The 211,681-nt window shown below is 37.5% G+C and overlaps 5 protein-coding genes, 2 long non-coding RNA genes and 2 pseudogenes across 10 annotated transcripts; 3 read left to right on the forward strand and 6 right to left on the reverse strand.

The window, feature by feature from the left end:
* Nucleotides 1-5,926: 5,926 nt before the first annotated feature.
* LOC138831876 (olfactory receptor 5H8-like) lies at nt 5,927-6,865 on the reverse strand (annotated as a pseudogene).
* A 5,913-nt stretch (nt 6,866-12,778) lies between these two features.
* On the reverse strand, nt 12,779-13,702 carry LOC138831716 (olfactory receptor 5AC1-like). Its single transcript, XM_070028765.1, has one exon. It carries the CDS (start codon nt 13,700-13,702, stop codon nt 12,779-12,781), a length of 924 nt encoding a protein of 307 aa, XP_069884866.1.
* Nucleotides 13,703-20,781: 7,079 nt separating this feature from the next.
* Nucleotides 20,782-21,699, reverse strand: LOC138831717 (olfactory receptor 5AC1-like). Its single transcript, XM_070028766.1, has one exon. The coding sequence runs from the start codon at nt 21,697-21,699 to the stop codon at nt 20,782-20,784; it is 918 nt and encodes a 305-aa protein (XP_069884867.1).
* A 3,901-nt stretch (nt 21,700-25,600) lies between these two features.
* LOC138831718 (olfactory receptor 5AC1-like) lies at nt 25,601-26,740 on the reverse strand (annotated as a pseudogene).
* A 13,121-nt stretch (nt 26,741-39,861) lies between these two features.
* On the forward strand, nt 39,862-79,136 carry Gabrr3 (gamma-aminobutyric acid type A receptor subunit rho3). Its single transcript, XM_070028767.1, has 9 exons — nt 39,862-39,986; nt 48,457-48,569; nt 54,768-54,835; nt 56,235-56,458; nt 59,436-59,518; nt 60,667-60,807; nt 65,899-66,051; nt 74,345-74,541; nt 78,834-79,136. Exons 1-9 carry the CDS (start codon nt 39,862-39,864, stop codon nt 79,134-79,136), a joined length of 1,407 nt encoding a protein of 468 aa, XP_069884868.1.
* Nucleotides 66,785-79,012, reverse strand: LOC138831720 (uncharacterized). Its single transcript, XR_011373433.1, has 3 exons — nt 78,814-79,012; nt 72,294-72,390; nt 66,785-66,869 (listed from the first exon to the last, which is right to left on the reverse strand). It is a non-coding gene; the product is annotated as an uncharacterized lncRNA (long non-coding RNA).
* Nucleotides 79,137-82,972: 3,836 nt separating the features above from the next.
* Riox2 (ribosomal oxygenase 2) lies at nt 82,973-104,130 on the forward strand. Its single transcript, XM_070030420.1, has 10 exons — nt 82,973-83,009; nt 87,424-87,888; nt 90,645-90,764; nt 91,992-92,120; nt 95,836-95,939; nt 98,650-98,752; nt 99,458-99,629; nt 101,923-102,011; nt 103,163-103,252; nt 103,678-104,130. The coding sequence occupies exons 2-10, from the start codon at nt 87,463-87,465 to the stop codon at nt 103,834-103,836; spliced, it is 1,392 nt and encodes a 463-aa protein (XP_069886521.1). The 5' UTR covers nt 82,973-83,009; nt 87,424-87,462; the 3' UTR covers nt 103,837-104,130.
* A 90-nt stretch (nt 104,131-104,220) lies between these two features.
* On the reverse strand, nt 104,221-202,864 carry Crybg3 (crystallin beta-gamma domain containing 3). Its single transcript, XM_070030418.1, has 22 exons — nt 202,563-202,864; nt 182,749-182,818; nt 171,701-172,131; nt 163,481-169,334; nt 162,072-162,116; nt 161,706-161,821; nt 160,336-160,483; nt 154,743-154,879; nt 153,463-153,577; nt 152,072-152,107; nt 149,268-149,401; nt 146,540-146,666; nt 140,908-141,050; nt 140,670-140,796; nt 139,668-139,700; nt 134,587-134,696; nt 132,608-132,734; nt 116,306-116,445; nt 112,371-112,494; nt 107,698-107,856; nt 106,453-106,612; nt 104,221-105,697 (listed from the first exon to the last, which is right to left on the reverse strand). Exons 1-22 carry the CDS (start codon nt 202,709-202,711, stop codon nt 105,609-105,611), a joined length of 8,574 nt encoding a protein of 2,857 aa, XP_069886519.1. The 5' UTR covers nt 202,712-202,864; the 3' UTR covers nt 104,221-105,608.
* LOC138832424 (uncharacterized) lies at nt 166,679-181,212 on the forward strand. Of its 4 annotated transcripts, XR_011373557.1 has the most exons (7): nt 166,679-166,765; nt 167,461-167,598; nt 167,710-168,074; nt 174,971-175,160; nt 176,517-176,638; nt 179,957-180,134; nt 181,172-181,212. It is a non-coding gene; the product is annotated as an uncharacterized lncRNA (long non-coding RNA). The 4 variants fall into 4 exon arrangements; XR_011373559.1 differs by lacking the exon at nt 181,172-181,212 and having other exon boundaries at nt 174,945-175,160; nt 179,957-180,211; XR_011373556.1 differs by lacking the exon at nt 181,172-181,212 and having other exon boundaries at nt 179,957-180,211.
* Nucleotides 202,865-211,681: the final 8,817 nt, after the last annotated feature.

Here is a 211,681-nt window from a genome sequence, read left to right on the forward strand (position 1 = left end):
GGTGGAATGAAAAAAACCTCCTACTGGTGACAACTGATGGCAAGTTTTTGTAGTCTGTTGGCCAAAACCACTGGATAAAATAAAGGTTTTCAGATGGCCACATAGAGATCAGAAGCCATTGTTGCTAAGAGAAGACATATTGTCATTACACCGAGTACAAAGAAAAGAAAACTGTATCTTGCATTCAGTATGATAAATTGTTCTATGTTAACAAGTTGACCAGTATCTTTGTTGTCCCCATGGATGATAACCAAGCATTTATGAAATAATAAATACATGGGGATGTGAAGGTGAGGGTCCTTCCAGATGACAATCAGACCAAGGTTTCCCACAATGGTGATAAGATATATCATCAAGAACTCCAGGAACAAGGAGATTTTTCCACTGTGCTTGATATGGAAGTCTGTGAGAACAAACGCTGTTGTCAGCAATGTTGCATTTTCTTCTTACATATTCTCTCTAGTGTCTCCTGAAATAAATGTAAGGATATTCTTTACATATTTATGAAATGAAAAGTATTGGAGATGAGTTAAAATAAAACTAAGCATTTATAAGAATGCTGTCTATGTTGAATTAACTCTAAATAATAGAAAGTATTTTAGGAGAATTGATGGAATCCAAAAATCAATTATTTTCATTCACTCAATATTAATTATTAAGATACTTAAGGAGAAAAAACCTTCTCAAGCACTTGCTAAAATGATGTAAAGATTACTGTGTGATAATAATATCATGAGTCAGCTATATCGATTAAGAATCAAAGACAAAGATTATTTTTTCATATTCCATTTTTTATTATCAAGTTGATGTACAGAGGGGTTTCAGTTACATAATTAAGGTAATGAGTACATTTTTGTCAACCTTGCAACACAGATATACACAGACAATATGTTGGAAATGATTTGTACAATTTGGGGTGGTTAAAGGAAGGGAAAGTGGGAGAAAATTTGAGGAAAGGGGTAACAAGGTTGACAAAGATTCTTTAAAGTTGAAATCTATGTGTTTCCTGACAGATACTATGTGAAAAACCAAAAGTGAGAGTTGAAACAAATTTCTAATATCCTACAAGGCTTAAGAAATTTCACAAGGACAATTTTGCCTCTGACCTGGACATTTTAAAAACATTATGAAATGAAATATTCTAATCTGTACTACATCCGTAAAGTTTAATTTACTCATTTTCCCTTTCTTCAAAAGTGCAAGCTACACTCATACCTTCTCCTCCCAGTGGAATACTTCCTTGGTTTCTTTTCTGACTTGAGTGGTGTGGTTTGCCAACCTACAATATTGGCAATATTGGCATAACATGATCTTGACTTCTATTATAACCTCGTTTTGAATTTTCTAATTTTACAACTTCAATTGTGGCCATTTACTTTTATTATTTTCTTTTTTTAAATTATTTTATTTTATTTTTTGTGAACATACTGTACAGAGGGGTTACAATTACATGGGCAAGATAATGAGTACATTTCTTATCAAGCATTGCATCCTCCTCCTTTGTTTACCCTTCACATCCCTTCCCAGCCTCCCCCCCCCCGGCCTCCCCACCCAATCCTCCCCCCCCCCCACAACCAAAGTTGTAAAGTTCATTTTCAACATGGCAACTTGTACTTCTCATTGTTGGAACGGGTCCACCTGTATCCTTAAACGACTTGTTTTTCCCCTTCTCCTCCACAAATTATACCCACATCAAATATAGTGAAAGCAGGGATTATACTGTGGGGGAGGGACATACAAAGCTACAAAGAAATAATCTTATAAATGCGTTAGAAACAAATGCATGAAAGAAAAAAAAACATTTAAATACATATCTAAGGGTTCATTTTTCTAACATCACATTATCTGACCTTTTCTGCTTAACTCCTACATATACTAGATACTGCAAATAAGGAAAACCATGGGACCTATGTTTCTTTGGGCTTGGCTTACTTCACTTAATATAATTTTTTCCAAGCTTTTCCATTTCCTAACAAATGGGGCAATGTCATTCTTTCTGATGGAGGCATAGAATTCCATTGTATATATACCACATTTTCTTTATCCATTCATCTACTGAGGGGCATCTGGATTGGTTCCATATCTTAGCTATGGTAAATAATGCTGCAATAAGCTGCAGAGCTTCTGCATAGCAAAGGACTTAACTAGCAAGATCAATAGAAAGACCATGGATTGGGAGAAAATCTTCACTAGCCATACAACAGACAAGGGTCTCATATCTAAAATATACTTGGAACTCAAAAAATTAAATCCCCCAACAACAAATCCTCAGAGAAATAACTGCCCAATAAATAAGTGGGCTAAAGTCTTAAAGAGAAACTTCTCTGAAGAAGAAATAAGGATAGCCAATAGACACATGAAGAAATGCTCAACCTCCCTAGCCATAAAAGAAATGCAAATCAAAACAACATTGAGATTCCACCTCACCCCAGTTAGAATGGCAAAAATCAAGAACTCTAATAACAACAGATGCTGGAGGGGATGTGGACAGAAGGGAACCTTACTTCATTGTTGGTGGGAGTGTAAACTTGTTCAACCACTTTGGAAAGCAGTATGGAGGTTCCTCAAAAGACTCCACATAGAGCTCCCTTATGACCCAGCAATCCAACTTTTGGGCATTTACCCAAATGTTTACAAACAAGACCACACTAAACCTACCAGCACAACTTTGTTTATTATTTTCTTTAGATTAATGTTGACCCTAGATTAAAAACTGAAACAGGTTTTACAGACAGCTAGAAGTAATTTAAGTAGTGACCTGTATTTTAATTTGAGATAGTTTTCATTGCATGTAATCTCAAATCACAAAATAATTGAAAATTACCCAATTTTATTTGTGTGTACTACTGTTTGCATCATAAAGTAGGAAAGAGCAGTAGAGGAACATTTTCTGTGTATCTTCTCATAAGCATTTATGTGTATGTGTGTGCATGCTTGAGCACATGTGCATGTGTATCCTGCAGTCATCATTACAGAAAGTCAGTGAAAAAAAGAGCAACTAATATTTGACAAATATCTTAAGTTTTTAACCAGATTATGTGTTTTATTCAACAGAGAATCTTTTTTTAATAAGAATCAACCAAAGGAGAAACATCTTACATTAAAAAAATAGGATTGAATTTTTTTTAGTTTTAAATCTGTGTCTGGTCCACCAAATATCTACCAGGTAATTATAGTAAGGTTAATAAGGCAGAAAAACTCACTAAAAGGAATAAATCACTTGAATCAGGTACATTATATTTATGTATGTATATGTGTATGTGTGCATGTATGTGTATATTTATGTATGTATGTATGTAATTGACACTGAAAGTCCCTTAAACAACTAATATATACCTATGAATAATCTTTTAAAAAGTTTTACCTTTCTGATAGGAAAAAACCAAAACTTTTCTATTACTTTGCTTTTCAAGTGTTCCATCATGACAATAAATACATAACGAATTCGCTGATGGTTTTTCATTTCCACTTGACTCTTTGGGGATTTTGTAAACTGAATCTTAAATTGTTACAAATTAAATAAACTTTTTGCTTTCTATACACAGAATAATTATGATAGAAATCATTTCTTTCTTACCCAAATCTTGAAAGAAAATGTGGGGGAATTTAGATTGGTAGGCAATTATAAAATATAACAAAAAAGAATTATAGCAGTGAAAAACATAAACCATTTCTTGCAAATTCATTGCACAGATTCATTTCTCAGGCTGAGTTATGTTTATAAGTATGATTTTGAGACAAGAACAATCATTTGTGCCACTCTGTACTTTTGCCGAATGACGAGATGTAGAGGACTAAATTCTTCAGAGAGTTAAGGATTCCCCTTAGGACAACTTAAATGGTTCTACAAGCCACTGCAGAATTAGGCAAACTACAGAGAACTAGAAATTATTCCATGGGGTTTTATATAATTTGAAATTTTCACCATGAAGTCATAGAGTTGCACAGTTTTATTCTAAGAATTCATTTTCTAAGGAACACCTAGATCTTCTGTGAGAACTAACATTTTTGAGGCAAATTTTATACATTTTATATACAATATATATCTTTATCAATACTTTTATTTTTATGGCTTTTCAGAGACATAAAAATAAACATGATTTTAATAAGGTCAAAGAGCTAAAGTCTCTTCAGGAGACAATACCATGTCAAGTTATCATGAAATCTATAGATTATATTCTAAGCATTTATTTTGCTCCACCAAGATAAGGTGAAATTTAATGAGGAATTTTACAAAACAAAGACCAGCGGGAATAGTCAGGCTACAAAGCAATTGAAGGAATAAAAGATCCTAATTCAAGGCCAAATCTGGCAAAAGCAAGGCTATGTAAGAGAGAAAAAAATAAACAAATAGGGCTTGCCTTAGAATATTTACCTTACTAACACAGAGTCTTGACTTCAAGCCCCATTGAGTCAAGACAAAGAGAGAAACAAAACAAATTAAAAAGGAGAAAAAAGAACATGAAGGATGGAAGATAACTTACAAGGTAACCTAGAACTCCACTTGGAGATTCTATGAATAAAGAGATTCGGATTCAGTAGGTATGGGTTGGATCTTAGAAAATTTATTTCTAAAATTGTGGTGTTCATATAGTCTTACCAACAAAGTAAAATTGTAGAAGCCAGAAATTATTATAGTAATTTTCCTGCACAGAAAGAAGCAGAGGAAAGCCAGGTGTGGCCAAAAGATTGCACAGGGCTTTGAGGTGAGATGAGATTGATGTTTATCTGAAAATCAAGGAAAGTTTGAAAATTTTATGACGTGATATGGACAAGTTCATGTTTTCCTTTGAGTATTAACTGTAGAACTTGTCACTAACTTTCATTTCTAAAGCACTTTCCTAATCTGGGCATTTAGATTTGACATCTGAGTAGTGATACCTAACTACCTACAATGATAAAGCTTTCTTTGTAAACATTCTTTTCAATGTAATCTTCAGTGACAAGAAAGAGGAAAATCACAGGCATTTTTGTTGAAAACCTATCAAACAATTATATGATATCCTTTGAATTTTGCCACTGATAAGATATATGAAGAAGAAAGGAGCATAAGAAAATAGTCACTGTAAGCACAGTAAGACAAAGCTGTGTCCATATTTACTGTGACACTATGCTTAGAAGCCTGGATGTGAAGTAAACCTACATGTAGATCGTAGGTAGGTAGGTATGTATGTATGTACATACATATGACATTATACATGACAAGAAGAGTAACAAACATTTTCACTGAAGACAAAAGATCTTCAAAACCAGGACCAACATCAGTAGAAATCTACTATGCTTCTAGCCCCATTATGCAACATCTACATACACAATAAAATCTTGGCTCCTCGTTGTATTCCTCTGACCACCCTGTGATCACAAAAATAGGGCAGCAAAACAGAGTGGTCCCATTTCACTTAATTTCCCAGGCCCCAAAAATATAAAGGATGCTTATTTCCCCGTGTCTGTAGTAGTGAGATTTAGTTTATAACTTATAAGTAAATATGTCGTGTCCTGTGCAAGTGTATTCACTGAAGCAGGGTAGATTCATGCAAGAATTCAAATGCTATAATTCCTGAGAAAGACAAAGTCAAAGTTTCACTAAATCAGGGTCTGAGAAGGTGGCTCACTGGTAGGGTGCTTGCCTTGCATGAATGAGGCCCTAGGTTCGATTCCTTAGCACCACATAAGACAAAAGCTGGTGGTGCTGTGGCTCAAGTGGTAGAGCGCTAGCCTTGGGCTGAAGAGTTGAGGGACAGCATCCAGGCCCAGAGTTCAGGCCCCACGACTGGACCCCCTCCCCCCCAAAAAAAGTTCCACTAAATGAATACCAGGAAATGGGTTCTGGAAAGAAGTGGAGTAGGGTCAAGGGGAAAATGGTAGCTGAATGATGAGGAGAAAATGGGAAGAATGCAGTACAGAATCCAATGTATATGCTACAAAATTAAGAATAAGGGAAGGGTTTGTGTAGGGGATGAGTGAAAGGGGAGGGACACTGATCAAGACATTCATAAAATGCCTTGTTAAAGGGCAACTCCTCTGTAGAACTCCTCAGACTGTAGATAATGGGATTTAGCACAGGAATTATGACAGTGTAAACTAGAGAGTCCATCATGTCCTCCTCATCTCTCTGTGAAGAGGCGGGGCGCACATACATGATAAGAAGAGTACCAAAGTATAAAGACACAGATAAGAGATGGGCTCCGCAGGTGGAGAAGGCTTTCTTTATGTCTTTGATGGACTTCTTTTTCAAGATTGCAAAGATAAGCAAAGTATAAAAGGCAAGAACTGTCACAAAGCTGAATGCTTGAATTGAGCCAGCCAAAAAGTATACCAGCATAAAATTAACTGAAGGATAAGTGCAAGAATTCCTCAATAAAGGCAAAATGTCACAATAAAAGTGATATATTTTGGAAGCACAGAAATTTATTTTCACTAAAAAATTTATTTTTAATTATTACATGAAGAAATCCTGCCACAAATGTCAGAACAATTACCCAGAGGCATAGTCTATTGGTCATAATCACTGTCAAGAGAAAACATTCTACAGTTGCACTGAATCCAAAGGAAAAAAAAACTGTGTCAAACATTCAAAGAGAGATGTCATTTTGTCTTTGACTAACAATGTGGCCAGCAGTTTGGGTGTCACTGTAGATGATATCCAAGAGTCTACAAAAGCTAAATTCCCAAGGAATAAGTACATGGGTATGTGCAGGTGAGGGTCATGCCAGATGACACTAATCAGACTAAGGTTCCCCATAATGGTCATGAGATATATCACCAGGAACAGCAGGAACAGGGGAATTTTCCACTCTGGTAGTTGTGTCAGTCCAATGAGAACAAACTCTGTCGATGAAGTTACATTTTCCTTTTCCATGTCCTCACTGCTACGTTCCCTGAAGAACAAAAATAAAATCACTAACTGTGAAAATAATATTCTTTCTGTACTTATGAACTGAAAATTGTTGTAAAAGAATTGAAATAAACCATATATTTTCATGAGACTCCCCAATTGTTACTTATTATTTTATAAAAAATGAAACTTTTGGGTAAAATCTGCCTAGGTGTCTATCAATCAGCAGTTGAATGGATAAAGGAATTTGTGATATCTATCTATCTATATATACATATATCTATGTGTGTATGTGTGTATGTGTGTAAAATGAAGTTTCCCTCAGCCATAAAGAATGAAATTATGTCACTTGCTGGAAAGTAAATAGAACTAGACATCACAAGTGAAATAAACCAGTCTCACAAAAATAAATGTACATGTTTTCTCTCATTTGTGGAGGCTATTGGCACAAAGTAAAAAAAGTGAAAGAACAAAGGAGGAGGCAACAATGCTCAATAGGAAATGTACTCATTACCTTGCTCATGTAATTGTAACCCCTCTGTACAGCATTTTTACAATAAAAACATACAAAAAATGAAAGTTTTGGGAATATTGAAAGAAAAATTAAATTTCAGTTGGTTGGATATTAGAAATAAAAAATAAAAATTATTGCAAGTAAATTATAAAATTTATCCTTTGTTTGACACAGTCACAGTCAAGAAAATTATCTTTCTTAAGTCTAGGGCTTTAAAATTAGTTGAAAGCTATGCAAAAGAGCTTGATTTTGTCATACAGAGATCACACTATGAGCCCTTTAGATAAATCATTCCATATGAACTATCATTTACATAATTGTTCTTAATAAAAATTGGCTTTAAGGAGGAGAAAGATGGTTATTCTTGCATTAATATATGTTCTTCCATTAATTAAGAAACTGGTTCCATTTTTCAAAGATCACAAACCAGAAAATGTGTCAAATAAGCTAGAGAAATTGAGGGAATGTGTAGGATAGGGAAGGATGGGTGACATCGCTCAAGAAGCCCTAATATGTTGGATTGAAACTCCTTTGTAAAACTTAAGGATATAATGAGATAAAAAATCTGCACCAAAATTTAAAGTGACAAAATACTGTAGAACTAGACATCATATTTTCAGAAAGTTTTAAAAAATGAGTATTTTAAAATATGAAAGTGATTCACTTTCATGCAAAGTACCTAATCAATCCCTGTGTGAAAAGATGCTTCTAGAAGAATGACAAAGATACTAAATCAAAAGAATTCATGGAGTAGAATCTTTGGAGCTTATGTGATATCATACGCAGAGAGGGGTTTGTGAAAGAGATATGTTGAAGTTACCTCTTCAGAATTTCCAATTCACAATATTTAAATGACAAGCATTTAGATAATACTATTAACAAAATAATAATTCAGGAGTTACCATGATAATGTAAAGAACAATAGTATATCTTTTATACCATAAAAAGCATCAAAAGTAGAAGAGAAATAAAGTAGAAAACAAGTAAGTTATAAATTGAGTATGCATATTCATGTTTATAAACCCAGCACATGGAAAACAGATATTGGAGCATCACAATTCTGAAGTGTAACTTAGGTTAAATTGTATACCTCTTTTCAAAATATCATTTAAACATAAGTTATAAAGTGGCAGCCAGCTATTATGTCCACCTTAGTGACAGAGACAATACCCATTTACAGCAAGATACTCAATTAGCTACTCTTTCATAGTTAGGGACCTTAATCTTAGTTTTGGTCTAACTAACCTACCATAGATTTGGACTTTGAGAAGGGGGAACCAAAGAAAAGAGACCAATGAGAATTTTGGAATCATATTCCATACAAAAATATTAAGCACACGTATTTCTCCTTCAACAATGGATGATCTGGTTGAGTAGGTGAAATTTGTCAGACTTCATCAGAGCTCACAGCAGACTTCACTGAGCTGGTGTTGACAAATATTCTTTGGTTTTTCATTTGTTTGTTTTTCCTGCTCAGTGGCTGCTTTTATTTGTTTTATTCTTGCAAAGTTTTACATCTGATTTCCCCACAGTCCTCAGTTTTTATGTTAGCACCAATATTCATTCAAGAAATTAATTTCCTGCCAAGTGATCGAAGAGAGAAACATTTTCCCCTGAGTCTTGGAGATTTGTTGTCAGGGGATGGATGGTAGCCTCAGACACAAATGGCAGAAACTAAAATTCATAGAGAGAACATTGGTTCAATACCCTAAAAAAAAATTAACAATTTCAGAGTGGCTAGTTTTCCTTTGAATTGGGTATTTCAAATAGTTTCCAATGTTCACTGTAATCTGTGCCATTGTCCAAATAACCACTTCAATTAATCTTGGATATATCAAAAGAATATTGCAGCTACACATACCTTTTATAGTTTTATATATTTAAAAAGAGCATCTCTTTCTTTGTAGTGGAACACTGACAGTATTTTAACTTCCTCTAATTTGAAAATCTATTGTTCCTGTCTAAAAGTGTCTTAACCTACCTTTTATAGTTTTATATATTTAAAAAGAGCATCTCTTTCTTTGTTGTGGAACACTGACAGTATTTTAACTTCCTCTAATTTGAAAATCTATTGTTCCTGTCTAAAAGTGTCTTAACCTGCATATTTTTGTTATTGTTGTTGTTGTCCATGGGGCCTGAACTCTGGGCCTGGGCACTGTCTCTCAGGTCTTTGGTGCAAAGCTAGTACTCTACCCTGGAGCCACAGAGCTACTTCTGGTTTCTGAGTGGTTTATTGGAGATAGGAGTCTCACGGTCTTTCCTGCCCAGGCTGGCTTTGAACTGCAATCTTCAGATCTCAGCCTCCTGATTTTAATCTATACTTAATTTTTCTGATGCACAAAATGACTTGTGACTGCATTCTAAAGCAGAGTATATAAATGAAGGCTGTGAAGCAACAAGTGAAGCTGTGGCTCAAGTGGTACAGTGTGTCAGCCTTGAACAAAAAAGCAGATTACGATGTGGCTGTGGGATGTCCTGTTCTGGTCTGGGCTATTTGGGGTTCTAAAGATTTCTGTATCTGAATGGGCCTATCTTTTTGTATATTTGGAAAGTTCTCTTCTAAAGTTCTGTTAAATAAATTTCCTAGCCTTTAGCTTCTGTCTCTAGACCCTCCTTTACACCCATTAGCCTTAAATTAGGTATTGTAATGGTGTTGAATGGCTCTGTCATATTTCTTGGATTTCTCTTGAGTACTTTTCTGTTCTTTCTCTATAATGTCTAGGCTATCTTCAGTTCCATAGATTCGATCTTCTGCATGTCTAACCTACTATAAAGACATTCGACTTTGCTTTTTATTTCCTTTCCTTCCAATTGGTCAGATTTGATGGCTTTAATTTCTTTGTTGGAGCTTTGTTTTAGATCTTGTACTGACTTCTTTACCTGTTTGATTTGGATTTCAGTAGTCACTCTCAAATCCCTTAGTTGAGTGGTTGTATTTTCATTGGACTCTTGTTCCTTCTTTTGGAATTCATTAAATTTGCTTGTGGCCTCCATGGATTCCTCCAGATTTCTGTTTGTGGATTCCATGAACCCCTCTATTAATCTTTGTTTATTCTCATTTCATTCGTACAATTCCTCTATTGATCTTTGCTTAGCCTTTCACGCTCATGCAATTCCTCTATTGATGTTTGGTTAGCTTCATCACTCTTACATATTGTCCTATCATGGTCACAAAAAGCACTTGGCTGGCTTTCAATCTTTTCATTCACCATGTTTACCATAGGGTTTGTAGAGCATTTTGAGGACTCTCCTCTGGATTATTTATTAACTGCTGTTGCCTATTTATCATGAGGGAGAGATAATGTTTGACTTGCCATTTTTCTTATGTTTCTACAGCTCATTTTGCCCATTTGGGTATGAAAGCAAAACCAATTCTGAGCTAGAACACGATTTTAAAGCAAGCATCAACCAAGAGCTCTGTAGTCGCACAGATTTTTTCCACACAGTCAAAATAAGTATAGATAACAATCTAGTTCTACAACAGAAAATTAGGGGTCAATGGACTAAGAAAATCAAAGGAGTCAGGGGACCAGAAATTAATAGATACAGGGAGAATTATGAGGAGAAAATACAATTAGAGAAATGTAGAGAGAGAAAGGAAGAGAGGGAAGATTACTAGAGCACCTTTCCCTTGGATTTTGGGCCGTCTGTAGTCTGCATCTATCTGTGGTCAGCAGGATGAAAATTTCTGCTCCTGTCAGTTTGTGCTTTCAGTGAGTAGAAGCCCCTGTCGCTCCATCTTCGGTGCCTTTGTCCCCGGTTCTGTCTGTTGATACGGCGGTAATGGCAGCCGCTGACATACAGCCCCTGCTGCTGCCCGGGCTACCAGCGAGTGCTCGAATCTGCCTTCTTAAACAAGCTACCTTAATATTAGATGTGTATTTTAATGTTTTTTTTCTTTCATGCATGTGTTTCTAACGCATTTATAAGATTATCTCTTTGTTGCTTTGTATGTCCCTCCCCCACAGTATAACCCCTGCTTTCACTATATTTGATGTCAGTATAACTTGTGGAGGAGATGGGGGAAAACCAGTTGTTTAAGGATACAGGTGGACCTGTTGCAACAATGAGAAGTACAAGTTGTCACGTCCAAAACTAGCTTTACAACGTCGGAGGGAGGGGGGGAAGGAGAAGGATTGGGATGGGGGGGAAGGGGGAGGCTGGGAAGGGATGTGAAGGGTAAACAAAGGAGGAGGCTGCAATGCTTGGTAAGAAATGTACGCATTATCCTGCCCATGTAATTGTAACCCCTCTGTACAGTATGTTCACAAATAAAATAAAATAAAATTTAAAAAATTAAAAAAAAATATTTCCTCTCTGGCCAAATTCTCTGTACTATGAGGGCACACGTGGTGTGACTATCTAGCCTTGGGTTTTTCACTGGAACACTAAACCTGGTTTCTACATCAGAGCTTGGTAAGCTCCTAGCTGCACCTCTGCCATTTCCTCCGTCTCCAAATGTAACATTTTTTGGGGGGGGGGTCGCGTCATGGGCCTGAACTCTGGGTCTGGGCGCTGTCCCTCAGCTCTTCAGCTCAAGGCTAGCACTCTACCACTGAGCCACAGCGCCACTTCCGGCTTTTTTCTTTTTGCTTATGTGGTGCTGAGGAATGAAACCCAGGGGCTTGGGCATGCAAGGCAAGCGCTGTACCCCTGAGCCACCTTCCCAGCCCCAAATGTAACATTTTTGCATAATTATTTTTCCTAAGTAATTGCTGTGGGAATGTAATTGGTTCACTACAACAAGAAGTTAGCCATGTTGTTATATAATATACAGAACCATCTCTGTATAATTCTTGTTAAATACAAAATGTAAATCCCTGACACTAATTTACCTCAGCTCAGGGATATGCTCAACTAAAATAGGTGCATGCATATTTATTTATATCAGAAATCCATGAACATAATTTTACACTCTTATAGTTAAGTAGTAAACCAGTTCTCTTATCTCTGATTTACTGTGCTTACCTTGTGTCTCTCAGCATCTACTAAATCTGATACTACAGTAATATCATAGCAAAGCTGGTCTGTGAAACTGAAGTTTAATGCCCCCAAATATTCCTCTATTACAAAATTATTCAATATATGCTATATGAACCATCATTGAAGAAAGTTGTAATTTTAGTCATAAATATGTTATGGTTATGTTTTGTGGGTGAGCATACTGAGTTATTATGTCCATATAAAGTAGAACTCATTATTTCTGATAAGCTATTTATGGTTAACACTACCAGATGTTCATTGAGCAAATAATCTAGAAACTAATAGGCAAAGAATGAAAATGTAAAGCTATATTATGTCATACCCTGTGCCTAGAAATTCCAGTAAAATGGTAGAGGACAAGCTAATACATAGGATCAAGATTTTATTTCACATAAAGCAAATAAGACATAGTTTGACATGCCGAGGGTATTTATTTATTTATTTATTTATTTATTTATTTTTCTTCTCAAGGCACTTATAACTTCTTTGTTCCTCAAACTATAAATGAAAGGATTTAGCAGAGGAATTATTATTGTGTAAAATAAAGAAAATAGTTTTTCATTCTCTTCAGCTGGTCCAGAACCAGGACAAACATAAATGAGGAAGAGAGTGCCATAGAACAAAGTCACAGAGAGCAGATGAGCACTGCAGGTAGAGAAGGCTTTGCTTCTGCCCTTGTCAGACTTCTTCTTCAGAATGGCCAAGAGGACATGGGCATAAGAGACCAGGATTGTTAGAAAAGTGAAGGCTTGTATACAGGTGGAAAAAGTTAAAAGGACTAGCATATTAACTGTAGAATCTGTACAAGAAATCTTGAACAGTTCTAAAATTTCACAGTAATAATAATCAATGATATTGGATTTGCAGAAAGTTAATCTAACAAATAAACCTACATGAATTGTTAAATGCATAAGACCAACAAAATATGTAACGACGATAAACTTGACACAAAGTCTGTTGGACATCAGCACTGGATAAAGCAAGGGATTACATATGGCCACATAGCGGTCATAGGCCATCACTACCAGAAGGAAGCATTCTGTGGTCGCACTGGAACCCATAAAATAAAATTGGGTGAAACACCCAACTAGGGATATCACATGGTTCTTAGACAAAAAGTTCATAAGCATCTTGGGAGTCACAGAGGAAGAAGTGCACGCGTCAGCAAAAGCTAAACTGCTGAGGAATAAGTACATGGGGGTGTGAAGGCGGGAGTCCTTCCAGATGAGAGCAATCAGTCCCAGATTGCCCACCATGGTGATGAGGTAGATGAATAAGAACACCAAGAAGAGGGGCACCTGCAGCCCCCGATGGTCTGTGAGTCCTGTGAGCACAAACTCAGTCACTAGAGTCTGGTTTTCCTCAGCCATAGATGACCAAGACTGTCACTAAACTAGAAGGGGAAAAAAGTGAATAACAGTCACAAAAGAATTCTGAGATGAACAAATTCCCAATGTGTGATTCTTAATAGTTTAATTTTTTATTTTTTTTTTTATGAGACCAGGACTTGAACTTGGTATCTGAAGTTTTTGCTCATTGGCTGGCTCTCCACAATGAGCCATACCTATAACTTCTAATTTAAATAATTTATTCCTCTACTTTAACACCCTTTAAAAGTTCTCCAAAATAATATAATTTAAATGATACTTAGACAAAGGGACATGAAAATTCTTTTCAGTCTAATAATTTTTTTTTTTTTTGGTCTGGTCGTGGGCCTGAACTCTGGGCCTGGGTGCTGTCCCTCAGCTCTTCAGCTCAAGGCTAGCGCTCTACCACTTGAGCCACAGCGCCACTTCCATCTTTTTTCTTTTTGCTTATGTGGTGCTGAGGAATCGAACCCAGGGCCTAAGGCATGCAAGGCAAGCGCTCTACCACTGAGCCACCTTCCCAGCCCAATCAGTCTAACAATTTTTTCAACTGCTTAAACTCTTCAAAAATCATGGAAATCAAATAGTTTCCCCAAGGGGGAAAAAAAACATAAATAGTAAGGACCGGAAAGTACCTTAATTGATGTCAAACTAAAATTGATAGACTTAGCTGAAATGTTAGAATAGAAACAATCCAAGGCATTGGGGCAGAAGAATAAAGAGCTTATTTAGGAGGATGTTATGGGAAGATTGTGAATTGAGACTCTGTCTCAAATAAAAGTGCTCAGAAATAGTTTAAAATACATGCATGAATGTGATATGAAAATAATAAAATAATAATAAATTCAATAAAATACAAAAATATTAAAAGGAAGACTAATTTAATAAATTGCTCTAACATTGTTATTGATGCACATAAAAATAAAGTTACTCCTATGTCAGAACTTAATTATAAAATGTTAAAGGTTATATTGTAATATATCAATTAGAGAAATCCATTCTAAAGTAAAGGAATTTAATGAAGAACAAATTACTAAATCTTTTTTTAATTTTAATTATAAAGGTGATATATGGAGGGGTTACAGTTACATGAGATGTTGAACATCTCTTCATGTGTCTATTAGCCATTCTTATTTGGAGAAGACAAACTACAAAATCTTAATACATAAAATGAGCACCTCTGAAGTCTAAGGCATACTCTAAATTACAAAATATATTTTTCTGTGTATATGAAAGAAACTTATTTCTCAATTAACATAAAACAAAAATTATCTCTCAAATAAAAAATATGAGTGAAAATAGTTAAGAAAAAGAAAAATGAAAAGTAGAGAGTAAAATATGTAAATTAGCAAATTTCCACTTGAAAAAGTTAAAATGACCAAGAAGTGAAATAAGAATGCTAAATTTCCATACACAATACACAAAATAAAGTGCCCACTGGTAAGGTGAGAAAATTCAAACGCTCATATATTACCTACATAAATATTAATTTCCCATATAAGTACAATATAATTACAAAATAATTACAATATCAAATAAAAGCCATAAAAATGCTATAGCAGCTGCATGGGAAATTACCACAATATACAGTATCTGAGAAGAGTAAGTGTATAGAAATAAAAACAACTATGATCTAATTAGTATAAAGCTTCAGGAGTTTTGTTTATTTTTGCAAACTTGGGGCTTGAATTCATGGCCTGGGTGCGCTCCCTGAGCTCTTTCCTGAAGGCGATCCCTTTACCACTTGAGCTCTTTCCTCAAAGCTATCCCTCTACCACTTGAGCCACAGCTCCACTTCTGGCTTTTTAGTGGTCAGTTGGAAGTAAGTCTCATATATTTTCCTGCCCCAGTTAGCTTTGAACCACGATCCTCATAGATTTACCTTCTGAGTAGTTAGGGTTACAGGCATGAGCCACTGTTGTTGTACAGTGCATTTTTTCAATCTCTTCTTTACATGGAGACACATGTGAATAATACATGCTCAGATTAAAACACTAACTTTCCTAGTATGAGAGTTGAGTTATGTGTGGGGAAAGGAGAAATGAGCTTGAGATAGAGTAAGCACCATTAACTTCACTTGTAATATGATTCCTGTATATGACATTATGTGGTATATTTATATGTAAGAAGTTCTGCCAATATACGCATACGAAGTAATGCAAAAGACAATTATCTCCAACAAGTTAACAGTGAAGAAAAGAGACAAGAACAGTGAAATCCTCTTGCTTCCCTTTGAAGGAGGGATATGGTACTGAAAATTATAATTTGAAATTATAATGTAATACCATTAAATTTTTATAAGTAAAAATAAGTTACATTCAGAAATAACCTTTAGACCTGAGGTTAAGTCAGATCACACTTCGAAATGGCTAGGAAAGACAAGGGAAAAAAAGAAATAACCTTTAGGAGAGATAGCATATTCTTTGAGGACTAATTAGTGGGAAAAAATATGCACAGAAAGTAAACTTCCTTTTTTAGTAATCCAAAATAATTGTAATTGTTCATGCTAAGGTTTCAAACAGAAGAGTTTCTCAGATATATTTGCTTTCAATTTCAGTAATATCCTTTTCATTTTTTCTGTTTACTTTTGTCCCTACTCAAAATATGACATTTAGTTAGTGGTTATTTAAGTAAGAAGATGATTTTAATGATTTTTAAATAATCTCTGAAAGAATTCAAAAAATACTTTGTGGGAAATATTTTGGGATAAAGACATAAAAGAAGACAAACTGTTGTATTACCATAAATGAAAAACATTTTTATTGTGAATAAAAATTAATCATCTAATTTTATGAAAAAATTACTTTCTAATAAATACAGATCAACATAAACAAAATAACTTTTTATTGTATCTATGCAAAATAAATGAAGAAAGAAGTTTAGAATTTTTACCTTTTAATATATATCACAGAGAGCTCTTGTATATACGTCAAAATATTAAATAAATAAAATCTAACCCATGAGATAAACTACCTGAATTAATTTACCCAAGATTCTTTATACCTTCAAATGACCAAATCATCTTCATAATGCCAGATCAAACAAAGATTAATTTAGTATTAATCCAAGCATTGTATAGTAAGCAAAATGGCATAGGGAACCTATTGGAATATCTTTCTCTGTCTTTAGCCCTTAGTCTCATGATTCAAGGAATCTAACATATTTTTTTGTCTACTCAAACACATGTACCTTAAAACAGAATTCTGAAAAAGTTATAAAAGAATTTAACCAGTATATTTTATGGCTCACTTAAAACAATGGACACAATTTAGGATAATCTCTGAGTATATATTGTCCTTATTAGTAGAACTCATGTCTTTTGTGTTGTTGTTGTTGTTAATCTACAAATTAACAGCAAAGTTTCCAACATTATGGTTATTGACACAATAAGTGATAAATAAGAAATACATATTCCATTTGCCCAGATATTGGAAAATAATTTTAAGAGCTACTTTGTATAACATTTTAATTTCTTATTTACATATTGTCCCCTTACACATACACACATGACAAGGGTATAATAACAATTAGGAAAAGCTTCATACTCTCATACAATGACTAAAAATTACTGGAAACTAGAAATGTGCTTATTTTCTATAAATGGCATAGAAAGAAGGAGTGTTATTTGCATACCAATTTCTCCAAAACTCCAAGTTAAAGGAAGCAGCATTTCTTTCTTCTGCTACAAATCAATTCTTCAAAGCATTTTGGAATTTTTATCTTAAGTTTCCAGAGGATTCCCAGTAGGAGTAAAACAGTGTTGTTCTACTGGGCATTGTGAAATAATCATTAAATCATCTGTACAAGATATAATGATAGAAAATACACTTATGTCCTCAGGGTTCCCAGGGACTTGTTTACAAACCATCATTGAACACAGTTCAGATCAGCCTGTAGCCATTTGTCTTGTTTTTCTAAGGGTGCCATAATCACATTATCTAAGCAGATTTATTTTTCATTAGCAAATCACAGAATTACCTCAGAAACAATATACTCAATCAAAAATTAAAGCCCTTCCCTATTCTACCACTAAAAAACATTTTCTCCTTGGAACTATATTGTTAAGCAGATCTATAATAACTACTCAGGAGACTGAGACCTGGAAGATGACAGGGCCAGAAAGTCTATTAGACTTATACACCCATGATTTGTGCAGCAGACACTACCACAATTAGCCAAGCTGAGGAATCAGCCTTGACGCCCTTCAACTTATGAAAGATAAAAGAATATCATGCATACCTACATATATATGTATATATAATATGTGTTTGTAAATATAGGGTGGTTTTAAAAGGGATAAGGAAGTGGTGAGAGGAAAAGAATGGGATAAGGCAGTATATTGAAATGCAATGTGTCTATATATGAAGATAACATAAGAATTCATGGTTACCTATTTTGGGAAAAGATAGGGAAAAAAACATAACAGAAGAAATTCTCTATTTGGTAAGTCATGGTGTAAATTAGTACTGTTCTATTTCTTAAAACTATAGATGTAGACAAACAACAGACACTCTATGTGGGGTGATTTTTTTACTAAATATTTATTCTTAGCCACACAACATTCTTCTGCCAGAAAGAATTAAAAAGAAGTCTTTTGCAAGAAAAATAGACAGAAATTATGCCAATAAACTGGTTTTAGAAGGACAAAGTTCATTTTTTTTGTTGTGAAAATACCTTACAGAGGGGTTACAATTACATGGGCAAGGTAATGAGTACATTTCTTATCAAGCATTGTTGCCTCCTCCTTTGTTTCCCCTTCCCATCCCTTCCCATCCCTTCCCATCTCCCACCCCCCCCAACCACCTGGCCAAAGTTGTAAAGTTTGTTTTTCGACATAACGACTTGTACATCCCCTTGTTGCAATGAGTCCACCTGTATCACTATTTAAATGATTTGGTTTTTTTCCTTCCCCTCCCCAAATTATACCAACATCAAATACAATGAAAGCAGGGATTATACTGTGGGGGAGGGACATACAGAGCAACAAAGAAATCATCTTATAAATATGCTAGAAACAATCTCATGAAAGAAAAAACATTTGAATACTTATCTTGGGGTTCATTTTACCTAACATCAACTTATTTGACTTTCTGCTTGTCTCAGACATATACTAGTTATTGTAGATAAGGGAAACCATGGGACCTATGTTTCTTTGGGCCTGTCTTACTTCACTTACTATAATTTTTTCCAAGTCTTTCCATTTCAAAGGTCATATTTTTCCTCTCATATGTGGAATCTAGACAAAAATGCATGTTAACTATTTTCATATAAATACAGATACAAACTTATTTATACACGTATACATACAAATATATGTATATGTGCATGACATGATTATGCTTGTGGTACTGTTTGAAGTGGACAAATAAGAAGGAGCGAGTCATTTATAAGATTATTTCTTTGTTGCTTTGTATGTCCCTCCCCCACAGTATAACCCGTGCTTTCACTGTATTTGATGTCTGTATAATTTGTGGAGGGGAAGGGGTAAAACAAGTCCTTTAAATAGGGATACAGGTGGACCCATTTCAACAATGAGACGTACAAGTTGTTATGTTAAAAACGAACTTTACAACTTTGATTGGGGGGAAGGGGGATGGAGGATTCGGTGCGTGAGGGGAGAATGGGAAGGGATGGGAAGGAGAAACAAAGGAGGGGGCTACAATGCTTGATAAGAAATGTACTCATTATCTTGCCCATGTAATTGTAACTCCTCTGTACAGTATTTTCACAATAAAAAAATAAAAGTTAAAAAAAGAAGGAGCGAGTGACCAAGAATATAGAAATACAAAGAATATAGAAATATAAAGTGTGTAAGTATGACGAAAGCATAAGTCACTTCAATAGTAAGTAGTGAGGCAGGATATAGCAAAAAAATCCCACAGGTGTAATTCTTTATTTTTAAAGTCATGCTGCAGAGAAGTGTTGGTCTTTCTTGAGATAATAAAGGGTGTCAAGGACAGACAAAGTCTATACAGTAACTTTTTTTTAGTTTTAAAAATTAGTATCTTTGGAAATTGCACTGGGCTCAACTGGTAGAACACTGGCCTTGAGCAAAAAGAGCTCTGGGACTGAACTCTAGCCCTGAGTTCAAGCCTCACAATTGGGGAAAAAAAATTAGCATCGTTAAGTAGTTGTACATAGGAGCTGCTTGATAAATGCACTAATTTTACACTTGAAAAGTACTCTTGATTCTCATAGAAATATTTATTTTAAGTGTATTAGGACAGCATGTGTAATTATATTTGTTTTAGCAGCATTATTATATTTCCAAAAGGGGTTTATGTTTATACATACTGACTAAAATATTCAGGCATTATTTAAATAAATAATAAATTGTTTATTAAATATGTATTTCTTAGGTATCAAATATACTTAATATAATATAGGTACTTAATAAGTATAACATTTATTCAATATTTACTAAATAAATATATTTAAGCTATATATTTATGTATTAATTTTACATTTTAGGGAATATACACTTGAAGTGCTATAAAATATGTTTGCAATTAAACAACAAATTTACTAATTTTAATTTCATGATTTCATTAAAATTCAAATGACAAATAACAAATGTGGGAGTTCTTTTCTTGATGTGTTTATTCATTATTTTGATGAATGTAATAAATTATCACAAAGATAACTACAACTAAACAAACTTACACCTCATATGACAGCATACAAACTCTTTCAATTCAGGCACTCTAGTGTGTCCGTGCCCACAAAAGAAAACAGAAGATCTGGGGTTTGTTGAAGGAACTAATGACTTTTGTTGGGGGTTTTCTTTCATTTCGCTTATTTTGTTTTGAGACAGTCTTGGCACCCAGGCTTGATGCCAGTTCCCAATCCTGCCCCACCCTCCTGACTGCTGGGATTACGGGCTCAAACTATTAAATTAGTGAGAAAGCAGACAGCATGGGCATGAGGGTTTCTACATCTCAAGAAGAGTAGGTTAAACTAATAAACCAAACCCTGCATGATTAAGAGAGTATGAACTCTCTTTTATGTATAAATCAAAAGACAAATTGTTAAAACATACTATCAAAGAAAGCAAATAGAACATTGGAAGGGTTCTGAGACAGTTATTTCATTACTTTACTGAGTGCACCTAAAACTTCTTTGTTTCTTAAACTGTAAATAAAAGGATTCAGCAGAGGGATTATGATAGTGTAGAACAGAGAGTACATTTTATCCTGATATTTATCGGGGCCAGTCCCAGGGCGCACATACATGAAGAAGAGAGTGCCAAAGAACAAAGTCACAGACAGCAGGTGGGCACCGCATGTGGAGAAGGCTTTGCTTCTGCCAGTCTCAGATCTCTTTTTCAGGATGGCAAACAGGACACGTGTATAAGAGATAATGATACTAATGAAAGAAAATTCTTGTATAACAGTGGCAAATACAAAAATTACTAGCGCATTAATAGATGGATCAGTGCAAGAAATTGTAAACAGTGGCAAGATTTCACAGTAGAAATGATTTATTACATTGGACTTGCAGAAAGTTAGTCTGAATAATAATCCAATGTGAATTAAAGGGTGCAGGAAGCCAATGACATAGCACACACTGATCATCCAGGTGCAGCGTCTGTTGGACATCACCACCAGGTAGAGCAAAGGGTTACAGATGGCCACATACCGGTCATAGGCCATCATCATCAGGAGTAATATCTCTGAGGTTGCACTGTTACAAAAAAAGTAATATTGAAAGAAACACTCCAACCTGGAGATCATGTGATTCCTTGTTAAAAGATTCATAAGCATTTTGGGGGTCACAGAAGATGAGGTGCAGGCATCTGCAAAGGCCAGACTCCCAAGGAAATAGTACATGGGTGTATGGAGATGGGAGTCCTTCCAGATGAGCAACACCAACCCTAGGTTGCCAACCATGGTGATGACATAAATGAAGAAGAAGACCAGGAACAGAGGGACTCGTAGCTCTGGACGCTCCGTTACTCCTTTGAGGAAAAACTCAGTCACCAGAGTCTGGTTCGCCTCCATGATGTCCCCTCAGACTGCTCTCTGCAATGAGAGAGGGGTCAGAAAAATCACCAGTTGTCATGCAAAGACTTCTGGGATTGCACTGTGATACTTACATTTCAGATTCTCATTAATCTAAAGATAGAAAGATGTCATTTTGTTCTTTGACAAACATATCTAAAACTTGGAGATACCATAGATAATTTTAAAGAACTTTTGTCTTTAATTAAAATAATTACTTGAAAGATGAATGAGGTAGCTCTCGATATCAATATACATGGTTTTATAAGTTAGAATGCAAAAATCAATGCAAATTACATATTAAAGAGATATTTCACACCTAATTAAAAATTTTTGAAATATGTTTTTCAGACCCAAATCTCTTCAAGCAAGACCAATTCAAAGGCTTTTATTTCAATTTCTCAAGCACTCGGTCATACTTTATAGACTAAAACAACTCACTTATATATTTCCTATTGTTGATAGACATAATTCTTTCTTGCTAATAGATAGTAAATCAAGTAATAAGACAGTAATTTATTGTTTTACTTCTCTACCTCAAAATTTGAGTTGTTTTAAAACTCATGAAAACACACATCCGTTGAATACTTTCTTGAATCTTTCTTAACAATATATTTGAAAACAATATTCCTTTTTTTACTTAAGTCATAATTTTGTAAGTTCTAAGATAGAACACTATTCTATTTGTAGTTTAGTCACAAAGAAACCGTAGATCAGATAATACAGGCATGATATTAAAAATAATCTCAATATATAAGAAAACATATCCACACACACCTATTCTAATAGCTTGTTTACATATTAAATTTAGGCTGTACAGTTATCATTAAATATGTCAATGTAAAAAAATTATCCAGTTCAATGAGTATGTCTTAAAACACTACATTTCTGCATGTCTCCAAAGATATTGGAATCAATGTTTGTTTCTGCCTTTAAATATAAGTGAGAATGAGAAAACAGGTAAAAAGTAGACTCAAGCTAAAAATGTATCCATGAGTTCAACAGGCCTGGACAGTCAGTGAGAATAAATCCTGTGGAAATCTAGGAGTATCCAGACCATCAACACCCTTCACAGTGTTCCATCCAGAGCCATGCCTTGGTGATCTAAACTAGGAAGTTCCTAGGTAGAAACATAAGCTATAAGTGTAAATTGTTGAGTGAAATATTTTCACATCATTGTTTTGTTCTTGACGTTGTAATGGGACCTGCACTTGACTTGGCCCCTCGTTCAAGAGAACCTGGAAGTTCACAACTTCCAGGTTCATGTGATAAGACTACCCAGGTGCACATGACAGGTGCTCAGCAATGCACCCTGTCACTTCTGTAACACTCACCAATTTTTATACTCTTAAAGGAGGATTTTACATCAAAGACCATGAAGGTCAGACAATCATTATCCAGAGATGTCTCCCCAAAGAACAGCATGGATCATGTAAAGATTTACTGAAAATAAACGCACTTCTGAAAGAATAATATTAACAGTTAAATACCTGTGAAACAACTAGAATATTTTAGAGAGAAAACAAACAAATGGTGTTTGTCCTTCACTAGATAATCTATTCTGTGGAAAAGTTTTTTTCCAACTGTATGAAGAATGTCAACACCAAGGAAAACAATTTTGCAATTTTTCTTTGGATATAAACCACAGTGCCAGAAGGACTGATAAAGCTTGCAACAGTCTTTGACGAGCATGAAAACAGTCAATTCTCCAGAAAATATTAGCAGATCCTTATTTTGTAGCTAAGAAGGCAATGATAAAATCCACTGTGCAGCTGTAGTGAACTCTGTCACTTTGCTATTTTGAGGAACTCTGTCTAAAGCAAGAAGCAGATGAGAAGCAGAGGCTTCATTGAGATACCATATGTCTTCATGATCTGCAGGTACTGGAAAATCTTCACCCCTGTAGAACATTGCCAAAGTCAAAACTATTTTGACATTTAAGGACACTGATGTCATAATTAGATTAATCCTTCTAAATTGAATCCTTCTTAATTAAGAATTATTTTTTTATGTCTTGTGAGTCCTAGGGCTTGAATTCAGGGCCTGTGTCTGTCCCTGAGCCTCTTTGTGCTCAAGGCTAGCACTATACCACTTGAGCAATAACGCCACTTTCGGACTTTTCTGAGTAGTTTATTGGAGATAAAAGACTCACGGACTTTCCTGCCTGGGCTGGCTTCCAATCCCAATCCTCAGATCTCTGACTCCTGAATACCTAGGATTACAGGTGTGATTCACCAGTGTCCAGCAATTAAACATTTTGTTAAAAAAAATTCATAGTTAGTAGGTGATCAGGAGTATAAAACAGAGTATGAACTTCATTAAATAATTCTCATTGAAATGTGATTTTCCATGCTGCATTCTACCAATTATTCATGAGATTAGCATTCTTCACTCCTACTAATATGTAGTGTGCAATAGAGAGTCATTTACAGAATCTAGTAAACAATCATATAACTGAGTTCAAAACTTTGTTTTACAAACATGTAGCTATATATCTGTAAGAATTAATAAGAATTGGACTTTAGTTTTATTTAGCATTTTGCTTTCATGACTGTTTTTTATTCCATATGGTCAAAAATGGCAAAGTCCTAGTAATAAAGTGATTTAATTTTATACTACATAATGGTAATCCAGTAAAATACTGCATTCTCACCCAATTCCTATAAGATGTTTGAGAATGGATGTCATAGACTTAAATCTTCATGGAGACTGCCAAAGGAAGGTACTAGAGACCATCATTCTTCACATTTTCATTTTCTTTCAAAGCAGTTTGAAGAGAATGGCATTTGTTTCTCTCCGTCTTAAGCCCTGTTTGTGACGTGAATATTGGAACTCCCTCAATGCTGCCATGAGACTCCCTACAGGGCAAAGCCAGTCTACTGGGCATTGTGGACTCACAAGCCAGTAATTAATGACAAGTCTATTGTGAGGATTATTTTTACATCAGTTTTCTTTATTTTGAAAGCAAAAGCCTTCTAAACTAATTACAAGAAAAGTGCAAAGATACATTACTTAAAGATTCTTTCAATACCATCTAAATTTGATTCTGAGAAATAAAGAATACACTACCTCATAAGGAAAACATTTTACGAATATGCAGTATCCGCAATGACAAAGGAATGCATTGCTTAGAGTGCAGCCCAGCCAGCTGATGGCACAGCACAGGCACACTTAGAAGACTGTGTAGAAACTAAGCCTTAAACAAACTTAAGCAATCCTGCCCAGTATTGGTATTTGGCTTGATGACCTCCACACATTGCAATTACTTCAAAATTATTTTGTTCGATATATTATTTATTCATTGATGACGTAGAGCTTAGAAAATACCTTCCTACACAACTATATGAGGGCATAAATACTGTCTTGTTATTGTCTTTAAGTAGTTGTACAAAGGTGTTGCCGTTCAATGCATTGCATCTAGATCAATGTCACCTGTTTTATCATTCATCCTTATCCCTCCCAACCACTTCCCTTCCCTAAGTTTTCTTAATTTTGTAGGATCTACTTCAAAATTTTTTTTTGGTGTCAGTCCTGGGTTTTATGACTACACTCTCCCTTGCCCTTCTCCTCTTCATATTGAATTTAACAAAGGATTTAAAATAACATAAATTCAAATAAATTTCAAAATGCAAATATCTGAAAGCACAACATTTCTTTCTACTTTATATATGATTTAAAACAAAATGTGTTTGGTGTCAGTGTTTAAAGTAGATTATGCAACTGATGACAATAACAATTTATATTCAAGACAAACATATCTACCTTAACAGTCTGTATTTAATTCAGCAACAAGTATTCTTATTATTTATCAAGAAGGGTTATTTAGTAATTTATTTAAGCCAAATGTGAAATGGAAATAATAAATTAAGTTTTCTGGAAAAAAATTCATTTATTTGCTTGTTTACTTTTTTGTCACTTTCCTCAATGCACATAAATTTCTTTCTTTCTTTTTTTTTTTTTTTTTTTTTTTGGGGTCCGGTCGTAGGGCCTGAACTCTGGGCCTGGGCGCTGTCCCTCAGCTCTTCAGTTCAAGGCTAGCACTCTACCACTTGAGTCACAGCACCACTTCCAGCTTTTGTTTCTTTTTGCTTATGTGGTGCTGAGGAATCGAACCCAGGGCCTCGAGCATGCAAGGCAAGTGCTCTACCACTGAGCCACCTTCCCAGTCCCTGCACCTAAATTTCTTAGGCTGTAAATAAAGGGGTTGAACAGAGGAATTATAATGGTATAGAACAGGGAGTACATTTTGTCCTGATATTTATCTGGCCCAGTCCCAGGGCACGCATACATGAAGAACAGAGTGCGTAGAACGAAGAGACAGAGAGTAGGTGGGCACCACATGTGGAGAAGGCTTTGCTTTCGCCCTTCTCAGACTTCTTTCTCATAATCACAAGGAGGACCCGGGTATAGGAGAGGATGATACTCATGAAAGTAATAGCTTGTATACAAGGTGAAAGAATAAAAACCACTAAGGCATGGAGAGAGCGGTCAGTGCAAGAAATGGTGTAGAGTGGTAAGATTTCACAGTAGAAATGGTCTATGACATGAGTCTAAATAATAATCCAACATGAATTAAGGGATGCATAAAACCAATCAAATAGGACACACTGATCAACCAAGTGCAGCGTCTGTTGGACATCACCACTAGATAGAGCAAAAGGTTACAGATGGCAATATAGTGATCATAGGCCATCAGTACCAGGAGAAAATATTCTGTGGTTGCACTGGAACCAAAAAAATAATATTGGACCAAGCATTCAATAAGGGATATCATCTCCCCATTACATAAGATGTTGACAAGCATCCTGGTAGTCACTGAAGATGAAGTGCAGGCATCTGCAAAGACCAAACTGCCAAGGAAATAAGACATGGGTGTGTGAAGATGGGAGTCCTTCCAGATGAGAAAAATCAATCCCAGGTTGCCCACCATGGTGATGGCATAAATCAGAAAGAACACCAGGAACAGGGGGACTCGAAGCTCTAGACGCTCTGTGATTCCTTTGAGAACAAATTTAGTCACTAATGTCTGGTTTTCCCCCATCACAGCCCCTTAGTCTGCCCACTGCAATGAGAGAGGATGGTAAAGAAAGACTTACCAACATTTATACAGAATAGTATCAGAATACAGTTCCAGATGTCTGTTTACCAATGTTTTTAAGCAGTAGACACAATATTATAGCATTTTTCTTTGAAAAATACCTAAAATGTGAAATATCTTATCATTTTGAGGTATGAAGATTTTTTAAGTCATTTATTAGAAAGGGGAATGAAGATACTGTAGACATCAATTTTACCGAACTTAGTAACAGTCATTGTAATTGTTAGACTGATGGAGAGTGATGATGATAGATGGATATAAGTTGAATAAAAAGAAAGTAGAAGAAAGAAAAAAGAGAATGAAAGGAAAGATGTTATATAGAATTAAGAATGACAAACATCCTGAAATCCATAAATGAAAGACTTCTCAAATCCAAAAGGACTTAAAAGAACTTGGAAAAGTCAATTTCTTAGAAACTCATTCTTATTTCTATATGGAACAAAAGTGGGTCATACTTTGATATTAATGTTATATATTATTATTTCTTTCTGAGACATGAATCCACCAAGAAATAGGATAGTTAAATTTTATTTCTGTTATTTTAATCCATTACCAATGTGTTGTTTACATAGATCTATACATCATCAATGTCTCAAATTTGACACATGTTTTAAATTCTTTGTCTAAAAATTTATGTGAGCAAAATCTTGAATTCATCTAAGTAATTACTTAGTGTCTCCTAAGTGATAACACTGTTTTTTTTTTAGTTTTTTTACACAGATTCTGGACATGATACTAAAATAAGGACTTTCTGTCTTGTGTGTGTGTGTGTGTGTGTGTGTGTGTGTGTGTGTGTGTGTGTGTGTGTGTGTGTGTGTGTGTGTGTGTGTGTGTGTGTGTGTGTGTGTGCGCGCTGGTCCTGGGGCTTGAACTCAGGGCTTGAGTGCTGTCCCTGAACTTTTTGCCTCAAATCTAGTGCTCTACCATTTAAGCCATAGCTCTACTTTCAGGTTTTTGGTGATTAATTGGAGAGAAGAGTCTTACGGATTTTTCCTTCCCATGCTGGCCAAACCAGTTTTCAGATCTCAGCCTCCTGAGGAGATAGGATTATAGCCATGAGCTACTGGTACTGGGCTAATGTCACACTGATACAGTAGCAGCTACTTTGTATACTAAAGAGAGAGCAAATAAATACCATTAAATATACTGAGGGAGAGATTTATTTGTGTAATTGAGAATGAATGACTTTTAATATTTCAGGTACTCACCATGCTAAAGATAATACAACAATGTGTTTTCTTGTTCTATTAGCTAATATGAGTGGTATTATCAGCTTAAAGGTAGAGTGAAACATCACAAAAGAAAAACATCACAGTAGAAAAAATGCGCAGGATTTCAATACCTCTATTGAAAATTATGACTATTTTAAAATAGAATATCAAAGAAGAAAAACTGGAGATTAATAAACAATAGCAATGATAAAAATTACAGGGGCAGAATAAATGGCCAATCTAAAAAAATGTAAAAAATGTACTTAAAAGTGTTATAAGCCTGCGAAGTGAGGATTGATGCCAGAGAAAGAGAGGAAGGAGGAAATCCAAGTCAATATTACCACAGAGAATTTCTTTAAGGACAAATTATGCAAGACTGTAGATTTAACATATGTTATATATTCAAATCCCTTTGGTGATATAAAACAGGACATACTAATATAAAAATATCAAGTCTAACGCTAGTCATCAGTGGCTCATGCCTGTAATCCTAGCTACTCAGGAAGCTGAGATCTGAGGATGGCAGTTCAAAGCCAGCCAGGGCAGCAAAGTCCTTGAGACTCTTATCTCCAATAAACCACTCAGAAAAATGGAAGTGTGCAGTGGCACAAGTGGTAGGGCATTAGCCTTGAAGAGCACTATTAGCTGAAGAGCTGAGGGACAGTGTTCAGGCCCAGAGTTCAAACCCCATGACTAACAAAAAAAATAGCAAGTCTAAATGAAGAACCATTTTAAGGAAATATTTCGAAGTCTTGGCTACATAACTCCCAAGATTTTACACTAAGACCTCCCCTTATTGTTGTGATACCGAATACATATTTTTAATTCCATTACCAATTGGTTGACTTAAACTTCTCGCCGGTCTATGGTGATCTGAAAATAATTTTCTCTAAATATCTAATCTGTAATGAAAAAAGTGAAAATTAAAGAAAGAGCTGGTGAAAAATACAACAGTAAAGAATAATTTTGAAGCAATAAAATACATAGAAGCAGTAGAATCGTGTATAGTAAAATGCACCTAAGCTTGTCTGCAGAGACCAGTTATCTTTATTGGGAATAGCAAAAGCAAATGCTAACAGAGAAGTTGGTAATGTCAACAGTCATCATTAAGTGAAGCTACCACGGTCACACTTCAAAAAAATTCCAATTAGCCTTATTTTGTGTCCGCCACGAATACAATGGTTCCCACTCTGCAGCCTCATAAACTTTTCAGCTTGGCATACTCCAGAAGCACTGTGTAACCAAACCAAGAAGGGGAGTCAGGGACTCCCCAAAGACTTCATCTTTCCCTCTGATGATCAGTTATTAGAAAGCCTTCCTGATTCTGGAACATTTCCAAAGTAAAGGTCAGAACCAACATCCACCTTTAAAGGCATTCATAGAAAAATCAATAATTGGCTTCTATTACAGTTTTTAATGAAAGAACTGTTCATCAAAATTTCAGAATCTTTCAGCCTCAGCAACACTTTAGAATTACGAGGTGAATAAGACTCACCCAGATCAGAAGCTCCCACAAATGTAATGGGTTCCCTAAAAACCTTCCCCACCAACGCTCTATGAAATAAATATGCATTGCTTTTAAGAAGCTATGTGTAAATATATAAGTATAGTATATGTATAATATAGTATAAGTATAAAATATAATATTATAATAAGAGTTTAATTACACAATTCTGTAATTCCTTCACATGATTTGAGTTCAAACCTTTATTCTAAGAAATATGCACCTACACATCTATAAAGTTTAAGAGGGACTGAACAAAATGCTTTGTTTAGCTTTCCCATCTGGTAGATAAAGCCCTGAGAAAATTTGTTTTACATATATTAATAGCTTATGAAAAACACTTGGTGCTGAAAAAAATTTATGACAGAAGATAAAGATTGTATTCTCACCTAGCTTCTATAAGAAGATACATAAGCTTTACATCTTTTTGATGAACTATTAAGTGCAAGATGGAAGAGACCAAAGTTGATCATTCTTCCCTTGTTAATTTGCCTAATGCAAAGTAACTTTTGGAGAGAATGATATTTGCTTCTCTCACCTTCAACAAAGAAATTCCCTCGGTGTTGCCAAAAATTCCCTGTAGAATAAAGTCAGTCTCCTGGGCATTGTAAAGGATTCACAGAATTGTTACTAACAATCCTATTGCAACTATTATTTCTATGTTCTTTTTCTAATGAAAGCACAATAGATTACTAACAAAAGTGCAAGGATGTCTTTAGATGAAATAAACTTGAACTTGAATGCCTCTGAGAAATAACAAAGTGTACTGCATACTTATGTCTGTGTTTTATTCATTTTGGGGACAATTATTAACTGTTTTCATAGCATTTGATTAATTTATACCTAGATTCTGGGACGTTAGCTTCTAGCAATATTATAGTAGAATGTTTGATTCACCTTCCTTCCCACTTAATCTTCTGATTTTGTCAATATCTGCCTAATTGTAAATATGAAATGAATGTTATATAATTTGCTCTAACTCAATTCTAGAAACATAATTTTAAGATGTGAAAACGCAGAATAACATAAAGAATATCTATTTTTATGATTTCACCAAGCACTGATGGATATATTTAACCTTTTACTACAAATTTCATCCAATCTGGATGTTTTTATTTGAATACAGTAGTTATTTAAGCTTTAAAAAAAACAAAAGTACAAATTGTTTAAATAGGGATACAGATTGACCCATTTCAACTATGAAATGTTGCAATGTCGAAATGATGCTATGTTGAAAATGACTTTACAACTTTGTGGTGGGGGGGGATGGGAGGGCAGGGATGGGAAGGGAAAACAAAGGAGGAGGCAACAATGCTTGATAAGAAATGTACTCATTACCTTGCTCATGTAATTGTAACCCCTATGTACAGTATTTTCACAATAAAAAAACTAATAAAAAACATAATAAAAAATATAAAACAAAAGTATGTCATTATTATACACAAGCATTATTATCTTAGTATACATTATATTTTCCTTGATCTTTGAAAAACATGGAATACTTTTCTGTCTACTACAGAAATGTACTTATTACCTTACTCATGTAACTGTAACCCTTCTGTACAGCTTCTTTACAATAAAATTTTAAAAATTAAAAAAGGAAATGTATCATTATAAAAAACTTGAGCTACTGAAGAGGCTGAGATCTGAGGATCCCAGTTCAAAGCCAGCCCAGGCAGGAAAGTCCTTGACAGTCTAATCTCCAACAAACCACTAGAAAACCGGAAGTGGTGGTGCTGTGGCTCAAGCACTAGAGTGTTCGCCTTAAGCTGAAGAGCTCAGGACAGCACCCAAGGCCACAAGACCGAGTAAAACAAATTGTTTAATAAAATGTATTCAATAAGGCATTTGATCATTTTAAATGCAAATTTTGAAACAAACTATAGTGAACAAACAAATGTAAACAAACAGAACTACACACACATACATTTTGCATATCTATATTCACAGAAATCAAAAAAAGAAATAGCTTTGATATACATGAATTTGGAAGAACTGTAAAACTTACAGGTGCAATTTTTAACCTTCATTGAAAATGAAGCAATTATGATTTTATCTATTAATTGGGTACAATGTGATGGGCTGCTATATGGACACAATATAATGTAATCGTAATGCATGACACCTCACACAAAGTTTATTGTCCTGTGTAGCTGAAACGTTCTGCCTTTAGAACAGGATTTCCTCAGTCTCCCCACCACCACCACTTGTCTTATGATAACTCACTGCTCACTTTGCTTTCATATGTTTGATCTGTAAGGTGGTACATTTCATTGAAACCAGTCAATATTACACCTGTATGGTTGGATGACTTTATCCACTATAATGCTAATCCATGTTATTGCTTATGGTAGAATTTCCTTCTTTTGAGTAATATTCCACCATGCATCTATACTTCATTTGCTTAATCAATTTATCCATTAATGGGCATATAGGTTTTTTCCAATAATTGGCTATTGAGAACAATGCTACAGTGAACATAGTGCACACATCTCTGCAAAGTACTGACTTCAAATCCTGTAATCATGCACTGAAAACAGAACCACATGAGAGTTCTGGTTTTAGTTTCTGAAGGAACTTCCCTACTTAGTTTCCAAAATGACTTTCTAATTTACATTCTTCTTTCTACATTTTTTCTTTTCTATATATCCTCAATAAACTATCCACACAATGAGGTGGTACAATATTGGGTGTTAATGTACGCCCCCTAGTGTTTAATGGTGTGGAGTATTCTTCCTGAATTTCTTGGTCATTTTCTGTCACCTTTTGAGAACATTTCCATTTCAATGTTCATGCTTTATTATTTTTATGCCACTGAGTTATTTGAGATCTCATATATTTTGGCTATCAGCCTTTTAATACGTGTATGCCTTGAAGATATTTTCCCCAACCGTATTGGGCATTCTCTTCACTCAGTTATTTTGTTGATTGGGCAGAAGCTTTTCTTTCATTTTTTTTTTCTTGACTATGTGTTGGGTCCTATCTTAAAAAAAAAATCATTGTTGAAAGGAGGAGGCTGCAATGCTTGGTAAGAAATGTATGCATTATCCTGCCAATGTAATTGTAACCCCTCTGTACAGTATGTTCTCAAATAAAATAAAATAAAATTTAAATTAAAAAAAAATCATTGTTGAAACCCACGTGTTTTTGGTATCTTCTTAATGGATTGTTCCTTGTAGTAATATGTAGTGCCCTCTCACTTCTGACTAATTGCTCTGTCTGGCCATCACCACAGCCTCCATGGCGGTGTGTGTTCAAATCTGTCTTCTTAAGCAAGCTATCTGAATTTTTCCTCTCTGGCCAAAATGTCTGTACTACTATGGCTCATTTAGTGGGACTCTCTAGCTATGGACTTTTTGCTAGAATGCTAAAACTGGTTTGTAGGAGAGAGCTCAGTTAGACTCCAGCTGCACCTCTGCCATCTTCCTCCGCCTCCCTCCTGTTTGTTCTTTTTAAAATCTCTCTCTTCTAAATTCTCATCCCAAATTGGTGACTTTCTTAGACATGTCTTTTATTTATTTACCTTTTTCTTTTTCTTTTAGTCAGTCCTGAGGCTTGACTCAGGGACTTGTTTTATCTTGATTTACCCACTCACAGCTGAAACTCTACCATTTGAGCCTTCCTACCAGTTGAGCATTTTGCTGGTCGATTGGAGAGGGAGTCTGGTAAAGTTTTCTGCCCACACTGACTGCCAACCATGATCCTCAGATCTCATTCTCCTGAGTAGCTAGGATAACGGATCTTGACTTGAATTAATTCTTTTATTTCATTCTTGTATTTGAATTCTCATTGGGCTTACTGATCTTTGTCTTCACATTTTTATTACGCATCAATTAATTATACAAGTGGTTTCATTTTTATATAGTTATATATCCATATAATACACCGTGGTCAGACCCACTCCCTTCAACTTTTTCCTAGTTCCCTAAACCCTCCTTAAACTAATTTCTAAAGGCTTCATTGTTTACTTTCACACTTGTATACTTTTTTTATCCTGTCCTTTTTCCCTCTCTCCTCCCACTATTACCTACACTCTAGCCTTATTTGAATTTAAGAAAAATAACAGTACTGACATGACAATTAGTCTTTTTTGTTCTTCTCTAGACTACTTGTAAATGGAAGAAATATGACATTCCATTTACTGTTTACAAGCTGCTTATACAACCAAATAAAACTTAAGATAACTTAGATGGATCACAAAGACAACTTAAACTTTTAGAGTAACATTTAAATATAAAGTAGATATTTCCATAAAGAAGAAATCATGACTTGAAAATCTTATGTGGTGGTAACAAATGTTAGCAGTTATATTGATTTCACATTGGAATCACCTGCAGATATATAAATAAGAAAATTGCCCTGATGAATTAAATGCTTACAGATTCATGTATATTGAAGAATTAGTACCACAGTACAAGAAAACAAACCAACAAAAGGAACTATAGAAGCAGTGGGGTTGTGCATCTTTGTTTTCTATCAGAAATTAGAGGGAAATTTTTCATGACTTCCTCTCATGGATTATGATGCTAGTGATAAACTTTTCATCTATATCCTTTAGGATTGAGGTAAGTCCCTTTTATATATATATTTTTTAGCATATTTCCAAGAGTGGATGTTGAACTTTTTGGGATTCTCTTTCTATATCTATTGAGACAATCATTATCATTTTGTGTTTATTACATTAATGTATATATACATATATGGAAATGTCATATGAGACCACTTAGTATGTACAATTTTATATAGTCTAATATAAAGAAAACAAATTGACAAATGGACTTCCATCAATTCAAAAAGCTTCTACATAGGAAATGAAACAATTATATCAGTGAAAGGAATGGGAGACAATCTTTGCCAGCTATTCATAAGATATGAAGATTAACATTTAGAATGCATCTAGAGCTCCAGATATTAGACACTAAAATAGCAAATAACATTATTGATAGAAAATAAATTGAATAGACAATTCTCCAAAGAAAAAGTAAAAATGACAAATAGACACATGAATAGCCATGGGGAAATTGCAAATCTAAATTACACTGAGATTCCATTTAACCACAATCAAATGTCTATCATCAAAAAATAAACAGTGCTGGTGAGGATATGGTGAAAGGAAACAATATACATAATTATTTTAGTATGTTAGCCTAATCACTACGGAAATCAATATCAAGCTTCCTGAACTCTAAAGCAAAACTACCTTCTGATCCAGCTATACCATTCTACAGTATACACTCAAAGGAATTCTTCATATTTTCCTGTATTTGAGTTTTCTTTTTTATGTACTCTTTTAAAAAAATCTTTAAGTGGTTGTACAACGGAATTGTACAATTAACAAAACAGTATATGAATACAATTCATCTTTTTGAGCACAAAATAAAGTTTCTGCGCATCCATCTTTATTACCATATTATTCACAATAGCCAAAGTGTGAAATCAGCATCTCTACACAACAAGAGATGAAGGGATAACATCACAATGAGATTTTATTCAGTCACAAAGAATGACTATAATATTTGCAGAAAAATGGATGGGACCAGAGTGCATCTTAAACAAATTATACAAAACGCAGAAACAAAAATACCATACTATTCTCTTCTATGCATCTAGATATACAAAAAGACAGGGAAGTAGAAAGCAGACTATTTGGGAGGAGGAAAGGGGCCAATGGCAGGGCAAGGAGGAACAAACGGGTAATGCAAGAGTCATATGATCACAGTACACTACTTACTTAAAGGTATGAAAATGTTATGTTGAGAGCTATTAAGGTATGCAAAGAAAAAGAAAGTGCAATATCCAGTGCCAGAATTGCGTTTCCCAATGCCTTCTTAGTGTCACTTTACAACATTATTTGTGACAGCTTCTTCAGTTTGATGGAAAGCTTATATTCCACTGTTTTCACCTCTAATTCTAAGCACTTAGAGATAAAGTGCTGTTCTTGAAATACATAGCAGATGAAACCTTTGAAATGTGTTTAGAACAGTCAATTATTTAAGGTGAAATTTTCCTTTTTCTCATAACAGGATTTAGTTTTTGTCTGTCTTTTTCCTGAATCATTTGACATTATGTCATTAGGTTTTTCATTTGCCTACATTAGTTAAGTACAAATTATACAGTACTTTGTAGCTTTTTTTTTTCCCTAACAGAGCTCCTAGACTCAAGATAGGATCATATGTCCTATAGTGCCATCTTGTGGTTCAAATGTGCGATTATACTATAATACAGCTAGCTTTGCTTCAGGGCCACTAAACTTGTTAAAAACTGTGGCTCCATTCGTATCACAATTGGTCTGTATTTCAAGACTCGTGTAAGAGGGAAATGGAAAAAGGGCAGCATGAAGTAAAGATATACTGGAGCTACAGTAATTCAAGAAAACAAGAGTCCTTGTTGAGTGAGCAGACAGCAAACTGTCCACTAGGGGTGGTTCTTGTCGTGGCTAATTGTACATATTCCAAAGCACAATTATACCTCACTTCTGAAGCAAATTTAAAAACAAAACTGAATGTTTCGATTATTGACCTTCTCACATCCAAGTTCCTCTTACAGTCTGTCTTCCATATCTGCAGGTTCCACATCTGTAATTCAGCCAGTCTGTATTGAACGTGCACAGAAGTTGCACTTGTCATTATTTTCCACAGTACAATGTGATGACTATTTACACTGTATTTACATTGTATTGTGTATTATAAGAAACCTAGGCTCAATTGAAGGTAGAGGTAAAATGTATAGATACGATATGCAAATACAATGCCTTTTAAAAAAATAAGCAACTCAAGCATCCTTGGATTTTTATATCCTCAGGAGTTTAAGAGCTATCCTGCAGCAACACTGATGGCTGACTATAGGTTAAGAGAGGGGAAGGAGGTAAGAATGGTCTCAATGATCTTCAAAGGTCCTCTCTATAAACTTGATATGACTCTACAATGTCCATATTTTGCCTAGGTGACTCTTGCAGGCACAATGGAGACTTCTGGTGGCTGGGCATCTGTTTTTGTTGTCTGATATACTTACACTAGTCTAAATGAGACTTTAGCTTTCCTTCTACTTTTTTAACTTATATTATACATATATTATTATCAAGGTGATGTACAGTGGGGTTACAGTTACATAAGTAAGGTATTAAGTACCTTTCTTGTCAAACTTGTTACCTCTTCTCTCATTTTTCTCCTATCTTCCCTCCTCCCAATCGCCTCCCCCCATCAAATTGTACAGATCTTTTCCAACATATTGTCTGGTGAATATTGTGGTTGCATTGGTTCCCTCTTGTTCCTTTTACTTTCTCTCTATAGGTAACACAATAGCTACATACCCCAAGACAGGGATTTGGGGATGCAGCCATGCTATCCAGTTGTCTCCTCGTGTCCTTGCCAAAAGAATAGGATGTAGCTGGCATCACGAGAGTAGAAGATTGACCCAGAAGCCATTTACATCAGGGAGGGCTAAAGCTATGGCAAGGTTCTCCAGGGACTCTGTGATTCATCCCATTCCCTGGTAGTTTCACGTTTTTAATTTTGACAGATGTGGATTTCTGCTTCTTCCTTAAGAAGCTTACAGGGCTTGCAAAGGAAAAGCACCAAAGGGATGAGGTTAGGAGGAGCATCAACAGAGACAGATGCTTTACTGTAATTGAAATAAACCCTAAGATTGCCTGTGAGCCAACTCTTTCTAGCCTAAGCCATCGCCTTATTTCTATGTTTGTTCAAACCATTTCCTACTTACAATACATCACCACAAAAATAAGCTCTTTATTTCTCCCTTAATGTTGATATTCGTATGGTTAACTGGTATAGAAAAGATTATTCAGTAAACAGGTCAAACGGATTCTCATTATTGATTTATCTCTTGGATGCAAAAGGATCATCATCCACCATCCTAACAGAACATAAGTGAAAGCAAGAGCCCATGAACTGACAGATAAAAATAAAGAAGCTCCCCTTCATAATAGCTCCTCTGAGTCCTATAAGAGCAGCTCCAAATGAGTTCATTCCTTAGGTTAAACTAGCTGCAAGAAGTCCCTCTTGATGTCTTATTCGTTCTTTGACAGCTACCAATATTTCATTATGGACTTAAGACTTTGAGTGCACAGAAGGTATTTTCACAAAACATTCCTGGTATAGTCCAAGAACTGTTTTGGGAAATCGTGGTACTGGTTGCTGAGTGATTCAAGCCTCACAGAGCTTCAGGAACCAAAGGTCTGAGCTCTGAATCTCCTGGCATCATGGAGGTAAAAGACACTAAAACCTTGATCACAGTATAGTGATAACATACAAATCTGGCAGCCAAAGAGATGGAAACTTAAAACCAGTAACTTTTCTTATATTCCATCAATTGGCTTTTTATTTATTTTTTTAAAAAAACATACTTCCCCCCCCTCAAAAAAAAACATGAAAACTTTCCTACACTTCTCTAGCTTTAGGGGAAACTACAACACGTATTGAGATGGGATATATTCAAAAGATAAGTAACACTAATGTTTTTTTTTAAGTCTTGAGCAAAGAAGGGGGGGAAGGTTTTAAGAAATGAAAACGTTCATGCTAAGCATGCTGTCATGGTGTTCTACTCCTATAATCCCAGCTCTCTGCAGGTAGAAGCATCTGTAGAAACTAGAGCTTGAAGACAGCCTGGGATACAAAGCAGGACTGTATAAGAAAGAAAAAAAGAAAGTGTAAGAGAAAATAAAAAGTGGATTAGTAAATTTAAACAAGCACTTTCATGGAAAATGTGATGATATTTAGTATATTTGAACATATAAAGGTGGTTCAGAGAGCAAATTTCACTCTAGACATTTGCTCTTACACATGAGTTTGTGAGACTCTATCTAAACCAACAGCTAGACACAGTGGCGCATGCCTGTCTGCCTGAGTATAGGAGGGCCACAGTCCAGATTGACCAAGTCAGTCAGAGCCTGTCTCAAAACTATCAAAGATGAAAAGGTGGGATAGGAGTGTTTTCATAGTGGAAGAATGCCTGCCTAGCAACCGTGAAGACCTGAGTTCAAACTTCAAAAGAAATAGAGGGGGGAAAATACCTAAAGAACAGGTGAAGGTTTTTTGGTTTTTTGTTTTTTGGGGTTTTTTTGGGTCCGGTCGTGGGGCCTGAACTCTGGGCCTGGGCGCTGTCTCTCAGCTCTTCAGCTCAAGGCTAGCACTCTACCACTTGAGCCACAGCACCACTTCTGGCTTTTTTCTTTTTGCTTATGTAGTGCTGAGGAATCGAACCCAGAGCCTCATGCATGCAAGACAAGCACTCTACCACTGAGCCACCTTCCCAGCCCCCAGGTGAAGGTTTTGACACAATGACTACAAGAAAATAACTCTAATTTAAAAATAAGTTAATATGGCAAAGGAATAATCTGAAATAAAAGGTGTCAAGCACACAAACCAATTTAAGAAAATGTAAGTACTTCCTTCACAATACTGGAAAGTGTTATTTTTTTCCCCTTTTTCCCTCGGTTCTAGTATGAAGGTCACCTGTCCCTGTACTGCCTGCCCTGTGACGCTCCAGATAGAGAAGCCTAGCCTCACTGACACGTCCATTCAGAGGCTCCTTGCAGAAGTGTAAGGAATATTCCCATAGGGTGTTTCTACTCTGTTTAGACAAAGGATGTTTATCAGCTTGTAAAACCTAAGTTTAACAGGGACAGTAGGTGCTTTGCAAACACCACAAAGACTTTTTATTTATCACATTGCTTATTATATTGTGATATTGAACCTTAAATTGAGCCATTTTGTTACCAGTGGAATTAATCATCATCTTACTGTATAATTGTTTCCCTGAAAAGAAATTGTATTTTTTAATTCATGCTTAAATAATATGATGCTTTGGGGAGAGGTGGGGGAAGCCCAGAAATCTGGATTAAAAAAAAAACTCATGAGATAAAAGGTCTTCAAATACATAATTAAGATTAAATGAATCATCTTTTACTCATTAAGCATATTATTTTACAGAGTCATTAAATAGATTCAAATAATATTGCACGGGCTTAAGAGGATTAATGCCTAGCCTCACCATTTGTTTGCTGAGAACTGCAGTTTACTGAGGAGGAGATCCGCATCTTACTGAAACCTTCCCCGGAAAGATGGACTAAGAGACGCAAATTAAACGTGGGGAATTCTGCCTTATTTTCCTGAACTCGCCAAGGATTTAGAGATCTAGGCCTGCCCGTGTTGTAACCTCTTCCTTAATTTACTAAAGCAACAAACACAATTGAAGAAAGAATTTCTCTCTTTTTTTTCCTTCATACTTTCTACCTGGCATTCTGTTTAATTTTAAAAAAAAAAAAAACACATGAGGAAGAAATCTTGATAGCAACTGGGTGACATCTACACGAGTCCTTTTTTCTAGAAGACATGGTCTTGGCTTTCCAGTTGGTCTCTGTCGCTTATATCTGGATCATGTTCACGCCAGATGCCTCCTGTGTTTCTAATATCAGGAAGCCCCACCAGCGGTGTGCCTCTTCAACAAAACAGACCCGGTAAGGCTCTCAACACAGTCCATGTGATTGCTGCTCTAGCCCTCTCACCAGACTCCTCAGTCTGACTAGAAATATAAAAGCATACCTTGAGTGGAAATCTATTTTTGCTGGCAGTGTCTGCCTCCAGATACAGCATTTACTCTTCAGAGTAAATAACAACTGGTTGGCAATAGAACGAGCAGAATAATATGCTTCATTTACACTTTATATCTGTAGCAAATAAATGATGCCTGTAGAAATCTCCTTTCAGTGAATGTATTTCTTCAATGAGTTACACATTGCTTTTATTAATAGAACTTGTTTAATGTTTCTTCAACATTTTTTAAGTAAAAGTATGCTAACCTATAACTTCTTTAAGTAAGTATTGGTGAGATAGTCTCATGTCATTAAAACTACTTGTTGGGTTTTTTCTTCTATTTAAAATATCATTCTAAATGTGGTATATATACACAATGGAATTCAATGTTTCCATCAGAATGAATGAGATTGCCCTATTCATAAGGAAATTGAGAGACTTGGGAAAAATGGTATTAAGTGAAATAAGCTGGACCCAAATAAACATAGGTTCCATGGTTTCCCTCATTTTTTGTAACTAAAATGAGTCTCTGAATCTACAAGTAAACACACTGGATGGTAAAAGACAAAAAAAATACACTTGGACAACATCCATTCTAGACACTCACATAGTGAGACCAAGGAAAATAGTCATAGGAGAGGATCACAAAGGCTCAATAGCTATGTGCAGATGATCATTTAAAATGATGTTTGTTGAAGTGAACTCCAAGAAATGGACACAAGAGGTTTTGGATTGTTTTGGTTTTGGTTTTGGTTCTCCTCCTTTGTCACTGTGTTTGTTCCCAGAACCTTTTGTCTTGAATGTAACTTTATCTGCTTGGGGGAGGGTAAGGGTGAGCACAGAAATGGTGGGACAAAGGATAAACTAATTCAGCAGTGATTCTCACTAGACACTATGTTGAAAATGAACTCTACAACTTATGGGGGATGAGGGTCAGGAGGGAAAATGGGTAAGAAAGAGAAGGAAGAGGTGACACTGCTCAAAAAGAAATGTACTCATTACATGACTTACATTCTGTAACCCCTCCATACATCACCTTTACAACAACAATAAAAAATTTAAGTAAGCAAAAACAGATATTAAAAATAAAACCTCATTCTGAATGTCAGCCCACGCTCCTCAGCAAGGAGGTCAGCTGACTTCACAGTGACCAGTGACTCACAATGTCTGGGTATTCACAGACTTTAGTGCCATTAACTGCCAGGAATTCCTTTGACATGGAAAACTAGAGAATTTGCTCAGTCTATTAGCAATATGCCTTCAAAAATCACAGAATGTCTTTTTTTTTAATCCTAAATCAAAGCCCAACAAAATAAGTACCAAAAACTTAGTACTTTCAAGGAGGTAGGCAAGGGGGAACAGGTAGAAGAATGAAGGGGGAAAGGAGTAGAATGCAGGCAAAAAAGGCATTGTATATACCACTTGATTGAGAAAAATAAGGGAAGGGATGGGATGGGAGATCTGGATGTGAAGGTGTTAAAGGGATGACACAGAACACGGTGCATTGTATAGATAAATTGGTTTATTAAATGTCAAAATTTTAAGAAAAAGGGTGGATTGGGAGAGGTGGAGGAGAATGTTAGAAGGGATGACAATGATTAAGTGGCATTATATTCATAAGCTGCTTTGTTGAATGGCAACTTCTTTGTACAACTGCTTAAAGATAATTTTTAGGGGGTAGTAGGAGAAAACAAAGGAGAGGGTAACAACACTCAATAAGAAATCAACTCATGTAACTGTAACCCCTCTGTACAGTATCTTTACAATAAAATTTTTTTTCAAAAAAAGATAATTTTTTAAAAAATCCCCCCCCAAAATGAAAAAATCCAAATAGACCCAGAAGAAGAAGGATAAAGGATAAAGATGAATAATCTCACCAGTAAACAGGGTGACAGAGGTTCTGACAAATTGCCCTCACATGCTGAATGTACCTAACACTCACTACAGGATCAGTAAAGATGACACCAAATTTTATTATCTACCTTCTGAAACTTCAGCTTTAATGACCAAAACCAAAAGGAAATAGGGATTAGATTCCTGATTTCAAATCTCTTCTTTAACAACGCCCAAGAGGAAATGTACTCATTACCTTACTCATGTAACTGTAACCCCTCTGTACACTATTTTTACAATAAAAAAATTTTTAAAAAATTTCCTTCTCCGGCTGGGAAGGTGGCTCAGTGGTAGAGCGCTTGCCTTGCATGCATGAGGCCCTGGGTTCCATTCCTCAGCTCCACATAAGCAAAAAGAAAAAAAAAAGCCAGAAGTCGCACTGTGGCTCAAGTGGTAGAGTGCTAGCCTTGAGCAAAAAAAAAAGTTCAGGGACAGTGCCCAGGCCCCACCAAAAAAAAAAAATCTCCTTCTCAGAAGTAGCGCTGTGGCTCAAGTGGTAGAGTGCCAACCTTGAGCAAAAAAAAAAGTTCAGGGACAGTGCCCAGGCCCCAAATTCAACTCCCAGTACCATTACCAAATTTTAAAAAGAAAAAGAAAAGAGAAGAAATTTAAAAAATAGTCTACCTCTCACACTTTCCTTCCAGCCTTTAGCTACAATGACAAACCAGACCCCAAACCTGAAATGACACATCTGTTCAGCTGAAGGCAACTAAGCAAGAGTATGTTTGGGGATGTAGACTGATACCAAAGTATTGTGTTTTATTTCTTAATTGCTCGTATTATTTATGTAGTCTAACTTATACATGTAAAAGGAATGTGAGGCCAAGGGGAAAGGAGACAAATAAAAGGAGGAAAGGGGAAAGAATCCAGTCAAAAATTCTTTGTATAAACCACAAAATGCAGAAAAGTAAGGGAAGGGGTAGGTTGAAATGGGGTGAGAATGCGAAAGGGCTGGCATTGATCAGGATGCATTGTGTTCATAAACCACTTTGTTAAATGGCACCTTCTTTGTAGAACTACTTAAAGATAAAAATTAAATTTAATAAAAAGCTGCTTACAATATCATGTACTCTTTACATGGTAGATTTGTCCAGTCTGTTTAGTAGATGTTTCCATCAGAAAACTAATCTATGGCACTGGTCCATTAGAGTTGCTCCCAATAATTCTTCCATGTGAACTTTTTAGTACTTCAAAGGGCGATAGGAAAACAATGACTCTTGGAAGTGAGGTGGGAATTTTTCTCTTAAACTAAATGCTTCATTTTAGCTCTTATTTGAAGAAAGAAAATTCTAGACACTATGTAAGTCAAATTTCCCACACAAAGGAACTTCCAGGATTTCTGAGGCTAAATATGCTTGTTTTTAGTTCTCTGACTCTTAAGTGAGGCACACCTTTGAGCCACAAGTTAGAAGAGGGTTCATTAAAGCTTATACATGCTTCTTTTGTTCTTCAAAGAAAAATCCTCTATGGCACTGGGGGATAAAGAAACCTTCACACTGGTTCCCAAGTAACCAGCTAGAAGGGAACCTAGACACTGTCCTCGGAAGATAGACCAAGCCAGACAGCCAACTTCTGAGCTGTCACTCAGGACTTTCTCCTGTAGATTTTAAAGCATCTGAAAACACTACAGAATTGCTATAGGGCATAGTTTCTAGAGGAAGTCACCCAAGCTTCTTCATAATCTAGTTTGTTAGTAATATAGTAATTTCCCCAGCATCCAACCTGATTATGAGTTGACAAATGATGAATTAACTAATTATTCATCCTTTAATGATGTATGAGAACTAACAGAGTGGATGTGAAAGGAAGATCTGGTCTTTCGTTGAAAAGTATATGGTGGGGCTGGGAAGGTGGCTCAGTGGTAGAGCGCTTGCCTTGCATGCCTGAGGCCCTGGGTTCGATTCCTCAGCACCACATAAGTAGGGAGAAAGAAAGTCGGAAGTGGCGCTGTGGCTCAAGTGGTAGAGCGCTAGCCTTGAGGTGAAGAGCTGAGGGACAGTGCCCAGGCCCAGAGTTTAGGCCCCACGACAGGACCAAAAACAAAAAAAAGTATATGGTGAAGATAATTAATATAGTTTTCGCACATGACAATACAAAAAGAAAAAAAGAAAATTATATGGTGGCCTTTAACATTCACATGCATTATTTTGAGAGAGTTTTCATAAAACCAGGCCCTTAAATGCCTCGGCATTGACTGTTTATTCAGAATATAGCCTCGGTTTTCTTACGATAGTTCATGTTCTTTTTTTCCTTTAAATTTTTAATTATCTTTAAGTAGTTGTACAAAGCAGTTGCCATTTAACAAAGCAGTTTATGGATGCCATGCATCTTGATCAGTGTCACCCCCTGCAACCTACTTTCCCTTACTTTTCTTAATTTTGTGGTAAACACAGTGAATTCTTCACTGCATTCTTCCCCCTTTCCCTGCTTCATTTGTCTCCTTCTCTCCCCTTGGTCCCACCCCACCCCACCCCTTGCATTTACCTGTTTCCTGATGCTGGTATTGTGGGCTTCCATGTTCTTAATCTGATGGCCCTTTTTCATTGTTTCGTAAAGACAAAGAGAAGAGGAATATGACTGATTAGTTTTTGGCAAGTAGAAATGTCCTTGCTTTATCTAGGAAAGATCCAGACTGCCAGTGGTACAAAGAAGAACAGAGAAAGAACCTCAATGAATATTAATTCAATCTTTCATCCCTTGTATTGGGTGACTTTTCTATTCAGTGCTGGTTTGGGGAAGGTTGCTGCAGGAACACCACACTGACCAAAAGAACTATTAGCAGAGTGCTACACTATGCTTAAATCTCTATATGAGAGTCAAATGTTAAGTTTTCAGGAAATGTGTGAGCTTGCTTTAAAATGTTATTTTCAATAATTCTTTAGTAACACCTTTAAAACATTGTTTTAAATAATATCATTAGCTGGGCACCAATGGCTCATGCCTGTAATCCTAGCTATTTTAAGGAGGCTGAGATGTGAGGTTCACAGTTCAAAGTCAGGCTGGGCAGAAAAGTCCCTGTGAGACTCTTATCTCCAATTAACCACTCAAAAACTGGAAGTGGCACTATGGCTCAAATGGTGGAGCACTAACCTTGAACACAAAGAGGCTCAGGGACACCACCCAGGCCCTGAGCTCAAGCCCCACCACTAAATAAATAAATAAGTAACCAAATAACATCATTAAAATTTCATCTACCATTAACAAAGTAGATATTTCCAGTCATTTTCAGGAGTTGTTTAGATGAGGAGAGGAAAGATTGTCATCGGAGCTCATTCATGACACTGGCCCACTAGAGCTGCTACTTTCAAAAGAAATTAAAAATTAAATACCATAATCTAAGTAGACTTTTTTTAGTGGGGACGGGTCTGGTCTTTGAATTCTGGGCCTTGGCACTGTTCCTGAATTTTGTGCTCAAGGTGAGCCTCTACCACTTTGAGCCACCGAACCACTTCCAGTTTTCTAGTAGTTAATTGGAGATTATAGTCTCACAGCCTTTCCTGCCCCCAGCTGGCTTTGAACTGTGATCCTCAGATCTCAGCCTCCTGAGTAGTTAGGATTATAAGCATGAGCCACTGGCACTCAGCTCTAAGTAGACTATTTTAAAGCAAAGGTAGTAAATACTTATAACTCACTACTTTATATCAATTCTATTTTTAATTTAAAATTATAGCATAGAAATTGTTTCCTATTTTCTTTTTTAAAAAATTTTATTGTAAAGGTGATATATAAAGGAGTTACAGTTATATGAGTCAGGTAATGAGAACAGTTGCCACACTGCTTCATCGATACCATAATAGAACTTTAATCACTATATTATTAGTTTGAATAAGAACTGTTAATAGTGAGCATTTATTTTCAACATTGCACAGCTTTAATATGAGCAATAAATATCTTCACATATTTTTTTCATTTCCTAAGAAAACTGTAATTTTCCTGGAGTGGAATAACTAAGTCAAAGCATATAAAGTATCATGTGATTTCTGAGATGAGTTTCTAGACAGGTTTGCCAATATTTATTCTTCTACATGTGAAGTACAAATGCTCCTCCATCACTGTACGCTTATCAGCATGGAGGTCTGACATTACTCTATGTCTTTTACCCATTTAACAAGTAGAAAATGGGAGTTGTGGTTTTCATTTCATTTTCACTGTTAACCTTTCAATTAAATAACTTTAAGTATGCCAATTAGTTTTATCCAACTCATGTCAGCCCTAGTTGTTTTCAAGTTCAGTTCTGATCCAATGGTTTAATCAAATATGTAAAACATACAAAGAAGTTCTGTGAAGCAAACAGTGAAATGTCTGTTATAATGATGGATTTCCATTTCATTTTTAAACCTACAGTGTATCAGAATGAGTTAGGTGTGTTTTTCCTCTCCCAGTTCTAGCAATTTTCTTTTTGCCTCACAGTGACCTGCTTAGGCCCCTGAGATTGCTCAAAATCTATCCATTCCAACTTGCCAATGCCCTGATTTCTTAGTCACAGAATTAGGGTGGAGTTTCTGCTACTGAGGAGGAGGGCCAGAGGAATATGGCCTTTGTCTGATCCTAGATGGACAAAGTCTAAAGGGAAAAATCATACCAATTACCAAGATGTACACCTCCTGTTTTTCAAATGATATTCACAGTTCTTTGTGGACAAAGGCAAAAATTAAGAATACTAGTGTAACACATTCCCATCAACTGATATTCCTTTGTTTGATATCATTGAGGTTCAGACTTCCAAAACAAATGACTTGTCATTTAGTTGAATTATAATATTATTACAAAGTTTTATTAAAAATTATTACAGGGCTTGAAAGGTGGCTCAGTGGTAGAGTGCTTGCCTTGCATGCATAAGGCCCTGTGTTCAATTCCTCAGCACCAAATAAGCAGAAAAATCCAGAAGTGGAACTATGGCTCCAGTGGTAGAGTGCTAGCCTTGAGCTGAAGAGCTGAGGCCCCATGATTGACCAAAAAAAAATTATTACAATAATTTTCACACAAAGTTACATTACTATTTTTCTTTTTTAAGTAAGTAGCTCACTTTCATTAAATGTTGAGTATTTTCTATAGCAGTGGGTCTCTTGAGAAATTGTTAAAAACGCAAATTTTCATATGCTAAGACCTATTGAATCAGAAACTCTGGGCATGGAGCCCAGAAGTCCAAATGCTTTGGATGTATGCCAGAAAAGATCATATTTACAAATCATATGGTAGGTTGTCTTAAATGGAGTAGGTACTTAGTAAAAGCTGTGTGCTATTGCTTTTTAATAAATAGTGCATTCTAGATTTTTAGTATTATGTTTCTATAATTCTTGTTCCTTGGAAGTAGTTCAATAATTTAAAATACATAATGGCTTAACATGTTTTGAATCAAACTCATTGTCTTATCCTAATGGCTCTATTTCTATCACTGGAAGACATACATGTCTAAACCTTTGGGGCTTGGACCATACAGAGTGATCTAAGCTGTTTCAGGACCTGAAAATCTCCCCATCCAAGTCTCCTTATTGAGTGAAGAAATTCCTTTGATTAGTGTTTTGTTAAAATTCAAATTGAAAATGCAAAGGCATCCCAGGTATCCCGAGTGACAAGAATTTACCAAGTTTGACTCCTCAGGGTTTTGTTGTTACTGATACTGCTGATCAAGGTAATGCTGACTATGACAAGCACATTTTTCTAGTCAGGATCTGGTGTATGGCGTACCACACACCAGGGAAGGGTTTTCTCATACCTTCAGTCTCCACACCTGTAATGCCTCTGGAAAATAGGTGGCTCAGGGAAGAAAATGACTCTAAGAAGCACAGCACTGGACAAAGTCCACAATTACAGGGGCAGACAGGGCTGTCCTCTCTTCGGGATAAGTACAGAAAGGCACTTCCCATTTCCCTTCACCCTGGAGAGCTACAGGTAACACAGACTTTGCCTCCTTCACAACTTGGCTTCCATTGGTCCAAATGTCACTGACCTGTAAGTCCTAGAACCGCTGATGGGCATCCTGACTCCAGTCTTCTCTTGCTCTCTTATTTTTCTCTTGGAAACACTCCTTGCATCAGCTTACAATTTCATCATGTTTGATTTTTCAACCTCAGTGATCCCTAGACTCATGAAGGTGACTTACACAAGCCACCTTCACAAGGCATGCGACATTGCCAGGCTGTGATTCCTAGAGGCTCATTGAGTGTACTGGAGTCCATGAATCTGAATTTTGATTACCTTCCCCCAGATAATTGGAATTTTCTAAGTCTAAAAACCATAATCTGAGAAACATTGCTTGCATGTGAACTAATGCCATACTGTGTGTCTTCTGCAAGTCTCTCCCAAATTCTGTTTATCTTTCCTTACCTTACCCTTATATAACAAAGAGCCATTAGTGGCAGGTCTTTGACAATATGAAGTGAGAAAAAAGTGTGTGTGTGTGTGTGTGTGTGTGTGTGTGTGTGTTTCTGAACGTGCTATGTGGAAAACAGGTAGAATATACCTCTGAAACGCTTTCTTTTCTCCCTTTGGATGGGACAGCAAGCAAGAAAGTAGAATGAACAAAGATGACAGTACCAAAATATGGCCTCTGAAACATGAACAACTTCTCCATATAGAGGACCATGATTTTGCAATGAGACCTGGATTTGGAGGTGAGTAGTCTCTTTATAAAACTCTAGTTAAACATGTTCTGTAAAGACAGAGATGGGTTTTAATAACAATTAAAACTAAAGCATGAGTGAAGACAAACAGTTTTTTTAAAATAGCTAGCAGTATTTCAAGTGTGTATCCAGGATATGAAGAAGAGGAGATGGTCTGAGGCAAGTCCTGATAAAAAATGGAAGACCCTTTCAGAAAAATTAACTACAATAAAAGAACTGTTTATCTCAAGTGTTAAAACACTTGCTTAATGAACAGAAATCTAAGTTCAAATCTCAGTATCAAAAGAAACCTTTTATTCCTCTTGAATGAAAATAATAGAAACTTTATTTTCGATTCATCTTCAAACTTATTATTGTACTTTTCACACTGTGAATGTGTTCAGTAAAGTAAATATATGCATCTTGCCTATATAACAAATAATTTTTCCACTACAACCTATAAATTGGATTATATGACATTATAAGTTATTCTTATGGGCTGGAATGCTGGGCTTTCGTAGAAAACTCACAATCCATCAAAAGCGATAACTCCCTATGAACCAATTCTGCTGAACTGATTGAATTGTGTTTGTTTCTCTTCACTGTTTAAAAAATTGAAATTAATCAAAACATATTAGACTGGCTCTATACTTAGTCTTATAATGCACTACATTATTCCACCTTCACAGTGACTAGGAAACAGGAAATGCTGTGACCCTTAACTCTCAGGTGAGGAACCTGAAGCTGAAAGAAAGGAGATTTTCCCAAAGCAAGATACAGTGGCAAGTAAGGAGGATGGGAGAAGCCCAGAGGAGAGGCACGTGGTTGGGCCCCAGGCACATGGTTGGGCCCCAGGCACACGGTTGGGCCAAATCTTCCCTTTAGGAACTTCAGCGCAAGTGTCCTGTGGAGTGCAACAAGTTTGTTAGGAATTTTCAGGATCTGGGGGAAAAAGTCTACCTGTTAAATAATCCAGATCATCCTTTTCTCAATCGAAGTCTCCCATTTCCCTAGATGCATGAAACAGTACAGAATCCTAGGGATGTAGAGATGAGGAAATTGAAGATGAGGGTGAGAAGCAGGGTTCTGTCATAACTACTCAAAATGAGGTGGGAAACATCACACTCTTGTCCTGTCAAAGTTACAGCCAAGGGAAAGCACATCAGGATACAAATACATGGAGAACTCATTTGAATTCAGAGTCCTTTTGATAGAGGCTGATTTTGTTTTGTTTCTTTTGGTTCTGTTTTCTTTTCTTTTTTCCATCTCCTGGGAACCCACAGTCTTACAGTTTCTAATGACCTGATCTTAATCGATCAAACTTTCTAAGCATCAGAATCACATTTTAACAGGCAGGGGGGGTTACTCAGCCTCTCTCACAGGATTTCTGATCCACTTGATTGAGATGGGGACCCACAAATTTCATTTCTATAATTTTCCCCGATGCTGCTGCTGCTGCCTTCTCTGAAGATCCCATTTTGAGAATCATCATATTACATTTGATCATCTAACATTAGGTTAAAATCTTAGTGAGCTTATTCTTGCTTACTGAATTCTAAATTAAGATTTTAGAAGCGCTTGAAAGAAGGTTTAGAACTGTTATCATTTTTGTCCCCTTTAGAGACCCTACTTCTTTTTCTTTTCTCCTCTACTCATATTGATATTTCCTCATACTGATCATCTTTATTTTCCCCAAAATGTTTAAGCCCTGAAACAACCATGTAAGAGAAAAAGGCTAAATGTTAAATAAGATGCTACAACTACTATTATCTTGGTTTCTATGATTTTTTAAAAATGCTTTCCAAATTTTTCCTCCCATTTTGTGGCAGTATTTGGGTTAAACTTATCCAGCATGGGTCTTGATGGCCACGAGGGGGCGGCACGTGCACGGGAATGGCGTCTCAGGAGGCGCAATTCAACATAGACTCATTTCAACAGCCATGCAAAAAGCCTTCATTCCTATGAAGTTGGGCTCCTCAGCTAAAGTGCTTTCTAGTGAAAAGCAAAGGTTTTTATAGGGATTATTTTAGACCACTGAAAGTCAGAAAGAGTGAAAGAAAAATGACTGTTCTTGAAACGTGGACCTTGAAATAAACAACCCAGTGACATCTCATCACTCAAAGAAGTTGAATCATCTGTAGAACCGCCTGGGAGTTAATGTAAGTTCAGAAGCTCATGCCCCAACTCAGGGCTGCTGAGGACAGATCTGCATTGTGACATAATCCCCGTGTGGCTGGCATGCATGTGACAATCGACAGCCACTGCTGCAGATTGCTAATCACTGGCCTTTTATTAATCTCTTCTTTTAATCTAAAAGGCTTTGTCTTCATTCTCCTGTTCCTGTATCATGCCCAGACTAGGAAAATATAAAGTTGATCCTATTTTTTTCTTTTCTTACCCTTTGTTTAATATGTTAGAGATACATACATTTTTTAAAACTGATTTTCCCCTGTCTCCTTTATGAAGCTGTAAGTACAGCTGAGCTAGGTGCTTGTAGATCATGCCTGAAATCCTAGATTTTCAGGAGGCAGACATCTGAGAAATGTGATTTGAAGCCAACCCAGGCCGAAACCCTGTGAGGTTCTTTATCTCCACTTACCCAACAAAAAGCCAGAATTGGAGCTATGGTTCAAGTGGTAGAGTGTCTTCCTTGAACAAGCAAACCAACTAAGAGCAAGAGGTCCTGAGTTCAAGACCCAATACTGGCACCCAAAGGGGAAAAACACAGTGACCAAAAAAAAGTAGTGACAGGTGGAAAGTCATCTCACAATGAGGAAATTTTTCCAACCAGCTCTGTGATCCTGAACCTTCTCTCATCTGTCTTGATCAAAGCAGAACCTTAGACTCTGATCCATTTCTCTTTCCTCTCAAAGGCCAGATTGCTTTGAAAATCAGACTGCAGGATTTAAAAGACAGGCCTTTGTTTATCATCCTTCTCTTTAGACTTGTCCATAACATCAGCTCATGAACATACTTCCTTCCTCTGAGCTAAATGTAACTTCAGCACTTCTGTTGACTTAATGTGTTTTCCTAATTAGCTTTAACATTAAAACCAGCTGCTACTGTAGTGTTTTTTACTTTTATAAAGCATTAGAAGATTAATTGATTCATTATGTAGAAACAGGAGGAGATAAATTTAGGGGAGCTTTTTGTTTAACTTGGGTAATAAATTGCAGCTCATTTTCTGTATTTATGTTTTCCCTACCCATTCCATCTCCCATAAGTAAGGGCTTTTTGTTAGAGTCTTATTCATGATCATTTCTTTCTTTCATCAAAGTGAAATCAATTCAGCCTCTAGAAATTGACTAGGAAGCTAAGACACAATCTCAAGCTATAAAAGCTGCTTGTTCAATCTCTGCCTGTCATACAAGAGAAAAAGTTGTAAGGACCTGGGAATATTCTTGTCACTAACTAGTTTTGGATTTCAGGAAAGTGTAACATAGTCTTCTTTGAGAGTAAGTTCCCTCATGGCAGCTAACGCCAGTTCTACCTACCTATCAAAATGATGATAATAATCACAAGTATAATAATCACAGTATATAATGCATTTAAAATGCACTGGAAAAGGAAGATATATAACTTCTATTTAGCCCTCTTTATTCTGGCCTGCATAAAAAATTCAGACAGATGCTATATCTTTATATAAATATGTATGTTTATAAATGCTACTACCTAGTTAGTAATCCCAGGAAATTAATACCATGATCAGAAAGGTTAAGAGTAATTTAAATCTTATTATACTTAGTATCTTAGCTACAATTAATAAAAGTGTTTATAAAGTTATTGGATAGGCTGCTATTACTTATTACAGAACAATAGGTATTGAAAAGTTCGTTGTTGAGGATTTAATTGGGGTTTGGATACATTCCCTGGTGGGCTCCCACAGCGGCCCTCTAAGGAAGGTTGCATACATTATCCCTTCTGTTTTACAACTTAACAAACTGAAGTATGGAAGAGCTGAGATGTGCAGACTTTTGGCTGTGTTTCAGGCTTATACAGCTGCAGATTTTTTTTTCATCACATCTAACATCAACATGTCTGACTCACCTCCTCAGGTGTCAGAAGAATTACCTTTGTTTTCATAGAATCCAAAATTTTAGCTTCTTCGCCTTGCCCTTACATTCCTGTCTTCCTCCACTCTGTCCAGCAAGAATGCCAGAGCACAAGTGCTTAGAGCAAGAGGGAAGTCACCTTTGAGCCCTGACAAGCAGGCAGACCAGCCACACTGAAGACACACATAGTGCTTTAGAGCGAAATCGCTCACAAGAACCGGATTATCTGGAGGAAGAAAGGAATAAATCAATGCCAAAAACGCATTTCTTTCTTTATACACACAATAGTGGTGGTGGTGGTCGTCGTACTGGATGTGAACTCAAGGTCTTATATCACTAGGCAGGTCCTCTAGCAGTTGAACCACATCTCCAGCTGTATCTCCGAAATTCAGTTCTAATGGAAAAGCCATTAGCATTCACTCCACTGTCAAACCAGCCTTCAAAACCCCTATGGTTCCAGTGCTTGCTGATGTGCAATAACATGGATATATACTTAAAAAGTGGTCCTATTAGACTGCCCCAGGCTAGCAGAAAAAGCCACCAGCCAGTTACAGTTACAATTACAGTTCTGGATCCTAAAGATGTTGGCTCCAGGACAATCACTATACCCTGTAGGTGGGAGTTTTTACATGAAATGACACAATATTTACATGCAACATACGCACATTGTGTCTGTACTCTCCCAGATACTTTAAACCATATCTTCATTAATTATAAAACCCTAATACAGGGGCTGGGAAGGTGGCTCAGTGGTAGAGCACTTGCCTTGCATGCTCAAGGCCCTGGGTTTGATTCCTCAGCACCACATAAGAAAAAAGCCAGAAGTGGCGCTGTGGCGCAAGTGGTAGAGTGCTAGCCTTGAGCTGAAGAGCTGAGGGACAGTGCCCAGGCCCAGAGTTCAGGCCCCACGACCGGACCCCCCCAAAAAAAAACCCTAATACAATGTAAAGACAATATAAATATTTATCATAGTATGTTGTTAGAGGAATGATGATAAAAAAATCTATACATGATCAGTGGTTATTTTTTTATTTCTATTTTGATTTTTCTTCAGTAGTTCTGAAGGGAGTTGCCAGTCAGCAAAGCAGGTTATGAATACCATGTGTCTTGACCAACGTCACCCTTTCAATATTCTCACCCATCCCTCCCATCCTCTTCCCCACTTCTCTTAATTTTGTAGAATAGACATAAAATTTGTTTTCTGTATTCTCCCCCCTCCTTCTTTTCTTCCTTTGTTTACCACCTTGCCTGTGACCGCACTCCACCCTGTTCAAATATCCATTTCCTGATGTTTTATCTTGTTGAACTTTGATTTAGCCCTTCTAAAGAATTACAATGTTTGAGTTCTTCCATGACTCTACTATATTTCAATTAATACATTTTTGTACACTTGCAAACTAAAGTATTTACTTATAAAGTTACAAACTAATCCTTATTTCCACATATTAGAGAAAATATAATTTTCCTTCCTTCCTTCCTTCCTTCCTTCCTTCCTTCCTTCCTTCCTTCCTTCTTTCTCTTTGTTGTTTTTCTTTACACTTTCTTTTTGTTGTTGCTGTTTTTTGGAGTAGCCTGATCATCGACACTGGAATACAGGACTAGGAATGGTGACCTACATTCCTAAGAGTGAACTTTTTTGTTTTGCATCTTCCAAAATGCAGTCTGTGGCTGCTGACTGATGATCTGCAAAGGGACAGTTCCAAGTCTGTGGTGTTCATGTGTAGCACTACAAAGACATCCATGGGAGTGTAGTCTGCCAAACACTGCACCTATGAAAAAGACGGTGTTTGACATTTTCCAGAGTCAACGACTCTCTGACACTCCCTGACTGTAACATATGACCCTTGCCATAGTAGGTGCATAATTCTATATATTCTTAAATTTCTCCTATTTAAACCCCTATTAGCTAAAAAATTTGCATAAGAAAAAATAAAAATAAAGGTACCAGTTTTGTACTATAGAAAAAAATGTGGAGATGTCCCCAAACAAAAGATTAATAGTTATTGAAATAACATTTATTTATACATATGCTTTTCAATTACAGTCAAATATGTATCAACTGATTCAATTGGTAATAAGTGGATTTTTAATTTGAAAACACTGAAAGGTAACTCTCTGCTTTCTCTCTTTTTTTTCCCTCTGCTTTCTCTTTCTAAAGGATCCCCGGTACCAGTAGGTATAGATGTCCAGGTTGAAAGCATTGACAGCATTTCAGAGGTCGACATGGTAAGTTTCTTCATGGGATATTTATCTTTTCTTCTGAACAGATACATCCACTAGTGACAAATCATTGGGTATTTTAATAAAACATGTTATGTTCTATGTTATCAGTCTTTCCTTCTTCACTAAATAAGAGTAGTTATTTTGTATTGTTAATCACTTCTTTCTACCTCTAACTGCATTACTCAATTCTTTCCTACTTCCCTCTTTCCTTCTAATGTTTTTTCATAGAAGGAACATTGTAGACTATCATATTTAGCTATGTAACAAACTGGCAATAATCATATACACGGGACAATAATATCACATATGCAATATGGAATCACAACCATGGCCATTACACACAAAACCATAGATGATTAGACCAAGTTTCATCAACTCCTCCCAAAAGTTTCAAATAATATTAATCTTATTTATACATAAATAACAAGCAATAGAGGACAAGGGGTTTTTATCTTATAAGTCTAAAATTTTCAGACAACTTTGTCTATTCCCTTGAATGTTCTTGAAGTAGAAAACAGAGTTGTTTTACCTTTTAGTGAAAAATCTGTATTTTCAAAAAGCATTTTTCACCAACCACTGTCCAGAAAACTTAAAAGTAGTGATTTCTTACTGTAGTCAACTTTCTTCTAACTCTCCAGGTCAGAATATATTTTTATTAAGGCAATCCATGCAGTAACCCATACAATTTACTGTATATGGTAAAGACTCAGTTTATTCATGCCATATTATGCATGACTAACAACAACATGCCTAATCCCAAGGAATAATACAATGTGCTTCCATTTCAAACCTAGGAAAAACAAACTACCTTACAACTCACTGGTGACTCACTTGTAGTATACTGTAGTATACTTGAAGTATACTTGTAGTATACTGTGATATACTTGTAGTATAAAGTGGGCATAACTGCCCAAGCTCTATTATATGCATTAGTACTAGCTACTCAGGATGTGAGGATTGTGGTTCAAAGCATGCCTGGGTAGGAAAGGGTGTGAGACTCTTACCTCCAATTAAGCACCAAAAAATTGGAAATGGATCTATGGCTTAAATGGTAGAGCACTAGCCTTGAGCACAAAGTCTCAGAGATAGTGCTCAGGCCCCAAATTCGAGTCTCAGGATTGGCACAAAAATAATTATCAATACAAAGACAATTTTAAAGGGGAATATTTAGAATTTAAAAACCACAATTAAATAATGCACAACAAAATACGAGAATAATTTTCAAGGATACTTTCATAGAAATAATAATTAGAATTAATTAATAACCTGTCTTCTCTTTCCCAACATTCCTCTTCAAGTCATTAATACCCATGTCCATCAGTCCTGAGATGTACAGTATTGAAGTGATGATGTTGAGCCATATTCTTGTTGATTTGATGGGACTCTTTTTCTTTCTGCATAGGACTTTACAATGACTTTTTATCTCAGGCACTACTGGAAAGATGAGAGGCTGTCCTTTCCTAGCAAGACAAACAAAAGCATGACCTTTGATCATAGATTAATCAAAAAGATTTGGGTGCCCGATATCTTTTTTGTCCATTCTAAAAGATCTTTCATCCATGATACAACTATGGAAAACATCATGCTTCGAGTACACCCTGATGGGAGCGTCCTCTTCAGTCTCCGGTAAGGACGAGCTCTCTACTGCCTTGGCTTCCTCAGACTACAGTCATCCATACCAAAGCTGGTGGTTCCAACTTCAGACTAAACTCATGACACTGATGTCCATTTAATGATGCTAAATATTGGGACACAAAGGGAAGGTGTGATTTCCTCAAGTTCTAACACACCTATCTTAAAGAATTATTTTCTACTATAACTATTTCCATTCTGAGGAAATGTTCTTTGGGCAAATAGGATGAAACTAAACTCAGGAGACTAGCAAAAACCTGGAGCATACTATTTTAGATATGCTAATTCTCCATTCCAATTCCATTCCTGCTCTCCCTCAAGCAATGGTGGATTCTTGTGTTCACTAAATAAGGAATTGCCTGCCCTACATCCTCCTGTTTCCATGGACAGCATAGTCATCATCTGAGTTAACACTAACTTTAACTAACTTAACATCCTTTTTCTTTTTCTCCTTTTATAGTTAAGATACTTGTTTTAACACTAGGCTATAAAAGCCCTTCATCTTTAATGTTCTATATTTTCTTTTAGACAAATTAGACATATGTATAGTGAGTGGCTTGTAATAATTCAACTTTTTCAAAGTCCTAGGATTCTAAGAAAGATTGTATAATAGGCTGAAACAAATGACACCCCAAAATATATCTATGCCTTTATGTCTGGAATTGAGGAGGTTACTCTATAGGGCAAACATGAGTCCTCCCAGTTGAGATTAAGTTAAAAATTTTAAAAGGCGACATTCTCCTGGATTCTCTGGTGGAAATTTAAGTGCAATCATAATAATCCTTATCATTTAAAAGCAGAAGAGAATTTGATGCACACAGAAGGATGCACTCAATGTATTCGCAAGCCAAAGTTTTCTGATTCTTTGATTAATGGATTTCCCCCCTAGAATTCCTGAGGGAGCATGACTTTGCTCACACTGTAATATTGCACCTGTGATACTGACAAGACTTTTAGCCTTTGGAATCTTGTAAGAATAAAATTCTGTTGTTTCAACCACCGAGTTTGTAGTGACTTATAGCTGCAATAGAAAACAATGTCGAATTTTTGCTGTTTAAAAATACCTTGTACGAAGCAGTTACCAGTCATTTCATAAAGAACATCATTTTTTTTATTATTAATACAATCAATGGCAAGTGCTGTTTTCAAAAGAACTTTTGAACCTGGAGTAAGATGGAACGTATCAGTCCTGGAGTCAAGTGCTGGTAGGAGTTCAAGGCAGGAGTGCAATATCTGAACAAAAAATCAACTGTTCTAAATTTGTTTTGGTGAGAGGATGACTGGTAAAGGATTGACTTATTGGATTTTCTTCTTAACTTGCACACTCTAGAGAGACATTTGGCCTTTGCCAAGATCCTGTGAAGTAACTTCTTATCCCTTGGGATACTGTGCCTCTTGAAAGATTTTCTTTTGTTCATCTGGACTCCATGGGCCATACCAGAGAGTCTTACATTTACAAAATAATATGGTGGATGCTTTGAGTTATGTGATATCAGTTTGACCTCTGGAGACACTAGAGACTATGGTCAGCCATCTGACTAACCACTAACCATAACTACCTTGTAACCTCTCAGTTTAATCTGTGGTTATCAATGCCTGAGTGAGGGACCTTTCCCTATGCTCTATGCAGTGATGTCACACATCACTGCTTGCAGGATGAATCACTTGCTGTGTGGGTAACTCCACTAGGAGAAGAAGCCTGTTCCTATTCTCTCCTGTACCTTGCACTGTGCTCTGTTTCCATTGATTATTTTGATCCTTCTATCGTAGTATAGGCATCAATGAGTCAAGCTGCCAATCCCAGCAAGCTTTGTTGAGGTCTTTTTACAGTTCATTGGCTATTCAGGTAGTCTTGGAAACCCCTAAACTCAGAGCAATCAAAAAGAGTCAGCAGAGCTATTCTCAATTCTAACAGCAAAGCCAGCCCAATCCCAGAAACAAATCACCTTGTTTAAGGCTTGGTTTTGATATCGTCCAGTTGTGTAAGCTATTTGGTCATTGAACTCAATGTGTTCTATGAAGGAGCCTAGCCAAAAGACATCGGAGATTGATTCTAGCAGTGGTAACATACTATGTTTTGTTTACACAAAATGATGCTAGCCTAATGTTTTTGTTGTGTGACTATAGACAGCAGAATTAAGGCCACTAAAGATAAAATGATTGCACTCTTTTGATTAATTCAGAAGCACTGTGGGCAGGAGCATCTGCTGCCTTTGTTCTTCACAGACTTGCTTGGGGGCCTTTTAGGAGCCTCTGATCTGCTATTATGGGCACCAAAGTTTTTCCTTTGAGGCAAGATCATAATACAGAAGCCCCTGTCTGGAGTCAGGAAAATCTAGGAAGATATAAATTTTGGAAAACAGAAACCCCATCAGTATGCAAGTCTTTTGACTTAATAACATCTGAATTATACATTGTGCTCCTAGATCTGTTGCTAAACATGCTCCAGGCTTTTGCCCTCACTGATGGATAGAGAGTTTTCTCAAATAAACTTGCTGTGCAAAGGAAACCTTTACCTGTAGTGTTTTATTTCCACCACCCCAACTCGTTATTACTAGAGACTATTTAAGTTTACATCTCCCTCAAAGCAGATTATATTTAAATCTTTTTAAAAATCATCTCACTTTGAAGTGTGTGTTTCCTAAAACATCAGTCAGAACATTCAAAAGTGAGCAATCTGGAAATGGTGAGACCGGAAGCAATGATGAGAACTGGAATTCATTCTGGATGCTGCCTTAAGCAAATCAGCAACTTTTCAGAGTTTGTTTCCTTGTTCATTACTTGGACAGCAAAGAACAATGCCTGTTTCCAATTAGCCTTGAAAGGCACACAAAAGATAGTAAAGCCTGTTTCCGATTATGCTTGAAAGGCACAAAACACAGAAGTATAATAACGGAGTTTCAATGATACATGCTGATTTGGCCCTGTGTTTAAATGATCTGCAGGTATCCTTTTCTTCTTCCTTCTGTAGGATAACGGTTTCTGCCATGTGCTTTATGGATTTCAGCAGGTTTCCTCTTGACACTCAAAACTGTTCCCTTGAACTCGAAAGCTGTAAGTCTCTCTGCCTGATGAGTATGTTCCATTACCATCACATATAGCATAGAAATAGCACACATGCTCTTCACAAGCATTTAAGCATATTGATACATAGATTAGATAGACAGACAGACAGACAGACAGACAGACAGACAGACAGACAGACAGACAGACAGACAGATAGATAGATAGATAGATAGATAGATAGATAGATAGATAGATAGATAGATAGATAGATAGATAGATAGATTTCCAAGGCACTTGTTCTTTTTCTTTGCCTTTCTGTTTTTTACTAAGGACAATGGCTGTTTGTCTCTGAAATGAGGTGATTCGGGAAGAAAATGCTTTGATAATTACATATACTGCAGTTTTCTTAATGGTTATGAAGAAACAGTAGTCTAAGAAGGTGAATATCCCTAATGTTATTACATGGACTGGCACAGTTAGAAAGCTCTGGAATCCATATGTTTGGAAGAGTCACAATCCATCAAGTGTACATAGATTTCTCAAAAGAAAAAACAACAGTTCTAGGCATAGACTCCACCCCCCCCCCATCAAAGCCCTGTCAAAAAGCATCTGAATGAGTTCCTTCAATGGGGCTGACCCAGCAGCAGTTGTCATAAGATACCACATTTCATAATATGACAAAATTCGAGCCATCTCACCAGATGCTTCCCTTCTGCCTAGACACTCCTTCCAGAACCTATTAGAAACATTTGGTGCTACTTTTCAATTTAAAAATGTGGTCCTCTTGACTCATTTTGTATTCTCATCAAAAAGAGGCACACAGTTCTAAGAGACCTGAGGCCTGGCATCGCCCTGAGCAAATAGAGGCAATGCTGTTATCATCTTTCTGAGGGCTAGATTAATGTTTTGTAAAAATGCACACCAAGAGGGCGAGGTGGTGAGTTTTCACACATCACGTTGCCACAAAAAAAGCTTCCATTTTATGTCAGTCATTAGGCTCTAAATTTGGGAGATATTTTTTTCTTTTGGTATGAAAGTTTAATCAGTCTGATCACAAACATTTTTAGTATTTAATACAGACATGTTATCGAGCCAGTCACTGTACCAACAGAACTATACAAAACATAGTTATTATAGACCTTTATGGAATGTATAAGAGTTGTGACACCTGCAGGAAAGATGTTGTCTTATTGTAGATGCCTACAATGAGGAGGATCTAATGCTGTACTGGAAGCATGGAAATAAGTCCTTAAATACAGAAGAGCATATTTCCCTTTCCCAATTCTTCATTGAGGAATTCAGTGCATCTAGTGGATTGTCATTCTACAGCAGCACAGGTACAGCATCTTTTTGTTGTTGGTAGTGGTGGTGGTGGTGGTAGTCGTGGGGCTTGAACTCTGGGCCTGGGCACTGTCCCTCAGCTCTTCAGCTCAAGGCTAACGCTCTACCACTTGAGCCACAGCGCCGCTTCCGGTTTTCTAGTGGTTTATTGGAGCTAAGAGTCTCATGGAGTTTCCTACCCAGGCTGGCTTTGAACCATGATCCTTAGATCTCAGCCTCCTGAGTAGCAAGGATTACAGGTGTGAGCCACTGGTGCCCAGCTAGGTAGAGCATCTTATGTGGACAAGTTATTCATAGTTAGTGAGCTCCTACTGTTTGCCAGGAACCACATCGTGGGACTAACCCTGTATCCCAGCAGGTGTCTCATTTGGCCAATAGCAACATCTCCCCAATTTCAAGGGAGCTGCCCTCAAAACATCCTTTCTCAATCATGCACATACCTCTAGCTAGATGCCTTCTTCCCTTTTCTGCCCTGCTAGTCTACTTTTAATATAACGGTGATATTTGAAAACATAAAAATTGTTTCCACTCAAATCCCATACGTTTCTTCACCACACTTAGAATGGCAGTCAACCACTCCAAGATGATTTGCCCCCTTCCTACTGCTGCACCCTCAACCCAAGCCTCTGTTCCTCCATCTGACTCTCCTCTTCTCGTCTTGGTTGTCCTTAAATTGTCCTCTACTTGTCCTTGATTATCTTACTACATCCCGAGGCCTCTTCTTTGATCTTCTCTTCCCTCTATCTAGAGTATTTCCCCCTATCCCTGCTTCCTATCACCAGCTCAGTGTTTCATTTACACCTGTGTTCAGTTATCTCTTTAAACAATGCTTCCCTGGCCACAATTTCTAAAATAGACCTCTTTACTCACCATTTCCTGTTTCCATTTGTCTTCCGATCACTTACTACTACCTAAAGTACACACTTAGCTTTATTGTCTGAGTTCCTCATAGAAACAGGACAAAGAGCTGTCAGTATGGCTGAGTTCTAAAGTCAAACCTCAGTACTTTCAAATAAATGAGTAAGAGAAGATCTTCACTAGCCATACAACAGACAAGTGTGTCATATCTAAAATATACCTGGAACTCAAAATATTAAATCCCCCAAAAACAAATCTTCAAAGAAACAACTGCCCAATAAATAACTAGGCTAAAGACTTAAAAAGAAACTTCTCTGAAGAGAATAGACACATGAAGAAATGCTCAACCTCTCAAGCCATAAAAGAAATGAAAATCAAAACAACATTGAGATACCACCTCACCCCAGTTAAAATGGCTATAATCAAGAACTCTAATAACAACAGATGCTGGAGGGGATGTGGATAGAAGGGAACCTTACTGCATTGTTGGTGGGAGTGTAAACTTGTTCAACCACTTTGGAAAGCAGTTTGGAAGTTCCTCAAAAGACTCCACATAGAGCTCCCCTATAACCCAGCACTCCCACTTTGGGGCATTTACCCAAATGGTCACAAACAAGACCACACTGAAGCTACCAGTACAACTATGTTTATTGCAGCCTTATTTACCATTGCTAAGATATGGAAGCAACCCAGATGCCCCTCAGTCAATGAATGGATCAAGAAAATGTGGTATATATACACAATGGAATTCTATGCCTCCATCAGAAAGAATGGCATGGACAATGGACATTTGTTAGGAAATGGAAAGACTTGGAAAAAAATTATATTAAGTGAAGTAAGCCAGGCCCAAAGAAACATAGGTCCCATGGTTTCCCTTATTTTCAATTACCAGTATATGTCTGAGACAAGCAGAAAAAGTCAGATAAGTTGATGTTAGGTGAAATGAACCCCAAGATAAGTATTCAAATGTTTTTTCTTTCATGCAATTGTTTCTAGCATATTTATAAGATGATTTCTTTGGTGCTTTGTATGTCCCTCCCCCATGGTATAACCCCTGCTTTCACTGTATTTGATGTTGCTATAATTTGTGGAGGGGAAGTGGAAAAACAAATCATTTAAATAGGGATACAGGTGGACCCATTGCAACAATGAGATGTACAAGTCGTTAGGTTGAAAAACGAACTTTACAACTTTGGGAGTGGGGAGGGTCAGGTAGAGGGAGGCGGGAGATGTGAAGGGAAGGGAAGGGGGAACAAAGGAAGAGGCAACAATGCTTGGTAAGAAATGTACTCATTATCTTGCCCATTAATGTAACCCCTCTGTACAGTATTTTCACAATAAAAAAATAAATGAGTAAATAAATAAATAAAAATAAATAATAGAAGAAAAAACAAAGGAAAGAAAAGAAAAGAAGTAATAATGAAGGGATTTGTTTGTTGTGTTTACCACTTTCTCGCAGATCCTGGAATGTGTCCAGTGCATGATAGATGCTCAATAAAAATCAACTGAATGAGTCAGTTAGCTTCTCAGAGAAACTAATTGACTTTCTGGGACCAAAGGCTCTTTATATATTTAGATGCAGAAAATATTGTCTAGAACATCCACAATGTGTCTATATTGCTTGTGATTCAGCAAATTATGCTATTCATTATGCTATTCATTTTAATCATGTCCGTTGTCTTTTTTGATACCTTCATACATTAATGTTTTTGATCACTGATACATCCTTGACAAATGGAAGATTCTCAAGAGCAAATTGGATCAATGGTATATAATTTCAAAAGAACTCAGAAAAGTTTAATACTCTAATACTGCCAATTAGAGATGAATTTGATTCTTATGATCCATTGTTCTTGTTATTGTTCTTCCTTTTCCTTTTTGGCTTCTCTATATAAGTAAATATATGTATATTTAATCATAATTTTAATGTTCTTAATTCAATTCAATTAATTAAATATAAAATTTTAGTTTTAATTAAAGCCAATCAATACTTACATAACTGAATGAATGCAGTAGACACCATGGCTCATGCTTGTAATCTTAGCTACATGGCAGGTGGAGATTGGAATGATCATAGTACAAGGTGAGCCACGACAGAAAGTTAACAAGATCTCATCTCAACCAATAAATTGGCCATGGTATTGTGCATCTGTCACCTCAGCTATGCACGAAGCATAAGTAAGGAGACTGAGGTGCAAAACAGTCAGAGAAAAACCATGTGATTCTATCTAAAAGTCACTAATGTGGGAGGCTGAGGGTATGACTTAAACGGGACAGTACTTGCCTGATATGTGCAAGGCTCTGAGTTCAAACTCCAGTAGAGTTAAGGAGAAAAAGGAAGGAAGAAAGGAAGGAAGGAAGGAAGGAAAGAAGGAAGGAAGGAAGGAAGGAAGGAAGGAAGGAAGGGAGGAAGGAAGGGAGGGAGGGAGGGTGGGAGGGAGGGTGGGAGGGAGGGAGGGAGGGAGGGAGGGAGGGAGGGAGAGGAAGAGAAGAAGCTATGTCATGGAGGAATGGAGGCAATAAATAATAAAGTACACAAAACATAACATATTCTTATTTTAATTAAATAACTATGACACATTATAAATTGTTAATAAAACTTTGCAATGTTTAATGGTAATATAATATGGTACATAGGGAATAGAAATCCTAAAGTCATATTACACAGAACACATACAACATATATAATATTAGAAATGATATATCTTCAGGTTTAGACATATAAGTATCCACAAATATACTGCATACCTTCAACCATTTTCTTTAGAAAAAAGCAGTGAAGCGAAATTTCACTTTAAAATTCTAATTTCACCCTGATTCATTTAGCTGTTTCCACTATTTCTCTATCTGTACTTGTCAAACTTCCTGAGTGCTACCAGGCACTGCATTAGTGGACAAAGCCTTCTTCTACTCATGTTTTAGGGAATGTCAAGATCTAGACAAAAAGTTGCATTGAAAAAATACTGCTGCTCACATGATGTTTTTACATATTTTAAAACGACTTACAGTGCCTTCACATTCAAGCATGATTGCATTTTCAAGAAGTACAATTTTGATTACTGAAAAAAATGCAATCAAATAGAATTTGGTCCAAATGAGCAGATTTGGGCAGCCTGATGGAGTTACCATAAATATTAAAAATTAAAAGCAGTTTATAGCAGCTTATAAAACCTGCTTCCAATTTGTTACTGAAGAAAGGACGTGTGTATGTGTTTGTGTGTGTGTGTGGGTGTGGGTGTGTGGGTGTGTGGGTGTGGGTGTGAAAAAGTCTAGAAAGGTTAACAAAAGGTATCTCTGAGGAATGGATATAGATTGGAGATGTTTTCAATTTTATTTTAGTACTTTTCATTTTTGGATTTGTTGAAATATGCACATTTTAATGAAAAGCATTACAATAGCCTCTAAGAATAGAAAAATGCAAGAGCAAAGCATTTAGGAAATGGTGTTCAGGTATCAAATTGATAATCAGATCTGTCCTTAGATGTCAGTTCATGTTTATTTCAGTTCGTGAGTATATAATTTCTGTGCTTCACACTAGCCATGAAGTTTTAAATATCATCTGAGAGTCAAACTCAAATGTATTTCTCTGATTACTATCCTGTTGAAATATATTTGCTTCATCAAAAATATTTGTAATATTTTTTTCTACATGCCTACCAAAGCCAACTGTAATCAACACCCTCAAATTATCTGTACAGGAAAAAACTATGTATCTGACTCTCATTAGAAAAGTGAGAAATAGAAACCTCATTCCCATTTATAGCTAAACCACAGTGTGCTCTCTTATTCTCTTGGCATTGCCTTCAACTTTGTCAGTACCACTGTACAAACCTCCCCACTGCCAAATAGTAGGAACAAACAGGTGAGCACTGTGCCCACTTCCCTTTCAGATTAAAATATTTCTCATCATTACTAGAGCTAATGTATACTTTATTGGATACAATATTCTTCATCAGTCATGTATTAAAGACTTCCCTTCTTGCAAACAACACATATTGTTAGGGAGATCTTTGAATCAAGTAATTAAGCAGACTATTCTTCAGGCTGTTTGCAAACTTTAATGGAATGCCAAGCTCCTATAGGTCCTAGGTAACGTCTGGGTAAACAGACTTGGGTACACAGATTTAGTCTCTCCTAAGAGCTAGGGGATCTAAAGAAAGTGTAATTTCACTTAGCGTGGTGTTTCCAGGAGGAAGCCTGTTCTAAAGAAGTCTGTCTCTTTCTCCTAGGCTGGTACTATAGACTTTTCATCAATTTTGTGCTAAGGAGGCATATTTTCTTCTTCGTGCTACAAACCTACTTCCCAGCCATGCTGATGGTGATGCTATCCTGGGTTTCATTCTGGATTGACAGAAGAGCTGTTCCTGCAAGAGTGTCCTTGGGTAAATAAGATTTCCTTTTGGCTTTGTAACATGCTAAAATAAGAGAGAGTCCAGGGAAGAGATTTTTTTATATATAAAAAGGGATGCTACATGGAGAAGAAATGAGAATGTGGGGCTGGCATGGACAGGGATGAATGTCGGTACTACGATGTTTATCCTACCAGCTTCATGTACTCATATAATTAGATGCTTTCCTTGCGAACCTAGACTTGAGGGATGAAGGCTCTGGCATCTGATCTGCACCTGAATGATGATGATAAGCACGGAAGGACAGATTATGAAGCAAAAGTGACTTCAGTTAAAGCAGTAACCCTTTTCCCATTTAAGGAACCCCATCTCATTCAGCCAACTCCATTTACCTTTGCCTGATGAACCCTTACATCATGAAGCAAATTAATTCCACACTATACTGTCAGTATCTTAATAAATATTGAAGTGGGCCAAAAATCAGATCCAACCACAGTGGGATTTTTGTACCATGCTACTTTAGCTGGCAAGAAATTTCAGGAGCAGACACATTTCCAACTCATTAAAGCACCACAGAGAGGCGATTATCTATTCTGTCTAGCATGTTAAATGCCACTGTCACACACACACACACACACACACACACACACACACACACACACACACACACACACACACACACACTGATATATGGAACCATTTTAGACCCACTTAGCACTTATTGCATCCTTACAAAGTGATGAAATGATGCATGATGAGACCCTGGGTTAATCCCATTTGCCTTCTTGACTGGTTCAGGGCAGAGTGCCCCCATTTCCTGTGGTTTTGTTCTTTCACCTGTAATGCTCTATCTAGAGAGAAGATTGTGATAAGTGCTTCACAATCATTGTTATTACCACACAATTCATCTCAGAAAAGATGATTTCAAAGTTAATGTTCACAAATTATATGCATACTTCAGAAGAACATTTGAAAGACATAACTTATTAATATTAATAATTTGTTCACCTCTTTCCTCTATTAAAAGCCTCAATCTGCAAGCATTTGGGGCTTACATATCTTCAAAGGAAAACTATCATCTGAGTGAGCAATTAAGTTGTTGGGACCATGTCTTCACATCAGAGCATCTGTGTTCTGACCCCAGCCCTAAGGTGGGAGTAGCATATACCCAACAGGAGTCTGAGGGCATGTCCCCATCCTGAGAAATGATGAGAAAGGCACTCAGTCTCTAAAGGTTCATGAACATGGTTTTTAATCAGATTCCTTAAGTTGACTGCTCTGCTTTTATACTGTGAAATGACAGCTAGAAGTGCTCAGAGGTTAAAATGACTGGAGAACCCAGAAATATTACATTTAAGTCATGCTGAAATTCCCCTAGAGCTTGGAAAGTTCTATGCATATTTATGTAAAATAATATGCAAATCAAAAGTATCCCTCTACCATTTCTATTAAAATAAGAACACCAGTATTCCTAAAACAATACTGTATTCTCCAGCTTTTACTTTCTACAACCTTCAAGTGCTTCCAGAGATACATTACCCTTTGTTTGATTTGCCTTTCCAAACATTGTGCTACTCAATTTCTGGATGCTACATCGTGTTCATGTCTGCATTTCAGTACACAAGCACAATATGTTTTAATCAGATCATAGTAGATAACATTTCTACCTACTTATCATTACTGTGTGATTGAGGTCTTCAAGCTGTTATTTCCTACTTATTTGTAAAGCATAAATAGGATTGTAAATTATAGCCCTCACTATGCTGTAGAGTACTATTGAATGTCTTTGGGTATCCACTAGCCAACTTTGCCTCCTCACCCTCATGCTTCCCAGCCTCCAGTAATTACAGTTTTGTGTTTTCATGTACTTCTTTTAACATGTGCATATGAGAGAAGATGTAAAATTTGTCTATGTCTGATTTCTTTCACTAACACAGTGTCCTCCAGTTCTATCTATGCTACTATTTACATTTTATCTATCATTTGATAGGACATCATTGCTTTTATGGTCAAATATTATTCCGCTGTGTACATATACATTTCATTCTTCTTTGAGGAGCATCTAGTCTATTGTGAGTGACAAAGCAACAATCATGCAGAAAAATATCTTTGATTTGTGGATCTCATTTCCTCAGGATATATAAGCAAAAGTGGACTAGCCAGATCATATGGTAGATATATTCTAGTGTCTCAATGAGACTCCATACTGTTCTCCATAATGGCTAGACCAATTTACAGTTCTATGAACAGTATATCAGAGTTCCATTTCTCTATATCCTTGCCAGTATTTGTTATTTTTACAATAATCTTTTAAAACAGATATTCAAATGAGTGTAGAGTGATTTTTCAGTGTAGTTTTGATTTGCATTTCTCTCACAACTAATCAAGTTGAGTGTTTTTTCATAAACTAGTTAACCATTTCATTTTCTTTTTTGGAATAGTAATTACTTCTATATTTTGTTCACTTGTTAAGTACTTTTTCATAAATTAGTTATTAGAATTTCTTCCTTTGAATACTAATCATTCACATACTTGCTCATTTATAATCAATTGTTTGGGGTTTTTGTTGTTGTGGTAGTGGTGGTGGTGGTGAGGCTTGAACTCTGGGCTTGGTTGCTGTTCTTCAGCTCTTCAGCACCAGTCTAGCATTCTACCACTTGAGCCACAGTGCCATTTCCGGCTTTCTGGTGGTTAATTGGAGATAAGAGTCTCATGGACTTTCCTCCCCAGGCTGGCTTGGAACTGTGATCCTCAGCTCTCAGCCTCCTGAATAGCAAGGATTACAGGCATAAGCCATCAGCGCCTGGCAATTGTTTGTTTTTTTTATAATTGAGTTTTACCTATACCAATATTGGCCTTGAAGCTTTTCCTTTATATTTCTTCTAATGATTTCATAATTTCAGATCTTGTATTTAGACAACAGGTCGTTTTCTTCACCTCTTCAATTTTTTACAATTGGTTTTGGTTGAAACATAGGGAGAAGTCTCACCTTATAAGATAATAACAATCACCTTTAATAGTTTAGATCTTGAAATGGCCTATTTGATCCCTTGCTTTTCTCAATTGAGTTCAATCCTCCATCACAGTATCTCCAAAATGCAAAGGAGATCTCACCCCAGAATATCATTGAAGAACTCTCAGCTTGGAATCCAAGACACTCTGCAGGTGCCAGATGGAACACAGGACACTCAGTTCACTTTGAAATCATTCAATAATATTTCCAGATCTCCCTGCCCTGCCCCTATATACTTACACTAAGGTAATGTGGACAATAGGTGTTTTCAAATCCCAGGACTAATTGCTTATGTATACATTTGTTCTAGCTCCCCCTCTCTTTAGGTTACCTCTCCTACCTGTCTCCTCTGTCAAAATCCTATCACCTGTCCACAGCTGATGGCTCCAACACATAGTCTCCCCATCACTGAACCCCATGATATCCCTTAGACACCACTTCTATTAAATGTTTGGCTGTGAAGCAGGGATAATTTTTCTGTAACTAGTTCCTTAAGAAAAAGAACAACTGCTGCCATCTTTGAGACCCTGTAGTGACTAGCACAGGGCCCAGTGTCTGTTTCATAATACACAGTTACTCTGGTTCTAGTGTTGACCTTTTATTGATTTCAATAATTATAATAGAGCCCCAACATTATAGAAATATCATTTTTGACTTGGCAATTTTCATAGGAGATAGCCCCATTCCAAATTGAATGTATGATGTGACAGAAATATTCTCCCTGTACGTGATTTGGAAAGGAGAGCTTGTGAGGGGATAATAAATTTGTTATTTGAACAATTGTGGAAGGATGACTAGAATTATACATTCTTTTCTATTTACCTGTCTCTTTCCTTCCTTGTCTCTATCATTCAGGTATGGTCTCTGTGCATGGATTATGCCATTCTCCAAACTGTGTATTAAATAGTGTGGTCTTAATTAGCAAACTAGTGTCTGAAGAAGGTCATCAAAGTCTTCTCATGAAGCAACGCATGATAAATAAATGTCTTCACAGAAGACATACCACATACTTGGAAAAGTACAATCTCTGAACAAATCCATTTACATAACCATCACAGAGACCAGAAGGGCTTTAAATGACACATGCCGGTGTCTGGCACCTTTGAGGGAATACAGTTGTCAATGTCCATAGATTGAGATTGGGATATTCAGTTCATCTTCCTTTTCCTTACATTACTTCACATTTCCTTTCTGCCTAAACCTATAAGGAAATGGTTGTTATTCATTTGAAGAGATACCTGTTTCCTTCAAGAGAGGGTTCCTACTGAAAAGGGAGCAGACTCAGTGGTACCACAAACCATGCTTATCTGCCTGCTGCTGTGGTGCTGGCCAATGAACATCTCCCTTATGCCTGGCCCCAAATGGCCAATGAAACACAAGCATGAGTAATTCTTCCCAGAGTGTCCTAACCTCACCTCATGCATGTTGTTAAAAGTTAATATGGCGGAGCTGTGGGGGCCCAGAGGAACTGAGTGAAATGGTTAAACGGTCTCTGGCTAAATGATCTCTCATAACACTTTCCTAACTATGCATAGCATTATCTGTAGGTGGGAAGATAATGTTCTAATCCCAACACATGACCTTTCTTTAAACTAAATGGTCTCTTCATATAATTCAAAACTCCTTTATTGGGATGTTAACTTTAATGGATCTTGAAGGAATACTGTTTGTCAAGATTAATGTATTTCCAAGGGGTGGCTCAAGACATAATGAGTGTGTTTAATGTAGCTGTAATAGCCCTGAATCCAAGTTCTACTGCTTTAGGAATTTATATTTCAGTTTCTTCATCATTGACTCCCCCTAGACAACCATTCCTCCTCCCTACATCCCATCTGTTTTATTAGTGTTATTATTATTGCTTATCCAGAATACTGCTTTTAAAATACATAAAACTATATGCAAAAACCTTTTTTTTTAATAAAATGACTGATACTTTTTAACATCCTAGGGATATATAAACAATGAAATTCCTTTTTTAACTGTATTAATCATTTATTCAAAATACATGATGAGACTTTTCTGAATACAAAGGTTATGTCTTTGTTCTGTACCCTTACTCTATCCACGAGGTCCATATTACTGTTTATTGAAGAATATTGCTCTACTTTCCATATCTTAGAAAATCAATTAGAACGGTACTGGTATACTGTTACTTGCTAAGCAGGTACATTAATACTTGAACTATGCCCCAAGCTATGCCCCTTGCTTTATTTTTTCAGATAGGGTCTTGCATTTTCACTCAGGGCATCATGAACCATGATCCTCTTGTCTATGCCTCCCCCAAAGGTAGTGTGCACTACCACCACCAAACTTGTTAGTTTCTCTAACTTGTTATTTAGTTAAATTCTCACTAATCTTTGCCTAGGCTAGTCTAAAACTATAGTCTTCCCAACCTCTACTCTTTCTTTCCCTCCCTCCCTCCCTTCCTTCCTTCCTTCCTTCCTTCTTTCCTTCCTTCCTCCCTTCTTCCCTCCCTCCCTCCCTCCCTCCTTCCCTCCCTCCCTCCCTCCCTCCTTCCCTCTCTTCCTTCGTTCTTTTTTTCTTTCTTTCTTTCTTTCTTTCTTTCTTTCTTTCTTTCTTTCTTTCTTTCTTTCTTTCTTTCTTTCTTTTTTCACCTGGGCACTTGTCGCTAAGCTCATTTGCTCAAGGCTAGTGCTCTACCACTTTGAGCCACAGCAGCATTTCTGGTTGTTTCCTTGTTAACTGGAGTCTCGTGGACTTTCCTGCCAGGGCTGGCTTTGAACCATGATCCTCAGATCTCAGCCTCCTGAGTAGCTAGGATTACAGGTGTGAGCCACTGGCACTAGTCCAAACTCTACTTTCTGACTAGCTGGGATTACAGATTTGAACCACACTACCCAGTGAGCAGCTCAAATTTTTTGAACTAATGAGGTAAACTACTGCATAGAAATGCTAGTTTGTGATTCCTTTGGTTTCTACCAGTGAAGTATGAAAGGGATGGGACTTAAATAGCATATGCCTATTGAAAAGCATAAATTACCTTTGTCTCTTGACGTATTTCTCAAAATGATGTAGCACATTTCCTCTAAGACTCTTCATGTGCAGAGACTGATTTACAATTTTTTAAAAAGGAAATTTCCTTTACATTTCCCAAATGAGAAGTATATTCATGAGTGTAATGCACAGGATTACTACTTGTAGAAAGAGATTCCAATCCTGCACCAGACAAAATTTGGGCCAAGTACTTAGCCACTGTCATTTCATATTCCTTAGCCACAACATGCCACTGACCAATACTTACCTAGGTGCATGATACCTGTACTTGTAATGTTTACAAAAACTTCACCTCTCTATGTTGATGTAACCAGTGTGTTTTGGAGCCAAAGAGGGCAAACAGCCTGGAATAAGAAAATAGCAGCTTTTACCACACGAAATCTGGAAGCCAAAGATACAATAGCTGGGTTTAATGTTAAGCATTAGAGTAGTATTTATGTTTCTTATTATGAATTTCAATCAAGGTGACATTCTGGGTCCTTCCATGGTGTAACTCAAATTTCCAGGTTGTGTTTTTCTTGGTTATACAAACTGAGTGGCTCAAAAGAGCTGCTACTGTGATTAACATGGGGCGCCATCCCAGGAGAACCTCACAGAATTATTGTATACACAAGGGAAATCTGTTGGTGAAAGCTGTCTCCATACTGTGTCTCTACACTTAGCTGCAAGCCATGGAGCTTTTCCTGCTGGTTTTGACACCTTACAACTTGCAATAATCATTAAGGGTTCCATTGGGCCCTCCCTGCTGGAAAGTAAGACATAAAAACATTCCAGCCAGTGTATCATATTGTAAATATTTCAAGTATTTATTCCAAATACTTACAATATTCCAAATATTTACAATATGATACTTTTTCTCCAGGCAGGACCCTGGCAATATCCTGAGTCACCTTTATTATATTAAAGAAATCTAAGTCAATTTTTCCTCCATTATTCTAAGGAGTCCCTCTACCTCTGATGCCCATGAAAGAACAGGATGAGAAGCTGAGGAAAGAAAAAGAAGGAAAGAGAGGGGAAGTAAAATATGACAGAGGAGAATAGAGTGGTTTAGCAAATGGTTTTAGTGAATCATGTAAAAACCAGCACATATACACTCAGAATTTCAATCGAAATGAACAATTTCATTAATAAGAGACTAAGAGAATAATGATGGCCTTGGAATATTAGAATATTCTCTATGAACAACGATAATGGGGATACACTATGAAAGATTAATCTGGAGAATAGCAGTCTTCAAAGGTAATAAAGATCATTCAAGAAGTGATCACAAGGGTTCTTCTGCCCCATGAAAGACTTAAAGGTAGTTACAAAGACCATTCCTTAATGAGGACCATTCTTAAATTATAGGAACGATTAATGAAAATAACTTAGACAACAGGAGATATACCATAGGGGGAAGAACAAAAGAAACAAAAATATAGCATAGTATATTAAAAACAAACACAAAGAAAGACCTCTTGGGGTTCGTTTAGCATCATCTTATATGGTCATATGTACATAGCTTTAGAACTTTTCTGTTCATCTGATAAAATTATCCTAGATGTATACTAATTATTGCAAATTAAGGAAACCATGGGACCTATATTTCTTTGGGTCTGGCTTACTTTGCTTAATATGATTTTTTTGAATCTTTCCATTGTTGTCACTGTGCTTGATTTTGGTACCCTGAATCTTGTATATACATTTGTGTAATTGGGGAGGGGGGGGAAGAGGAATAACAAAACGCTAAACAAGGACACAGGATGACCCATTGCAACAATGATATCCACAGGACAGTATATTGGAAATGAACTTTACAACGTTGGCTGGGGAGCAGGGGGAGGAGTGAGGGAGGTGGGAGAGGGGAGGGATAGTAGACAAACAGAGGAGGGGTAACAATGCTTGACAAGAAATGTATTCATTGCCTTCCTCGTGTAACTATAATAAATAATTTTTAAATTAAAAATATCAAAAAGAAAATAAATTTGAGATTTCTTTCCAAGAATAATTTTTTTAACTGAGCACCTCTTTACATTTCTGGGATGGTAGGCAAAGCTCATTGAGGAAAATCTGCTGACATAATTTGACTTTGTCTCTTTAGATGATGGAAGGACAGTGGGGGTGAAAGCGGGAAGCAGAGGTGAAAATAAAAATCCAATGACAGCTGTGTGCACAAGGGCAACGTGGAGATTTTCGCCACCAACCATTGGCTGACCACATTGCTATTGCCATAGAAGCACACCAGCGGGTATGATCTAGCAGTAGATCTGGGAACTTGAATGGCTGTATTACTGAGCTTGTTACTCTTTTGATTGACAGGAATCACCACAGTGCTGACCATGTCCACGATCGTCACTGGTGTGAGCACTTCCATGCCTCAGGTGTCCTATGTCAAGGCTGTGGACGTGTACTTGTGGGTCAGCTCCCTCTTTGTGTTCCTGTCAGTCATTGAGTACGCAGCTGTGAATTACCTCACCACGGTGGAAGAGTGGGAAAGGTTCAAGTGCGGAAGGAAGGTACAGCCTTGCTTTGACTACTGGATCCCATTACAATGTGGGAAGATTATTCTCTTCTAAAACCCTATCCAGATAGGACTTAGAGGCTTTGAGTTAAGTCCATATTTCTTAGCAAGTCCAAGTTTATAGGATGGTGACAATTTATTATTGAACTTGAATCTCTGCTCTGTGCTGTCTAGCTACCTCTTACCCTCATCCACCCTTATCAGGAGCACCCAGGTGGGGGATGCTTCTCTCAATGTGCTACTCTCTGCTGAGTGGACCCCTTTTAAAGAAGGGGCTGCTGTACAGAGGCTTTCCTTTCAAGTAGCTGAGGATGATGAAGGCAATGACAATAGCTCACATGTAAGGTATGATCATCACATATTTGCATTATCCCACGTACTTAACATATCTGTCATTTAATTGTCACAGGAACCCTGATAGGTCAGTTTTTTATTGCCCTTGTGTCACAAAGGTGAAATAAGTCTACATCCAATAAACAATCCCACAATTCCCCTTTTCCTTTTGTTTTTTAAGTTTGTTTTCTTAGGATAATATCTGGCACTAACTTTGCCATACTGGCCTCCAACTGTGATCCTCTTAGCTCCCTTCCAAACGACTGGGATTACAGTTGTATACCACCATCCTCAGCCTAAATGTCCTCCTATAAAGGTTTCATTATCTCAAAAAAAAAAAAAAAGCTCTACTTGCCATTCAGATATTATTAGGATGGAATGAAGATGTGATTTAGAGTTAGAAGTAATGTCAAACTGACTTCCACCACCTTTATCTTTATGCTACAAAATATATATTTGAAAAATGATAATGATGTACCTCATAAAGCTGTTGTAAAAGCCAAATAAGGCTAGGCGCTGATGGCTCACTCCTGTAATCCTAGCTACTCAGGAGGCTGAGATCTGAGGATCATAGTTCAAAGCTAGCTGGCGCAGGAAAGTCCATGAGACTCTTATCTCCAATTAACCACCAGAAAACCAGAAGTGCACTGTGGCTCAAGTGGTAGAGCACTTGCCTTGAGCTGAAGAGCTGAGGGACAGTGCCCAGGCCCAGAGTTCAAGCCCAGAACTGAAAAAAAAAGGCCAAATAATATGAAAATTGATCAGAAAGCTTGAAGTGCTATACAAGTGTAAGTTCTTATGAGTAAGGTCTTATGAGTCAAGAACTCACAGTCAGTGTGAATAAGAATGTTCATTTAGATCATACACAGGCTGACTGATATATGAGGCCTCTGAAGAGAGATGTTTGAGAGAGGAGAGAGAAGAAGAGTATACCTCCCAGCTCATGGGCTCATTAGTGACACCCCTTTTCAGTATTTGAGTTAGAAGCCAGTGTTAAAAGGAGAGCAAGAGGCAGGAACTAGACATCACCTTTGTTTGGATAAAGCTGTCAAACATCTTTTAGGTCTGTAAGCAGGAGGACCACCAATATTCATCACTCAATTGAAAATGATCCTTTGGTTATTGCCCAAGCTAAACAATTTATGACTCCACCAGGTAGTACAGTTCTTTTTATACCATTTTAGAAGAGAGACCTGGATACTACTACAGATCCCAAAGTGAAGATAAAGGGGTCTGAGTCACACACCCCAGTCCCTGTCCCCAGAAGGAAGCAGAACATGAGTTGAGGCAGAATGAGAAAAGCCTAGGAGGATAGCTGATAAAATTCTTCAATAAGAAAATCTAAACCAAGCAACAATCCTTTCACTCAATCACCTACCCCCTCCCCCCATCACCACTTCTACCATTCCATGGCAAACACATCCCAACCCCACCAGACACTTAGATCAAGGAAGTGGAAGATACCACTCATACTGACCCCCATCCACTATGGAGAAAGGAAGCTATTTTTCTGATCTCTTATTCAATTTATTTCCAAATTCCAAGATCTAGTACTCAGTCTAAAAAAGTCAGAACTATTATCTAGATAAAATAAGCCCTAGCTATGTGCTTATTTGTAGACATTGGTGGAAAATTGAAAATAAGTTTATTTTTTGGCAGTCCAAGGTAAATACCCTAATACTCAAGCCACATTCCAACTCTATTTCTCTCTGCTTTTTTAAATGGGGCCTTGAACCATGCTTTTCCAACTGATGCCTCCTATGTAGCTAAGATTACAAATGTCTGCCATTGTACTTGGTTTGTTATTGGACATGGGTTACTGCTAACATGTTTTGCCCAACTGGGCTCAAACTCATATCCTCTCAATCCCCACCTTCTGTGTAGCTGGGATTATAGTCATACACCAGTACACCGAACCCCATATCAGTTCTAAATCTATTTCTATTGAACTAATTTATACACTTTAAAAAAATAGCAGCATATTCCTAAATATAGACTAAAACTTTAATTATACAGATAATTTGAGACGATAAAATCAGAGACAGAAAATTACACTCATTTTTCAAAGATTTGCCTTCTTTAACACACTGACGATGCGTTTGTTCAAATAAAAACTGGATGAAAGAAGAGGTCAAGGGGAATTGCAGTTTGAGTTCAGTCAGGGCATATACTTGACATGCTTTCTCGATCAATAGCTGGGCCTAGTGAAGTACATGTATAATTACAGCTTCATGGGAAGCTGATATTAGGAAGGTCATAATTCCAGGCTTGCCTGGAAAAAACATTTTCAAGAAAGAAAATGGATGTGTGCCACACTCTGATCATCTCACTAAGAGGGAAAGCCAAAAGAAAATGGGTCATGGTCGAAGCCAACACCTTATCAGGAAGTAAGACTCTACTTCAAAAGTAACTACTTCAAAAAAGGGCTGGGTGTGTGGGCAGGGCTCCATCCTAGCAAGTGTGAGGTCTTGATTTTAAACATAGCACCAACAAATACATAAAAAAGTGGATGGCTGGTGTGATGACTTAGAAACCACCTGTATAACTTGGGCAGGGAAGGTGGCTCAGTGGTAGAGTGCTCTCCTTGCAGGCATAAGGCCCTGGGTTTGATTCCTCAGCACCACATAAGCCGAAAAAGCCAGAAGTGGTGCTGTAGCTCAAGTGGTTAAGTAGTAGCCCTGAGCTGAAGAGCTGAAGGACAGTGCCCAGGTCCAGAGTTCAGGCCCCATGACTGACAAAAAAAAAAAAAAAAAAGTTTTTATATCCTCAGATCTGCAATTGAACTCACTATTAATATTACTGGTATTATTCAGTCTTGATCTTACTGCATGGATATTTTGTCCATACTCATTGTGTTGTGAAAAAATTCTACAGCTGAGTAAAAAAGGGATAGCATATCTCAAAGTATGGCTCCTCTGTTCAGTTCACTGACCGCCTGGATCCTCATGCCTTTCAATTAAGGAAAATACTAAGTTTTCAATTGCAGAATTTGCTCTGCAACCTCCAAGTTGAGTGCAGAATAATTCCATTTAGAGTTGCCTCTCAATATTTGCTCATTTTTCTACTTCCCAAAAAATCAGGAATTGATGTTATTTCCTTGAAAAGCAATTACTCAACAGCTGCGTGCTAGACATTGCCTTACCCTAGTGGACCACTTTTCCCCTTATAGTAAAACCTGAAATTGTTCAGTTTAGACTCAGCCAGACACTGGAGCCAGAAAGCACTGAGAATTTGCTCCTTCAGAAAAATAAACCAATTTTATGTTCTTTATTTGGGCTATGTTAGCATCATTTATAGCAAAATTTATAGCAAAAATTATAACATCATTTTAAAGCAAAACTAGGGACGCTTGGCTATTTGGCATTTTAAAAGAGCAGCTGAAATCATTCCCTAACCCATCTTTAATTCAAGTATAAATGGAATACTAGATTATATTTTTCTTCTTTGGAAGATTAAAAAATGCACACAGACTGGGCACACTTCCCTGTTCTTTCTAAAGACGAAAATATTAGCTGAAATCCAAATCTGTTTGGCTTATGTCGATATTTTGAATAAGCATATTCTACTTGAACTCACAAACTTATAGCAAGCTACTCACTCATCCTACTCAGAAACAAAGGAGAAAATTGTGCATCTTGAATGAGTATCTATCAGGTCAGGACTGTGTCAGGAGATGGTGATAGGATATATGTTACTAATGTTTACGGTGTCCTAATATCTCACAAAAATAAATACAAACCTCTTTGTTGGTTCACTGTTTGTCAGAAATGTTTTTCATTTGTTACTAAAATGTATTTTAGTTGGACACCAAGAGCAAAACCAGAATTCTTTCTAATGAACAAAACATTCCCAGCATTTAAAAAAACGATTTTTTAAATCTGGTTTACATTTTTACTATAACTTATGAATAAGGCCTTGTTTATGACTTACTGACACTTTTTTGGGGCGGGACAGACTTCTGGAATGTACGATATAGATGCAGTTCAAGCCATGGCCTTCGATGGTTGTTACCATGACAGCGAGACTGACATAGACCAGACTTCCTTTTCTCTACACTCCGAAGAAGGCTCCATGAGAGGAAGATCCACAGGCAGCCCCTGCACAGAATCCTCTCAGATAAAGAGAAGAAAATCCCTGGGAGGAAACATTGGGAGAATCATCCTAGAAAACAACCATGACATTGACATGTATTGTAGAGTTTTATTTCCCACTGTGTATATAATATTTAATTTGTTTTACTGGGGGATATATGTATAAAGAAGATCTTTTACCCTAATATTCTTTTCATTGTGTGTGGTGCTTGGGATCAAATTCAGCATTTTGCAGATTCTAGGCAAACACGCTGCTAGCCCTAGCCCAAAGTGGATTTTCTACTGTATAAAATTGTATCAGAGTCATATTATGTTATTTTAAGACTCTTGGATATGAGTTGTAGCATATTATATTAAAGTGGGAGAGAACCACTTTTGTCTCCTGGCTTAAAGAAGTTTTTTTTTTTTTTTTTTTTTTTTTTTGGTCATGGGGCTTGAACTCTGGGCCTGGGTGCTGTCCCTCAGCTCTTCAGCTCAAGGCTAGTGCTCTACCACTTGAGCTTCAGCGCCACTTCTGGTTTTCTGGTGGTTTATTGGAGATAGGAGTCTCACGGTCTCTCCTGTCCGGGCTGGCTTTGAACCCCGATCCTCAGATCTGAGCCTCCTGAGTAGCTAGGATTACAGGCGTGAGCCACCAGCCGCCCGGCTTTAAAGAAGTTTTGAAAGCTGACTGCTTTACATCTAGAAAGAGTTCAAAATTTTATGAAGATTAGGCCATAAACAAGAGTCACAGGCATTTATGTGCTGGGAAAAATGTTTTTTTACAAGGATGTGCTTCATAACTACTTTATCTGGACTGGGCCCTCTTTTCTTAATGAAAATGTTCTTTATTTAACTAGGGAATTAATTCAAAGATAATTTATTTCATAGTGTCATTCAAATGCCAGACTACTTCATGGACCATGTCCTCCTATGGGAGGACATCAAAGTGTCAGCACTTTACTGAGAGTCCCAGGAAGAGCCCTTTTCCTATCTCCACTCAGTTCTTTTGTCTGTAATATTTTGTGTATTATCTTGAGTCCCAAAGAGGGAAAATAGCTGAACCCCAATCAGTCTGTGGGCCTAATATTCACACTCCAATCAATTATCAATAGCAGCTAGTATTTTGTGGGTAAGATTTAGCTTTCATAGCTTTTTTCAATAATAAATTATTTTAATGATCAAATGTCTATTGTCCAACTGTGTGTTCCAGACACTGTATTAACCATTATAAACTGAAAAACAAGTATGAAATCACCTAATCCTTCCATCCCTGAATGCATACTCAAGTAATAGCAAATTGGTTGGTTAACCCAAGATAACAAATATTAATAGGGAGGTATACCCAACATGATGTATGAGTTCTGAAAAGAGAATATAACAAAAAAAGAAAAGAACCACAATGTGGCAGGTAGGAAGTGGACTCTCAAATTATAGACCCAAGATGTGTTTGGATGTTATGTTAATGAGTGAAAAAAGTGGAATGAAAGCTTTGATCTTCAGTAACTTTGGTTAAACAAGTAAATCAGCTTAAATGGATATTCAATAAATGTTAGTTGAGTATATAAAGCTCAGATAATTAGTATACACTTTGCAGGTCAGCCCCTTGCATATTTTTGTGTTGGGTATTTTGTGAAATTTTAACCACTTAGAGAAAGGCCCTTGGCGGGAAATATGAAAATTTCACACTCCTTTAATTGCAGAAATTGACTGAAGAGAAATCAATGAAATAGGGCATTACTTCCAATGTAGTTCCTTTTGTTTTTACCATAAAGTTATTTAAATTATTTAATGCAGGTGAAGAAAAATATAATTTTCCATTTAATAGTAACATGGGTTTTGATTTTCAGTTGTGAATCTCCTAAGATTCTAAAAAATTATCTCCCTTCTGAGTGCAAAAGATTAAAAGGAAAATTCTTTCTCTATTCTCAATTTCCTCATGAGCAGAATAATTCTGTTTACTTAATTTTCTTTTTACTTAATATGACTTTCTCAAACTTTCCAAGTATACTATTTTTCTAGGATACTGTCCAAATTTGAGCTAATTATTTAACCTTTCTCCATTTAGTTACAGATAGCCTGTAAATATATTTTAATTGTTTATTTAATGATTTGAATGCTTTAATATACGATTATATTTTAAAAAATACAACACAGATTAAAATCTTAGGTGGTTGGCAATTTGTACCTATTATTTGGCAAAGTAATTTAGTTGGATTCTGTTTCTGAATTTCCCAAAGACTGTATATAATTTATGTAAAAACAAACATGAAAATCTACAAATCAATGGGATAAATATGCAAAGTTCCTATCTTCCAGTTGTCTAGTTCTTCACATATTGCTGTTTGTCACATAGTTTTAATTATTACATTCAAGATGCCTAAGACATTTTCTGGCTGTATTCATTTCACTATTTTAAGTGAAATGCATCACTGGGTACATCTGCAATCTAGGTAGGGAATGGGCCTCTGGATCACTACACATATACCCAGTATTGCTCTTGAGGAATGTTAATGCACAATTATTGGCCAATCAAATATAACATTTGTTAGTGTCCAGAAATACAAGTGCTGAAATTTTTTTCAAAATGAATATCTAACCTAAGAAATAAAATATATTAAAAAGAAAGAAAATATATTTATTGCACCAGAGAATTGTTAAGCGTATTTAGAACGAGCTACAAAAGTATTTTCCAATGTTCTTCTCAAACGGTGGTTTGTGAAGACAGTGCTTTCCCTGTTCCCTTCATTTCTGACAGGGAGCAGCTGACTTTCTGGTTTAGTTCTTGTTTCAAGAAGAATAAAACCTCAGCTACGTAGAAAAGATATCAATGACAGCATAAAATAGTTACCTCATCTTAATTTTAGCCTCATTTACTGATCACAATCCTGAACAGACTGCACGATTGTTCACTGAGGGATAAGCCTGGATAAAACGTAAGGATTTCAAAAATAAGCTGCTTTGTAAGATTAAGAAAAAGCCAGACTGCTTGTAAACTGCCTAAATATAGAAATGAGCTATTTTTTAAAGACTACTTAGAAAAACATATGAAAAGGTATATTTTATCTGGATATTGTTTCTGTGCTGATCAGAAAAAACTACTATTTTTAAAATAAAATTTCACTGCCAACTAGTTGACAAAATCCATACAGAATTAAACGGTTTATACTTTACTTATTTATTCCACCTACTCTGTAGCTACTAAAATACAATGTACTTGTCGATCGTGAGTCTTGAACTCTGGGCCCTGTCCCTTAGTTCCTCAGCTCAAGGCGAGGGCTCTACCCCTTGAGCCACAGAGCTACTTCCGGTTTTCTGAGTGGTTTATTGGAGATAAGAGTCTCAGGGACCTTCCTGCCCCGGTTGGCTTTGAACCCTGATCATTTCAGTCTCCTGAATAGCTAGGATTACAGGCGTAAGCCACTGGTGCCCGGCAAGACGTTGGACTTTTAGGCAAGTTACCGAACCTCACTGTGCCTGAGATTTCTTACATTACTAGGCTACTAATACCTCAATAATTTTAAGTCATAAGTAGAGAAAAGTTGCTTAGATCCTTAATAGATCATACTGAATGTGTGTACTCAAAAATGAAGTGTGCTTCCGTGTGCTGTAAAACCTGTTGTACTGGAAGTGTAAGAATATAAACCTATTAATCATCGCACAGGTCCCTCCACACTAAGAACGCATGAATCTGCCCCTGATTTGTCTCCTCACGTGGATCGACATGGCTGCCCACTAGGCTGGCAACATGGGAGAGCCAAGTGGGGTATCAGTGCCGTTGGGGCAATCTCCCTTCATAAAATGAGGGGGAATTAACCTTTGCCAAGAGAGTGGCGTCCTCCAAGGCCCCCTCCCCGACTTAGAGACAAGCCCCAGCCAAAGCAGGATTCCACACTGAAACCTACACGCTGCTTCCTCTTGGATTGGCAGTCGGGCTGACTCTGGCGGCAGGCAGGCGAGCACCGACTCCGCCCAGGCCCTCCCGCAATGCCCCGCCCACCCCGCCCGCCAGCCCCGCCCACTTAGGCAGTTCGCGGCTGCGCGCTACAGGCCGTGCGAGGTGAGTGCGGCGGACGCGCGGGTGGTCCCCCTCCCCCAAACGCGTCGCTCTTGCAGGATCCACTGGGACTGGAGTGCAGGACTCTGGGGCCCGGACGCCGAAAGGCTCCAGGCCCCGGGAAACCTGAGGGGTGCGGACTCCAGAATCTGGCGGAACCCGCATCCAAACAGACAGCCGCGGGGCCGGAGGGCGCACGTGCTGTGCGCAGGGTTCCAACCGGGCCGCGCGCGGGGAATGCTGGGAAGCGGGGCCGTCGCGTGGGCTGCGGGGTCTGCGCGCGGGCCGGCCCCGCACGGCGTCCTGTCCCCTCCCCGCCGTGCCAGGCGTCCTTCCCTCCACCCGCGCACGCGCGGCACGCGCGGCTCGCCCAGCGAGGCGGTCACACCGCGCTGCTCGGGTGTGTTGAAGCTCGGCCCGGCCGCCCAGCCGCCCTGACTTCCCCGGGAGGAGCCTGACGTCCGGCTGGCTGAGGCCTTTCGCCGGGCGCCCACCCCGTTTCCGGTCCCCGCGCGGCTCTGCCCCCACCCCGCCCTCCCAGGTCCCCTCTGCCCCCAGCCTGATCCCTTGTGAGCTCAGGGTCACCGAAGGGTGTGGGCTTGGTTTTTGTGCTTACTACCACGAAACACGGGAAACCCGGCCAGAGGATGCTGCAGGTCGGCCGCGAACCTCTTTGGATGAGAGGGATGTTCTGTCCAGGGTGTTAGCCTGGCTGTTGACGGGCAGTGCACGACTTCTGTTCCAGTACTTAGTGGGGGTGAGGGGGGTTAGTCACCTCGGTCTGGGTTTCTGCCCCTCCACCACCAGGGACAGTCCCGCGGGCCCAAGGTGCGCCCAGAAACTGACCTGTTAACAAGGCTTGCTTGTTAACACGTGGATTTTGTTCTGTCAAAACTGCTCGGGTGTAAAGACACACTTCCCTGCCCACGGCAGAAATAACATATATATATGTTTATGTTTATATATGTATACATATGTATATATATATATACATATATCTGTCTTTCAGCTCTTACCATGTAGAGGCGCCCATCAGAATCCACACTTAAAAGCCATTTGTCTTCCCCAAAACTTCCTTTGAGAATTTCTCTAAACATGTTTAACGCTTGTTTGTAGGCAAAGACGGAAAACGTGAAAACAGTCATTGGGCACATATCTCTCGAGGAACTTTTGTGTAGCATGCTGTGCTAGATTCTGACAATGTACCTTTAAGGAGCTGTTTCTGGACACTGTGGCTGTGGCACATTCCTATATCCCTATCTATTCTGGAGACTGAGATCTAAGCATCTAAGAAGCCAGCCTAGGTAGACAGATCCCAGAAACTCTTCCCTCCAGTTAACTAAGCAGAAAGCTAGAAGTGCAGGTGTGGCCCAGGTCCCTTGAGCAAAAGAGCTAAGCAGTAATGTGATGCTCTGACATTAAGCCCCCGGACCTTCACAAAAGAAAAAAAAAAACTGTTGTTACTATTTATTAAATGTGATTAGGAAAGGAGTCCTTAAAAATGTAAATACTATTTCTTTGTGGTTTTTTTTTGTTTTTTTTTTTTTATGTTTTTGTTTTGCAGTCCTGGTGCTTGAACTCAGGGCCTGGGCACTGTCCCTCAGCTTCTTTTGCTCAAGGCTAGCACTCTACCTCTTGAGCTGGCTTTTTCTGTTTATGTGGTACTAAAGAATTGAACCCAGAGCTTCATGCATTTTGCTAGGCAAACATTCTACCACTTGAAAGGTATATTAAATGGGTAGGTTTCATTAGGTAGCTGATGAAGAGAACACCACACAGTATTCAGGCAGGAAAAGCTTATTTAGCAAACTGCTGCCTCACAGTGAATGGCCAAAAAACGGGAGACACACCCCTGGCCAGGATTTATCTGGGAGTGTAAATACTATTTCTTAGCTATAGTACAGACATCAGTTTTGATTTGTGAGATGGTTACTAAAGTATGAACTAAAAATTTCGTTTTGTCATTTTACATTTTACTGTTTTTAAGGCCACTTAATACATAAAATAACTGCTTTTCTAAAGCTGACTGCCCCATCTCCATGCTTTATAGAAATATTTATTCTTCTATCTTAGTGGTCCCCGAGGCCTATATCTGCAGGTTTGTGTAGGATAAACTTTTAAACAAAGCATTCTGGTGTAATTAGTACATTTCTTGAATTCCAAGACATGCAATGTATATTATGTCTGAGACCATGAAATAATTTAGGATTTTTGTATGGTTCATTTGTTTATATCATCTATCCTCCTCTCAGCCTGATGAAGGCTGTTAAAGGAGTGGGACAATCAGAATATAGTGACATCTGTCCAGTAACCTGTAAGGTAGTTTTAAACTCATCCTCAAATTATTTCAGTATGAACATAGAGAAACAATAAGTGATGTAACTTCTGGCAGGACCATAGTGAAATTTATATTCTGACAAAAGCATTTTGTTATAGTATTGATGTTTGTTAGTTATTGTAGTTAGGAAAAATTGTGGAAGTGGTTTTATTTTTGTTAAATATTTTGTATCCTTTGCCCATGTTTTCAGTGAATGTGTATATGCTTCATAAGTTATATGTTGTAGTCATAAATATGTTAAATTCATATGTTATGTCTAACGAAGACTTTCATTTGCAGCTTCCTGCTGCTTAGGTTTTTTTAAGTATCAAACTGACCATTTGTGTGAGATAAGAGATGTATGTCTATGACTGTATCCTTTAGTTTATAGGGTACCTTTATACAGGCCTAGTAAACCAATCTAAATATTAGTTTTAAAATTAAATGTGAGTGATGTATTGGGGTCCCTAAGACTATTCATGGGTTCAGTGACTTATGAGAAGTGGGGACTGCTGATTTCACCAAAAGGATACTGTAAGCAAAAGGAAAGAGGTACATAGAATGAAATCTTGGGGTTCTCAGGGTCTTTTCCTTGTGGAGTCACATGCATAAACTTTATTGCTTCAGAATCTAGTGGTGTGTAAAGGTAGAAAATGTTGACAACTAGGAAAGTTTATAGAGACTCATGTGTAGGAGTTTGTTGTTGTTGTTATTTTTAGTGTATCACAGCTGGGGCTTGGAATCAAGGCCTGGGCATTGTACCTGTGTTTTTTAGCTTAAGGCTAGCTAGCATTCCACAACTTGAACAACAGCTCACCTTCTGGCTTTTTAGTAGTTAGTTGGAGATAAGAATCTCATGGACTTTCCTGCTGAGGCTGTCTTTGAATCTTGATTCTCAGATCTCAGCCTCCTGTGTAGCTAGGATTAAAGGTATGAGCCACCTGTGCTCAGGTACGTCTAGGGTTTTTATTGGGGCTGGTCATGTAGGCAGCCCCTGCTTGGCACATACCAGAATTTCTGACCTGTAGAAGAAAAACAAGTATTCCATATAAACTGACTCATTTGTACAGTTGAGTCTTGTTAATTAATGATGATGAGCATCTTGAAATTGAAATTCCTAGAGGTCAGCCTTGCTGTCTCTGTAAAGGGTAGCAGTTATGCAGGCTGTGGTAACATCTGTATAAGTACTCCATCCTGAATCCATTTTCATGTTTCTACATTACTTATATTTCTACATCAGATTAGAATTCCGAGTCCTGACAGTGCATTATCTTGCCAAAGCCTGGGAGTGCATTGGAAATGATGTATCTGATGCTTTATCTTAGATCTGTTGATGTCCATGTCCATGTGATCCCTGTACAAGTTAACATTGAGAAAAATTGCTGTTTTATTTTTTTTTAGTTTTGTCAGTTAAAAACTTAGCATCATTTTGATGACTTGGAATATAACTATTTTTAGCCTTAACATTTGCAGTTCCTTTTTTTTTTTTTTTTAAAGTGGCAATTCACAGGAATTTTTTTGGAGAGATGAGTTTCCAGTGGTTGAGCCAGCAGTGTCTCATTCTAGCCACCAGGTGACACCACTGGCCCTAGGTCTTGGGCCTCCACCTTAGCAACAGCTGAATGTCTGTGAGTAGTACCTGGCAGCAGATAAGTGTTGGTTGTTATCCACCAAATGTGTACAACTCAGAATACATCTAATTTTATATAGGTCCTGGTGCTGATTGCATCCAACTTCAAGATTTTTGGCTTTTCTGTGTCAATGGCTTTAGACTAAAAACATAAGGAGGAATTGCCAAGACAATTGAGTGGTTTAATCTGACATAATTGTGCCTCTCAATGAATAAATAATGCATTCCAGAATTTAGTATTTGTGTACACAATAAAAACATTTTCCTTTAGATGAATATGTAATCTGAGTATTGATTATGGCTGAATCTTTTTTTTGGAAGAAATGTTAGCTTAAGCCTGATATATTGGGGAACACATTGTTAACTCAGATCACATAAAGGTGGTATGCTGACGCATGGTGTAAGATCTACTAACACCAGTCCTGGCACTCCCTGTAACCCTAACTATGTGTGTTCTTTTCTTTTGATAGGTTTGTATCTTCTCTCTGCTTTGTCTTGAAGACTGAGCAATGCCAAAGAAAGCCAAGCTTGCAGGGAAGGAACAGGGACCTGTTCCCTGTAAGCGGGCAAAGGCGGAGGCAGCTTGTGCACCTTCCATCTTAAACTTTGCCAACCCCAGTAGTCTCTTTGAAAGTTTAATCTCACCCATCAGGACAGAGACATTTTTCAAGGAATTCTGGGAGCAGAAGCCCCTTCTCATTCAGAGAGATGACCCTACACTGGCCACATATTACCAGTCTCTGTTCAGGCTAACAGATCTGAAGAATCTATGCAGCCAGGGTATATATTATGGAAGAGACGTGAATGTCTGCCGGTGTGTCAGTGGGAAGAAGAAGGTTTTAAATAAAGATGGCAAAGCACATTTTCTTCAATTGAGAAAAGATTTTGATCAGAAAAGGGCAACAATTCAGTTTCACCAACCACAGAGATTTAAGGTAACAACAGATTTCCCCATTTTGAATTTTTCTCCATACATAGAAAAATGCTAACATTTGGCTTACAGATTAGCTCAAGGGAGAATATATGGAATGATGGTAAGCCTTCTGCTAGTTACAGAATAGCAGCCCTTTATCTTTAAATGCCTTTCATTTTAGGAGATTTGCCTTTTGGCTAAGTTGTTAGAGTCTCCAGCAAACTGGTGGATATGGCTGGATATTAATGGAGCTGTCAAAACTAAATTATGTCACAGGTGTATGATGCTGTGAAAATAGCATTACACCTCCAAGAGCATGTTCTATGGGCTTTGCATGTTTTTGTGTGTGATGGAGGTTTGGATGGGATTTTGTCTTTCATTTTACTTTAAGGTATGATATATAGCATCAAGGTGATACTGTTCTTGGATTTTCTTTCCTTTATTAAATGTGTATATCTTTCTAAGTAGAGGCTTTAGAGCCATGACCAGATCCCATAGTAGATGCATGTGTAAGAAAGAGATTCCACCTATACTAACAGCTGAACTGGTGAATTGCTGGCATTTGCAACAGCTCCTCGGGAGGCTATTATAGGTGGTGGATAACTTCAAATTGCCAATCCAGAGCACCAGCTCTGTATGTGTGTGGAGGGTGTGTGTGTGTGCTAGTACTGGGGCTTGAGCTTCACACCTGGGTGCTCTCCCTTCACTTTTCTATTCAAGGCTGGCACTCTGCCTACTGCTTCCTTCATTGTCCCTTGCCTTCACTGTCTTCATGGTATTGGGCATCACATAGGAAAGGAAAGGACAGAATTCAGGAGTTTTCTTGTGCCAACAGTGATGAATAATACTTATAGACTGCTTTGTAATTTAAGTAGGATTATAGTTAAATTGTACTGCTCTCCAAAGTCCTAGAGTGGGAGAGGTAATTATTTCATTTTATAAAGAAATTGAAGGCACCTAACTTGTAACTACACCTTGAGCCAGGGTAGTTTGATTCCACATCTCTTGCTAGTAAGCAACAATTGATAGCTTGAGAAACTAGAAACCCAAGAGAAATGGGAAACTACAATTGGTAGCATTTCCAGTAACCTTTAAGGAGGAAACAAACCCACTTTTATCAGCACAAGCCTGATGCTTGTGTTGGGAACCATAAAGTCACCAGTACAATCCTGAAAAGACCTCAGGACATCAGAGAGCAGAAGGCTCCTAGTTTTCTAGTAGTTTGTTACCATATAAATATAATTACAGAACCAGGTCCTGTTGGCCTCTCTTCAAAATAAATTAGGCTCCTTGGGAGCTTTGTTAACTCTTCAGAGCTATTCAGAGACCATTAAACTGTTTTTCCTGTGTTAAGGAGAACCTTTGAGATCTATAAATTAAAAAAAAAAAACAGTAGTTTACATAAAAATGTCTCCCACAGGTTCATGTTGGCCTAGTTCTTTCCTACTTGGTATTCTTAATATCATACCATAGATCCCTTTCAACATAGTATGGAAATTGACTCTCGAGCCTCGGTCATTGGTTTACTCAGCAAATATTTTAGTATGTTGTACTATCTTCTATGGGTGAGGCACTACACATTCATGTATTTAAAACTTTGGGGTTTCTTTAGTGTCTGTTTATTGTTTGTGACTCATCTTTTCTTAAAATATCCTAAAGTTACAGACTATAGCTGGGCTGGTTGAGTTGAAATCTTGGCTGTGCTTAGTACTATGTGTTCTCAAGCTTCAGTTTTGTTATCTGTTAACTGAAACTAATGATAAAACACTTTCTGAAACAGGATTGTTGTGAGAGTTATTGAATTAAAATGTGTAAAGCCCTTAGAAGTAATGCCTGGAACACAGGAAGTGCTAATATCTACAGGGCCTGTCATAGGAAAATCAGCTCTTGCTCCCCTTCCTCTCTTTCCTTTCTCTTTTCTTACCCTTTTCTTCTTTCTCCCCTGCCTTCTCTTCTCTCCTTTCTTAGCCTTTCTCCTTCCCTCTATCCTCACTCCTTCCTTCAGATGCTTCCTCCTTTCTCTCCCCTCCTCTGTTTATAACCTAGCTTGTCATTTCTTCTCCCAATGCTCTGAATACCCATTTATTGTAGGCAGTTCCCACATGTAAATTTCCAGCTCTTTACTTCCTGCCAGTACCTCAGAGGTAGTTAAAAAAACACAACCATATGTGGGGCCTTAGACTCCCAAATTTAACCTATCTGGGTTAGAACTCCTTACTCCTGAAAACTTATTATTTTTTTTTAATAAGACTGTTGCATCTCAATAAAAGAACCAAGAGTTAATTGCCTGAGACAAAAATCCAGGCATTTTATTTTGTTTTGTGTCTTCTTTCATTTCTAAACACCTTTAAACTATCAGCCCATCCTTTTGTTGCTGCTTCCAGTGTGTACCTCAACTATTCCCCCCCCCCCCTTTCACTGTCCTGCTTGCTTCTCTCCTAGGTTGTGGTCTCAGTAAATTCCAGACTTGTCTCTCGAATTTCAGCTCCACCCAAGAGCTAAAGGAGCTCTTAAAAGGATAAATTGGACCCTTTCATTCTCCTACTTAAAATCCTTTATGACTCCAAGTTGCCTTCCTTGCCTTGTATCTCATTTATCTGCTCACGTGTTTTCAATGGAGTCTGCAGTAGAATGGATGATACCTCTGAGGGACCTTTCACTGCTCAGCTTTCTGGACTATAGTAATTGTGCAATGAGAGCTTCCTAAGTGAATAATAAGTCGGATTTCTAATTATTTTTTTACTCCCCACACCCTCCCCCCCCCTTTTTTTTTCAAAGGATGAGCTTTGGAGGATCCAGGAGAAGCTGGAATGTTACTTTGGTTCTTTGGTCGGCTCAAATGTGTACATCACCCCTGCAGGCTCTCAGGGCCTGCCTCCCCATTATGATGATGTTGAGGTAAGAGAGGAAGAAATTGCCCAAGGTGGGAAAGTAGGGTTGCTGAGAGCAGCCTGGGCTTTGTAGTTGCCAGGTTCAGTTACATTGCTCGTAAAGTCCCTTGGACCAGCTCTGTGGTGATATTTCTGTGCACTCTCTGGAGATCTTGACCTCATCTAAATGCTGGGCCAAAACAAATCCTTCCAAAGCTTGTTTCCTGTTCTTTCTCAGGGGGAGAGATTATTTCCAACTTATGAGTACAAAGAGTCACACATTGCTTTATAACAGGTATTCATTGAATTGAATTGATCTCTAGAAAAGTGATTTGACTTTTTCTTTCACAAAGTAAAATAAGGTGAGATCACAAATAATCCTTATATCTGCTTTCATTTTGTTCTTTTTCAGTAGCTGCCAAATATATGTATATTTTTTTCCACTTGCAAAATCTTGGGGTAGCTTGAATGAAGGTCATGGTTTCACTTAAACATTGGCACCTTGACAAGTGCTGATTTCACTCTCATGTGGCTTCCAAAAAGGTTAACTCTTTGGCTGAGGTATTTCGTACATTTATTTTTGTACTAATATAAAGTGTGAACACAGATATTAGGAAAAAGTCCCTTTTTATCCCTTGGAGAACAATTTGATGTAAATATATTGTCCAAGGTTGTTTTTTTTAAATATTCTTAATGTAGCATTAAAAATATACTTGGCTGAATGAAACAAAAAAAAAAAAAATCTTTGAGTTTTCCTACTGCCCAAGTCCATTTTAATACTTTAGGTTTTAGGCATTCTGTAATATCTGAAGCTGGGCTTTACTGTCTTAGAGTACAGGCTTTCAGCTCAGCTGTGTGTAGCTGATAGACAATAAAAATCGTAGGATATAAAGAACTCAGAAATACTCTAATGAAATGGTTAGTATAATATCAGGTAATAGAATACATGATTATTATTTTTTTTTAATTGTATTTTATTTTATTTGAGAACATACTATACAGGGGGGCTACAATTACATGGGCAGGATAATGCATACATTTCTTACCAAGCATTGCAGCCTCCTCCTAGAATACATGATTATTTTTAAACAAAAGCCACACCTATATTTGTGTGGAGAGACACGTAGTTAGCATTTTTTGTTTTTACTTTTTATCTAAACCTTGTAAATTGTCTAAGCACCTGGAAAGCTGAAAACATTCCACTCATTAGTTATCATGAAGCTTCCTGATACCCTAGGTCTGCGTTTCTTGGTAGGTTTTCATCCTGCAGCTGGAGGGAGAAAAGCACTGGCGCCTCTACTCACCCACGGTGGTCCTGGCACGAGAGTACAGTGTGGAGGCTGAGACACAGATTGGGAAACCGACACATGAGTTCACTTTGAAGGTATGGGGTGACTATGTGGGCATCTCCCCTGAGGTGGTTATTTCTATTGCTAAGACAAGGTCAAGGTTTAGAGCTTATGTAATGGATCCTATGGGAATATATCCCTAGGACTCAAAGTCAGGTGGCCCTCATTGCAGCTGGCCCAAACAAGTAGCTTTTGAGGAGTAGTGGTGGTTTATTCTTGGAGAAAAGAGATGGAAAGAACTAAGTCTATAACCTGTCTTCATATGATCTGAATCAACAGAAATAAATTTAATTTGCTGAAGCAGTAGCTTCTCTGGAGTACAAGTGGAAGGTTTGCCGTTGGGTATATTCTCTGCATCTAAGTTAGCAGTCAGCATGGTGCTGTAAGTTCTTTAGGCATAGCACAACCAGGGATCCCTTAGTGTTTTTGTTGCAGAAATTCCACTGTGACCCATTTTCCTCCTGATTATGCAGCACACTATCTCTACAGTTCCCTTATATCTCTCTGCTTACAGATGCTAGAAGAATAGTTATGAAAGCGCTTAAGGATTCCCCCTCCAGGGAGCTGAATAGCTTATCATGTTGGCATCTCCCTGCTTAGAAAAATCTGTCTTGGAGCAGTAAGTTTGGATGAGAAATATAGCCAATCTCCAGCAAGGAGAAGTTCTTGAGGAAAAGGAAAAGAAAAGCAAAAGCAAAAACAACAAAAGAAAGAACTCTAAAACTTTAGGGAGATGGTTATGGTTTCACTGTTAACCTTTATACCCTTTCTTAGGAAACATCATTTAATTTTCTTTAGTGAAAATGAAACGATTCATTCAGACCATTCAAAGATTATTGCAATAGAATGTATTTCAATGGTACTGTCTGCGTGTATTGTTTTTGTACTTCTTGCATCTTGTGGTTATATTTAATGTCTAGTTTTATCAGTGCCATATATCTCTTTGTCAGTTTAAACATTTTTAACCTGCTTGCTGGTATCAGCATGCCTACATTATAGGGAACATACATAAATAAACATAAGAAAGATAACTTGCCTAATTTTAGATGCTTTTGGGACCAAAGTCTGGCCTGCTGCCTGTTTTTTCTTCTTTTAAAATAAATATTGTTTATTGGGTCCCAACCACACACATTGCGTATGTTCTGTCTGTGGCCATATTCACATTACATGGTCAGAGTCTAATAGTTGCCAGAAAGACCTTGTGTCCATAAGCACAAATATTCACTATATATATTGGTTCTTCACAGAAAGAGTATGCCAGTGGCTACTCTTGGTGAAGTTTCATAGTTTTATATATACTCTTAGTTAATTATTTTTAAGGTAAAGGCTAGCTAGGTCTACCTGTGGTCTTTTGAGTTCAGGGTTAGGTCAGGCTGACAGTCTGTTTGTCCTGCTTGAAAAGATTATGTTCATAATAGTCTGGAGGGCATGGATTTTTTGTACTGTTGTTCTGAAACTTGGAGGTAATGGAGCAGAGGTGTGTTAAATACTCTGAGGATTTTTTGTTTTATTTTTGGTGCCATTTCTGGAACTTGAACTGAGGGTCTGGATGCTGTCCCTGAACTTTTATGCTCAAGGCTAGTAGCACTCTACCACTTGAGGCACAGCTCCACTTCCAGCTTTTTAGTGGTTAACTGGAGATAAAATTCTTACAGACTTTCCTGCCTGGGGTAGCTTTGAACCTTGATCCTCAGATCATAACCACCTAAGAAGCTAGTATTACAGGTGTGAATGACCAGTGCCTAGCCAGGTGAGGTTTTAATCAGTGGGCCTTTTCAAATGAAATCTCGTGTAAATGTTCAATGTATAAAATAGAAAAATGAGCTGGGCACCTGTGGCTCATGCCTGTAATCCTAGCTATTCAATTTTCTGAGATCTGAGGATCACAGTTCAAAGCCAGCCTGGGCAGGAAAGTCTGAGACTCTTATCTCCAGTCAAGTAAACCACTAGAAAACCAGAAGTGGCGTTGTAGCTCAAGCAGTAGTGCGCTTACCTTGAGCTGAAGAGCTGAGGGACAGTGCCGAAGCCCAGAGTTCAAGCCCCATGACCGACAAAAAATAAATAAAAAAGTGGAGTCACTGTAAGTGGGAGGAATGGCATAGAGCTGCTATGACAGTCCAGAAGCCCTGATCACTTTACTTTCTGCTGTTCCAGTTCCTGTTTGTGAAGACATCTACCAAACCTGGGGTCTTAGCTTACAGAACTTCACCTCCTCCTTATAATGGTTACAGTACTTCCTGCTTAGGAAACTGACAGAGAGCTGGGTTTGAATTCAGTTGTTGTCACTTATCTAATGTCCATGGACAAATTATTCATCTAAGTCTGTTTGAAATGGTGATTACAAGATTTATCTTGGACACTGCAAATATTGAAAGATACTATTTTGATGTCTTTTTTTCCCAGTAAATTCCAACAGATAATCTGTGTTTCTGTAAGTTTGTATTACTGTAGTAGGTACATATAGAAGTCTGCACATGTTCACCTTGATGTGGGCAGAACTGTATTCCTACTGATGCTGCCTTTTCCAGCAGTGGCTGAGAGAGTGATCACATGTTTGTAGGAGGACCTTACCCAAGAGATGGCAAAGACACGCTCAGTAAATGATTGTTACCATTATCAGTAAAGTATTTATTTACCAGAAATACTCAGTTTACTGTCATTTATAGAGAAAACCACCAACATTACAGATGTTACTTAAGAACGTGTGTGTGTGTGTGTGTGTGTGTGTGTGTGTGTGTGTGTGTGTGTGTGTGTGTGTGTGTGTGTGTGTGTGTGTGTGTGTGTGTGTGTTGTCTCCTGCTTTGAGGAAAATTTTTAAAATTCTTTTTAAATTGGTACACAGGGCTTCTGGTCTAAAGCCAATCTTAATGGTTTCCTGTATTTGCAGGGATGAGTACTTTTTGAGATTCTTTTTCTTCTTAGGTATTGACTATAAAGAAAGTTTTGTTCTAGGTGGCATTAGAGAAGAGGTAGTTCATAGCAGGAGTAACTTGAGAGGGTATACACTTGTTTTGACCTTGTTTTGAGAAGAAGAAAAGGATAAGGTAGAGAATACCTGGACAAATAATTGTTGTGTAATTTTTCATCCTGTTTGTCATGAGTTAAATCTATAATGTGTATTAGTTACTTTGCTAAGTTTGGCTCTGGAGAGTACAGACCCTTTTTGGAATGGTAAACAGTTATCAAGGAATGAGAGACCAGCAGGTAGAATAAATAGTATAACCATAATAATAAATAATAGAACCATACCAGCAGGTAGAATAAATAATATAACCTTACACTGAGTTCCCCAAGAGCTTGGAAACAGCAGCTCCTTAATATGCTAAATAATTGTGGGGATTAGATTATGGCTGTTACCCGATCTAAGTGATGAAGAAATTTAGGACTGGTAGGTAAGTGAGTTTGCCCTGGTCACCAGCCCATAAAAGGCAGGATCTATATGACTAGAGCGCCTTCTCTCAATCAAGAAGAGAGTAGGATTTCCAGGAATAGTGTGTCCCTGGATCTCAGAAACCAAGAGGGTTGTGTCCATGGCATTCTGGTATTACCTTATCATCTCCAAAAAAGTGACTTTAATGGATTGTGATTCATGGAGACAGACTTACAGACATTATAAGCTCAGCATGTAGTCTGTCTATAATAGTAGTAATTTCTTGGATTGAAAGTTGAAATGTTTCTTCCCCTAAAAGCAAAGAGGACTGAGCAGTATGCCTCTTGATAACTCCTCTCCCCCTTTTCTTCTTTCTTTAGCCAGGTGATTTGTTATACTTTCCCAGAGGGACCATCCATCAGGCAGATACTCCTCCAGGGCTGGCCCACTCTACTCATGTGACCATCAGCACCTACCAGAACAAGTAAGCCTCCTGCTTCCCAACCTCTCATCTTAGGACAGCTCTAAGTTAGGGCCCAAAGCAGCCACATTTAGGAAGGACCTGAGGGAGCTGACCACTACTTTCCATTCTTTGGTATGTACAGTGTAATGAGTCTGTCTGGATTTCCTCCTGGGGTTGTCATAGTTCACTTTTGGTATTGGATACTAGGGGTGGGGGCCCAAAAAGAGGATCCCATTGTTTGCAAAATAAAACTAGTGTTTTGTTTAGTGTGTAAGTGATTCCAGTATAGGCTTGTAGTCAAGTGTCTCTTATTTTTTTCTGCCTCACTTTTTTTATTGTAGTATTATACCATGAAATACTTTTATTGTGGTATTATAACATAAAATACCAAAATGAATTCTATAATACACCATTTTAAGCATGAAATGTCATTTTGTTCTACTTTTATATATTTATTGGCATTAATCACATTCAGACAACCATTTCAGACATTTTCAAAACTAATAGAAAGTCTAGAATCCTTGAAACCTCATGTTGTGTTTTAGGGGTTTTGCTTTTTACCATCCATTAAGTTAAAGTAGAAAGGGGGAGAGCTAAGTATGTGTGATTAAAAGAAGAAAAAAGAAAACAGTTCCAGCTAAAATCATAACAAGAAGTGGGTGGCAGTGCTCTTATTTTTAACCTTGCTGGTCTATTTCACATTGAAAGACACGAATTATTTGTCAGTTTATTCAGCAGGCAGGTTCTAGACACTGTCTGGTAGTGCAAACATGTAGATGGATCCTTGGGAGAACTGATATTTAGAGATCATGGTTAGAGGAAGGCAGAAATGTGTAAATAGATTCTAAACTGATAAATTCTGTTGCTGGTTTGCAGAGAGCATGGAGGAATGCTCTTAGCTCAGATGATTTCAGAAATGACTCAAACTCCAAAACTGAGTGAGTATGAGGATGAATAAAGGTAGGTCAGAGGATCAGTGTGGAAGAGGACATTCCAAGCTCAGGGACATTGTCCCCTCCTTCCTTCAAAGCTGTAACTTGTAAAACAAGCTAGGAAGCATGCCTGTTTCCTCATCTGACTCTCAGTGTAAAATTTACCCTCTGTGTTGAAGAGGCTTACTGGAGGAACTAGCTGGACTTTCCTTGAGGTTAGTACTGTCTTTGCCCACAAATGGAAAATTCAAGCCTGTATTAGGCTTCTAGTTTGAAAAATGCTGTGGCTAATTAAGTTCTTTGAAGAGTGAAGAACAGAAAGACTCCGAGGTCATTGAAGGAGAACAGGAGCAATTGAAGGGGTGAGTCATAGGAAAGATAGTAGGGCCGGGCCACAGAGAATGGGAGCCAGAAGTTCACTCTGTCCACAGCAGCTCTGGACCTTGGCAGGCACCGGGAACATGAATGCATTTCTGCTGTCCTACCATTAGTGCTACTCACCTGTACCCTCATTTCTGTTACTGTCACCAGTGGATTTCTTGTTTTGGTGGTTTTTTTTTTTCCTTTCTCAGTTTTTGTGTACTCATAATGGTGGCTCATCATAAGTTGCTTCTCTGACTTCCCTCTGTGTCATTAAACCTTGTTATTATCTTGTACTTCTATTGCTAATTTCATACTTAGCAGTCCATGGGCCCTGCCCAACACTTCACCATCAGCCAGAGCTAGGAAAGAGCTTCTTAATTTACTGATGTTTCCCAAGTGGGCATGTTTCCTAAGTGGGCATTATGACTGATGCATCTAAGCTGGACATGTCTGACTTGTTTAGGTGATGATCCAGCATCCAGACTAATGTAACTCAAGATGGGAAAAGTATAATTTGAGAATCCTTACTTTCTGGGGATTTTCTTATGTTCCTTCAGACACTGTATAAGAACTGACAGCTTCTTCCTAACACTTCTCAAGGCTTCATTGGTGAGATATTTGGGGCATGCCCATAGCAGTTTAATTTTTTTTTAAATCAAACTGATACCTTCAAAGGTATTATTCTTACATTTTGGAAAGGCCAAAGATGTATTCTGACTCTTGGGAAAGCACTGTAAATCCATGAGCTGTGCCATGTAATTTCCCCTTAGAACCTTGCATGCCTGTTTTGCTGCTCAGAAATCTGCATGTGTTGTTGTCCATGATCAAATCAATAAAAGACACAAGGTCAGATATGGCATTAAGTCACAAATCAGTGAGACTACCAGATAGTGGTAGTGGGGAAACGTCTTATCTCAAGAGGCTTTTGTCCTTCTTTGCCCCTTCTCTAGGAGGGAAACAAAAGCAAGCAGTGTTTGAAGAGATCAGTCTCAGTCTTACAGAATGTTTCTTACATGCACTGACACATAGTTAGGAAGAGTGAATTCTCCTTACTCTAGAGGAAGCAAAGTAAACTGGGCACTGACACTTATCTCTAGACAGTATTTTTGGCCACTGGCTTTCAACTTCTACTTAAATCATACCATTGCTAGGAAAGTAGTATTTTTTTCTGAATGGTTGTTGTTGGTGGATATTTTACAGAGGAACAATTTTCCTTATAAGTAATAAATATGTGTTATTTAACCATTTGTGTACTCCAGAGATCTTACTATTAAGAAATGTATTATGATTTGACTTATTGTACAGAAATGAGAATAAAAATATTTTAAGTCCTTTAATGGTTGCTACAATTTCCTAGAAGCCTGTCCACATAGACACTTGTTTTCAGTTTGGCCCCTAGGACTTCCTGATTGATGATACTGATTTTCTGGTTCTAGTTCATGGGGAGACTTCCTTTTGGACACCATTTCAGGGCTTGTGTTTGATACTTTAAAGGAAGATATGGACTTACGGACTGGAATACCCCGACAGCTGCTCATGGTAAGGAACAAAGACAGGTAGGAGTGAAGGGTGGAAGGTACAGCCAAAGCCAGCTCAGATCCTTCCTCTAATGGACCCCAGGATCTTACTTTCCCTACAAGCCAAACTTCTCTGATGTGTTGACCTGTGAGATTTCCACAAGTGCTGCCTCATATAGTGCATCCAGAGACTGCTGTACAAATGGCTCTTTCTGTATTTCACAGTGACAGTAGTAGGATATGAAAATAGCTGAAGAAATAAACGTGACCCTGAAAACTCTTATGTTCAGTTCATATGATTACTAGTTAGAATAGAGACCCACTTGGTCAGTTCCCTGTTCTTTTTTTGGGTATTTTCTTTCTTGTTCTTGTTTTGGTATTTTGGAAAAGAGTACGAGGTGGTTAGGTGGAGTGAGTTAGAGCTGAGCACTATCTGAGGCAATCACCTTACAGTAGTGAGTGACTAATTTTCCAAAGGCAGAGCCCAGGATTTCTCTTTCTAGGCACAGTCCTAACAAATGAATAATAAGTAGCATATAATGACTGCTGATTTGCCAGGAAAGTAATGGGATATGTTGCTAAGGTCCTCATTGTGCCTCTACCCCTTGGAATGACAAAGATTGATATCTAATGTGGTAGTGGGTGTTAGACTAAGCACACTGTAGTGGAGACTGACTTGGGTAATCATTCTGCTGGGGTCTGAGCTATGACTCATTTCTCTTTCTAGCAGGTGGAACCCACAACTGTGGCAACAAAAAGATTAAGTGGCTTCTTGAGGGTTCTTGCAGACCGGCTGGAGGGCACAAAAGAACTGCTATCATCAGACATGAAGAAGGATTTTGTTATGCACAGACTCCCCCCTTACCATGCAGGAGAGGGAACAGAGCTGTTGACGCCAGGTAGAGCTTGCTGTTTTCTTCTGGGTGGTCAGGGATAGTGGGGGGATGGTAGAGATTTTCCTGCTAGATTCTTCTTTGAGTGGAAGAAAACTGAAAGGTATTTTAGTATTAATGTTGACCTAAGTCTAACCTTAGTATATGTGGCTGGACGAGGCATAATGTGTTCATTAGTGTGCTGCACCTCTCAAGTTCTTTGCAGAGAACTTATATCCCAATACAATGGGAAATAAGAGACCTGTGCTTTGGGCAAGAGAAATAGGTGTATTTATTGTTACTCTGTTCATCATAAGACGTTTTTAGAACTCGAATATGGAAATAATCCTGTTGCAACTAAGGCAAGCGTGGGTAAAACGTCATTATCAGATGAAATACAAGAATGTCAAGGTTATTATCACTGACCTTCCAAGTTGATGACGAATTTATGACAGGATCAGGTTGTCAATACCCATCTGTAGGTCAATGTTCTTTAGCAAAGGCCACCAATTCACAGTGGTATATATGCCTTGTTGGAGTGGGAAAGACTGCAGGCCATTGGGGACTGTCAAGCCTCTCAATCAAGGGAGTTAGAAAGGATTTACAGGATATGGGCTTATGTGGATTTTATTGAGGGCTCAATAGAGGAAGACACTGCTCTAGATGGACTCTGTTAAGAAGCTGGATTCTGTGACTGGATCTCCTCTCTTAAATTTGTCTAGTGGGTAGGAGGAAGGTAAGATCCTAAATTACTGTAGATAAACAACAGCACCATTTAGTAGCAGGGCCTATGGATGGCTCCTTAGCCTGACTTCACATGTGAATGTTAGTGGTGCTTTTTTTGTTGTTGTTTTGAACTCTCGTGATCACAAAGAACTCTTGTCTGACACTGGTATTCTGGGCAACTGTTCAACAGGAACATGCCAAGACCTGGCTGTGACTGCCAGCAAGCTATCAAGCTGCTTTTCTCTTGGTCAGTAGAGTGAAAGGAATAACTACCTTATCACCAGTGGGAACCACTATAATAACAAAATTTATAATGTCCTTTCTTTTTTTTTTAGTTTGTTGTGGTTTGGCTGTACTAGGATTTGATGTAAGGGCTTTGTGCTTGCTGGACAGTTGCTGGCTACTATTTGAGTCACACCCCCAGCCAATTTTGCTTTATTTTTCAAATAGGTTCACCTGAACTTCAGGCCTACAAAAGTGGGATGACAGATATATGCCACCACACCCAGAGGTCATTGGTTGAGATTGGAGAGTCTTGAAAATTTCTTACTGGGCTGGCCTTGAATAGGTCCTAAGTAGCTAGGATTATAGGTGTGAGCTACCATACTTCGCCCTTTTTACGTTTTGTTTTGAGACAGGATCTCATTGTGTAGCCTAGGCTGGCTTGAAATTCAATCTTCACTCCTTCTGTATCCACCACCAGGGGTATCCAAAGCCCCTTAAAAAACACAATTCAGTATACACTTCATTACAGCCTTTGAAGGAAGTTTGGAATTTATTTTGGATTGCATCTGTTCAAAATAGCAAGTATTTTACTGGTGTTGTTTTAATCTATGATAAAATAGAACTTGATAGATTACAGATTATGGCCTAGAATGTTTTATATGCTGATTTTCCTGTCTTAGCCACTGTGTTCAGTAATGTTGTAATCTCTTAGGACTCTTTCCCCACCAGGATGACCCTGTAAAGTGAATAGATATTTACTGGCTGCTTTTTTGCGAAGTTAAATCCACTTAAGAAAAGGGTATACTTTTTATTGCATGGCATCTATAAGGCACTATGCTTGGGCTACATAGACTGAATAATTTGCTAGGGTCGTCCATCTAGTTATTGGTGGGATGGTACAATTTGAACTCAAGTAGTCTCACCATATATAGTCTTACTATAGAGGATAGAAACTTGGACACTTGCATTCTGTGCAAAAGGCAAGAAGGTCATATCTGTAGAGTTACTATAGCTACTATACTATTGTGCTACAATAGAATTTATCCCTGTTGAATGTACTTCATAATTTACATTATTAGACTAATTGCATGTCTGTCTTCACTGTAAGACTGAGCTCCATGAAGTTCCTTTGTAATAGTTAAGATATCCAAATTGTCAGGTAACCTGTGGTCCTTTAGCCTCTTTATGTGCAAATACTATACATTTAACATTGCTATAAATGTTGAGGTACAGAACAGTAGGCAACCTATATTTGGGTTTGCCTGCAGACTCTCAGTAAAAGTGTTGCTAAGGAGTTGTACTTGCAAGCAAATTCAAACCTTCTGGTCTCCTTTTTTGATGGTTGGGCTTTCTCTTTTGGGTTGTCTAGGTGGAAAGTTACCAAAGTTGGACAGTACAGTGAGACTGCAGTTCAGAGATCACATAGTCCTTACTGTCGGACCAGATCAGAATCCATCTGTGAGTATCCAGAGGGGAAGTGATTTCCACTTTTCTGGTTTTTTTCTTCATGGGACTCAGGTTATCAGAAGTACCATTCTCCCTTGAGAATTCATCTGTGTTCATAGTTGAGTGTCATTGTGGTCAGTGCTCAAATGCCATTGTGGCAGTTCTAGTTTTCCTACCTATGGGGTATTCGAGTGTGAAGGTTTTGCGTCATTCCCAAAGTGCCTTCTTCATTCTCTTTAGGCACACGGAAGTCTTCCTATTCTACTGCAAGCTATAGTACTCTTGCTCAAATAATTCCAGGCCTTGTTTCCAAACTTTTCTCCTTTATTCCCCCTATGTTCCTCTGCACTATACAGGTCTATTTTTATATGTGGTTTTATTTTATTTTCCTCCTTAAGTTCTATCCCTGTAGATCATGTGAAACAAAATGTACATTCCGTTATATTGCTGCCTAGCTCAAGTGATTCCCTAAACTGGCAATTCAATGTTGAGTCAACTGACAAAGCTTTCTAAAATTATGAACACCTAGACTTCATCTTACCAAAGTTGGAACCTCTGCATTTATGGCTTTTGAGAGGTCCCTGTACAATAGCTAGGACCCTTGGAACTATCCAGTGCCCTATAACTTTCACTAGTTCCTCCTAATCAAGTTCTCTTAGTAGGTTCTCTTGATGAGCATTCCATGAAGGACTGAGGGACACTCTTCTCCCTAAGCAGATATAAGCTCAGAGTACACACTCTTGCTTTGTTTCATTAAAAAAACATCTTGGTTTTCCTGATGACCAATCCATTTGAGACATCGGATATCAGACCCAAGGCCTTTACCTTAAGAGTTAATAGCAATGACAAAAGGTTCTTAAAAGGTAATAAATTGTGCCCTGTTAAATACATACATCATACTCTTGACAATGTTTTTTCTGTTGTAAACAATGACTTGAGTGCTCTTACCTACTTCATACAAGTGGTAGCTTGTATTGACTAGTTATCAATGGGATATACATGTATGCCATGACTTTTTGCCCAAAGCATTGCTTATCATATCAAACTATTTTCACTTGAGCACCAGGCTTTTAACATTTTCCTTGCTGTTGATCTACTGAAAAACTATTACTGAAACTCTCAATATTTTGTGGTTGATGATTAACCCTTTTTCTTTTTTAAAGGATGAAGCTCAACAAAAAATGGTTTATCTCTATCATTCTCTAAAGAATAGGAGAGACACACACATGATGGGAAGTGAGGAGGAAACAGAGGTTTGTTTCAACTGAAAATGTCTATCCTGTGGCTTGGGTAGTAACTGGGAAGAATTTATTTTGGTTCACAGATAGTGTATAATCGGAGTGGAGTGTGGGCTTACCAGTTCACATACCTGATAGAACCCTTGCATGGAGATGACTAAGTTCTGTGCTATACATATGCCAGCTTCCAAACATATTGTCTGGGATCTTACAGGAAATGGATGGGAAATGAGCAGCATTTTAAATGACATCTTACAAATAAAATGCTGTTTATACTTAGCTTACTTACGCTAGTTAGCAACTTTTATAAAGTAAATAGCCTAACTGAAACATCTTGCATATTTACAAAGGATATAAAATCGTATATTGAGGATTTTGGAAGTTTCCATGGAAGTACCACTTGAATGAAATAATCTTTTTGAACCAACTTACCTTTTTAGTTTCATGGACTTCGCTTTCCTTTATCACATGTGAATGCACTGAAGCAAATTTGGAGCAGTTCAGCTATTTCTGTCAAGGACCTGCAACTCAGCACAGATGAGGAAAAGGAGAGCCTGGTGTTATCCCTCTGGACAGAATGCTTAATCCAAGTCATATAATGCCTGTACAGAAGCAAATTGGATTCTGCTGTATTCTGAGCATGTAAAGAAGACGTAATGCCTGTTACTGTGTGTCAACACTTAGGGCAGGCATACACATAGCAGCCAAAGAGGAAAAGGCATTTGTTCTTACGTGCGTATGTGCTGTACTAATAGACACATGAGAGAGAAATCTGCAACTTACTAAGTTACCCAAAATGTGACAAAGCCATACTTTTGATAAGTTTATTTAATCCAGTGTGGTAGAAAAGGCACAACTCCAATAAATGTATTGTGTAGAATAAATGTCATTAACCTGGCTTTGTTTTTGTTCTTTGGAAGAAGAAACATTGTTTAAAGAGCCTCCATTGCTCTAAAAAACGTTTTTAACAATTAACATGAAGAAAGTTGTTTTTTTACAGTGCAAATATACATACCTTGTGTATACACAAGTCCCAACCCCTTTGTTAAAATATTTCTGTAACATAAGTTTCATTAAATAATACTGCCATACTCATGAGAGGCACTCAAAATCTGTGGACATAGGAATTTTCAAATGCTGCTTAAAAGATGACAACAGCCTGAGATTGAAGAAGAACAAACACCCAGTATACATAGGGAAAGAACAAGTCTATAAAAGCTCTGAGTAGTGGGTGTTCTAGTTCAGATTAATCACTGTTACTTTGGGTTCTAAAGTGCATAGCAGTTGATATTCTTAAAAATATGACTGGAGAATTTAATCCTCTGTATAAAAAAATAGAGCATTTTCCTTCCTGGCAAAAGTTAAGAATGAAACTAACAGTTGTCTCATGTTAAGTATAAGTCCAACCCAGGAAAGAAAATACTGTGCTACTGAAGGTAGTGACATATTACTGGAAATAAAACCAAAGATGCTTTCCTGATTTTGTTGAGCTATTAAACTATTAAAAATGGGAGTGAAATTTAGTTTTCTGCCACTGAACAGAAATTGACTATCTTTACTAAGATGGTAAGGTCAACAAACAAAGCTCAAAAGCTCCCTTCAGTTTGAACATACAGATTACTTTCCTTTTACTTCAGGCAAAGAAAGAAAAAATTGACTGGTAAGGGCAAATTGGATGAGGTCTCAGCACCTGGACAGGTGACCGTTGTTAAGGAACTTGTCACCTTGAGGGACATCTTGTTAAAGCTGGTGTACAAGCTGGGTGCTCTACAGTTTGAAACTAGTTTGAAACAAGGGAATAGAGAACCATGACAGGAAATACTCCATTATGGATGCTTTTCACCTAACAAAGCCAAGGTCACTTTTTGGAGCCAGTTAAAAGTATAAATACTTGGGCATTTTAATTATAAAGCTTCAGTACAGAAACTTCAAATACATAGCAGCTTAATAGGCAAGCTTACTAAATATACTTTCAAATGTTACTAAGGAATTATTGATCTTTTTGTAAAAGTAGGACAACCTGTAGGAGTGTACTTCCCTGTGCTTAGTCCTTTCAGGAGTGGTTAATGGTAGAAAAACTTTTAAGATAGCTGGCATCACCTACAATGGGCCAATGGAGTCATGTTTGATGGTTAGGAGAGAAAATACTGGCTTCAGGAAACTTGATCACTTACAACTGAAAATTCTAACATTTTTCGTCATAGGAACACTGAATAGTTGGTAAGAATATTTTGAGCTTTTCCATTGTTATAGGAAAAAGTTCCTTCCACTTAGTGGTCCAGTAGCGTGAGGGCACATTTGCTTCCTTTCCATCTGTGCAGGAAGATGAGGGAAGTGAGGTTCCATTGCACTTTGTAGAGATTCTGTTGACTCACAATATTTCAATGTCCCATATCTGTGTTTCTTCTCCCTCCAGGGGCTGATTTATAATGACATGAGCCTTGTCATAATAACTTCCTCCTGCAATAGAAATTCCAGAAGAAAAGATTATTTGCTCTCTTAGGTGCCAAGCAACTTCACAGTTTTCATAAGCTTTTGTTCAGCTCACTGTATATGTAGCTGAATATGTCATTTACAAAGCAGCCTCAAATGGGAAACTGACGTTGAATAGGAATATCATTATGCACCTCAAAATGGACCATAATTATGACTCACACTGAAACACCAACAGGTATAATATACATGACTATAGAAGCAATATGCCCCACTGATGCCATTCTTCAGAAAAAAGTGTTGTAAGAGAACTCTGGTTGAATGTCAAGGTACTGTGTTTGTTTCTAAATCAACTGAGGCTGTGACTAAACCAATTAAGTGCAATCCTGACCTTGATGCATTTAAAAAATGGGGTTAATTGATTCCTTGCCACTGAGGCCTTTCTAAGTTAAGGCAAAAAGTTAAATTTTACTGTTTTTCCTAATAAACAGATGGCATTCATTTTATGGTTTCTGATGTTCCAAATTTACAGTTGTTCAATTTGCAAAATCATTTGTTACAAATGAAAACTTTATGACTATTAGGGAATGTACAAAAAAACTTTAAGGCCTTTTTTTTTTGCTACTTCATTCTCATAACTATTCTTGTAAAACTGCACACCTATTTTTTTTCCAAGAGTAGCTGAAAAAAGTTTACATAAAATCTTCTCATTAGAATGTCCTTTATGAAGAGGTTCAGAACTCAAAACTGACATATAATATTAGGTATTACCAAAGGCCCACCTTTTACATCAAGGACAAGTTGATCACTGAGATAAGAGCTGATGGTTCCATTTTTATTCAATTTCCATTTCTGCCTGAATTGACCATGCTCAGTCCACAGGGCTACTTTAGCTCCAGGTGTGTCTCGGCCCCCAATCACGTCAAGGCATGTATCACTAGCCTAGAGTAGTTAATAAATAAAATGGCAGTAATGCGTTTGCAAAAGTGAATTGAATAGGGTCATTTTTTTTTTTAGGGTCACTTTTCTATCAGGCAAAAGTCCTAGACATTAAGCTGTCACTGTTTCTGACACTGTCTTAAAGAATAAATTCAGTATAATTTCAATAAGCCTTTTAAAAAATCTATTCTCAGCTGGGTACTGGTGGCTTTTGCCTGTAATCCTAGCTACTTAGGAGGCTGAAATCTGAGAATTGCAGTTCAAAGCTAGCTGGGGCAGCAAAGTCTATGACACTCAGCTCCAATTAAAAACCGAAAGTGCTAGCCTTGTGCAAAAAGAGCTCAGGGATAGCATCCAGGTGCTGAGTTCACGCCCCATGACTAAGCCCCCCACCCCCCCAAAAAAAATCTAAGTGGAGGGTACAGAAACAGAAATAGAGGCACTGTATTTGCTTTAAAAAGGACATGTGTATCTGACAACAGATGTTGGTAATGGTTTTTTTAATTGAGATTAAATGTTAAAGCCTTGTTAGCTTTAGAGGTATTATGTCTAGCTTTAGTTTTCTATTTAAAAAATGGATAATGCTAAAGATATCCAGACAGTAATTACATTTAATTACAGTTTGAAGCAGAAGTAGATAAACCATTGGTGATACAACACAGTTTAAATTTTTTTTGACTAGTGCTGTATCCTCCATAGCATCAAGCACAAAATTTCATTTTTAAGCTTCTTCTAATAGGCTTCTAATAAGCTGCTAGTAGAACTACTAACTATATTTGAAAAAGTTTTCTGACATGTTTGGAATAGCAAAGACAGCAGATTTTATTCGGACTATCAAGTAAGAAACATCCAATTCAAATCCAGTAACTTAGCAAAATTGGTTTGAAAAAAATCATTAATGTATATCTGTAGTGTAGGAGAATACACATCAGCATTTTTATGATCATAAGAGTGACCTATTTGTAGGAAGTTGCACTGATTGTTTCTAGGAAGTTGCTAGTTGATTTGGCAATATTCTAGTTTCTTGAAAAAAAGATTAAAAAGCCAAACATTAGAAAGTGGAGTTCCCTGTGGGTGGGATTGCTTACCTTGGATTTAAAGAGTCCTCGACAGTAGTGCCAGATCTGAGTGTCCTTTCCATTATAGGGAGAGATGCACACAGACATCGCCCTGGTGTCAGCCAGATTTCCAGTCACTGTCAGATACTTATCCTGGGCTCGGTTCTTTATTCTAATGTACACTGCAGGCTATGAATGGAGAAACAGTCATTTAGAAACAGCCTTTCCTATCTGAAAGCAGTCCTTCCAGAGGCCAGCTTGAAGGAAGTTAAGAGATGACTAACTTATTTCTGTCCGTTTTGCACTCATTTCTTTTAGCTAATATGTATACATTAATATTTTCTACTGATAAATACTCAGACTATTGGGCCATATAGTCTATTACACTGTTGAAAAGTAAAAGTTTCACTTCCAAGAACTCAAGCTGGGAATAGTGGTGAAAATTAGGGATTTGAAAGATTTAATATGTTTCAGCTCTTCTTAGGAAGGAACGGATGGGGGCGAAAGACACAGCCTAAATATATCTTACAGTAACATGGGAAAGACAAGAACAGTAGTCAGACATGCTGTCTTTGAGCTGTGGTTATAAGACGATGTTTTTGTTGCTTTGTATGTCCCTCCCCCACAGCATAACCTCTGTTTTCACTGTATTTGATGTTGGTATAATTTGGGGAGGGGAAGGGAAAAAATTGTTTAAACAGGGATACAGGTGGACACATTGCAACAATGAGATGTACAAGATGTTATATTGAAAAACGAACTTTACAACTTGGGCTGGGGGGGGAGGGCTGGGGAGGGAGATATGGGATGGCAGGAATGGTAAGGGGAAACAAAGGAGGGAGGAGGCAACAATGCTTGATAAGAAACGTACTCATTACCTTGCTCATGTAATTGCAACCCCTCTGTACGGTATTCTCACAATAAAAAAAACTTACAATAAAAAAAAGACAGAATAAGAGACTAGTTCTAAGAGTGTCAATGTTAAATTCATTGAACCTGTGGGTCAGCCTTCCAGCCCTAATGTAATGAAGACACAAGACACCAGTAACTCCTCCATCCTTTGATTGAGTATTGACATTCCCGCCAGGACTTGGGCTAACTAATAATAACAAATGAATAATAAGAGAACACTTTTTCTCTAAGAAACTTGTGTAAATGCAACATGCTATGTTGAGAGTAATGAATACCTTATTTTGAAATACATGGTACATCAACTTGAAGCTAGTTAAGTTTTAGTGAATTGCTACCGTGATTAGCACTCCTAAGAAGATTCACATTCTGAGCATTCAAATTAGCAAACAGAAGGGAAATTTGGTTATTTGGCAATGTGTCTTAAATGTGGACTACTACTTTCACATTCAAAATGCAGAAAGATGTACTTAAAGGTCTACAATTCAGCCTGCTCTCCCACTGGAGCTATTACTAATTCTTGAAGATTCAGTGTATCTTCATTACACTTTCATTACTTTGTACATGTAAGGGAACAGGTATGACCTTCGCAGATCACAGAATTTCAATTACTTTGGGACTAAACATCAGTTTTAATCAATTAAATCAAGCAAGGTACCAATTACCCTTATTACACATTTGTAGTCTGACTCCTCTGTAATTACATTTAAAAGCACTCATATGCATTGTAAGTACCTCAGTGACTTCCTAACACATATCCTCAAAGAGGCTTACGTTCTAATCATTCTTCAGTTTCTATCCAGATATATTAACCAAAGCAATGCCAAATATAACCCATAAACTACCATATAAGAATTCCTGTTCAAAAGTAAATGTTTTAACTACCCGTCTTATGTAATTGTAACCCTTCTGTTCATCACCTTTACAATTTTTAAAAAATTAAAAATAAATGTATACTCATGTAACTGTAACCCCTCTGTACAGTATTTTTACAATAAAAACATATATATATATATATATATATATATATATATATATAAAAAGAATTCCTTTCTTGGGTTTCCAAAGACTCTGGTTAAATAAGCAATAGAAAATAATTATTAAGTGTTTCTTCAGTGTAGAAATAAAATAGCTTCTAAAATAAAATACAGAATAAGACCAGGTTATTCGTTGCCTCAGGAAACCTAAATATGGTCCCTATTGTGACCATGACTGACAACTAAGAAAAGGAGAGCTGGGATATGGCTCAGTGAATGATAGAGCATTTGCCTGGTATGCCTGGGTTTGAATAGCACTGAAATATTTCCCAGTGTTAACTACTAATGATTTTGGAACTAAGAGTCACATGATTTTGTAGTTAATAAAGCTAAACTGAAGTCCGAATTCTACCTTGTCTTTCCTTATGAATTTCCAGTGGAATGAGTCATCATCCCATGAACTAGAAATGAGGGCTTAGAGACACACAGGTCATAAAATCATGTGCCAGATACTCTGCCAGGAGAGCCGGTAGTGCTTTGGCATACCTCTGGCTCTCTTAAGCAACACTTTACTACCACAGTAATACAAGCCAGATGTTTTCTAAGAGACCCTTTACAACCCTTCTCCAAACCAGGCACTGCCTGTGGCTTTTTGATGATTCTATATCATTCTACATTTTCAAAACATAAACTGTACTTTAGGCAAAACTAATGTGTGTCTTTGGACCTTCCATCACAATTACATGATATCAAACAGTCAGTTTTCCATTTGTGCATTCATTTCTTCATTGAGTGAACAGTCCCTGAGCTCCTACCAGGTGCCAGATATTGTGTCCTAGCCCAACAGCCACTTCTTGTTGGTATTTCTGGTACAGAAACTATTTATATGGCTATAAACAACATGGATGGTCTTACAGAGAAAAAGCCAGGTGTTTTAGGATCTCATTTAGCCTGGAAAAGGGTATGGAAAGGCATCTTTGAGGATGTGACATATTTATTAAATTCTGATGGATGTTTAAGAACTAGCCAGGAGGACTATAGTGACTCAAACATTAGACCACTGGCCTGAGGCCCCAAACTTCAATTCCCAGTACTGCCAAAACAAATGAACAACCAAAGTCAAAGTTACTAAGTACGCTACGGATGGATGTGATAGCTCACATAATCAATCCCAGGTGAAATCCCAGCTACTTGGGAGGCAAGGATCTGGAGAACATAGTGAGCCAGAAGTTACCAGGACTCCAGTACAAAGTTAGGTATAATCCTCATTACATGAGAGGCATAGGTAGGAAGGTCATAGTCATAGGCTGGCCCAAGCAAAAAAGGAGTTGACACTACCTGAAAAATAACTAAAGCAAAGGTTGACAGGTTATGGTTCCAATGGTAGAGTGCTTGCCTAACAAGTACATGGTCCTGAGTTCACTCTGAGGATATTCAAAACAAAAACCCCTAACTAGACAAAGAACGAAGAACATTCTTCAAAGTGGGCATGACCTTGTTAGCAACCTGCACTTCGATGCATGTCACAGCTGCCTGAATGAGAAGGAGATGGAGGAGGGATGAGCTGGTGAACTGGGGGAGGGGGAATTAAGATCACACGGGCTGAAGAGCTCAGAGTGTATCCTGGTTACAGTGGGAAGCTTTTCAACAGAAGCCTGAAAAAGCAGTAGGTGTGCAATAAATATGTTTTCATTAAATTCCCAGGATCCAACCTGACTATTATGTAAGTAGGGGGGAAATCCTAATATTAAGAAAGCAAAATGAGAGTAATACCAAAGTCCACTCTTCTTTCTCTCATTTTCCACAAGGCTTATTTTTCTATGAAAAATGAACATGACCAATAAAAGTTTGGACTCAGAGCTAAACCTCAGATACAATATGGTGAACTGGCTAGAATCTACAAGATTTCCTGCATACTAATCCACTCCCCTGCTGCAAAGGCTACCACAGCCAAGATATGGAATCAACCCAGATGCTCTTCAGTGAATGAATGGATCAGGAAAAATCGATCAGTATATACACATATTCTGAAATTCTTTGCGTCTGTTGGCAACAATGATATTGGACCATTCGTAAGGAAATGGAAATATCTGGAAAAAATTATATTAAGCAAAGTTAAGCCAGACCCAAAGAAACATAGGTTGTATGGTTTCCCTCATTTGTGGTAAATTACAAAGTGCCTGTAAATTTACAAGTAAACACATTGGAATGTAAAAGATTAAAAAATACACTTGGACATGATCAATTATTATACAGAACGCTAGACATCCATACAGTGAGACTAAAGAAGGATATTCCTAGGAGAGGATCACAAAGGCTCAATAGCTAAGAGGATATGATTGTGTAAAATGATATTTATCGAAATGAACTCCAAGAAGTGGAAGCAAGAAGGGTTTTTTTTGTTATTTTGTTTTTCTTTAGGTTATTTTTCTCTTTTGTCACTGTTTTTGCTTTTGTGTCCTTTTGTCTTGTATATAAGTTTTGTCTTGGGAAGAGTAAGGAGGCACAGAAATGGTAGGACACAAACAAATGCAGCAGGGATATTCACTAGAGTCTATGTTGAAAATGAACTATCTATCTTGTGGGGGACAGGAGGAGAAAACTGAGACAAAGCGAGGAAAGGGGTGACACTGCTCAAAAAGAAATGTACTCTTTACCTGACTTAGGTAAAGAGTAACCCCTCTGCACATCACCTTAACAACAACAATTTAAAAAAAGGCAAACTAAATTAAATGGCCAATATATAAAGTATTGTGGTTTATAACATTTCTACCAGAAAATCAAGTGGCTTGACTCTCATGGTTCTTTGGTCCTTACCTGCTTCATGGGACGGAGGGAACCAATTGTTTTCCACCCACTAAACTCTGTCCAGTTTGGGATCTCGTTAGGTTCAAGTAGAATCTGTCTTCCCAAGAAATTGGATCCTTCATATGCTATCCATCTATAAGAAAGTAGTAAAGAAAAAAGAATAAAAAACAACAACAAAAAGGAATCTAGGCAAAAGTCCCTGCTACCATACTTATGGGTCCATCCTTTACAATTTTTGAGGTTACAGATTTAAGGCAGAATTCCTATTTCCCTAATAGAGCAAACAAGAAGGCCTTGGAGAAAGTCCATTGGACTTCAGAAGATCAGATTCCTTTTAGGTTACTACCAAAATGAAGTAAAGTTGTATCCAAGTCAGAAATTCTATATTCCTTTAGAGCACAAAGACTTTTCTCATAGCTTTTTCCTTCTTTTTGGGGAGGGCAGGGGTTCTGACTCTTGGCCTGGGCACTGTCCCTCAGCTCTTCAGCTCAAGGCTAGTGCTCTACCACTTGAGCCGCAGAACCAATTATGGTTTTTTCTCTTTATGTGGTGCTGAGGAATAGAACCCAGGGCCTCATGCATGAGAGGCAAGCATTCTACCACTGAACCACCTTTCTAGCCCCATCTGTGTGTGTGTGTGTGTGTGTGTGTGTGTGTGTGTGTGTGTGTGTGTGGAGAGAGAGAGAGAGAGAGAGAGAGAGAGAGAGAGAGAGAGAGAGAGAGAGAGAGAGAGAGAGAGAGAGAGAGAGAGAGAGAGAGAGAACTTATTGATAAGTTACAATTAAATAACCTGATGGCTTGTTGGGGAATAAAAGATCAAACAAAACAAAACACCATCTCTGGGCAGCCCAGCCCTAGTTCCTGGCCTCTGCCTTCTTGCTGAATGCCTTGGATGATGAGGCTTTGGTGGACAGCCCTGGCTTCCTAGGGCCCCTGGGGGCCTGTGTCTTCCTGAACATGTGCACAGGCTGTGCCTTGGGTGCGTTCACACTGTTCTGATAGCATTTTAACATTCAATGACAAGACTATAATCTCCCTACCATTATTCAAGAGGCCCTTAGGAAATTATCATGTGCACTTCAAGGCCTTATGTGTAACATCTTTCAGATGTATCTTTTCTCAAAAGTCCATCCATAATTTCTCAAAGTCACCAAAGCCTACTTCAAAGAAGATCCCCCTCTCTTACTTCAAGGGTGCTCCCCTTCACAAATCCTCTCCAATACCCTTTGCCTTGAATCTAAGTTGTGCTAGGGTGTAGAGGTTCCTGGGGCCTCAGCCAGGAGTCTCGAGATATATAGAGTGGCACATAGGCATGAACTCTTCTCTTTAGAGGCTGACTATGGCAAGATGGAAGTGTGAAAAAGCTATATGGACCTTGACTAAAAAAGTCTGCTGAGCCCTGCTTTGGGTAGTTGCCAAGCTTCACACTAAGGAAAAAGGCTGAGATTGACAAACACACCCAAGTTCTCAGCAGGACTCAATGTGTCCCAGCTGACAGCCATAGGAGAGTGACAAGAGAAGGGGCTGTCTTCCTTAGTTTGGACCAGGCAGCTGGTGTTGCATTAGGGATTGCCTCGTTTTGAACCAAGGCATGCAAAGCCATGGAGCTGAGCTTACTGAGCACCAAGGAAAGGCTGTTTGAGGGTTAGTCCTCAGGAACATGTTCACACATGGTCAAGGGCTTTCTATGGTTTGGATGAATGTCTTCCAAAGGCTCATGTGTTAGTCTTAGCTTCCAGCATGGATCTACTGGGGCTGGAGCCTTGAGGAGGCAGTGCCTACTGGGGGAGCTCTTAGAACATTAGGGACATGACCTGGAAGAGAATTGTGAGGTCCAAACATATTTCTCTTCCTCTTACATCTTGGCTTATAATATATGCACCTCATACTCCCACCCTGATATGCTTCCCCGATGCTTTAAGCAATGAGGTCACTATTCTTGGGCTGGAACCTTCAGAACCAAGAGGCCAAACAAGTCTCTTCTATGTTAACTGCCCCGGATATTTTGTTATAGTGTTGGGAAGTTGACTACCACAGGGTTGCTGTGATGGCTGTGGCATCAGTCCTTCTGTTTTCCAAATGAAAACTTCTTTACGCTTAGAAAGGGAAATACTCCTTAGGAGCTTGTAGATTGGTTTGGGCATGAAATTGTGGGGAGAAAATGTACTGAGGAAAGCTTGATGTATGAAAACTGGGAAAGCCTGGGTAGAGATGACTAAACTATTATAAGGAAAAGACTGTTGTGTGTCCCTTAAACAAGTGATCAGGCCTGGCCATCTTGTGGACAGATCAATGGGATAGGTGATAGATACTCTCCCATCTTCATCTTGCCTATAAAAGTCTAAGGGCATAGCCATCTCTGAAGCTTCTAGATTCTTGAAATAAGTGAGTTATAAAATCAGGGCAAGATTTTAAATAAATGCACCTAGTTATATATTGAGTTTAATGAATTCCACAGGTGAAAAAGCTGTGTGGGGTAATGCTTTAAAGCATGGGCCTCATTATCATCATAGATCAAAGACATGACATAAAATAGGGATTCAAGAAAACAACTTGTCACTGAGGGTAGATAGTTATGCTTTAAATGGTATCCTGTAAGTGATCTACAGCCTAAGAAAGTCTTTCAACAGCCCTCATTCTTCTTTGATCTGTGCAGCAGTTCTTTTCATAGAGAATCTAGAATAATGGGTAGCTCATAAGCCAAAGACAATAGAATGTCAAGATGAAAGAGCACCAGTTTTCCAAAAAAGAGTAAAAAATAAAAATCAGTGTGAGTCAAATATCAATTTAACTCAAGAATATACAAAATGAGTAGAAAAATGTGAATGTCTTAACACTACAGGGGATGTTAAAATTCAGTTCAAATGGACTTAAGTAGTAAGTAATGTCCTAGAATCTTATGCTAGGAGAGAGAAATCCATTTGTATGAATAAACCCCAAACGATGTAAATGCTTTGCAGGAGAAAACTTAAGCTATAATACATATGAATAATAGAAAAGTCACTTATTATGATAGTTGGCTTAATTTTCAATTTATCCTCCTGGCTTCCTTGATTGTCCTCAGATATTTAAACAAGCTGAGTTGATTATCTGATACTTTAAAAGCCATGAAAAATAAAAACAGCCAATTTTATATTAGTCATCAAGAGCTGTGTGTGTGTGTGTGTGTGTGTGTGTGTGTGTGTGTGTGTGTGTATGTTTAGATAACTTTTGGTACTACATGTGTGTGTGTGTGTGTGTTTAGATAACTTTTGGTACTACACACCAGCAATGCAGAAGTAGCAACTGCTTTGTATGCCAAAGTTTTCAAAAATGGCCCAAGAGGCAGATTTTCCAGGAAGAAAGTAACCTCAACTTCAGGCAGACCTCTCACAATTTTTGTTATAAACAAAAACTCAAGTACATATCTCAGTTCTGTACTAAAAACTTTTATTTTCCTTAAGACAAATAACCATATTATCTAAGTTCAAGCTCTATGCAACCCGGATCTATCCCAATAACCTAACTAAACAAAGTCGCTTGTAAGCAGGCTATGTCAAACAATATGATCCTCATGAAAATGACTGCCCTGCAGGGAACTGCTCTAGAATAAAGCTGTCAAATCAAAATACAACAAAACAGTCTTAGTCCTGCACTTAGTCACTTGCTTACATAGGCAATGGTATTCACAGTCAAAACTGTTGACTTAATGAAAGTGCATTCAGTCAGGGAAGGTCATCTGGTTGAACGAATGAATGACACATGGGATGGCAGCTGTCTCCCTGAAAGGAATCTTATCCCCTACTACTGTAGCTACTACCTACTGATGTGGTTCAGCATTTGTTTACTTAAACACAATCTGCATTGAGATAAGATGAATGAAAATAGTGTAACATCAAAAAACACCACACATATGGAAATAAGCAGCCATGAAACTCTGTCCTAAAACAGAGACATGTACTTACAGTCCGCTTTTCACCCACACAGACTGGGTATAGAAGTGCAGGTCCTTGTTCAAAACGGAATTCACAGCCTCTTCGAGATGTAACTCTCGTCCCTCACAGTGTTCCAAAGCAAAAAGACTGATGGAGGGTTCTTCAAAAACCTAATAGCACAAATCAGAGAACATATCGCCATAAAGAGTGTCATACTTCAGCAAAATCCTATTCTGAAAGCAGGCTATCCGGGAGTCAGCCATGTTCAAGTTCTGTCTTTACTGTTCTCTCTAAAGATGGAAGTATCAAAACTGCATTGGGGGACATTAGATTCTGCTCATAATTGTATTCACTATTTTGTAAATTAAAAGTGAATCTACAGAAAAGGAATCTTAAAGCAAACTGCATGGTGTAGTCTAAGTATAGTTTCTGAGATTACTAATAGGGAAACATGTGCATCGTATGAGGTGGATGGATTTCAAAATAAAGTTCATTATTTAAAAGTTAAAAAGAAAAGAAAAGGGATCTTCATCTCAAAATAAAAATGGCACAGTAACATCTGGTTCCAGGTTGATTACTGAAGTTTTGTGGGACTCCGTTGTGGACCACATATTGTTGCTGCTGCTGCTGCTGCTGCTGATAGTTTGAGTTGACAACAGAAAAAATCTGATGGAATGGAATGGCGCCCTCATTTCCAAGGCTATCACAGAAGCAGTGGCTGGAAATGCAAGCCTTCATGATATCTAAACTTTTAAATACATCTATATACATTTTTAAAGACAGGGTCTCACTGAGTAACACAAGCTGGCATTGAGTTCCTATGTAGCTTAGTCCAGCTTGACCTGATCTTTCTTGCTAGAATTAGATATAACTCAACTGAAGTCTGGTCTTGTTTGCCTGCAAAGCTCAGGATTGAATTCAGAACCCTGTGCATGTAAACATTTTTCTGCCCAGCTATAATCCATCAGCCCAAAAGACATTCTTGCATTAAAACACAGCAAGACTGCCTAAGGAAAAGGATAGTTTCTCCATTAAAATTAAGTATTCTTTCAACTCGTGTCAGACAAGAATAGAATCAATAACACTTTTTCCTTCATGAGTATGTTCAGGACACCATGCTAAGAGACTTTAGGGAATGACAAATCAAAACAAGGCATGATCCCTTGTGTTTGGGGCATTACTTAACTAATAGGTAAGTTAGATGATTTGTTAGAGCAAAATATCCTTGTGAGAAGTAGCCTTCAGTAGAAGGCTATTTTGTTTTTAGCAGAAGCAGAAATTTATGAAGCTGCATGGGCATTTGGTGTCTTAGCTGTCTTCCATGATGCAAAAGATCCCAAAAGCAGATGTGGTGGGAGGAGAAAGAACAGGAAAAAGCAAGGGGCACAGAAACCCATGGGATGTTAGGGACGTGGCCTGAAGCCCTTCTAAAGTATATGGAGTCCAACAAGAAGCACTGTGGTTACTCTGTATTGAATTCCCTGCTTTCCTCTTGAATTTAGAGTTAAGAAATGGATTTGTTAATACAGAAAGTTCCTGATAGCTTTTGAACTAAGACTTTTGACTAAGATGAGGCTGGGTTATCTAGCTACCTATACAAGAAACAACACATTGGATGGAAGAACTTATTAGTGTTCAAAGGACAGTAAATAAACTATCAAAAAACAATTAGCACTCACAGATACACTTGCATCAGAGCAAAAATCAACTGCATGAGAGTCATTCCTTGCTATAGTGTCTAGAATAGTAAAGGAGGAGGGACTATTTAAATGTCCATCAATAGGAGACTGGTTTAAAAAATGATGAAAAATTTTCACACAAGAATCCTACATAACTGTAAAAAGTAATGAGGAACTCTTGATGGAAATATTGCTAATATATATATTACTTAATACCAAATACAAAGTGGGGGAGCAGAAAAAGAGCCTGGCTAGGCAGCAAATGCAAAGGTTCCCCTGGCCGTATAGTTTCTGCCTTCTTCATTGTGGCCTTGAGCAGTAATTCAGGCCACTGGAATCCTGGCTCATTGCCCTGGAAAGTCTAACAGGTGAACAACAGGCCTGAGGTGTGTGGCTTCATCAGAGGAGCTAGACAGGTGAAAAGCATGTGCAGGCTGGGTGGAGCCTCTGATTAACAGTTTGGGGACTGATAAGGCTGGAGAACTGTCCATTGATCTCAGAAATTATGTAATGCTCCTTGACAGACACTTTATTGAGCTCCATGAAATCAATCTCAGGTGATGGCCAACCCTGGGGATCCCTCCTGTCAAGTGAGAACTCTGCTTATCTTTTCTTCCCTAAATCTTTGCTATTTTAGTTCTCCCTCTTTGTCTTCGAAACCATCAAATAAAGGACCAGATCCAGTTTTTCAGAGTCAGCGAAGGATAGTATTAAGATAGCCTACTTCATGTGCAACCATACTGCAGGAAAGGGAAATGTATGCACTGACAAAAAAAATTATGTGCTTACAAACACTGACTATTCTTCTAGAAAAAAAAAAAAACAAATAAAAAAAACAGTACTCATGACTGCTTGCTTGTTGGAATATAGCATCTGAAAAGACATAAGATATGAATGAATGGGGTAGGTTAAAATGAAGGTTTTCAGTGAATGGTTCCTGGTAATTTTGATTTTTTAATCACAGGAATATATTACTTATTCATAAATTTAAACTAGTAATTGTTATACACATCTTTGTACTATGTGTGAAGTTTGTTTCTTTTTCGTGTGTGTGTGGGGGGGGGGGTCCTGGGGCTTGAACTCAGTGCCTGGACTCTGTACTTGAGCTTTGTTGCTAAAGGCTAATGTTCTACCACTTAAGCCACAGATCCATTGCCAGATTTTTGGTGACTAACTGGATATAAAGAGTCTTAGAGACTTTTTTTGCCTGGGCTGGCTTCAAACCTCAATCCTTAGATCTCGTTCTCCTAAGCAGCTAGGATTATAGGGGTAAGCCACCACTGCCTAACTCTGTGTGTGTGTGTGTGTGTGTGTGTGTGTGTGCGTGCGTGCGTGCGTGCGTGCGTGCGTGCGTGCGTGTGTTCAGAAAATTTTGACAACAATACAAGTAAAGGAGAGAGAGATGCAAAGAGTATGAATGAACTGGTAAAATATTTGAGGCCAATGAATAAAAGAACTAGATCTGAAAGGTCAGAGAGGAAGAAGTTAAGAGTAAGATATAGCCAGGGGAAACACTCTCCACATGATGAAGTAGACATACTAAGACAACTAGAATATACAAGAAAAAATGTTAGTTATGGCTGGGAGAATAGTGGCATATTTTTTAATCAGTAAGGAAATCAGAAGGAAAAGCCTGCTCCAGAGCTAAGAACTCAGGATTAGAACTAGATGTTTTCATGGTGAGCAAGAGGCAGAATAGCCTTAAAAGAGATGACCAAAATGCACTGGACTTTTTTGGAGCTAAGAGAAAAACCAGGCACAGAAGATAGGTTTGGAAACTCAGAAGCTAGAGAACCACTAGACAGCCAGGAGTAAAAAAGGGAGGATATTCCTGAACTGATAGACACCAGCAGGTATGATAAAAAAAAAAAGTTAGCTCTCAGAGGGGACTAACCAAACACATTCAGAGGAGAGTTAAAACAGCTGTTTTTATTATGCTACTAAAAGAAAACAGTAAGAAAGAGTGTCCCACAGCATCCAACCTTCTGGCAACAATGAATTAAGAATGACAGCAATAAAGCTATTTTGGTTTGGCAGTCAAGAACAGATGTCAACCTTGATGAGCACTGTTTCAGTGCTATGTCAGAAATTAGTGGTGAATCTGTGCTGTCACTGTGAGAAGCAAGTGGTGAGAAATAGCTGACAGGATGTACACACTAGAAAATTTGGTGAAGAGAAGAGGAAGGACCAAGTGAATGTTCTCTTGGATACAATGGAAGGTCACAATGCACAGAAAGAAACAATGATAGAGGAGGGATGACTTTGGAAGAGGAGTGAGAAGTCCAATCTGCTCTTTCTATCAGTTCAGAACCACTGGCCAGAACCCATAAACAAGGGAAAGGACCACACTGGAAACCATGAACTGTACTTCCCATGAAAATGAAGGATGGGAAAAGGATGCTGAGAAACTTCCCTTTAAAGTAAGGAAATGTGGCATTCTCTGTTGTCTCTGTACTGAGGTTGCCTGCTGATGAGAAAGGCCTTGCTCAAGTTTGTGTACACTACAAATGGTAGACCCGGCTTTCCAATACGGAAGCTACCTGCCAGAGGTGGCCAAGGAGGACTTGGCATATGACTCATGTGATTAAAAGACTGAATTTATTACCCTTAAAATTAAATATCCACATATGACTACTGGTCTCATATGAGATGGTACAGACGTAGGACTTAGAAACCACTGGAAAGTAAAGTAGGAAAGTCAATAGACTGTGTAGAAATACTTGTTATCCTTCAGTAAACCGCTGACTGAGACAGGAATGGAAATTCATTACAAGTCATTGAGTTATTGATCATTCCCAAGTGCAAAATAAAAATTAGAAGTGTCACAATAGTTCATAAAAGTAACTGAAAGTCAGGAAACAATCAAAATCCACAGGTAAGATTTGATTTCTGACTTTATGGTTAAGGCTTTTTAAAAAAATATCCTTACAAGGTTTTAAGAATAGCATTTTCTGCTGAAATAAGGATACAGGTTGAGCCATTGTAACAATGAGATGTACAAGACACTATGTTAAAAATGAACTGGAGGCGGGGAGAGAGGAGTTGGGAGAGGTGGAGAGGGAAGGGATAGTAGGGGAAACACACAGGAAGAGGTAACAATACAAGATAAGAAATGTACTCATTACCTTACTCATGTAACTGTAACCCCTCTGTACACCATTTTTACAATAAAAACATATAAAATAGCATTTTTGCTTACTTCTACTTGAGTTGAGATCTGGTAAGGAAAGGCAGATAGGCTAGGAGACTAGACAAGAGTCACAATCAAAAACAAGCAGTCTCCTCAGTGAAGAGACTGAATTGCTAAGCTGTCATGACAGACACCCACATTACAGGCAATGGTAGAGTAGTATAACATTTGTAGCTCAGAGGAGAAAAAAAATAACATCTTAGTATGAGAGTGTAATTTAAATGGTATTTATTATTCTAAGCAAAACAATCTGTGAGCATTCATCCTGCTCCTTTTGGAGACCAGAGAAATCATCAGGAAGGCTGCCCTGGCCCCCAAACAGTCTTGTGACCTGGCACTTCTACTTCTAGGCATTTCTTTTTGTGAAAGATGACAAGTTTGACAGAAGAGTCCATGAAAATGATTTAAATCTATTTCTTTAAAACTGATTTATGCAAATTCAGAAGAAAGTAGACAAGGATGAGTGTAATGATATTTTGAAGAATTTGGGGGACTAAAACAAAATCAGTAAGTGCACTTTAAGAGGAGTGTTAGATGCACTGGCAAATAACATTAGCTGGCAGTATCAAGCAAAGCAGAAGGATGGCCAGCAAGTACACTAACATGGAGGAATAACCTAGCTCTGTTAACCATAGAAAGATATCATCATGTAGTCCATCTATCAAAGTTTCTATCTACCCAAGGTTTCTAAAATTAATGGGGGAGGGGGCTTCTTAACTGCCTTCAAGTTACTAAGTGATAGGTATACATTGAACTTGATTTCTTTAATTTAAATGTTTTAATCTATTAGTACAATAAAATGTATAAATGTACTTAATGTATACATGGACTTGAAAGTTAGGAAGATTAGGAAAGCTAACACAGTGCTAATCTGGGCAGGGTGGGGGAAGGGTGACTAATAGCTAAGCAAAAATAAAGAGTGCTGAAAAATGATTTTAAAATCATATTTTATGATGCAATATCCCAAATATGAAAGTAGGAAGACAGATGGTAAAGTAATCTGAATTTCCAAGAATAACAGAAACCACCAGAAGTTGATTACAATTTGAGCTCTATAAATGTCATGGTCTCAGACCATGTTAAATGAGAAGAAAGCCAGGCATGCAGGGCTGAAGGCTCTTCTTGACTCTCAATAGGAAAAGGACATTTTTGCCAGGTCAAGTCTAAGCCATGCAAAGAGTTTCTAAGGGGGGGACATGGTTATGAAAGAAAAAGAATATTTCAATAAATTATATAAATGAAAATTTTAAAGACAAAAGATTCATATCTCTCCAGTCCAGCGACTGAAATATTTTGTGAGAATAATAGGAATAATTAACCTATATAGTACTTAATATATGTTTGGCATTATTCTAAGTGATGCAGGATAGATACTAATCAGGAGGCTGAAGCCTAGACCTGGCAGAGAAAACTTCAAGACGCCATCTCTAACCAAACAGCAAAATGCTAGTTTGTAGGCATATAAGTTGTAGAGTGCCAGCCATAATCAAGAAAGTGGAGCTGAACAAGAACATAATGCCCCACATTCAAGTCCCAATAGTAGCACACACGTACAAAAAGAACTAAGGACCTTGAGATGGGGGTATTATTCAAAATTATTCAGGTAAGGCCAGTTACAAGAGAGGCAGGAGGGACAGAGTCAAAGGATAAATCAAAGCAGAGTTTGGAGTATTACATTTTAAAGATGGAGGAAAACCCTGGATCAAGACAAGCTGGTGATGGTCTTTGGAATCCAGAAGAAAGACAGTTTGTCCTCTAGAGATGGTCTAGTCTCTAGATCACCAGAAATAACAATTGCTATCAAGCCTCTAATTTACTGTAAGACCAATGTGAGACTTCTGACCTCCAGAATTATGACAGTAAATTTCTGTTGTTTTGAGCTATTGCCCACTTTTTATGGCAGTGCTATGGTTGAAGTCTCTACCAAAAATTTGTATTAAATTTAATCCTGATTGTTAGGGATGAATAAAGCAGAAACTTGATCAAACCACAGGGTTTGGAAGTGGGATCTCTGGACAATAATTCAGGTTAAATGAGTCTCTCTGGGTGGGGCTCTAACCCAATGAGTCTGCAGCTTTATATGGAGGGAGGGACCTGAGCTAAGAATCTCAGTTTCTCACTCCAAGAGATGCTCTGCACTGACTCTAAAGTGTCCACCAGGAAGAGGGACCACAACAGATGTTGAACTTTTCAACCTTTAGAACTGTAGGCCAAATCAATTTTCTTTACTTTATAAATTATTAACTCTGCAGAATCCAGTTACAGTAGAAAACAGAATAAGACAAACACCAAGAGAAAATTTATATGCTTGCCTTTACCCTTTTCTAAATGACTGGTGCTTTCTGTGTTTACAGAAATCTATCATGCCCTAGTGTCACCGGATAATTTTGTATATTATCCTCTAGTTGTGGTTTGCCTTTCACATTTAGGCTGTGTCTGCAATAAAGTAGGGTTCCAACTATCATTTTCTGAGTAAATAAGTGTCTCGATGACATTTATTTCAAAAGCACTTCACTGTGATATAATTTCTGCCACCTCCTGTTCATCTTCTGTACAGCTGCACATCTGTTCTATGTTCCCTTATTCCACAGCTCCATTTATTCTTGGGCCAATACCCACTACAGAAACTGTAACTGTTACACTGTTTGACAAGAGTGTATTTGGTAAGGTAAGTCATCTGACACATCTTTTCTTTTCTTTTCTTTTCTTTTTTTTTGGGTCCGGTCGTGGGCCTGAACTCTGGGCCTGGGCGCTGTCCCTCAGCTCTTCAGGTCAAGGCTAGTGCTCTACCACTTGAGCCACAGTGCCACTTCCGGCTTTTTTTCTTTTGGCTTCTGTGGTGCTGAGGAATCGAACTCAGGGCCTCATGCATGCAAGGCAAGCGCTCTACCACTGAGTCACCTTCCCAGCCCCTGACACATCTTTTCTTAAAAATTATGTTGGCCATTCTGGATACAATTGTTTTTCAAACCAATTCATTTGTAATGTTTTACCCTTCACAACTCTCAACAAGAAGAAAAACTGGAAACATTTTGTCTGGAAATGTGCTTACGTGAGAAAACAAAAATCTATAGTATTAGCCCTTTTCATCTATAAAAGACTCTCAATCTCTGTCTTACATATTTTCCCATATTTTATTGCCTAGTGTTAAAATTTATTCCTAAGTATGCCATTGTTCAATCACTATTTATATCAGTTCTAGCAACTTTACATTATTAAGTTTAGATGGGTTAACCCAAATTATATAACTATCAGATGTTCCTGATAGTTTCATTTCTTTATTTATACCTCATTTATTCAGTTACTTATTGATTGATGGACTGTAGTACTGAAAATTGAAAACAGGACTTCGTACTAGGATTCCCAAGTACTGCTGAATAGAAGTGATGACAACAGACATCTCTGCCTGACTTTAAAGGAAACTGCTTTAAATATGCCACTAGAAAGTATAATGTTTGCTTAGGTCTTTAATATCAACATATAATATAGTTAATTCTATTAAGTATATACAGGTTCAGCTAAAAAACCTTAGTAACTGTATTCCTCTATACTTCATAAACTCATGGTTCTCATTCTTCTGGATTTATAGTCTTGGACTATAGCTATACCGCTCTATTGCTGCCCTTTCTTGGACTACAGTCTTGGACTATAGCTATACCTCTTTCTTGGATTGTAGCCTTGGACTATAACTACACTCTCTATTACTGCCCTTTCACAGAATGAATAATTGTCTTGTTAATACTGTTTCTACCTCCTAAGAACATGTATGCCATCATAGTCACAATTTCTTCAGAGTCTTGTTACAATGTTTCTTTGGCTTTGCCTGCTGATAGCTGCCAGGATAGGATTATTATTTCAAAGAAGGCCAAACTTCCATGGCAAGCCACCATAGGGCCATTAGCTAAAGCACTGAGCAGACTGCTGTTCCCATGGTAACACAATAAAAGCAATATCCCTACCATACTACTGGGCCAACATTTATACATCTTACATGCTGATCTGAAACTCACATTTAACTTCTTAGATCCATCAGCAGTTTTTCAGGTGACCTGCTCTCCCATATATACACTTAACTATTCTTTGTATATACAGTTTAAGTTTATAGCATTTTGTTAAACAGCCGGCAGCTGTAAATTGCTTTTGAAAGAACATTAGTTTCCCATTCATATCCATCAATTTCCAAAGCTACTATGGGAACTGGCTAAGTAAGATAGACGCCTATGAAAACTCCAAAGTACAGTTCTTCTTAAACAATGCATGAAGAAGTGGAAAAATAAACTTATTTAAGTATATATTATATATCTACATAAAAATGTATATATTGAGGTATGCCTGAATTCGTAAATCTACTTATTATATAACGGGTTCTTGATTTCTTTATGCCCAAGCAGAAGGGATCTAAGGTGACAGAATTCAAAGCTACAGATATAGATCTTACCCTCAATGAATTTACAGGTTTAGTAGATGTGATAAAACAGAGAGAGTGAAAAACATCTTGAGATTCAGAGAGAAAAACATTCTGGGTAGATAAAAATTACTTCTAGGCATGAGGATCCTTCACAGGGTTCAAGAATTGAGGTCTTTTAAATTTGAATCTCAAAAGATGCAGGTATGGGGGAAAAGGTGCATTTTGTTTCTAATAAGCAAAATTAAATAGAAAGAGCTAAAGGAGTACTTTGTGAAAAAAAATCATGGATAAAATAATCATGGAAAAGCATTCTGGAACTGACCTCAGAACCTAGCCTTTATCAGAAGACTACATGCTCAAAGCTTCAAATAAGAACTGGAGAAAGAAGAGCATACATGAAGAAAAGTGGTTTAAAAGTCATCATAAAGAATGATAAAATTTCAAGACACACTATGGGAATAGAATTGCCCCTATATAGTTACTGACAGGATATTAGAAACCACATAAGAATCAAAATGAAGGCCTTGGTTGTATGATCAGGTGGTGAAGGTAATGGTAGTATATTTCAACACCAATAAGAAAATAAAGAAGACATCTAAGAGAGTAAATGAGGTGCTAGACAAGCAGATGACAAAGACCTACATGGAATATGGAAATGGACTTCAGTGAATAGTACACTACTATTTAGTCTACAGATTTAGGATTCATCTGTATTGACAGAAATGAGATCTGAAGTTAATTGATAGTGGACATTTTCAGGTACAAGAGAAAAAGGGCCAACAACAGCTGTCTGGGGGTAATTTTACCATATGAAATACTATGAGCAAAAGGATAGTCAAAGTTGATGACATGAGTTTATTTTATTATCTAATCTGCATTGTTCAATTTTGTATTCATTACTTAGCACCGAATTTGGTACATGATACATGTACAATATTTATAAATGAATAGTGTATATTTAGCAGTGTGATTATGTAAAGCTTACAATATTTATGTACTTACATAAAGAAGCCACTTTACATACCTTTCTTTGGTCAAAGAAAACTAAAAACAAAAACAATTTTAAACTTTCTTCTGCAAAATTACTAATCAGTTTGGGTTTGTATTCATGGAACCTATGCCCACTATGCCCATTACTCAAACATCAGCTTCAGCCTTTTTTATCATCTAATTACTCTTTTATACTCAGTATGATTATTTCTAAATATAGAACTTTGTTTTCAACAAAACACTTAAGCTTCATTAAGCCTGACATTCAATCTCTTTCATCTCACAAGCACTTCTTGTAACTATCATTAAGCAGAATTACCAAACCAAGTTTGGCGAAACCCTAAGAGAAACAATCAATAGAAACTCACAGTAGTTTAAAATTAATATTTAGATGTGTTGTCAGATGCATAATGTTTTCTGTAAATAATATCTTGTGAAGAACATTCTTAAAAAAACACAACAACAAATCCTGAGCCTTACAGTTTATGTTTCCCAAGCTAGGGCACTTACTTTGTTATGACTTTTTTTTTAATTTAAAAAAGACCATCAGATTTCTGAATATTAAATTAACTGATGATGTCAGAATTCTAAAAGAATGATGAAAGGAACTGTGGGACTGGTCTTCTGGAGCAGGTTCCTCTACTTCTTATCTATACAAACTTCATTCAGTAGACACTAAACCACCTCCAAGTTTTCACTAAAAGTTAATACCAACAACCTTTCACTGTTGTCTTTGTTAAAGGAATTTAGTCTGTTCCAATGGCAAAGAAAAAAAATACTACACAGAATTACTAAAATTTTAACATCTATAATTTCTAAATATCTGATAACACAGAATATCATGGTTTACATGGCTATGGTAGATTGAATGCACTTACTTTGTCCCTTGATTTACTGATCTAGTCTGTCCATTGATGTCTGCTTTGGGCAGAATATGAATGGATATAATTATGACTAAGCAGAAATATTGAATGTAACTCTGTAGTTGGGACCTCTGTCTATGTCTCTGTCTGTGTGTCTGTGTCTCTGTCTCTGTGTCTCTGCCTCTTTCTGTCTGTTTCTCTCTCTCTCTCTCTCTCTCTCTCTCTCTCTCTCTCTCTCTCTTTCTCTGTCTGTCTGTCTGTCTGTCTGTCTGTCTGTCTGTCTGTCTGTCTGTCTGTCTGTCTGTCTCATTCTCTCCCACTGTTAGGAAAACAGACATGTCCCCAGTTGGGAGCATTCCCATCAGCTTGGCCACAAAACAAAATACACAACAAAAGTACCTCAAACTTACAACCTGAAGTAAAAGGCAACAATTGCTTTGAAGTTACTGAGAAAATAGACATCCTCTGTTATAAACTTTTGAGAATCTGGAGGTTGTTGTAAAGGTTATAGAGTATAACTATCTCAGACTATGTGAAACTTCAGACTGGACAGATTTTTTTTAACTCAGGGCCTGGGCACTGTCTTTGAGTGCTTTTGCTCAAGGCTAGAACTCTACCACTTTAATCCACAGCTCCACAGCCAACTTTCTGATTGTTAATTTGGAGATAAGAGTCATAAGGACTTACTTTCCCTGGCTGGCTCTGAACCATGATCCTCAGATTTCAGCCTTGTGAGTAGCGAATGCGTGGCTTTGGATAGATTCTTTTCCATATCTAGTTAGATGGTAATGTGCAACAGAACTAAAACCTGTCAAAGATTTGAAAATCCTTGTTCTTGTTAACTGAGGCCTAGATAAAACAAGTGACTGCTCTGGGGCTCAGGGGAGGAGGGAACCATGCTCCTGTTCCCTTCCTTCTTAAATTACTGCAATAGTACAAATTGCCTGTGCTGGGATCTCCAGACTGTAACATCCATTTGCACCAATAAAAGTTAGCCTGGTGCAAACTGCTATTTGTAAAACATCCTGATCATGGATGAAAATGAAGTCTTAAGACTTTAATACAATACCATTATAAAACAAGAGCCCCAGCTCATAGGATGTTATCCCAACTGTCGCCAACACCTACAGAATCTCAAGTTTTAAATCAAAAGAAAAATCAACGGATTAGCTTACACACACTTCACGTTATTAACAAGGTAGAAACATTTCCTGTATGATGTTCACAATCTTGCATAGGATTATGGCATGAGCAGTATGTAGTAGTTACATACTCACAGAAAAAAGACCTAACAGTGCCGAAGCGCAAACAGTAACCAAGTAGAGAGGGAAGGGGAGGAGGAGGAGGATGCAAGAAAAACACAGAAGCAGCAAACATGGAGTGTATCTAACTGTCTAGGGAAAGAAGGGAAGAAAACTGGAAGATATGTGTAGCTGAGACCAGGAGAGGAGGATACATCTCTTCTGTGGAGGAAACCGTTGGACTAGGTAAGGTAATCTCAAGATACTCATTTTATTCAAATCTTTATTGTGCTCAATAATAACCTTGATACTTATTCAGTTTCCTATGTTCTTCCAGACAGGAGGAAAAGAATGTCCTGCAAGGACTTCTTAATCAGTCCAATAATTAGAATCAACTTAGTATAAATGACTAAATTGAGCCCCTTGTTTTCTCATCTGTCTCCCTAGGTCTGACTCAACAGTGTGAAGCATGGTTAGTTTCACAAACACAATTATTATCTACTGATATCCCTTTATGGCCATTCTATAGGATTTTGTTGGGATGTCAAAACTTATTGGATATCCTTTTACTTTTTAACAGCTCCTCTGCTACCCACCACACTTTCAACAAAAAATCTTTCATGGACTTAAAATTTACCCAGAAAAAGTATAAATAGAACACCAAAGCACTGCTCTTACATTAAACTGAATACACTCTTGAACTGGTTTTGGAGGGGAAAGACCATAGATTTTAAGTCCTTGTCAACAAGCACTTTGACCCACAATGCCTAACTCAAAAGGACCAAAACTAGGAATGTTCACTGCATGAGACAATTCACAAACTAACATGTCTCTCAGTACATTCTCAGTCTTAGGTTTATTTGTTTTCCACTTCAGAAATGTAAAAGAATTATAGTGCATCAAAGAAAAATAGTAAGTCACTAATTTTGACTCTGTTTTTAAAATGTCCTCCTTTTCAGAAACTTAGTTGTTTACTTCATGGAATTAAGGGATGGGGAAAAATCCTTTTAAGAAAGTACTTCCACCAACAATGCAATAGGGTCCCCTTTTGGCCACATCCCCTCCAGCATTTGTTGCTACTAGATTGATTGATTATAGCCATTCTAACTGGGGTGAGGTGTAATCTGAAAGTTGTCTTGATTTACATTTCTTTTATGGCTACAGAAGTTGGAGTGTAAACTTGTTCAGCCATTTTGGAAAGCAATATGGAGGTTCCTCAAAAGATTCCACATAGAGCTCCCCTATGATCCAGCAATGTCACTTTTAAACAAATGATTACAAACATGCCAAACATACCAAACATACCAAAGCTACCAGCACAACCATGTTTACTGCAGTATTATTCACCATAGCTAAGATATGGAACCAACCCAGATGCTCCTCAGTAGATGAATGGATCAAGAAAATGTGATATATGATTTCTATGCCTCCATCAGAAAGAATGACATTGTCCCATTTGTTAGGAAATGGAAAGACTTGGAAAAAATTCTATCAAGTGAAGTAAGCCAGGCCCAAAGAAACATAGGTTCCTTGTTTTCAATGGCTAGTACATGTCTAGGACAAGCAGAGAAAGTCAAAGGCTATGTACGTATGACCACATAAGATGATGTTAAGCAAAATGTACCCCAAGACAGGGACACAGACGTTTTTTTCTTTCTTTCTATTGTTTTTAATGTACTGATAATGCACTATGTGATTCTTTTGTTTCTTTTGTATGTTCTTCCCCCACGGTATAGCCCGTTTTCACTGTACTTGATTCCATGTTGTGCATCTTGTATATACACTTTTTTTAATCTGGGGAGGGGAAGGGATATGACAGAATGCTTAAATGGGGATGCAGGTTGACCCATTGTGACAATGAGACGTACAGGACACTATGTTGAAAACGAACTTTACAATGTTGGGGGGAGGAGGGAAGGAGGAGTTGGGAAGGGAAGGGATATTAGGGAAAAAACAAAGGAGGAGGTAACAATGCTCAATTATTATCCTACTCATATAACTGTAACCCCTCTGTAAAGTATTTTCACAATAAAAAAATATATATAAAGAAAGTACTTCCATATTTATGCCAGTATCATTAGCTTTGGGTGTTTATACCACTATTAATTTGCCCAGTAAAACCTGCTTTAAAAATTCCTTTCTTGAAATTATATTAAGTGAAGTAAGCCAGGCCCAAAGAAACATAGGTCCCATGGTTTCCCTTATTTGCAATATCTAGTATATGTCTGAGTCAAGCAGAAAAGGTCAGATAAGGTGATGTTAGGGAAATGAACCCTAAGATATGTATTTAAATGGTTTTTTTTCTTTCATGTGATTGTTTCTAACACATTTATAAGATGATTTCTTTGATGCTTTGTATGTTCCTCCCCCACAGTATAACCCCTGCTTTCACTGTATTTGATGTCGGTATAATTTGTGGAGGGGAAGGGGAAAAACAAATTGTTTAAATAGGTGGACCCATTGCAACAATGAGATGTACAAGTCATTATGTTGAAAATGAATTTCACAACTTTGGGGGGGGGGGCGTGGGAAGGATTGGGTAGGGGCGGGGGGGGAGGATGGGAAGGGATGGGAAGGGGAAACAAAGGAGGAGGCTACAATGCTTGATAAGAAATGTACTCATCTTGCCCATGTAATTGTAACCCCTCTCTACAGTATTTTCACAATAAAAAAAAAAAAGAAAGAAAAAGAGATAGAAAAAAAAATTCCTTTCTTGGTAAATGTGAATGACTTTCCAATGTTTTTTTCAGTGTTATCAAAATCTGGAGACTGGCAGTTCACAATTTTTTTGTTTGTTTCTTTTTAGTAGCCTTCCTCTGATAGAAAGGAAGCATCAGTCACTTACTCTTTTCAAGTTGGTGTCTGTAAGGCCACTGGGAGAGACTATGGAGTCTATTTCTATTCTTGTCTCCCAGCCAAGATTCTATTCTTAGCCTGATACTAAGAATACTCTCTTCAGGAATGCCATGTGGAATGAGATGACATTGCCTAAGTGGAGATCAAAGAATCTGAATATGGTCATTATCCCTGGAGTCAGATTTGGCAACACTATTACACTGGGCTTCTAATCAACTCTGTACATGTCCCAGGCTTTCACTAGACATGTCCCTGAAGAATCATTATAAACACCTTGGAAATCTCCTAGGTCTTTACCACTTCCTTTACACTGACCCTGGAGTATCTGGGAAGAAGAGTCTGCTAACTGTATAAATGTGAGCCTAAAGATGAACCAGATAATTCTGAAGACATCTGGCAGAAAAATACCTGGTTTCCCACAACACCGATTTTTTTTAAACAGTTCTAGTGGTGGTCAATGATTTCTTTAACATTGCAAAACCACAGTAAATTTTCCTATGGCTCATCTAATAGAATATTAAAGTAGCTAGGTTCTTTTTAGATATACGCAATTGTATGGATTTTAAAATCATCATCCATTTAGTATTCATTAGTCTTACCGTCTTTTTTTTGTTACAGATAATAAAGGAGAAGCTACCAATGTTATTCAAACTGATTAAAGTATCAATTGGGGATTTAAACGTGGGTCTACAATCCTGTAATTCTTGAGCTTTGAATTCATGCTTAAAAAAAAAAAGAAATGAGAATACAGACATTTTAGTTGACTTGTGGGAATAAACCTCAATTTTACAATGAAAAGTAATTGTATTTTGATATATTTTATTTCTTCCTGAAATATTTCTTTCAACTTTTATTATCTATTATTGTAGAGTTATGCTTTCATATATATTATTTTATTTAGTTCTGGTAAGAATCCTGTTAGGTAGACTATTTTTACCAGCCCTCCTTTACAGATGAGGAAGCTGAGGTCCCAAGAGATGACCCAACTTTACCATGGGTTCTGTAACTGAGCTCAAATGTAGATTTTTCAAGGATCTCCAGATTCTTACACAATTAACTTGGACAAGAAAGAAAGTCTCATGATTATGGATTCAAGAGTACTCACGTAGTCAATGGGCTTGAGGGCTTTGACTCTAGATGCTGGACAACCACAGGAACTAAGATCAGCATAGAGGCCTTCTTCTAATACACACTGATGATCAAAAATATCCTCTTGGTAATACAGGAGCCAACTATATAAGACAGACTTTCAGTCAATTTATATTCAGTTGGCAGTGTGGGCTCATACTCATGAAAACTGAGATAGAAGTAGATGTGTTAAATAGCACCAGTTAATAAAAGAGCTACCACTGTCATTTATTGACTGCTTGCCATATGCTAGACCTAAGGCAAGAAACATTCATGGATTATTCAATATACTATTTTACATATATTTTTCACAAATTATTTATATCTTTAACAGACTACTTGCATATACTATTATTTTACTGTGGCCTCAGTACTTGAGTTAAAGGCATATCCTAATTTTTATGCACAACAAGACAGAGAATTAGAAAGATTAGTTGAGTTGCCCACAATTCGCCCACTCTAATAGAGCTAAAATTTGAAATAAAAAAGCATTTGTATTATGCTAAAAGCCATTCTTTCATTTAGTACATTCAAGTACAAAAACCTCATTGAATTATGGTGATCTTCAAATAATTTATCAAATTAGTTCTTTTTTGGAAAATAATAAAAGAAATATATATATATATATATATCATTAAAAGAAAAATATATCAATTATCAATAAAAGAAAAATGTATCATTTCTTAATAATGAGCTTTTGTTCACAATAAATAGAAGCTAGATGTGTGTGTGTGTGTGTGTGTGTGTGTGTGTGTGTGTGTGTGTGTGTGTGTATGTGTGTTACAAGGCCTGAACTCAGGATCTCGGCACTGTCCCTTAGCCTCTTTGAGCTCAAGCACTTAAGCCACTTAAGCCACTTCCAGTTTTTGAGCAGTTAACTGGAGATAAGAGTCTAAAGGGGATTTTTCTGCTGTGGCCAGCCTCAAACCACAATCCTCAGATCTCAGCCTTTTTAGTAGCTAGAATTATAGGTCTGAGCCACCAGCGCCCTGCTTGAAGTTAGACTTTTTATTTTAATTAATTAATTTATTTAGTCGGTTGTGGGGCCTGAACTCTGGGCCTGGGCACTGTCCCTCAGTTCTTCAGCTCAACGCTAGTGCCACAGTACCACTTCCAATTTTTTTTGCTTATGTGGTGCTGAGAAATTGAACCCAGGGCCTCATGTACACAAGGCAAGCATTCTACCACTGAGCCACCTTCCCAGCCCTAGCTAGACTTTTTAAAAATCACACAGTTTATAAAATCTGTCACTTGCATTGGATAGTCAATGGATTCTTTTTTAAATAAAAGATACATATTTCAAGAATCCTAAATAGTAAGCTACATTCAATACTGCAATCACCAAAGCACAGACATGACCTTCTAAGAAGGAAGAGCCTGAGTAAAAAATGCTTCACTATCACTAACTTATATTCGGCATGTTTAAGTTCTAGTCCTATATTTTAAGATCTCTAGATCTGTATATCTATATATCTGTATATCTATAGCTAGATGAGGTTAATTCTGGATTATAAATGCTTCATGACACTAAAATTTACTATCCTGTCTGTATGGAATGAAGATGGTACAGAGTCAATATTTTTTCAAAGTGCTAATAAACACGGGACTTAAGTCCCTCGTAAGAATTCTGCTTTAGTCTCTAAGAATCCTTTGAGGTAGGTACTATCATCGCTGTTCCTTTACAGATGAGGAAAGTGGGGTTCAGAAGCTGAACCAATCTACCTAAGGTCATACATTAAAATCATTACAATGCTCCAAAAGTTGCTTAGTAGGCATTATTTTCATTTTAAGGACTGAAAATACAAATTCAGCAAAATGAATAAAGGGTAGAAAGCAACTGATCAATGTTTAAGAAAGAAAAAATTAAATCCTACTGCAAATGCAAAACAGCAAATCTCTCTAAGCATAAATATCATCATTAAGTAACTGCACAAAATACTCATTAACTGTACTTACCAGCCTCGGAGTACTTTAAAAGAACATGGTGTGAATGAATCAAAATCAGCGATTTCTTTTATAAAATCTATACATTCTCCTTGGAACCCTGGTTTATTGAACACTTTGAGCTACAAGAACAATATAATAATAGTTAAACATAAGATAATTGCTTAACATCATGACAAGCAAAGAAAAACCTTCTATATACTTAGAAGAATTCAACAGAGTACTACTCATGCTTTACTATCAATGAATTAATCTTAAGGATGATGACATTCTCTTTAAAATCATGTTTTCTCAAATTTCCAAAAATGAGATATCACCACTTATTTACCAGTTTCACTCATCTTTTGTACCAAATTGTGAGCACAGATGGCCAGAAAACAACTTTACTAATCAGACAATATCCCTCTGGCCTTAGGTTAAAACTTGGGCCCCTGAAGTGAGGTTTGGAGGTTTATATTCTAGCATTTCAGCATGAAACCATAAAATGTTAAATCCTACGCTTCTGTCAATATTTTATAGCCACTTCTAGCATTTGTCTATCTTCATACTCAGAATTAAAATGCATATAGCACAGAAATTTGCTATAAACTATCATTTTGATTTGATGGTTTTAAGTATTCTTGTCCTTCAAAAGCTAGCTTTCTATGAGTAAACATGTTAGGTGGTATGTACATGGTTATAAATGAATTAAGCATAGGGGACACTATAGAGATGTCCAATAGTGTAATTTTTTAGAAAGACAAAGTCAAAGCCCAACAAAGCACCATAAAATGGGTACTTCCAAGAGGGGTGGGGTGGGGCTGAGGGGAGACAATGAAGGAGAAAATGAAATTAAAAAGAGGTGGGAGCTGGTGCTGGAGGCTCAGCTACTCAGGAGGCTGAGATCTGAGGATTGTTGTTCAAAGCCACCCCAGGCAGGAAAGTCTGTGAGACTCCTGTCTCCAATAAACCACTAGTGGTGCTGTGGCTCAAGTGGTAGAGTGCTTGCCTTGAGCTGAAGAGCTGAGGGACAGTGCCCAAGCCTAGAGTTCAAGCCCCATGACTGACAAAAAAAAAAAAAAAGAGGTGGGTAGAAGAAGGATGAGAATGTTGAAGGGGTGTTACTGATCAAGATGTACTGAAGTCATATACTGCTTTATTAATAGCACCTCCTTTAGACAACTACTTAAAAATAACTTTCTAACTAGGTTTAATTCTTAACTTTTATTTTCCTTTTACCTCTCAAAATTAGACTAATACCACAAAAGTAGTACCTCACAAGACAATCCTTCAATACCCTCCTCGGAACATTAAAAATCAACCCTTTCCTTATTAATTGTAGCACTTCAATTGTAGTTTTTACTTTTTGATGAATTAGTTATTTTCCAATCATTTTATTCTTACACTTATCACCTCTGGGTCAGATGAATATATTTCAACCTCATCATTCCTCCAAATAGAAGTATACAAGGAAAAGAAGATGGGGAAAAGAGTAGAAACATAATTTTTTAAAAGAGCCTATCACACTGGATGGCAACGTACTTCACATCCATTCTTATATTTCTTCTTACCCCTTTAAACTACACCATGAAGCAAAAATTATCTTTGTATAATGATGATTTTTGCAGAAATGGGCTTTACTGTGTAATTTGCGCTTATGGAGAAAATGTGGTAGTAAGCCTCGAACCTGACAAACTAAAAAATTCTAAGAATTACTAACCAAGTACACATGTCATGCTCAATTTATTCCATACTATCAGCACCATCTTCTTTGAAATGAATAATCATGGTTTTAACGTGTTATACCCAACCAGCACAAGAAGCAATTAAACTAATACAATCATTTAATAAAACCTTCTTTTAGACATCTATAGAGAGAATGAAGAAAAAGGACATAAAAATTTAAAAATATTTCTAGGCACTGTAGTTGTTTAGTAAATAATCAGTAATTGATTATTTCACAATGTCATCTGTCATTGGTGATATCATCTCACAATGGTGATACTGGAGCAGTAACTATGTATTGGCAATCAATTCACGGATGTCATATGAGCAAATTATCAGAGAAAGTATTTCAGTTCTTTCTCCTATAAGATCTATAATAATAATATGTCCTGGCATTTTATTTGCTCTAATACCAAAATAACTTCAAAGAAACCTTTTATCCCTAAATTATATTTTATCCAACACTTTGGATCTCCTTCATACACACTTGCAAATTGTAACATAAAGAAAAATCTTATTTTCTGTTGATTGCAACATACCTTTTGTGTTTATCTATGATAGTACACATATTTCTTACATCTATTTACATATGTGTTAATGATTTTATTTCACAGCTCATAGAAGACTTTATTTAAATCACTCTGCCTGAGAGTTTTGGTACTTTGAGACTTAGGAAGATTATCTGGTTCTAGCACCATAAAGACTATAATTTCCTACCCTTATGTGCAATTTCCCCCCTCACTTCACTGCTAGGGAAGCCAGTGCTTCATACATACTAGGCAAGTTCTTGAGAGCTAAACGGTATGCCTAGCCCTATCCTCCAATTTTAAAGAGTGTCCACACTATTACATTGTCTGCCACTGCATTAGCATTCAATAAGGCTAAATTATCTAACAGAACCCAACATCTCATTCCTTTTACTCAACTAGAGGTTATATACAAAATAGAACAGGGGCTCAATATGAGTAGCGCCTGACCACAACTTCCTAAAACCTAAATTCACTATAATGAGATATATTTAATCTAGCATCATTTTCAATATATAGGCCTTGTTAAAGCAGAGAGATGAGAACAACATGTAGATAATCCATACACTGTTCAGTGTAAGCTTGGCTTTGAAAAACATAAAAGCTAATAAAATGAAGCTAATGATCTTGTGCCTTGAGATGCAATTAAATTTAGTGACTAATCTTCAGCTTTAGTAGAATCTCAATAAAAGGCAGTGTGCTTGTAGTTTTCCAAATAAGATATGACTCATCATAACACAAAACAACCAACAGTACTTTTATTGTAACTCTCATGATAAACATTAATCTCTGTACACATATATTTTCTGAATCATCTCTCCCCACTTAGGTAGAGGTTCCACTTAAATCTCCACTATTTTTTTCTAATTCTGTCTGTGACTTGAACCCTGAAGTATAACTGCCTCCTTCCTCTTCAGACATGGAAAACACCCATGTTAACACAGTGCAGATCTGTTTATATGTTGGTAAATATAAACAAGAAAAATTGCTGAAAATTTGGCCAACTAAAAAATAACAAGAGTTTTGACCCTGGGTAAACAAAAACAGCTTTGTACACATGTTACTAAATATCTGGCTATCACCAATTATGATTGCAGAGACATTTCACAGGATCAACAGAGCTATATCCGGAAAAACAATGAAATGGAGCTTTCATTGGGCATATTCTACTGTTTCCTCTCTCTTCAAGTTTAACTGGAAATATTATAAAGAAAATCCTCCCAGTAATCTATCCAAAACAACAAAGTCCATTAAAAAAAAAAAAGAGCAGAAGTTTGGAGGGGAAGAAAGCTGAAAAGAATAGGAAGTTTAATCTGTGTTCCAAACTCAAAAATAAGCAGTTTCAAATGAGTCATGTTCAAAGTCTTTCTACTCAAGATATTTTATTCATGTTAGAAAATGCTTATAAACACACTGGACAGTAAAAGACAAAAAAAATTATACTTGGACATGATAAATTAAACAGGACTCTAAAACATTTACAAAGTGAGACCAAAGGAGGATATTCTTAGGAGAGGATCACAAAGGCATATGATCATATGAAATGATGTTTACTGAAATGAACTCCAAGAAATGTAAACAAGAGTTTTATTGTTATTTTTGCTTTATATTTTTGTTTGTTTTTCACCTTTGTCACTGTTTTTTTTTTATTTCTGTACCTTTTGTCTTGTATGTAAGTTTATCTGTTTGGGAGAAGGTAGGGGAAAACAGAAATAGTGGGACAATGGCTGAACAAATACAGCAGTGACACTAGACACTATATTGAAAATGAACCATGCAACTTGTTGGGGCAAGGGGTCAGGAGGGAAAAAAGGGAAGAGGTGACACTGTGCAAAAAGAAATATACTCATTACCCAACTTTTGTAACTCTAATCCTCCTGTATATCACTTTTATAATAACAATAAAAATACAAAAAATGAAATAAAAATCCACAGTTGGTTTCAAACATTCAAACTAATGATCTGGCAGAAAATGTCTCTAAATATAACTACTCAATTATATTAAGAAAGGAAATGTTCCCAGTAGGCCTGAGCTATTGAGAAAACAATAAAAACCCCAAGCCATTATTTGTAGATATCTGATGAGACTAAACTGATCCAAAATATATAAACACTGAGTATGGAAAAAACACACACATTCAGCAAAAAGATTTAGCCATGTGTAAGGGTAGCAAGTTAAAATTAATCATAACACTTGGCATTTTGACAGTAACTTTTATAAACATGGTTAAAGATGAAACAGAGAAAGCTGTGTTTCCCATCCTCTCTTTCTTCTGTGGTGGTTCTGCTTCTGTCGTGCTACACCCTTTTCCCGTGAAACCTTGGAAATGCAACCTTGTCAATGGAGTCAGGGACTGGAAAACGTCTACTTTGCTACTTTAAGCTGTGTGGTAATAGCACTTGCTTACATTCTGAACCTCAGTTTTCCTATCAATAAATGAAAATTGACATCACAAACTTTTCAGTACTATTACACACAAAAATACCAATAGTTCCATGCTGTGTGCTCTTCCAAAAATGGCATCATATATAGTTCACCACTATATGTAACATGAAGAATGAATGAGCCCCAGGAAAGACAGTGAATGGGTGGGACAAGTTCAAACAACACGAACATGGTGAGAATGGAAGCTTTGCTAGAAGAAAATGAAAGATGCTGTGACAAATCCAGGCCAATACAACAACTTAAAAGGACAGGCATGCTTCTGACCACAGGCACCAAACCCAACATACACTGCCCCAACCCCACCAGGCACACACACAGAAATATGGAATGGAAGAGAAAGATTTGAACATGAAAGTATAAAGTTTTTAAGTAAACAGTCCAACAATTATAAGTTAATAAAATATTTTTAAACATACCCAATGTGGCGGTTCATTTATTCCAAGTGGTTCCTAAAAAATATATTTAAATGTTTAAAAAATCACAATCATATAATCTAGTTATCTTTTGTGCAAGTTTTGAAAATATCCTTTGAAAAGAATTTTAGTAATCTGACTAGTATATTAGATTCCTTGAATTGGTCATAACATACTAATTTTTTTTTATAACAATTGTAGTGCTTATAGCTAATCTATGTTTAGCAATATTGGACCTAGAAGAAAAACGGGCTCACTGCCTACAAGAGTTCAGCCCATAATCTCTTTTGGTAAGCAGTGTTTTTTAATAACCCAAAATGTTCACAGCATGACTTTATACACAAGGAAGTGATTCTTGCTTTGTGGAATGACCTTTCTGCTTAGAAAATTCACTTTCAGGAAGTGGCGCTGCGGCTCAAGCGGTAGAGTGCTTGCCTTGAGCTGAAGAGCGCAGGGACAGCGCCCCAAGCCCAGAGTTCAAGCCCCACAACCAACAAAAAAAAAAAAAAAAAAAAAAGTATACTTTAAGAAAATTCACTTTCATCCTGTAAGATATCACTTTATACATTCTTTCCCATGACGAGGTCTTCAATTACCAGCTCACTGAAGTTTCTCTGCCTCTTTCCCTCAACACTGCCCAAACGTATCATTTTCTCAATACCATAATTAGTCATCCATACATCTGTCTTCCAGAGATGGAGAGCAATCAAGAAAGCTTTATTCATCTTTTATCTACAGTGATCAGAAACATGTATAACATGTCAGAGGTACTAAATAAATGCTGCTGAATGACTGATTTTTACAAATTACAGAGCCACCACAGCCCTTCATGTTTTTCTGCACACTTGTACACACACACACACACACACACACACACTCACACACACATACACACACTGAGACAGTTCAATAATTTCACTTTTAAAAATCTGTTACATTTATTCAACTGTCTGCTCTTCTATTATTACATGTCACTGACACTTGTCATCATCAAACTTTACTTACCAGTTGGACAGGTCTGATTGACAAGATTATATTATTTGATCCTCCCCAGTCAAAAAAGCATTTGTATTTCCCCTTCTCTAAAATGTACTGCTCTCCACAAAAGAATTTCTGTTGGTAGGCAACCCATCTAGTAGAGGTAGGGAAAAAGGAAAGAAAAGAAGAGAAATGATGTACAATCAAGCAACCAACAATTTTAAACACCAATTTCTGAAAGTTCTTAGAGTAAGGGACAACTTACACTCCACTTTTCACATGAATGGACCTTGTTTCAACGCTATAGCCAATTTCTTCCAAGTCAGAAATTTCCTGATTTGTAATGTCAATAAACTTCCCACTTTCAAGGTCAGATTCAAACAGTGTGATAGAAGATTCTATAAAATTCTAAAATAAGGAAGATGAAACTTTAGTTTTATTGACTGTTTAACCTAACACATTTTTTACATACTCATGAGATAATAGTCATATAAATGAGTATAGGATAAATTTTAAATGGTATGGGAAACAATTTTATAGTCAACACTCTTGCAGAGTTCCAAAGAAAAACTAAGCCTACCTTTGCCTTTATTAAAAAAGTATAACACATTTATGAAAATGGAAATTAGCTAAAAGGTTTTAAATTGCTGGGGCTTATAGTAAGCTTATATAATATCAACTGTAAATCTCGCTTATGCCTCAAGAACAAAAACTACATTTGACAATAGTAAATATACAATATACGGTGGATAAGGTGGAAGATAATTTTCTGAGCTTAAATTTTTTTCTTTTTTTTTTTTTTTAGTAGCTCATGGGGCATGAGCTCGTGCCTGGGTGCTATCCCTCAGCTCTTCAGCTCTTCAGCTCAAGGCTAGAGCTCTACCACTTGAGCCACAGTGCCACTTCTGGCTTTTTCTGCTTATGTGGTGCTGAGGAATCAAACTCAGGGCCTCATGCATGCAAGGCAAGCACTCTAGCACTGAGCCACCTTGCCAGCCCCCTGAGCTTAAATTTTAATAGAGAACTTAGACAAAAATAACTTCAAAATGACAGTTTGCAAAAGCAACCAAAATGGGGGTGAGGAAATAATTTAAAAGAATGTTGACTAGGAAGTGGCGCTGTAGCTCAAGTGGTAGAGCGCTCGCCTTGAGCTGTAAGAGCTGAGGGACAGCGCCCAGGCCCAGAGTTCAAGCCCCACGACTGACAAAAAAAAAAAAAAAAAAAAAAAAAAAAAATGTTGACTAATATATTTTAAATTAAGATATTTTAGCAAAACATTAAGACCTAAATGGATAAGCAGTAAAAGTGTCAGATTATTCACAAAAGATATATATTAAAAACAAAGGTCAAGCCAGGAACTGATGGCTCACGCCTATAATCCTAGCTACTCTGGAGGCTGAGATCTAAGAATTACGGTTCAATGCCAAGAAAGTCTGTAAGACTCTTATCGCTAATCAACCACATGAAAACCAGAAGTGGAGCTGTGGTTCAAAGTGGTAGAGCATTAGGCTTGAGTAAAAGAGCTCAGGGACAATGCCCATTCCCTGAGTTCAGGCCCTCTGACCTGAAATTTAAAAAAAGGAAGTCTAATTTCAGTAGTAAATGAGTAAAACTATTAAAGTAATTTAGACTCAATTTTCACCTTTTCTTTGGTGCCAGGTAATGTACTCATTATCTGACTTATTAAGTGGTAACCCTTCTGTACATCATCTTTATCATAACAATTTTTTAAAAATGAAAAAAATCATCTAAGTGTAACTCAGTGGTAGAGCACTTACCTAGCTTGTGTGAGGGCCTGGTTTGATCTTTAGCACCAGAAAAAAAAAAAACAACACACACACACACACAACCTAAATCTCCTAACTTCATTTTTCAGGTGAGGAGAACAAAAATTCTAATGTCTAGCAATATGTGGTGTAAACCCTAATGATGGAATTTCACTGCTATCATCACCATTTTCCTGGATCTGCTTCAATAACATTGAAAGCACCCCAGATTTAAGTGGAGTTCTGCTTGAGAAGAATGAAGAAGGATGGAGATTTAAAAATGAGTTGCTTAGGCTGGAAATGAGGCTTAGTGATAGAGTGCTAGCCTTGCATGTATGAGGCCCTGGGTTTGATTCCTCAGTATCACATAGAAAAAAGCATTAAGTGGTGCAATGGCTCAAATGGAGACTTAAGGACCGTGCCTAGGCCCTGAGTTCAAGCCCCAAGATTGGCAAAAAATAAAATAAAATAAAAATTCTTCTTTTATCTTTCTAAAGCTCTTGGACAATTTTTTTTTTTTTTTGGGTCCGGTCGTGGGGCCTGAACTCTGGGCCTGGGCGCTGTCCCTCAGCTCTTCAGCTTAAGGCTAGCGCTCTACCACTTGAGCCACAGCGCCACTTCCAGCTTTTTTCTTTTTGCTTAATGTGGTGCTGAGGAATCGAACCCAGGGCCTCATATGCATGCAAGGCAAGCACTCTACCACTGAGCCACCTTCCCAGCCCCGCTCTTGGACAATTTTGAACAGTACTACCTACCACTAGAAAAAACAAATGAACAGTTGCTTCAGACCCAGAGACAAGCCACAAGGATCAGTAATTTGATGACTTTTAAATTCCATAAAATCCCTCAGCTGATTTATGCAACCACCTCCCCCAAGCTCTTGAGGAACAACTCCAGGTAAGCAACTCAATGGAGACACAAGTGGCAAGTGGAGATCTGGTCTATCATTAACTTAAGGGTGCCACCTGTTCTTAGAGATGTAGAGAGAGGCCCTAAGTCTAAAAAACACATAGCAAAAGCAGACTTAAAAGTTAAGCTAGTATAAAGCTGGAAAATAGAACAAGCACACCAAGAATGTGTTATTGAGTCAGCCAAGGAATGAAATTCCCTAACTCTGAAGTCCAAACTCTGCTATATTTCTTTTGCATGTTTCCTTTTTTAAAAATAAATCAACTTCAAGTCAAGATATCAGAAATGACTCATTTGGAAAGAGGAACAATTTCTTGTGTCCTTTTTCCAGCATTCCATGACATAAACCATATTATCCCTAAGTATCCCTAAGGAGCATGTCCGAAATTTGACCTCAGTAAACCCAGAGTGTTCCATGTGCTACGGAGAAGATATCTGAAAACTAGACTGCATTTTGTAGCTTTTCTGTCTTCTTATTTTATATTACTTCAACTGAAATCATAAATGCTGTGCTTTTCTCCTTCTAGGTTACAGATGAGAGAATGTCACTGGAAAAAGATGTTTCATATTCATTCCATCTATTAATTTGCTAACTAACACTGGCATAGTCATAGAGCTAAAAGAAGTCCTTCCCTATATGCTATGTCTAGAGAATGCACAACTGTCCAAAATGTAACTTCACAGTCAAGTTTTTGAAGCACTGTCACAATACATATGTAAATTTTATGTTGTCTATTCACTCATTTTTAGTATGCTTCATCGGAATATATTTTAGTGAACATAATTAATTCCAATTATACAATTGTCTCTGAAAATCATGTAAATATTTATTACATATGTATACTGGCCTATAATGAGACACTGTATGAATAGCTACAAATGAAATATTAGGGCTTTGATGGAATGTAATCTCATTTTCCATCATCAAAGGGCTTTTTAAGTCTAACCATTTGGAACAATGGAAATGAATAATATAACATGGGCTCTCAACAGGACAACAGACTTGCCCTCCAATCATAGTTCTATCTTTGAACACAGTACTTAAACTTTAAGTACAGGGATTATTATTATGATGATGATGAGTCTTTCACTATAAGCTAACAACTATTACTTTAATTTTCAAAATCAAAGTTAAAGACAGAACAGAAGAAGAGGTTTTTCTTTAAAGGACATTTTTACTTATTTATAGAAAAACGGTGTCATTTTTATATGCCCAAAAACTTTGGTGCAGAGCAGAAGTTTATTATGCTCATTTATGCCACTTTTCTAACATGTTATCATAGACCCTGCCTATATCAACTATCCCCTCATCATGTAGCTCATTATATAGTTACAAAACTTCTTTTCTCATTTTCTGCTACTAGGAGATTCAACTAATCACTGTGTTTTTATCTGGCCTGTTCATTTCTAAACATCTTTTAGCATCAGCTCCTATCCAACTCTCTTGTTCTAAATAAGTTGAGAATTTTTTGTATTATTTAATATTGGGTAGAGAATAATCTGAATTATGAGCCATAGTTTCCTCAATGCAGGTGATCACAGTGACCTAAAGAAGAGAGAGGCTGTCATGTATCACTTATATTCTTTGCCTTTTAGTGATCATTTCAGGTGTGGGCTAAGTAGAGAAAAAAATCTGTGGCCCTGGCATATTAGAATTATGCACGAAATATTTTAAAAGTTACCCATGTATTATTGTTTAAGCACTCCCAGTATTCAAATTTCAATGGACTGTATTCTATTTCTCAGGTAGAATTTGTTGTTGTTTCTGACTCTTACTGAGAAGGATCACTTAGGAATAATATAAGATGCTCCCCTGAAGTCTGTCCTGCTTCTCTCCTTTGGCTCTTCCTGCCTAACAGAGTTGAGAGTAATGAAAGGGCTGTTTCTGGGCCCAAAATATAGAAACCTAAATGACCAAAACCCACAATTCCAGTGCTCACTTAAAGTCTGTGTGAATTCTGTGCTTACCCTTCATAAGCAAATCAAAAAAAAAAAGGGCTTCATAGAACACTGCAGATGGCTCAAAGTAAAGATCATTTCAGGAAGACATTGCAGTGACAGCCCATGAAAAATAGGAACACATCCCCTACTAGATTGATTTTAAAAAGCACAGGGACAGTCAGAATAAGCAGCAACGTTTAATAAGCAATGCTATCTTAGAGTTCTAACATCAGTCATACTTTTGTGCCTTCATTCACTTCTACCTATAACATTATGGATGCTTACCTCTAATCACTTCCCTTATTTTTGTATACCATGACCACAAAGATTAAACCATTACCTAATCATGTTGACTAGATCTAAAGTCCACTGTGGCTTCTGAGAAACTAAAAAAAAAAAAAAGAGTCTGGATTTCTCAACATGGCACTAGGCTCCTTATTCATTGGCTCTGTGATTATCTTCCCTCAGATTCTGCATAATAAGATAAAACCTGAGTTAATAATAATAAAATCTGACTTAATTGCCTTTCCCTAAACACAGTGCAATTCTACTAATATGAGGGTGTCTCCACCTCAACACCATTAGCATTTTGCATCCTATACATCTTTATTGTTGGGGCTGGCCTCTCTGTTACAGGAAAACAGCAGAATCCCTAGCCTGGACTGACTACACGTCAGTTAAACCACCGCCCTCCCTAGCACTTTTATGAGAACCCAAAATGTCTCTAGACACTGTTAAGTGGTCCTAGAGATTATAACCTTGACTTTACAAATGGGTTAACCTTTTGCTAAATAGCAACTAACTATGCCCTTGCTCTGTCCCCTACCCCCAAAGCAGGAATTCTCAACTTGTCCTAAACATGAAACTTGAGCTTAACTATAATCATTTCTATACAGCTTTCTCTTCATGGGGAATAGCTGACCTACTGACCTTTTCCTAAATACCTTGAGTACTTAATTCAATCACAGTCAAACAATATCAAATATTTATATATGTGCCAATTTGCCTGTGACTATCTGCTCTAGGATGCTGGGACTTAATCTACATGCCTAGTACCTAGTACAATATATTTAACAAAGCTCAAAAAATGTAATTTTTCATCAACAGGTGAAAAGTTAAAAACATGTTTATAAGAATTGTGGTAGTTAAGGAAAACAAGCAAGTCTGTTTAGTTCAGTTTAATATTCACAGGTGCTAGAAACACTCTATAACCTAAGTTCTATCAGAAGTGATAAAAAGATAAAAACAAGTAGTAAATTAAAGGTAAGGAAGCAAACTCACAGCCTGTAAGTACCGGAAAGACAAGATGGGACCACATAATGCCCCACAAGCACTACTGTCTTCAAAGTCTCCTTCTTCAAGTAGGAACTGCTGGCCTTTAAAATGTTCTTTTTCATAGGCAACCCACCTAGAAATACAGAGCACACGCAAGTGAGCCATTAATAAAACTATTCAAGAAAGCCAAGGAGAAAAAAATCATGATCACGCACATAGTTATTCATCTTCATAATCTAAAAAGCAACACAGCTGTTTTATTTTCCATTTACAAAGACAGATAAATGGTGTGTGCTTCACAGATCAGTAATTTTTATAGTTTGAAAGCTACAAAAAATTTTAATTGTACAATCACCACAGGGTAAGCTCATTAACTGTTTATGGCATGACTTGTTACCATATCTTACCATGGTAGGAAAGTTTACCAAATAGAAAAAGAACAGTAAGTGCATACAGCAAATGAGAAAAAATTCACACTGAGATCCAAAGATAATCATTCATTGTTTACTGATTAACCGTTTCTGGAAACACAGAATCGCTTCTTTAATAAATATTTGTTCAGAGTTTAATGATACTCTCACCAGGTTGTGATCAAAAACACAATACGGGAGTATTTACCAAAAACTAGAAAATGAGATTGAGCTGTAATTAGCCCATATGTTCTACATATGTACAAAGACTTCTATAAATACTTGTGGGTGGGAAATGCTGATCTCACCATTTAATAGGTAGTGACCATGGCAACAGGAAGCACTGTGGCAGAGTGCACTTTCTAGGGAAAGAAGTTTATTGACTTCTACTAAAAGAGATTACTACAGGTAACCCCTCTGTACAGTATTTTCACAATAAAATAAAAAAAAGAATATCAAGATTACTACAGGACACTGAAACACAGCAGGAGTTGTTAAGCTCCTTCATGAAACTTAACTTTTCTATGGGGTAATACATAGTAACTAACGAAATGTGGACATAGATGCTTCACAAAATAATGTATTAAAAATGGCTTTTATATATATGTGTAGTCAGAGTCAGTCTGTTCTAGTGGGGAGAGTCCAAGGTGATTCTTCCTAATGCTAGAACCTGACAAAAAGAATCCCAGGAGAGCGGCTGGCCACTGGCTTTCCTTAGCTCACTCTTTCTATAGTTGTGAAGATACAAAAAGAGAATTGTTTTCATAAAGCACACAGCAATACTCTTTCCATCCTTATTAATCTTGCTTCTCTGTGTGACAAAAAGTGTTCTATCTATGCAAGACTAAACATTTAAAAAAGCAAAAGGAAATAAAAGGTGAAAATAAAGGAAATAAAAGGTGAAAATAAAGTCAGCTGGTCATTTTTAAGTAGTAATATCGCATGATTTCCCTATAACTGTCAAATAAAAATATAAGTGGATATATGATATTACAGGCCACATTTTCTTGGGTGTTTTATGAAACAGTTGTAAAAAAAATAAAAACCTTAGAGAATAAATACTGGAATTTACCAGATGATTTTCCATGAAACTAAAAACTAGTTTTAAATCTATCTAGTTAATGGGGAAAACATTCAAATCCCCAAGGGAGGAAAGGAAAAAAAAAAAAAAACATTTTACAGCAATTAACAAGAAGCATGTGTGCTCAGAAACCAGAGAAGACTACAAATAAATATAACTGAATAAAACATTCATCCAATCAGCCTTTGCTCTTTTAGCTCTTTGCTTTTCAAATCAAGACTAAATAATAAAATTACCACTCTGTCAGATCAATTATCAATATGACCTATATAACTAACATATAGCAGTCCCTCACATTTTCATTGTGGCTAGTAGGCCATTGCTTAATTTATGGCCAGAAACTGTGATGTCTAAGTCTGTATGTGTAGACACTTAGACAGGTTTCATTAAGTAACCCATGAACATGAGTTATTCATATGCCTATGAATAAAACATTTTAGTACCATCATTTGTTAGAGGAGCACAAACAAGCTGCATGATGTGACAGCAAATACCAAGAGATACCAATGCTTACAATTAAAATGAAGCTACATTCCATAATAACCAGTCTTTAACAAGAGACACAAGGAAATGTTTCTGAAGGGTATGGCACTTGGCTGACAATGGCAAATAAGGAAAATTTCTTCTTCGTGGTTTTATTTGTCAGAACATGAACCCAAGGGCACATGGCAAGCCTAGACACAGATTTTTCTGGGGTTTCTGCTTCTGTAACTGTTCATTAAGCCTGGGATGGCAGCAACGACAGTTAGGCAGTCCTTAGAGTGTTTCCTCAAAAGCAGTTCCGGGATAGAAGCCCACTAGTGTCAAAAACTCTTGACTTTGGAAACACACAATCCAGACTACTCCTTTAATTAAAAAAGGGGGGGGTGCTCATTGTCAAAGTCAACTAAATCACAACAGTCAACTAATACCTAAATAAAGAATAGCAGGTAAAAATGTCACTCATGTTTATGATCTATGAAAAATTAATTTTCTCTTATACTTGTTATATTCTAAGCTACATTTAGATATGCTAACTGAGTTTTTAAACTAAATACAGAAAATAGTTTTTTTTTTAAATCTCTAATACCAACAAAACTTTACAGTAGACAGCCATTAGTAAGTAATGGTTTTTCTTCCTAGATTATACAGGGCATAGATCTTTAGATTAAGCCCAGTTGCTCTGCTCTGTTTAGCACAGTGCTCGTATTGCTCTTCAAAAATAAACTACTACTAAGTCAAATATTGAAAAAAGGACACTCACACTCCACCGATGACACGAATTGATCCAATTCCATTGAAATCACTATCATTTTCTAAAAAATTAGGAACAGAATCTATATGCTCACTAAACTCTTTGGCCTGTCCATAGAAGTGAGGTTTTTCATAAATAATAACCTGAAAAACATGAAAATAATTATTTAACATGGTCACATTTTAGAACAGATCCATTCCGACCCACTTAATATGAAAAACCACAATATTAGTGGGCAGAACCGTATTTTTTTCATTACTATAGGTTTACAATACATCATAGTGCCTGGTATTCACAAAGAAATTGTGAGTTTTAACCATCATAAAGGTATGGTTATGAGTCTGATGCTGGTGGCTTATGATTATAACTCTAGCTATTCAGGAGGCTGAGACCTAAGGATTGCAATTCAGAGCCAGCTGAAGCATGAGAGCCCTTGAGACTCTTCTCTCCAATTAACCACCAGAAAACTGGAAGTGGTGCTATGGCCCAAAGCGGTAGAGTGCTAGAACTGGGCAAAAAGAGCTCAGAGACAGTGGCTAGGCCCTGATTAAAAGCCCCATGATCTAAAAAAAAGGTATCATCATGACCAAAATGTCTCTCTCATACCTGGGTATGATTAAATTGTTCTGGTCCAAATCCTGTGGCCATCTCATAGGCTAAATTCTCTTACAATGACCTCTTGAATTATCTTTATACATTTATTCGTGTGTTTGGAATTAAAAACAGACATGCTTCATATCTACTCAATTTTTCCTTATAATAAAAGCTTTTCAAACCCCAGTACTGAAAAACTGAGAGCTAGAAGCTTGATTCAATTGGCTGAACACCACTCTGGCAAGCTCAAGGCCCATAGTTGGAAGGTAAGAAAAGCTTCCAGAGTATAACAATAAATTAGTGAATTCAGAAACATACCCTATTACAACACTAACTTTTCCTGTCATCCTTAACTATCATTAAGAAGAAGCAGGTATGTAGTTTTTAACTTGAATACAAGTGTTTTGTTAATTGGATAATGGCTCATAAACTGAATATTGAATTGAAATACATTTATACAAACACTTAAAGGTACCTGACAATATAAGTTAAAAATTAAATTTACTTAAGAAAATTTAGGCCTGGTGTAATGAGTGTAGTTCAAAACAAATTTATAGTATGATTTTTATTTCAACCTTGATTTGGTCCAGTGTTCTCTCCTATTTTGCTATTACTTCTCAAATAATAATATTTTTAATCAGTCCAGCTTATCCCTGAGACCGATTTCTTAGCCAGTGAAATATTATGCACAATTAAATATGCAAGATCTTGATGAATACCACACCATGCTTAAATAAACTAAACCAGAAAGTTACCACCTCATTATTTCTACAACATTATATACACTGAAAAAAACAGAATATTGATCTTGTTTGAAATTATATATATAAATATATATACAGTATATATATTGACTTAATCACTATTACATGTGATGACATTTTAATACAATAATAAAAAGCAGTATTTTTTGATGAGCAATATCAATTAATACCTAACAATATGGCAATAGTGATTACTTATAAGGATCAGTCCATTCTAATATGCTTGCAACCTGTTGAACTGCAAATGCCCATGTAAGACCCAGCCTGTCAAACCTGAAGTTCTGAATGAACAAATAAGAAAATGAAACAGGAGTCTCTCAGAGTATCATCACTAATTCTGCATCTATTAGATGACTAATTTGTAACTTTTACCAATCATATCACTTGAGAAGGTTCTGACCACATCCAGACAAAATAGGGTCTTTGGGAGTGGAAGCCAGGCTTTAAGTTGAAGTATATATGATTTTACATGAAGTCAGCATATAGTAGATATAGTCAGACACATAATTAAAACAAACAAACAAACAAACATTCACTCTAAGTGATTGAGAAGATGATAGTCAATTTCCTAAACTAAAAAGCCTAAAATTTAGAGGGCTGGAGGAATAGTGTCTTATTTTGGAGAGAAAGAAGAACGGTTCTTCACTTCAAGACTTGCCTCTAGCTAGAGGTGCTATTGCCCACCTCTAAGGAAGTTTATTTGCAACTTGATCACTTCATTGATTTTCTTTCTATCTTTTTTTCTTTCCTTTTTTTTGTTGGTTATGGAGCTTGAACTCAGGACCTGAGTGCTGTCCCTGAGTTTTTTTGCTCAAGGCTAGTGCTCTACTACTTTGAGTCAAAGCTCTACTTCTGTTTTTCTGAGTGGTTAATTGAGGTAAGAATTTCACAGGGACTTTTTTTCCTAGGCTAACTTCTAACTGAAATCCTCATATCTCGTGAGTAGCTAGGGATTACCGGGGTGAGTCACCAGGGCCCAGACCCTACCTATCTTGAAAACACATTAAACTCTATCGCTTATTTGCTTTCCCAATTCTAGCAACATGGTCCCCATGATTTCATTGTTTCTACTCTTCCCTTCAGATAACCAAACTTAAAAAAATGGCATTTACCTAAAAATACTGATCTCTCTGAACATCACTCAACAACTATCACTTAACAATAATAAATATAAATTATTATATACCTATATAATAGCTGTTACCACACTCTGGTCCAAACAAAAGACATAGACACTTAGTTTATTTGAGAGAGTTGAGAGCTACAGACTACATACTAAGAAAATATCCGTTAACAATTCCAGCAGGAGTTTTCAGTAGATAGTTTGTTGCTTCTCATCAACCAACTCTATTAGCTAGGTATTGTATATTCAAATATATTTTAATTATCCAAAACTACTTAAAGATTACTATTCAGTCTTTTTTCCCCTACTACAAACATCTGTTCAAAACTTACCTTTAAGTTCATAGGCATTTCCACTTTCAGTCCACCCTAAAGATAAAAGAGTTTAATGTAAGACATAGAAATTTTGTAAATACTTGAAAGTAAGTGACATATAGGTTTGTAAATACTTGAAAGTAAGTGACATATAGGCTATTTAAAAAAAAACACTTCATTAATGTCAGGCTCAGGTTGGTCATGTCTTATTCTAGCTACTCAGGAGGCAGATACTGAAAATCACAGTTTGAAACCAGTCTGGGCAAGAAACTCCTGGGGACTTTCATCTCCAATTAACAACCTAACAAACTGAAGTGGAACTATAGCTCAAGTAGTACAGCCCCATTCTGGGTTGAAAAAGCTAAGGTACTAATCTAGGCCCCAAATTCAATCCCTAGTACAAGGGAAAAAATAATAATTCATTAAGACTACATAGCAGTCAAATTTGAATTATGTCAAACTTCAAATTTTAAGTAGAGAATTCTACAATGGCCAGGTTTCTGCAGAAACTTCTTCATCATTGTAGATGGGGCAAGATTTTTTTTTAAGTTTTTTAAAGTTTGAGATTATAACAATTACAAGGAAGATTAAGTATAATCTACAAAGAATATTAAGTCCTAGACACCAGGTGATCAATTAAATATTTAATGATCCTGGACAGTGTCCCACTCAGAAGAGAGAAATGTTAGTAAATTTAGATATCACAGTTGGCAGAGTAGACTTTTACAGGAGTTATCCAAGTCTCCTCCAGGAGTACTTGGGATTTCTAACCTAAAATAACGATGAGCCCTTCACTGTTCCCAGATCACTTTTAATCTTATTTCCAGTATTTATGATATTAAGGTTGTATAGCATAAAAAGCAACCCTCTTGTCACAAAAATCTTAATTTTGTAATTTTCTGGTTTCAATGCTAATCTACACTGTGATATTTCTTAAGATTTCTTCATTTGTCCAGAATTCCATTTTGAAAAAGAAACAGAAGCAAAAAAAATTGTAGCACACATCCAATATTTAATTGAACGCTTTGCCTCCAGATAAAATGTTTCCAACAGAAACATGCACTTCTTTAATCTTAAAAGGTAAACATTGACAGAACTACCCATTTATTATTTAGGCTTGGCTTATCATTTACTACCAAAGTGGAAGAATATAATTTACTGCAACTAATTTTCTAATGAGCAACAACAAAAGAAATTAATTAATTAATTAGAATTTTAGAACTTAATTAATTATTTAGAATTTTCACAGAGGAAACAGCATGTATCACGGTAAATATAAAGTAAATATAGATTATTTGTATAGTAGAAACGTAAGAACAATATATAGTTTGCCAATTGAATAGAACAAATACCCATTTCTTGAGATTGAGACTCATGAGTAATGATCACAACTACTTGATTTTACCTACCATTTGAAGTGGATATAATGATTTCATCTCTGATGCAGAAATCTCAAAGAGCTCTTGGTCTTCCTCCCAAACTGTAGCTTGCCCCTTAAAATTAATGTCTGGATAGGCAAGCCAACTAAATAGGAAATAAATGAATGATTAAAATATAATAATGACACTGCAGTCTGACTTGTGAAGAAGAAAAAAAGGTACCAAATTAAAAATTTTTCCTGAATTACACTAGCAAAACACCAAGGTGATTGATTGGACAGATATAACAAGAGTTAACATGTTATTGAGTACTTATATTCATATGCCATCTTGTAAGTCTATTTTCCAAATTTTAGACATTATTTGTTTAAAATTTCTGAGTATCTAATACATGTGACAACCTTCAATTGAAGAAGGACATAATAAAAAATCAAAGTCATGTCTCTATACCTCATTCTTTTTCAAAGATAGGAATTCCACTAGGCATTTCATATGGTGACCCATATTTTTAGAATCGATATTGGCTGCCTCAGGAATAGTATTTTTGTGATCAGATTCCCAAAAGATCCATCTATCACTCAGAAAAACATAATAATCACAAATATCTTTCACGGGGAGGCCAATCACTCTCTGCTCAAAAGTTTTAGTTTGAAGTTGGAGGCTACATAGAACACTTTTATAGTGACCTCCAAATACTACAACAACAATCCCTGGAGCTACCTAAAACCATGAAAGTGACAAACAGAAATCCACTTAGTCAGGTACCCACAGACCTCTGTGATTCATATCCACCTGGCACTGAGCTAGAAGTAAACTGAGACCCGAGATACTACAGATAACCTTTGAAATCAGAGAGGCATAGCATGAAATCCCTGTTTACAAGCTGGTAGCCAGGGATAATCATCTATAACAATCAAGTTAACATCAGCTGTCTTGTAAGAATATGAAATGTGTCTTGTACTGGAGAGGCCTCAGAACTTAACACACTTAGAAATAGTTGAGGCTCCAGAATTTTAGGCCAGAAACATGCTTTTATTATTTCTTAGTCTCAAAGTGAATTGAAAGACAATAGGCCCACCAATTAAGAACTATATCTCAGGATTCTGTGCTTGATCATATTTATTTATTAAAGAGCCTTAACGGGATCCCAAGAAAGACAGAACCTGTTCTAAACCCTGAGGGAATCTTTTTCTTGAGTATTCAGCAGCATAAATGATATTAACAAAAAGTTTTCACCTAGTGAGAAATGAAGCAAAGAGGTTAACACAGGTAGCCATCTATCACTATAAGAATGGAAAACTGATACATACACTCCTGACTTGACAGTGAAAGACCAAGATTTGGGGATATTCAGTTCTTCCAAATTGGGGACTGCTCGTTGTATGTAGATAGGACAACATGCTGGGTCAGACTTCAGGCAAAGCTCTATCTCTGGAATGCTGCAGTCCTGTAAAGGGAAAAGTAATTTGACTTTGAAATAATCTAGAGTCACACAGGCTGGTATTTCAGCCTCTCTGGACATACACCAACAATTGTGCTCATTGTTCAGTGGAATTTCTTCACACACACAAAAAGCATAAAGGGAATACTGTTGTGTTCCTTAATCTTTCCTTTTATTCAAATAAAGTTTTTCTAGAGGATCATTTCAAAACTATAAATATTATTAACAGGAGAAAATTATTTTCCAGAGTATTTCTACTTTCTGTTAAAAACACTTGTCCCAATAAACAACGCTCAGAGTTACCCAAGGATTTGAGTGCCAATGATCTGCCGGCCTTCCTTCTTAAATGCAAAACAAAGCTGTAGAGGAGGAAGGGAGTTAAATAAAAGCTGATCTCATGGGGCACATAAAAAATAAATAATAGAGAGGCACTACTCCTACAGAGTGTTTATCTAATTTACATTGACAAAAGAAGTAGGAATTAGAGGTGAGGGTAAAGGAAATCTGTTTTCCGACTTGTAGAACTTTATTTTCTTTAGTGCATGTTGGTTTGATTTAAAAAGGAAAAAAAAAAAGCATTATGAAACCTGACAACTACAGTTGATTAGAAAACCAGATACCCGCTGTCACTGTTCCCTGTTAGACCTTCCTTTCCAGTTTCATTTGTGCTTATGTCTTCTTATCTGTTCCCACTGTGATAGACCAAACTTGAGTAATGGACCTAGTCTCAACCGCTGGTCAAGCAGAGACTAAACTTTCCACAGCTGAGCTTGTTTGAATACCACTTCTCTGTGACACTCCTTGGTCTAAGACTCAGTTACAACAAACCCATGTTTTTATTTGCTTTTCCACAGTAACTTGATCCACAGTCATTTCCCACATTTCTTCAGGCACCTGGTCTTCACTCCCATCCTGGCCTCTATAAGCTTTGCAGACATTTCCCTCTTCTCGACTAAAGACAGAGCCATCTGCATTGTACTTTATGAAATTCTCTTACAAAAATAGTCATTAAAGCTGAAAAAGACCTCAAACTTTCTTAAGAAATAAAAATTGCAATTATGTTCCCCTTCCAATAAATTAAAGATTCCCTTCTGTCCCAACACACAATCTATCTCAATACTCAGTAGCATTTAGATGTAATTCAAGCTTCAGTAGCCTATTTCTCACCAATGATATTGTGAAATTCAAATGAACTAGTAGGTAAACATAACCACAGAGGTAGCACTTACTAGAGACTCAACAATTGTAATTTTATTGTTTATTTACAACTGTACTTTTAAAACCCTTTTAACTTTAACCCAAACTGAGTTCTCACTCTTATTCCTAAACGAAGCAATTTAGGGTACTAACTGGACTATGAAAGTATTCTTCAGAATTTACATACAACATATCTAGAACCATGTTAAGAAATTCAGTAAAACTAAAATTCAATTTAGTAATTAAAATATGGTGTCATAATTATCCTCCAAAAGTTGTTGTTTAGGTCAAAAATAATATACTGAACATAAATGGGACAATTAGAGTAATGATAGCTCACATTTGTTGTATATTACCAAGTCCTATAAATCGTTTTACTTTCCTTAAAAATACATAAAAAACAAATAAATTTATACATGTGATTTTCAGAAAATTACTTTATAATGCACTATACTAAGAAAGCATAACATAAGATCAACATTGAAATATAAACAGCATATTTCCTTCTAAAATTTCTCTTCAAAAATGGCTAGAAATGTCTAGAGTTGTCACTTGTCAACCTTCATTGGTCTTTTGTATGCTGTTAATAATAGAGCATTATTTGAAATACTGCTATATTAATGTTCCCCCAGGGATCTGGAACCCTTAGCAGAATACATAACTAAGTGTCTCACACAAACAAAGTTTCCTCCACATTGTGTTATACAAACAATGTTTGGGTGGTGTCCTTTAAAAGGGAAAAAGCTAAGAGGCATTTTTGTCTACAATAACAAAGAGGAAATGGCACAGTAATAAAAGTATAAGGACAGCTAAAAACATGAAATTAAATATAAGAAAGCATTTATTCTCCGCTATCCTAGAAGCCTAGATTTTTGCCTGAGCTGATAGAAAAAGGCTTCATTAAGTTCTGTCTTATTTTGGCTACTCAGACAAACGGCATCTTTTCCAAGGTTTGTATACTTTTTGATGGACAAAGACAGCCAAACATTAGCAACCTAGCAACAATAAACAATTCATGCTAACAAAAAAAGTCTGGGCTTCCTCCCAGACTGTGATAGTCATGCTGTTCTTTGAAAATGTCTCCTGATGAAATCTGCAAGCCTACCTTATTATATAGTATTTCATAGGAAGGGTGATAAACTTATAGGAAAGAAACAAATAGTAAGAAAATCTGTCTCCACCTTAGGTAAAATGCCTTTGGTCCCTTATCTAACAATGGAGCTCTCTTCCTGGATCATTATATTAGTGAGGTTACAGGGCTGGGAAGGTGGCTCAGTGGTAGAGCGCTTGCCTTGCATGCTTGAGGCCCTGGGTTCCATTCCTCAGCATCACATAAGCAAAAAGAAAAAAGCCGGAAGTGGCGCTGTGGCTCAAGTGGTAGAGCGCTAGCCTTGAGCTGAAGAGCTGAGGGACAGCGCCCAGGCCCAGAGTTCAGGCCCCACGACTGGACCCCCCCAAAAAAAATAGTGAGGTTACATCCTAAATACATTTGCTGTGGGAAAAAGAAATCATACCTTTATAAAGGGTATCAAATGAAAGTAAGTAAACACCAAAATTTGTAATATTTACTCTAATTTCAGAAATAAAAGCACTCAACCAAAGATTGGCTGTACTGCCATCCCACTCCCAATTATATTCACTGAGCAGACAAGAGCCTTGCATGGAACATTCAGGAGTGGAAAACAAGGTATCTTCCATGCCCATTCATAGCTCAGTGCTACCTACTATACTTTACTGTCTTTTAATGGTATTAACATTCTGACTAAGGAGAACAAAAAAAACTAAGATGATGAAAGAAGTAGAGTTGTCACAGACTTACACAAGTTTGACAGAGGACAGCCATGATAAAAACAAAAACACAAACAAAAAAAAACCCCAAACCCCTCAGATTTCCATAGGAGAGTTTTGATAAACAAGTCTGGAAGGAAAGGAAGCAATGTGATGCCCGATTCTTATGTTGTAAAATACTCAGGACAATTCTGATGCCTTTTCTGTTCAATGCTTAGTAGTTTACTGTTCCTCATTACCAAAAGCGGTTAGCCCTGTTGTAAACATGAGCATTAACACTGTAACTAAATAGCAACAACAAAAACTAACAATAGAAGAAGGGAAAATGTGAAAACACCAATAATACTTTCTTATATTCTTAGCAAATGGTGGATATGCAAATACCTATTCAGATATCTATGCTCACCAGATTAAATTTGTTTGCATTTACTCTTGTTTGATTTTACAGGAGTTAGAATGGTGGAAGGTGGCCAAGTATTGCTCATTTATTTTCCCCCACTAAGCTTGGCATGGTGCCTCATATTCACAAAACCACAAGTTACACAAATCCCAGAAGAATCCACCGACAGAATAATTATGCCTTTTATGGAACTGCCAGTAAGTCAGCTAATTAAATGTATATTCCAATGTGCTTTTCAGATCTGAACTGGTCACAGGTCTGGTCCTTCAATGATAGCAAACACTGAGGTCTCTGCTATAGCCATCTTCATCTTCTTGCAGTACCACAAGCCACCGTGCTCACCTGTGTACCTGATAATAGTGACTCTGATAGGAACTCCTACACATCTCCCACACTATCTCATTCCTGTTTAACTTTGCATGATTCCTGTCAGATGCCTCCAGGTGAGTTGCCTCTTTGATGTGAGGTGTCTCTTCCCTGAGTGACTCTGGGAAGCTGCAGAGAACTTCCTGTCATATGGTCAGCTACGTCTCCCCAGATTTCAAGTAAACTGATATAAGAAACCATATCTTTCATATTCCTATTCCCTCGGTCCCCTATATCAACCAGGTTAACCAACATACATATATATATATATTTTTATTTTGGTCAGTCATGGAGCTTGAACTCTGGAACTGGGCACTGTCCCTCAGCTCTTTAGTTCAAGGCAAGCGCTCTACCACTTGAGCAACACCACCACTTCCGGTTTTCTGGTGGTTTATCAACATACATATTTCTTAGAGACACAGTTGTTTGCAACTTTGATTTGGGCAAAATATATGCAGACACAGACTTAAATGTTTCTGCATGCTGCTTTTCATTTTTCTGTACTTATTATTATTTATGTCAATTGCTTGTATAGGGGTGTTTCATTTTAACATATCTACAACTATCAAGAGTTTAATGGCAATAATCAAATCAGGACAAGATCCAGTTCAATTTACAGTTTTCCAGTATATAAACAAAGTTTTAAATATGTAGTTATATGTATACATTTATACACACATAAACATACATATGATATACTCACATATAGACATATACATATATATAGATACCACAAACATATATATAGGCACATAAATTTTTTATTATGTTTTACATTACTGATGAAAGACATTTTAAAAATACATGAAAGAAGCCAGGTGCTGGTGGCTCACGCCTGTAATCCTAGCTACTCAGGAGGCTGAGATCTGAGGATTGCGGTTCAAAGCCAGCCCGGGCAGGAAAGACCATGAGACTCCTATCTTCAATAAACCACTAGAAAACCAGAAGTGGCACTGTAGCTCACGTGGTAGAGCACTCTCCTTGAGCTGAAGAGCTGAGGGACAGCGCCCAGCCCCAGAGTTTAAGCCCCCATGACCGACAAAAAAAAACAAACAAATTTATGGCTTTTAAGTATATGAGCAAAATCTTAAATATGTAGTTTTGTTTAAATGTGTATATGTATGTATATTTTTTCTATCATGTATTACTAATAAAGGAAATCTGAAAGATTCTGTCCTTATCTAAGATGTTTCTCCACCACTAATTCTTAATTCATCCCTCCCCTAAACTACCCAAGAACCTCTATAAAATATTTTATTGTGTTGGAAAATTTTCCTAATCTTCAATAATACTCTACTAATACAGATTATGACTGAAGATATAACACCTTTACTTCCTCTCCTCATATTTCTTTCTCTAATATCTCAACACACACACACACAAATACACACATAAATATTCATATAACACATGACCATATTAAGTATTAACAATCTAAACTAGTAAAAGATGTATTTGGGAATACTCGCTTATCCTTCAAAAAATTCCGATAATATACTCCTAATATTTTGAATATATATGTACCATTTATGAACAAGTTGCAGATAACATTTTAAATTATCATTCACTCAAGTCCTTCATATATCCAAATTCAAAAATTATCAGTAGGATCAAATTTAGTAAGATTAGCAACATTAGTAAGCATTGCTAGGCCACAGTACAGTTTTAATATATGACAAAAATTTAAATCAAGAAAATCAAGCTTTGTTACCTTTAAGACACGTTTGATAGAACCCAGTACAAAGTTTCTTTGTGGATGCTTTCTGCTCTGAAGAAACCAGTCACGAGTTAATACCTTTTCTCCTTCTTCTAACACACATTTCTGACCTTGGAAATGTGCCTTCTCATATAAAATCCAGCTAACACAAATAGAAATTAAATTATCAGTTATAGTTAATTTTCTAAGAAATGAGGCATAAGATAAGTGATAGATACTAAGACATGTATCATTTTATTTCCTTGAAGTTTTTAATCTGCACCATCTTCTACTCTTAGTATATATAATGTTACATTTGAAAAGAAAACATAAGGCTAACTTAAGTAAGGCACAATATCAGTAAGGGAAGAATAATAGTACATAAAACTAGGAAATAAAAATCCTCGGGTTGGGAAGGTAGCTCAGTGGTAGAGTGCTTGCCTTGCATGCATGAGGCCCTGGGTTCAATTCCTCAGCACCACATAAGCAGAAAAAGTAGGAAGTGGTGCTGTGGCTCAAGTAGTAGAGTGCTAACCTTAAGCTGAAGAGCTGAGGGACAGCTCTCAGGCCCAGAGTTCAGGCCCCATGATCAACAAAAAATAAAAATCCTGAGCACTATCTTACCATATAGACCTATTACACATACATACTCTTTATGAATACATATATACACATATATTGTACATGCATATGTACAAAGCTATATGTTCAAAATACTATTTATATTAAAAATAGTTTAGCAATCGTAAGTTACACTTTTTCCTAATATTCCTCTTCTTGTAAACTACTGACGTGTTCAATTGTTATTTTGTATTGACAACAGTACCACATACTATTTACAGTCTGAACACAAACTAGAAGTTAACCTAAATAATGGCCAAAGAATTCTGGTTCTGGTATGTCTACAAGACATGATCTATAATAACAAAAAATGATTTCCCTCATCTTTACACCAAAGAAGAAATTCTGGAGTATTTTGATTACACAAATGATTCTCTGAGGCTTTCTCATTCCTTAACATCCTAGAAACTCTGAACTCATTTTTAAAACTATGCTTCAATTTAAAACATTCAGTTTGACTTGCTAAATCCATTTGACTAGCAGTACAATTACAGAATGGCATTGGAAGTGTAGGTTGTACACAATTAGTTCTTAAGACCTACTGCTGGCCCATGAAAGGAAACAGCCCATGTTTCCTTTCATACTAAATAAATTAAGTTACCAAACATTAATGTCTCCAAATATTACAGAGAATAAACTAGAAATCATAATAATAAACTACAAAAAAGAGAATATGACTTCACTTAAAAGTACAAAAAGTGTAAGTGTAAGCAAACACACCTAATTTTAGATAACATGCTATAACATTTCAAGAGATTTCTTACCAGCCCCTTACAACTTTTATCAGTACCCCATTCGGAAAAGACCATGCTGTAGCATCAGGAATTGTACAGTAGATCTCTTGTTTATAGTTACTTCCGTGGAGATCATAGATAACCATCTGCAATATATAGTAGGTAGGCACAATAACTAATCTTAAGAATGTATTTAAAAGTCAAAAATGTCCTAGAATACAGAAAAATAAAATATTTGAAATACATAAAAGCAAATATTACTTCAGATGTTAAATCTTTATGTTAAAAATAAAATCACTGTCTTTGCTCAGTTAAAAGTATTAAAACTCCCCAAGCCTAAAAGTACCCTTACCTATCCACCGTTCATCTTAGCCTATCTGCAAAAGGTGTGCTTACCTTCCCTGGCCGTGGATTACATCTCAGAGTTTGTCTGTCAACATTCTGAAATAATAAAAGTGGAAGAGGAAAGACTTAAAAACCATCCTATCTCACATTCTTAGCAGTCATAATAAATCCAATTTATCACATACTTACTGAGTGATCATTACAAGTAAAGTGACTCTCTAAATACAAGAGAGAGAACTATAAACAATAAAGGACATAACATGATGTCACTGCTTTCAGCACATAGCTAGAAGAGGCAAACAGATGATCACATTCAAAAACCTAAAGGCCTGAGATATCGTTCAGTGGCAAAGTGCTTACCTAGCAAGTTCAATGTCCTGGGTTGAACCCAGAGTACCAAAAAGACCCCAAAACCCCAAAAAACAAAAGCAACAACAGCAACAGCAACAAGCATTCTAAATAAGCATTAAAAGGACAAGTAATATACAAAGAAACCAAGCCAGGTTAAGATTCAACATGAAGGTGAGACAATGGAACAGTGAGATTCAGAAGATGGCTCTTGGAAGAAGTGCTACCAGGAGACTCTTTAAAAGGAGATTTCAGTAAGTGAAAAACGTGATGGATTGGGATGAGCACAGAAGAGAAAAAAAGGTCCTGAGAAGAGAACTATGTTGAGAATAAATAGGAAAATAGCAAGTAGCCAGAGTGTCAAGGGAAGACTGGGCAAAACAGAAAGGGGGATTCATTCAGAGTAAAGTTGTGAGGAACCATGAAACTTACATTTCTTTAAATCTCATAATTTCTTTGCCTTGCAGGGTATTAATTAGTATGCAAGTATTACTATTTGCCACTAAAGCCATACAGGGTAAAGCTATCCCAAGAAAGTTCCACAATCTCAGGAATACCAGAAAAGAAGGTCCCGTTTTCAAGATGCCTTAATATTTCTAACTCCCCCTAAACCATGTAACTGAAGTTAAAAACATTTCCAGTCATAATGGCTTGGGCTCTTTTTCGTGAAGTTAGGCTGTGCAAGGTCCTGCTTTGTATGAGCAATATCAACAATTCCAGCATGAAGTTGTTAAATAAATGCACAAAAAATCTACCCAACAGAAATATTTTTATAGATGTATAATCTAAATTAGGAAAGTGACAACTTCTTTGCATGATACGCTGCATCATGCAAAATTCTCTCACTTAACTTAGTTTGAACAATATTACCCAAGGACTGTGGAATAATTAGCTTCTCTACTAAGCATTTTAAATCACACAAGCAATTTTATTTCCTCAAGGTAGCAGTCAGGCTAAAACACACAAAGTTGTATTATAGAATTTGATTCGTTAAAAAAATAAATAAATAAAATGTATACCTTCTTAAAATACTGATTTTTCTTAAGCATTTTTTTAAAACAAGATCCTAATCCAATGTTTCATTTCAGTAATTAATGACCAAAACAACTTACCTCCATATATGGGCTCAATCTGTCTGAGTTGTCTTCAACAGGGAAATATTGTGACACCGGCTCCTGAAAAATCCCACCAAATCTGGCTTTTTCTGAGGAATTTTTGGAAGTCTGTAAATACTGGTGATAAACACTCTTTAAAGAAGAATGCAGTCTAGAAGTCAGATCACATTTTTGTAGGAAGGAAGCCTTTTCTGACCACAGACCACTTGGCAGATTAGAAGGGGCAGGTTCATTTGGTGTTGGGTATGAATTTGCAGAAAATTCAGTGTTTTCCTGGTCTTCATCAGGGTAAAATGTGAAGGGAGGTTCTGGCAGGTGAAAGGTCACATGCTCCCTCCTTTGAGCACCCAGCCCTTTGTTCAATGCTTCTTCCTCTTCCTCCTCTTCCTCAGCTGCCTGCCTATCATCTTCATCAAAATTCATCTTTAAGCGCTCTGATACAGACTGGAGAAGTGATAACACGGAAGAGGACTGGTTGGCACTCTCTCTCGATTTCGTGGATCCGTGGTGACCAGGTGAGACCTCACTGGACAGAATGTCTTCCTGTGAACTGTCATCCTCATAAATGGGACTCAAAGCCAAGGGATAAATTTTGTACCTCTTGGCCTCCACTGATAGGAACATTTCCGAACTATCACCATCATACGTCTCACCTAGTTTCGCTTCTTTTTCAAAATGATGGACAAGGTCAGTTCGACTTTCAGACCTTTCACAGGCCAGGACCGGCATGCTGTCAGCAGACACGTCAGGAAATAAGAGAGGCTGTGTTCCTCTCACTTCTGCAGAAGCGTATTTGTCCTCATCGTGAAGGGGCTCTTCATATAATATAGTAAAGGAAGAATTCTCTTGTTCATCCTGAGAAACAAAGGCTAAGTTAGATTCGCCCTTTTCATGGCTACAGTCTAGTTCTCTTCTTTTGTCATAAACTGCAGTAAGCGACACGATTTTGTTGAGCCTTACAACTCTGTTCTCAGGTTGGAAATCTGCCATTGCTAAAGCCGGATAGCCCTCATAATCCTTACTTAATGTAGGTGATTCATATCCTCTGAAATGCGAGGCAAGTCTATCATCGTGCAATATCAAGCCTTCTCTTACTCCAGTGGACCCGTCTTCCATTTCTCCACCACTTGCTTCTGCATACTCTTGGGGCATTTCTGCAGTTTCAGATCCAGGAGACACGGCTTCCATGTGTGTCAGAGTCAATTCCAGTCTTGTTCTATGTGTTTTCTCAGCCTCCACAAGTCTCTCAGTCTTTCCAGTATCTCCTCTGGCATCTTGTTGGCAAATATCTATTGCTTCTAAAGTAACAGGCACCACTGTAGTTTTGTCAGGACCTCTCTCAGCATCTTTTGGGGAAATACCTTCCATCTGTAATTCCCTACATGTCACTTCATTCTTGACACCTCCCTCCTCATCGGTTTGGTGACGATCTTCCACTTTGAGTGTAGCAGATATAGATACAGCCTTTTCAGTGAGTTCGTCATCATCCTTTAGATAGATACTCTCCACTTCTGACATAACAGATGCCATACCAGTCATACCAATATCTCCTTCTGCATGTTTTTGGTAAATACTTTCTATCTCGAGTGCTACAGGGGGCACCTCGGCCTTTACAATATCCCCTTCAGCATCCTTCTGGTGAATATTCTTCACTTCAGACAGAAAAGGCATCACCTCAGGTTTGCAACTATCCCCTTCAGTATCCACCTTATGACCTTTATCCATTTCTAAGGTGATAGGTAACTTCTCGGGCTTTTCAATATATCTCTCAGCATTCATTCGGTATACTTCTCCCTTTCTAAAAATGTCAGCTTCTGGCTCCGTTTTGGTAACATTTACTTCAGCATCATTTTTAAGTGCTCTACCAGCATCTAACATAAGAGGGGCTGTTTTGTGTTTTATAGTATTTAATTCTGCATCCTTTCTGTTTGTTTTCCCTATGTCTAATACGGATGGTAGAGACTCCATTTTTCCTACACTTACTTCATTACCCTTTCTGTGTACCCTTCCTATTTCTGGCATTGCAAGGAGTGTGCTTTTACTATGCTCTGGCATGCTTTTGTCAGATATACACACAAGACTATCAGACAGACTGCTTTTGGATGTGCCGGGAACATGGATGTCATCACTTACAAGTGGAGGCCACTTAAAATTCAATACAAGTTTCCCCATACGTTCCTCCCCTGTTTTATGCATATCTACATGTTCTCCTTCTGCTGTTTCCTTACAGTCTTCATTGACAAATAAATGTGTTTGTACTTGGTCATTGAGGTCTGGATGGATCATGTTTTCAGCTTGTAAAGCCATATCTGATTCTTGCAAATTCATACTATCAGACTGCCCAGCTTTACTTCCAAAAAGTTGAGTTTTTTGGTAGAGAACAATTTCTCTTCCTTTAATTGACTCTGTGTCATGAACTAAGTTACTTATGGAGAAGAATTTACTTAGCCTTTTATTTTCATTAATTGCATGTGTGTTTTGATTTATTGTCTGTTCTGATAACAAGAAGTCCCTAACTACATTACGTGGTTTCATACTATCACTGTTCAGAATCTTTGAGGTATTAGCCTGAGGTTCAGAATCCCAGGTGTCCTCAGTATCTTCAAAAGCATCATTTATTAAGTTTTCTTGTGCTGAATAAATAACCTCATTGACTAACTCGCTAGCTTGATCTTCTATCAAACAAGATACATTCATTCTATCAAAAGTAAAATGGAGACTTGTCTCACCGACTGCATGGGAAACGCAGGCTTTTTCTTCTTCGACATCTGACCCCCTTTCCATGCCCTGCTCTTCCAAACAGTCTTTAGGTTGGATCCCTGTCAATGTCACTTCTGATGGGTTTTGCTCGGGGATGTCTTCTTTCAGGGAACCGGGATTCATTATACCACCTGTGGTTCTATGCTCCTGGCAGGTACCAACAATGTGTTTGTATTTTAGTTCTTCCCTAACAGAATTAAAAATCTCCTCAATCAAAGTGTCAGCCTTGTCAATGAGTAAACCACTTTCAAGGACCAAAGGTTGGTCATGTGCTCTTCTCCTTGCTTCTATATGCTCAGCACAAGTTTCAGAACACTGCTGGTGTGAGCTGTTAACTGTCGCCGGAGCCCCAGCAACTGCTCCAGTCTCTGCTTCCATGGGATGATCAACATGGGCAGCAGTTGGGAAAGCAAGGGTTATTTTCCCAGTAGGAATCTCAAAGTGTTCCTGATGTGAGGTCACGTCTACCCCTACCTGGATAGTTGTTTCCAATTCCAAATAAGAGCTATCAGGGTCCCGAAGGTTAGTTATAGAAGCATCTTTGTGTGCAAGATCTATGGTCATTTTCACAGAACCAAAATTACTGGGGGGATCATGTGAATTTCTAACTGTACTAAATTCCTCCTTGTGAAGAGAGGAGGAAGATGCACTCTCAGTACCATCACTCAGAAAACATGGATCCTCTCTCCTGTGAAGTGAGGCTTGCTTTTCTGATCTCAGCCCAGAAGGCACATTAAACAAGCTTGAGTTCTCAGATACAAATGTATCCTTTCCCAAACCTATAGCAGAACCCAAAAAAGGTGTATTTATTTTTGTGGTGTCAGTGTTTTGGAACTGTGGGGAAGTATTATCTATTTCTGCCATCTCTGAGAGAACAGTATTCTTTTCGGTCCTACAAATATTCAAAGATTGACTACAAATGGTGGCATCATGATTCTGTGCCATATCTTGAGTGCTTTTCTTCTGACCAGGATGGGAGAAAGTCTCAGGCAAATTAGTTTTGAAAATAGAAGTAAGATCACCAGAGGCCTCTAACTTGTTTTCTTGTGTTCCCTGATGTCTGGAGGCAGGAAGAGAAATCTCTGCCTGGAAATTCTTTGTAAGGCTCACACCTGAGGGTTTCTCTTTCATTTCTTTATGATCCATTGATTGAATATTTTTGTCATGTGCATTCTTTAAAGACGTTAGTTCTAAAACAGTCTTCACTGTCTCATCAGCAATTTCTGGTGGAGAAAAAAGAATGTGAGCTGGAGAAATGTCTCTGGACTCTGTTTGGAAAACAGCTACACTGGGCAAAGCCAAAGATTTTGCTCCTTCGGGAGTACTGTGCTGACCATCATCAATCTCAACTTTTGGTAAGATTTCAGCAGTGTTAGTTGTTTTGGTTTCTAAGGAAAAGGAAGCAGATTTCACAATGATGCCCCTACTTGTTTCACTGTTTGATGGCATTACCTCTGCTTTATTAGGGTCATGAGATGAAACAGAACCATCATCCTTAAAGATGCTTCCAGGCTCAAAGTTCAAACGTGGCACCCCAGTTGAGTAAGTGATTTTGGTTTCAGGATCTAGTGGACACTGGAATTTTTCACCATCAAGAAGAACTTCCTTGGATTCAAGAATTACAGATGATGCATGCTGAAGATGAAGAAGAGGTGGACTCTTCTGGTCTGCAGCCTCTACACAACTTGCTACATATTCCTCTTGATGCTTACCAGGCTGGTGGGAAATATCAACAACATTGACATCTCCCATTTCAATGAGCACAGAAGATCCTTCAGTGTTGAAAACAGGGGTATCCAAATTGCTCAGCACACTGCTTCCAGAAATAAAGGTAGGTGGTGAGGTATTAAAATTTTTATTTTCATGGTTAGTAAGAGATTTTTTAGCCTCAGGTGAGACTTTGGATTGTTGTGGATTCTCATAACAAACAGGTGATTCTGAAATGCAATTTCTGTTCATTTCCAAATTCAGTCCAGGTACTTTCTTTTCTAAGCATGCTACAACTGTTGATTCACTAGTACATTTCGTGGAAATAGGGTTCTCTTGATTTAGTGCCCTAATGAGAGGATTTTTGTCAGATGGTCCTGAATCAAGCATTTTGGCTTCCCTTTCAAATACTTGGTCTGTATCTTTGGGTAATAACTCAGTTCTGTCTTCAGGAGTTTTTACGTGACTTGAAGTGATAGGTTCAGCACTTGAGGCACTTTCTGTTGCCTGCTTGATTTCTTTAACAGGCACATTTTTCTGTGAGTCCTGGGCAAGCAATCCGTTTCCTTCATTTCCAAGTCCTGTATCTGTCACAGCACGTCCCTGGAGAACGGTGGTACTGGTATGACTGGCAGCGTGCTCTGATGAGTTATCTGAAGTTTGCTTGTCAGAACACTTACTATCTGGCAATTGCAGATCTTTTTTCCTCATTGATTTATTTGGATGTTGCAAATTTGTTCTTTCCAGTTTGGTAGTATCACTCCCATCAGATGCACTATAAGAGAAATCAGAAGCAGGAGGTCTCTGTGACTCAGTATGTTCCTCATCATTCTTCACAGAGCTGCTTTTTCTCCTGGTATTTTTTACTGTTGTAAATTTCCTCGGAAATTCTGGACTACAAGGGACTTCATTGCTCTGACTTCCTGTCAACAATGTTGAACTTAAATGGTGTGGTAGGTTAGATTCTCTAACCGTGTAGCTGGACTTAGTCACAGAAGCAGATGACTGATTTCTCTCAGGGGCACCAGGATCATTTTTATTTAAAACCTCCTCAGAGGAAACAATATTCTGCAGTTCTGTATTGTTTGTCAGATGGTTTTCTGGGTTGATATTTATGCTGCTACAATCAGAGTCTCCTAATGGATCTTCAAGCAAATGTCCTTTCTTGGATGTGTCTGTGCTGGCTGATGCTAATGGCATAATCTCTGCCTCAATTTCACCTCCAGGGCCAAGATGTGTGTCTGCACTAGAGTCAGAACTTTCTCTGCCTAAAGGACTCACAGTTTCCAATATGATCTGTTGCTTTAAATATTTCATAATTTGTCGAGGCCCTCGATATGTTGCATATGTTACTGAAGGACTCCCTGGTTTACTGTTGGTTTGTCTGTGAAAAGAAAATAACCATATGAAGAGTATCAGGAAATATAATTAATAATTCAACAGTAACCCACAGTAAAGTGTATCTTTTAAATGCTGTTTATCTGTGCTAATTTGGAAAGAAAGTCCTAGAATGTTTCACATGTATTTATTACATCTGAATAAAGATTTGACAAGCACCATGTCAATGACAAGGAAGTATGGATGTTTAGGTTCTGTAAAACTGTTCCTTTTTACCTGATTACATATATAAGTATAGATAGATAGATAGATAGATAGATAGATAGATAGATAGATAGATAGATAGATAGATAGGTAGATAGATAGATCTGATGGCAGTTAACAGTAACAACATGGGTGACAAGTTTAAGGCTTAATTCTTCTCATTTCAAAGCATCTGACTCTAAGGAAGGACACAGACTTGGTGTCTTTATATTTGTACCATAGTTAGAGACAAATCACTGATTTTTAGCACCAAATCAGATCATCATAGTAAGCTTCCATTCTTTTACATGTGACTTTGAACAGAAGTTTTTAACACATAAATTGGAGATGTCTTGTAAAACACCTGCAAAAGCATCTAGTCAATAGCATTCACTAATTATCTATTAACAAAACAATGACTGAACTTTCTCCAAAATCCCCTCTCCTGTTGGGATGTTCTTCAAACATTCAGCCATTGTAGAATATTAAACTACTCATGTAAATGCAAAAAAATCAAAAAAGAATTTCTAAAAAGAGTAAAGAATCTAGCTACTCAGGAACTAGAGATCAGGAAGATTGTGGGTCAAGGCCATCCTAACCATAAACTCAAGACCCTCCCTCTCAATCAATAGTTGTATACAATGGCTTGTGCTTGTCATTTTAGTTATGTGGGAAGTAAATATTTGGACCTCAGTCCAAGCTGGCCTAGGCATACATGCAAGACCCTATTAGACAAAAAAGATTCTGATAGTCTCAATATCTAACTTCCTCTACAGAGTTATTCTGTGGGAGCTCTCGTGTGAGCCATGTTGCTTTACTATCCTTCATAAACATCGTTCCCTGTTCTTCAAGTTCCACAGGAGAGAAACTAAGGTTAATCCTAATCATCAGTTATGTCTTTCATATACTTTATAAATTTTAGCTGAAATAATTCATTTCAAACCACATCACTGCTGACTTCTAAAATCCTACCAACCATGATGGTAATGAATTATTACATTCATTTATTTTTTCACTGTCCATTAAAGAGTAGCTAAATGAAATGAGGTAAGTGAGGAAAGGTTGGCCTTGCCAAAGTGGTCTTAGTTGTTTCAGATTTCAGGCTAGATCAAAGAATTATGAAACAAAGTCAAACACTGGATAAGGCAGTTAATTTTTATACAAAAACATACACAACATCAACACAAAAGAAGTTTGTGAGGCTCCATCTCAAGCAATGGCTGCTCTCACACTCCTGTTATCCCAGCCAAGGGGGAAGCATAGTAGCTTGTTTCAACCATGTACTGTCAACCCTAGCGCATGGAAAACGTAAGTAAAGGATCAGAGCTGGCCCAGGCAAGCAAGACCCTACCTCAAAAATAACCAAGGCAGCTGGACACCAGTAGCTCCTATCTATGAGCCTAGCCAGCAATTCAAATTAGCTATCAACACAGGAACCTAAGTTCTCAGAACTGAGATTCAAAACCAGGCTGGGCAGACAAATCTTGAATCTCTTATCCCCAATTACCAACAAAAAACTGAAAGTGGAGGTGTGGCTCAAGTGGTAGATTATCAGCCTTGAGTGAAAAAAGCCAAGGGAGTGCACAAGGCCTCAAATTCAGACTTTAGTACTGGCATAATAAATAAATAAATAACCCGTGCAAAAAAGAACTAGAGGTATGGCTATGTGGTAAGAGTGTCAGGCCAGCAAGCACAAGTCCCTAGTTTAAAAATGTTCCCTTATCACCTAAAAGGCATTAGTCTACTCCTTGAAGTAGCTTTAAAAAAAGCTCCAGATTACCTGGAAAGTATACAGGATCATATAATTCTTCAAGCAGTAGGAATATTACACAAAAAAATTCCTATCTTTTCAACTAATAAGGATTCGAATTTAGGCTTAAAAGATTTGAAAGCCAGGTACTGGTGGCTCACACCTACAATCCTAGCTACTCAGGAGGCTCAGATCTAAGGATCCAGGTTCAAAGCCAGACTGAGAAGGAAAGGTCCAGGAGACTCTCAATTCCAATTAACCATGGTAAACAAGGAGTGGAGCCATGTCTCAAAAGTGGTAGAGCACTAGGCTTGAGAAAAAAAGCTCAGGGATCCCACCCGGGCCTTGAGTCAAAGCCCCAGGACAGGAGGAGGTAGACTCAAACTCCAATTTGGGGATAAATTTTGTTTTAGACTTACTTCAGTAAATCAGTGGTTTCCTGTTCACTGTCTTGTGTGCTATCCAGAGAAAAGGCATCTGATAGTTCTGTTGAGTTGGACTCTTGTTCTTCCATTGGACGTGCGTGAGTTCCCAGTAAGCCACTGAAAGTCTCCCTCTCCCCTTTCTTTTCTTCCTTACGACAGTTCTCATAAGTCTGTGAATCTTTCTCAGCTTTATCTTGGTCATCTTTAAAACAAGTTTGCTTAGCTTCCCCAAGTGATGATTTTCCTGAGATACTGAATAAGTTACCAAGAAACTGAAGAAAGCTTTCTTTTGGTTGTTTGTCACTTTCTCCTGTTTTGGTATCTGAAGTGGTATTTGAAAGGTCATTTGGCTTTCTGAGATCTTCCTGTGTGGGAAGAGTGACTGGCTTCTCAGCAGGGTTTCTCTTATCCTCATTTTGGAGAATCTGAAAATAAAACAGACAGCAATAAGCACCATCATTTTTTTTTTTTTGTCGGTCGTGGGGCCTGAACTGTGGGTCTGGGCACTGTCTCTAAGCTCTTCAGCTCAAGGCGAGCGCTCTACCACTTGAGCCACAGCACCACCTCCAGCTTATTCTGCTTATGTGGTGCTGAGGAATTGAACCCAGGGCCTCATGCATGCAAGGCAAGTACTCTATCACTGAGCTACCTGCCCAGCTCCAGCATCATCTTTTTTAAGATAACCTTGATTGACTGATAAAGCATTACATGGCAGACCCTCTACTGGATACCAGTGGCATACCTGTGATCCAGACTGATGCTCCTATTCCTTCAGGCACCTTACAATCAACTTGAAGTACAGTGCATTTTGAACTGTGACATTAATGTCACGACAGACGGACAATACACACGAACACCCAGGGCCAGCCCAGATTTGGTACAGGTGAGAGAAGTAAATAAAGAATGCTCATAGTTTCATGAGAAATATCTCAGTAAGTAAAACACACTCAACTAGACAAGCCAAAGGATAGATCGGTGAGAGGGATCCAAGGGGGATTAAAACTACAGCTGAAATCTATAAAAGGTGAGACTTGAAGTGACTCAAAGGCTGGTAACATTCCATATGTAACTTACAGCAAAGCAGCATGTAGGAAAAAAAAAAATAACCCTCTAACACCTAAGGTGGGAACAAACTTAAAAATGAGCTTAGTGAGGCATATGCTTCCAAGGGATTTATGTGACCAGAGGTTAAGAGTACAAAAGAAGAAGAGGAGTGAACAGAGATCAATGGATGGACCATAGCAAACACTAAGCCATATTCCAAGTATTTCACACTGACAAATTAATATCTAAATAGAACCTCATCAGTTCAACATTTTATTGACCCAAAGCATTATCAGTTTGTAAAATGTTTCCCCATCCTGCTAAGGAAAGACAGTAACCTACTGTGACAACTAAAAGAAAAAGCCCATTGTGATCCTTGCAGAGTAAAACATGAATCTTTGATGGAACACATTTTAAAACACAGAAACTATTAGGCCTTCTTTGCAGACACTAAACCACTTCCAAAAATGCATTTTATCTGGTCATAATTAAGTTACTGGTACAACAAACACATTTATGAGTATGTGCAAGCAAAAACTGAGCTGCCATTGCAACTTGTGAGCTTCTTGGATTCCGAAAAGCTCCAGGCCAACGTGCCTACTCACCCTGCTTTCCAAACATGCTTGCTCACATACTTGAAATTGGAATGCACGTCCAACAGAATCTATCACCTGTCATGCTCACAAGTTCTTATAAAAAGAAAACTCAAGTGTGAGTCACAAAAGGATCAAAACACAGAGGTAAAACTACCTGGGGGCACATGACAAAGTTTGTAAGAAGCTTATTTTCAATAGAGCAAGAGCATCTTAACTATGCCATTTGTCTACCTCATTCTATGTTTTAATCCAAGTTCAGAAAAGCCTTGCCACAACTCAAATTGGGCGTATAAAAAGTAGAGAAAACATTTAGATCCTGTTCATCCAGCACACTAATTTTGAATAAGCAGTTGTTTTTATGTTTGGTCCCCCTTTACTGGAAGAGGGTATTTTTTTTTCTTACAGGACCCTGCTATAAGCCTCTACATATGGAATGTGACCAGCCTTTGAGTCACAACTTTTATAGGTGTCAACTGTAGTTTTAATCCTCCTTAGCTTCCCCTCACCTATCCTCCTTTGGCCCATCACAGAACAAGTTGTTAGTCACTGTCCGCAGAGCCCTCTCCTCATTCAACAGCAAAAACACCTTCACAATTTGGCAGAAGACTAGCCAGATAGTTGACATTTCCAGAGTGTTCACATCTGGGAAAGACACATTAGTTTTTTTAACTACTCTATTTAGCTTGCAATTTCCAGCCACACGATTTCTCTCTGGATCCAAATGAACTAAGACTGTAACATGAATACAACTGTGTTCTTTTTTTCTATTTAGAATGAGTGGCAGCTTGTTATTCATAGCTACTTATAGAAAGTGAGCTAAGGGGCTACTCGATAAAACATAAATATTTTTAAAATATGTTAGAGATCCACAAAAGTGCCTTATAAAATCGGATGATTTTATTACATGTCTGTAATCATAGTTTCTCCAGTGGCGAGATCTGAGATCCAGATTTAAAGCCAAGTTGTGCAGGAAAGTCTATGAGACTCTTATATCCAATAAATCACCAAATATCTGGAAATGGAGTTGTAGCTCCAGTAGTCAAGCACTTGCTTTGAGAGAAAAAGCTAAGGTCAGAACCCAGGCCCTGTGTCCACACTCCAGTACCAGCACCAAATTAATTTAATTTAATAAAAAAATTAAAGTAATGATCTAATAAAAGGAGATTAAGAGAACACGGAAATTACATTTTTGACATAATTAAAGTCTTTCTGTCAAAACAGCATTTGATTCAATTATTATTTTATTGACCATTCCTTTCAAATCTTATTTTCCTCTCTAAAAGAAGATACTTTTTAAGACACATAACATTTTAAAAAATCATTTATTTCTCCTTCCTCTCAGTTTTCTATTTCTTTGCTATTCTACAATCTCTATATTGTAACTTTACAAAACATTTTTTAGTTTCTTTAAATGTCTCAAGTGCTTAATTTTTCCCTCATAGTCTCATGAGAAATGTCTCAGTAAGTAAAACACACTCAGCTAGAAAAGAAAAAGGGCTCCTAAATTTAGAAACAAAAATGTGCAGAAAAGAACAGTCCTATTCAACCTACAATAAAATCTGAATTTACATAATTAAAACTTTAAATTTGATTTAAAGCAGCTGCTGTTTTCTGCCTACGCTAGAAAACAATGAAGTCCAACCTGCCACAGGCCTTCGGGCTTTTGTCTACCTAACAGAACTGTCTGAAATTGTTCCAAGGCATTTGTAGAACGAAAACACTCAGGATTCCAGCAAACAGCACAATACATTAATTCCATTTGTTCTCCAAAACCCTGGTATTTGTCATGTAATCTATGAAGGCTACTGATGAAGGTATGTACTTTAAGAATTTTTTTTTGCCTGCATACTCAATATCCTGTAATGCAAAGTATTTATGTGGTGTTTAGAAATGGTATATAAATAAACTAGAAAAGAAAGATAGGATAAAAGCTGGGTATGCAGCACCTCACCTTGCATACGTGCCTTTCTATTTGAACTATTTTCTCCTGCAGTACTTTACAGTCACCTTGGGCTCCAAGAACAGGATTCAGGGACAGTCAAATGGCCATCTGCCCCTCTGACCCTCACACAAGCAGTGCCTCCTTAGCATCTCAAAGAAAACATCCAAAAGCTATAGTCCATCCACCAGGCCTCTGCCATCAGAGACAGAGATCATGGTCAGGGAAGCCATATCTGTAACTTGGGACTGTTTTAACTAGGCATATCTTTCTCATTCCTTGCCTCTAGTTCTCCCTATTTAACCTGAGGACAATGTCTGTACCCACCACAAACCATTACCACTGAAGATGTATGTACTAAAATGTTGTCTGAAGACATGCATCTTTCTTGAACTTTCACAGTGTGACAATGTAGGACTCCTGGACTTGGAATCTGGGGTCTAAAAACTGGGTTTCTGGTACGGCAGTCACTTTAGTCATCAAGAAACAAAACACAATCCCAATTTCAGGCATACTACCAGCACTCTTTCTTTATAAAATCAATCAAGCAGTAAGAATTGTGACTTCTGGCTCAATCTCAGTAATGACACACCTTCTTCTATGCCTTCTTTCCAAATGTCAGGAAATAACAGTTTCTAAGAGCCACGTTCTGTTCTATCAACCCAGAATACATTGCTAACCACTATTCTCAAAGACATCGCTCTAAATTCAGCCAGACTTTTTCTAGCAAGAAAGTCACAACTTTCCTCAGTTCCCTCAGTATCTCAGTCAGTTCCTGAGCACCTCTACGAAATAAGGACTGAACACTCCCACCGAGGATCAGCAAATCAAAGTTCACAGAGGATAAATACATTTCCCAAGGTTACAAAACCACGCTAGGGGAGATCTGGGCTATAAGCCCAGGTCTGTGCTTTTTCCATCATCACACATGTTATTTTAACACTGTTCCAAGGAGGTATTACCAGTAATGCAGGCAGAGACCAGAGCTGTCAGTCTGACTCTAGACAATTCATTCCCATCATCAATGGGAAAGTTTTGCTTTAATCTGCTTATAATGGGGTTGTATTTTTTTTTGGTTGGGGGATGAGTTCATATGAATGAAGAGTAGTTTTGAAAATGTCTACATTGACACTGATATGCTATTCCTGCTATTGTGTGTGTGTGTGTGTGTGTGTGTATCATTGAGGAAAAAAACTGTAATCATTAACTAAGGCTATTCATTTATTGAAAGATCGGTTCCAGTGTTTTCCAAAGAAAACATTTACTGTCTATAAATTTGATTGCCATTTCCCTTCTGACTGAAAAAGCTAAAGAAGATCAAAAAGGAACAAAGAGCTACTCAAACCCAAAATAGTGAGTATAATATGCATACACAATATATTCCTTGTACCTCATAACACTATAGTCTCAAAATCCAGCATCAATTTATAGAACTTCAAGTGATCATTCTCTGTCAATGATAGCAATGGAAATAATAATAACAATGGTAGCAAGGGAAAATAATGGCTTGATCTAAAATGGTATAGACTTCAATATTTCATATCATCCAGTATTGGACTGACACTTCTTAATTTCGCTTGTATATCTACAGGAACATTCTATAAAAATCACTTAAAAGATACTAGACTCTTCACTGAAATTGCATGATTAAATCATGAGCAATATTTCTAAAATGAGACCAATGTTAGAATTTATAGAAAGCAAATATCAAGTTAACAATAACCAACTTATTTAGCCTCGGTTACAGGATCTAACCCATGGTCCAGATGTTTAAGTAGCTAAACTGTACTGACATGACTAAACTGTATTGACTCTCATCTCCTCTCATTAGCAATGTAACTCTCATCAAGTAACTTGACTTCCAGGGTAAAACTTTTGATTTAGCATCGCAACTACATACCTCAGTGATTTCTCCTCTTATTCAAAGTACAAAAATGATGTAAAAGGACTGCTTTAACATTGGAAGTACTATGAAAGGATGAGAATGGATTAATAGATGAGATACCTCCAGAGTTTGGAAGGCAAAAGTAGATAGCACCACAGTAAGTTAACAGAAGCAGCCTCCTTCCAACCAAGTGTCTGCAAAAGGAGACTCTGGTCTCAAGGGAGACCATTCACAGACTGTCTGAAAAAGCTCAGAATGTGAACACACAAGGTACCAGTTATAGCATTTTAAGAGACAGGATGGTTTGGTAGAAATTTTTTAAATGGAGGAATTGAGCCCCAGGGCTATTTGTCTATCCTAGTTAGATGATTCTCCCAACTTTCTAATACCACAACCACCAAAACAAACAAACAAAAATCCACAAACATGCTAGAATACATCTGAAAATACTGAGACTTTTAGGCAAAGTGAATTGGAGCCACCAAAGGGGCAATCGCATTCCAGAAATGTCTGGAATGTTGATTACCATCAAATCTGAGAACATCAGGCTGAGGTCTGGAGCCATAACACCAGAAGAGGTCACTTTAGATGATTGACTTTGAGAACCATTTATATGAAAAGTTATTCAGCCAGAAGAGAATCAGTGAAGCAAACAGACAAAAAAAATTAGCCAGAGGTAGAAAATGAAGCAAGAAAGCACATCATAAAAGTAAAGACAAGCCAAAGAAATGTTTTGGAAGAGAAAGCAAGGTTTAAAAAGTGAATTTTTCATCCCATGGATAAACTGAGTAAGAATTGAATGGGGGAAAAAGCTACTGGACATAACCAAGTGGTTACCAGTGAGCCAGGTTAATGTGGTAGTACATGCCCATAATCTTAGCTGTTCAGAAGACTGGGGCAGAAGGATCAGCTGATCAAAGTTAATTAGGGCAACCCTATCTCAAAACACACACACACACACACACACACACACACACACACACACACACACACACACACACACACACACACACACACACACACACACACACACACACACACACACACACACACACACACGGCATGAGGACAATTTCTCATTTGAAAGTCTTTAGTTAATTAATTTCCATCATAAAAAAATAAGAAGAAAGAGAAAGAAGAAGGAAGAAGAAGGAGAAAAAGGAAGACAAGGAAGAGGAGAAGATGGAGGAGGAAGAAGAGGAGGAAGAAAGAATCCTCAGTGTCCTTCAATATACTGATCTTATGAAGTGGTTCTCATTCATTCAGTAACTATGGCATACATCTAAGACATGTGTGACCAACATAAAACTACTAGGTTTCTCATATCCAAGGTAACTAAAGAAAAAGACAAGAGCCAGACTATAATGCATTAAGAACTGGCAGTAATTAAAGACTGATTTTCCAAAGACATTTTTGGTTAAAATGTTGAAAGGCAAGGAAGTCAGACCCATGAAAATAATTATTTGTAAATTTAAATATGCACAGGAAAAGCTGGGAGAAAAGTGAAGAAGCCAGTGAAAGTAGAGAGCTGAATATAGAAAAACCAGGAAACAGAGCAGGCAGGAAGCAGAACTACTAGTACACACAGCATGGCTACACAGGTCTTAGGGAGTTAATCATGGAAAGGGAGAAAGACATGACTATTTCTCTAAAATAGGTAATATGAGGCAGGGTATAGCAACATATTTTGACCTTTTTAGATGGAGTGGATGTACATGCAAAAAGGATAAAGACAAGGGTAAAATGTAGGCTAAATATCTGAAAGTTTCTCCAGCTAGATACAGAAACCTGTTATATATATATTGCATGAGATGAATTAGTGTTAAAATTAATTAAGCTACATTTATGTAGCATAGAAGGGATATTGTAAGAATAAGAAATTAATGATATCCAAAGAGACTTTATCACTGTATTGCTTAAGCATAGTCAATTTATGTTCAGCTTTTCAAATAACTATCTCTGCCACTTTGACTTGGTAGATCAGAGCTAAATAGACACAGAAAGATAAATATATGTGTATATAATACCATACAGATATAGATATATAACTATTACCTATTAATTATAGATACTTGAAGGATATGCTAGATTATGCATATTATATATAATAGATTGTAAACAGATATAGATCTATACATATGAAGACCTATATATAGACAGATCTATATAGAGATCTATAATACATTAGATCTGCATATTTTATCTCTCAATATGTATATAACATAGTATATACAATATATCTTTATAGCCGGGCGCTGGTGGCTCACGCCTGTAATCCTAGCTACTCAGGAGGCTGAGATCTGAGGATCATGGTTCAAAGCCAGCCCGGGCAGGAAAGACCATGAGACTCCTATCTCCAATAAATCACCAGCAAACCGGAAGTGGCGCTGTAGCTCAAGTGGTAGAGCGCTCGCCTTGAGCTGAAGAGCTGAGGGACAACGCCCAGGCCCAGAGTTCAAGCCCCATGACCGACAAAAAAAAAAAAAAAAAAAAAAAAAAAAAAAAAAAATATATATATATATATATATATATATATATATATCTTTATATAGCTCTATATTCTTCTTAAATCTTTTTCTTATCAGAGTCAGAAAATTGAGGCTAACAAGATGGAAGCATGGAAGGAATGCCAATTCCTCAGTAGAGCTCTGTGTTTCATTCATTAGAAAGAAAAGAAAATGAAAAGGGCCTTCTGTTTAAACTGTGAAAATAGCAATATAGTGCGTGTTGTTGCTCACCTCTTTTTAACCTTCTTTTCCTTATTTAACCATTTTTTCCCTTGTAAGGCATGAAGCTGAGACTGACATTACCAAAATGCATATTTATTTGATACCTGATAGCAACAGTCCTGAACAACTGTGACTGTGTGACTAAAAGAAATCCAGCCAGTCAAAAGAAAGATGAAAAGAAAAACAAATATGTGAGCCAAAATGTTACTTGAGAAAGACAGCCATATTCACCTATGTAAGTAGCCTAAAAGTTCCCAAGTAATAAGAGCAAGAGTTTCATGATGATGGAGTGGTATTTATTTAAGAGGCTTAGATGACTGGGAATAAAAGCCTGAGTTTATCCAAGTTGGAGGACTTAAGGTTTTGCGTGCGTGCGTGCGTGCGTGCGTGCGTGCGTGCGTGTGTATGTGTGTTTAGTGAAAGTGCAGCTGAAATAGTAGACCACAGGTACAGGCCAAGTAAGGAAACAAGTGAAGACTGAAGGAAGAGGGAGCGAAGAAAGAAGGATGGATTGGTAAAGTTCCAGAATATAGTGGTAATAAGGAATTAGGAGATGGATGGAGAGGAAAGTTAGTAGCCAAAGAAAGAGTTTGAAATGTCAGAGGTAACAGAATGCTATATCATTTTTAGCATTAGAAGCAAAAATCTTGTCAGGTGCCACCGGCTCATACATGTAATCTTAGTTAATCAAAAGGCTGAGATTTGAAGATTGTGGTTTAAACCAGCCCAGGCTGGAAAGTCCTTGAGACTCTTATCTCCAACTAACTACTTCAAAAAGCTGGAAGTAGAGTCATGGCTCAAATCATAGAATGTTATAGCCTTGAGCAAAAAAGCTCAAGGACAGAATCCAGGCACTGCAGGCACTGAGTTCAAGCCCCAGAACTAGTAAAAAAAAAAAAAAAAAAAAGTAAAAGGTAACTCTGGTCATTTAAACGAGAACAACAGGCAGAACCCTATAGGGACCAGAAAAGAGTAAGTCAGAAGGGTAGCCAAGTATTTTCTGCAGAAGAGAAAGAGGTGAAAGATGCTAGAAAACCTAATACGAAAGCCAGGCACTCATGTAGATGAAGCAGGAGGTTCTGAAGTTCAAGACCAGGTTGGGATACACAGTAAACTCCTGTCTCAAAAATACCACCAACAACAACAACAAAAGAGGAGAAAAGGAGTATGGTAGGAAGAAGAGGAAAGAAAATAGAGAAACAAAAATAGAGAATATTAAAAAAAAAAAAAAAAGGCAGCTAAGGACTTACACCTATAATCCCAACTATTCAGGAAGCTGAGATTTGGGGATTGCAATTCATAGACAACTGAGGCAAGAAAGTCAGTGAGACTCTTATCTCCAATTAATCACAAAAAGCCAGAACTGGAAAGGTGGCTCAAGTGGAATAAAAAGAGCAAGGCCCTGAGTTCAAGCGCAATACCAGCACCAAAAAAAAAAAAAAGAAAGAAAGAAAGAAAGAAAAAAGAAAAGTAGAAACCAAAATCATTCTGATTTTCATTCTTTCAATAAAATAGTATTTTTCACTATCATGAAGAATAAGTAATGTGAACTTTAATCTTACTCTATTTAATCCACTTGTATTTCACATTGTTTTAGAACATGTTAAGAAAGTATTGATACCAGGAATGAAAATTCACGAGTGTTTCCATTCTTCCACTGACCAAATTAGTTGGTCCTGAAATTCCTAGAGACTGCACTTTCTCCTTGATGGCTGTCATAAACCATGTAAAAACAAAGCAACTGATATCAAAAGCCATGGTTGTCATCACACACCTGGTCACTGATTACACACCTGTTCAATGAACACAAGCATCCAACTTCCTTATTAAAAGACAGGTAAGCTGAGCCAGTGCCTCACACCTGTCATCCTAGCTACTCAGGAAGCTGAGATTTGAGGATCATGGTTCAGAGCCAGCCAGGGCAGGAAAGTCTGTGAGACTATTATCTTCCAACTAACCACCAGAAAACTGGAAGTGGTGCTGCGGCTCAAAATGGTAGAGTGTTAGCCTTGAGCAAAAAAACTCAGGGACAGCTCCTAGGCCTTGAGTTCAAGCCCCACAAGCTAACAAAAAGAAAACCAAACTACTACCACCAACAACAACAAAAGGTGAAAAGGTTAGTCATTTTCAAGGATTTTTCACTCACTTATCCAATAATTGTATGGATAGGTATGTGGCTTATACATATTTTATCCTTGTCCTGAAGAATCACAGAAGGCCAATTCACACCTGCCCAAGCAGATCCATTATACAGCAGTGACTTAGAGGAACGTGTTATTAATTTCTACCCCAAACAGCAGTTGTCTGTGGCATTTCATAAATCAGCCTCATCTTCCAACTTTCTATGGAATAAAGACCATAGAAGTCATACAAGCTGATTTAGAGACTAAAAGACAAAGTACAAAGAAGCTAAAAACCCTATTCCTGGGATAATGGCAAAGCTGAGGCCACAATTCCCTTGTCAGGGCTCTTCTACCAGCCACTGCCCTCCCCTCCCCACAACTTGTACTCCACTTTATGATGCAAATGTCCATCCACTAGGGGGTTGGGCTGAATGTCCACAGAAACTAGTAACTATGTCCTTTGGTGAAATGTAAAATTAAATGTCAGATTCTAAGAGGAAAACTGCTCCGTCGTGAAATTTATTTGCTCAGCATTGTATATACCACAAAATTAAGAAAAGTAAGGGAAAGGGTGGATCACAGGGAGGTAAGAATGTTGAAGGGGATGACATTGCTCAAGATGCATTATATTTATAAACTGCTTTGTAACAACTACATAAGATGATAATGTCTTCAGTAATGACATCAATAATACAATATGATTAAATTTATAATTGAAAACTATACCTTTACTGCTTCTGATGTTGACAATACATTTTCCTTTTTCTGACTTGTGCTCATGGGCTCATTTTCAACCCTGGAGGGGGAAAAAACACATTTTCCTTTGAAATTAAAAGAATTATTCAAACTCATGCAATTTATGTATTTGTGACAAAAATGGAGTAGTCTGTTATCTGTAATGCTTAATTAATGATTCCTGCACAAAATGTTATAGTAAGAATATGATTATTTGAATCTGTAAACTGAAAAAAATACATTCAAAAAGGCTTTGGGAACATGTGAGTGAATAATGCTTAGTGTCTTCTTCACTGATAATCACATCACAATAGCAACAAAGCCAAACAAAGTGGTGCCAGTGTTCAGCTGTCCTAACCTTAAACAGCTTTTCTTTTTATCCAGCTTCTCCACAGCTTGGTAGTTTTCTAACGCCAATTCTGAGTGCTATATCTATTCCATGAATCATATAGTTTCCTATTGTTAATTCTGGGAATACAATTTTCTGGAGGTTCATTTTAATGCTCTTATCTCTAATAGTGTCACAGATGACTCAAGAGATGTTACTATAAACTACTTGGCCTACCAGGTACATATACATCTTTAAAACTCAATGTTTCTACTTGTGTTTACATAGTTTCTTGTTCTCTACTCTTCTAATTCTTTACAAACTGAATAGCTACCCTGTGAAGATCATTAGCCTCTGGACAATTTGTGCTTAAGTAATTCTTTGAAAGACCCAGTCTAGTTGGGGAGTCTGATGTACAAACAAACTTTAACAATATAGATTGGTTATAACTGCTGAATGAACCAAGGGTTGTGGGGTGCAGAGGAAACAATGGCTTCTGTCTGCTCAGTCAAGGGCCCTCAAGAAGGTACAAGGGCAGGGCTGAAGGGACTATGGCATTTTTTGTTTTTTGTTTTTTTTTCTTTGGGAACATGGCATGTTCAATTTTGCTTTAAACCTAAGATGGGACAAGCGGAGGTGATTTGAAAGAGATAAAAATGAGACCAGAGGTCAGTGCATGGCAGACTATGAAGAACTGGATCAACCTGTTCTAGACTGTGATCTTCATCCTACCTACAGTGGAAAGACTTCAGAACCCTGAGGCAGAGACAAGCAGAGGACCATGACTCCAAGTGGACAGAACATAGAGTCAGGGTCACTGCTGGTAGAACAGCTGAAAGGAAGAAGCATTAACAGGTCAGATCAAGGTCAAACCCAAAGCAGATGGGGTAGGGAGGGAAGAAACAGTGTATGCTGCTTAGATTTGTCCAGTCACAAAATCCAGTGCCACTGTGTAGAATAGGCAAGGTATCAATGGTGATAGTGAAAGATGGAACCATAAGACAGACAGACTGTAGATACGGGAAAATACTCCAGATTATAATTTTATTACTTTCCATACCTGATTCAGAAATACATGAGCCAATCTATGAAAGATCCCATGGGCAGCCAGGCTTACTAAACCTTTTAAATGTCAATAGGAAAATCAACAATGTAAAATAAATAAATAAATATATGGCTGTGTGTTATACAATGGAGAAATTTCTATAGAAAAAGTCAGGGAACAAAAGACAAAAACTATACTGAATGATCTGGAGTTATTCAATTATATAATATATGTGTATGTAAAAATAAGAATATTTCAATTATTGCTTTTTTAAGTACAAGTGGGTTTCTTTTTTTTAAATATCAGTAGCCTAAGATTTGCCATAAAGTTGTTTACAATTCAGGTGTTTTTTTTAATTATATGTGCAATGATACTAGACCATGTTCAAACCACAGAAAACAAGCTAGCAGTATATGTGTGTGTATGTATATATACATACATAACACTGAAATTGTCCATCACCAATATAAAAATCACACATATACACAAATGCACACACACACATATATATATACATATATATATACACACACACAAACACACACCCATATAAAGAGAGTGCATAATTATGAAGATTCTTTTCATGCAATTAAGAATAATGTTAAAACTAATTTTGTAAGTGAATAATATAATAACAATCTATTTGAATAATCACTGGAACAACATTTAAATATACAAACACAACTTAATTTTAGTACACTAGCTCTTGCTTGAAGATTCACTTAGTGTTCATAGTCATCTGTAAACACAGTGCCTTAGTGAGTTTGTACATAACACTGGCGAAAGTTCTTTTAACAGGAAATCTGCACAAGAAACACAGCTCTAGGTTCATGGAACTAAGACAGAAAGGCTTTTTAAGCAGCTCTAATTACTTCCAAGGTCAAACTACACATTCACATCCCAAACTCCAGAAAAAGTATAACAGTAGTTCAGCAGGTAAACATATAGCAAACCACTGAGTAAAACTGAAATCACCAATAACATTAGTTGTAATTCTTCAAAGTCTGTAAAATGTATTTTCTATGTTTAGGTACCATGGATCTCATTGCTATATCAAACAAGATGTTTTAAACCTCTGGGTCAAGCCAGGAACCTTTGGCATACACCTATAGCCTAGCACTGAAAAGGCTGAGGCAGGAGAATTATGAGCTTGAGGCTAGCTAGGATACTTAATGAGACTTCATGTTAAAAACAAAACAAAATTTTTAAAAAACTCGAAATTGTAGTTTCATGATACTAATCATGTTTTAAGAGCACCATCTTAATCTGTATCTGCCTCAATCCAGTCTTCAGATGGTTAGAGTAAGACTCTCAAATATCCTCCAACAAATCTCCATCAATTGGCGAACAGATGAGAGTCCTCAATACAGAAAGTCAGTCATGACTTAGTTCTAGACATAACTGACAGAGAAAACCCCTTCACATTATAAGAACAGGCCAAGAAAACCACTTTTTGCTCCGGCCTTCCTTTATAGTTTAGTTGTAGCCACTGTATTTGTTGTGTTCCCACAACACCCAGGAATATTTGTTCCTTATAATGGCTGATTGTTCATTTTCAACTAGCATATAACTTTGTAGGTTCAGTAAATGCATCATTTGTGTCTATCCTAGTCTAGCCTCAAACATGGTACTGTGAAAGCACTCACAGTCTGTTTTTTTTTTTTTTATGAGTTTTGTAAATTTCTTTTTTTTTTTTTTTTTTTGGTTGATCTCGGGGCTTGAACTCTGGGTTTGGGCGCTGTCCCTGTGCTCTTCAGCTCAAGGCGAGAGCTCTTGAGCCACAGCACCACTTCCGGTTTCCTAGTGGTTTATTAGAGATAAGAGTTTCACGGGCTTTCCTGCCTGGGCTGGCTATGAACTGTGATCCTCAAATCTCAGCCTCCTCAGTAGCTAGGATTACAGGCGTGAGCCACCGGTGCCTAGCGAGTTTTATAAATGTCTTGAAAGAGTATAGCAGCTATATCGGTTCTATACCATCTTTCTCTAGAGACTTAAGAAAGGTGTGGGGATAAAATACAAGATAACTGGGCCAAAACCAGTCATTTTCAGTTGATTTAAAAACAATATACACGTATCTATAAGAACACTAACATAGTAGGTGGAGAAGGTGATAGTTCAAAGTCAATTGGGGAAAAAAAATCTGTGACAACCCTATCTCAACAAACAAGAGAGGAATGCTGTTACACATCTGTAATTCCAGATGTGAAGAAGTCCTAGGTATAACTCTGAGAGTAGCTCCGGGCAAAAATTGTGAAACCCTGTCTGAAAATAACTACATTACAAAAGATCTGGAGAAGTAGCTTAGTTGGTAGATCACCTGCCTAGTAAGCAGAAAGCCCTGAGTTCAACTCCCACCACATTAAGAAATTAAACTAGAATACAGTAACTGAAGACACTCAAGAAAGACACTGGACATTGAATTGTCTAATTAATTTTTTTTTAATGATTAGCAGCTGGTGCCAGCAGCTCAGGCCTGTAATCCTAGCTACTCAGGAAGCTGAGATCTGAAGATGATGGCTCAAATACACCTAGGCAGGAAGGTCCATCAGACTTACCTCCAATTAACCACCAAAAGTCATAAATGGAGCTGGGACTCAAGTGGCAGAGTGCTAGCCCTGATTAAAACAAGAACAAAAGCTCAACGACAGTGCCCAGGCCCAGAGTTCAAGCCCAGGGACCAGCATTAACAACAACAACAACAACAAAGAACAGAAAGCCTTTAAAAAATGGGACAATCAGACTCAAAGTTTCAAAGGAAAAAGAAACATACTCAGGCCCAAACTTCAGTAAGGAAGCATTGTGTTCCTATTGTTTGCTAAAAATTTTACTCCCTTTGGGACCTAACTATCTCAATAGAAATATTTTTAGGACATGGCAGGGAGTGTGGGCACAATTCATAATCAAACTGAAGCTTAAATAAAAATGCCTTCCATTTCTAAAGAGCGTGATCATACTTACTGAACAAAAATGGGGGGTTAATCTTGAAAAGAGCACAATTATGAAGACCAGTATGTGACAAAAGCTCACTTTTCAGCAATTTTACTTAGACCACACAGCCACAAGCCAGGAGTCCAACACATACCATTAAGCAGTTACTTGCTCTTTGCCAGCCATAAAATAAAGCAAACCTCTAGGCAACAGGGTAAGAAATAACTGTCTAAGGTTTAATAATTTACATCAAATCCTGACCCATCACTTAAGATATATTCTTATCAAATTCTCCCAGGATTCTCCTGTTTTGCTTTGTTTTTTTCTGCTTATGTGGTGCTGAGGAATTAAACCCAGGGCCTCATGCATGCAAGGCAAGCACTCTACCACTGACCCAACTTCCCAGCCCCTCTCCCAGGATTCTCTAACTCTGGTAAATAAGCATATAGGGTCCAATAGCTCGCCACCCAGTAGAGTGCTCACTTGGATGCTCGAGGCACTATTATTCTTGCTGTAGGAGTTGTCTCCTCACTACTTCATGACCTCTAGCCAGATGCATCAGAAGCTACCTGGGTTACTTCAAAAACTGTGGTAAGCATTGATAACAAGACTAATTAGCAGTTATTGAGAAGATTCATTCACATGGTTCACTACTTATCTTCCAATACCACTGCTCAGTTGCAGCAAAGCACCATCACCCTAAAGAGCACAGACACCATCACAAGTATAGACTGAACCCACGAGGGAAAACTTCCCTTCCTTTAGTCCAGTCCCTCCCAATGACCATGACATAGGACATGCCACTCGACTTTCCTGGAGTCAGGTCCTCAGGTGGTCAGACTGCAACTTCCAGTCAATGAAACTCTTGGGTACCCTCAGGGGAGGCAGAGGGAGACAATAAGGAACAGCAAAGCTCTTCACTCCACCTATAACACACACAACACACCTTCTTCTCCCATGCCTTTTCTCTCAACATCATGTCCAGGCTGCGTCAGAAAAATCTAAAGACATGAATATACCTTTCCATCACTGTCTTATGGAGGCTTGCTCACTTTTCCACAGATGATGAAGTCAATGACATCATTAATCTTTGGAGAGGAGCCAATCTTTGGGACTAAGGACATCACTGAGAGTCCTTTAGATCAACCCTAAACACACGATCACTTAATGTGTTAAGGAAGTACCAGATTCAGGAAGATACTTACATCTAACCAGCACCTGCCAATCTATCATCTTTAGAGATATGTGATCATTCCCAGGATCTTTTGCCAAGGCTTTACTGTCTCTCCTTCTTCACTGCTCAGTCTGTAACTACCTGAAATCAAGTCCCCATTCTAGTTCTTTATTTCTGCAGTACAGGTACCAGTAATACTGCAACAACAAGGAATAGGAATTAGTGAGAATCTCTGTAACTTCCCCATTAGTATAAAACTAGTGTAACCCCATTAGTATAAAACTCAGCTGTCTCTAGAACCCTGGTCCACCCAGTAGCATCTCTTTAGGTGTATGGTTGTTAGGCCTCTTTCCTGGCATGCTGCTTCTCACCACAGAGCCCACCTGACTCAACTCCTGTGACAAAACTCGCAGCCAGTCACACTCTGGCCTTTTATCGTGTGATCAAATCATACACAAAGACTCCAGTTGACTTTCTCCTGGAGTACATAAAAACATAAGAGCAAGCCTGTTACCTACCTACTACCTTTCTGCCATTAGAAGTAAAATGCTTTGAAAACTCAATGGTGGTATGTTTATTCCAGGAACAACACCTTAGGTACAAAAGGCAAGTCAAAACATAGATGATTTTGCAGATACAGAAATAGAAGCTGATATCCTTGCCAGACATGGAATCCTAGGCCTGTTGTGATCACCACAGCAGCAGGATGAGCAGCAAAAGAATCAGACAGAGTAGCTGGGCTCATACGTTGGCCTGTAGGTACTCTAGCTACTCAGGAAGCTGAGATTTGAGGATCGCAGTTCAAAGCCAGCCCGGGCAGCAAAGTCCGTGAGATTCTTATCTCCAATAAACAACCAGAAAACCAGAAGTGGCGCTATGGCTCAAGTGGTAGAGTGCTTGCCTTAAGCTGAAGAGTTGAGGGACAGGCCCAGAGTTCAAGTCCCACAACGGACGACAAAAAAAAGAATCAGGAAAGGGAACTTGGGAGTCTTTTGTGATAAACGAAGGAAAAAAAACGATAACTAAAATACCGATTTGGTATTTAGTACCAGTGTATTATAACAAAAAGGAAGAAATATCTACTATCCCCTAAGTTCAAAGATCTAGGTGACTTCTTGGCCCCACCCTCTTAGCCTTCATTGTTTCCTTATATAGGATAAAGACTTTGACCCCCACACCTTCCTGAGGGGTCTGCTTAGTCTATGAAGGTCATCTACATGAGCCTAAAGATTATTTTTCTTAGAAATATAGCCTTATGTGGCAAGATGTATAGTTTTCTTTGCTCAGTATTATATGTCAGGTATGTTACAGATTCGATTGATTTTGTGCATTGGCCTGTAGCCCCATGAGCAAGCATAAGTCTACCTCTATGGGGAAAATAACAATTTCCACATCAATAATTTACAAACAACCATCTGGAAAACTGTCCATTCATAAATGGTGACTGACAGCAGTGGTGTGCTACTTGTATTTTTTAAACAACCATTAACAGGATATAAAACAGGTGGTTATGGCACCATTTCTGGTCTTCAAATTAAAAGGTAACTAAAAGTTGCAATTTAAGGCAGTCAAACAGCATGTTGTTTAGTTCAAACATCTGGCATTTGAATGATTTCAAATCTCCAGAGAAAATTAGGAGAAGGGAAGAAAAGTAACAGCCATGATTACGAGGTTTGCTTGCTTTGCAATCTTAGACTCTTCTGACACAGCTTTTCTCTAGAATGTCAGCCTTCTCCTATAATTTCTGTATCTACCATGAAGCTACTTTTTATGTCTGTCTTCCTTCTCACATTCACCAAGAAGACCATAATTACAGTTCAATCATGGGCTGTAGAGGGAAAATCTCAGTATGTCTGATGTGTTCCTGGGCTGTCTACCACATACCTACTCTTCCAAAAGGCCTCCATCCACCTTATACCAAGAATAAGCTTAAGAATAAGCACCGAGACCCACCAGTCAAGAATCAACACCTTGAATCTTTTTTGGTAGGACATAAATTCAAAACATGTGTTCTAGCTCCTTTCTGAAATACAGCATTTAATGTGGGATAGCTCAATGTTTGAACACGATCTAACATGCATGAGGATCTGGGTTATATCTTCAGTACCACAAAAAAAATTAAGTAATAAAAGTGGGACATTCATCCCTGCATTGTCAAAAAAAAAAAAAAACTCTGCTTAGGAAAGAGACTGGAGACCTAAGGATAAGCAAAACTATTCCTTCCCAGAGCTCTCCAAAGGGTGACATGGCTGACCTCTCATCCAAATCAAATCCTTCCTCTTCTGTAAGTTGTTCTGACATACACATATGGATAATATATGCAGGAATATATTAAACAATACTTTCCCAAAGTAAATCATAGCCTGACATTGATGACTCATGCCTTAATCCTAGCTACTTAGGAGGATGAGATTTGAAGATCAAGGTTCGAGAAGAGTCTAAGCAGAAAAGTCCATGAGAGTCTTAACTCTCCAATAGAACACTCAGAAAAAGCTGCAAATGAAGTTGTGGCTCAAGTGGTAGAGCACTGGCCTTGGCAAAACAAACAAGCAAACAAAAAAGGTTAGAGGTAGCACTTTGGTCCTGAGTTCAAGCCCCACAACTGACTAAAAATAAAATAAGAAATCACACCATTTCAATCCCTCTCTAGGAGCTCGCAAGTTCTCTCTCACCAGGTCTCTGGTACTCTCCCCAAGTTACTGATGGTCTTCCTCCTGTTCTAGGTGAGATCCTTCTGTCCACACTGGTATCTACCCCAGTGATCCTGTAGACACCTACAGAAGGAATAACAGGAAGAAGGGTACTTGTCTGTAAGTAGACAAGCATTATGATATGCTTTTACTTTTTTTTCTTATAACTTCATATCTGCTTGACAAAAGCAAGTTTTACTCTATAAAAGATTTTAAAATGGCAAAGTATTAGGATTTTTTAAAAGGAAAACAGAAACAAATGAGTGAATGAAAGCCATGAACAGAGATAGACAAATGGCAAAAACACTACTAGTATAAGCATTACATCATGGCAAACTGTTTGTTTCAATGTAGAGTAAGTACATTGTCAAATAAGATCCTAATCTACCTACTTTGGTGAATGGAACAATTAGTCAAAATTATGACAGTTCCCATTGTCGGCTTTGACTAATAAACAGCACCACAAAACTCTTCCAGTCAGGTCTGCACCTGGTTATTATACAAGCAAGACAGAAGGCAGAGAGGTCACATCTCACCTGACCAGTTTCTAGTCCGTAAGACATCAAATCCAGCTGGGTGCCAATGGTTCACACCTGCAATTCTACATACTCAGGAGACTGAGATCTGAGGATTCCAGGTAGAAGCCAGTAAAAAGCAGGACAGTCCATGAAGAGTCTTATCTCCAATTAACCATCAAAAAGCCAGAAGTGGAGTAGCTCTAGTGGTAGAGCCCCAGTCTTGGGAGAAAAAGTTAAGTATACTGCCCAAGCCTGAGTTCAATCCCCAGTACTAGCACAAACCCACACAAAAAAAATGTAAAACCCCAAATATATCATTCTTGTACTAAGATGCATGGTAGTTAAAATTGTAATTGTCCACCAAAGGTAGTATGCACTTTTTGCAAACATGTTAAAAAATAGAATAAAAAAAGAAATTTCTAACATGTATCTTCTAGAAATTACATGAAAGTAGTATTTGTGACTGAAACCCAATTTCAGGTCATTTATGGCACTGGTATTCTGGCTATCACTATGGGTTATATTTTTATTATACCACCTTATTTTAAATGAACACTGCAAGTCTAATGTCTGACTTGATAAGTATGTTGGAAACCTTTGGTGTTTACTCTTTTAGCAATTATTCCAAATGGCCACTATTAGGAGATAAAGTTCTAAGTTCAATTTATACTCACATAAAGAATTAAAAGATTGGTCACTATTATATTTGCAAGCTTCCTAGCTATTTTTGACAAAGCAAGATTAATGAACACACTTAAATTCTTAACACACTTAAATAACAGAACACAATAGGAAATAAGCTATTAGGTAATAAGAGCAAGAAAAACAGCATTCTGGAGAAGACAGAGTTTTGAAGAGCAGAAGCAGACAGTGATTCAGAATGGGTAAAAGTACAATGTAAATAGGTGCTAAGGAGACATTTTGGTTTATCAGAGACACAATGCCTGAACAATCTCAAGAGATTTGGAAGTCCAAGATAGGGAGTAAGCCACATGGCTAAAATTTACCAACCTCTAACTCAGCTCACATCCCTAACCCCATCACAACTCACAGTCCCAAATGACAGACTTTTGACAGGAGAGTAGAAAACAAAAAAAAAATGAACAAAAACCTCCAAGCTCTGGAACACTAAGAATAGTTAGAACATACAAAACATAGACAACAAGGGATTTGAGGAAAACCTTTTAACCTAAAGAGTAAAACATTAAGGTTTAAAGTGAAAGAGCCTATGTACTACCCAAAAAACTGATAAATAAACTATGTGTAACTTATTATATGCACTTGTAGACATTGGATTAAAATGAGATTTCAAAATTTGAAAAAAGAAAAAAGAAAAAAAGAAACATGAGTTACAAAAAAGTCCTGGAAATAAGATTGTAATTAAAATTCTCAATAGCAACAGAATTTCAATGAAAGGAAATGAAGAAACATCTTCAAAAGCCTAAGCAAATAATTTCTATCTGACAAAGCTTAGCTAAGAAAACTATCATTAAAAAGAATGGGCAAAGACATATTCAGGAACGCAGACTGAATGAATTTTATTTCATATATATTCATGATGTTGAAAGCAAGCATTGTAAGTTTTATAAATTTTTTAATCATCCTAGATGTAGCATCAATTAAGAAAATGCAAAACACGGTTTTAAGCAAAAGCAAAAGATTTTAAAAAGAAATGTAATCATAATACAGGACTTAGCAGAAAATATATAGTCATACAAATCTGCAAAATCACTTTTAATATAATCCCCCATATTATAACAATTTCTTTGGCTGGATGAGTAAAGAGACAAAATAGCTAAGTCCGCATCTTTCATAACCAGAAATCAAATCAATCAATCAATCAATCAATCAATCAATCTATCTATCTATCTATCTATCTATCTATCTATCTATCTATCTATCTATCTATCTATCTAACCTAGAAATAACACTAAAGCATTTTTAAATATCTATCCAGAAATAGAGATTAACTTTCCTGTAAGAAGGTCTCAAAATGTGTTCATATCACTTAAGTGCTCCCATAGCCTCATTTTTTTCACCTGTGCAATATCTATCTTCCTCACAGAATGACCTAAGTGCAAGCAGATAATGGTGGATGCTCAATGCTAGTTTTCCTAGCAAAGTGCCTAAGTGACAATACACTAATTCTTGTTAAATATGTGAAGCTTTCATATCAAATGATCACATGGAGAAACTGGCTAATATGTTTTAACTTGTGATATTTTCAATAAATCATCAGTCTTCCTAATCCACAGGGCCTGTTAATTTTGCATATACCTACCAGCCTGAAGAGTTTTGCCAGATATACTAAAGCTGGAAGAGACTTTAGAGGTAACTAACAACTAAACTATAACTAAATTGTAACTAAAGACTCTGGGAAAGTTAAGAACTTGTCATAGGGCTCAAAATCAGTTAATATTTTTGTGGCTTTCAGTGTTTTTTCCATAAGAAAGTCTAACTCATACATGGAGAAAGTATCAAAACTGTTCAATGGTTCTGCATTATTCATACGATTTACATATGGGTAACTTAAATACTTTCTCAGTTGAATGAGTTAATGTACTCCATTCTCCCATTCTCTCTTTGGACACCTTTTGTAATTTCTCTTTTTTTTCTTTTTTTCTTTTTTTTTTTTTTTTTTTTTTTGTCGGTTGTGGGGCTTGAACTCTGGGCCTGGGTGCTGTCCTTCAGCTCTTCAGCTCAAGGCAAGCACTCTATCACTTGAGCCGCAGCACCACTTTTGGTTTTCTGAGTGGTTTATTGGAGATAAAGAGTCTCATGGACTTTCCTGCCCCGGCTGGCTTTGAACCATGGTACTCAGATCTCAGCCTCCTGAGTAGCTAGGATTACAGGCATTAGCCAACAGTACCTGGCTCCCTTTTGTAATTTCATTATGATAAAATTAACTTGGCTGTTTGCCTCTTTTTAAAGCAGATCTTAAAGCAACCAGTTTTCTTTTTGATTTCTAAAAAGATTAATTCATATATTTTTTAATATCCAAAGATTTAAAATAAAGGCTCCTCATGTCCTCTGTTGCTTCACCCAGTCCTCATTCATCCAAAATAAGGAACACAACTCTAGTAATAGATTGTTTGCACCATCTCTTTTCATTACAATAAACAATAGTTTACTTCTTATTTATTAATGTAACTTGGAGGTATTTCCTTATCAGTACATTAACATTTTTTCTCATTCTTTTTTACAGCTATATAATATTATATTATATGGCTGTTCATTGGATGAGAATCTCCCCATCTAATCTACTACTTTTCATCTATTGCTATTAAAACAATGCTGCATTGATTAAGCTGAAAAAGCAGCTTTTGGCTGGTTTGCAAATTTTGCATGTCTGATGGAATTCCTAGAGAAGAAATGCGAGTATGTGAGTGTGTAATATTGACAGAACTTCTTAAATTTTCCTCCAAAGTGGTGTATCAATTTACCCTCCCACAGTAAGTGGGTGAGAGTTCCAGTTCACAAATAAGTAGATGTATTATATTTCTAGTTTCCATTCATAGCTGTTTGAAGACTAATTCTTTTATGTACTTAAATGTTAGTTTATAATTGGTATAAATGTACATATTTCTTTTCCTCTCTCTTAAATCAGAACTATAAATTCTTTACAGTGCAGAACACTGATCTAGTCCATCCAGGCAGATGTCCGTCTGCATAGCTTTTATTTCTATTCAAACCCATTGACTAAGGCCAGCCTTTTTTATGATTCTTCTCAAGCTAAGTAGAAGAAGCTATCAAACAATGCTGTAAGCTTTGAAATTCAGAAAAGAGAATTTGACTTTGAGAATTTGAGACTTTTGAGCACTGAATTTTTGAAAGCCTGAAATCATAAAAATGGAGTGAAGGTACTTCTCATAAATTACTCTGAGGATTAGTGAATCTGTACATATTTAAAGGCCTAGGCATAGGGCTTAGGTTTGGATAGGGCATTATTGCAAACTGGTTTTATTGTATTGTCATTCATCTGCCAGGACACACACACACACACACACACACACACACACACACACACACACACACACACACACACACACACACACACACACACACACACACACACACACACACACACACACACACACACACACACACACACACACACACACACACACACACACACACAAAGAATAAAAAGAAGAAACACAAAACACTTGGCTATGCAAACAGCTGTTGTTATACTGCTTTGGGACACTTCCAATTAAATATTTCCAAGAGTTAAACATTGAAGGAGAGTCCCACTGGAGTTGTACCATTACTTGGCCAGTCACACCTGCCAAGTAAACACTAAGGATAAATTATTTCTACTTGCAAAACTTCAACTTCTTCTCTAACAACAACAAGCCATTGTGTGTAAGAACTGCCGCTCACTTGGAACAACAATTCTAAAAGAATGCAAGTTTCTGCTTCCCTCTAGTACTTGGGGAGCCCGCAGAGATGAAGAGCAAAAGGAACACAGAGAAAGCACTTCCACCCAAAGCTGGTGATACATTTACATTACCATATCTCTTCCATGAGTCTGGCTTGACAAACACTGTTAATCAAACCATGCTCAGAGAAATATTAATAATGTACCAGGTTATTTTGAAAGCCCAATTAAATTTCTCACACAATACACTGCATTCAAGAAACACAAAGTTGCTCTGAACCAAACAAGTCACACACACCAAAAACACACTTAGCTTATAATGAACTCATTTAGGGACTAGAGATATACATCTCTCCTATTAATTTATGACTCCAGTGAGGAAAGTTTTGGTCATTCATTCATCATCGTGTTCCTGTTGTTTAGTGTGATATTGGACAGAGAACAGTCATATTAATTCATAGATTGAACAGATTCAGATGATGATTTCTTTAATTTTTATTTGATGCCAATTCTTTCTTTCAACAAATAGCCTGGATAATTTTCTTTATTTTAAATTCACACCTACCTACAGGTCCTTGCTACCAGAATTTTATTTAACATTTCTAATAAATGTAGTATCTGGCCTTCTATGTACTTCATTAAAACTTTGTGTAGAAAATGAAATATTTTGTTTTCAGGTATTATTATTTTCCATTTTACCTATTTTATACATGATCAATAAAAATGTCAAAAAAAAAAAAAAACAAGCTGGGTACTAGTGGCTCATGCTTGTAATCCTAGTTACTTAGGATGCTGAAATCTGAGGATCCTGGTTCAAAGCCAGGATCTCCAATAAATAACTTATCTCCAATAAATAACTTATAAGCTGCTATAAGTGGCTCTGTGGCTCAAGTGCTAGAATGCTAGCCTTGAGCACAAACAGGCTCATGGGCAGCACGGAGGCCCTGAGTTCAAGCCCAGAAGCAGCCAGCACTCCCCCAAAAAGTTCAAAATACCATCTTTTGTTCAATAAAGTTAGAGGTTATTATTACATAAATTTAATATAAGCCAAGATATAAAACAATTACAACTCCAGTATATGCATACTGTACAACTGAGTACAATTTTAAGGAATCCCTATAACAAGAAACAGAATTCCAAAATGAACTATCTGACAAACACCCTGGTTTAAATGACAGGCACTCTGGTTAAATCCAAGAATAAAAAGTTATAAAAAGCAGAGTTTAATACCCCAAAACATTTTATATTTTTATTTTGCTGCCAAGAGTATATATTAACAAATACACTCAAGTATCTGGAAAAGTACACACCTGAGGATTTCTAGAACTTGCTAGAGATCTTTCCTACTTCATGTAAGAATTTCTGATGTGTCTTGGGTATTTCTTCCAAACCAGTTACCAACTATTTTTAATCATGCTTTCAAATAATGAAAATACAATCTTTTTTTGTTTTTGTTTTTGTTTTTGTCAGTCATGGGGCCTGAATTCTGGGCCTGGGCACTGTCCCTCAGCTCTTCAGCTCAAGGCTAGCTCTCTACCACTTGAGCCACAGCACCATTTCGGCTTTTTTTTTCCTGCTTATATGGTGCTGAGGAATCAAACCCAGGGCTTCATGAATGCAAGGCAAGCATTCTACCACTGAGCCACCTTCCAAGACTGAAAATGCAATGTTAAGGAAAGACTAAATAATAATGTTTCTTTTTTCATATAATGGATGATGTTGGTAAGCTTAACCTAAAGGCTAGCAGGTCTCAGGCTGGTCATCAAAGACACTATAGACACTTCTTACAAGAATGTCTCCTTGGGCTGGGAAAGTGGCTTAGTGATCTCTACCATTTGCTTGACTAGCATGCATGAAGCCCTGGGTTCAATTCCTCAGTACCAAATAAACAGAAAAAAACAGGAGTGGGGCTGGGAAGGTAACTCAGTGGTAGAACGCTTGCCTTGCATGCATGAGGCCCTGGGTTCGATTCCTGAGCACCACATAGGCAAAAAAAAAAAAACAGGAGTGGTGCTGTGGGTCAAGTGGTAGAGTGCTAGCCTGGAGGAAAAGAAGCTCTGGGACAGTGCCCAAGCCCTGAGTTCAAGCCCTACAACTGGCAAAAAAAAAAAAAAAATGTCTCCTATACTATATCCCATTATCATCCTGAACCCATCATTCATCACCCTCAGCCTTGGTGACAAGTAAAAACACCCATCCTATCTATGCTTCTGAAAGTCGACTTACTAGAGTGGAGAATGTACTATTCCTGAACAGTAAAATCACTGTAAATCCACAGTCCAATCAACATACCAGATCCTTACTTGAGAAATAAGACATAAGCCACTGCCCCCTAGGTCCAGGGATCTGATCTTACATTCTTGCAATTAATGTCATTGTATCAGGTCACTGAAATTAACAGCAAAAAAGAATATACCTGAAACGAGCTCTGTTATTACCAGGTCTGGAAGTGAAGAAGGTCCCAATGACTTACATATACAAACTTAGGCTTTTTCTTCTTTTTTACATGTGTGTCTGGGGGAGAAGGTCTTGCAGGGAGGAGAGCCTTGAACTCAGGGCCTGGGCACTGTCCCTGAGCATTGTTGCTCAAGGCTAGTACTACCAACTTGAGCCACAACTTGACTTTTGGATTTTCCTGCTTGGGCTGGCTTCAAGCTACAATCCTCAGATCTCAGCCTTCTGAGTTGCTAGAAGCACCGGTGACTGGCTTTACTGTGTTTTGTTTTGCTTTCCTTTGGGGATTGAATTAGAGACTCGTACTTGCTAGGTAATCATCCTACCACTCAAACCATGCCCCCAGTCCTTTTAGTTTTCTCTATTTTTTTTTCCAGAGAGTCTGACACTAACTTCACCAGACTGGCCTTGAACCCCTATCTTCCACTTCAGGAATAGGTAAGATTATAAATGTTGATTTGTCATACCCAGAGCATAAAAATAAATAAAATAAATAAAAGTACTAAAACTTTAGAGTCAGACCTACCTAAATTCAATTTACCCCCAAGACTTAACTCCTCTCATGATATAATGTCACTCCCACTAGGGAGGAGCGATGCTTCTCTCCCTCCCACCCACCTGGGCAAAAGGGTTTCTGAGTTATCACAACAGCCAGAGGATGCTACTAGTAATTTGTAAGGAAAGAGGTTCATGGGTGTTAACGTCCTGCAATGGACAAGAAGGTCCAGTTTAAAGAATTGTTACGCCCAATACATAGATAGCATCTAATAACTAAGCATTCACCCACCCTCAGCTACCTCAATTGAAAGAGGGTGATAAGTGAGCTACCTTTACGGTGTGGTTTAAATCAGATGCAGTAATAAAAATACCCAGCCCTGATTAAGCACACATTCAATCCTTAATAGACACTGTTCACGCCTTCTTATCTCCCTTCTGAGTTACAAACTTTGAGTGGAGCTAAGCTTAAACATGTCCACAAAAGATGAACCAGCAAAGAAACAAACTTGAGCAATCACTTTCTCAAAACTGATCAAATAAGGCAATATTTTAGTAATAGCTGCTTAATAGGTTTTTGACAAAATTCTCTGAACTCTAAATCAAGAGCCAAACATTCTGTTTCGAGAACTTTCTGACTTAGCAAAAGTAACTTTCTGACTGCTTCTTTCACTACATCCCACTGATACATATAACCTCAAGCAAGCCATCCATCCAACCCAGCAGGCCTCTGCTCACTCTAATAACAGTTCCCAACTCCTCTCTATCCTGCAGGATAGACTTTCTACTCAAAGAAACCTCAGCAATGTGTGAAGGTCATTTAAATCAACTGGACAATGAGGCCCCTTTGCTCTCCTCATCACTTCTGAGCACTCCTGTCTTTGTGTTTTCAGACTGGGCTTCATTCTCAGCAATAATTCTCAAACTGGAATCTACAGAACTCTGTTAGTTCTCGTTTCCTATGAAAACATTAACTGATTGCAATTTCAATTTCTGTATACTCTAGATTAACACAAGCACTTATAGGATATAGTCAATTAACTTGAATGTCCACACTATAGTTTGAATATACAACAATGGTATTGCTTATTACCCTTTTTTAAGTGTGCTGAACATGAATGAGAACAGAACAGCACAAACCTGATAAATATATAAATGCTCAATATATAAATGTTCACATCAAATGAAGCCCAAATAACTCAGAGCACACCATAAAAAAACAAGCTTTTTCTATGGTTCAGATAGGAAATGATAGAGGAGCTGTACTGGGATACAGTACATTCATAGCAACCTCTGAAAGACTTTATCTATCCAATTTGAACCATATACCTTTGGTAGGTAACCTCTAAACAACTTCAGAATAGAGTAGATTGACTTTCATTTGTTTTGTGGTAATATTTGTGTTTAATCTTTTATTCTGTTCTTAAGAAATTGTTAAGGAATTCTGTTCTTAAGCAATTTATGCTGTTTGGTATTTGTACATGGATTAGCTAAGGCATAAAATGCATGTAAGTAAATACTAGGGGTGTAGAAAAGAAGACTGTACAATATAAGTATGAGAGCATGCACTTCATCCCAAGTTCATAGATCAACCAGAATGTAGACATTAATCCTTAATGTCTACATTAAGGGGCCTCAGTGTGGCAGGCACAGTATAGGATTTGACATATGCCCACTGAGTGAAAAGTAGCTGTGTGATTTTTGAGCAACTCTCCTTAATGCAGTAAAATGAAAATCCTTATCATTCCAGTTTGTCCAAGGTCATGTTCAATAACACTAAACTACCATGTAAATTCCAAGAGCTAGACATGTTATATATTAGTATTACTGTTTTCAAATGATCTTCTCAGCTTCCCACAGATCCTTGAAAGATTGCCAGCCATCTTAGCACCCCTACCTATCACAGCAAGCATGCTGTCTATTGAACTGACTCCTCTATCCCCAAACCACCATTACACAAGGTGAATTCTGCTCTCATTAACACTTAGTTTTAACTGCCACAAAAAGACACAGACAAAATACCCTCTCATTTTTAAAGAAGATCACAGTGACAAGCTGCAATTCTGTTTCCAGTCTTGTTAACACCAGGATCTTGTGTTTCTGGGACACTGGGCACTTCTAAGCATTTCCATTTGTTTCATTACACTTTCAATAAAGGCTTTGTGTTCGTTTCTATCCTTGAAAAGAAAGATTTAAGCTCACTTTTAAATGGTGACAATACCCACACAAGGGATTATCTGCTAGACCCTTAACATCTGGCAAGTTCTATAAAAGATAAGGACAAAATTAGTGTTCATATGAGCACAATCAAAATCTTCATTGTCAAAAAGCCACAATCTCTGCCTATCCATCAAGCAGAGGAGGAACTAGTTGCTGCTAGTGGTCAGGGCAGAAAAAGAGTTCAGAATGGGGAAATTCCTTAAAAAGGCAAAAGGAGGCGGGCAGGGTTTCAAGACAATGCTAATAGGAACCTGACATTGCCTACTGACTCCTTTCAAACACTGTTTCCCATGTTTCCAACTTTTGCTGTGTCTACTTCTGACTCCTAGTAGCCAAGACAATGTTTTTACTGCGATAACAGGCACTTCAGACTCCTTCTATCTGACATCCTGGTTGAGACTTCTCAGACTTCAAAACTATTTTTGACTACTGTGTAACTCTGAAGTTTAAAGCCCTAAGCAGTCTTAGTACTAACAACGGAAACTTCCAAGGAGGCTGGTTGGTCAATTACCACCGTTGGAATTTTCTTGGAAAACTAAAAAAAAAAAAAAAAAAAAGTACTTTCCTAACAGATGGCCATCATGGAAATGTTCTACAGGTAGAGGAACATAAAAGACTAAAATTACATCATCACATCTTAAACCCTAAATACCAGTGGAACCAGGTCAGTCACAGTTGTTTCTCTATCCATTTTTTTTAAAGGCCCACCATGAAGGTTTTGGGTCTGAGGAAAAGAGTGAGTTCTTCAATAAACGGTTCACCTTCCTTCTAGTACAATTGGGAGGGGTAGCTTATCTTCCCACAAAAAGTTGTGTTTCAATTAGTCTTCCTCCTCCAGGAGAGAGGGAAAGACTCAGCTACAGGAATCTCAATGAGACTTGTCTCAAAAGTTGGGTTTTATAAGCAGGTGGAGGGAGAGCGAGGACTACAGAGATGGGGCAGGATACAACTACTGAAACCAAGGCAGATCCAGACCCGGTTTCTGGAATCTATTGGGGGAGTTTCAGACAGAAAAAAAATTAACTTAAATTAGATGGCAGCATACCAGCCCAGGGGTGGGTGCGGGTGAGCGGATGCCCCGCAGCGCTAGCTACCTTTTCCACCCTCGCCATCTCCTCCCTCCCCAGCGGCTGGCAGATCGCGCGCCCCTTCCCCGGGCTGAAGACTCCTCCGGGCTCACAAGTGTTTCCCATTACCGCCGGCGGGACGCCAGGGAAGTCGCTTTTTTTTTTTCTGCCACAGAACTTGGAGAGCAGACGCGTGTGTGGACCGGGAACCGAGTCCCGCGGGGGAGGTGGGAGAGGGCGGTGCGTGGCGAGGCTGGACCCGGGGATGCACCGGCCGCGGGCCCCGCACGCACTTACCCCGGGGAAAGGGAGCGCAATCGGGCTCCGGGAACTAGGCGCGAAGCAGGAAACTTCAGCAATGGAGGAAGGAGAACAGAAAGTGGCGAGGGAACCGCAGCCTGGTCCGGGATCGGCTCCGGGTGGGCGGCCAGGGCGGGCGTCCGGTCCCCCCTCTTCTCCCTCCAAGTCCCCGCGGAGACCCCGGAGCGCCCCCCGCGGCTCCCACCTGGCAGCGCCGCCGCCCAGGGCGGACGGCTGGCTCTTCCCCAGCTTCCCCTCCTCTTCCTCTTCCTTGTCCCGGGAAGGATTTCGGGCAGCGAAGAACCGGGAGAAGCTGTGCCAGGGGGCACTGCCTCGCCTCCGGCCACCGGACATCGCCCACCTCGAATGACCGCCAGCCCGGGATGGTCTACGAGGAACGAAACGAGACGGTGCCTGGGGAGCCCCGCGCCCGGAGCGCAGCCCGGCCAGGCCCCGCCGGACCCGCCTTAAGCAGGAGCTGACTCCGCGCGAGCCGCCGGCCCGGCTCAGTCCATCCCGGGCGGGAGACACGGGCCCGACGCGCTCCCCGCGCGGCTGCTCCGCGCGCCCCGGCGCCGCTCCTCCCCTCGCCCGCGCCCGGGCCGCCGCAGCCCGCCCTCCCCCGGGAGGAGCCAGCGCCGCGGCACCGCCCCGAGCCCGGGCGCCGCAGCCACCCGCGTCCCGAGCCTGAGACCCCGCCGGACCGACCCGCCCAGGAGACCCCCGGGCTGGGCTGCAGGCGCGCCCCCGGGGCGCGGGGCTCTGGCTTCCCGCCCGTAGGAGTTCAGAACGCAGCCCATTGGTCCTGGCATCCAGTTATGGTTACCGACTAGGTTTCCAGACTACAATGTTCAGAGTTTTCAGACTCTGAGAAAGGTTTCAGAGTGAAGATTTGGTGAAAAAGCACTACCGGAACCACCGCAGGCTGCGGGTGAGCTCACAAACAGCCACTCGGAAGGCAGCCTTGTCCAGTTGTGTGTGTGTGTGTGTGTGTGTGTGTGTGTGTGTGTGTGTGTGTGTGTGTGTGTGTGTGCGGGTGAGCTCACAAACAGCCACTCGGAAGGCAGCCTTGTCCAGTTGTGTGTGTGTGTGTGTGTGTGTGTGTGTGTGTGTGTGTGTGTGCGGGTGAGCTCACAAACAGCCACTCGGAAGGCAGCCTTGTCCAGTTGTGTGTGTGTGTGTGTGTGTGTGTGTGTGTGTGCAGCCTTGTCCAGTTGTGTGTGTGTGTGTGTGTGTGTTACAGCTATCCCAGGGCTGAATCTCAGAAATGCTAGGTTCAACAGGGCACAGGTGGCTCACGGCTGAAATCCTGCCTACTCCCAAGTCTGACACGTGTTTGAAGCTGGTCCAGGCAGACAAATCAGCGTCTCTCATATTCAGTTAACCACAAAAATGCTGGAAGTGGAGCTGTGGCTCAAAGGATAGAGCGCCAGTCTTATGGAGGGGGTGGGGAAAGCTTAAGCAGAAAGCAAGAGGCCCTGAGATCAAGCCCAGGTGGTAATGCAAATAATGGGGCTTCCAGGGGAGGGAAGGGAAGGCAGGACTAAAAGGCCTCGGGAACCTTCTCCTACTGACTTACCTGTACAATAACAATCCAAATGCACTCCCAAGTATTCTGCTTCTCTGCTCCAGGAGCCCTTTCCCCAGGACAGTGGTTAAAAATCAAGTATGAGCTGGATGCTGGTGGCTCATTTCTGAAATTCTAAATTAGTCAGGACCTTAGATCTGAGGGTTGGAGTTAAAACCCAGCCTGGGCAGGAAAATTCCTTGAGACTCTTACCTTCAATTAACCACCAGAAAACAGGAAGTGGAGCTGTGACTCAAGTGACAGTGAGCTAGGCAGGCAAAAACACCTCAGCAATAGTGCCCAGTCCCTGAATGCAAACCCTAGGACCGGTACAAAAAATTAAAAATTAGAAAACAAAATATAATTCACTTGTAAATGCTGGAACACATAATTCTGGTTACAGAGGCCCCTAGCAAATGTTTCTTTGGAGGAAGTTACACAATCTATCAGCCCCAGGTTATTTTATCACCAGCTGCTAAAGGAAAACTAGTATGCCTTCTGGTCACCTCACCCTGTGGCTACATTTTAAAACTCCTATTAATGATACCAGAGTCCAAGGCATTCATTGTCATTTCTTTTGGTGAAATGTGACACCAAAATAATCAGCCCAGTTTCCTTCAACTAGGTTCAGAAAAGTAGTAATGAAAAAATAGTTTAAGACATAATCCCAATCCTGACATTGCTTTAGGAGAGAACCTCCATTAAAGTTCTACTTACGGAAAGCTTGCTCAGGACTTGGGCACTGTCCGTGAGCTCCTCTTTGGTCGAGGCTAACACTCTACCACCTGGGCCACAGCACCATGTCTGTTTTTTCCTGAGTTTTATTAGAGATACAGTCTTACAGACTTTGCTGCCCTGCGGGGGGGGGGGGGGGCGGGGGGGGGGGGGGGCTGGCTCTGAACCACATTCCTCAGATCTCAGATTTCTGAATAGCTATGATTACAGGCATGAGACACTGGAACCTGCCACCCCCCCCAAAAAAAAAAAACAATTAAAACAGCAAATGAAAGCAGAATATTCTTTCCAAATAGATGGCCTAGAGAAAAAAAAATTATCTCCTCTACTCATTGTTAAATGACCACCAGATGACTCCCCCGCTTTTCCTGTGATAAAAATTAAAAATTAGATCTTACACCTAGTGGTGTATACACTGTTCAGGAAGTATTTCTGGGGAAAGCCAATATTATTAATGTTTTATGATAATTATTGATAGTTCTTCTTAAAAATAGCTCTCAAACTGGATGTGGGGGCTTAAGCCTGTAAACCTAGATACTTGAGAGATGGAGATATGGAGGTAACAGTTGGAGGCCAGCCCAAGCATAAAAGTTCAAAAACTCCATCTCAATGGCTGGGTACTGGGCATAAGCATAGTCATCTCCAGTGATTGGAGGAAATGTAAGTGAGAGGATCACAGTTCAGGCCAGCATTAAACAAGACCAGATTTGAAAGCAAAAAGGGGCAGGAGGCATGGCTTAGTGGCAAAGCATCCTCCTTGCAAGTGTGAGGCTCTACATTCAATCCCCAGGAGCAAAAATAAACAAGTAAGAGAGGGAAAAGAGAAATAATTTTAAAAAAGAAATTCTGAAACAATTAACGTATTTCTCCAATTTCCACTCAGGACATGTGGAGGCATCGGAATCATTTTATGACAAGTGTAAATATATGTGGTTTACTATAAAAATTTTCAACAATGTCATAAAAATAATATAAGTCCAGGTAGGATCTCTTCTATTAATGGATACAGTGCAGAGGTCTCTAAAGTGAGCAGTTAGAGAAACACAGAGCAATACTAGCTTTACTTTTTTCTTTTTTGTTTTATTTATTTATTTTTTACTTTTTTCTTTTCTTTTTTTCTTTTTTTTTGTTGGTTGTGGGGCTTGAACTCCCTCAGCTCTTCAGCTCAAGGCAAGTGCTCTACCACTTGAGCCACAGTGCCACTTCCAATACTAGTTTTTCTTAAGAGCAATGACTTCATAAAGGAAACAACCAATATCTAACAATCTGGTCTCAATTCTGTGGTCAGTCAAAGCAGTTCAGTGCATTTTAAACAGAAATAATGCTAAGTGCCCATATTAATGCATACATTGTCAGTGAAAAAGTTAGTGTAACGCCATAAACACCACAGAATTTTCATTTATTTACCTTTCCAGTAGATACTAGCTTTCAGAATGGTTTTATACTCTGAAGTTATAACAACAAGTTTCTGAATTCTGTATCAAGATTGCAGGAATTGTCTTTTAAAATATCAACCTTCACATTTGTGATTATCTTAGATATGCCAGTGGAACACAGTTGTTTGCATTTGTTCAGTTATTCCCCACAGACAGTGAGTGCCTGTGGAGAAAACTGTATAAACCTCATTCGCTCTATCTCTTCCATGTGAACTTGGTATGTCATGTTTGTATGTCTGTGTGAGTGTGCCCACACCCACTCGTGACTACATGAACATTCACACCCATATTAATCCAGGGGCCTGGGCACTGTCCCTGAGTTTTTTGAGGTAAGGCTAGCACTTCATCATTTGTGCCATAGCTCCACTCCTAGCTTGGTGGTAAATGGGTAATAAGAGTGTTTAATAGGTAATAAGAGGGAGAAAAATGAGGGAGGGGGTAACAATGTACCCACTTCTGTACTTATGAAACTGTAACCCCTCTGTACATCACCTTGACAATAAATTAAAATAAAAAAAGAGTCTCATATACTTTCCTATCCAGGCTGGCTTTGAACCATGATCCTCAGATCTCAGCCTCATAAGTCGGTAGGATTATGGGCATGAGACACTGGTACCTGGTTATATGTTTTTACAAAATTTAGTTTAAAAAATATTTTAACTTTGTTGAGTTGCTAAAGACTCTTTCCAATTACATTTTTTTCTCTTAGAATTATTTGGCGCTAGACACAATGGGAACATTTAGAGATCTGCTGGGGAGATTAAGTGGGAAATACACTTAGTATGGATTTATAGGACCTATCTGTATGTTTTCAGTCTTTTAAAAGTATAATTAAGTTATTGCTTAAATTCCATGGTTCATCCTACCAATCATTTCACCCAAGATGCAATGCCACAGGATCTGTCAAGATAGGAATAAATTTTATGGCCTCTGACACTAAAAATAGGTGGGTAGTAAAGAGGAAATAAGATTAGAAATGTATAGTAGCAGAGCTAAATGTAGAAATTTTAGGCATCAGAAAACAAAACTGCAAAAGAATTACTTCTAACTAAAATTCTAACTTCTGCCATTACACATTCAACAATACAGTATATACAATTTGGTAAATACAAATTTACACCTTTTTCTTTATAAACCACAGGAAATTGAATTTATCAGAATTACTATCTATAAGGCCAAATCTACATTACCTCTGAGTGTGCCTTAGTGCATAGAGGTGCATATTCACACAGACCTTGTATCAGAAATAAATATAATCAACCAATCTAGAGAAAAGATTGAATGATATTTCAATTCTACATTTGTATAGAAATAAATGAGAAAATCTTATACCAAAGGTTATCAAGGAGTATGTTACCTCAAATTATTTAATAAAATAAATGGATGTACCAGGCAGTTATAGAAAAATATTTATCTTTAAAAGCTGGAGGTGTATCTCTGGAATATCATGCCAGCCTAGCAAGTGCTCCAATCAGTCCTGAGTTCAAATCCGTGTAAATCACCACCACCAAAAATCAAAAAGTGAAAAGGAATGTTAATTAAGTTTTTAAGTGTAGGGCATTTGGCTCAGCTGTTAGAGAATTTGTGCCAGAATTGACATTCTAAAGCCCAGTACTACTACCACTACTACTAATAATAATTTATGCTGGGTACTGATGGCTCACACCTGTGATAGCTAGATAGGAAGTTAAGGGATCACGGTTCAAAGCCAGCCAGGGAAGAAAAGTACATTAGACTCCAAATCCAAAATTGATAACCAGTAAAAAAGTTGTGCTATAGGGCTAGAAGGTGGCTCAGTGGTAGAGTGCATGCATGAGGCCCTGGGTTTGATTCCTCAGCACAACATAAGCAGAAAAAGCCAGAATTGGAGCTGTGGCTCAAGTGGTAGAACACTAGCCTTGAGCTGAAGAGCTGAGGGACAGCGCTCAGGCCCAGAGTTCAGGCCCCAAGACCAAAAAAAATTAGGTGTGCTATAGGTGTGGCTCAAGTGATAGAACACTAGCCAAGCAAGCAAGCAAGCAAGCAAGCTGAGTCTTAAATTCAAATTATGATACCGGTATTAATAATAATAACTAAAAATAATAGTGATAATAAAAATATACAGGCTGATAATAAAATGTTTTATAAATGTTGTTAAATATGTATAATAGCCAGTCTTTTGAAATAGTAATTTGCATGAGTTATTTTTAAAATTCTGTGAATTTTTAGTCTGACATTCTATGTCATTTTACATCTAATTATTAGTTTTCTCTTAAATCCATTTTCTTTGAAGAGAACCCATGAGATTGTAAAAACTTCAGATTCTACAAAATGGGCATGTGGGGCTGGGAAGGTGGCTCAGTGGTAGAGTGCTTGCCTTGCATACCAGAGGCCCTGGATTCGATTCCTCAGCACCACATAAGCAAAAAGAAAAAAGCCGGAAGTGGCACTGTGGCTCAAGTGGTAGGTAGAGTGCTAGCCTTGAGCTGAAGAGCTGAGGGATAGAGCCCAGGCCCAGAGTTCAGGCCCCACGACTGGACCCAAAAAACAAACAAACAAAATGGGCATGTCTTTAAGTGCCTAGTAAGTGTTGAAGACATGCTTATTCTAAAGAGTTAAAGAAAAAACAGTGGTAGGGATGACAAAGTGCTTTCCCTCAAGAATCAATCTGGCTGTTGGGAAAACCAAATGAGCAGAGGGTAAAGCAGGGAAACCTTTTGGTGAAGAAATATGGGATGGATCCCCATCTTAATCTAGAAGGTTCCTGGAAGGCTCACTAGAAGAAATAACTGTCACTATGCTTTCTACTTCTCTGCTTCTCTGCAGCTTGTGACAATGCCATTTTTACAAAGACTACAACTCTTAATAGCTTATGTGAAACATGCGGAAACCTGAAGCTCTGTACAAGATAACTGAACTGCCGTTTCCAAAGCTCGAGTACTATACACTGCTTGAAGTCTGAGCATAGCCTGCAAGAGCTGATCCGTGGAGCATGCAAAGTAGAATAGGAGAATAGTTAAGCTTTTCGTTTTGAATCTCCACTGGAGAGATAAACCACTGACTTTATCAAAGAGCATAGTATTTACAGTGTGGCAGGTGGCCCAGGAATATTAAGACAGCTGTCAACATCAAGGAAAGCACCAGCCCATGAAAAGGCAAGCAGATGGATTGGGGCACTTCTCTAGCTGCCTCTTAGAATAATAGCTGTGCTTTGCCAAATGAGCCAATGTCATGCTGCCCAGGGCAGCAAAAAGCCATTACTGGATATAAGCACTCAATTAGGAGATGGGGTGGGGAAATTGCCTTCTCTTTCTTTTGTTTGTATATTCGAGTTTTCATTAAAAATCACCAAAGCAAATAACAAAAAGGGTGATGTTAGCATTCCTCATTTGGTTACATTCTGATTATCATGGTTTGTAACATAGGGAAATGCCTTGTCTTCCTGCTTCAATGAGAGCAGATGGTGAAAATTTTAAGCAATTGATTATTCAGAGTTCTATGGGATACAGGATATTTTGTTGCATTGTTTGAGGATTTTCATTTGCAGAACATGTGGGGATTGAGTGAGCTCTTTCAAACACACATCTTCTAATGCTTAAATTAAGGTGTTTTACTTTAACCCAAATTGCACTAATTCTTTTGTTCTTTTATGTTACTTATAAAAAGGAATGCCTATTTCTACTACAACATTAAAATTAATGATTAAGTATATACTTTTAAACAGTGCAGATTTGCAAATACTGAAATTTGATCTTAAAGGTTCATAAAAAGAAGAGGAACCATGCCTTTGGTTAGTGTAAATAGTAGCGCATTTTTTTATATTTGTTACACAAACACAGTTTGGTGTGCCTTTTGCCTGAGTCAAATGCCATAAAATATAAACTCATATTAGGATATTAACATTTATTAATACATCCAAAATATGACAGACAATAGCTCAGGAAAAATATTAGGTGAGAATCACAGATCACATAACCTCAAAACACTTCATCTGAGAACATAAAAGTACTACATTATGTATATATTTTTAATAATGTAGATGGATTCCTTAATGCTTTACAATTTTTGAATGAGTTATAGTATAGTCACTGATGAATCTTTTAAAGTTTATCTGTACAGGAGAATGCTAATATTTCTTTTTTCAAATTTTATTTTATTGTAAAGATGCTGATTATGCATTTGTAATATATAATCTTAATGTATTTCTTCATCAAAATAGTTATATATTATTATTATATATTAACTTCTGAACTGTATTATATTGATGTTGATTGTACCTTTTGTTAAATTTTCATGAAACTATTTTGTAGAGAGGAAAAAATATTGTCTGTGAACTGGCTTTCTTTTTCTTCTGCTTGTATAACATAAAAGTCTCAAAAGCCAGAGCATTCTTGGATTTAAGTTTGATTTGTTGCAAATTGTTTATAAACTAGGTAAAAACACAGCTGCAATGGTGAGCAAATGTTTTATGGAGAGAAAGCAGATGCAAATGACACATACTGTCATATAAAATAAATGTTTTCACATTGGAGATTTTACCTAATCTCAAATCCTTAACATTATTTCCCTTACATAAATTGTTATAGAAATAAATTCACTTTCATTGTAATTTGGAGTGATGAACTAATGAATATAGTACTGAATATAAATATGGCAGTGACAGACATCTTAACTACCCTATTCTGAATTGATATTACTGACAAACGTTCAGAAGAGTTCATTTAACATTTTTGCTAAAAGTATGTTTGGGAACATAACTTGATAGTAGAGTACCTACACACAAAAGGAAGACTTCTCTCAAAATTTAAGCCAGGCATGGTAGTTAAAAACTGTATTCCCAGCACTCAAGAAACTGAAGCAATAGGATCACAAATTTGAGGCCAACCAAAGACACATAGTGAATCCCTATCTCAAAAGAAACAACAAAGGCAAAACAAATCAATGCTCTCAATAGAATAACAAAAAATTTCATATGGAACTTATTACAGAAAGAATTATACAGAAGATGTATTTTTTTGTTTCTGAGAAATGTGGTAAATTCCTCTGAAATATTATGAATAATTATACAGAAGATATGTTTTTTGTTTCTGAGAAATGTAGTAAATTCCCCCGAAATATTTATTACTTTTTTTTTTGCCAATCCTGGAGCTTGAAATCAGGGCCTGGGGCACTGGCCTTGAGTTTCATTGCTCATAGCTAGTGCTCTACTGCTTGAGCCATAGCTCCACTTCTGGCTTTTTTTTTTTTTTGGATAGTTAATTGGAGACAAGTTTCATAAACTTTTCCTGCCCAGGTTGGCTTCAAAGTGTGATCCTTAGATCTCAGACTTCTAGGATTACAGGCATGAGCCATTGGGTACTAGCTGATTCTAAACAAAATTTAAAATCAATTTTGAACTTTTATTTACTTGTAGTGACTCACTCTGCTAATCATAGGTATTAAAATCTCCAAGCAAATGGAGTATAAAACCAGGGAGGATTAGAGATGTTCATGTGAGGTTTCAAACAACAATGAGACACACAAATAAGGTCATTTCATGTTAAAAAAGCAAATGGTCCATCAAAAGGATGTAATAACTGTAAAAATATATGCTCCAAACTTTGGTGT

This window comes from Dipodomys merriami, unplaced genomic scaffold (genome assembly GCF_024711535.1).
Source record: "Dipodomys merriami isolate MVZ:Mamm:240054 unplaced genomic scaffold, mDipMer1.0.p SCAF_2, whole genome shotgun sequence".
Taxonomy (NCBI): Eukaryota; Metazoa; Chordata; class Mammalia; order Rodentia; family Heteromyidae; genus Dipodomys; species Dipodomys merriami.

What these genes read in the sequence shown, in the direction of transcription:
- LOC138831716 (XM_070028765.1), bottom strand. Translation starts at nt 13,702, where the DNA reads ATGGCTGAGGAAAACCAGACTCTAGTGACTGAGTTTGTGCTCACAGGA.
- LOC138831717 (XM_070028766.1), bottom strand. Translation starts at nt 21,699, where the DNA reads ATGGAGGCGAACCAGACTCTGGTGACTGAGTTTTTCCTCAAAGGAGTA.
- Gabrr3 (XM_070028767.1), top strand. Translation starts at nt 39,862, where the DNA reads ATGGTCTTGGCTTTCCAGTTGGTCTCTGTCGCTTATATCTGGATCATG. An exon ending in AGCGTCCTCTTCAGTCTCCG is followed by an intron (nt 56,459 to 59,435) that starts GTAAGGACGAGC and finishes TTCCTTCTGTAG; the next exon opens with GATAACGGTTTCTGCCATGT. An exon ending in GTCATTCTACAGCAGCACAG is followed by an intron (nt 60,808 to 65,898) that starts GTACAGCATCTT and finishes TCTTTCTCCTAG; the next exon opens with GCTGGTACTATAGACTTTTC.
- Riox2 (XM_070030420.1), top strand. Translation starts at nt 87,463, where the DNA reads ATGCCAAAGAAAGCCAAGCTTGCAGGGAAGGAACAGGGACCTGTTCCC. An exon ending in ATCAGCACCTACCAGAACAA is followed by an intron (nt 95,940 to 98,649) that starts GTAAGCCTCCTG and finishes TTCTGGTTCTAG; the next exon opens with TTCATGGGGAGACTTCCTTT. An exon ending in AACAGAGCTGTTGACGCCAG is followed by an intron (nt 99,630 to 101,922) that starts GTAGAGCTTGCT and finishes TGGGTTGTCTAG; the next exon opens with GTGGAAAGTTACCAAAGTTG.
- Crybg3 (XM_070030418.1), bottom strand. Translation starts at nt 202,711, where the DNA reads ATGTCCGGTGGCCGGAGGCGAGGCAGTGCCCCCTGGCACAGCTTCTCC. An exon ending in AAATGCCTATGAACTTAAAG is followed by an intron (nt 149,402 to 152,071) that starts GTAAGTTTTGAA and finishes CATGTTTTTCAG; the next exon opens with GTTATTATTTATGAAAAACC. An exon ending in TTTAAAGTACTCCGAGGCTG is followed by an intron (nt 132,735 to 134,586) that starts GTAAGTACAGTT and finishes TGTCTTATATAG; the next exon opens with TTGGCTCCTGTATTACCAAG.